General features: G+C 37.6%; 4 protein-coding genes across 4 annotated transcripts; 2 read left to right on the top strand and 2 right to left on the bottom strand.

The window, feature by feature from the left end:
* Positions 1-29561: 29561 nt before the first annotated feature.
* On the bottom strand, positions 29562-170894 carry BIRC6 (baculoviral IAP repeat containing 6; the record flags this gene model as incomplete). The annotated part of the gene is given in 75 exon segments (XM_083350685.1): positions 29562-30256; positions 31502-31636; positions 35056-35244; positions 35639-35716; positions 36180-36341; positions 36840-37057; positions 38084-38194; positions 39233-39378; positions 42617-42827; positions 70638-70806; positions 71380-71544; positions 73302-73519; positions 76509-76809; positions 79890-80086; positions 81371-81544; positions 82592-82759; positions 84329-84460; positions 85428-85557; positions 87966-88109; positions 88679-89459; positions 91340-91561; positions 92827-92935; positions 93226-93482; positions 94589-94868; positions 96322-96522; positions 97017-97211; positions 97585-97681; positions 98266-98441; positions 99907-100469; positions 102539-102666; positions 103020-103153; positions 104917-105027; positions 107689-107815; positions 108741-108895; positions 109523-109639; positions 110562-110715; positions 112086-112219; positions 114293-114448; positions 116172-116355; positions 118916-119131; positions 120233-120364; positions 121002-121129; positions 123556-123693; positions 124191-124324; positions 124735-124954; positions 127003-127349; positions 127557-127765; positions 128230-128444; positions 129582-129681; positions 130083-130397; positions 131655-131842; positions 132592-132738; positions 133877-134010; positions 136559-136706; positions 137046-137143; positions 137445-137576; positions 137693-137854; positions 139135-139265; positions 140516-140694; positions 140918-141049; positions 141523-141651; positions 142428-142588; positions 143508-143733; positions 144196-144345; positions 148718-150112; positions 150952-151010; positions 151963-152123; positions 152208-152430; positions 153554-153636; positions 154597-154708; positions 156197-156390; positions 157044-157181; positions 158116-158297; positions 170542-170875; positions 170877-170894. Coding segments are annotated over 75 exon segments (14679 nt in total). The 3' UTR covers positions 29562-30076.
* On the top strand, positions 57677-58897 carry LOC310632788 (protein TUNAR-like). Its single transcript, XM_083350212.1, has 2 exons — positions 57677-57718; positions 58578-58897. The coding sequence occupies exons 1-2, from the start codon at positions 57683-57685 to the stop codon at positions 58767-58769; spliced, it is 228 nt and encodes a 75-aa protein (XP_083206338.1). The 5' UTR covers positions 57677-57682; the 3' UTR covers positions 58770-58897.
* Positions 170895-173723: 2829 nt separating the features above from the next.
* Positions 173724-185882, bottom strand: YIPF4 (Yip1 domain family member 4). The gene is made up of 6 exons (XM_083350174.1): positions 185673-185882; positions 180182-180344; positions 179319-179490; positions 178140-178217; positions 177418-177531; positions 173724-176628 (listed from the first exon to the last, which is right to left on the bottom strand). The coding sequence occupies exons 1-6, from the start codon at positions 185770-185772 to the stop codon at positions 176491-176493; spliced, it is 765 nt and encodes a 254-aa protein (XP_083206300.1). The 5' UTR covers positions 185773-185882; the 3' UTR covers positions 173724-176490.
* A 6238-nt stretch (positions 185883-192120) lies between these two features.
* On the top strand, positions 192121-205027 carry NLRC4 (NLR family CARD domain containing 4). The gene is made up of 8 exons (XM_083358794.1): positions 192121-192302; positions 193346-193657; positions 194209-196188; positions 197776-197868; positions 199402-199572; positions 200780-200872; positions 201952-202116; positions 204000-205027. The coding sequence occupies exons 2-8, from the start codon at positions 193474-193476 to the stop codon at positions 204344-204346; spliced, it is 3033 nt and encodes a 1010-aa protein (XP_083214920.1). The 5' UTR covers positions 192121-192302; positions 193346-193473; the 3' UTR covers positions 204347-205027.
* Positions 205028-206912: the final 1885 nt, after the last annotated feature.

The following is a 206912-nucleotide window of genomic DNA, read 5'->3' as shown; positions in this document are numbered from 1 at the left end:
TGAACAGCTCTTACCATTAACTTTTTTTCTGAGGTCCAGCCAAAACCTGTCTTCTTGTTCTTTAAGCTCATTACTTCTTATCTTCTGCAACAACTGAACAATTCTGCCCCATCCTCTATATGTCAGCCTTTTAGATTCTTCAGAAGTGATCATGTCTCCCTGTAGTCTCCTCCTTTTCAGACTAAACATACCTTATATGCCTTCAACCATTCCTCAATTTTTGTTTGTTTGTGTGTTTTGGGCCCTTATCACATTGACTGCTCTGCGTTGGATATATTGTCATTTGTCAATGTCCTTCCTAAACAGAACTGGACACAATATCCTGGGTGCAATCTAACATTGAATAGAGGGGAATTATAATTTCTGGTCTTGACGTACATTTGTTGATGCAATCAAAGATTTGAATTTGCATTGTCAGTAGCTGCACTATGTTTTTGGCTCATGATCCACTAAGGCACCAGATTGTTTTCACATGTACTGCTGCCCAGTGCAATTCCTCTGACCCCAATCTCTTGATTTTAATTTTCTTACCAAAATGTAAATATCCTCCTGAATCTTGATAATTTTCTCTGTGGTTATTTGTTAGCATCTTTCTCTCTTTCTCTGTCCTGCAGAGTAGATAATCATATTTTCTAAGCCTCATCCAAACAATTTATGAATGTTGAACAGCGTAGGTCCTTGAAAGAAGCCTTATTTGATGCTACTCTTCACCTTGACATGACGTTGTATGCACACTAGGCACAATGCCCTTAATGGTAGCATAATGCAGCCCACTTTTTATTGTCTTCTTTACTAGGATCTCATGGGAGATTTTGTTGAATATTTTGCTGAAAACAAGGGTATGCTGTGTCACTCTATGGCAGGGGAGTCAAACTCAATTTCATTGAGGGCCACATCAGCATTGTGGTTGCCCTTGGGGGGCTGGGTGTGTGTGGCCAGGGTGGGCACAGCCTAGTGGGTGGGCGTGGCTGGAGTGAGTGTGGCCTACTGGGTGGGCATGGCCAGCTCTACATCATTCGCGTCAAGGGTGCCTGTGGGGGCCTGGGCAGGAGTGGGACAGATCTGAGAGTCTCTGGCAGAAGGAGATAGGATTGGGGCAAGTGCCAAGGCATGGTCCACTGGAGGAGCCTCACTGTTTCTCTCAGGCCATGCAGGGGGGGCTGGACGGTGGCACGGAGTTCAAATGCCCAGCCCAGCCCTCAAGCACCCATGGCACTAAGCCCAGCCCCACTTCCCCAAGGGGGCACCCAGCTGCATTTACCTCCTCCTCAAGGCTGCTGCTGCTGTGCTTGCTCTCCTTAGCCAGGTTGCTCATGATGGGTACGAGGGCAGAGTTGAGAGGGAAGCCCACTCCCTCTCCATGTGAAGAGACCTGGCTTTGTATCCAAAGTTTCCTTAGCAATAGGATGGGAGACCCCCCAAGATAGGCCAGGAGGAGGGGGCAAGGGGATGGTGAAAGGGCAGCAGGGAAGGTCTAAGGCAGGACTTTCCTGAGACCCTCCCTCCCTCTCCTTCCTTCCTTCCTTCCTTCCTTCCTTCCTTCCTTCCTTCCTTCCAAGTGTGGTGGGAAAATATTTGAGATGAGGGAGGGAGAAAAACAGGCAAGAAACGCAGTTGGGGAAGTGTCATCCTTCGTGAGGAATGAAGAAATGCACCATCGCCTGGAAGTGGCCAGCACATGTCCCTCACCTACTTCACATATCCAGCTTGGTGGGCTCTTGGGGAGGGGATGCCATGAGCAGCATGAGAGTCAATGTTGCCTGTGCAATGCTGCCCAGCCCCGAGCCTGCCTGATTTTGGCAGGCAGCGGGGCACTCTCCACACAGTGCCGAGAGGCTGAGCCGGGTGGCATGAATCTGAAGAGAAGCGCAACGCTGCCCAGCCCCTAGCCTGCCCGAAGTAGGCAGGGTCATGTGCTGGCCACTTCCAGGTGATGGTGCATTTCTTCATTCCTCACAAAAGGGTGATACCTCCCCAGTGTGCGCCCAGAGGGCAGTGCCGATGGAGCAGGGGCTGGTCCCTCGCTGTTTGCAGACAGCCTTGTGGAGCTAAGACTGAATGTATTTTATTTATTTATTTATTTATTTATTTTAATTCCATTTATATCCCGCCCTTCTCCGAAGACTCAGGGCGGCTTACAAGCTTAGCAGTAGCCTTCATTCTATGTATATGCCTGCTTGTTAGGGCTTTCACACACACCCCAAGCGGCATTATTACAAAGTCAGCTTAATTGCCCCCAACAATCTGGGTCCTCATTTTACCTACCTCGGAAGGATGGAAGGCTGAGTCAACCTTGAGCCTGGTGGGATGCGAACCTGCACTAATTGCAGGCAGCTGGTGTTACTTAAGGAGGCATTAGCCCACTGCTCCACCAAGGCTCTTTCAGCATAGATGGCCACCACGAAATTGTACATTGGCCCCCGGCTGGCCGGGGCCAAGGCAGCAGGGGCCGTTCCCTCATTGTTTCCAGGATGGGTTCGCGGGCCACATGAAACCACTTTGCGGGCCGGATCCAGCCCCCGGGCCTTGTGTTTGACATGTCTGCTCTATGGTCTACTGCATTCTGATGATCAGTTAAATATTCATTCTGTTATAAGAGTTCATATTAGTTTGCCATAATTTATTTTTGATACTGGCTCTTGCCAGGTACTACATTCTTTTTTTAATACTCAAAAATTGACTGTTTAATAGTTTGCTTCAAGATGAGTGATATTAATACGAAGCTAACCAGCTTCAATTATCTGGATTTGGGGGGTTCTTCCCATTTTTGAAAATAGAAATATTTGCTTTTTTCAGTCACCTGGCCATATACTGTATTTACGATTTCTCAGAGATCACAGATGAAAGAAGTAATTCTGAACAAAAATTTTCATACTGCAGCTGCTTAAACTAAATTTCTTATGATTTATTGGTCTTTTCTATCTTGGATATACAATTTGAAATCAGTTATAATGAGAAATGTAATCAGTCTGCTTGGCTGCTAGGCATCCATGGATCAGTTTACTACCGTAATATAGATGGCAGATCTACTCTTGCAGATGCTGTAAAGCAGCTACTGGTGATGAGAAATTAGGAAAACAGAACTGTCTGAATGCAGCATGGGGCCTGTTTTAATTCCAAACCTTGTTCATATTTTTCAGTGTTGAGCCCTGTTCAAACGCCTGTCTGACCTGCTTCTGCAGTTGTATGTACATCTTGTTTTTTGCCTCAGGCAGGAAAATTCAGCCAGCCCTCACCAGGAGTTGGTATTTGGAAAGGCTATAACACTCCATCTCCTGTCTTTGGAGACAGCATAAAAGAGCATAATTATTCTCTACCCCGACTCCCTCTCCATTACCAAAGGAAGGTCTCATAGGGACAAAGGAATCAGAGCATCTGTTACATGTGGCCAGGGGAAACATTATTGTTGCAAGAACTGGATATTAAAAACCACCTTAAAGCTCTACAGCTTGAGCCAACTGAAATCAGTTAATTTAAATCAGGTGAACTCAGCATTGAATTGTGGCTTTTTTCTAGGTAGCAATTTTAGCACACGTACAGTAACAGAACCTTCCAATACAGAGGCATCCGCAGCGTCTGATGTTTTCATCAAAGTGACAAAAGCAGTGTTGGGCCACTGCTCCACCTCTTTTGGTACATGTGTTATGGCTGTGGTAGAATGTAGTCCAGATTCTAGGAGGGAGGAAGTGCATCCCAGAGGGGCAAAAGACAGTGAAATTGTGTGAGAGAAAAAGAGTCAAGACATCTCCTCCCTAGAAGTTCTCGGAGTATAAGTTTAATGATGTAAAAGTAATCTATTTTACTTTGACAGGATTTCTGTCTATAGGTGAGGAACAATAAAGAAAGCTGCTTAGAAGAACCTCAGCATGTCTTTCTGGGTTTCTTTTTTTTTTTAGAGCCTGGCAGTGACAGGCTTACAAAAAGAATTGTGATGGTGCAATGAAGCTTTAATCATTTGATCCCACCTCTCCAAATATCTCTGCTTCCAGAGTCCTGCATATCTCTTACTTTCAGAAAAACATGAAAGCGCCTTAATGTCATCCCATCAGATGCCAGTCTCGCAAAGATGGAACTTGGAAGCATTTGACCCTCTTCAATCTGGCAGATGAATATACGACAAATGATGTCTTTTAGATAACCAGATCCAGAGCTATGCAGGACCTTAAAATTTAATCAGCACCTTGAATTATACATAGAAGCCAACTGGCAACCAGTGCAGCTCCTGAACCAGCCAGGTCATTCTGTTATACTGGGATATTCCCATCACTGCCAGGCTACTTCTGTACCAGCTGTAGCTTCCACATGTTCCTCAAGGCAGCAACATATAGAGTACAATAATCCAATTGGGAGTAATGTGTAATTATTAGCAGTTACCAAAAGATGTACTTATACTTACTCATCAAACAGGAGCTATGTGTCTGGGTATGCCCCTAAATTATTAACCATTCATGAAAGAGGGAATAGACCTCCATTCAGAACCCAAAATGGTATTTCTCTGTAGTTGTTTGGCCCACAAACACAGCCACTCTGTCTTGGAAGGTTTGTCTGAATCTGTTCTTTCCCATCTAGATCTTGACAGTTCCCTAGCACTAGACCAGCACTTCTACCACATCACAAGTTTGACCTGGGACCAATACTGGTGGTACTGAATCCTGTACTGATGAATGACCTCCCCTAGCAGTGTCATGTATTTATTAAGAGAATTGGAGATAGGACAGATGTCGGAAGCATTTCACAAAGTAGAAGTCTCCAGGTGGATCCTCATTCCCATAGCGAACTGAAGCTGTCCCTTCAGGAAACAGGAGAATCTGCAAGACAATACCTATCACCACCACCTAAATCCCTACAAGCTTACCATGGTTGATGACATTGCAAGCCACTGAAAAGGAGAATAGAAAGAGTTGCAGGCTCCACTTCCAGTCTCTCTATTGGTCATATGCAAATGTAACTGATGCAGTTTCTATGCTATACACTTTCCTAAAACCTGACAACCATGGGTTCAAATAATCTACTTCCTCTCTGGATTTGGAGAGCCACTGCCCTCTCTACAATCTTTGTTAGAGAAGAAAGTTGGAAGCAGATCTAACGGTATCCAAAAATCAAGAAAAGCTTCTTGAATCAGGAGCATGACATCACTTTTTTATGGGAGAGAGGAACACTCACTCAAAAAGCATTCATTATTGATCAAGTCTAACCTGTTTGCACCTTACAGGAGAGGCAGAGATCCAACTAGAAAAAGCTGACACTTCAGAGGTTTCATTGATACTGTCCAGCTGGAATCAAACTCCTCTTGCATCTGACCATTTTATCCAACAAATTGCTGTGAAAATTCATTCCAACAGCTTTCAGATGGTCTTAGCAATCATGTTTCTCTTCAACAGAAGACCTGCTGGGCAACATTCAGTAGATGAAATAAGAGCAGCAAGCAGATCTTTTTTGCTGCTTGAATTGTCCTATATAGGCTTGAATATGTGCTCTTACCTGTGTCTGCCCAACAGTTTTCCTCCAGCAATACTTCTGCTGCTTCATCTCCATAGGTTCCTTGGTAAACTAAGAAGCTGCAATGGATCTGTGCGGGGGTGAAGCTGCTCTTGTGCAGTCTAGTCAGTGCTCCAGACACCCCCTTATTCCAGAGTCTCAATCAAATTGCAGTTCCAGATGGTATTAAAAGGCCAAGCAAATGGAATCATGCTTTTGCAAGCCAGTCTCCAGAGTGATTTCAATGGCACAGAGACCCTCTACCATAAGGTCTGATTATGGAGCTTGTAATCCATAGCTAGCACCCCACTGGCAACTGCCAACCTAAACCTTCCACAACCAGTCCAATACCATTTTTTGGAAGTCCCATCTGCTTTCATTATTGATAAATTCAGGAATCCCAGGCAAATAAATTTCCAGAATGGTGACCTTTAATGCAAGGGCACCCAGATCTTCCCCACAAGGAGGTATCAAGCCCTCCTGATTCAATTCAAGATGCAGCACCACATTATTCTATAGGACAGGTAATCAGGCCATCGGTAGCCTTTGGAGATCCACTGCTATGCCCCTCACTTTGTGCATTGCCACTGTTATCTATCTGGTAAATGGATCGGTGCTCCATTCCAAATGCTGTCCAGGGATCCAACCATTCTTTGGATTCTCCATCAGATCCCGGCATCACTTCTTTGCACTTAATTTTAAAAAAACTCAAAATAACCAAGAATAAAGAAATTAATTAAATAATGTCTAATTTGTTCATTTAAAAACCAGAATTAAGAACAGAATTAACTGAATTAAGAACAGAATTAACAGATAATGTTCAGCACAAATGTGGACCTTAAACAATAAAATAATAATAATTAAAATAATGCAGACCATTACTTGATTATTCAAAAGACCATAAACAATAAGTGAAATTCAACAACAAATTCATTACATTCAATGTAACCATATCAAATCTGAAAGACTGGAAAAAATAAAAAAGCTTCACTTGGCACCAAAGATAGAACAAAAAGCTCTTATAACATACTGTGAAAGGATGTACCACCTGCAGAGTTCAATTTGGATGAGAATACTAGAGCATCTAATGTAGAAAATCTCTAAGAAAAAGCATTTGGTGATAATCCAACCAAATGATAGGCAAATTTAACAGAAAACAACTTACAGTCATTAGTCCAACTCTGAACCATATTAGCCGAACAGTGAGTTGAGGAGGATGATAAAACCAGATGAACCTTAGATGATCTAGGTAGATCTTTAGAAACTGACAGAGAAGTTGGTCATATTGTTCAGAGTGATTGGTTTCAAGCAACATGGTAAAACGATAAATCACAATGACAGAGCTTGCCTGCATTGTCAAGCTCTTCTATTGCACAAGTGAGTCGGACATTACATTATCATTATACTTAGTGTAGAGTTGGGTCTAGATGTGCACATTTAATATGTGTCTTCCTCCTATCTTGTGGTCTTTAAATCTACTTAGATTTCATGTTAGACCTGGCAAATTTATTAGCTAATTAGTTGACTATGAATCTAATGGGTTACAGTATATCTGACAAGGTTTTGACCAGGAGAGCTATCAAAGCTTGGAAGGTGTCACCCCAAATCCTTCCCAACTAAAGAATGGAAACCGATGTCAAGCAAATGCAAAGAAATACAGAATAATGCAATAATAGTAATAAAAATTGTGACATAAAATTGCAAAAGAATAACGAGAGTAAAAAAAATTGTGACAGATAAAGGAGAAAGAGACGAGGATTAAAAGAGGAATTAAACTCTTTTGCAATGCTCAATCTCTATGTAAAGAAATCCATCCCATCTCATTCAAAAGGCATGTGTGCTTGCTGTTTGCTTGATTTATGCTTTATTTGTGCATGGTATTGATAAAGAAAGCAAATATTACAGAGAAGCTAGAATTTCTTACTTGAATACTAGTTGAGATTAGCTATTCCAAGTGAATTAAGTGAAGTTAGAGAAAATAAGGATCTATCACTGTCGAGGCTATGAAATGATGTTTTGTAGTAGAGGACCGAAGTAGCCAGGCTACCTTTCAGTAACTTTTTCTAAGCAAACATATCATGAAATTTTCTGTCGATATTTTAGATGCACCAGAAAAATGAAAACAAAACAATGATTATATGGATCACAAAATCAGTCAATCAATCATTGAGCCATTGTAACCCATCTTATCTAACATCTCAGATTTATTATAATCTTATTTTCATAAAAAAATAAAATAAAATCAGTGAGCAGGATGACTTCTGAAACATTTCATGATAAAATGACCAATAAGCTTATCATAAAAAGCTGGGCCTCTGGCAGAAAATACAGTACTGTTTGAAGCTTTTAGTCCCAAGGCAGTTTCACTGATCAATTAGAACAGAGGTCCCCAACTTTTTGGGCACGAGGGACCGGTTCTGTGGAGAGAGGTTTTCCCATGGACTGGAGGGTGCGTGGTTTTGTGTGCTGCCTGCATCCCACAGTTAGGGCTTTACTTGTCTGTGCAGACTGGTTGCTGGATGCCGCGGCCCGGTACCAGTCCACGAACTGGGGGTTGAGGACCTCTGAATTACAATGCAGCTTTTGTTCATATTAAGGATAAAATTTCCAGAAGGAACACAGGGTAACCCCCCCCCCCAATGGTGACCAAGTAATCTTGAACTGAGAACATTGTGTCTTGCAGGAAAAATGATGACATTGAAGCAAAAAGTCCACATTCCTAGACCCAAGCAAAATTATATATTGAGCTTTGTTGATAACGGTTAAAAAAAACAGTAATTTTTTTTAAAGAGATAACAGTACATAATTTATCCATGAAAGCAATATACTCTTGCCTTCTGGACAAAACTTCAAAAACAATTTAGGTGAGTGGGGGAAATAAAGTTCTATAGCTCAGTAATAAAACAGCAACACATTTTACTAAGCTCCAAGTGTCTCTTTTGATTCAGCTTTCCTCATTTCCCAAGGACTCAGTTTTCACAAAGGGCTCTCTTAGAAGAGTCTGTGACCTCTGTTGTGTTCCACCCCTTCCCCTTCCCCCCCCCCCCCGTGAATATATGGCTCATTAGTCAATGATACCAGACAGCCAACCTTCAGATGCTCTCATTTAATACAAAGTCATCTCCCTATCAACAGGAGGAGGCCCTTGACATCTTTCCTGTCTTTCTTTCGTCTGTCAAAAAGGACAAATAAAGATTGATTGATGTAAGTTGGCAGAATGTCAACAAAGCTGGCTTTTTGCCAGGGACAGTAATTTCTGACCTTCATTCCCATCTAGAGTTTTTGACAGAAAATTTGCAGATGCGCAACAATAGGGCAATTCTGACTAAGGCACAGGAATTCACTGAGATCTGGATACGGGGAAAAAATAAGTCAGTGTTCAGAAGTCAGAAGACCACTTTCACATTGCCCACGCACAATTTCAGCCCCAATTACTAAAGTCTTGATTTGAAAGATAGAATGTGTGCATGGTGTCATTGAGGCAGGGATAAAGGAAAGAGAAAAGCAATTCTAGTCTTAGTTTCTGATCCTAATATAACAATAGAGTATAATAATAGAGTTAATTCAACAGCCATGCTTAATGTATATGCTTCGCCTTTTCTTTTCTAGTCTTCCTCAGTCAATGTGGCTAAGAGTTACTGTACTGCACTTTTCTGAAAATGATTAAAATGGATCAGCAAATTTGAATAGATAAACACATCTCTTTTTCCTACACTGAAGTGTATTTCCTCTTTGCATCTGTCACTCATACTGCATGGCAGATTAAAAAAAAACACTAACTAGGCAAGGACTTAAATATTCTTGATAGCCAGATGCTCTTTCATTTTGCATGCAGAGAGCTTCCAAGTCTTGTCAACTTGACAAATGAAGTTAGTACTAAATGTGTCCTTTGCTTACTTTAACAACAGTTTGTTCCTGTATTCCAAAGTATGTGCTCCTGTGATGCACTGAGTCTAAGAGATCTGCTATCAAAAAGGTTGTACATTTATTCATTGAGTGTATACTATATTGTTGTGTTTTTTGCTATCGAAAATTGTTAAAACCATGGCCATAAATCAAGACATTGCTGTTGTAGCTTTTCTTTTACTGCTACTTGCACCCACAGTTTCATGAACTAGTTTTAGATTACAAATTGATTTAAAGCTGATAATATTGTTTAAAATCTATTTCCAAGCTTCTCTTTCTCACACCTACTAATTTATTATACAACGGTTGCCAGCTTCATAGGTCCCAATTCTTTTTGAAGTAGCACAGCCAAAAATAGTGGAAGATCCAAAATGCAGTATTCCAGATAACACAAAGTAGACATCATATCATTGCCTATGTACAATAAGGAAACAATTGAAATGTATTTGCTATGTTAGGACTGGGCAAAAAAATAAGCGCAGCTGTATGTATGTAACTTGCCAGGCATATATTTTACAGAAATAATATAGAATCTTTCTCCAAATATGAGACAGGGTGCACATGTTATTAAAGTATAAACTGTAATTTATGGCTGTTGGTTTTGATCCAGGCTTTGTGATAGATAGAAAATAATGTGTAGCTTAGGGGGATGAGACAAAGGAAGAGTCATTAAAACAAACCGTATCTTAACAAAGTATGAACCCAGCCACTCTGAATACTATGTCTTCAAATAAATTAATCTTTTGTTTCATAATAAATAACAATGATAAGAGACAAGATATGTTACTTCACCCCTAAACATATTTAGTAGGAATTATATTTATTGAATCCCACTTAGTCAACTGTGGCTGATTCCCAAAAGATAATTAGAACCTGATCTGGTTAGAATTTGAATCAGAAATCATAAGGAAATCCCAGGTTGTAGAATAGTTAAAGAATAAATCATAAAAAAGCAATAGCAATTTAATTTTCTATTATTTCCCAAAAAAAACCACCCTAAGACAAGTGTGTCCATACTGAGTTGAGGTACCCTGAATGAGACAATATTTTAGGCAAATTGCAAATATGAACAATGTACTATATAACATTGAATTTTCCTTAGGACAAACTGCATTTGCTCATGAAAGTGTTAAACCAGCATAGACAGTTTAAACCAATCCACACATCTTAAAGTTGCCAAGTTTGAAGAACAATGGGTTAAACAATTCCTGTAGTTGATCAAGTAATGAACAATCCATTGTTCTGTTCGAATTATATGTACTTATTAATGGACCCTTGGTTGCTTTCTTATAACCGATTGCACTTAATTTCTAATTGTTTTGAATACTTACCTTCAGAATGTACACAGATTGCTAGCTAAGGGTATATGAACAATTGTTACTCATCCCTAAAATATAACTCAGACAACAATGCTTAGCATGGCTTTTATATTATTTAGAAAATTCATATGCCCTGTATTTCTGCTGTGTTATGGTCAGTTGTGACATTGGCAATTGGAAACTATATTGCTTCAGGTAGGGAAAATTGCATCTAGCTACATGCAGGAATATCAAAGGGGGAAAAAGAGGAAAATAGTCAATGTTCTCATTGACCTATCATATTTGGTCATTTACAATCTATATTTTGGGACTGCTTATGAGAGCAGATGAATAAAACTGCTATAAAGCTGTTAGCCACTATCAGGAAACATAATCAGCATATTATTTAAAACATTAAATAAAATAATTTTGTTACAGCTATACTCACTTTTTAAGGAAATGGGAAAGGACAAATCCTTTAGGACCAAATATGATCTATAGTATATCCAAGAAACAAACTGGAAGGATGCCATTTCATCTCCAAGAAACAAGTCTCTTGACAGACAGTAAAAGTTATCTTCACAGTCAATATTGCTAACAATAATACATACTACTGCATTGCTTTGTGTTCCAGAGCACATCTGTCTCTTATTCATCATTTTTTCATAAAGCCAGCAAAAGCAAAATGTTTTCTAAAAAATCAGAACAGAATATGTAATTTCTTTGGCAATTGGTGGAGGATAGCAATAGCAATAGCACGTAAACTTATATACTGTATCGCTTCATAGTGCTTTACAGCCCTCTCTAAGCGGTTTACAGAGTCAGCATATGGCCCCCAACAATTTGGGTCCTTGTTTTACCCACCTTGGAAGGACGGAAGGCTGAGTCAACCTTGAGCCAGTGAGAATTGAACTGCCAAACTGCTGGCAGCCGGCAGTCAGCAGAAGTAGCCTGCAGTACTCCACTTTAACCACTGCACCACCACAGCGTTATATAAGGTTGTCAGTGAAAAATAATAACCACACAATATGTTGTTTCCAGTCTCAGAGGCGCTCTACTGCCTCATCCTGCTTGTAGTCTTTTAATTGGCCATAATTAGAAGAGAATGTTAGAATATACTGTATATACCTCTTGGTCAATCCAGCTTAACTCACATGTGTTCTCTGTTGGTGAATCTCCTTAAGATTTCAGTTTTCAAAACAGTGAGGAGTTTCAGAAAGCAATTTTCATCTGAGGTCAGTTTCCTTGGAACAAAAGCATTGCTCTTCTATGACACTTCAATTCTCCATCCTGATGTTCTACCAAAAAATGTTGGCCACAAAGGACAATCAGTAATATTCACAAGGCACCAAGTGGGGAAATCTGTTGTATTCTTTGACCTGCAGAGTTCTAAAGTCTATTACAAAGGAGTTTTCTTTGTAGAAAAATACGTAGGTCAGAAGGGGGGGAGGGAAGAGGGAAGAGAACAGCTGTGTTGGATTACAAAGATTGATAACATATACATATCCTGAATCCATTTCTTAGCACCAAGAAGTTTCTTTCCACTTGCATCTTCAATTATTATATTTCTTTCCATAATTGTATTAATGTATGCTAAGTAATATTAGTGTCATATTGGTCAATGATGGCAAAAAGTTGGGAGGAATCTGATGGCACTTTTTTGGACTAATAAACTTTATTAAAATGCACGTGTATTTTTGATGGTAGAAGTAATCACCATATTCCTTCTGATTAAGGTATGCTGTAACTGAAACTAAGGCTGGAAAAGACCAGATCACATGAGTTAAAGAGCCCTCTAATTTCTTACTATACACACAAAAATACCTCATATCCAATCTTTTTCATACATTAGAGACAAAACAATATTTTCTGACTCATTCATTTATCTGGCCTCTCAGTGTGTACCTTAGTCGTGTCCCAAAACCTGTATCCCTCATTCTTTCCATTCAAGGCTGCACTGATCCAATTCCTCTAGCTCAGTAATGGCAAACTTCTTTTGGCTTTGTTGTTAGTTGCGAAGTCGTGTCCGACCCATCGCGACCCCATGGACAATGTTCCTCCAGGCCTTCCTGTTCTCTACCATCTTCTGGAGTCCATTTAGGCTCATGCTTACTGCTTCAGTGACTCCATCCAGCCACCTCATTCTCTGTCATCCCCTTCTTCTCTTGCCCTCAACCTTTCCCAGCATTAGGCTCTTCTCCAATGAGTCCTTCCTTTTCATAAGGTGGCCAAAGTATTTGAGTTTCAACTTCAGGATCTGGCCTTCTAAAGAGCAGTCAGGGTTGATCTCCTCTAGGACTGACCGGTTTGATCGCCTTGCAGTCGAAGGGACTCGCAGGAGTCTTCTCCAGCACCACAGTTCAAAGGCTTCAATTCTTTGGCGCTATGCCTTTCTTATGATACAACTTTCACAGCCATACATTGCAACTGGGAAGCCTTGACTATACGCACTTTTGTTGACAGGGTGATGTCTGCTTTTTAGTGTGCTGTCTAGGTTTGCCATTGCTTTCCTCCCCAGGAGCAAGTGTCTTTTAATTTCTTGGCTGCAGTCCCCATCTGCGGTGATCTTGGAGCCCAGGAAAATAAAATCTGTCACTACCTCCATTTCTTCCCCATCTATTTGCCAGGAATTGAGAGGGCCAGATGCCATGATCTTGGTTTTCTTAATGTTAAGTTTCAACCCAACTTTTGCACTCTCCTTCTTCACTCGCAACAAGAGGCTCTTTAGTTCCTCTTCACTTTCTGCCATTAGAGTGGTATCACTCTAATGGCTAAGCGGGTCAAAAATTCAGAAAATGCCTAACTTGACTCTGCCAGAAGAGAAACAGTTTTCTATCCCTCCTCCCCTCATCTTGGCCACCCTGAACTGCAGCCCTTGGGGCAGAATTGAGAGCGAGCCCTAGCATCACTGCTGCTACTTAAAAAGGAGACGTTCCCAAAGGCAAGCGAGAGAATTGCCCCTGTGGCCCAGGGCCCCCCAGGATTTGCTGCTCACCACTTACCTTCAGGAAGTGTTTGCTTTCTCTTGACAGCCCCCTGTGGTCTACCTGAGGCTGCTCCAGGTCACAAAGGGCCTTTGTTCTTGAAGTGGCTTTGGAGAATGCTCTTCTGCAACCTCTGCAACTTTTGAAAACTGGCTGCGCACGCTGCACAATAAATGGAGTGTGCTCTCATGCAGTCGATGGAGCCTCTAAAAATCGTGTGAGAACAGGGCATGCTTTCAAGAATAGTTGTTGGGTGTAGGTAAATGCTGGTGTGTAACCCAAATGTCTGTGGTGTGTCACCATTGACATGCATGTCATAGATTCGCCATCACTGATTTGGTTTATATCATTCATACTTCTTTCACGGGACACAACTAATGGAAGGCTTTTTCTTTCAGTTCCTAGTTCATGAGCAGTTAATTTAAAGGCAGAAAATGTGCTGAATATTACTAGCTATAGTTAGGATTTGAGAATTATTTGAACAGAAGTCCATTTCTATTTGCAGCTGAAATTAAAATATAATTAAAAAGAGATTGGCTCTTTGGGATGTATGAGAGAATGACATGACTCATGCAAAAAGGATCAAAGATTAATCTTTTGATACCTTCACAAATAGTTAATACAATTTCTGTAACCCTGGTGGAATTCCAAACATTTGTATCGTGCACGGACTTAAGAACAAGATAGAGTAGAATTAAACTAATTTTAAATAAAGCTGATGCTTTGTTGTCAGCATATACTTTGCAGCTATAATGAACCATGTGTCCTTGAGAAAACAGACTTTATATTGGCATGGCTTCTTCTAAAAGTCATTATTGTTCAAAAAAACTCTTTCTGAAGAAACTGTTAGGAAGTTACTAAAATACAGGTTATTTCGCTGATTTTGAGAGAATCCATATATTTCAGAGAAATTTCTAGAAAGTATAGGGCTATGGGGCCCTATCATTTTTATTTTCAAATTATGTACATGTGCCTTATAGCATCCTAGACATTCTTGGAATATCTTTATGGTGTGTGTATAATTTTCTATGCCCTTTTTTCTCCAGAAAATTAGGACATCTTACATGGAGACCTTTAATTTATCTCCACTTCCCCAGTACAATAAATGATGACCTGCCTAAAGGGACCTAATGCATTTCTTGATTGAAAATGGACTTGAGGCTGGATATTGCCTGTCCTTAAATCCTTTAAGCGTTTCATCAAACTGGCTCTCTAGATATGCCTGGAGATTAGCACTTATGCCTGCCTTCTGTGAAAACTATCTCCATCTTTATTATATCTATATTAACTGTCTTCTTTTTCCCTCTTGATGTATTTTCTTGTGATATTTATCTAAAAGCCACACAGGCTTGCTATGGAGTTGGGTGGCCTAAAATGGAAATAATATCTATAAAATTGAATTGGCAGGGAGCTAGCAGTGACCAAGAGAACTATGTTGTAGATCAAGAGTTCAAGAAAGATTAAGTACCAGGAAATAATGGTTTTTAATTGGAATCAGTGCTGTTAAATTGTAACTTTGGAAGATTTTCAACATAGGGAAATCTGGAAGACTTTATATGAGGGAGGTCTGCTGAAAGGTCAAAATGAGTCTAGATGACAGCTATGATTACATGATTGGAACCACCTCCCTTTTTACATATGTTGTAAAAGAGCTTTAGTTGTGTAGTCATGACTGCCATCTTTTTTTTAACGTGATCCTGAAATGGGAAAAAAATATTTGGTACCCACTGAAATTACAAAGTGGCATATCTAATCACCTTTGTAGATATTTCTCTCATGCAGTTAATTCATTTACTGACTTGATAGGGTGTCTTTTTTTAATCTTTCACCTATGTTTCTTTCTCTTAAAAATGTTTTATCCTATCTTCGGTAACTGCTGTTTCCAATTTTACCATTCCTCTCCCTGTTCAACGACCACGACAAAAAAAGAGAGAGAGAGAGGAAAAAGCGAATATGTGAAATTCATCTTTGCTAAGATAAAAGGGCTCCATTCTTTCTGTTTTTCTTGGCTTATCTGCCTTGGAAGCCTGCTTCTCTTACGGCATCTCCCTAAATTCTTTATAGCTTGCTTGCACATGGCTCTGCAGCAGCTACTAACATGCCATTTCTTTTCTTCCAGAGTACTTTTATCGTTTGCCCTGACTATTTCAGTGCATTTGACTAGAAAACATCAACCATTAGAGAGGGAGGGGGGAAAAATAAATCTTAATGCAAATATTAAAGAGGAACACATTCAGTTCGTGATACATTGTAGGTGCTGTGGGCTCTTTCATTCAACAGTGGGCTGTTTGCTTTAGCATAATATGGTAGCTTAGAGTGCTGGAGGAAATGGGAACGTGGCTTCGGGTCGATTTTCCAAGCCTGTCCCTTTTTGTCAGCATCAAGAGAAACAAAAAGGCAAGAAGGGACTGGGACAGTACAGCTTATTTTGCAACCGTAGACTTGACTTAAAATAAATTCCTTGGGGATTACTTTGCTGTTGTTGTCAGATTCCCTCTCCAAGCTTTGAAAATGGTGGAAAGAACAATCCATCAGGGAGTTTCCCCCCCCCTGCCCTTTTATATTACATGGCAACTATGGAAGCATTGCTGTCTGAAAGATGACTCCCCGAGTGGACAGAAAGCCATCACTTGAGGAAACAAAACACTTAAAACTAGAAACTCTGTTAGGATTCCTCCCCCTTCTTCATTTTTATGGCACAGTTAAGAAAAAGAATGGTGGGTTCCCTGCTCTACTCCATGCCTGAAAATACTTACATTGATTTCTTGCATATTTGGAGGAGACCTTTGACAGATGACAGCCATCTACCTTTAATAGTTGTTTCCTGATCAGTGCTACATCTAGTTCAGCCTTTTTTTTTTGCTGTGCTATGTTTAAAAACATAACAGAGTGAGCGCCTGTTACTCGTCCCAGCTTCTGCCAACCTAGCAGTTCGACAGCACGTAAAAAATGCAAGTAGAAAAATAGGGACCACTACGGTGGAAAGGTAACAGTGTTCTGTGCGCCTTTGGCGTCTAGTCATGCCGGCCACATGACCACGGAGACGTCCTTGGACAAGCGCTGGCTCTTCGGCTTTGTAACGGAGATGAGCACCAGCCCCTAGAGTTGGAAATGACTAGCACACATGTGCGGGGGAACCTTTACCTTTACCTTTTTATGTTTAAAAATTTGTTTTACAATTTTGATCAATATGGTAAAGGATCCTGTCATATGCGGGTTATTAATGGAATGCTGACACCAGAAATATCTCCTTTTTATGATCTCCCATGTCACAGGCCAACCCTATGGTGTTCTTGAGCAAGCTCAGAATGTAGATGGACTGGGCTCATTTATGTGCTAGTGTTTATCCAAGCAGCAGGGTCTCCATTTTAAAAGCCCAGTTTTACCTTATTTAAAACAATTGTGATACAACTCACCAAGCAGCACCAAGTGGTTCAATTGTGAGTTTGAACAACAGAAGGCCTGCACAAAGTAGTTCATTCATTCTAGATCAAAATGTTTCAGACTTAATATAATCATTTTCTGAGAGCATCTTGTTCCAGAATCTATGTTGTGACTCTGCATTCAGATTTGTGTATGTGTGTGTGCGCGCGCGTGCGCGCGTTTGTGTGTGTGAGAGAGAGATCCATTTTTATATTTTGAGACTATTATTTTGCAGAAATTAAATTCAACACACAGCCCTTGCCAGCAATTGAAAGACACCCATCCCACCAACCTTCAAAACAAACTATGTTCCCATGGGAAGTATTTATTAGCATGTCTATTTTAGTAAATTGACATCAGACAAGGCAATAAAGTGATTTACATAGAACAATCTATTACTACTGCTTTTAGACAAAATGATTTTATGGTGATTAATAGCTTTGCTGTAAAGATGAAAGTTGCTTGAATATGGTTGGCAATTTAAAAATGTTGTGACTTGTTTGCGTTGTTTCCATTTTTCCTTTTTAATTAACTGAAGGAATAAAATATATTTTAACATAAGAAACAGGAAGAGAGTTTAAAAGAAAAACAACTTGAGAAGCACGTTCTTCAGTGATGAAATTCATTAGGTGACTTTGGATCGGTCTCTGGTTCTTAGGCTGATGTTTCTCACAAAATTGATGTGAAATACAGTAGATATGAGGAACAAATGCTATGTATGTACTACTGGATCTCCTGAGAAGAAGTTGAAAACAACAACCCCCAAACAATCTAATTAAAGAAGAAATACTGTACTGAAGATGTATGGAAGAATTATTTGTAATTCAATGTGAATGCACTTTGCATTTCTCAAGTAGCAAGGATATTGTATAACAAACTTTTGAAATTTAAACATTCTTTGTGAGACTACTATATTGCATGCGGAAGAGAGGAATGGTTGAAGATGACTGAACTAGCAAAGATGGTAAGATTTAAGTTGTCTGTATAGAGAAAGATTTGTAATATGTAATAAACTGTTATAAACTGTAATATGTAATAAACTGTAAATGTAATAAACGCATTTATAAGATCAGAAGCAGTTCCTTTATAATATTTTTTTCTATTTTCTGTCTGACTTATGGTCCAGCCCTCCTCAAGTTCTCAGAACACACATTTGGGAACACTGAAATATTTGAATAGTATCAGAAGCATTGATTTTATTTGAAGAAAGTGTTAATTTATACCCCCACACAAACTCTTGCAAGATGATTTTTGTGTTTTTGTTAGATTTAGATCCTGTCTTTTGCCCAAGTGCTCAAAGTTTTCAAATGGAACAAAAAGATGGCACTGGAGAGTGATTTACTGAAATTTGACATAACGGGATCATAGGTGAGGCATGAGGATTGTTCTAATGCTGACACAACTGTTATCCATGTACCGTATTTTCTGGCGTATAAGACGACTGGTCGTATAAGACGACCCCCGACTTTTGAGATTTTCATGGGTTAAAAAGTTGTCTTATACACCGGAAACCCTATACCATTTCAGATAAATGACTGTCCAGTCTCTTCTTAAAAACTTCCAATGCTGGAGCATTCACCACTTCTGGAGGCAGGTTGTTCCACTGGTTCATTGTTTTAACTTTCAGGAAGTTTCTCCTTAGTTCTAGGTTGCTTCTCTCCTTGACTAGTTTCCATCCGTTGCTTCTTGTCCAGCCTTGTGGTACTTTGGAGAATAGCTTGACTCCCTCTTCTTTGGGGCAGCCCCTGAGATATTGGAACACGGCTATGTGGACTTCAACTCCCAGAATTCCAAGGTTGCCTACCCCTTGACTAGACATACCCAATTCCAGCAATTGTTCTTTGTATGTTTTATCCTCCGGCTAAATCTGGCTGCAACACAAGCCCAATTCAGCCCCGTCTGATGCAGATGGTGCAAAGCCGCCCTTTTGAAGCCCAAAGGGGCTTTTCCTTCCACCTACCCTTTGGAATACACCCAAGAGCTGCATCCACACGACACGCTCTTCCAGGCCAGACTCTGCAAACAGCACGCCAGAAGCTGCAACCACCATGGGAACTCCAAGTCCCTGTCTTTCAGCAGCCTGCACAGCCGAGCGTGATCCGGCTTTGGGAGCGCATTTGCAGATGGAGCAGCCGCCGTGTCTGGAGCCAAGCCCTGCCCGGGAGGCGGTCGGCCAGGCGGGCCCGGAAGATGCGCTGGAGAGCCAGGCTTGGGGCGGCCATGCCAAGGCTGGCTGGCGAGGGCCGCTGCGTGGTCTGCGAGTGAGAGGGGCGCCAGGCCAAGTACTGCTGTCTGGGCTGCCAGGAGAGATAGTGGGTAGCAGGGCGCGCTCTGGTTATGCTCAGATGCCATTTGGACGAGGGGGAGGGCTTCCTGCCACTCCTGGGGTCTGGCGTTTGCAAGGGGGAGGGGAAGGGGCTTAGACGCTCTTGGGGGTGGGAAGGGAGGGTCACGTTGGAGGGGGGACTGAACTAAGGAGGTTTGAAGTTGCTTTGCAAGAACAGGGGCACTTGATTGATTTATGTACCCGTATTTTCTGGCGTATAAGACGACTGGGCATATAAGACGACTCCCGACTTTTGAGAAGATTTTCATGGGTTAAAAAGTCATCTTATACGCTGGAAAATATGGTACTTAACATTTCTCCTTGGTGGAAAAAAAATTCTTTTGTTGCAAAAATGCATTCCTTTCCTGTCAGGTTATACTTACTAGAAGAAAGATGTTCAGATCCCTTAGGACACTTTTCAGGAAACAGGGTTTTTAAAATAAAAATGGGAGAAGTAATACAGTTTCACTGAAAATGTTCGAATTTTTCTACAGGCTGTTCTTCACTGAAAAAGGTAAAACCATATCTATTACAATGTTAGGTGAAATGTGAAAATAAAATAATTTTACTTGTATGGCTTAAAAAACACACAAACATATGTATACTTCTTGTTGCTTCTGTGCATTTCCTAAACTCCAGTTTTCAAAAATAATATAACTTGAAACACCTTTAGGTACACAAAGGAACTTTTTCATACATTTTGAGAATATGGATCAAAAACAAAAGCTGTATCTTCTTTTCAGGTATTTGGATGCTTCAATAATATTGTCCTGAAAAATGGAAGAAGCTTCTATGATTTGGATCTGCAGAGACAGACACATGCTGTTTGAAGTGCAACTTCTGGAAAATAACAGTTTGGGCAAATCAGCTTTATATCAATACATGCTATGCTGATTTCTCAGTTTAATGTAGTTTGTACATGCCTCAAAATGAGTTGTGACTTAAGAAGCAGACCATGCCATAAACTGTTTCTATCTTAAAGGTGTTTGTTCTTGTAAGCTCCACAATGCAGACCAAACCAGAAATCAATTGCGCTTGAAGGCTAAAATTACTTTTATTAATATTGGCTACAATAACTGAATCTTACAAGTCTGACTGACTGCTTTACTTCCTCTCCTCCACCCCATTTATGTTCATGTAAATCAGTGTTTTTCAACCACTGTTCCGCGGCACACTAGTGTGCCGCAAGATGTTGCCTGGTGTGCCGTGGGAAGAATTGAAAAAACACTGACCTAGGAGACAGCGGTGAGAGGAGGAGGAGGAGGAGGAGGAACAGCCACGGGCGGAGCGGCACTGCAAGACTCTCTGGCGGGGAGCCTTGGCTAAGCTGACGGCCCTACTTCGCTGGAAGCAAAAGCCCGGGAAAAGAAGTGGGCTCGACCTCTCTAGGCACCAGGGCTCCACGGCAGCGTAGCTCCGCCCCCTTCTCTGGCTTCGGAGGGTCTCTTGCTGAAGAGAGAGAAGCTGGGGAGAGGCGACCGGCTCGCTTATCGGAAGAGGACGGACGGGCGGCCAGCCCGGCTCGCCTGAGCTGTCGCGTGGTTGGTTGCCTGCAATGTTCAAAAAAGCTCTTCTTCCCCAGCACGCGCCGCTTACTCCTTACTCCCCGCGCGGCTGAGGATGCGAGACTCCCGCCTGGTCGGCTGCCTGGCTCCGCTTTCTTTGCTCGCTGTGACCCCTTACCCCAGCCCGAAATAGAGGGATCTGACCGCTTCGCTCTTAGAGGCTTCGCTTGCGTCTGAAAAATTACATGGCTGATTTTTGTTTTAACCTGTCCTTTTGATACGTTGCATAATAAAATGTCCTTTGGACCAAAGCAATTAAAAACCTTTGGGGTTCCCCCCCCTCTGGAGTGAAGTGCTTTTGATGGTAAAGGTGAGAAAGAAAGAAAAAAGGAAGGGAAAAAAGGAGAAAGGGGGAAGGGGAAAAGGGAGGGAGAAAGAAAAAAAAGGAGAATAGAAAAGAAAGAGAGAGAGAGAGGAAGGGGGGAAGGAAGGAAGGAAAAAAAGCAGGAAGAAAAATTAAAAAGAAATGCAAGTAGCTTCCAGTTTCCACAACAAGTAGAAAGCAAGAAATTGAGAGAGGGGGGGAAAGAAAGTGGGAGAGAGAAAGGAAGGAAGGAAGATAAAGAAAGAAAAGAGAGGGAGGGAAGAGAGGGAAGGAAGAAAGAAAAGAAGGGAAAAAAGAAAATACAGAAAGATAAATTAAAAAGAAATGCAAGCTTTCCTTTTCCTTCACAGCAAAAACAAACAAACAAAAGCCCCAAAATAAAATAAAATAAAATAAAGAGAATAATAATAATAATAATAATAATAATAATAATAATAATAATAATAATAATAAGTTGGAAGGGACCTTGGAGGTCATCTAGTCCAACCCCTTGAGAACACAGGCCATCCTCGACTTACGACCATTCATGTAGCGACCGTGGGGAGGTCCAACGGTGTGGAAAACGGTGGAGTGCCTCGTGATTTTTTTCATGAAACAAGTGTGCCTTTGCCCAAAAAAGGTTGAAAAACACTGATGTAAATTAGGGAGGGACCTCAGTTTTTTGTACATCCCTGCTTGTGTTTTTGGACTTAAACTATGATTTGCCCCTTGTCACTTTGGTAACGGATCTGGCCAACAGTATGTCTGTAAAGTTCATCTACAGTTCATCTAGAACTGTCTATAGTTCTAGAACTTAAGGAAATATGCAGATCCAACCCCTAAATGAATGTTTTGCTGCAAGAATAAATTGTTCCTTTCAGCTCATTTGCACTTGGCATCCAGGTTGTTTGGCTTTCCTCTTAAAGACAAACGATAGAGGCAGCCAAGAAATCTCAGGATTCTAGATGAACCTGGGAATTAAAACAATATTCTAGAACAGTATTATGACAAAGTTCTACTGCATCATGGCCAAAACACCTAGAATGATGAGTCTATCAGACATGACAAACTGTGCTTGAACAAGAGAAATTGTCTCCTGAGGTAGAGCTCATGTATCCTGTTGGTGTGAAAGCCAATCCCCTAAAAAACTCAATATTCATGAGGTTTGAGAATTAGTTTTAGAAATATTTCAAACAGCTTTCCTCAATCAGGCCAGCCACCCTCATAATATGTTGACTCCAAGCACTATTACCCAGCATAAACAATCTATTCATTCTGAACCAAACTGCAGGATTGAGTTAACCTTGAGTAACTGATGTTCTTCTTGCTGTATAAAACAATCCTTTGTTTACTTCTAAAAGAAAAATAATCTTAACTGATATCCCCAGGTTTTGATTGTGATATGCTGATCTCACATTGCTATGCAAGAAGTACAGCAATATTGAATTCTTTGGATGTTGTAAACTAAGCCTTCTCTCAGCTAGCATAGCAATGAACTGTAATGATGGGAGGTACCCATATTGAGAAAGGCTGCTGTAGACAAAAGAAAATTGCTGGAGAGATGGAGAACAAAAGAACAGTGCAGAATATTTTAACTCCTGGAAATAAATGAGAACAAAATTGAATGTATTTAGGTCACGATGATTAAAAAGAAATCACAATATTTATGACTTTGACTGTTAACATAATATGGCAATGACCTGAAACCTTGGAAGATAAATCTGCTTAATATATGATAAAAGCATAAGCTATAAAGCAAAAGAATTTTCTCATTCAATTTACTGTTTTAAAAATCCAAGTCATGTGATTTATTTTATATTTTGTAAGACAAAACTGTATTAAGGAGATTTGAAGAGGAAATTCAAATTTACATTGATTTACACACTTAAATATGTACAAAAGTACTTAAGATGTATAATCTGCTTTTGTACATGACTGTTATTTGGTATTCTTCATTAGCTTAAAAGGAAGTTTATAAATTCAATGTGAACTAGTTTAGCGTAGAGGTAAAAGCATCGGGCTAGAAACCAGGAGACTGTAAATTTTAATCCTGCCTTACACACAGCCAGCTAAATTACCTCTAACCGATCAATCTCTCACAGCCCTAAAAAGGAACCATTTCCCTAAAACCCTACCAAGAAAACTACAAGGACTTGTCCAGACAGTCTCCAAAAATTGGACATGATTGAACAACAAAAGTTCAATATATCCTTCTAAAGCATTTTATTGTGAACATAGTCTACCTTAGATTATTCATTCCCAATCTGGTGCCCTGACGATGCCTAGGACGCCAGCTCCCATAAACTCCAGGTGGCATCATAAACAGTCTTCTAGAGGGCACCAAATACTGTGGAGCTCTCCCCTAACGTACAGCTAAAATTTTACATGTCATTAGATGGATAATCATTTTTTCCAGCAATCAACCCTGATTTCATTGAGCATGTTAGGCATATGGTTATAGCCTACCTGCTTGGGTTGGAAATATATAAACCATGATGTTATAACCTTAAGGTGCTAATTGGCCAATGGGTGTGTAAGTTTTTCCAACGGCCATAAGAGGGAGCTAGGAACGTGGCTTCTCTCTCTCTTTGCTCTCATTTTTGCTTTTTGGCTTACTACTGTGTTAAACCTTAGGAACTGTGTACTTGACCTTCAGACCGGTAAGAAGATATTGTATTTCGGATACTACCTGGACTGTTGCTGTTGCTTATCTGTTGTTATTCATGTATGACCTGGACTGTTTATTCGGATCATGTTTTTGTTTTTACGCCTAATAATAAAGTATTTTTTTCTGTTTATCACAACTCAGTGTATCTGTGTGGTTACTGTGTGACTCTTACTATTCTCAGTACGCTTTTGCCTGTGTAGGTTCCTGATAACTCAAGAAGCACTTTGCTAACATTGGTTATGGGCCCAGATACGTAATGAGTTAGTACACACAGTATCATAGCTGAGTTTGTTAGCTATGCAGTGTAAAAATGGCACAAGAACAGTTGTCAGGCATCTCCTGGATAACTCGGTTGGATGGGACCAACTACTTTACATGGTCGACAAAGTGTTGCTTGCTGCTGTGCAAGGAAGGACTATGGGCTGTAGTTGATGACCCTCCAGATGTGACTGCTTGGGATCCAGAAGATGAGGATGATGCACAGAAGATAGCCAAGTTTAACCGTGACAATGAAAAGGCTCTATGCATAATTGGACTAACACTGAATGACCAGCAGCTTGTCCATATTCGTGGTGAGGTGTCCGCTGCTAGGTGTTGGGCCACTTTGTGACATATCTACGTTCATGATAGTGTGGGCGCACACATACACCTCACATGTAAACTGTTTAGGGCTCGTCTTCAAAAGAATGGGGATATGTTAGCCCATTTGAACTTCATGGAAGAGCTACACGAGAAAGAACAGATTTTTAACATTCAAAAAATTTGGAAGAAATGTTATTCTTGTGGGGCTAAAGGGCAAATAGCTAGGTTCTGTAGGAAGGGTACAAAACAGAACGCGGATAGCAGTAGGAAGACAAAGAAGGACATTGGTTTGGCTGTTTCTGGTGAACTAACAACCAAATACAATGATCTGTGGGTGGTTGATAGTGGGGCTTCTCAATGTATCACCAAAGTCAAAGAGGGTTTTGTCCATATGAAACGCAGCAATCAACATGTTTCACTGGCCAATGGTTGGAGGATGAAGGCCTCTGGTGAAGGTAATGCATACAGAGCACAAGATACATGGAATATAATACAGAAGGATGTTAGTCAGTTGACAATTTGCTGCCAATAGCTGTGCATTTTAGAACAAACCAGTGAGTCAGGGTGGCATGCCAAATGCAAGGACAAAGCTAATAAATGAACGTAAATATTATTTCGTGCCTTTAATAGGAATGACACATTCTGCTTCAAAGGTATCTATGTCAGGATGGCATTAGTTTAAATAAAACAGTTTACTTGTCTTTCTAAACAAAATAGCTAAAAAGGGTAATAGCAACAATTTGTCCCCCATAACAACATATTTCACAAAGGGAGGGAGGGAGGAAGGAAAATTAGAAGTTTCAAACATAAGCAGAAAACCAAGAGAGTAAGCTGCAATTCTGGAAAAATGTTTCTGAAGTTATGAGCTTGTTTCTCAGGCTGAACACATATCTTGAGGTGCAACGTAATCTCCATCAGATATTATGAAGCTAAATGCAGCTGTAAATCTATGAAGAGGAAAATTCACGAGAGTAAGGAAAGAGATGGCAAATGGAAACTTTGGGGCAGAAACAGTTTAAAGGCTAACAGCCAGAAGTAGCAATTTGGAATAAAGCAAGAATGCTGTGTCTAAAAATCAATTCATGTTATTAGTCAGATCCTGTTCTCTATACCGATTATTTTCTAGTAGGCAGTTTCCACTGTAATGGTGTTCAGTGACAGTGTGTTAAGACAATGGTCAGCACTGTGACATTCATGGGAGCTTCTCTTGACACTGCCAAACTTGCTGTCCCAACTACAAAACATCTTGCCAAAGTTTGCAGAGCATTCTTTAAAAATAGAAACAATAATTTCAGAGACTTGTCTGGAAATGTGTCCACCAACTTGAGGAAAAAAGGCAAAATAGTTGAGAAGAAAGCATTCTAGAGAGCTTTTTTTTCTAGAAAACCAACCTTCCTTCCTTCCTTCGCTAATTATCCTTTTTAACTAATTCCCTTCATGGTGGCCCTTTCGTAAACAGAGAAGCCTTCCCATGGAAGTTATTTTGTGAACGTGCCCATATATTTTTAAACATTGGACTGTTTTACCAATCTAAAAAGATGGCCTATGAAAAGGAATCGTATAGTTGAGCAGCAATGTGTGCCCAGAGTTGAAGATGGCGGCAACACTGGAACAGCCCTGATGGATCAGACCAGGGTTTTTCTAACTCAGCATTCTGTGTGGCTGAATGCAGTGGCGTAGCGTGGGGGGTGCAGGGGGGGCCGGCCGCACCGGCCGCAACATCTGGGGGGGCGCCCATTAAGCTCGCCGGAGGGGGAGGATTCTGCTTCACCAAGGGTTGGAGGAGCGAGCGAGTGGGCGGAGCATAGAAAGCAACCGCATTCGCTGCGCCCAGCCAGAGCGGGATCCCGTCCTCTCGCGGCTGCGGATCGCCTCCTTTCTCGGGTGGGGGTGGGGAGGCTTGGCGGCGTCTCGCCTCCCTTTCTCCCGCCGCAGCTCTCCTCCGCTTGCCTCTCAACCTGCAAGCCCGCCCCCCCGCCCCAGCTCCCGCCCCCGTCTCCTCCTTTCCCGGAGGTAAAGGTAACAACTGCAGCCGCCGCACCTGCGGCTGCTTGCTGCTCCTCCTCCTCCTCCTTCTCCTCCTGCCGTATTGACTCTCTGTGGCCACTCGGTTCCCCCTGCAGGAGGCGATCAGGATGCCCCCCCGACACACGTTGCCAGCAGCGAGAGTTTCCAGCCAGGCCGGCGAATCTTTGGGGCGAGGTGCCAAAGAGAAGGAGGCGGCTTGGCTTGGATAAGCAGCGTCTGGGCAGAAAATAGGTCAGGCGCCACAGCAAGTATGAACTCCTGGGGTTCAGCCTAAGCAGGCAAAGCTGCAGGGTGGGTTGGTTGGCTTTTCCGGCTTTGGAATAACCTTGGGAAGCTGAGGCATTGTAAGTTGGAAGTCATTGTTTGTTGCCTAACATGTTGGGTCACCCACACCACATGCTAAGCCATAAACCGTGGTTGGTATCCAGGGTTTAGGACAAGATGGAGAAAACTAGCCAATTGTGGGATCATAAATCTTGATGAAGCCCATCATCGCTCCATGTGATGTATGCACTCAATCTACAAACGTAGTCCAAGCCTATTCACATCTGTTGTAAGGTCATTCTCTCGTGGGGTTTATCCTGACGTCCACTAAGAGTGGAACAAACATGCCCCATTAACCATTTTCAACGCCATGTCCTCTCTTTGTCTCATCCTAAATCACAGCTGAGGCACCTTAAAGTTGCCTTGTTTCAGTTTTAAACTAGCATTTTCCCTCTTCTCCAGAGACCCTTTTTTGCCTTGAACCTAACTCAAGGGTAGGCAACCTTGGCTCTTTTATGACTCATGGACTTCAACTCCCAGAATTCCTGAGCTAGTGGAAGAGACTCGAGTGCTAAAATCCACGGGTTAGGGGGCGCAAATTACTTGCCTTGCCCCGGGTGCTGACAACCCACGCTATGCCACTGGCTGAATGGCCAACTAGGGAAGCACAGATATTGGGCTTAGACTCCGTAAGTGTATCTTTGATCTTTGAATTTTTGAAACACATGGAACACTTGGTATTTAATTATCCTTAGCATCGCTTTTACTTCAAAGCCCATTCACCCACTTGGAGAGATGTTCTGGGAGCATTTCATAATTTTTTAAATTTTTCCATTCAGAATCATTTTGTGGCAATACAATACAAGTCATTCTGGATTTCAGAACTATTATCAATAAATTAAAGCACACCAGTCCCAACAGAAATCCTTGGCGGATTCCATTTCAAACATCAGAACAATCCATCTACTACTCTGCTCTGGTTTTTGTTTCTGACATGTACTTTCCCCCTTATACAAGGTCTCCTTCATACACATGGCTAGGGGAGGCTAGTTTCACTTTAGAGTGAAACCAATTCTGAAGTTCAGTCTCCTTATGGTACAATGTGTTCTCTATTTATAAAGCCAAACTAGCAATGTTATGGCTCTTCAGCGGGCCTTATTTAGGAGAGGATTAAAAAACTGCAAGTTATGTATTATGGGCTTTTAATTGTTTTTAATCTGTACTTTTGTTTTTAATTGGGCATGGATTTAATTCTTTTTTAATTTTTGTATAGTGTTTCTTATGTATGCCCTGTGAACCGCCCTGAGTCCCACCAAGGAGAAGGGCGGTATATAAATCAAATAAACTATAAACTATAAACTATTATGCCTTGGAATGTTCTTTTGTGTCAAGAGCTGCAGAAACAAAGACAATCAGTGCCAATGAAATGGTTTTTCCACAAGACAGTCATATTGATATAACTTTATAGTCAAAAGGAAGAATTTGTGTAACATTTTCTACTGTATTAAATGCTGGTTGAGCCAAGAAAAAATCCAATACAATTGCATCAGTGATCTAAAAACTAAATCGTGCATTGAATACGGTAAATTCCCCTTACCTCATGGATTTTATTTAAAAAAACATTTATGACTGTTTCTTCTATATATTGTTTGAACCCATTTTTTTTCTTCTTTTCCAGCTGGTGATAATTTTGAATATGAGACGTGTTACAATCAAATTACAAGAGTAAAGGCAGGAAATGTTGCCCTGTAGTCAAATAATGGTGTGTGGCTAATATTGGCTAACATGACATCAGGACAAAATTCATTCTGAGTAAGGGCAAACACCAAAGTCTTGTTGAAGAATGCACTTTTCAGACAATATAAAAAAGTTTCTCTATTCGTCTATAGTTCTCTCTTTCTACAAATGAAAGGAAGAAGTTATAGTGCACAATACTAGGAATGAATGAAGACAATGTAGAAAAGCTGTTCATTGTACTGTGCCCATTTATGATGGTATGAAACCAAGTCTGTTGCTATTATCACATCACCTTTGCTGCAATCAAAACTTAGCTTTAAAGCTTTAAAACATGTTTCCATCCCTGCCGTAGGACAAGGTGCTTAATCTGAAATACATTTTATTTTGGGAAGATGATGGGGATAGTCTAAAATATTAAATAAAATATTACCAACAAGTATTTGTAAATCTGCTTCTACTTCCAAATATAACTCTTCTGCATATCCAAATGTTACACATATTGAACCTAGTAATCTATTAGCTTTGAACCACCTGATTACAAAAAAAATATCTCACCATACCCAAGTTAGTGTATGGAAAATAGATGACAGGACAGCTCAATCATCTGACTCAGGGCAATTTGTAAGGCTCTCAAATGAAATATTTTAGGAAATATTTCTAAATATTCAACTAGTATTTTTTGCTTAATCTGAAATTATAACTCCGTTTTAAAATACCTTTTAATAATGAGCAAGTAATCTTCAAAATTCTTCTGTTCCATTGTGTGAAATATTTTGTCTGCTTGAGTAGAAATCACTGAGTTATTAATAAAAATGTTAAAAAGATTGAGTAGTCCACATTTTGGCTGAGGTAAAACCATGTGCATTTATTTCAACTGCATTTTAGAATTAGTTAAGCATAAAATTAAATATGTTGACTGTAATAAATTCAGTCATACAAGTGCAAGTCTCCAACTATAATGTATTCATGGCAAGATCATTAAAAACAGTACCAGTAAATCATAAGACGGAGCATGTCCATTTGATCTTTATTGAAGTATACAGAAGGTTCTCTTTAGAAATCAAATATGAGAATGGAGATATGGCCAAACGTAAAATCTATCAAATTCAGTGAAAACTGTCTGACTTTAAATAGTAGCTGTAAGAATGACCAATATATATTCTGTTACAACTGCCCTCACTCTACAAGTAAAAAAAAATAATAAACATTCAGTAAACATTCTTTCCTAAGGTAGCTTCCCTTATATAACAGTGATTTATCCATTCTTGTATACATAACTTTTAAACATACCAATCAGTGGTTCTCACAATTGGAAAATAAAAGCACAAAAAAGTTTACACTCTTGTACAGGTAAATAAAAGATCATCTTGAATTAAACTGTATATCCTGAAGGGCATATTAGAGTTTCAATTTCTTTTACCTATTACATAATTAGCTTCTTAGATACAAATATTGACATATTTGGCTTGTGCTTCAAAGCCTTGTGTGTCTATCAAGTCCATGTCAACATAGCTCATAATTTGAAGTCACTTGGGAGGTCTTTACTGCTGCTTGGTTTGACTTGCTCGTGTAAGAGTGTGTCCTCAATACTAGTCATGGCACTGCATCGCTCGTCAGGATCATCCATATCTGGGACCAAGCCTTCAGGGCAGGGGAGTTTCTGAAGCTCTTCCCGCAGCTGAGCTGTGTGACGCTGTGCACAGACACATAGATAGGAAAGATTCCCTTTCACAGCATTTTGAGCCCGAGACTCCATCACAGTAAAACCACTATACATTTCATATGGTGATAATAGCTAAAGATGGTTGCTATTTGCCTGCTGAAATTAAGGACTAGCAGAAGTTGTACAGAAATGATTAGAAACAAGTCTTATTGAACTGGATGGGACTCATTTCTCAGGACTGTATTAAAAAAGAATAATATTGAGAGTGATTTATCTCACAAACCAAAAACCAGACCTTAAAGAAATTTACAGTAGCCACATTCAGCGGGGGGGGGGGGTCTAGGAGAAGAGCCTTTTCTCCTGCCCTTTGGAATCTTGCTATCCACCCCCACCCTCTTGGCCTTCCAGAAGGGGCTCAAAACTGGTTCTGCTGGTTGGCTTGGAGTCCCAAAGGAGGCACACTCCACGGTGGAGGTGGTTGGTGGAATAATCATACCACCAAACTGTGCTCTTGGTTTTTAGTCTTGATCTAATTCTTTTTAATTTTAATATTTTAATATTCATGATTTTATTGTATTGTAAGCACATACATTTAATAAATAAACAAACGGTACATTCTAATGCTATTTATACATGTCATTTGATACCATACTTTAAAGATTGCTTGGATATACCATCTTTTATAAGACCTTTCTCATTTTTTAAGTTTTTAGCATTCCTAGGAATGCTGGTACATTCAAACAGATGTAAGTGCAGGATCAAGAGAAAAATTGGTCGCTTTACCTGTAACTGAAGCTGATTCAAGCATTTATCAGTGAATTCACATACATGGGTTATATGCTTATACAAAACCAAGAGGAAGCTTATGGGAAACACATCCCATGCATTGCACAGATGACTAGGATCAGCTTTCAAGATGTCCTTTCAGTTCCTGAGACTTGAAATGGTGGCTTCTGAGAAGAATTATAGCTGCACTTAAGTAACCATTCTTCTCCATCATACATTTGGTAAGAAGCTAGGTTGGCAGGGGACCTACTTCTCCTAACTGAAAAAAAAATACTAAATTTCTAAAGACTTGTCTCTGTGGAGCAGAGATCCAGACAAATTTACACTGTTGGATAAAATAAAATTTTTTTAAAAAAGCTGGGGTGAAGTAGCTGCCCTGCATATGTCAGGGAACAAATTCCACACAGAAAGGCCCAAAATACAAAGTAAATTCTTATCAGGTGATAATGGATCTGAAGAGGGCAGTGCTGCTCAGTGAATGCTTCTTACCTTTAGAGCTGCAGCATGATGGGACATAGTCCTGCCTACCCGTTTATCACTGCTGTACTGTTGTATATCTGCTATCCACTCCTCACACTGAGCCATTATCTCTATCCTCTTCAAGTAGAAGTGTTTATGAATAACCTATAAAAAAAGAATAGGAACAGAAATAAGAATTAGCTATGAATTTACACGGCACACTCCATTGGATTATCATGGCACAGTTTGGATTATCAAACTGTGGCCCAGTGTTTAATATATACAGCTCTAATATATCTAATATATTACATATATCTAATATATCCGCATGTTTATCCTACGCAGTGCTTTTTTTTGTAAAAAAAAAAAAAGAAGGTGCCAGAACTCACACACGTCATACAACCCGCCTTGCCTACCCTACAAGGTTCCATCCAAAAAAGGTGCCGGAACTCCGTTCTGGGCGTTCTTTGATTAAAAAAAAGCCCTGATCCTGTACATTAAGAGCAATTGGAGCTTCACGATGCTTCTGATGTTCATGAACATGAAAAGGACACCTTCATTTTTTAAGTTAATGGGGCAGATACAGTGGGAAAAGACATGGCTGCTTTAAAGCACTGCTGACAGATTCTACGTTTGAGAAATGGTCTGAGAAATGAGAAATGGTTTAAAAACAACCTCTCTGAATATTAATCACGACTGGTTAAGATTACAAAAAAATATAAAAAATTTTGCTAAGAACATGGGAGGTTTTGCAGTACAATTCTCAAGCCTTAAATACAATTGAAGGAAGGGGGGCACTCTATGCACTGATCTATTTCTGTTTCTATTGCAACGCTCTCTACATGGGGCTGCCCTTGAGGACCACTCGGAGGCTCCAACTGGTACAGAATGCAGCCGCGAGAGTCGTGTTGGGAGTTTCCCAATACTCCCATGTTACACCTCTACTCCGTGAGCTGCATTGGCTCCCAGTTGTCTTCCGAGTGAGATTCAAGGTACTGGTAATGGTGTTTAAGGCCCTACATGGCATGGGTCCCGAGTACCTTAGGGAGCACCTGCTGCCGGCATCAACTTCCCTCCGCCCTGTGCGTTCCCACAGAGGGCCTCCTCAGGGTGCCACCGATCAGAGAATGTCGATTGGTGGCCCCCAGGGGGAGGTCCTTCTCTGTGGGCGCCCCGGACCTATGGAATCGGTTGCCGGTTGAGCTCCGGATGGTGCCCGACCTCCGCTCCTTCCGACGCGATCTGAAAACGCATTTGTTTGAACAAGCCGGCTTGGCCTGATAGGGGGTGGGTTGTTTTTTTTTTATTGCTCTTAATATTTGTATTTATCGTTTTTTACTTGGGCATTATATTTAATTCCTTTTAACTTTTGTATTTTTTGTATTTTATACATCTGCCCTGTTCACCGCCCTGAGTCCTTTGGGAGAAGGGCGGTATATAAATAAAATTAATAATAATAATAATAATAATAATAATATAATAATAATAATAATAATAATAATAATAATAATAATAATAATAATAATAGGTTAATTTAATGCTACTATTGGACAAATTTCTAATAGACCAAGGGACCAAAAACCATTAGGATTTTGCAGTGAAAAAATGCCAATAGATATTCTATCTGTTAACTGTACATAATACTTTAGAAAATTTTACAAAAAACACTTGGCAACAGTGCCTACTGTATATACTATATTAGAAAAAATCACAAGGAGTTAACTAAGCACTAATGTATTACAATGGTGGGGGTAATATGATTGATGGATAATGAGAGAGAGAGAGACATATATAATCTTAAACAAGGCGAGGGCTTTGCATGATTTATTTTGGCTCCAAATGGAAGCTTGCAAGGTCACTTCTAAGTTTGGCAGTAAGTAAAGAAATGTACAGATAAGAGGAGAACAGGAGCCAACTATGTATTTCATTAGAATTGTCTTAAACATTTCATGGCCTTAAAAAGTGGAAGCTAGTGGTCTGGCTTGCTTTTATTGTATTTTAAGTATCAGAGTCCTTTTCTGTGCAATGTTCAGGCTCACCATTTTTTAAATTATAAATCAGTAATTCAGTTTCTACTGCCAATTTTTATAATTGCAAATGCTTTAGGAATGCTACACCCAACAAAACAAGTATAGTACAGAGGAAACTTCAAGGAAGTGAACAGGATTTAATTATTACTTTGTTTAGCAAAAACATAATTGGCCACCTAATCTCAAAAAACAAGATATTCCTTGAATGTATTCTTTCTTTAGCATGTACTCTAAACTTGTATGCATAATTTGATATGGGACACTGAGCCAATCAAATAAAATAAAATAAAAAAAAACAATTTTCTTAATATAAAATATTTTTTTTCCAAAATATGTTTTTTTAATAATGTTAAATTTGCGGGAAGACATATTACCTCTTTGATTTGGTTTTTCAAATGTACATGTTTCTCAACTGTACAAATAAGGTCATTACAGATATGATATAAATTTCTGGCAATGATATAATTTATTTATTTAGATTTAAACATTGCCTGACTGCAAAATGATTCTGGGTAGCTCACAATATAAAAATAAGCAACAATATAAAAAATAATACATAATACATGTAAGTAAACAAAATTGAATCCACCCAAAGAATACAATATATACAAATGTATATATACAATATCTACTTGCCATCCATCCAAAGAATACACTATATATACAAATATCTACAAGCCAAGGGTTTTATGTCTACCCATCCCCAAGCCTTGGGAGAATAGCTAGTTCCTTTAAACAGATATTTATGATTAATTGGCACCCCCATAATTAGTATATTAAAATGAGGTTTCCCTTTATATAATAGAAATTTGCAGAACTATTTCTAGTACTTTTCTTTGTGAACTCTTGTAGGGAAAATGAAAGAGCTGTTTATGACTATGAAAAATAGAGCTTTAGTAAATTCACACATCAACATACAGGTAATCTTCAAGGTAAAGACCATACAAAATTATGATGGTGCTGAGCAAAGGGACTTACAAACTTGCCTGAAGTTACAATTGCTGAAACACCCCAGAGACACTGCAGCAGCCCCCTGTCCCCATCTTCCCTCTCATCCTGCCCCAATAGGTCTTTGCAGGTTTTGGGTCTACTTCTTGCCCTGTTAGGTTCCCACAGGTCTTGGGCCTGTTCCCCACCCTGCTGAGTGAATGAATAGTACTTCTTGAGGAACAAGAAAAGTACTGCTGGTAGGCTTAGCAAAGACATCTAGTTGAGCAGTGAGTAAGTAATCTATATGCCTTATCTCTATGATAAACACATATTTTAGGTCAGAGGTCCCCAACCATTTGGGCACCAAGGACCAGTTACATGGTGAGAGGTTTTTCTGCGGACCAGAGGGGATGTGGTTTTGTGTGCTGCCTGCATCCCGCAGATGGGGGCTTTGCTTGTTTGTGCAGCCCAGTTGCTGGCATGCCGCGGCCTGGTACCAGTCCACGGACCACGGGTTGGGGATCCCTGTTTCAGGCCATATCCTTAGCTAGATTACATTATGGTGCAATAGAAGACCATTAGAGTTACAACAGTTAGATCATCTGGAAAACCACCATCACAAACCTCTTTAAAACATGGGGAAGGATTTCTGATTTGTTCAAGCATTGCCCATTTAACTGTTGCTTGCCGTATATTTCCATCATATTCCCTGGAACTCTGTGTGCCACTTGGAGTTCCTCTAGATCTTTCGTAGCCTGGTTCATTGAAATAGGGCTCTGCAACTAAAATGAGCGATTGCACAGAGACCAGTACCTGCAGAAAGAAAAAGAAATGTTTTCTATAGGCCAACATTAGAACTAATGAAAAAAAATAAAAATAACTGAATATTAATATTGCCCCTTTGCAGGGATCAATTCAAGTTAACAAAATGATACTCTTTTCGGCTTAAGTGCTTATATGCTATCGTAACAGCTTAAAAAGTGCTAGTGTGCCTTTAAAAAGGTTTAAAAAAAAACGCTCACAAAATAGTTGATACTGTTCGTGGGAGGAGCACTTTGCTTGTGTTTTTGCCATTTTTTTTCTTGTCAATACAGATCCATTTCCATTTGTTACTTAACATAAAACAATTAAATGATTAAATATGTTGTGGTATAATTCAGTAAACGCTTTCTTGTTCATCCACACCAATGAAGAAAAAGTTACATACTTGTAGAAAGCTCGACGTCTGGGGATTCCACTTTTCTTCTGGTCTTCCATGCCAGGTATTGAGTATACTTAAACAAACCTGAAAATAAAGGTTTTGAACCACTGAGGACACCAATCCTATGGGCTTCATAAATGCTACTACAAGCTTTTCTCCTGTCCAAAGCTGATGAGTGCTGTGTAAATTAAGAAACAGTAAAGTGTCTTCCTCTGTCCTCAAGAGGTGACTGGTATATTATAAAACCCATCATCATGGTCTTCCACTGAAAATAAACTCTGATGTTATACACTGAATTCAGAAATACAATCAATACACAGAGACCGGTTTCTACTTACTGGTGGGATCTGAATATATAAATATACATATAGCCCCCTAATAGTATTTTATGGGGCATTGCCAGGAAACCATATTTTATTTTACACAAAGCAAATTGTGATCTGAGTATATTGCCATCCTACTAAATTAAAACTGTAGATAACCAACTTCACCAAGAAGATCTGCTTTCATCCCACTGGTCTGCAGTTGAGTTTGACCAGTCATTTACCTTGCCATCGTTGTATAGGTTTGGATTGAATCTCACGCTGTGTCCTCCAGTTGTTTCCAGGTTGACAAGCGGAGGCGAGTTAGGATAGTCTTGTGGAAAATATACATCAAATTCAAAACAGCCATTTGCATAAGGTGTGTCTGCTGGGCCAGTTATCAAAACCTTTTGAAAAAGTTAAATTCAGTTATATTTAGAATCAAAGGAAATCAGATTGCAATACAATTTACTTTTTCAAGCAACAGTCTTTGGCTAAATTTACATTGACTATTATTTCTAAATGACTATTTGGCCTCTCCCAAATAGTCATTTAGAAATGGGATGGGAACTAATGATATTCCCATGAGTTTTCACTTCTTGCTGTTTTTTTTTAAATTTCGATGACTTGTCTCTCCCGTTTCCTTTTTTGCTCTTCTGTCATCTTTCCATTCATAAAACTGAAACAAATTTAGGAGACAGCTTCTGGCAAACCTGTTTCCATAAGAACTTAAAAACTAGACTTGAACAGTGAACTAACTGAACTATCACATTCTATCAGCTGGGAAAGAGATGTATAGAAACTCTGGCCTAAAACGCCCCTTGCCTCTTCCCAAGTCCAATAAATTCCACAAAATAAGTATCAATATTACTTAGCTAGCGTAATGGATATACGTCTGGCTTTACCTTCATGATATCTAGTCTCTCCTCATCACAGCGGACAAAGACACTGGATGATGAAGAGAGTGGCAGTGATGTAGAAAGTGTTACAGCTTCTTGAGCAAGACGTCGGGCTCTAGCAGCACTGTTTGCATCAGTGGCATTTTTGACCTGAGATATGTAGTGGTAATTTACTTTAAACACAAGCTTTCCATCATCATCTTCAGAAACCATCTCGAAAGTATCTAAAAATAAAAAGGCATTACATTCTTACTTAGCAGAGCAAAAATGCATTTTCACTGGATAAAATACTCAAATTGAATAAAAACAAAGGAGAAAATAAAAATATTTTCACAAAACAGTTCTAAAAGATTAAAACGTCAGTCCAAATTCCCCTCGGTTCATGTCTGCACTACCTCTACATATTGGGTAATTTAAAACTGTGAAGTTATTCCAATTAGGTATTCTTCCAGAACACAACAGTAATGATACAATAACAATATAGGAGAAGGTGAGTAAATTATCACGTTGCGTTTAAGAACAAGGACAGCTCTCCTGAATTAGGGCAAGACCCTCCTCAGTCCAGCAGTTTTCTCACAGTGGCCAATCTGATGCCTACTGGTGCTCACAAACAGGAGACAAAGGCATACTCCTCTCTTATAAGCGTAACTGTGCTAGTTTTTTCCTTAACATATTCTCCCTTTTCCCTCCAAAGTAGGATGAAACAAGTGTTCAACACCGCTATTTGCCATCAAATAAATTTCTCTGTCTCTTTCATACATACTACACACACACACACACCCCTTCCTCAAACTGTAACACTAATATTTATTTTTATTTACTAATATTTATTCTTGGAAATGCCTCCCAAAATATATTTGCACAATGTTACTTATCTTGCTTATTTTAAATTTATTTGTCTAAGTTGTATTTCCCTTGAAAGCTTTGCTAGCACTGGCTGGTTTTCTCTTACTCCATTACAAGCACTAAATGTCAGGTAATTTATATTCAGAAAAATAATTTTGGCAAATTTTAACTTATATGTATCTTTGGAGGCAGGAGTTGTGGGTGGTCGCATCTTCTTGCATTGTCTAAAATTAAACACATTCTGAAAAGGACTACAAATGAGTAATAAAAATATCATTTTTGTCAATCTTTCATATAGATATTTCATTAAAAATGTGTTTGAAAATTAAGCCTCAAAGCAACAAAAGCTACAAAGATGCCTTTAGGTTTTTTTTAAAATGCTATAATACCGATTATTTACTTACCAAACTGGAGTTTTTTCATTACAGCTACATATTTCTCTTCAAGAGATCTTAAAACTGACAATGGCTTGGGTTTCATTGCAGCTTTTTTAGAGGATTCAGCCAATTTTCTTTCTATTGTAATGGTTACAACAAACACATAATATTTAATAAATTACTGTTGAATAGTATTTCTTTACTGCAAAAATTCAGAAGTACCATTTTGCATAATCAAAAAACAAGCTTATCCTAATTGTGGAGACACTACACTGATGGCTCTACAGTCAAACATAAAGGCATTTCGTTGGATCCAACTCTGTGCTTGGTCCCATTCTATCTAAAAAGTATTTGTAAAAAGAAACAGAAGCACAATGAATAAAAAGCTTCAGTAATTTTGTATTCGTAGCATAGCCTTCTTTGATGGATATTCAAGAGTCTCTAGCAAAGTAGTCCAACTGAAAGTACATGTGTAAAGCGAGTGGGGGTGGAGTCAAAGGGAATCAGCCTAGAGTCTCTACATTGCCACAAATGGACACCAAACAGGCCTTGCTTAATTCCAATCTTTCTTGAATTCCCTTAATCCCCATCTAGCACCAAAATAATGCTAACAGTTAGTTGACTAGAATTCTGTGCACAGGCAATAAATCAGTTTAACTGGAACTTCATGTGTGGCCTTGATCTTTCGCACCTGACACATGTATGCAAAAGAATTTAGGATAATGTTTCATGTTTCTATGTCTCGGAAGAATACCATTTTGGACAAATGGCTGTCCAGTCTCTTCTTAAAAACTTCCAATGTTGGAGCATTCACAGCTTCTGGAGGCTGTCAGGAAGTTTCTCCTTAGTTCTAGGTTGTTTTTCTCCTTGATTAGTTTCCATCCACTGCTTCTTGTCCTGCCTTTGGGTGCTTTGGAGAATAGCTTGACTTCCTCTTTGTGGCAGCCCCTGAGATATTGGAACACTGCTATCATGTCCCCCTTGTCCTTCTCTTTATTAAACTAGACATACCCAATTCCAGCAGCTGTTCCTTATATGTTTTAGTCTCCAGTCCCCTAATCATCTTTGTTGTCCATAGTTCAAAATCTTCTATTTTTCAACTCATTTTTATCTAAGTCTTGTTGAGAACTTGAATACTGATCAAAGATGGAATACAAAAAAATCATGCTCATTTACCTTGATTAGCTTGACGCAAACTTGTTGTTGCAGCGTAAACAATTTCAGCAGTCCTTTGGATATCTGGCACCAAAAGAGTCAGCCCCTCTGGTTCTTGATCTGAAGTATCTGACTTTACTCCAGTTTTTGACTTTTCTTTTTTTGATCTACAGAATAGATCAAAATTAGACAAGATTTTAAAAAGAAACACTTTGATAGAAGTGAAAATATTTAGGAAACATGCTTTAAATATAATGCCTTGAAAGATTAACCAAGTATGTACCTTTAAAATGTGGAAACCATATAATAAAAATAAATTTTAATGTGTATAATTTGAACCACATTCTTTTTGAAACTGATAAACTGGACATCTCTAACAAAACAATATTGAAGCAATAAAGCTACATCTTTTGCAAGGCTTATGAGGCTACATGAAAACTGTCCCTAGTTTTCCATATGTGCATGCACACTTCTGCTAGAACTATGAATGAAACAAAATGGTTTGTTTATCTATGTACATACAGAGACAGCTGGGAACAGATTTCAAAATAGCCACTTAAGCATCTAAAGAACAAAGTTGTTAAAAACCTGAGAGATAGGTGCTAAGATTTTTGCAAAGCGCCTCCTTCTAAAGGAGGCGCTTTGCAATAAAAGCAGATTTCATGTCTGTGTATACAAGCATATATCCACATTTTCTTTCCTTTTTTCTCTATCCAAACAATGCTGATAAATAAAAAGCTTCTCTCAATCCTAGCAAACTAAGTGTATAAAATCTATTTCAGAAACTAAAATAATTAGGATGCTGAAGCTAAGTTCTGAAACATGTGCATGGAATATTAGCATTTAAATTTTATTCTGAGTTCCTCATGTCTGAATAATTTGATGTTTCTTCATTTATTTTTCTTCTTATGTTTTATCTCAATTGTCATCTAAGTAAAGCTAATAGGCTGTGACTTTTCATCTTGTTTTTACTGCTTTTATCAGATTTTAATTTGTCTTTCCTCTACAGTGTAACAAATAATATTTTTGTTCAATATAAACCCTTTTTGTGGTAACAGCTTTTTATTAGCTGGAGTCAGGAGAAATACTAATTATAATTTGATCTGATTTTCTTAATCTAACTTCTGGATTCTGGATATTTTTGTTGTATTTTCTTTATTCTGAATGCTCTCTTTAACATAAATTTATTTATACGTTGTTCTTGCTCTAAAATATTTTGTCTGCCCCCATTTCTATTTATTTTATAATTCATGGGACAGGCAAACCTGTTCCATTTTAATATTATTAATTTCTATTTTTCTTGTCTGATTATCATTTGCTTTCTTTTACATGGTATTATATTCTGTCCGCTCTTCTTACTAAACCTTTTAAAGACATTCTTTCTCTTGAGCCAGATTTCCCCCCAGTTTTCATTCTAAAGCTTAATAACAAGCTGCTTTTCTGTGATAGCCTCCTTTTGTTGGCAATAATATTTTTCTCCATTATCATTATTTTCAAATTCTGTGGAATCAATACAATAACTTTTCTGTTTTTAATATATCTTATTCAAATTATTGCTATAGTTTTCATTATATTTTCCCAATATTTTCTGCTTGTATTATGTTCTATTCTCAGTGAGAAAGATGTTGACTACTCTTTCATTTTTTTTTCTACTGTATATTTTGGGAACCTATTTTATTTCTTTAGTTCTCTTGTTAAAGTTTCCATTTTTTTTCTTTAATGTTGAGGTTCCTCAAGGACTTAAGGTGCTCTTTAGAAATGCATGACTCATTAATGAACCTATTTATTTCTGAAGAACAATGACAACATGTCACAAGCATCCTATCTTCTGCATGAGTTCCATTATGAAGAAAAAGAGGTTAGGAATGTACCAACATGAATCGTGGTTTATTTGGGTCTTATTCTTTTTGTCCAAATTTAATTATTAAGGTATAATTTTCAGCTGTCAAATATTAAGAAAATTTCAATTGAGATTTCTATATTCTATATGCATATTCAATATTCAATAGACACTGTTTGGGCCTATAAGAATCAACAATTTCATTCTTTTTTCAATATATCCATAAATATTTGAAAAGATAAGTTCATATAGCTGAAACATAATTTAAATCCAGCCATGGGAGAAATATACTGTTCAAAACTCACCACAGGATTCCTGTTTACACCAGGTTTTAATTTTTCTAGAATCAACTATTAGTTGTTGTTTTAAAATCTAGATTGAGGGCTATCTTTTCTCTCCAATTCCTTGCTTTAAAACAAACTAAAAATTAGGTGTGGCTTGATAAACATTGCAATACAACTGAAGCACCAACAAGAAGATAATGCTTAATATTCAATGTGATCCCAGGACATGAGCTCTTAGATCAGAGTAAGATGGATTTGCTTAAGAAAGCGTAGACAATTGTTATGGTCAGGGCTTTTTTTCTCATAGAACGCCCAGAACGGAGTTCCGGCACCTTTTTTGGATGGAACCTTGTAGAGTAGGCAAGGTGGGTTGTATGACATGTGTGAGTTCCGGCACCTTTTTCTTTTACAAAAAAAGCACTGGTTATGGTTATTGTCCCTATGAAGTGCTGCACAATCATATTATTTAAACATTAAATTTGGTTTCATAATTTTTGTCCTGACTTTTATCAATATGCTTGTTTTGAAATTCACATCAACTCTGAATTTTGGTGTAATTGTCTCAATTTATTAAATATTATTGTTTTAATGTATCCAAAATTCTAGCATCTATTGGTTACAAAAATATATTTCCTAGAGTTATGCAACTAAATTTTCAAATGTTTACTTTTGTTTACTGATGTCTCCTTTTTGGTATTTGCCTTATGCTAACATTGGATAAATATACTAGGTATAAATCTCTGCCCATTACTCTATATTCAGCAGGATTATACCCTGGTTTGTACATAACAATGAATTTGTTTTCCATACACAACAAATTATCGTGGCTAAAATATTGAGGGGAAATTCATGTTTTGGAATACTGCCAACATTGTCATTTTTGCCTAATGTTTCCTTCTATTTCACTGCATTTCCCCTGCATTCTTGGTACTATCCATTTCTTAGATGGACAGCTCTTGTAAAACTGGAAAGGTTTTTTATGACAGATTCCTACTTTTTATCAGAAGTGGTGGTTGGAAGAAAAAAAGTCTCAACTGCTTGAGTTTTATTACATGTGGGAATGTTCTTGCAAAATATCTATTCTAATGAGAAACAGGAGCTTGTAGCAGAAGTAATTAAAACCATATTTGATGGGCCAAATTTGTTTTTAAATAAGAACAAAGTAAGTTGTTCTTATTTAAAGATTTTCTGCTCTAAGTCATGGAATTAAATGAAAGTTCCCTTGCGTTTGTTTGGGGAGTATTATGTTATTTCTCAAAATCGATCAATCTCAAGAAATACCTCAATCGATTGGTGTAAGTATCCACACATGTCTTCATTTTAGCTAACAGAGTTCCAACCGAAGCTTGGGATTCTAACTGTTCTTCTTCCTCTTCTCCATTTTCTCCAGTCAGAGGAAGCAACAATGGTACCATAGATGTGCACGAAGCAATAGCTCGGAGAAGTTCCAAAAGAGCTCTATAGAGGGGGACATGCCTTGCCATATCCAAAACTAGTGAAGAAAATAAAGAAATAAAATAAAATTCCAGCTACTTACATTTAAGTTTGATTCTATTTAGTTAATAAAATTATCTATTTATAAACGATTGTTGAAAAACATGAAGTAAAATTAGAATGCTTTTGGTTCTTTTGAACTGTAATTGTAAAATCAAAAAGGGACGCGGTGGCTCAGCGGGTTAGGACAGTTTAGAGATTGACAGTACAAAAAAAGCCATCCAAAAATGCAAATTCAATATAAAATAAATGCAAGAAGAATAAAAATGATTTTCCTAATATAATATTCAGTTATGTTTGCTACGGTCAGATATGGTAATAGCCATTAATTTTAACAGACTTAAAGGGGAATTGACCAAATTTGTAGAAGACTGGCTATAAATGACTATTAGTCTTGCAAGACAGTTTAGAGATTGACAGTACAAAAAAAGCCATCCAAAAATGCAAATTCAATATAAAATAAATGCAAGAAGAATAAAAATGATTTTCCTAATATAATATTCAGTTATGTTTGCTACGGTCAGATATGGTAATAGCCATTAATTTTAACAGACTTAAAGGGGAATTGACCAAATTTGTAGAAGACTGGCTATAAATGACTATTAGTCTTGCAAGACAGTTTAGAGATTGACAGTACAAAAAAAGCCATCCAAAAATGCAAATTCAATATAAAATAAATGCAAGAAGAATAAAAATGATTTTCCTAATATAATATTCAGTTATGTTTGCTACGGTCAGATATGGTAATAGCCATTAATTTTAACAGACTTAAAGGGGAATTGACCAAATTTGTAGAAGACTGGCTATAAATGACTATTAGTCTTGCAAGACAGTTTAGAGATTGACAGTACAAAAAAAGCCATCCAAAATGCAAATTCAATATAAAATAAATGCAAGAAGAATAAAAATGATTTTCCTAATATAATATTCAGTTATGTTTGCTACGGTCAGATATGGTAATAGCCATTAATTTTAACAGACTTAAAGGGGAATTGACCAAATTTGTAGAAGACTGGCTATAAATGACTATTAGTCTTGCAAGACAGTTTAGAGATTGACAGTACAAAAAAAGCCATCCAAAAATGCAAATTCAATATAAAATAAATGCAAGGAGAATAAAAATGATTTTCCTAATATAATATTCAGTTATGTTTGCTATGGTCAGATATGGTAATAGCCATTAATTTTAACAGACTTAAAGGGGAATTGACCAAATTTGTAGAAGACTGGCTATAAATGGCTATTAGTCTTGCAAGACAGTTTAGAGATTGACAGTACAAAAAAAGCCATCCAAAATGCAAATTCAATATAAAATAAATGCAAGAAGAATAAAAATGATTTTCCTAATATAATATTCAGTTATGTTTGCTACGGTCAGATATGGTAATAGCCATTAATTTTAACAGACTTAAAGGGGAATTGACCAAATTTGTAGAAGACTGGCTATAAATGACTATTAGTCTTGCAAGACAGTTTAGAGATTGACAGTACAAAAAAAGCCATCCAAAAATGCAAATTCAATATAAAATAAATGCAAGGAGAATAAAAATGATTTTCCTAATATAATATTCAGTTATGTTTGCTATGGTCAGATATGGTAATAGCCATTAATTTTAACAGACTTAAAGGGGAATTGACCAAATTTGTAGAAGACTGGCTATAAATGGCTATTAGTCTTGCAAGACAGTTTAGAGATTGACAGTACAAAAAAAGCCATCCAAAATGCAAATTCAATATAAAATAAATGCAAGGAGAATAAAAATGATTTTCCTAATATAATATTCAGTTATGTTTGCTATGGTCAGATATGGTAATAGCCATTAATTTTAACAGACTTAAAGGGGAATTGACCAAATTTGTAGAAGACTGGCTATAAATGGCTATTAGTCTTGCAAGTTGCTGACTTTCATGGAACTAGGAAGTATTCGATATGATAATGTTATGACTGAATTATGACACTTTCATGGAATGAATATGACTTCAAAATATATCTTAATGTCTATGTCTCCTAATTTTCTCCTCAAGGTTATATTATTTTGAGAACAGTGATTTAGTTTCAAATATTGAATTCTGATACATTTCTGACCTTATTAGTGTTTGGAAAATAAAGTTTATCATTTTTTTTAAAAAAGGCAAAGTCTAAAAGTACAGTTCATGTTTTGCTATTTCACTATCTATAACTAATCTCTGAAGTTAATCTACAATTTCTTCATTTTTTGTTTCACTTTACTGTGTCCAACACACTCATAACAAATTATTCTTAGGCATATCTGCACTGGTGTTTCTGAAAATTCAGAAATTCTTCCATTATATTTCAAGTTCAAGCTGAAACAGCTGTGAAATAAGACTACTGGTTTCCAATTGTATTTTTCCCATTGGCAAAGCCTCTTGATTGGTCCCATTAATGCCAATCTCCCATGGCAAAAACTACAAACTATACTTTGTGTCACTTACAGTCTTACACAACCTGAACTTTAATACTTATAAAGAAAGTCTTTAAAATGCTGTGTATTAAATTAGTATAACCTTATTATTTATAACTCATGTTGTGACATTCTGGGCCTGTTGCAATTTCCATCTAGGGGTTGCCTGAAGGAGAATGCAATACAGTAGTCCAAACTTGTGAAAAGCAGCAGATGCGTCACTGACATACCAATGTCTGTCTTTCAAGAATGGGAGCAAATTTTTAATTAGCCAAAGCAAATAAAAGCCTCATCTCTGGTGTCTATCCAGTATCAATGACAGATCAGAATGCAGAGGAGAGGGGAACAAAACAAGATTGTACTTGTGTGTATGCCTTTTCTGCAGCATTCTGAAAAAATTACAGCTATCCTTTAGGCTGGTCTGAAAGAACATGACTCTGTAAGGGTGATCCAGAAAATGCTATCGCTTTATTGAACATCTGAAACGGTATCTTCCTAGCATTCCAATCATTATATTTGATTGCCTTACTGAATGAAATTTATAAAACAAATGCAGGCAGATTGGCTAAAGGTGGTCCTCACTCCTAAATGGCTGCATATTCATATGTATCACTTTCTAAGTTTCTATGTTCTGTCTATTGCACTACTAAAGGAAAACTATGCTGGACTGAACAGTTTCCTTTTACTTCTGACTATCGCAAACAAAACTGCCTTTTTAAGTGAGTTTGACTGCAAGACACGGTCAAAATAAGTAAGGTGGAATTTTGTGATTTTTGCCTTCCACTGATATATAGGTTTTTATACACTCTGGTACAATCAATTTCTAGTAGCAATGACAATCGTGTGTCTACATTAGAGTAACCCAATACTGATAGGTGTGCAATTCAGAATAATTTACAGAATAGAGAATACCAGAGTTGGAAGGGATCTTGGAGGTCTTTTAGTCCAACCCACTGCTCAAGCAGGAGACCCTATGCCAGACATGTCAAACACAAGGCCTGGGGGCCAGATCCGGCCCGCGAAGTGGTTTCATGTGGCCCGCGAAGCCATCCTGGAAACAATGAGGGAACGGCCCCCACTGCCTTGGCCCTGGCCCAGAGACCCTCCTTCTGCCAAAGACCCTCAGATCTGTCCCACTCCTGCCCAGGCCCCCATAGGCACTCTTGATGCGAAATATGTAGAGCTGGCCACGCCCACCCAGTAGGCCATATGAACTCTATCCACGCCCATCCAGGCCATACCCACCCAGCCCCCTGAGGGCAACTGCAATGCAGATGTGGCCCTCAATGAAATTGAGTTTGACACCCCTGCCCTATGCTATTTCAGACAAGTGACTGTCCAGACTCTTCTTAAAAACCTCCAGTGATGGGGCACCACAACTTCTGGAGACTGCTAAGCTTGTAAGCCGCCCTGAGTCTTCGGAGAAGGGCGGGATATAAATGGAATTAAAATAAAATTTTTAAAAAAGCTGTACCACTGATTAATTACTCTCAGTGACGGGAAATTTCTCCTTAATTCTAGGTCAGATCTCTCTTTAATGATCTTCACCTGTTACTTCTTGTCCTGCCCTGAAGTGCTTTGGAGAATAGGTTGACCCCCCCTTCCTCTCTGTGATAGCCCCTCCAATATTGAAAGGGCTGCTATCATGTCACCCATAGTCCTCTTGGATTAGACATTTCCAGTTCCTGCAAAAGTTCATTGCATGGTTGGATAAGGCTTTAACAGTTCAAGATTTGGAACTGTGATATTCTCAACTGTTAGCTCTATTTGAAAACGTCACTAAGTATGGCTGGGAGTCCAAATATTCAGACTCAATGTATTTCAAAAGGAATATAGGAGAAGAGCTACAGTACAATGTGTTGCTATATATTATAAAAGTTTGCCTAGTAAACTGTTTTGCTAATACTGTACACAATTGAAAAGTGTATGGCATGCCCAGATTTATAGAAAAGCACAATATTATCATAATTAAAAATTGGTTATGTAGTGTTCTTTAAATTCTTAACATTTTCTTGGGGGAAGACAAGAAGAAATTTGAATACATCACTTCGTACAAAACAATAACATTTGCCAATTGCCTTATTATCTGGGAAACTCCTATTGGATTTTCGTATATTCACGCAAATGTTCTTTTCTCTCAGATAAGACCCTGAGAATCTGAGCTGACACTAAGTTTAACATATACAACTCCAATCCTAAAACAACTGTATCCATAATATTTTTATCTCAAAAGTTAATGGCACATTTCATTCAACACATTCAACAAAAAGTTGACTTAAGCTACAGATTATCTAACTCCCATTAATCAAAACATTTATTTCCTCATCCATGGCAAAATTCCCAATATACTTTAGTTTTGATATTTATATTAACTCTGGCCAACGTTTTTGGAAAAAATGTCTCTTGAAAAAGAAACTTTGCTGTAAACTATACAGCAATTGGAAGCATCCTATTCCTAAACTCCTTTTTACTGTTCCAAGATACTCCTAACTAAGAATAACCAAGCCTGATGAACCATTAAATAGATAAGAGCAGCTCCAAATTCTTTTCCAAACCATTTAACATCCCAAGTATAGCTTAACCAAATACAGATGACATTTAAAAAGTCCTTTTTATATTATTGAAATGTACTCTCAAAGAACACAATGAATAGAGCATACGCAACCATAAAGGAAAATGAATTATTATGCAATATTTCCTAGGTGCCTCAAAACAAGCTAAGCAAAAGAACCAACTGGAAGGTAGGCAAAGTATGTACAACAATTTTATAAACATCTTCTAATAACTTATTGAAAGGATATAAAGGTTTTTTGTTTCTTCCATTTTCATCCACAATTTAAGTTCTAGTGACACTATTAAATACACAGATGAAGGTAAAAAAGGCACACACACAAAACCATTCAACCTGTAACAAGTGGTACTTCATTTTGGTATTATGAGATTAGGATATTCTCCTGTGACAATGTAAATTAAGACTTAGCATAAAAGATGGTATTTTCAACTGTCACGGTCACATTTGTGATCATATCTGGTTTCAAGCAAACATCTTCCCCATGTCAGGAATTCCTTCTTTCATCTTTATTAGCTGGCTTCAAACAGTTCTGCTTCATTCATATCTTAAGAAATCACAGAGATCAAAACTTTTATTCAGACGGTAGTGTTTCTATCCTGTTTTTTCATCATTTAGGCTTTTAATGCTGCAAATTCTCATTGGGGACTGAACCATTCTCTCTTTTTCCCCAAAAATTCTACCTGCAGCCTTCATATGTAAATTCAGAAATAATGTCAGTAATCAGTGAAAATACCATCCAAAATTAAGTAAAAAATACTACAAAAAGGCTGAACCCCAAGAGTGTCTTAGTTAACAGGATATGCAGGAATATCATTAACTACCCAAAGATTTACAACAGAGTCTAGATACTCCAGCTATTCAATTAAAATATCTAGAATCCATTTTCCTGCTTTACAATCAGTCAGTTTAGGTCTTCAAAGCATAAAATTATTGCCAGAGGTCACATTTTTGTTCTCATAATGTCTAACTAGTTTAAAATTGTAAACTTCCCTTGTTTCTGCTTTCTTAGTACATTTTCTTAAACATACGATGTTAACAAACTCACTAAAAGACATGGTCTCAGTTACAATATTTCATGTGTTACTATGAGCTCTGAAGCTAATAAGACAGGAAGCAAAAAGCCACAGACTAGACCTGACTGTTATGTAAATATGGCATAGTGCCATCTCTATTTCAGGTTGGGAAAGAGAGACCTCGGACTGAAACCCCAGAACTGACAAATACAATTATACACTCACAGAGAAAAATGGATTACTATTTTTTGTAACAGTTGATTTTCTGCAAAGGCATTTCTCCTTCTAGGTGCAATAAAGTTTTTATATAATTATACTGAGTCCTTGAAGGTTTTACTGTTGGGTAGTTATTGACTGTAGTATGTATTTAAGAAGAGAAGTCTGGGAGTTGAAGTCCACGAGTCATAAAAGAGCCAAGGTTTCCTAACCCTGGTAATAAGGTTTCCAGCCTGTGCAGGGGGTTGGACTAGATGACCTCCAAGGTCCCTTCCAACTTTTTAAAAAAAAATTATTATTATTATTATTATTATTATTATTATTATTATTATTATTATTATTATTGTTGTTGTTGTTGTTGTTGTTATATATGCATATTTGCACATCTGAAAAGAACAGAATGAAAATACGCCTGCAAGACGTTTGACAGCAAATTTCAGCTCCTTACTCCTACACTATGGGAAGACATCTCAGACTCCAACCCCAGGATTTAAACAATGGCTCTGGTTTGTTTGCAGTTCTGCTGATGTTGGATTAGGTTACTAATGCTTTATTCCATCAGAAAAAGTGGTGACCCTGATAGTTAAGCCACACAATGAATCAGCTAGCAAGTGGGGCAGAATTTAACAAAACAGGCAATTCCAATGCCTCTTCCCAACCCAGGATCCAACAACTTTCTTATGCTGAGGACTTTCCACCTTGCCTGAAAAGTATGATAATTATCTTGGACATTTACTACCTTTGCTGACTCAACAGTAATTGCATTTTTTATACCAGGGGACTATCCCACTGACTGATATCTTGTACCACTTGCAGTTGATTGAATGACTACGAAAACTGTAATATGGCCAGCCCCCTTCTCATAAGAAATAGTTTGGACTTGGATAACTACCGTAGACTACAGAAGGACTATTGGCTGAACTCTCAGGTGACTTATTTCAGCAGAGCATCCGAGACATTAATCCAACTCTGCACTGATAGAAAACTCAAAAGAATTACAAGAGAGTAACACATCACTATTTACAAGTTGAACCCACATATCTAAATGCTAACAAAACTCCAGTTTTTCTCCAAAGAAAATGTGCTGACAAGCACATGGAAAGGAATAATGCCTTCCAGTTTCCCACCTCCAGAGAGTGAGATGTTCCTGGCTGCTTTGGGATCAAAGGAGGAGGAGGAGGAGGAGGAAGAAGAAGAAGAAGAAGAAGAAGAAGAAGAAGAAGAAGAAGAAGAAGAAGAAGAAGAAGAAGAAGAAGAAGAAGAAGAAGAAGAAAAGTTGATAAGGTGAGAAGCAAAGGACTGCAGATCAGATTGATACGTAAACATATTCTTTCCTCTTTCTTTTTGTCTTGTTCTATTTCATAAAATAAATACCTCTCCCCCCTGCCCACCTCCAAATAATCACACCACAATTGATCTTCATATTGTAGTCTGGGAAAAAGCAATAAAAGTTTCATTGCCACAAAAGGAATGGGCAAGAAAGGATTACACTTGAGATCACACACATTCAAGCACATATGCGTTCAACTGGATTCTGTTAATAGTTGAACTTCTGCATAAATGTTTCTTTCTCAATTTCGCAATAAAGGTTTAATCTAATCATGCTGGGTCCTCGAAGATACTGCTGTTAGCTAGTTACTAAGCGCAGGGGAGAGAGAGAGAGAGTGTGTAAATGTCTGAAGACTCATGAATCAAGCTATGCCTGCATGAAGTCTGACATCTAATGACTTTTGCTTTTTATATTTAAACAATAACTGGAGGCAGATCTCTTATAAAATGTCTAATTAACACTCAACATTCAATTGCTTTGCAAAGAATTGACTGTCTGGACAACTCTGTACAAGAGAGGGAAACATTGCTTTTAATAAAAGTAAAAAAAGAATTTCAGACGGTTTCATCAAAATGACAAAATGCATTGGAGTGCAAGCTCTGGTCCAGCAATATGCTTGTTCAATGTCATTTCCCACCCCCCCACTCCGAACCCATGATTTTAGATGTTTTTGTTTTTCACAGATTGCTTGTCACATGAACAGTAACATAGTATCAAAACACTGAGTAAGCATTTGGTAAAAGCTTTTCATCTTGTAACAGAATAACAAAATAGGAAGAGGCCTTGGAGGTCATCTAGTCCAACCCCCTGCTCAAGCAGGAAACTCTATACAATTTCAGACGAATGGCTGTCCAATCTCTTCTGAAATACCTCCAGCGTTGGAGCACCCACAACTTCTGGAGGCAAGTCGTTCCATTGACTAATTGTTCTAACTGTCAGGAAATTTCTCCTTAGTTCTAGGTTGGTCCTCTTCTTGATTAGTTTCTATCTATTGCTTCTTCTCCTGCCTTCAGGGGCTTTGCAGAATCTCCCTGAATTATATGGTCCCCTAAGTATGAGTTTTTAAGGATGACACTTGTCTATGAGACATTCAAAAGCAGTTTGACAATATGGTACTCAGTTTAAAATTTGACTCAGAAAAGTGACCGGTAAACTTGCAAAATAATACCTTAAATATAACAAATTTTCCAGTTTAGAAAAAAAACAACCATGAGGTTTGACTCCAGAAGTTATAGGTGCTTTGTCACTGGAGGTTTTTAAGAAGAGTTTGAACAGCCGTTTGTCTGAAATGGTATAGGGTCTTCTGCTTGGGAAGAGGGCTGGACCAGAAGACCTCCAGCGTCCCTCCAAATCTGGTATTCTGTATTCTAAATATAATCAGAATAATTATAGGCTCTGAACTGTATAAATTTAAATCTTACAGAATGATTCTCTTTTTTGCTCACTCTGCAAGGGAAGACATATGATAGAAACTGACATTCTGGAATATCTACCATTTTTTCCTAGCTACCTCTGCTCAAACTGGAAGCCAACCTACTTTTAAATCATCAAATTCAAATTCAAATTTTCACAGACTGTACCACTTTTAGGACATGACAATATTTGAGTGCCACCAGTGCTTAGCAAGGTGTCCAAAACCTGATGGCTACAAAAAAAGGGGGGGGGGATTTTGGGCTTTACTGGTTAGATTCATTTGTTGTTATAGAAATGGCTAGTTTATAATATTATGGAAAAGTAAAAAGTTGAGGTTCAATGTTAATGCTTCCTTCCTACTGCAGTAGTGGAACTCAGAAGTCAATGCCTTTTCTTTTCTTTTTCCATTCTCCCCCTCTCTTTTCCCTTTTTCTCTCACCCTTCGCTCGCAACCCCATCACCCTTTCCTAGCAAAAGCCTTGAGCTTGCTTTCACTCTCACATTGCTCACACAAGCTTTTCACCTGCTCCATTCACACACACATTGCTTGCACAAGCTTCTCTTGCTCCATTCACTCACACATTGCTCACAAGTTTCTCTCTTGCTCCATTCACTTACACGTTGCTCGCACAAGCTTCTCTTGCTCTTTCACTCACTCACACGTTGCTCGCAAAAGCCCCTTGCTCACTCTTTCACTCACCCTTTGCTTGCAAAGGCCTCTTGCTCGCTCTCTCCTCACCGCTTCGCTAACAAAAGCCTCTTCTCTTCTCTCTCTTTCTCCATGTGTTTTTTTTCTCTCTCCCACCAAAATCTGTTCCTTTTATAGCTTCTCCTCTCTCCTCCTTTTTTCTTCCAGGTTTGCCAGAAGCTCCAATCAGCATGCAGCCATGCGTGCAGATCCTGGGGCTTCTGCCAAGCCCTGCAGCTCCAGCTGATCTCCTCCAGGTCTGTGTGGTGCTGCTTTAGCTGGTTCTCTCCCCTGCTACACTTGGCTAGGGGGTTGCGTACCACCTGCCAGGTGCTAAAGTACCACTGATGTACGCGTACCACCGGTTGAAAAGCCCTGATTGAATCCTCACACTTTATGAATTCTAGTTATCAAGGACTAGATTTACACATCAAGCTTAGTTATGGATTACTGAATAAATTATAATTGATTTGAGTTTAAACAGTATTTTGTTGTTGTTGTTAGTTGTGAAGTCATGTCCGACCCATCGCGACCCTATGGACAACGTTCCTCCAGGCCTTCCTGTCCTCTACCATCTTCTGGAGTCCATTTAAGCTCATGCCTACTGCTTCAGTGACTCCATCCAGCCACCTCATTTTCTGTCATCCCCTTCTTCTCTTGCCCTCAATCTTTCCCAGCATTAGGCTCTTCTCCAGTGAGTCCTTCCTTCTCATTAGGTGGCCAAAGTATTTGAGTTTCAACTTCAGGATCTGGCCTTCTAAAGAGCAGTCAGGGTTGATCTCCTCTAGGAATGACCGGTTTGATCACCTTGAAGTCCAAGGGAGTCTTTTCCAGCACCATACTTCAAAGGCCTCAATTCTTTGGCGCTCAGCCTTTCTTATGGTCCAACTTTCACAGCCACACATTGCAACTGGGAAGACCATAGCCTTGACTATACACACTTTTGTTGGCAGGGTGAAATCTCTGCTTTTTAGTGTGCTGTCTAGATTTGCCATGGCTTTCCTCCCGAGGAGCAAGCATCTTTTAATTTCTTGGCTGCAGTCCCCATCTGCAGTGATCTTGGAGCCCAGGAAAATAAAATCTGTCACTACAGTATACTAAATCTAAATAAACCATTGTTTGTTTTAATGTGATAGATGAATCCTATTTATATTTACCAACTCATATCTTTAGTTGACATGTATTATGTCTGAATGATTCTCCTAGTCTTTCTAGAATCTCCCAACAAAAGGTATGAATTACATTCTCTTTTATTCTCCACAACATTAAAGTTAGTGAGAACAATATGAAATCAGAATTTTAGCCATACAGGTAAAAAAAAGATTAAATACATTGCTTCTATTTTCTTTTAATTACACAATGGAATAAATGATTTAATTTCACCTTTGGGGAAGAAAGTCAACTAGCTTAAGATAAAATCAAGTATGTGTGAGATATTAGTTGCTCTTCTTACTAGTTCAATGTAGCTCCAATAAAAATGTAAATATATTTGGTCACATTTGGCACATACCTTTTAATTTTTTTTTAATTATTTCTGCTTCTGGCATTTTATAGGAAAAAATACAAAGCACCCCGCAACTACTCGTTTCTGAGATTCCATTAAATGTTATCCACACTTTGACATGAGGTAGTAATTGGAACCATCATTATAAAAATGAGCAAAATTGAAAAAAATTAAACTGAATTCTTAGAATATGAAATTCTGTCAAGTACTGGGCTACTATGAACTGTTATTTACATTCATAGTTCTGTCTGTAATCATTTTGTTATTGATTCCTTTTTACTACCACTATTTATTTAATAATGCTCTTCAAATTCAGCTGAGTCACTCTTTCTGGAAAATGGCCAACTAATCCTAATCCTATTCAAATTAATTATGATGTGCAGCTGCTGAGATTTAAAGTGAGAAACAAAAGTGTAAGAATAATTATGCTTCATTTAAACTTTCACAAGTTGTACTATTTTCAAACGGATTCTACAGTAATAAAATAGATGATTAAAAAAAACTAATGGATGAAAGTTTAAGAAGATTTATAGAATCATACTATCTAAAATTTGCAACAGCATTATATTAGGTTAGGGTTTTAATTAATACAATTTATTTAAATCCAAATTCCGTTGTCTCTTTTCTTTGAACTAGATCTGCACAAGTTTTGAATACTATTACCAATACAATACTGAATTCCAATAGATTATTTTACATAGCCAATTTTAACCCTTTAAACACAGCATCTGGATTAAAATATAATTCAAATGCTTGTGAATTATTTTTATATTTTTATTATAAATGTAGAACAAATTGATTAACATCCCTATGCTAAATCACCCTGTGGAAAGAAAAGCTGGTGAACCTAAAAATCAAATCAATTAAGGACCAGTAATGTGAAATTTCTTCAGATAATGCCTTAACAGCGTTCCGTGCGCCTTTGGCGTCTAGTCATGCCGGCCACATGACCACGGAGATGTCTTCGGACAAGCGCTGGCTCTTCGGCTTTGAAACGGAGATGAGCACCGGCCCCTAGAGTCGGAAACGACTAGCACGCATGCGCGGGGGAAACTTTACCTTTACCTTTTAATGTGACATTTCTTCAGATAATGCCTTAAATGCTCTGACTAAAGTACCTCAAAATCATTGGAAGGTAATATGCTTTTCATACTATAAATTACCCTCTAATGACAATGTATGTTTCTTGCTTGGTTTTGAGGACCCAGATTGTTGGGGGCAATTAAGCTGACTTTGTAATAATGCCGCTTGGGGTGTGTGTGAAAGCCCTAACAAGCAGGCATATACATAGAATGAAGGCTACTGCTAAGCTTGTAAGCCGCCCTGAGTCTTCGGAGAAGGGCGGGATATAAATGTAATAAAAATAAAATAAATAAATAAAAGTATATGTTCCATAAAATCCAAAACTATATTAACCACTTGTAGGATTACTGTTCTCGAAAATCTAAGCATTCATGTGTCACAATATGGAAAGAAATTATTTATATTTGATATAAGTAATATAGTGGAGTACTGAGTTGATTGCCCTAAAGTTATATCTATGATGCAGAAATTTTAAGACCACAAGCAACACTAATTTAGTTTCTTATACTGCAGCATCAAGAACTTTGTGTAGTTCATCAAAGATACTAAAAGCTCCTGTTGATTTTAGTATTTCCTATATGTATAAAATTTTATACGGTGTTTCAAAATGCAAGATATTTAAACAAGAATAGGTAAAAGTAGTCATAAAAATGGTGAGAAAAATAGGAAACGGTCATCTATAAGTAGGAAGAATAATGGAAAACAAGCATTCAGATCTAGATACTCAAGTTTCACATTAGTACCCAGGTTGCTAATAAATATCTACTTCTATTACAGCATATAATTTTATTGGATTATTGTAAAATAATATTTTCAAATGAATAGCAAAATATTATTTCTAAAGAAACACACCACACATATATAAGTTGTTGATATTGTATCTTGTCAGTGAGAGATCAACTTGTGGAATCAGTAGCAGAACTCAATCTAAAAATACACAACTTTTGTTGAAAATAACATTTTTGAAATAATCTAAAGTCATGTGAGCAATAAATGTACTTGTCAACACACTCCCCCAGATGGCTTTAGAGTGGAAAATATTTTACGCTAAGCTATGTAATAATCAAAGCAATTTGTCAAACAAACAAACTTTCCTCAAAACACCCCTATAGTTAGTATATACTAATTCCAAAATTATTTCAAAATTATTTCCATGATGATATAGGCCATTTTGCAAATCAGGTTTTGTGCTGTAATATGCTCGGCTCTTATGCTAAATACATCTCTGAGATTTTTAATGTTTAAAGAAATACCATAAAAATACGACAATTTACCTGAAAGAAGTGTAGCGAAAAGAAATTCACAGAAATAATTTTAAACCATGGATAAAGGATGCAAACACTCAAGCAAAAACTAATCTCATCCAAAACCATTGTCTACCAATTACTTAATGAATAATGAAATATCTGTCAGTTAAGGAAGTATCATTCTGTTTTTTTTATCTAAAAAGGTATTACACATAACTTAATACACTAAATTGTATTACCACAGATCTGCAATTCCTGCTCAGAACATCAGATAATTACTTCCTATGACAAAAGACTGGGAACGTACCTTTTGTACATGGTGTTATTTTCACACTGACCTGTATTCTTCAAATAGAGAACGGGGGGGGGGGGAATGAATAGATTTCAAATAGACGGTTCTATTTTGAATCAACAGTCTACCAAAAGCTGTCGAAATGAAAAAGAACTCAAAAACAAAAGGACTGAAAACCCTGTTGCTGCTCAAATGCCTTTAAGGTTGTTATTTGTAGCATGGTACTTTGTAAATTTGGCTTCATTTTACACAGCCCACTCTCACAAGTGTTACTGGATTAAAATGTGCTCAGCCTGACAATGAAACAGCAGAACCATCGTGCATTGTTATGCAACTCATTGTCTGCAAGGGGGACTTGTAGCTGTTCTTTATTCAGCAAGTGCCAACTGCATGTTTAATCAATGTCACCACTCACTACCGTATGCAACTGAAGCCACTGACATTCCACTCCTCAGATCTGACTGGCTGCTAAGTTATGCAATGCTCTGAAGAATGCCTCGGGATTATTTGTCGGATGCTCTGAATGCAGGTGTGTAATACTCCTTTTCTTGTCGCAAACAACTAACTTTTGTTCCTTCTGGATAAAAATGTAAACAGGGCAATATAACTGCATCTACTACACTTGGATTTACAATTCAGCAACATGAAGAAAACATCTTCAGAGAATTAACAAGCTCGAGAGCACGTTACAAAAACATGCATCTGGAATGTCTTGGGTTAATAGCTACATGTATATGACAAAGAGTGGGAGATTAAATTTTAACTGGAAGCCTCAGCTGTGTATCCACTATTGGTACAGAATGTGCTTCATCTGATCGAAGATTCAAAAAATTTAAAAGGAACATACATACAACCTGGAGAAGAGCAGGGTTTTCCTTTCAAACAGAACGTTGTTTCAATGGATAACCAACTTAAGGCCTGCATTTCTTGGAACATATTATAACACTATTGCATCTGCAGCCTAATTTATCAAGAAATTGTTCATGCATGCACACAATTTCTGCTCTGACTGAAAGGAACAGCCCTCCATGAAGATAAGGCTGTTTTTCCACTGCAGTGAGGAGTAAGCAGCATGTCTGATGAGATTTTATTCCTGATGCAATGTAGGGTAAGAGAGACTTTTACGAATCTTTAAGTGTACATTAATGTATTAATTTTTCATTGTTGCAATCACTTTCATTTTAAATGGAATTAAAATATTCAAAAACATGTAGTTTCAATAGGCATTCAGTTACATGCCTTTCTGAATATTGCGTGTAAATTGTCTGGCATTCCATTCAGATTAGACAATATTTTTTTTCAACAGTAATATTGAAATACAACAAATTGCAAATCCCAGTATAAATACATCTTGATTTTATGACACCAAAAGATTGTAAGATGAACTATGCCACAAAACTCACATTAAATCTATATTAACCACCACAAAACAAAAAAGAAACAGAAGACAATAGCTGGTATCTACCATACATTGTTATATATAGCACTTCTTCAAAACCTTCCTAACACCATTGTGCTATCTGTTGCCACACTTTATGGTAACATTTATACAATTTTCTCTTTTTTTTCTTTCCAGTTTACATGCAGATTTTTAGATATAAAATCCACTAAAGCCACCCTACCTTTTATATAAAAAGCTAACCTAATTTGTGCTATGTGATCAAAATTGTTCATTGATATATCAACATTTACTAATTTAACTACCTGTTATTTGTTTTTCAGTAAGCCACATATGTTTACTATGTAAAGTATAGATGCAGGTTCTGGGGGGGAAAAACCTATTCAGTTCAAAACTTAAAATTAGATTGGAATGAACTATAAATTTCTCCTTTTCTACTATGGAAAAAACAAAATAGAATACATGTGCAGCAATATGTGGGTTATATGTTGGATTTGTGTGTGTATGTGTATGTGTATGAAGGATAGGGAGGATCCACAAAGTAAGTAATTTTTTTCCTTCTTTCTAGCCAGCAGTCCAAACGCTGTTGAAGGTCTTTGCAGAAAAAATGAGGAGCGCTGCCATTACAACGCTAGAAGATGTAAAAAGGCAAGAAGAAAGTGAGGAAAAAGAGGAATCTGTTTTAGCTCTGTTGGGAATAATTGGAACAGTGCTTAATCTATTTGTAATAATTTTTGTGTATATCTACACAACACTTTGATGGTTTTCTAGAAATCTGGAAAAGCACATAGTGCAAAAGGCCAGCAATGACAAATAGGATCAGTGAACTCTGTCCAACAGGAAACAAAGCCTCAAAAGAAAATATACATTCCAGACAGAACTGCCCAGTTAAAGGCCCAGCACCACTGACCATAAAATATATCTTTGAATCTAATTAAGCGTATTATATGTAAATGAAAACAAGTATTCAACTTCTAACTGATGAGTGTCAATATTCAGTCTCTAAAATGCACACAGTGTTCTTCTGGCAGTGAACATGGGAGACACTGATAATATAAGCAGGTTACAAATAAAGATAATGGTGCCACGAAACCTACTTGTTTTATTTACCTGATCCCCATTAAGCTTCTGGATTCATTTAAATAACATTTGGGTTGGAATCCAGCGCACTTTCTTACCATCATTAAGTGCTAAAATTTATACAAATATATATATTTATATATATATAAAAAATAAAGGGAACATTTAAACAACACAATGTACTGTATTTAATAGTAGGATGTCTTATCTTGTGTTTCCTTTATTTTATATATATATATATATATATATATATATATATATATATATATATATATATATATATATATATATATATATATATATACACACACACACACACACACACACACACACGAAATGTAGAAACACCGTTGAGCACCATATTATGAATAAATAAAATGTTCATTGATTAGCTTCCATGATACTTTTATTTCTTATACTGCTGACAATTCAGTCAGGTACTGCAATATAATGCTTGTAGGTATTAATTTATATCCATGCTTATAAGCTACACTCTATATAACATGTACTTGTAAAACAATGTTTGCATTGCAAATTGTTATTTCAAGGGCAATTTTCATTAAAAAAGAGAAGATCATGGTTTGAGGAAACACAGTATTTGCTATCTAATATAGAAGTATGACTTTAAAAAATATTGGAAAGAAATACCTTGATTAATTGAAATTTGAATCATGTATAGTTGAAAAACAGATGGTTCTAAAGTAGTATGGTATTATATTGGTTCCAGACAATATATTCTCCTTGGCCAATAGCTTGGGGAAATCTTTCATGCATTTACTTAACATTCCTCTTAATTGATCTAAATAAACATTTTTACAGTTTTAAAGTGTCTCTTGGACTGTAATACTTATTGGGGAAAACCATAATGAAACCAATGGGATGTATTTACATTTTTTTTAAAAAAGGACTGTGCTGTTAAATGTTCATAAACCACATTGTTTTCTTATTCCATGTGCCAACTAAACCAATCATTTAAAGCATTATGGTCCATGGCATTGCCTTTCTTATTTTGCCTGTATTTTAAAGAACATTTTAATTCTAAGATACATCATTAATATTTGAGTAAATAATCTTTGAAAAATGTAATGTCTTTGAATACTAGAGGTGACAGTATAACAAGGCAGTTGTCCTTTATTACTGTTTAATATCTGATCTAATTTCTAAAACAGGAAATAGGACACTAATCAGATGAAAAACTAAGTCCAATGAACAGGTAGGTTGAACCTAACTTCTAAGCTGAAGCCAAAGTTTTTATCCACCCTAAGGACCCATTTTTAATTTAAAACATGTACTGTATATTGCTAAGAACTAAATTAATCCTTGGGCCAAATGCTCAGAACTATAAAAGGACAATTAAGAAGACAAAGAGTTTTATTTCGCTGAAATGCAAGGAGACCTATATTTGGACTTTGGATGCAAACAAAGGGATATAGAATAAGGATACATATAGTAAATGGAGAAAAATACCGGTAATTGAGAAATGATATTGCTAACAGGGCTGAAGTAAATGAGAAGAAAAACAAAAGAGTATAAGAGCAGAAGTGAAAAAATGAACATACAGTGCTTGAGCAAAGATGCACATATAAAAGAAAAGACAGTATAGGGCACATACATTTTTAATGAATATTTTCGACAGGAAGTCCATGATAAGTAATGAAAAGCAGAAATCAGTAAAGCATAGATTGTAGCAAGTTATTTATCAATCCTTGTCAAACTATCAGGTATAATTAAATGTCTCTTCAGATTAGCATTTGAACTTGACAATGGTTACGTTCAATTTAGAATGTTTACATTTTTTCCAGGGAGTCTCAAGAAGTCTTAAAGCGACTTAAAGTGGCATGCCTGCATATGCACGGGCACACACACAGTTCTAGCAAAATATTTTGAATCAAGAGATTTTTTAAAAAATATATGTGCTTACATGTAATATGTCATGATGTATCTATACCTACAAAGATCAGAAATGTTTAATCAATGGTTCTTCCTATGACACTCTATCAAAGTGAAAGTTGGACTTTAAAAAAGTAGGATAGAAAGATCATTAATATTTTTGAACTTTGGTATTGGAAAGAACTATTGAAAATACCATGGGTTGCTAAGAAATTAAACAAATGGGTCATAGAACAAATCAGTTAAAATTCTCAGTGAGAAAAATGACCAGGCTTAGATTATATTCTGGACACATTTTGTGAAAACCAGCTCTCTTGAGAAGTTCATGATGCTTGGATAGGTGGAAGGAAATTGTTACAGAATTTGCTGGATCTGAACAACATGTCCTTTAATTCATTTGTCCCATTGATCTCTATAATAATCTGATTATTGAATATTAAGAATCAAATTCTTAAAATGATGTCTGAGCTGATAGTAATTCCAGGCTGACATACTCTGGGCCCATAATTAACCAAGGTTGGACCTTTTTGAGAATAATTACACTGTTGGCAGGATAAAAATAGTATTGTTAGTTTTGAACATTGGTACTGAAAAAGACTCATGACAATACAGTGAACATCTAAGGAAATAAAAGAATAATTGAACAAATCAATCCCAAGTTTCCATTCAAGGCTGATATGACCAGGTTCAAATGATCTTATTTCAGACACATTATGGAAAAACCTAGCTCTCTGAAGAATACTGGAAAGGGTGGAAGGAAAAAGAAGAAGAGGACGATCAGCAGCAAGGTGTATGGACTTAGTTATAGTACCAATGAGTGCACTGTTGGAAGACTTGGAAAACCAGACAGATCATCATGGAGAAAATCTACCTATGCAATTGTTAGGAGTTGATGGCATATAATCAGTCATAAGTTTAATACAAAATCTTCTATCCAGCATCTGAATACGCTACTGAGTGGCTTAGATGAATGTTCTCATTATCTATTACAATCAACTTTTCTAAAGGGCTATGAAATGTTGACTATTTAGAATACTTTTGAAAGTTAGATCCATGGGTGAACTGGAACTCAGGAGGAGGTGGAATTTGTCTCAATAGAGGTGTCCTTGGGATATAATGACTAGTTATTCACCATATTTCTGAAAGAGCCCTCATACCACAGCATTTGGCATAAAACACTTAGAAAGAGGTACACTTTTATAATGACCCTAAATTAGTTTGAGGTTTAATACTAAAACTAGGCAACCTATAACCCCTTGGATCATCCTTTCAGAGATATTTCCTGAAAGGATATTTCCTGATGTATGTCTATGGAGATTCTCAGTCACCCAGATTATGGTTATGAACCTTGAAGTTATTTCGCTTCTCATCCAAGAAGCGTCTTCAGTTCTGAAGAAGCTTCTTGGATGGGAAGCAAAATGTCTTCAAGGAAAAAAGAAAGTTTAGTTGCTTTTTGAAAAGTACCTTTAGGACATTCAGAGATGTATCTGCCTTGAAAATAACCCAAATTATACCGTATAGCACAGTCAAACATCAGCAGAGAAAATGTTTTAGGAACATTTGAATTATGTCATAAATGTTTTAGGATAATGTTTTTATCTCATAAAATATTTTATAAAATTTATCAAATTTCAATCTCATGGCAGGCATGGGTCCTGAGTTTAGGAAGCATCTTGTAATTTAGCTTATTTGAACATGTTGTTTTTAGTTGCTAAGTCGTGTCTGACTCTTCGTGACCCATGGACCACAGCATGCCAGGCAACCCTGTCCTCCATTGTGTCTCTGAGTCTGCCCAAATTCATACCCATTGCGTCAACATTAAAAAAAAAAAAACAACTAAGATCGTGGGATCTGGCCCCATCATTTCCTGACACATAGAAGGAGAAGAAATGGAAGCAATCCAAAGTCCAGAAGAACAACCCAGAGATTACCAAGCCAGATTCTGCAATGCTCTCCATTGTAGTTTTGGAATTGACATCTTGCAGTCCCTAGTAATGGGTACTTTGTGAGGGTACATTCTGGACTGGAGAACACAGATATTTTATCCATCAGTATAAGCAAGTACTTACAACTGGGAACTGTTGTAGCAATACAAAATACACAGACTCACCAATTGTTACCTTTACAGATTTAACAACATAAAACCAAATTCTCTCCTACTAACAGAAAATGGAATGGTCAACCACAGAATGAAATGCCAGATACTATACACGTTTATTGTAAAAAAAACATGGGTGCTAGAAATTTTAATGTCTGGAATGCAGGGGCACTATCCATAGGGCATCAATTTTATATTCCTATACCAATACACTCCCAAACTACTAATATTTTGTCTCGCCCTCTATAATTTGAAACTCTAAAGGAAAACTTTAATCCTGCTTTTTTTGCACTACGATAGCCAAGGACCTCTTTCTACCTTTATTACTGTTAATCAGTCTGGTCTCTTTATATCTCCACCTATCTCAGAATTGAATATTTTGTTAACAGATACTGGTGCAACTTATTCTGTTCTGCAAGTCTCTTTCTTGTCCTTTCTGCCTCAGAGAAATATGAACATGGAAGCAGTGAGACTACATACTTATAAAATATGGCAGGATGGACCAAGAGAGGAAAAAATTATATCACTTTGTTTAGGATCATAAAATGATTAATCACTATGCAATTCTTTTTCCTCCCATTGTTCCAAAATACTACTGTAGTAATCGTTACTATCCCTGCCAAACCACTCATTTTACTGTCATAAATCTTTGTTCTGTCTCCTTCAATGTATCTTTATAAACAGATTCTTGATTCAGATAGGTTGCAATTAATGTGAATTCAAATAATATGGTATTTGATTTAGTACAAATTATAAATTGATACCAGGTTGTGTTTAATGCAACCGAAAATACAGTTAGTCAGGCTAGCACGTGTACAATTGAGGCTAGCACACGAGCAGTTGTGGCTGGGGTTTTTGACACTGCTAATTTTGGATGCTGACCCTAACCTCAATTGGAGCATGCAAATTTGCTGAGATGTGGCTAGAGCACTCTGCATCTACCAGCATATTATAAAGATTTAAATAAAGAGAAAAACGTTCAGTGTATGTTACTAAAATATTTTGAGAGGCAATAAAGATATTTTTGTCAGGGTAAGTTTACCTTTAGGAATAATATTTAGATTTTTTTTAAAAAATTTATAACTATCATGTGACTTTCTTAACCATAAATTTATATTATATTTTTATTCTTTATTATAATATTTCATCAATATAGATATAAAAGTTATATTTAAAATTTATAGTCTATTTCTATCGAGCTGGAACCAATTCTCCCATTTTCTATAGAAACATCACTTGAAATATTGTGAATTCAAATAATGCAACCATTTCATAGGATTAATTAGCTACACTAATCAAAACCCACCTGTACCTGTTATTCTTTTCCTCTCAGAGAAACAAGTACACGTTTACTCCAGGGATTTTGGGTATTTGCAACATTATTTTGATTAGGAGCCGCCCAGGGTTTATTGAAATAGGGGAAGCTATATAAATGTAATAAACAAACAAACAAATAGGAATGAGTTCACAAGATACACTAACTCTTCCTGAAGAAGCAAAACTAATATAGTACGTGGACACCCTCCTAGTGGTAGCTCTTGAAAACCACATTGGAAGGCATACTTGTTACATCTGTCACTCAAGGGTTATAAAATATCCAGTAAAAACTTGCCATTTTACTTCTCAGAAGCTCCTTATTTGGGACACTTAATTTGGGAATCTGTTTTAAAACCCAGTCATGTTACTTGCATAGTAACATGTTCCATCACTCTACTAAAAAAGTTCTGAGAATTTTTCTAAGGACCATTAAATTCTATCACCAATAGAGCCCCAAGTATTCCATTTTGACTAAGCCTCCTTATGCTTTAATCTTTGTTTCTGTTACAGATAATTTACTTCTCTTAAGCAATTGCTTTCTAGCATTTCTGCTTTGGAGAGACCTGATTTCCAAAACCTATTTAAATTATATAGTCATAAAAAACGTGGACTTCTTTCTACAACTGGATGGATGCCATACAAAACCTATTATTCTGTGGCAAATGTTTTTCAGCCTGCTTGCATGTTGTTGCAGCTGCTGCTTTACTAAGTGATAAATCACAATGCCTGATATTAAGAAACCCTCCTATAAGAGCTGTTTTTGCCTTATTAAAAAACCCATACACACATATTTCTCCCCAAAGACTTCTTGTTATGAAGTAATCTTGTAAGCTGCTAAAGGGGTTATTTTAGTTCACTGCCCACTCTTGAAGCCTCCTTTCTTTTTACTAATCCAACAGAAGGCACCCTACCCAAATTGTCACAGGAATGTCACTTCTATCAGAATTCTTTGATATTCTCCTGGCAAATCTTGATCTGATGGCTTCTGTCTCAAATATTTTTTTACATTTATTGGTCCTCATCTCAAAAATATGTGATTCTGGGTGGCATACAACATAATAGTTAAAAGACTCAAAACAGTCTAAAAACAAAACAAAACAAAAAAATAAAATATATTATATAAACAACCCCTCCCCCCCAAAAGCAGGAGAACAAACATCACTTAATGTCATGCAGCCAACTTACAGAATCTCTCAGGGATCTCCAAGGTTGATAGAAAAAAGCCACGTTTTAAGAGCCTTCCAGAAGGCTATCAGAGATTGGACTATCCTCAGCTTGGGAGGAATGATATTCTTGAGGATGTGGGCAAGAGCATTACGCACACTATCACAGTCCCGCCAGATGGTGCTAATTTGGGGGCAGGACCCACAGTATCCTCCTCCTGGCCAACATGGTCAAATGGGTAGATGTAATTTGGAAGAGAATGTCCTTCAAATAACCTGGTCTATGCCATGCGGGGCTTTAAATGTCAAAAACAGCACCTGGAATTGCACCTGGAAGCAAACTGGCAACCAATGGAACTCACAAAGATGCATCTTTCTAGGGGGCACACTTAACTGTCCATTCAGCTGCACTCTAAACCAGCTGAAGCTAACAGATGATCTTCAAGGGCATGAATGACTGTAAGAGCCTCACAGTCCAGGAAGAAGCACAATTGGCGCACAACATGAAGCTGTGCAAAGGCCCTCCTAGATACAACTTCCAACTGCTCTTTGAGAAAGAGTCATGAATCTAGAAGATCCTCAAATTGCACACTGGTCCTAGAGGCACTGATATCCCACCCAATATCAAAGCTTGAACGAGAATGCCCCAAACTTCAGAACTATTCATTCTTGCCAGGGTTCAGCTGAAGGCTATTGTTCCCCATCCAAATAACTAGAGCCTCCATGCATCCAGGCTAGATGTCAACCTTATCACTTATTTCACCGAGGGGAAAGATATAAACTGACTGTAACCAGCAAACTGATAGCTTACTCCATGTTGACAGATGATCCCACCCAGAAACTTCATGCAGATTTTAAATAGGAGTACACAGAATACCGAACCCTGCAGAACCTCTCACTCCTAATTAACACTAACTGATTCATTCTTTTAATTCTATAAAATTAAACGATACTTTATGTTTCAGTGACAAAGGAATCCCAGGAATGTATGCCTTTTTATAACAAGATTCCCAATTCATTATATATAAACTTTAAACAAGCAAATCAATTTCATATTCCTTTCCTTTACACATTAATTTATTATTTTCTTGCAAAACTCCAACTGCATAAAACCTCTCCCTACTATGTCTTAGCTCATATCTATAAACAAATTATTAAAGCCTTATTCAATCTGATTACAGCTCTATTAAAGAGCTACCAGAAACGTAATAGAAAATAATTTTTAATCTCTTCAAATAATGTCTCACAAATTAATAATCTTCTTTTCATCTCTTCTCAGAAACTCCTCCCCAGCTTTAACACCTTACTTCAATTTTAGTACTATAGCTTGGCATTTTCTGTAAAAATATAAGAAAACATCTTTTCTTCCCATATCTTATCTATAAATGAATCTTTAAAGCTTCATTATTCAGTCCTGTTTAAAAAAACATTAAAAACTGTTAGAAAAAAATCATACACATTTTAACCTTGATCAAATAAGTCAACTTTATAAACCTTCCTTTTACTTTTAAAAGTCGTTTATTCTTTTCAATTAGTCTCTCAAAATCCAATTTCTTTTCATTCTCTTTCTTCATAAATATAACAGATTTCTCTTGTTCAAAGTAAGAAAGCTGTCCATGTCACACTTGAGTTGAAATCCACACATCCAAATCACGCTTCTGTTTTATTATTTGTATCTCCCTTTTAGTTATTAAAACATCAGCTGATTTCATTTGTAAATCTTATCTAACATCCTGTTCAGTATCATTCTTATATGCAGTCAATTTTAAGTTCATATTCAAAACAGTGTATTTCTGAATTTAATCTTCTTCTATCTCCTCTTTTGAACCCATTTTTATTGTAACAGACAATCTTAAAAAAAAGTTTGGAGTACATCATTGCCAAATATCTTTCAATACTTCCAGAGTTAACATTCCTTTTTCCATTCTGAACTGGTGGGTCTTCTCCTTTAATTATAATTTTTAGGTTTTTTTCTCTACTAGTCGCTAGTAACCAAATTCAAAGTTGCCTCTTATTCTGTTTTTTCCAAGCCACAACACTTTCCCAAGGAAAGATCTCTTACGCTTAAATTAAAAATCTTCATGTATTTTTAAAGAAACCACAGGAAGTATTCTTATAATTATTTCAAAAACTTATCCAGAGTCAATCTGGTTCCTTAATCTGTTTTAAACATTGCAAAAGAATCATTCTAATCACCCTTTGGTGCTTATTTCCAAATAAAAAAACATTTTCTTTAAGTTCTTAAACTTACTAAATTTCTTAGTTGGGGTTTCAAGGAAAACCACCCAGTACAATAAAATGTGTCCTTCTGAGGGTTCTTAGTATGCAAAAAGCAACTTACAAACCCCTGCCAGTGAAAGTGATTAAGAGAGAAAGTTGGTGAACTCAGTATTCTTTTAAAGGCTCTGAAATGAGGCTTGGGAAAAACTGGTTTTCTTGACTACCAGACCAATAAAACCTGCTGTTTTATGGTATCACTGCAGGAACTATCTCTATGGAGCACTAAGGGTGATCCCAGGCCCTTCTCGTAATCTGGAGAGACTTTGGGGAGCCAACTGATTCACTAGGCCCTCTTTCTGCTGGAGTCATTGGCTCCCCTCTTGCAGAGCTGTCCACTGTCTGTCACTGCTTCCCCAGAAGTCAAGAAATATTGAGGCTTCCAACTCAAAATTCTAACTCAATTCTAATTTTGAATAAACAATATTGGAATTCCAGTAAAAACAATTAGGTACTTTGAATTCTAAGCCACAATAAACATAACAGATTGCTAATAACAGTGAATGTGAAGTGCAGGAATACAAGCCTGGCCATCAAGAATTAACAAGTAGGAGCTTCTGGTTTGCCGTGCGGCCGCCATAGACACCTGGAAGATGAGTTCCGTCTTCCCCGTCCAGTTTCGCATTGCTGAAGGGACCCTGAAAAGTCGCCCTGTAGAGGCGACCAGCAAGGAGGGGCCCTTGCTGGATTGCGAGAGAGCGGTAGCTCTCCCACTAGAGCCAGCGAATCCCTCCAAACTGGCGGACAAAAGACCGGCCATAGAAATATGGCTCGTCACTAGGCTGCAGACAGCCGAAGCCCCACTTACTATCTGGCAACTTCAAAGCAGCATGGAAGAGACTGGGTGAGATCTACCTCTCTTAAATCCTAATTACTCTCTGTACCTGCATAAGCTGCTAAAGTAATTTCCCCCCTGTAGTGAGGGAAGGGAAACAGCGGCGACCGACTACCCAGGGGAGTTTAAAACGTTGAAAAATAACTGGGATCCTAATCAGAATTCTATTTTCTAAAATTTGTGGATTAAAAGACTCTTTATCTTCTATTCCCTATTTTTCTTCAATTTTTATTCTTTACCTTTACTGAAGATCTGGGTATCTATCAGAACACACTTAATCCCCCACCCAATCAGAGCACACCTCCACCCACAGAACACACCCCCTCTGGCAGTTTAAAAAAGAGGAACAAACAGCCACTACCACATGCTTCTCCCAGAAGAAGGAAGCTGAAGCCACCAGCCTGATGATGACGGATGGGATTCCGTCGAAACGTTGCTCCTACACCTTTAATTCTACGCAGGAAAAAACCCGAATGACCAAAGATCCACATACAAACACCCGCGAAAACCTCAGAAAACAAGAACAAATCTTTTTATATCTATATATATCTATATATATCTATATATATATCTCTATCTCTATCTATCTATCTATCTATCTATCTATCTATCTATCTATCTATCTATCTATCTATCTATCTATCTATCTATCTATCTATCTATCTCTCCATTGCACAAGGGAGGTAACATTTTATCCTCTCCATCTCCATGCATACCAATTAACCTAACCAGAAAGGTTAACTCTATTAACAACATTGCCTACTATCACATGACTAACAAACACTTTAACTTTTACTGTAACCTATCAAATAAAAAAAGATGTAAATATAAAAAGATTTGTTCTTGTAACAAGAACGTGCTTTTATAGTTAGATCTAAAAGCATAGTAAAACATTTCTAGGAAATGCATGTTATGCATTCTGAATATTAATACCAGGCAAATTATCACACCTAATGCACAGCTACCTTATACTTTAGAAAAAGTTAATTGAACAAAACAAAGTTTCCATGGGGAATATAATTTAGTCCAATGGGGCAGGAATCAGGCTTTTATGCATTAGAGAATCTTTTGACAAAGCCAAAAGGGCGTTCAGATTCTCAGGGCAGTCAGTTAAACAAAACTAAGCTGCCTAAGAAAGACTAAAAAATTTGTATGGAACAAGTTACATTACCTATTAGAACCATTAGTTGACATTTCACTGAGTCATAAAATCTTTTACAACTGATTCCTGCAAGTTGAATTGATTGGACAACTATTGTTGTTAGTTGCTTCTTTTGACCACCTATATCCTATATGAATTCTTGGCTATAGCTTATCACTTTAACTCATTCTCAACTGACACCTAGATTTTTGGGAACTCACTTGCAACTGAATAATTTCCGCCATCCCCATGAATCATAATATGCAAGTGAGATTTAGACAGACTTTGTAAGACTTGTAAGCGGAAAGACAGAATCCTTTTCTACAGCTGAGTAAATACAAAGCCTTTTGTCAAACTCCTTCTATTGAATGGAATTCAACTTTGTGCAGTTTCAGCTCGTACCGAAGTGATATAATGAAAAAAATAACTGTTATCCTGAAATACCTCTGAGCCAGACTACTGTAGATAGCATCATGTTTTATAGCTTTCAATATTCATCTTTCACTTTCATAAATTTGCATTATACTCAATTTACAGAAAATCAAGAGCACATATTTATTTGTTGTATAAGAACATGTGATAAAGAAATGAATATGTATACACTATCAACATTCAAAGCACAGAAGATAAATGATACATCTCATTGTATGAAGTGTAATTATGTTCATCTTCAAGCTGCTGGTTTCTCACATATTTTACAGAAACTTCATTTCATTTGAATTTTATGATATGTTTTGATGCAACTTTTATATACAACAAAAAACCTTAGCATTTCTACACTGGATTGGAAAACAAGCTGCTTTGGAAAACAAAAAGCAATACACTACCTGAATCATTGCGGAGGTAAGATGACATTGCTGGAATAAGACATGACTGACTCAGTAGCTCTAGCAAAACGGATGGAAGGGCACTGCTATTTTGTCCTCTACTTTCATGGCTGGACTGGATATCTCCATTTGATGTGCTGCCTGCAGGATTTATGTAGCTAGCTAGAACCTGAAATTTAAGAAAGTTTTTTTTAAAGAATTTCACTGAGATAGCCACATAAAGGATATGAATTAACAAGGTAATAGTAGTTCTTACTATATATAATATGTTGGAAAACTATTTTAAAATCTCTTTTTCATTACTGCAGAGAAATAATATATTTAAAATAAAATTAATAAGCATTCTTCATCAACTTCAAAAGCCCATTTAGTGAACAATGTAGGCATTCCTGATAGAAATATCACTACAGAAATGATCAGATTTAATTAAAGCTCATACTTCTCTGCTCAAAACAGATTCCAGATGCCATATGTTAATGTCAGAAAATTCCCAATGGAATAAAATTGCTATTTTTTTAGTGAAACCAATTTACATTCCAACATTTTCATTATGTAGCATGAAAAATTGTATCAGAAAAGAAAAAAAAATACTCAAGCAGGCCCATTAAGTTCTTGAATCTAGGAGTTATCTTTTAAATATGTAATACAAATGACATTCAATACCAATAAAAGGGCAACTCTCAAATCAAAGATTTACTTTTTGATAAACATAATGTATATGAATATTATATTGTTCTAATACCTGTAAAAGGCATGTGACATGCTCTTCTTCCAGTCTTTGTTTAGTTAGAGCTTGTTCCACATCCCACCCTGAAGCAGTAGAACCAGTTCCAAATCCAGTGCCTTTAGCCCAGTAAAGTTGCTGTTCTTCTGCTGATGCACTATTGTGTGTGCTTGACACCTGTGGCTAGTTAAAAAAAATTACACTGCAGTTTCAAATTTCACAGATTTATATTCTAGAGCAGGGGTGTCAAAGTGCTGGCCTGCAGGCCGGATGCGTCATGCCAAAACAGCACCCACCCCCATTACTGGTAATGGAAAAAAAGTCATGATACGTTGCGACACGTCATGTGACATTGTGAGTTTGACATCCCTGTTCTAGAGCAAGGAGTCAACAAAACCCTTCTGAATAAGCCCTCCTTATTTTGGTATCTGGCTTATGGATAAGATGGGATACAGCAAAAGCTTACTCAGCAAAAATTCTAACTGGTCTTTACAATCAGTGCTTATCCATTGTACGTGAACCGTAGGATAACATTTATCTATTTTGCTGAATGTAAATGCTGCACATACAGTAAGCCACATCTGATTCTAGTGCTCAACACAGTGACAAATACATGCAGGAGACAAAGGTTAGATTAAAAAAAAGATCTGCTTCCCTATCTTCTTAACAAAAATGAGGGTGCAGGTTTCTAAAGAAATGTCAACCAGGTATAATGGCTTATGTTTCTGAGAAAATACATTTTTTCATCTGATGATTCAGAAAGCTAATCTACCTACCTACCCATCCATCCATCCTAAAATTCAGATAATTCATAGTGTTAAGTTAAATAAGTACTTAAATCATTTGTGGTATTAATTGGAAAAATACAAATTCTCTGGAAGGTTGATTTGAATGACTATTAATTGCAACTTTTCACCTAAGTAGCAAATGTCCTGTTCTATATTACAAAATACTTTGTTTGTGCAAGCATTATGGGGAGGCAGTGATTATATTATCATGTGTCTTTGAAGCTATTATATTGATTTAAAAGCAAGTCTGGAAACTATTTTAAACATTCTATAATGTTTTTACATTGCCATCAATATCTGTATGTATTAATTGGGTCTCCACCTCACAAATGGGGGAAAGTCACATCATGAAAGCCTATGTGAAGCTAGGAAATATTACAGTTGGTTCTTGGGGGGAAAAAACTTGTCTGAACTGACAGTTTTTTTCTGGAGCTCAGACAAAGTTGTCACCTTTCCACCAAGTGCCAGGCCACTAAACTTTCAAAAAGCACACAATGCTTACGCAAGCTTCAATTACAAAACCTGAACATAATAATGTCTTTATAATAAACAAGGAACTGCTATTAGAAAGAGTGCAAGAGTTTGGGATAGGCACTCCAGGACATGGGAGATAAAAAACTGTATCCAGTAACCATTAATTAATTAAGACTTGTTCTCAAAGAACTTGCTGAGAAAGCTTCTTGTTGACAGCTTAATTCTGTAAAATAATCTTGAAAAACAATCCTTTAGCAAGCACACTACTGTGGAAATTGATTGCTGTACCATCCTTTCAATACCATGCTACTCTTCTGGATCATGAAGCAAAAGACATATTATTTTAAATAACTAGCAACACTCTGAAATCCATAGGTGCAAGCTTATATGTTTAAGTAGGTTACAAAATTGAGATCCAAAAAGAGCTGTATAATTAAAACTGGTAAAAGTGTATTTTAACTATACAAAATTAAGACAGAAACGTTAATATTTTGATTTCCCATTTTATGAAGATTTAGAATAATCATTATCTGGAAGAAATTATTTGAGCAGTCAAACATACACAGAATACCAGTGCCAAAATCTCACAGATACTGATAATAAAGGACATAAAGTTGGATTATTAAAACAACCCCCACCATCTTGATAATTCTGAGAATATCTGGAAGTCAAACTCACCTCTGTTTGGTTGGAACCAGAATTGGGAATTCTTGGAGCATGGTGGCTAAGAGCAGACAAACAAGCAAGAATAAGGTGAACTGCACCAATTTCCAGGGCCATTCTCCTAAGAAGTACTCCATCATCAGTAGTCAAAGGCGTAGTGCTGAACAAGCTGCGCAGCACATGAAATGGAAGAGTTGGAAGCACATTAGCTGAAGGAGACTGGAGAATGTGACCTAAATAAAAGAAAGAAATGAAACATTTCAATCACAATGGCTTAGCATAACGCATTTATCTTCAAATACACACCAAATATTTCATTAGGTGTCTAAAATACCACTTTTGTTTTATTGTGCATTTAAGCATCACCGATTGCAGGACTTGGGGAAAGTAATGGAAAACAGATGCATCACCCTTCCATTATGAAGTGTACCTATAATATAGTGTTAATAAGCTTGAAAGTGCCCCAGCAGGAAAGTAAAGTGTATTAATTAAACTTGCTGTATGGTAACAAAATATGGCTCTTAAGTAAGTAAACTTATTTATCATTTTTCATACATCACACTATCATAAGGATTATACTCTTTGCATGTGACTATTGTCTAGAATATAGGCCAAATTTTTAGAACATTTTTATATGAGAATATTTCTTACAAGAGGTTAACTTGATCTTCCCCAAACTGTTCATGACATTAAAAATTCAATAGGTGTTGCCTTGTTCCTTTGGCAACATAAATTTTACACATGCAATTATTGTACAAGGTTTATTTCCTGTATGTGAGTAACTTTATGAAATCAATGAATATATATATATTAAAAGATTTATACCATTATAAGCCTTTTGGTTGCATCAGACCATCCTTTTAACAAGATGAAAAATGCAAAACCTTTGAGTAGCTGTACATATTTTATAATATTTTCCCTTTGCAGAAATGAGAAAACAACTGAAGATGTAATAGTTAACCAGAGCTTCCCATTAGATCGGAACTATCAAATATGGCTAATAGCTTCCATACAAGCCAGAATCAATGTGCCAACTTAAAAAAAAAAGACACTGTATTTCGTATGAGAAACTACTGATTAGGAAGGCCTTTCCCATCAAAGGGAAACGTTCAAGCCAGTTGTGGGCTTTCTGGGATCAATCTGCTGAACAAAGTCAAGCACATCTGCGCAAAACTACAGTGCCTGACACCAAAGCAGCAGTACAACCATTTCATACAGTTATTTATGGGTTTGATAGCTGAATAGTTTTAGTCAGTAGCAGTGATGCTGGATCTCACATATCTTCAAGACGTTCAGGAGGAAAAAAACTTATTTCTCCCAAGAAAAGTATCTACCAGGGTTGGGGATTGATGATCGTTGTCTGTAATAAGGTAAAGGAAAAGGTCCCCCCGCACATGCGTGCTAGTCGTTTTCAACTCTAGGGGCCGGTGCTCATCTCCGTTTCAAAGCTGAAGAGACAGCGCTTGTCCGAGGACATCTCTGTGGTCATGTGGCCGGCATGACTAGATGCCAAAGGTGTACGGAACGCTGTTACCTTCCCACCGTAGTGGTCCCTATTTTTCTACTTGCATTTTTACGTGCTTTCGAACTGCTAGGTTGGCAGAAGCTGGGACGAGTAACAGGCGCTCACTCTGCTACGCGGCACTCGGGATTCGACCCGCCAAACTGCCGACCTTCTGATCCACAAGCTCAGCGGGTTATAGTATTAACGGTGTGTTTCTTGCCATTAAGGCTGTCTTGAGCCCAGGGAAGAACACTTCTCTACTTGTGTCCATTAGGAAGCCTTGCATCCATTGCTCTAACCGTGCAGCAGCAGTGAAACTGAAGAGTATCCAGCAGAATTCCTAGGCATTGGCAGTAATGGGGATGTGTTTCACTACTGTGCGGAGTGGTGATGATGGGAGCGTAGGTAATAATATTAAGACTACAATTGGGGTGAAGTTCTGTTTGGGGGAAAATCTTGTTTCTTTTAGTAGTGGGAGGCGATTAGTTGGGTGACCTGGGGTAGCTCAGCAGATGATTTCTTGCTACTGGATATCACAGCAATCAGCTCGGTGTAAACCAGCTAGGATGTTCAAAGGATGTAACTTCCAGATCCTCTCCCACTCAGAGTGGGCAAAAAGAAAAAAAATGTCACTGAGGGGCAATTATCTGCTATGTTTTGTACCCATGCCATGGTGGAAAAGGCAACATGACAACTTTGCCTACCTATAAATAGGTAACTTTCCTTCCTAGGTAAAATGATCGAGTGGAAAAGGAACAGAAAATAGGAAAGAAAAGCAAAATTACTTTCAAAACGAAAAACTCAGCATTAAATGGAGGAAGTTCCCAATCTGATTGCTGCAAGCAATGGAAAAGCAACTGAGGAGAAAGTAAGAGTAAGTAAGTAAGCCATATAAAATGTGGTAGTTTTCTGACCAAAAAATTTCAGATGTACAAGATATAGTTGGGTTTCTAAACAGATGCAAAACCTATATAGCTGACATACAAAAGATTTTGATAAAGAATTTTCAGATAAAATTAAGTTGATTAGACATTAAAAATAAGCAGAATGACAGTGGTCAAGAAGTGGGAAACATTTTGGCTATAGTCAAGTGTGCTTCTGCCTACCAACACAGAGAATATCCCACTTAGTAACTTTATAATAACCTTGGCTCACATTGTCTCCCACTCTGTGCATAATGCAAAAAAAGCTGCAACACAAATCTAGGGAAGGGGAAGCAAAAGTGCCAGTTAAGATTAATTTGACTTATTATGTGAAAGACTGTCTAAACCTGGATAAATTCAGATAAGAAAAAATAACTCTCAGATAAAAAAACTAGGCCAATATGTAGATATTTAATTTCTGCAAGGCTACCAATGTCCTTATTTAATACAAAAAGACAGGACAAAGCCAATGATATTGAGGCTGTCAGTTACTGCTATTATTCAAAAATCCACGAGAAGCCCTGGAAACAATAATAATTCATTTTTTTAAAAAGGAAATTAATTATTTTAGCTTAGAACACTTTTTACCCTGAGCAATGAAGGAAGAATGAAGATATATATATGTCTTTAAGGACAAGTTTTCAATATCACATGCTTTGCTTTCAAAGCCAGAAAAAAATCCAAAATTCCATAGAAAAGCCAGTTTTTATCTGTTTCAAATACTTGTCTACTTGCACATTCAGAATAATTGTTTAGCAGTAGTCCCCAAATATACTTAGTAGTTACAGTACATACTTCCTTCACCGTCATCTGTAACTCCCAGCACCAATCTAAGCAGACACTGGGCATGTTTCCTTTCTTTAAGTAGCACCTCAGCATAGCCTGGGAGGCGAAGAAATAATCCAAAAGCAGCCAAAGAATGAGCAGGTACGGGAGACATAGTTTGGACTGCTGATTTGATTGGTGGTGGTTCTGCTGCAATTGTTTCTGGGGCTTCATAAACCAGTTCTCCTGACTGTTCAATGGTAACCCATTCAAACTGATCACTGTCCTTCTGCTTCTCCTGGGTGGTGGATGTAACCACTGGAGCACTCACCTTCAGAAAGAAAAGAAGATGCTTAAAACTATCCTCTAAGATTGACAATGAAAAAGCACATTTTAGCTGGAAACTGTATCACTAAATAATTCCTTGATTTACCGTATTTTTCGGACCATAAGACGCACCTGACCATAAGACACACCCAGTTTTTAGAGCAGGAAAACAAGAAAAAAAATATTCTGAACCAAATAGTACTGGTATACTAAAACAGGGCTTTTCAACCTTTTCATCCATTGTACCACTTTTAGGACAAGGCAATGTCCAAGTACCACCAGTCACCCAGCAAGGTGTCAAAAACTTGACCCCCCCCAAAAGGAAAAAAAATGATAAAGTAAAGGTAGTCCTCGACTTACGATTCACTTAGTGACTGTTCAGTTACAATGGCACTGAAAAAAGTGACTTATGACCATTTTTCACACTTATGACCGTTGCAGCATCCCCAGGGTCATGTGATTTACATTCGGATGCTTGGCAATCGATTCATATTTATGATGGGTCACATTGTTCCAGGGTCATGTGGTCGCCTTTTGCAACCTTCTGACAAGCAAAGTTAGTGGGGAAACCAGATTCACTTAACTATCATGTTACTAATTTAATTTCTCTCTCTCCCTCTCTCCCCCTCCCTTTCTTTCTCTCCTCTCTCTCCCTCTTTCTCTCTCTTCCTTTCTCTCCCTATTTTTCTCTTTCCCTCTATTTCTCCCTCTTTCTCTCTCTCCCTCTATTTCCTTCCCTTTCTTTCTCCTTCTCTCTCTCTCCCTCTTTCCCTCTATTTCTCCCTCTTTCTCTCTCCCTCTATTTCCTTCCCTTTCTCCTTCTCTCCCTTTCTCTCTCTCCCTTTCTTTCTCTCCCTCTTTCCCTCTCCCTCTATTTCTCTTTGTTTCTCCTTCTCTCTCCCTCTCTCCCTCCCTATTTCTTTCTCATTCTCTCCCTCCCTCTCCCATTGTCCCTTCCTTCTTTCCTTCCTTCCTTCCTTCCCTCCCTCTTTGTCCTTCCCTCTCCGCGTTAGAGCAGTACCTGCGGAGGCGGCCCTGCATTCTCTTGCAGAAAGCAAGCTGAAATGGAGCGAGGGAGATTGCCAGGAACGCGAATCGGCCGATCTCGTGCTCTTGCAATCTCCCTCGCTCAGTTTCAGCTTCCCTTGCTACAAGAGAAAGCAGGCTGAAATGGAGCGAGGGAGATTGCAGCAGCGCGAGATTCGCGTTCCTGGCAATCTCCCTCGCTCTGTTTCATCCTGCTTTCTCTTGTAGCAAGGGAAGCTGAAAGCGAGCGAGGGAGATTGCAGGAGCGCGAGATTGGCGTTTCTCAGCACGTGCCGATTTGTGCTCCTGGCAATCTCCCTTGCTTTCCACTTACGGAGGTTGGGGCTGGCCATACGGATCACCTTTGGACCATAAGACACACCCTCGTTTCCCCCCCACTTTTTTGGGGGAAAAAGTGCGTCTTATGGTCCGAAAAATACGGTATTTACAACACCCTTGATACCTGAATAACAATAACTGAAAATTAAATTGACAATCAAGATTTGCCTATTATTTAAGTATTTTTGAAAGTTTCTATGAAAGTGTCTCCCACATATTTTAAAAAGCCATATATTCAAATAAAACAGTTATATTTTCTATCATGTAAGAGGAACTAAATATACCAGTAGGAATTTTCTATGTTTATTTCCAGTGTTGGAATTTGAAAACAACTCAACATTAATACGAGGGCAATTCAGGAATAAACCTCCATTTGGTTATCAATGACAAACACTTGCAGATACAGAACTTTTATTATACACATTAGAAAACTATAACATTACATTACTTTTCGACATAATCGCCATTCAAATTGAGGCACGTCATAATGTCTTACAAGGTTTGAAATTCCTTAGCAATAGTCACTTGGCGCCAAATCTGGGCTATGGGGGGTGATCAAAAACATGGAACTGCTTCAAAAATTCTTGGGTGCATCTAGTGGTGCGGGGGCAAGCACTGTCGTGAACCAACACCACACCGGAAGTCATCATGCTTCAACGCTTGTTATGGATGGCTCGTCTGAGTTTTTGTAACATTTCACAGTACACTTCTGAATTTATGGTTGAGCCACGCTCCTTGAACTTCACTAGCAGTACTCCTTTGGCAGGATTTTCTATGGCAGAGGTCCCCAACCTTTTGGTCACCAGGGACCGGTTACATGGAGAGAGGTTTTTCCACAGACCAGAGGTTGTGTGGTTTTGTGTGCTGCCTGCTTGCTTGTTTGTACAGACTGGTTGCTGGCATGCCGTGGCCCGATACTGGTCCATGGACCGGGGATTGGGGACCCCTGTTCTATGGCACCACTTCCGGTGTAGTGTTGGTTCACAATAATGCTCGCCCACACACCGCTAGATGCACCCAAGAGTTTTTGAAGCAGTTCTGTTGGGATGTTTTTGATCGCCCCCCATTAACCCAGATTTGGACTTTTAAAAACCATTTTTATGATTTTTAAATATATAGATGAGAAAACAGGAGAATAAATATCTCATAGTGGTTGAAGAAATTATTTGGAAATCCAGTTAAAGTTTAGTAAGAGGATGCAAGAGTCTCTGTGCCTTCCCCTACCAAAAAATAGACAGTAAGAGATCTGGAGGCAGTTTTCAATATTGAATTTCTTATTTTACATTAATTCAAGTTAAGAGGCATTTTCCAATATACCTGGGATAAATATGAGTTTGAAATCATGGAACTAGTATTAATAGCAAAATTTCTCATTTCTACAATATGAACAAATAAAACTGAGACAACTTAAGTACTTTGAACATTCTCAGATTCTGTGCCAGCAAGACCTGAATAATTCCAGGACTTTTAATTATTATATTAATCCATCTCTACACAAGAAAATTCCCTAGATTTTTTTAAAGCAGGGTACATAGAAGATTACAGTTATATGCAAGAATTCTTAATTGGAATATAGATTCCAATGTTTATTAAATGCCAAGATAGAAACAACAACATGCACGATTGAGTACTTTAGCCACCATTAAGCTCATCTTTCCCATTCTTTTCAGAGATTTGAAAATTTTAATTATGTCAATTATACATTTTCTTTGGACTTACTTGTTGAATCACATCTGGGTAAAGCATAGGAAGTCTTTCTGCAATGAGGGCCAACCCACCCATCCCAGCAAAAACTTGCAATGGGGATTGGAGCGGGCAAGTATCAAGAAAAGATTCATCCAGCACTGTATCCATGCATTCTTCAACAGGTGTGACCGCTTCATCTTCAGGGCAAGGTCCCAATAAATCTGCATGCTCTATTTGTGTATAACGTAATATATAAAAATAGTCAAACTGGTAAAAAATACTATTAAATAACATTTACTTGGAGAGATGATAGATTTACACAGCATAACACACTACTGTTTAGCTATAGTATACAAGAAATAAGTTTGGACAAATAGAACACTTGTAAATCTCTGCAGAAACATGCAAAATCAGAAAGTAGTTTGTCAAAGCCACTGGAGGCTTTCAAGAATAGGCTGGGCAGCCATTTGCTCGAGCAGAGCGTTGGACTAGATGACCTCCAAGGTCCCTTCCAAATCTTGTTATTCAGTAAAAACAATGAAAAAAGCTATGACAAGAATACTTCTGAGGCAAGAGAAAAATACTGAAAGCATTTTGAGTATTCTAATTCTGTATACAGAACCTTAAATTTTCTGTCCTTTTTGATTAGTTGAAAAAAATTACAATATCTCTGATCCAGAGTTGAAGAAGCTTCTTGGATGAGAAACGAAACGTCTTCAGAGAAAAGCAAAAACGTCCAGTTGCCTCTTGAAAAAGCACCTTTTTAGGACAACCATGACCCGGATGACTGAGAATCTCCACAGACATCCCTGATTAAAAATCTTCATTTCTTAATTATCAACTGATTGAAACTGTGTACAAATTATTATTTTTACAGCCATCCTTTTTTTTACTAATATACTGAGAATTGCCATAAATGTTCTGGACAATTTTTTTTTTGCTAGGCATGATGCATGATATAGCATTGTGCACAAAATGGGACGAGAAGAATGTGCAAAATATTAATAGAATTGAACTGATTTGAACTGGAAGAGTTTTGTAACCAGTCATTTTTGAAGTGTTTCAAGCCTGAAATAGTATCTGGATCAGAACTTTTAAAATTCCTATTAAAAATATGATGGGAGGGTCATGTCAGGTGATGGTCTAGTGATGGGTCTTCTGATGGGTCAGATGTTACCTAGCCTGGTAACAGAAAGTTCAGAAAGCAAACCACAAGCTCGGTGAATGAACTTCCACTCTCAGCCTACACCTGAGCTACAGAAATTTGCCATTACTGTATAAATATTTCAGTAAGTTTATAAAACTTCATGTAAGTTTCCACATTGACTTTGTAATAATGCCGCTTGGTGTGTGTGTGAAAGCCCTAATAAGCAGGCATATACATAGAATGAAGGCTACTGCTAAGCTTGTAAGCCGCCCTGAGTCTTCGGAGAAGGGCGGGATATAAATGGAATTAAAATAAAATAAAATAAATAAAATGTAGCATGCCCATATAAAGCCAATTCTAAGTATACCTTTTTCAGTATGTAGGCGCTTGAATGAATCTGTTTTTGAAAGACTAGGGTCCGAGATGACTTTCGAGCCAAGCTTAACTGCCAAGTCTATAGATCGGTATCCTTGAGGAAGCTTGCGGTCATACAACAGAGTCAAAAGCTGGGCAAGGGTCATCTCGGGTGGCAGCGGCTGACCTAAATCACATGAAGTTACAAGAAGCTCTCAATTGGTATTTAACTGATCAATTCAAATCATGATTTAAATAAGCAATTATCATTAGCACAATGAATAAGCAGCTTCTGTTTTGTTTTTTCATTTGCTAGACAATCAGTTCCTATAGTACAGGGATGTCAAACTGCTGGCCCATGGGCCGGATGCGTCACAAGGAAACTGCGCCCACCCCATTGCTGGCAATGGGGGAAAAGTTCCGATACGTTGCGTGACGTCACGAGTTTGACATGTCTGCTACAGTACATCCTTAAGCACGGTTAAGCTTTGTTTCTCAGATTTTCCAGTGATATTGAAAAAAATCTCTGTTACATGTAGCCCTTGACTTATAAAGATAATTGGGATTAGAATTTCCATTCCTAATCCATGTGGTCATTAAATGAGTCACACCCAATTTTATGACCTTTTCTGCCAAGGTCATTAAGGGTATCCAGCTTCTCCTATTGACTTTTAGAGGTCCCCTGGGAATGTTGCAGACGACATCATGTTACCCTGGGACACGGCAATCACAGATACATGCTAATTGCCAAGCACCCGAATTTTGATCATGTGACCACAAGAATACTGTGACAGTTGTAAGTGCAAGGACCCGGTTGTAAGCCACTTTTTTCAGCATCTTTATAACTGAACGGTTACTAAAAGAATGGTACAAAACTACACATACAATATTAGTCTGGATAAATACTGAAATGCTATTATAATACTTGTTTAAGAAAATGTGATCAACACATTTACCCAAACAGATTACTACACTACATCATATATTGAAACAGATAACTGATTCAAATGTAAGTTTACCCATGAACACTAGACATGTCTATAATGCTAAGGTTACAGGCCTATAGATACAATGTTGCATAGGACTATTTCATTTTATTAGGAAGCTTCTGTTTTTTTTAGATCAAGCTTTCTTTACATTGAATCTGAGAAAATGTGCAGATCTTCAGCATCGTTTTATGTACCTTAGAATTCTTGAAAAACATGGTCTAATTAAAAAAAAAGCAGAAATCTACCTGGTAGCAGCTTATGATATAGATGAAAAACAGGAACACTAATAGTTTTGCTGGAAGAATCGTTTCCTGTGGAGGAGCTCCCTACTTTATCTGTCACCACTCTCCCTCGTCTTGAAGGCGGGCGAGGTGGTGTGGACGATACAGCCCTTTTTGACTGAGATTTCAAACCTATAATGAAAATGAAGTGTTACATTTTATACACTTTTCAATGCAACTCAACAACGTTTACACTGATGCTTAAAAGTTAATGAACCTTTTAAATTTCTGCATAAACATAACCAAACCATGATCTGTTCTCCATACAAGTCCTAAAACTAGATAAAGAGAGCTCAATTAAAAAAAACACCACATTATACTTATTCCTTTTATTTATTCAGGGAAATAATCCAAGGCTATATATTTATGTTTGGCAAAAGCCTAACCTTCGTGGCACAGGTACACAAAGGAGATATCTGAGGATCTCTGAAAAACAGTTGTTGATGGAAAAGGCTGGAAAAGGTTAAAAAACTATTGCCAAGAGTTTGGATTGCACCAGTCCAACGTCAGGCAGATTGTGTACAATTGGAGACCATTCAGCACCATTATTACCCTCCCCAGGAGTGGTTGGCCAACCAAGATTACACCAAAAGCAAGGTGCGTAATAATCAGGGAAGTCTCAAAGAAGCCCAGAATAACATCTAAGGAACTAAAGGCCTCTCTTACATTGCTGAATGTCAGTGTTCATGAGACACTCATGAGGAGAACACCGAGCAACAATGGTAGACATGGCTGGGCTACAAGGAGAAAACCAATACTCTCAGAAGTTTGTGAAAGACCACAGGAATAAGCCAGAAGGCCATTAAAAGAATGTTCTGCTGATGGATGAGACCAAAATAGAACTTCTGGGCTTAAATGAAGAGAGTTGTGTTCGGTGAACGTTGCATTCCAGCATAAGAACCTTATCTCGTCTGTGAAACATGGTAGTTCAGTTTTGTGCTTAATTGAGTTCTCTTTAGTTTTAGGACTTGTGGGGAGAACAGATCATACTTGAGCAGAAATATTGAAAATTCAAAAGGGTTCAAAAACAAATGACGACTATCGTATTTATAAGGGAGACAATATCTTACATTATTACTTTTGAATGAACAGAGACATCCAGTTATGGCCTCCTAACAGAGGTTGCTATTGCAAGGCAGAAGCAACTTTTGCTTCAATGTGTTTAGCTGGAAAGCATCTTCTATCCCAGAATTTTATATACATTTTTGTAGAGTCATCACTCTCCGCTTTTCCCCAGGTCCAGCCTCATTGCACTCAACCTATATAAGTAAAGGGCAAACTGTATTTTTCTTCCCTATCCAATTATTAATACTCCTTTCCGAAACTTCATTTAGTTTTGTCATCCCTCTTCTCAGCCTATCTCCACTCAGGTTTTTTTTGTCTTTTCTGTTATTTCTTTTGGAAGGCAGGGGAGAGTTGTAGACCTGGAAACTTTCAGTGATCATGAAAAATGTTTGGGATTTCCTTTGTCCAATGCCATACCCAGTGCCTCATTCACCTTTGCATTAATGCTCGAACGCATGGCATAACTTTAATTCAGTAAGTTGTACACTACCATACTCCAATCTTCTGCCTAATGATTGCAAGCCACCAGGATAGCTGACATTGTTTTAAAAAGAAGTATTAAATATAATATTAAAGTTAGCTTACTATTCTTCATACCATCCCAGTCATGATAACGTGACATAAAAGTAGACATACCAGATGCAACAACAACACTGTAATTGTCCTGAAACCCACTGTCTGCTTTAACTTTCTCTTTTTCTTCATAATTCTTTTTTTCCTTGTCTTCTTTTTGTTCACTAATTAATTTTGCTGTGATGCTAGGAGTATCTGAAAACAAAATATTGTATTATGTAGAAAACATTATTTACTTATTTATGTATCTAAAGGTGTATGTATACACACACACACACACACACACACACACACACACGGGCTATAGAAAGCATTTGAAAGAAATGCTTTGCAACAAAATGAAGTGGCTGTATGTGGACATGCATGCAGAGAAGGCCAAGAACAGCTTTCAACATAATCACATAAGCCTGCAAAAAAGATACTATAATCAAAGAGAGGTGGTGTGCTTGTTTACATTGTGAAGTACTTCCTTTGCATGTCTTGCACAACACTAATATGTACACATGTACAAGATATGTTCAGTATTGAGATCAGTAATAAATAGGAAGAAAATAAGATGGAACTGATGCAAGTTGAATATAGTCATTACATTCTGGTAATATTATTATATATTCTAAAGCAGGGCCCCCCAACCCCTGGTCCGTGGACCAGTACCATGTTGAAGAGCACTGGGCCCAGACCAGAGCCCTGAGGCACCTCACTACACACTCAATGCAGATGCAGTTCCATTGAGGACCACACGCTGAGTACGGCCAGTCAACCAGCTATGAGTCCATAAGGTGGTGATGCTGTCTAAGCTTTCTAAATTATAGTAATATACTTATAGCTTTCTAAATTATAGTAATATATTGGTGAAATATTTTGCTCTATAACATCTTTCTAAATAAGAGTTTTGAGCAGTATCTGGTTCTTAAATGTTAAGTCACTTTAATGAAAGTGCTTTAAGACTGCTAAATAAAGAATATTACAGAACAATACAGATGTACTCTTCAGCCCTGATATAAATTGCATTTATGTATAAGTCCATCAATGAAAGGCTTCTCTCTCTCTCTCTCTCTCTCTCTCTCTCTCTCTCACACACACACACACACAAAGAGAGAGAGAGAAACACTTTTTCCATAGACTAGAGTAAAAAAATACCTATTTAATAAAAGCAACTTACCCGATACACGATCAAGAACCTCTGCCAGTGTTGTTGAGACTGGCAAGAGAAGAGTACGGAACTTATGTCCTGCCCCATACATTGGATGTTGAATTACGTGGCTGGTAGCATTAATTCTTCCTTTATACAACTAAAAGTTAAGAAACATAAAATTAGTTTAAGGATTTAGAAATGAAAAGGCCCTAAACATTTCAAAGTGTGCGTTTGTGTAGCCTCTGGGATTCTAGACTCACAACTCCTGCTCAGTGAAACTGTGGCTGGGAGGACTTTTGCACAGCTTCATCTCGTGTACCAATTGAGTCCATTCCTGCATTGGCAGGCCCTGCTTATAGTCACTCATGCACTAATCACCTCCATACTGGATTATTGCAGCATGAAGCGACCCTTGGAAGGGTATCCAGAAGCTTGATCAGCTACAGATGCTCACTCTCTTCCTGTTACTGCCTCCTTCCCCCATATGTGTGTGCACACTCAGCTGAGGTGTGGCTCCTGTTCCGGACATCTCCTTTCCAAACCTGCTAAGGCACCCAGCATGCTTTTCTCTCTCTCTTTGCACTCTCTCTTCTCCTCCTCTCTTAGTAGAGTAGCACACCAGCACTGAGCAGCATGCCCCAAAGGAACAGATCAAACCCCGGAAAACTGAACTTTCCAAGACTTGAGAATGGAAGGGTAGGAGCTTTTCTGGCTCTCTTCATTTACCAAAGCTTGGCCAAAAATAATGAGGAGGGGAAAAAGAAAAAAAAGAAGAAGGCAAGCAAGGAGGCAGCCTCCGAAAGGCTAGTGCAGCAAGTCAAGTTTGGAACAAGCTGCACATGGAACACCCCGTACCCTGGTTCACTTCCTTTTTCTTTAAAGATCTTTTGTTCTGAGGGTTCCTGGACAGGACGGGTGGCATTCAACTTTTTTTGAGCGGCTGGCTGGGGAGGGAGAAATTGGTTCTTTTGATCAGATTACTTTTTCTTTTGGGGGGGAAGTGTGAGATTAGAGGTTATTTGTCAATAGCAACAGAAAGCCTATCCTGTCCAGGAACTCCCAAAACAAATGATTTTTTTTAAAAAAAAGAACAGGGTTGTGGGTTGTTTCAGGGACAGCTCCCCAAAGACAAACAGCTTCTTTCAAACTCGACTCCAGGAACTAACACCTCAGTGTGCCAAGTGCCGAGGCAGAGGGAGTAGAGAGAGAACAGGAACAAAGACGTTGCCACTGGGCTGGTGTAGCTCCATCCCTTTTATCATTGTGGAAATCCCTAAAAACCTGGTTAAATTATCAGGCCTGCGAATGGGAGTCATGCTTAGATGGCTCCATTGCCGAAGCAGCCATTTTTACCCACTCTTTGCCTAGGGCTTATCTACTCATTTTTATATTTACTGCTTAATATGGATTTTATATTTTTGCATTGGTTGTTTTATATTATTGTTCCATGCCAACCAGAGTTGATTTATGTCAGATGGGAGGCTAAACAAATTTTATTAATGAATAAAATAAATAAATGAGCTCTAATGGATGCTCGTTATAGAATACTATTTGATTCAGGGGGGTTCAACAGCTTACAAATGAGCTGAGCAACAACTAAATTAGGACATTCCCAAAATATCATTTTGTACAGTATAACTAAATTTCAGTCCCAGATTTTATCTCGAGACAGTAACTAAATGAAGAGTCCAGAACTTGAACACCAACCATCACTTCTACCATCACCCTATTTGCCATATTACCTAATTAATAAATCTAAAAAGTATAGAAGTTTTGAGCAGTTTTTTGTGACCTTGAGTTTTTAAAATAAATAGGGTATACTATTTTTTATTAAAGCATTACTAAAAAAAAGAGCTCAGTAATAGGTTAATTACAATGATTTACAGTGAACAGCTACCAAGATGAAACTGATATTCTAAACTTCTTTACTTGAAAAGGAAAAAAGAAAGGAACAGCACACGCTACACAACAAAAAATATAATAGAGATGATCTCATTATTCGGGAGCAATGAATGGCAATTGGATTAAGTAATTAACATGGAAGTGGATTACACTAGTAACTGAAGCATAATTAATATTAACCGATGGTAAAATATAGAATTTGTCAAGATATGAGAAGCATACATTCTTCTTCTTTTGCGCCTTATGATTTCAAGTTATGACTTCTAAATTTTAGTATAAGGAATTCTATAGAACAGGATTATGCATATGGGCAACTTACAGAATCAGTGATTATTATGAATAAAATTGGAATAACTAGGTATATCGTAAAAGAACTGTGTAATATGTAGTTATTGGTTCGGCAAGGCTAATCTACATCATCAGGGCTGGAAAAATATATACTGCTCAAAAAAATAAAGGGAACACTTAAACAACACAATGTACTGTATTTAATAGTAGGATGTCTTATCTTGTGTTCCCTTTATTTTTTTGAGCAGCATATTTTAATATTTCCTTTTTAGTAGGAACTGATGTTATAGAGTTTTATTTCCAACCCACTGTGAGTTTTACCTAGCAATTAGGGTTGGTAGCAGTGGTACTAGTGGATGTGGGGAGACAACTTACTGGGCAAGGTGACTGAAGAAACATTGTCACTTTTTCATCCTCTAGCATCAGCTGCAAAAAAAGCCTTCTAATGAACCCTGAAATATTTCCAGATGTTGGGAGATTGCTTCTATGAGGAGAGGAATGGAAAAGTTCACAAAGAACCTATGAAAGGAATGAAGACAAATTTAGACAGAGGTATAAGTATCCATGAGCTGTAAATATTTATTTGGTTCTATCCACAATAGGGCATATATTTGTTGATCTATGAGTTTTCCCATTTTCCTTTCCTTAAATCAGCATCAGCAGAATCAGGTCCTTTAGACAGAGCGTATCTACAGGAATTTCCCTAAACTCACATTCCGCTATTGGAATGGGCTATTCCAACCTTACCCAAAGAGCCCAGACTTTGAAGCAGACCATTCTCGATTCATAACACAGCTAGACCCAATTCTGATCTGTAATAAAATTTGCTATTGCTAAGTTCTTGAAGTTGCTTCCCATGTTATACAGTAGCATAAGAACCTCAGCAGTTCCAGAATCTTTATTCTGTAAGATTACTGTGCTGTCCTGCACATTTACTGAATTCTGATCTCATCATACGTGCCAGAATAGAAGAGTTAGCCATACCACAAGGAAATCTCAGAAAAAGATGCTCTCAACCAGTCCTCCAAATCCAGCTAAAGTGATATTTTATGGTCAACATCAACTATTCAGATTAATGTTTATGTTACCTGAGCCATCAATCTTTGATTATTAGGATGGCAAGAAATACACTGCAAGAAAAATGCAACGGTAGCATTTTCAATGGCTGTTCTCTGCTGAGTAGTCAGTCCTATTCCTGAAGTTGAAGTTAGCAAAGTAGGTCTAGCACTATTCTGTTGTGGTGCTGTAGCATGTCCTCCGGAAGTAGCACCACAATGGCAGAGTAGAAATAAAAGTGCTGTCCATAGTGGATTGACTTCAGAGCCACCTAACCAGTCCTTCATAAGGTTGCTGTTTCCAACTTCTGTCAAGAATCTGAGAACAGGGGCAACTAAATCTGCTGTGATAGGCATTTTATGAAAGTGCTGTGGAACGTGATGCCTTCTGATCCTGTCCTGGGAATTATCTGTTGATGGAGCACTGAAATCAGAGGCAGAAGTATGGTTAAAGCAAAAACTTGCAAGGCTTCTTACAAGGAGCGAGGGCAACCCTGAGTCCAATAGCTGTTTAATAGCTTCAGGAGACTGTGATGAGGCAGCAAGAGTGGCCAAGTGCGATTCAGTTAGTGCAAGGGGTGCTTGTGCATTTTTAGAGTCATCTGTTAAAGACGAAGAAAGATCCTGTTTTTTGCTGTCGTCTGTCATAGACAGTCTATGTTGCAACTGGATAGGGGGAGGAGTAATACCCATCCACCCCATGAGTAAGGAAAAATAATTTGGATGAATATGGCACATAGAACAAAGGAGACTGTCAACAGCTTTCTTCAAAACCACATTGCACGGAAGAGACATGGACCAATTAAACAGAGACCTATGGAGAAAGAAAAAAAAACAAATTAGAAAACTGTATATATTAATTACACATAAACTAGCCTTGAATTCAATCATTCTATTTAAGCATAAAAAGGTAAAGGTAAAGGTTCCCCCGCACATGCGTGCTAGTCATTTCCAACTCTAGGGGCCGGTGCTCATCTCCGTTTCAAAGCCGAAGAGCCAGCGCTTGTCCGAGGACGTCTCCGTGGTCATGTGGCCGGCATGACTAGACGCCAAAGGCGCACGGAACGCTGTTACCTTCCCACCATAGTGGTCCCTATTTTTCTACTTGCATTTTGACGTGCTTTCGAACTGCTAGGTTGGCAGAAGCTGGGACAAGTAACAGGTGCTCACTCTGCTACGCGGCACTTGGGATTTGACCTGCCAAACTGCCGACCTTCTGATCGACATGCTCAGCGTCCTAACCCACTGAGCCACCGCGTCCCTTCTATTTAAGCATATATAACAGAAAAAGCACACTGCGTGACTAAATATTGATAATATGAATTTTGAGTCACTAGGGAAGTTATTGAGGCCAATAGCTACTGGTTTACAATTGTAGTTGAAGAACACCACAAGAGATTTTTAAAAAGCTTATGTCAACAAATAAAAAGGGATAAAATCAATTAAATCTAATATGCCAGGTAATTTTCACAGAAATTCTTTTTTCTCAAAGTATTACTGTCTCCAATTTACATTAATTTGAAGCTCTGGAACTATGAATTTGATGAAGTTTTCCTGTGGCATAGCTACAGATCTAGGTTATCATAGATTCCTTCTTCATTATCTGAAGATACTGAAGATTCAGGCTAAACTACCATGATTCTGTTCAGGACCTGGGGTTTATTTGAATGCACATCCTACTGAAAATATTTGTAGTTAAATTTCTTATATTTTTGATGCCACAAAATAAGTGACTACCTTAAAAGGGACTAGACCTGGCAATTAAGAGATGTACATTTTTAAATTGAATTTCTAAAGAAAGCAAGTTTATAGGTAAATAGACCTGTTCTAGAATTGCAGTTATAGAACCCTTGCCACTGGGTTATACTAGTACAGAATCAAAACTTTCGCTGCATCTTAAAAATACCCACATTTGAAGTGAAAACTGAGAAGACTCCTCCACAAGAGATAAAGTAGACATTGTCCAAGCAAGCAGGAAAATCCTATTGGATTATGAAAGTATATGGAAAACTAGTTCCATATTTCTGAATGATAATTATTGTAACAATCACTTAGCTTTGTGCATGTTTTTTTTTAATTTACAGTACAGGGAGTCCTCAATTTATGACCATAATTGAGCCCAAAGTTTCTGTTGCTAAGCAAAAGTTAAGTGGGTTTTGCCCCATTTTATGACCTTTTTTGCCACAGTTATTAAGTTAGTAACATGGTTGTTAAGTGACTGTGGCTTCCTCATTGATTTTCTTGCCAAAGGGGAAGGGGAATCACGTGACCTTGGGATACTGCAACTATAATAAATACATGCCAGTTGCCAAGCATCTGAGTTGATCACGTGACCATGGGGGGGATATCGCAACAGTAACAAGTGTGAAAAACCGTCATAAGTCACTTTTTTCAATACTGTTGTAACTTTGAACGGTCGCTCAACGAATGGTTGCAAGCCGAGAACTACTTGTACCAGCTTTTCGTCAAAAATGTATGAAAAAAAAATCAATAAAACTTACATGTAAAGAGCAAAGGATTGGTGGTCTCATTGGGAAAGCCACTTTTTGTGGATAGTTTCATTACATCAGCAATTTATGTTTTAAGTACTTGAGTATTTGTGGCACTCAAGCATTGCAGAGATTTAAAAAACAACACACGGAGCTCTAGTCCAGACCTCTGTCACTTAGTAAAACTAATGCATAGGCTACTTACTCAAAAAGTTCTCTGTTCAACAATGCTGGCAAGTCATAGTCTACAAGCAATTCATAGCTATGCCATAAAATTGCTGCTACGCAATGCAAATGTGAAGGAGATGGCATGAGAAGACCATATTCTCTTGTAGAACTGTTTGGACAGACATAGTTAACTCGGCCGCTTTTTTTCATGGCTGCAACTCTTGCAGAATCACTGACCCATTTCAACAAAGCTTGAATTCTAGAAGATGGAAATACATTAAGAAGGCATATGGTAAGCATATTTATTTATCTGTAAGACATATACGGCCACCAGTCTTATATATAACAATCCAAAGCAGCTCACCAGAAAAACAATTTAAACAATAATGTCACTCATACATTCCCCACCGTGGTGGCCTAATATCCATCAGTTCCTCCCCATTCTAGCCTAAATATCTGGGATAAATGACAAGTTTTCACAGCTTTCTGGAAGGCTACAAGCCTTTTAAGGTATATTTATGGAATCTATTTCTATACTGCCACTATCAAAACGACTCTTGGTGGCTCGCATATAAAAAAACAACAGAAAAATAAAAACACAATAGCGCTACAATAATACATAGTAACAATACTGTGCAACAGATTTGGAGAAAAAATGAATTTTAAACCAGCACACAAGTGAAAAATAATCTCAAACCAAAAATTATTTAATAATAATAATAATAATAATAATAATAATAATAATAATAATAATAATAACAACAACAACAACAACAACAACAACAACACTACAACAACAACATCTTAAGCTGACTTTGTAATAATGCCGCTTGGGGTGTGTGTGAAAGCCCTAATAAGCAGGCATATACATAGAATGAAGGCTACTGCTAAGCTTGTAAACCGCCCTCAGTCTTCGGAGAATTAAAATAAAATAAATAATAAATAAATAAAACATCTGCCTATTCTAGGTTCTTGGGAAAGACTTCATAGGTGGACAAACATGTCAATTTAGGTCTAAACATCTGGCTGACTGTGTGACCAGCCACAATTTATTCAACTTGTAACGTGCCTGTCTTTCAATGACTCTGGGCAGCTCACAACAATCAAACAATATCACCAATTTGCTCTGGCTTTTATACCTTGTCTTTATGTTCAGTGATTCACACATATAGGCTCCCCTCACAGAGTTTATCCACTCCTAACATTTGGAATTTTAGAATACTTTCACTTACTGACAAGAAACTCAAAGTCAAAAAAGGAGGCTGATATCTATTCTGCCGACTAAGAGCAAATTTTGTTTAATTCCCAAATGCCAAATATATTAGTCTCTACTGGCTGAAGTTCAAATAAGAAATATCCCCATCTATACTGCAGAACTGCAACTATGCATACATAATGGCTGCATCCCAATTAGATGACAGAGGTATGTTTGTGAAGAAGAAAGGAAGGAAGGAAGGAAGGATACAATTTATAGATCTCAAATTTGTTCAGTTATGTATGTTTGTTTAAAAAGAAAATATTTACCTTTCTTTTGTTCCAGGGTCCTGAGTTGTCCCAAGCTGATAAAGAATGTCAATTGTGGAGTCAGAAGACAGGCCATTCAATCTTCCAAAAAGCAAGGGGCTATTCAAATCTTCTCATATAAACAAAAGTTTAAAAAAAGAAATTTACTAAGGATGATATAATATATAATACACTGGTCTGCCAAGATATTTTAATAGTTTTAATTAAGAAAAACAACATTTTCCCCAAGTTCTTACTTGTGATAACTGCAGTTTGAAAACACAGAATTGGAAAAATCAAGACACATTTTAACATCTCACTATATGTAAATGCATGATAATCTACTAATACACTTCCTTTTTTTGTGAGAAGAAGTCTCAGCAAGCTTAAAACTAGAAAGGGATCGAACTATTTTCTTACCTGTAGGGTCACTCCCAGAGGCAGAACAATTTCTTAAAAGAATGTCAATTAATTTGAGGCCAATTTTAGTGGACTGAAGTCCAATTTTTACAAGCACAGCCTCAATATTTGGAGAATGCATGCCACAGTATGGTGACATCAGTAGAGCAGCACAGGTCTGCAAGAGGTTGGCAGTAGGTGCTGCAGCACTAGCCATCATTCCTTCTAAATCACTTATGTGAGTGAGGCAATGGTGCAACAGCCTTAACCATCCAATGCTGGAAAAGACAGAAGCACAGTTAAAACAGATTCCATCTTGACTTCAACACGAAAAATAATTAATATGTAAGTTGGAGTGGAAAAATCAAAAACTATTGTTCCCCCTCCCCTTGCAGGTTTATCCAATTCATTTTAAAAAATATGAAAATAACAGTAGTGTTTCTTTTGAAAGAAACCCCTCTGTTGAGGTATTTGGACTTGTTCAGAAGTTATTCTCATGGAGAGGTTAACCTGTTCACAGCTCCTCAAATCAAAATTACAGGCCAGGACTGTTTATGTTAGGTCACATTAGTACGGGTTACAATGAGAATGGAATGAAACTTTAAAATCTTAAATTTTAAAACTACAGAGCATAAAAACACTCTTCTGGACTGGCTTGTCAGAAATTTGAATCTTCATGCCTTACAAATTGTCTGTGAGGCTTAAATTTATAATCCAATGCTTCCCGATCAGAAAAGAATTATTTATGGTTATTTCCCAAATCTAATTAGTGAAAAAATATTATAGATTTCAGAAAATGAACAAAGGTATAAAAGCAAGGGCAATAACCATTAAAGGCTTACATATTAAGCCAACAAAATTCAAATTTTTGTTGGAAGTCTAGTCGCCATAGGGGACCGTCAGTCTTACTAGGTAGACCAGATAGATGACGACTAGATAAGCTAATTCTACTTCATTATAAAACTAGGTTAACAGAATCTTGCAAGCCTGAAAATACACTTCACCTACCATCTTCTTTACCCCCTGAGAAATTAGGGAAGGTCTCTTCTGAGCATCTTGTCCCACCCAGTTATCCAATTGTGGGCTCTGCAGTCTCTTATATGTTCGTTCCCCAGGCAGAGTCTCTTTGCTCTGCCTCCCAAAGTCTTTCTCAAATACCATTACAGGAACAGATACAATCTGTACAAAAACTACAACTCGAAGTTTATTTTCAAGCCTGATTGTCAAACTTGCATAACTCCACACAATTTCCCCCTCCCCTGCTAGCCTGAGGTTTGCTGGAGGGACATTATGAATCATGATATACATTAAGTCTTATAATATAGCAAAACTGTTTCACGTAGGAAAAACGAATTAATCTGATATCTCTACTGATAAAACATACCTTGTTTTAGATACCTGGTCTTCAGAAGGAAGGAATGGATTATTGACTGTTGCAGATGAAGTATTACCAAAGGCAGTGAGTCCAAGTAGTTTAATCTGAGATAGTCCTAACGTGCTAGCGTCCCGTGGGCGATGAAGGCGAAGACAGACAGCTGAGGCAACTTCAGCTTTCACAAGCTGTATTTTTATGTAGGTAAGACCACTTGTGATAACAGGTGTTGACAAAGGTAACATATTCACCCCATCTGCACTTATTTCAACAGATACCGAAGAAGGGCATGCTGTAGAGATAGGAGTGTTCACATACATTTATATGCAGATCAAAATTTACAGACATCAATTTCATTACTTTAAAACATGAAAGAAATACATTCACATATTGAATGGTAATAGCCTTCCATCTTTCCAAAGTTGGTAAAATGAAGACCCAGATTGTTGGGGCAATGTGGAAATAATGCTTACATTGTAAGCCATTCAGACAGTGCTGTAAAGCACGATGGGGCGGTATATAAGCCTATATGCTATTGCATATTTAAAACCATGAAATCTTGTGGCATGTGTGTATACACACTCATAGCACCTGGAACAGTTGGTTATGGAACTAACCAAGGGAAGACAGAATTATAATCCTAAAAGTATTGAGATTATCAAAAACAAATGGCTGCTATTAATGTTTACAACTGACTAGATGCACTAACACATTCAAATCTTCTCAGAATGAGGAAGTAGGTAAGACTATAATGAAAGGGAGGGTCAAATATCTTATGACAGTTTTTAGGTTACTCAGAACCAATACAGAAGTAGCTGGTATGTATAGGTGAAATAAAAAAGGTACCATCTATGAATCAAATTATTAAATATAAGGAGTTTCTCTCTCCACGGACATTAAAGCTAAAACTAAATTAAGAAAAGATCATAAACTTACATTTAAAAAGGTATAGTGTATAAGCGCAGCAGAAGCATGGATGGAGGACAAAAGATGGCAAACAGTTTTGATGGAAACTATAGCTATGTTTCTTTTTATCTCATGACTTTTAATTTCTTATTTGTCTTCCACACACTATATAATGTTGATAAAAAACGTAAGAGTTTTGAAAGTTGTCCACTTTAGCATCTCTTTGTCAGATCTTTTTAAGATAGACACTTTCTTCCAAGTATGAAGTTTACAATAGATTTAAAGCTGCACATTATTTGGCATAGACCCAGCAAGTTGATTTATTGTTTAAGATCTTTAAGATGGAACCTAGAATCAGACTGTGTTACTGGGACTCTTTATTTCCTCACAGTAATGCTATTTCAAAAGAGTTTCTTTACTGTTCAACAACAAATTTATTTATTTATTTATTTATTTATTTGTTTGTTTTTATAGACCGCCCTTCTCCCGAGGGACTCGGGGCGGTGTACAGAGGAAGGAAGAGATACAGATTGAACAATAAAAACAATAGTAAAACAAACTGGGACCCCCAATTAAAGCTATCATGCCAGGCCGGATTGCTGGAACAGGAAGGTTTTTAAATCGCGCCGGAAGGTGCGGAGGTCGGGGGCCATCCGGATTTCGGCTGGTAAGCTGTTCCAGAGGGCTGGCGCACCCACTGAGAATGCCCTCCCCCTGGGGGCCACCAGCCGACACTCCTTGAGCGGTGGCACCCTGAGGAGGCCCTCTCTGTGGGAGCGCACAGGACGGTGGGGTGCTGACATTGGCAGAAGGCAATGAGGTATTGTAAATATACCTACTTGCAAGAGAGGCAAGATGGGGCTGAATATGTATTTCTTTTAGCAACACTGCAGCAGGGAGATGAATTGTAAGGTCACACCAGGCTTCCTCAGGTAGAAAGATGTAAGACCAAGCGGCAGATCGAGCCCTTCGATGTGGTGGAGTCGCCTGCAGCAATACTTCAGCAGGCTGGGCTGTAGGACTACTTGACGTAATTGAGCCTTCAATAAATAATTGCCATGAATTTAAAAAACACGCCAGATAAACTTGCAAATTATCAAAAAGCCAAAAGAGAAGAGAGGGGAAAAAAAGAAATATCGGTGTTGCCCACGGGCAAGCAGTTGAACTACATTTGGGGCTACATAAATTTTACTCAGTGTCCTTTATATGCAACTAGAACAAATAAACATTGCACATTTGTGTGAGCTGGTACACAAATGAAGCTCTAAACCTAACGCTTCCTAGAACATGACTAAACACATGTAAATCAAATTTAATGGTGAAGCAGTTACAATGTAAATTTGTGTAAGAGATTGGTATGGCATAGGCATGCCTACTGTACTCCACCACCTGGTGAGGTTATTCCTTCTGTTTTCTCTAGTAATTTAATATTATTTTGCAAAGTCTGAGTTCCCCCCAAACCTGACAACACATTCTATTCTACGAAACCTGTATGTTTCAAAATCATACCAAACTACAGGGTTATCTAACTTACCCAATGGTGCAAAATTGTGGATTCCTTCTGCATTATCGGGCTCAGAAGCTAGTACTCTTGCTTTCAAAGTACCATCTGTTGCTTTGCTAGGGCCAGAGTCTAAAAATTTCATAATAGTTGAAACCATGCTTCTCGCTGTGTTTACAATAGCTCTGGTACTGGTCACCATGTTATTGCAAATGAGCTGAACACCTCCTAAGAAAGAAAGTCAATAAATCCCGAGAATAACAATATGAGCAGTTACCTTTAAACAGTTTTGACAAAAAGCAGAGTACAGTTTATTAAAAATCTGGAAAAAAAATTATGCCTCCACAAAGAGAGGATATTCAAAATTCTTTGGTCAGAATTTAAACCATATTTATTTGAGACCAGCCTCTCTGCAGCTATTTCCACTCACATGCTACCTTCTTTTCTCCTGTTCTCTAAGTAGTCAAAAACACTTAGAGCAAAAGTCTGAAGTACACAAATTGGGAAGGCTGGGTAGGGACACAAGGGCCTTTTAGCTCATGCACAAACCCGTTTTGATTGTAATTTCAGTATATTTATAGAAAATGGAAAAGATCCTTACCCATATCATGAAAAGCTTTCAGTGCCTCACTGGTATCCAATACTCTTAAAATGAACCACAGCAAAGGTTCAGACAACTGGCAAGTGGCAAGAGAACCCTAGTGGAAACAAAAAATAAAATAAAAATACATTTACCTAGTTGTACATAATCAATTGGTAAGTTAGCTATATAAGATGGCTTCATACTACAGAGGAACAATGATCTACCAGATCATTTTTCTGTTTGTTTCTGTTTTTATTTTAAACAATTAAAACAAATGAAAGAGCACAATTGTCACAATGATTGAACAAGTCTGAAATTAATTGAAGAGCAGTGAAACAAATCTGTCAATGCCCATTATACATACTGCAAATAGTAATATCTACAGCTTATATCAGTAAAATATTAGTTAATATTTTCACCTCATTGTAGTTTAAAGGAGTCCTCCATGTTTAATCGCTGGGCTGAAGAAAAGAACTAACTGACAAGAACAACATGAAAGAGCAACTAAGCCAACTGAGCAGTCAAAGATTTAGATTAAACATTCATTGCTTCTTTTCTTCAGCGGATCCCTATTTAATTCAATCAAGTTTATAACACAGAAAAGACTGTAATTAGTACTATCTGCCTAAACAACTTCCCAAAGTCTTCAGCAGAGAGAGGATCAGAAATCAATTTCAAGGTAATACTTTGAACACTTACTTGTCTTCCCATATATCCACAGGCCATGTAGGTAAGAATTGGCTGAAGCATCACTTGCACTGTTGTAGCTTTTTTACTGAGTGTTGTTAGGATAGTAAACAATCCATCTCCAACTGATATGGCATCCAATCCTCCATGAAAATTCTCATGTTTTGTAAGATGTAAACCACTGGCACCTAGGATACAAAGAATAATATAAAAGCTGAAGGCACTGGTAAACAGTGAAATATTTAAGATAGCATCATCCATTTAATTCAGGATTACCTTTCAACTTTTCAAAAAAAAAAAGTAATATAAAATTATCAGCTCATGTTTTTGCTGAAGGACAAATAGCATACAAGACAGTAAGTTTAGCATGCTCATAATTTGCTATTATGCATGTTAATGATGGAACAAAAATGCAAAAGCTGATATATAATGCCATCTTCAGTGCATTTTTGTAGGTTTCAGTGGGTAGCAAATAGCAATAACAGTAGATTATTTTCTGTTCTTCACACTGTCGTTTGCAAATTACTATGAGAGCTGGACCTTTTCCCCTCAAAGATCTATCTTCTTGAATTTCTTTATAAACATGCACAAGCTGACTTACAGACAGACCACTGAGACAAATATAACCATTCACATATTAAGGACAACTTTTTCTGAAACAATTATGTTGAGGTTTTAGATCCTTTATAAAAATACTGGTACTGGCGGCATGGGTGGGAACTGTATTTTCTCCCAATATATATTTACTACACTTTATGTAGCAAAGCAACTCTAGAATGCTTTACAAGAATTGTTTTGACTGCTGCAAACTCTGCACTATTTCCAGTGCCAGATTAACAGACACTATGGTATAGGGAATAAACTGGTGGATTAGGAACAGGGAAAGACATTCAGATTGACCAGGAACCATGGGCTGACTTTGGGCTGGTCAGCTCAAGTTATTTCACAGGTAGCAGCAAAGTTGTTATGGTGGGTATAAATTGAAGGATTGAAGTGCTACGTATGTCATCTTGAGCTCCTGGAGGAAAAGTGGAACATGTATCTAATAAATAAATATATAAGTTTGCTAAAGCATGTTATTCAATTTCTGTTTCGATTGGTTTTATTTTGCTTAATTGGCTACTGCATATTATTCTATTATTTGTATTATATTTCTATATTTTGTATGGATATTTTTCCAATTATTGCACACCATCCTCCATTTTTTAAAATAAATTTTAAAGGAAAACTTGAGATTGATTGGTACGTGGGAAAGAACAGGGTTTAACACTGAGGTTTTTGTCATTTCTAATTCTTTTGTTAGTTTGCTGAAAAATATACTGAGTTACTTATAATAATTCAGGGGTAAAAACATTTGTCATGTTACCAGAGCTATTCCAGCTTATCCACCTGCAGAGTTACTAGGATCAAAAATGTCTTGATCACACATATTCAATCATTTATTCAATCATTCATTCTTTCAGCACATATATTTTAAATACAGAGTATTCTTAACAAACAAAAACTCTAGAGCCAACTTATTTAAATAGGGGCGTAGCTGGAACTACAGCAGGCAGCATTATGGTTTACCTAAGAATTGCATACAAGCTGCTCTGATCTTTTGAGATGGTAAGCAGGATACAGAAATGATACATGCATAATTAAAATACCTACCAATTATCATTGCCATAGCACTGCTGTTACATTGGCCCAGAGCAGACAGAATCTGGCTCATAATTTGTTGGTTTGCTAAGACTAGGTCAGCTACATAGATAGTTGAGCCTTGAGTGCTCCCACTGTTTCCATTGCTATCTTTTCCACCAGAAACCTTTTCTTCATCAGAAACACTGTCCGTGGTGCTGCTGGCCATCTGAGCCCGAGCACTGTATTCTCTGTTGCTTGAAAGAGGCAGCTGAACCAGGATATTGACCAACTTGAGCAAATCAAACATGAGCTGATCCCTGGTCATCTCTCCACAGACTGCTTTGGCATCCCCTGGCCGGATGATATTAGCAAAGAGTCCTCCAAAACAGGCTCGCGCGCCCACTGAACTGTCGGAACCACTACGAGACATTACTTTGTCGGTACACGTAATGTAATGGTGCACTAGAAATGTGATGGATTCAATAACAGCAGAAATGGTGCTCACTGAAACGACTTCAAAATTCTGCTCAAGGGTGAATTCAAGAAGCTTCACTTGTGCATCCAGAGGACCCTGGCCAGTCTGGAAAGCACCCCTAGAAAGAAAGGGAAATGAAAATTAGGGTTATTTAGGCTGGTGAAAAATAAAAATTCATGCATATATACATACTGCACATTTATATTTTATTATATAAGCCTAGTCAAAAACCTGCATAGAAATAAAACTAAGTACCAGAAGAGACAAAAATAAAAAATCAGGAACGAAACATAAAAGAAAATGGTAAAAACAGTTTTCAGTAGCACATTCTCTCATTTTCCATTTTTTTCAACCACTAACCATTACTTAAATATTTATGACTTATGTTGAACAATAAACACTGGAGATGGTTGCTTATATTTTAAGTCATTTCGTCAATTATTTTAAATTAATCTTTTAATTTTTTTCCCTAGAAAATGTATTCCAACTGCATAATTTTGCCTTGCTATGTAGCATGCCGTGTATAAATGAGCCATTCCTGTTATATTCAGTTAAACGTTTTATGAATAATATAGTGTCAGTTTTCCTGTTGTTGCAGATTCTTCAATTTTGGTCTCCCAATCTTGTTATCATCAACAAAATTTCATTTTACCAACCTTTTACCAATTTTAATATCGTGTTGTCACTATTTGAGTAAATTATGATGCTTTTGGTTTATATTTTTAAAATTATTGTTTATAAGAATATTTGTGGTTTTAGTTCAAATTTATTTTGAAAACAAGTCTGAATATTTATATATTTTTTTGCATGATCATCACAATATAATGTCCTTTTCTATTACGGCATTTCCAGCATAATTTGTTCACCTTGGTAATCAATGATGGAGTTATATACCTTCTATATTTTATACCAATTTCCCCCTAAATTACAGGTTGGAATGAATTTTATTAATTTTTCCATTTTGCTGCTGTAATTACTTCTTTTTAATGTTTTGTATTCACTTCAATGAACAATATTTACTTTATTCTGTGTCTGTATCATATTTCAATAACTATTTATAAATACATTCAAATAATTTATCTTGATTCTAAATTTCTCAAATCCTGTAATCATTCTCAGAGTCACATCCTTCTTTCTTAAGGTTACCTTGTATTATTCCATCAATTTGTAACTGTGGTAAATTCCTGTCTTCCTTAACAAATTCCTGCTGTGTCTTTAGTCTAATTCCTTAGTTTGAATTATGCTATATTAGCAAATGTAATTAAATCTATTTGCTGTAATTACCCTCAATCTAAAGTATAAAAACATGATGGTGATTGCTAGTGGTAAAAGCCTTGGACTTATTCTCAGAAGACTCCCAAATTTGTAAGACACTTTGTCTTATAATACATTCCTTCAAATTACTTTCTTGTTTCTTTGTACCATAAATACCTTTGAAGGACCTTGGTTACGCTAACCCCTTATGGGAGCTGGGAAGAGTTCTATGGCAGCTAATAGCACTCACTAAACCCAAAATGTTGGCCATCATTACACTTGATAAAAAGCTTATTTTTCCCCCCTTGCTGCTTCAAATGATTCAAAGAACAGCAATGCTGAAGGGATCTTAGTACTATTGCAACTAGGGATTGATTAGGAAACAGGCCCACCAACCAGTGATTTTGGTTTCTTAGTACTGCCTAAGGATCTGAAAAGGGCACTGTGTAGAGCAGGGATGGCTGAGCCAATGTGGTTTGTGAAGTAGCCCTTTCCTTTGTTTGCATACACCTAGTTTCTGATTCATTTTCTGAACTACTGCTCATTTTTATTTTAAACTTCAAAGAACAACAATGCATCCATCACCAAATAACTTCTATGATCTTAGGTATCGTCTTTATTGTTTGCATGTATTGCTCCTGTTGGTTGTTTATTGTTTTTATTATTATTATTATTATTATTATTATTATTATTATTATTATTATTATTATTATTATTATCATCATCAATTTCTTGGCTTGCCAACAGAACTTTATGCTGATGGCTTTGAATTTTACTTTGCATGGTCCAAAAGAATTATGTTTAACAGGTCAGAAAGAATGGTAATTTAATATCAACTATCTGAAAATTGACAAATTCTAAAAATAAAACTTATGCAATGTTTCTAGAGTCTAAAACTATAAATTTTAGTATTTATAATAAATAGAATATTACCTCTCAATTGAAAGAATATGTATCAACTTTAATAAGAATTCACTGAACATCTGAGGGCATGCCGAAGAAAGATGCACTTGTAAACGAGTAAGGAATTCTTGCATAGCTTGGGTGGCTGTTGGGCCAACCTGAAAGAGATTTAAAGCAGTATTTGCAATTATATTCTGAATAGCTACATGGTCTGAAATAGTTTCAAAGACTTTGTTAAAGAATAGATGGATGATGGTTAAACTGTCTATCAACCTGACGCTTAGGATGTGATTAAAATTGCACCCCATTCTGATTTCAAGGAAACAGAGATCTAAATATTCACATTTAAAACTGCAATGTTAATTGGTGGGTTTGAATACTCATATTATTTCTCTTAAAAGATTAACATTTATTTATACATGCTTCCAACGGGCAGCCTGAATTATACAAAAATAAAGGTGGTAAATAAATCAAATCAGCAAATAAAATTAATGCAAATGAAAAATATTACCTGTGGACTATGTTGATTTGTTCCATGGGGATTTGTTCCAGAAAGAAACTTCACTAAAATATGAATAAGATTAGGATCTGATACCAATAGCTGGGCAGTACTTTCCTGAGATGTAATGGCACTACTAGAACCAGCTGTAAGACAAATAAAAGGTTGGTTCTTCTTCAACTTAAATTATAGTACCTATGACTGCTGAAATGTTTATTCTATATGTACGGTATTCTGAAATTCTGAATTTTAATACACATTCCTTCCCAACTATCAGGATTAATTTGCACATTCTTGACAGTACCTGAAGTCATTCCTAAATGCCAGGAGGGTTAATAAAAGTAGGGATCTCATTCTGTTATTTAAAAGAGACCCTGGTTTCTAGCTGCCTTAGTGAATGTCTTAAATACTTAGCCATAAGGTACAAGATCTCTTTCATAGCTCCATCTATCATTTTCAAAACAAAAGAAGGGCCAGTAGTTACAAGCAGACAAGCTCTATGGGGAAATACATATAGGACAGGGGTGTCAAACTCGCAATGTCACATGACATGTCACGATGCATCGCAACTTTTTTCCCCATTGCCAGCAATGGGGTGGGTGCAGTTTTGGCATGACACATCCGGCCCACGGGCCGGCAGTTTGACACCCCTGATATAGGAGGAGCAACAGCTATATTTATCAAGATTTATCAACATTATCAAAACTGGAAATAAGCAATGCATCTTTTGGGTTAACAGAATTTGGAAAGCACATCATGGATGCTTACGGGTATTCTCACAAAATGGCTACAATGAGTAAGTCTACCTACCCTTTAACAAAGTATTATGTTGGACAGAGTTAGTCACAAAGCACACATATATCAGAAGACATAGTAGCATGACTATTCCACTTTAACATTGTCTTCCTTTTCTGTGTAGGTAGCTATACCTCACAAGAAGGAATCTATATCCATCCAGTTTTCTACTTGCTAACAATGCTTGTGCAGCCTATGCTAATAAATGTAAGTGATCTGCAAAATGTATCAAAATAAAAATGTTTTGAATTCTCAGAAATACATTGTTTCAAACCATAATCTATATTTTGGGTCAGAGACAGCTGTTCTGACTTTATTGGAAGTGCCCCAGCCATTTCATAAATGTTTGGACTCAATCTGAATTGAAAACAAAGTTACTGCAAACTCAGCACATTATCAGACTGGTTGGAACCAGTATGGAAACATTTTTTTTGCTTCGGTCAGAATAACTGATTTTAAACTCAAAACAATTGTTTTGAACTCAAAACTGTCATGCACTCCTAATAAATGCATTTAGAAATTGATCTTTTCTTTCAGGTATGTTAATTTTTCAATTTGCTTTTTAAGAGATTTTTTAAAAAAATTAAACCTAGGTGCTGGATGCATGAAAGATATTTTCAGGCATACTGCTGCTAATGGAGATATTAACTATCCAGTCATTGCTATCCACTTTTCAGTATAAACCTGTGGAGTTGATATGGTCTACAGAGGACATTTTATATAATGATCTAGTACTGAGGTCCCCAACCTTTTGGGCACCAAGGACTGGTTATGTGGAGAAAGGTTTTTCACATGGACCGGAGGGGGCGTGGTTTTGTGTGTGTTTGTGTGGCCTGGTTGCTGGCATGCCACGGATTAGTACCGGTCCAGAGACTGGGCAATGGGGACCCCTGATCTAGTATGTTCTGAATTGAAATCTAGATTCATTTGGTCAGTAATTCCTGTTCCATACTGAATTAATAAAAGAGGTTCTTATTTTATGCTGATATTTTAACAAATATATTGATTAAAATGAGGCATCAACTTTTGGTGTCTACTACTTTTTGTCGAAATGATTTTTAAAATTTACTATTTTAAAAAAGATAATTACATTTCTAACTTAACTTGAACTTACAATTGAACTGCATGTTTGTCATGAGAGTTAAACTATGAAGTACAAGGCACCATGTTCGCAGCAAGGTATTAGGATACCACGCCAAGACAGTCAGGAAGCTAGTTACTGATGCTGAAAAAAACAACAAAGAGATCAAAAATAGCATATCACAATCGTAAGCTGCAGTTTCGGCATTATTGTTGAATTATTTCAAAAGGGAACTGATCATTTTTTAGATAAGGAAAAAAATCATTATGTCAGAGCCTTTACTTTTTGGATCTCCCAAGCTAGGAAATAAACTACATACATAACTTAGGAATAACATGCATGAAAGGTGAGGCAGGAAAAATTGTTATAATTTCATCAGCATTCAAGATAAAAAAATAATTATAAAAGTCTGGCTCCTGTTTTGGCTTCATAGTTTCCTCTCTGTTGAAACGAAGACCAAGACTTTTATTTATTTACTGGTGGAAGTCTTACTCCTGTATCCACGGCAATTAACAGAGTTGTTGTCATAGACTGTCTACAGCCATACTATCTGGGATCATTTCACTTGTCAGAGTGTTCGGAATATGTCTGCATGTAGAAATTAAGCAACTGCCAACATTCGAGGTTGGACATCCATGTAAGAATTTGATTATATATGAAGCAGCTTTATTGTATTAGTTAGGTAATGAGCATATGGCATATTAACGACAGAATTAGCCAATTGACCCTAGGATAAGCAGATTATTGCTCCTTTTCTTTGCAGACTAATAAAAAGAGGTAGTAATATAGCCCTAACCCTCAAGCTTACGTACCAGTACGCTGTGCAGCCCCCAGAGATAGAAAAATGGAAGAAAGCAGGCATCAAATCTTTGGGGGAGATGAGCAGTCTAGCTACATGAAATATAAGTGTGTGTGTGTGTATACACACACACATACATACATGTTATACATAAATACATTTATAGGTAGTCCTCAACTTACGACCACAATTGAGCCCAAAATTTATGTTGCTAATTATTAAGATTTGCCCCATTTTATGATCTTCCTTGCTACTTTGTTAAGTGACTGCAGTTGTTAAGTTAATAACACAGTTGCTAAGTGAATCTAGCTTTCTCATTCACTTTGCTTGTTAGGTTGCAAAAGGTGATCCCATTATTCCCAGGACACTGAAAACGTCAAATATGAGCCAGTTGCCAAACATCCAAATGATGATTACGTGACCATGGTGATGCTGCAATGGTCGTAAGTATGAAAAATGGTCATAAGTCATTTTAGTCAATGCTGTTGCAACTTTGAATGGTCTCTAAATGAACGGTTGTTAGTCGAGGACTATTTATACAAACAAACAGAGAGATTAAGAGTGCCAAAATTTATTTTGAAGATAATTGATTGGAGATTCTACCATGTGGTAAATACAGAATTCCTTTCAGATAAAAGAAACCCAACAATTTACTTTTTTATTGAATTTCTATTCTGCCCACCTCTCCTAAGTGACTCCAGGTGGTTTACAACAGCAGACAACTCATAAACAAATAAATAAACCTTTATTGTCAAAGTACAAGTGTACATTGAGATTAGCTGAGCCTCCCCCCCCCCCCGTGCTCTCTCCCCCCAACACACAGTGACAACAAACCCTCCATCCTACCACACCATGTGAACCAACTACACCACACACCGGTCAATTCTGCTAAGTTCACAGAGATTATATCCCATTTAAAAGCCTAACAGCCCACGGATAAAAGCTATTTTTCAGCCTGTTGGTACGGCTGGCTATACTCCTATATCTCCTACCGAAAGGTAGGAGAGTAAAGAGATACCGTCCAGGGTGTGAGTCATCCCTGAGAATCTTCCTCATTCCATAGAATGAGAAGGTGTTCACATAAACTAAAGTATGAATGATAGAAAGATTCTGCAATCTGCACATCATTTTAAATAGTCCTTAATTGTGTATTAAGTATTAGCCTAAAGGCCATTTATTTATCTATCAACTTTATGTATTGCCCAAGTAACTGTAAGAGTGACTCTTGGCTGTTTACTTAATATGAAGATCACCAAAAACAGTGTAACAATTAACTCTAGTTGAAACCTTAATTCATTTTTAAGCATACTTTAACCTGGAAAAAATTATTCCAATATGTTTTATGGTAGTAAGAAAAAGTGGATTCAGGAATTGTTTTTCAAATATAAAGGAACTTAGAAATTAAAGGACTCAAAGTGTCCATCTCTTTCTTCTTCTTCTTTTCGACAGTTCATTTGAACTGTAAATAGTTCTTGAATTTACCATATAATGTAACAAAAAAAAAAATCCAAACTGAATATATAGGTAGTCCTCGACTTACAACCACAATTGAGTCCAAATTTTCTGTTGCTAAGTGAGACAGTTATTAAGTGAGTTTTGTCCCATTTTATGACCTTGCTTGCCACATTTGTTAAATGAATCACTGCAGTTCTTAAGTTAGGAACGTGGTTTTTAAGTGAATCTGGCTTCCCCATTGGTTTTGCTTGTCAGAAGGTCGCAAAAGGAGACAATGTGACCCTTGGACACTGCAGCCGTCATAAAAATGAGTCAGCTGACAACTGTCTGAATTTTGATCACATGACCGTGGGGATGTTGCAACGGTCGGATGTGTGAAAAATGGTTGTAAGCCACTTTTTCCAGTGCCACTGTAACTTCAAACAGTCAGTCAATGAATTATTATCTGTCAAAGACTACCCGTCGTACATTGTACTGAATACAGCGGAAGCCCAGTATTTTTAAAACTACTGATTTAGATCAATGTAGCAGAGCATAGGGATGCAGCTCACCTTGATTTAAAGGAATGACAGGTGTCCGGTTGGCATTGTATAAGAAAATGTCAGTGCAGTTGTCTTTAGATCCAGTAGTTCCAGAATTCAGGCTTAATGTGAGCCATAGCTGTAATAAGGACTCAAGCTAGAGAACAATTATTAGCAACTGTTATTTAAAAGGCACACTTAAAAGAAGATAACCACGTAACTGAGAACTTCAATTAAGATTTCAAACATCAATTTTTAATGTTGCTGACAAAATACTGTTGTAGACTGCATGCATTATTTTTGACATATTTCAATTTGCATGGTTACTAAAAGCAGATTATAACCAGTTTGTCAAGCCGTCAATATAACGTCCAAATCAATGTTTGCTCGTGTTTTATTATTGTTTTCAAGAAAATAATATGTTTGTTTTGTTGAAGCTTAATAATTTGCTTTCCCCCCCCCTCCCCAAGGTTCCATTGCTTACTTCAAAACTTAGGGATCTACTTATTTTAACAACATAATTGCATATACTAATGAAAACCAGAATCCAGAAAAGGACATTATAAAAATGTAATACTGTAAATTCCAGTTAAAATATATATTATAACTGGATATGTTGGACGAATGCTATCAGCAAACTCATCCCAAGAAAGAAGCTACAGTTTAAAGCACAAGTGCACCGGTGTATATCCTACATCAAAAATGTGTCTATATTTTAAAATGATAAAAAACACTTTCTAATTAAATGATGTTATTAATATTTTGTGGTTAGCTAGTGCTTTAGCTATAAGTATTATCTCAGCCTTAGAATACTGTTTAATTTGCAAAAGTACATCATAAATATTCATCTATCTATATGTCTATTCTCAAAATACAAATAAATTTATTTTTAACTATATTTAGTAAATTAATGTGACACACTGTCAAATACTTTTATTAGGAACACTAACTTGAAAATACAAACAGCAACAGACTAGGAGTCACCTCAATAAACTATAGCATCGAGCAAGTGTACATTTCTTGATCCTAAATGCCAACACAGTATATGAATACTACAAATTCCAAGAGCAACAATTATGTACCTGAACATGATGGACTTGTAGCATGGAAAATAGTTTATTGAAGCATGCACTTAACACTGGAATGGAAGACAACTGGATAATAAACTGATTGTTTTGATTTGAAGTGTGCAACCCACGTAGCAAAGAATCATCTGTTCCACCAGGAGACTGAGTTACTAGCAAAAAAAAAAAAAACCAAGACATTTTTAATTACAAAAGAGAAACACATAGTGTTTGTCACTGAATGTGTTATTCTTCCAAAATATTGTGATCAGTTTCCAAGAATTCAAACCAAATTAAATAACTTGGAAAAAAATAGATGGGTGCAACAATAGCTTAAATTAAAACTGTGATTAGTCTGGCAAACATACTGCTAGGAAATTGAATTAAATTCCTTGCATATCCTAAGTTCTAGAAAGCATCTATATTAATCAATGTTTTTTATTGTTTGTGTATACTCTTATTGTTATATACTGTAAATAACCACCAAGTTGATAAATATTAGCTAGACAAATTGACACTTGTTGAAATAACATCTTAAGAACATCCTAAAAAGATAAATATACATCCTGAACAGGGAGCAACAATACACTGCAAAAAAACCTTCTCATATATATTGATAATGAACTAAGAAATTAATAGAGTATTAAAATTAGGTGTATGCTGGGAAGCTAATATGTTGCTATTAGGTATTATTGATATAATACAACCACTATTCAGCTACAAATTCAGAGTATCTACAATAGCAAGAGAAAGATTACCATAACATTCAGAGATGCTTAGGTTTAACTGTGCAAAATTACATGTAGGAGATGTATTGGTCAGGGCCTGCAAAATGGAATCTGCTTCCAGAGTAGACATCATTTTCAGCATCAGTTCTGCTTGATGTTCCAGTCCAACCTCTAAACGTGCATCTAAAGCTTGAAAAGATCATTAAAAGCATACGTATAAGTAAAATTCTACATATTTTAATACTAAATATTGTATTAAGCCTTAATAAGTTATTAAATATCTATTTATTTATTTATTCTTATATAAATAAGAATTTTGATTGGTTTATACATTTGGAAATACTTTTAAAATGAATTGAGATAGAAACCAATTATAAAAATATGCAAATGAGACCAAAGAGATAAATACATCAAGCCGGAAGGATCTTTGCTCTAAGTAGCAAGACGTCGTTCCAAGACAGAAAAATGTCCAGTTCTTAACTTTAATAGACTTTTTAAAAAACGCAACACAGTTTTCATAATCTGTCTATGCTTACATGTACACCTCTTGGCTAACAGGATACTGGACCAGAGTTTTCTAATTATTATCTCTATAAAACACTTTTTAAGCATAGTTTGCATAACTGGAATGTATCCAAAAGGGAAAGGGACGCGGTGGCTCAAAAGGGACGCGGTGGCTCAGTGGGTTAGGATGCTGAGCTTGTCGATCGGAAGATCGGCAGTTTGGCGGGTCGAATCCCGAGTGCCGCGTAACAGAGTGAGCGCCTGTTATTCGTCCCAGCTTCTGCCAACCTAGCAGTTCAAAAGCACGTAAAAATGCAAGTAGAAAAATAGGGACCACTACGGTGGGAAGGTAACAGCGTTCCGTGCGCCTTTGGCGTCTAGTCATGCCGGCCACATGACCACGAAGATGTCCTCGGACAAGCGCTGGCTCTTCGGCTTTGAAACGGAGATGAGCACCGGCCCCTAGAGTCGGAAACGACTAGCACACATGTGCGGGGGAAACTTTACCTTTACCTTTAACTTATCAAAAAGGGATTTTTTTTAGCAACAACAAAAAAAAGAACTTTCTCAAATTAGGCCGCAGAGTAAAACTAGTTGATATGCTTACCCTGAGAGACTGATACACTGACAATCTGTGATCCATTCTTCTCAGTTGTAACTGGTGGTTTTGCCACAGAAATTCCAACACCTCCAATATAAGGATTGTAATTGTATGTACCATAATCAGCACCCCAGTAATCATACCAGGTGCTACTTATAGGCTTTATAAAACAGAGGGGAAAAAAGCATTCATTGGTCTGAAATTCTTGAAAATAAAAACTTTTTTTCCCATGACTCTCAACTAGATTGTGTCTTCAGTATTTGTATCCTAACATCATAATCTGTATTTATAAGAAAATCAACAGTCTTTTATTTTTGCCATATACACTGCCAACTATACTGGCAGCTTTCAGATCAATGTGTTCTTTCACTGAACTATAATTTGACATTATAAAGGGAGTTGTCCAGGTAATATTTACAGCACTCTTCCCCAACTTACTATTGGACTATTATTTTGTACTATCACTCCAATCACATGTTAAATGGCCCCACTGAAAGGAGCTGAAATCTAAAGTATCTTTGAAGAAGATTTCTTTATATGATCATATGCCCAGAATGGAAACAAATGGATTATAGAATATCATGTAATTCAACTTCAAAAATTACAATGGTGTATAGATAGATCTATTGCTGTTATGCTCAAAATCAAATCTAGCACAGATGTATTTCCTTTTATGACCATTAAGTCCACTGAATGTCCCTCCTTCCAGTTTATTTTAATCATATGCTGTGATACATGAATGTGTAGAATCTAAAAATCTATACTCACAGATCCAACTGTAATTAAATGCTTGTGGCTTTTGTAGTGTGACATGTTTAGAATCTGATCTGTGGTGCAGATTTACAACCTCAGATCAATAATATGTGTCAACTTTCTGGTTATGAACTGGTTCTACCAATGTAATACTGATCAGTATTATATTATTATTTCACGTGTTCAGGTTTTAATGATGTGTTTAAAGCACTTAAATGATTTTGCTATAGGTAATAAAATATGTTTTTCCTCCATCTTTTTTCTTATTTTTTTTATTTATAAGTTTTCCTTACCCTCTCCCATTTCTTCACATACAAAAATAATAAACATGTTTAAAATGATGAATTCTAAAATCATTAGGACTTTACAAAATGTCTGGAAATACCATTTACACTTTATTTTAATTCTGTTCTTCTTGTATGTTACTTTTAAGAATATGTGCTAGAAGGAGAATATAATTGTTTTTTATATAGGGACATGCAGACGACCTAATGGTCAGGAGACGAAACACGTCTGTGCTAGATTTGATTTTGAGCATAACAATAATAGATCTCTTTATGCACCTTTGTAACTTTTGAATTTGAATTACTTTATACTCTATAATTCATTTGTATATAAAATAACCTCAAAATAAACCTACGTTTTATAATGAAAATGGAATTGATACCTGTTTATAAGATTCTATCATGTTAATGTCAGAAACACACATTTCAAAAAGAGCTAAGACTATGTCACAGGTGTTTTGCAACTATGTTAAAAATCCATTATGTTCCATACCTTGAAGACTTTTGCTGCCAGAGGATCTTTTTCCAAATCAATATCTAATGGATCAATGTCAACTTCCATCAGGTCTTGTAATAACTCAAGATCAATGTCTTTGTCTTTTTCCAAAGATGACAAAGGTGGAGTACCTTTGGGTGATTCAAATAGTTTATTTATTTACTGAATTTACAGACCATCCCATTGTCACGACTGAGCAGCTTGTAACAATAAGTACAATAATAAAAGCAGAACTTAGAAACAAAATACAGCAGTCCTTGTCTTCTGCCCTTAATTGAGCCTGGAATGATGCCAGTTGTGCCTGTCATTAAGAGGGCCATTATGTGTGATTTTATATTTTTTTCCAGAAGCCATTAAGTGAATCATCATGGTTGTTAAGTGAATCCACAGTCGGTAAACAAATGCTGAGGTCATTAACTGAACCCATTGTTTGAAATGGGAATTTTTTGCTGGAAACCCGAAGTAAATGAAAAATTTTCAGGAAAAACTTCGTAAATCATGGTTATGTGAATGTGGGATGCTGCAATTGGCTAAGCACCAGAGAGAGGATCCAGGCCTCTTAGGTTGGGTGGGGGGGGAAGGGGAGGGGAAGAGAAATTGTGAGAACAATAGCATTTGCTAGCGTATTTGCCAGATTTGATGTCTGTGTGTAGAAGGATTGGTTTCCCCAGTGTGGGTGGGTAAAGGGCCCAGACCTCTCAGGTACAATCAGAGGTCCTGGTCTTCTCCTCTCTATAGCATGCCTAGGAGGCCTGGACCCTTTCTCTGGTGCTCCAATTAACGACTGCAACTGGGATAACTGGGTTATGGTCAGTGAATTAAGCTCCATTCAAATATCAAGATTCTGTGCCCATTTGTGGTTATAAGTGGCGGATTATTTATTTATTTATTTATTATTTGGATTTATATACTGCCCATTTCCCGAAGGACTCAGGGCGGTTTACAGGGCAATTAAAACAATACAATATACAAAGTTAAAATAGAATTAAATTAAATAGCCCCGAAAATTAAAAACTAAAAACCCAAACCCTCAGTCTAGGCCGGCAAGCTCGAATAGCCAGGTTTTTAGGTCCCGGCGAAACGAGCGAAGGTCGGGGCCATCCGGAGTTCCACAGGCAGCTGATTCCAAAGGGCAGGCACGTCCACCGAGAACGCCCTCCCCCTGGGGGCCGCCAGCCAGCACTCCCTGACCGGCGGCACCCTGAGGAGGCCCTCCCTGTGGGAGCGCACAGGACGATGGGAAGTTAATGCTGGCAGCAGGTACTCCCAAAGATAAATAAATAAATAAATAAATAATAATAATTTTATTTATATACCGCCCTTCTCCCGAAGGACTCAGGGCGGTGAACAGGGCAAGAATAAAAAATACAAAGTTACAAAAGTTAAAAAAGAATTAAATATATGCCCACTAAAAACAGTAAATACAAATATTAAAATAACAATAAAAAACCCCACATAATCCGGACCCATGCCATTAAGGGCTCTATAGGTCATCACCAACACCTTGAATCTCACCCGGAGGGCAACTGGAAGCCAATGCAGCTCGTGGAGAAGAGGTGTTACATGGGAGTTTCGGGAAACCCCCATCACAACTAGTCCACAATGGAAAACAGAAATTCTTTGTCTATAATCCTCTCCAAGTCTTGGAATGTGAGCTTCCAATTTCCATTATGCAGAAAAATATGGGGGAGGAAAGTAAAATAAGGCTAACCTATGCTCTAGCTCAGGGATCCCCAACCTTGGGCACTTTATGACTTGTGGACTTCAAATCACAGAATTCTAGCTGGTGGAATTCTGGGAGTTGAAGTCCACAAGTCATAAAGACCCCAAGGTTGGAGACCCCTGCTCTACGTCATGGTTGTCCCGCCATTTGGCTAGCCTGGGCCACAATGAGTGAAGAGGAATTGTCTTGGACTGCATATAAATAACCAACTTCATTTTTTTTTAATCTTGTGGGGCCACATTACTAGCTGTCCTGGGCCACATGTGGCCTATGGGCTGCAGGTTGGACACACCTGCTGTGGAGATTTGCACCTGCTATAGATTGCATCAGCTTTTCAGCTGCCTAGTTGTACTTGACATCAACAGAATGGTATAATTTTTCAACAACTACTGAAATCCAAGAATGGTTAGCAGAATTGCTAAGGCAAAAAACCAGCAGTTTTAAACAATTCAATGCCATTATGCAAGTTATATTTATTTACCTGTAATGTCATGTGCTAATGGCTCATCAATAGTTTCCACTAACTGAACTGCAGACTGCTGAAGAGCATCATCTGAATCTACAGTGGAAGTCCCCGCCTCCTCTCCTACTGCTGCCTCCTCCATGGCTTCAGCAGCTATTGGAGCCAACAGTTCTCCTGAATGGTATAGGGAAGAGTTACCAGAATAGTCAGAGATGGGTATCAATTGCCTTGACATGTGCAATATTCACCTCACATTTTAAACAAACTGTTTCATGTTTCATGGCAGTTTTACATATCAGCTTTTTTCAAAAATATGAGGCATAAATGTGTGCTTTTTTAAAAAAAATTTTTTTTAATTTTTTAAGCACTATTGAGAAAATCAATAGTAAAATTTGTGGGGCTTCATAAACATATTTCAGATACCACAAATTGACAGCAAATAAATTCTAATTGGTTTGAGTCTATCTATGTACTAGAAAATTACAGATGACAGCGATGTGCAAGGGCTAGGGATATTCTATCCGTTAAAAAAAACAACATAAAATTTTAAAGTTTTTAAACTTTATAAAATTTTATACACAAATAAAATATAGTCAGCACTTGAAATTTTTAGCAAAAGGGACAAACACATTTTTCTTTTCGAATACCCCAGCTGTTTTATTGAAGAAATATAAATTCCAATTTTATATTCTCATCCCAGCTTTAGTTTGGGAGGGTTTTTAGGGCCTCCCAAACTATTGATACTTTAGCATTTGAAAACCTTTTCCACAGCCTCTGGTATCAATGTCAGAAATCAAACTTATTATTCAATTTCTGAAATCTAACAAGGAGGCTGGAAAACTAGCAGTTGAATGGGAAGTCTACTGGACAAATGAATTCTTTTACTTATTTGCTTTTACCGACACAGGGTCATGGATAAATCATTTTAAAAGAAGGTTGGTGGGGGCTGAGATAAGCACCAAAAGATTATATAAACTAAATATAACTATCCAGGTACCTTGCTCTCCTCCCACATTGAAAGTATTTAGGGTAAAAATAGTCCCAAGGCTGAGCTAAGGTATGGAATTGTGAGCCATACAAAAGTTTCCTTACTGGAGTAATTTTTTTTTAAAAAAACCACACTGGAAGCTGGCAAGAACATGTCAGCTCCAGTGGTCAGAGCAGAAGCAGGTTTTCGCTCCATACACAGCCACTCAATAATTATTTTTTTTAATCTATTGGCAGAGCATCCGTTCAATGGGCCCTGATAGGCTACTCAAAAAATGTTTAGCAGAACAATTTCAGTATGGCTCAGCCTACCTCCTGCTTAAACTGAATTACCAAAGTTATTTCATAGCATGGGTTTTCCACCCAATATTTACTCTCAACTGCCTCTCAGTCAAAGGAAATTTTCAAACAAAGTCCTGGATATCAGTGCCCAAAGAAACACAGAGTTATTGGCAAAAAATATTTTTTTTTGATTGGCTAAGAACAAAACCATTTTCCAATATGTAAAATACCTGCCGATGAATTTGATGTAATTCTTATGAAGGGCCTATTCTATTAACAGGATTTGAGGTGCTAGATTACATGACTGAACATGGGTGCTTCCATCTTATTATAAAATGACGTATATGGAAGGCAGTTCAGCTAAGAACCTGTTATATTGAATAGATTGGGATATCGTATAAAGGCAATGTATTTTTCTGAATGCTGATACTTTGTATTTACTACATATATATTTTACTGTTGCATTTTCTTTTTTCTATTTTATCCTTGAATTAGTTGCTATATTTTACCTTTATTTTATGGTCTTTCATATGGTTCAAGACTAATTAATTAACTACTACTCCTTCACTGTTTCCCACTGCAGGTAACCAATGCATTTTCCATAGATAAAATATAATTTTTAACAAACCTGCTAGAATATCTTGCAGCATACATGTCAGGGAATACTGAGCCCACGCTCCTCCCCAAGAGATATCACCTCTGTTAAAGTCGGTCCCAACCAGGAGCAGGAGTAGCCTTTCTAATTGAGCTTCATTCACAATTTCACACAAGTGAATTGTAGGCCTTGTTGCATTTGCAATTCTAGCGAGAACCTGAAATAAAAAGAGGTAGACAAAATTCTCTTTGCCACAACTTGTTTCCTATCTATTGAGAACACAACATTTCTACAAAATAAAGACGTGGATATTTAGCAATTGTAAAATACACATGTATTTACAAATAATGGTAAAGGAATTTAGAATAACATCAGAAGTATTGAGAGATCAAAAGAAGAACTAAGGTAATCCTTCTGGTTTGAGAGTATATGTAACTTTTGTTTATGCCTTCCATCTGTAGCTTGGGAGAGTTCTCATGTGAAGAGTTCCCCCCCTATTTCTAATGTCTTTATCTTTTATTTCATCTTAGAAATTGCAAAGTTCAAAACTATAACACAAGAAAACATAAATTACTAAAATTTACTGTGCTGTAACCAACAGTGTTTCTAAGTGAACAACACTTTCAAAAACTTCCCCCAAAAATGTTGGTTTATTTCCCATCGCTCCCTCTGCTATGATGGTTCAGATTTTTGCCAATTATCAGGAACAATGACAACATTTTTCAGAGGCTACAGGGAGTGCAGAATTATTAGGCAAATGAGTATTTTGACCTCATCATCCTCTTTATGCATGTTGCCTTACTCCAAGCTGTATAGGCTCGAAAGCCTACTACCAATTAAGCATATTAGGTGATGTGCATCTCTGTAATGAGAAGGGGTGTGGTCTAATGACATCAACACCCTGTATCAGGTGTGCATAATTATTAGGCAACTTCCTTTCCTTTGGCAAAATGGGTCAAAAGAAGGACTTGACAGGCTCAGAAAAGTCAAAAATAGTGAGATATCTTGCAGAGGGATGCAGCACTCTTAAAATTGCAAAGCTTCTGAAGCGTGATCATCGAACAATCAAGCGTTTCATTCAAAATAGTCAACAGGGTCGCAAAAAGCGTGTGGAGAAACCAAGGCGCAAAATAACTGCCCATGAACTGAGAAAAGTCAAGCGTGCAGCTGCCAAGATGCCACTTGCCACCAGTTTGGCCATATTTCAGAGCTGCAACATCACTGGAGTGCCCAAAAGCACAAGGTGTGCAATACTCAAGAGACATGGCCAAGGTAAGAAAGGCTGAAAGACGACCACCACTGAACAAGACACACAAGCTGAAACGTCAAGACTGGGCCAAGAAATATCTCAAGACTGATTTTTCTAAGGTTTTATGGACTGATGAAATGAGAGTGAGTCTTGATGGGCCAGATGGATGGGCCCGTGGCTGGATTGGTAAAGGGCAGAGAGCTCCAGTCCGACTCAGACGCCAGCAAGGTGGAGGTGGAGTACTGGTTTGGGCTGGTATCATCAAAGATGAGCTTGTGGGGCCTTTTCGGGTTGAGGATGGAGTCAAGCTCAACTCCCAGTCCTACTGCCAGTTTCTGGAAGACACCTTCTTCAAGCAGTGGTACAGGAAGAAGTCTGCATCCTTCAAGAAAAACATGATTTTCATGCAGGACAATGCTCCATCACACGCGTCCAAGTACTCCACAGCGTGGCTGGCAAGAAAGGGTATAAAAGAAGGAAATCTAATGACATGGCCTCCTTGTTCACCTGATCTGAACCCCATTGAGAACCTGTGGTCCATCATCAAATGTGAGATTTACAAGGAGGGAAAACAGTACACCTCTCTGAACAGTGTCTGGGAGGCTGTGGTTGCTGCTGCACGCAATGTTGATGGTGAACAGATCAAAACACTGACAGAATCCATGGATGGCAGGCTTTTGAGTGTCCTTGCAAAGAAAGGTGGCTATATTGGTCACTGATTTGTTTTTGTTATGTTTTTGAATGTCAGAAATGTATATTTGTGAATGTTGAGATGTTATATTGGTTTCACTGGTAAAAATAAATAATTGAAATGGGTATATATTTGCTTTTTGTTAAGTTGCCTAATAATTATGCACAGTAATAGTCACCTGCACACACAGATATCCCCCTAAAATAGCTATAACTAAAAACAAACTAAAAACTACTTCCAAAAATATTCAGCTATGATATTAATGAGTTTTTTGGGTTCATTGAGAACATGGTTGTTGTTCAATAATAAAATTAATCCTCAAAAATACAACTTGCCTAATAATTCTGCACTCCCTGTATGTCTTAAGTGTCAAGAGGGGAAAAGAAGCAAAATGTAGGTGCGTTGGGTAGCATAAAGGTTCATGTAAAGCAAAACTGTTATTTCGTACAATCCACAGCTCTTGCTTCAGCACAGATGCATTGAGAAAAAATATTTTATATAAACAATGGCTAGGAAAAGGTACACCGTATTGATGGAATTATATTTAAAGCCCAACAACCAGGTTCCTTCTTTTGTGGAAACTCATTTAAATGTAATCCTATCAGAGCAAAACTCCTTAGGATCAGAACAATACTTGAGGTTTTAAAAAATTATCATCTCAAATCATGCTATTTTATATTTTTTTTCCACAAGGGGCTAAAGTATCATAATTTTGGATGACAAATAATTATTGGGAAAGTATTTTGTGAGAAATGCTGATCCAACCTAGTATACTGAAATGCAAGCTTCATGCTTTGATCAGATTTATTTCTATTAACTGCATTGCATAATCCATACCTTGCATACAAATAACAGCAGATCTGCATGACAAGTAAAATCCATTGACAAGAGAAAGAGGGCCAGTTTCTGCACCACTGAGATGCAGCGTTCATGTGCCAATGTAAATGTAAGGGGCTCAATTTCTGGAGTTTCTTTTGCAGTCGATACTTCAGTGTCTAATGTAGAACGGGGCCACTCTGCAGTCCGTCGTAAGCGTATCAAATCCTTAAAGTGCTACATAAATCATAAACATAAACATACATTTGCCGTTATTCAACTATTCATTGAATTGCAGGAGTCAATAATTTCACATACAAATAAATGAAAATAACCGCATAAATCACTAGTATCAATAACACGGTATTTTCAATCAAAAAGAAATAAGAGGTCTCTTATCTTATGTAAGATTACAATATTACCCAATAAGTCCAAATAAATAAATCTATTTAACTAAACATAGATAAGATTATTTCCTAAATCACAGCACCAATAACATTTGTTGTTTTCAAATTTACAATTCTAATACGAAACAAATTTACTGATTACATAAACCATTACCCAACTATTATCACACTGAACTCTTTAGATAAGACACAGGATATAACTAATGTCTTAATAGTTAACAGATATTAGTTGGAACATGCAATGGTTTCTAGATTAGATGATGTCAAAACACAATAGTGTATGATTACTGGTCTTCAAGTGAGGATTTCTCAACATCTTATACAGGTTGCCTCTAACTGAGATGGGTGGCATATAGATTAAACAAACAAACAAACAAACAAATAATCATTAATATTTCCTGAGAGAAATAACTGCAACTGAAACTGATAGCCAAAACTATTTCAGACAACTCTGTGGACCAAAAATGCTTAATTACGACACCATTTTATTTAAAGAGTGATTTTAAAAAGACAAATCCAACTTCCTTTGGCCTTAGCTAATTATGATTAGCACAATTATTTGGATACTGCCCATGCACCTTTTCTGATGACTCAAAAAAGGGCACAGCTGGAGAATTGTTGAAATATTGTAATTTAATCTTAATTTTTATTATAAGGAACTATCTTGATGTGAATAACCCACAGCATTATTTAGAAAGTAGCTTACATAAAATATATGTACATATACATACATACATACATATAAAGAGGTACCTATATTAGAATTGATTAGTTCTAAAACCAGAGATATAGCAGGTAATTGAATCAACACATTAGGCCTTAAGAGGCATAATGAAATCATATATGGAAAAAATGAACCCAAAACATATTTGAATTTGCAGAAAAAGATATTTCTGCGCAAGACAATAAATATAATTGCAGAACATCATACCTTTGACGTGGCCTGCTTTAGTTTTGCCTGTTCTACTAAAAGTTTATAGGATGATCCTTTGTTGCTTTGTATTTTTTCTTTTTCCATCTGTTCCACCAAAGCCTTCTGTTTTGCTTTTAATAAGTTAAGTTGCTAAAAGAAAATGTTAACAGTATATAAAAATGTATAATAAGATGCAAAATAGATGTGCACTTTCATAGGATGGTCACGTTAAAGTTTTCAAAATTTTAGTTTTTATACTTATAAAACTTTAACAGGCTGCCAACAGATCTGAATTATAAAGCCAGTTTCATTAGTAGCTTTAAGGTTGCAGAAACTGGTGAGGCTTCAAACGTTGTAAAAAGGAGCAGATATTTGCTGTGTGTTTGTACTCGCTGTCAAATTTTCCAAATATTTTATAATGAACAAGTTAATTAGAAAAATGGTTTCTCACGTTATTCCCTCCAAAATTTCACACTTGTATGAACTCTTCTACTAAGATGGTGGAAATCTCTTATTCCACCCTGCAGGGCACGCATAGGATTTCCTTAGGACCCTTGTCTGCAATTATTATATTGTCAGCATCAGCCACACTTTCAGTTAGGTTCATGGTTGCTGTGGGAAAGTCAGGCAACTGGAAGTTCCTTTAACTTGCTTCAGTGCACTCCAGCAATATGCTACCTAACTTGTAAAATATTGCTCTGAACATAAAACATGAATTGCATCTCAAAATCATAATATCCTAATATAATTTAGAAAAAGAAAATCATTAATACGAGCTAGAGGTTACCTGTTTATGATGAACAAGTTGTTTCCTGATCTTTCTGGAATATAACCTATCTAAGCTACTGTTGCCTTTTGAAGTTCTATTGAGGCTCTGTGTATGTAAATTGTTGTTAATGAAACTCCACTGATTGCCTGAAAAGCAAAACAAAATAATATTTAAAATTTGGTGGTCAATGTTTTACACACAGAGGACATACACGCACAAAAATCAGTATGCATATTTTGAAAAAAGAATAAAAAAGTTTGTTAGTTTAAGGATACAGCATTAATTGAATTATTGTTTGGATGCTAGGGAAATAATTGATTTAGCTTTACTGTAAGGACCAGAGATGGTATTTAGAAACAAGTAGCTTACAATCTTCAAAACGGGGATTTTTTTAAAAATGAAATGTTAAATTCACCGCCCTGAGTCCTTCGGGAGAAGGGCGGTATAAAAATTCAATCAATCAATCAATCAATCAATAAATAAATAAATAAATAAATAAATAAAATAATAATAATAATAATAATAATAATAATAATAATAATAATAATAATAATAATAAAAATTGAATGAATTGTAACAAGTACATCCTTTTAAAAGGAAAGCAGAAAAGACATTAAATACTGCACAAGAAAATCAGATGAGAAAGGAAGTTCTGTGCAATGAATCTGTCTATATCGGCCAATGATGAGCTTTTTAGGCTGAATGGCCTTGGCTTCATCTTATATTATCCTGACATCTCACCAGCATTCATAGAAGCATTTTCAGAGGCAGTGTGAACTGTTTTGTAGCGTACTTCACCACAGCTACAGGGAACTGAACAGGAACTGCTTGATTACAGCACTGGTTGTAAAACCTTAAAATCAGCCTAAAACTGAGTGTACCTTAGAACATTCTTTTGTAACAGTTAAGATCCCAAACTATTTCTCTTTGCTAAGAAACTATTCAATTACTTTATGTACTGTATATTTTGAAATTAAGTTTAATTAAAAGTCTCTCTCTTAATCAAACAATTGGAAAATTATCCAAAAATCTGAGGACCCTACATCCATTAGTACAAAGCATAAGATACTACTTCAGAGGTATACTATTTCTAAAACATGCACAGGAGGGGAAGGGAGAAAACTGCAGCTAGCTTTTATGTCAACTAAAAGCCTACCACCCCTGCTCTGTTATTTAACCTGTGGCTCACACTGTTTTATGTTTTTGTAACTCTGCATGCGTAGTGTATTCCACTCTGGAATTCATTTTAGTGAAAAGAGGGCTAACTATTCAAACAGATAGATAAATAGCAGTCAATTGTTTTCTATAATACAAAATTATAATCAAATACAAGTGAACAAAATCCCAAATCAAAAGACTCTCCCAACCTTAGATTATAATATTTATTTATTCAAGTGGGAGGGATTTCTATCCTGAATAATGAAGTCTTTTCTTATCAACCATATGCTAATCATCAGCATAATGTACATAAGCAGTATTTCAGATCTGAAGGGAAAAAAGTGGACTGGACATGGGTACACTATTGGTAGCTCCTTAACTCAAATATGCATTTTTCTTGGACAGCATAGTTACTGTTTTACCCTGGAAAAGAAGCAGTTTGTTTAAATATGTGCATACTTAAACACTCACTGCTCCTTCATATCACCTTTTCATCTCTGGACATCAAGTGCTGCCCATCCCTACCTTTCTCCAAATGACTTAATCAAAAAGTATTTATTATACTATTGGGAATTAATATGCCTGCAGATATGTCCCCTGGCATACAGCCAATTCCATAACCTGTCTGATTTTTAAAGCATTTTTTAAACAGATGGACAATTGATATATTGATAGATGGACAGAAATGAAGCTGGACTACTTGTTGGTTATTACAGATATTTATTTAATGGACATTTGCTCAACAACCATGGAGCTGAACAAATAAAAACATATTTTTTCTAACATAATGACAGTGCTCATCAGGCTGGGGAACAAGGATCCCCAGCATACACAACCTTTTTTTTCCTTCATTTCTACTTGCTACTGATTAGCTGATTACTTGAGCTAGCAAGTATTTCAGTGTCTGAAATTGTGATACTGATTCCATCTAAAATAGAAAATTCAGATGATCTTGTTTTGGAATAACAGTGCAGGATCTTCAATTCCAGTAATATTCTAAGCTTTCAATTAATCGTTAGTTTAGCAGTCATAATGATTGGGTGGAATAAAAAGAAGATTGAAAAAGAAGGATTGGCAGAACCTGGATCAGCCTAGAATACCTACATAGCTACAAGCGAAGTAAATCAAATCCCCCCCACCCTTGAATGCAATTATTTAACCTCGAGCAGGTGCTAACCATTAGTTGAGAAGATTCCTGTGCATAGGCATGATTAGCAATAAATCAAATTAATTGGACCTTCACATGTGGACCTGATCTTTCAAACCTGACAAAGATGCAGTCACAAGTTCATAGCTCTTTACAATAAGATTTATCCAAAATTGTAGTTTACCATTCCATGCAAAGATGACTGCCATTTTTAGAGACTGTATGCTCATTAATAGGTTTTACCATCTTAAGTAATATATACTACACCTGTCAAGAATCTTTCTCTCTCCTTTCCATTCAAAGGCTTCTTAGATGTAGCTGCTTCATCTTCCACTGTTGCCACATAGTCTAAGAGTCTAGATACCAACATTACAACCCAGCTAATCATAGGAATGTCCAGAACGCCTTCAAAATAAAGACAATTTGTTTATAATTATTAAGACAAAATATAACATTTTTTTTCCAGAATCTCAAAATATTTTACATATCTGTTTCTCCTGTTCTCACATAAAAGAGCAAAAAAAAAAAGAATTCTTAAATTTTGATAAACGTGAAGAAATTATTTGTTCAACTACATGGGAATAAATTTTAATACCTAAAATGAATACTTTGAAATTAGATTCAGTCAAATTAGTGTGCAATCGGTGCCTTTGAATTTTTCAGTTTTCTTCTAAGCCTCCATGATGGGGCTCTTGTGCATGGACTTGCACCCCTCATAACAGACAATCAATAGATGGAATTAAGGTTTTCTGCTATCTCTGCTCCCAACTAATCATGATCTGGATTGCATTTTACAATCCTGCAAAAAAAATAATTACACTAACAGAGCTAGACTGACTTTTTTTTTAAAAAAAAAAACAACCCCCCCAAAATCTAATATTATTTTAAGAAACATTTGATACCTTCTGAGCATCTGTGGAGATGTAATTGAGGCTGAAGAGGAGACAAGAGATTATCCAAGAGATTCAACAAACTTTCTAAGACACCAGTGTTGCTGAGTGATCTTTGACCAATGCAAGAAAGCAACATGAAGACCCTAAATATAAAAAGTAAGTAGTTTAAAATATTCCTGGCTGCTTTAATAAGTAGTAATACTTCACAAGAGTGAGAGAAAAAGCTGATCCTAGGAAATCAAACATTTATTTCTCTTTTGTTCTTCAGGCATAAAGAACTAGAGCAAATTGATAGTATTAAATATAAAGATTACAATTTTTTTGCAGTTCCATTATAGACTATGTACATCAATATGCAGATCCCTAACATGAAATTTAACACATTTCAACAACTTACAGACTTAATTATGATGATGATAGTCTTCATTTATTACAATTGCAAATTATTACAATTATTATAAAGCTTTTTCCTCTCTTGCCTATCTTTCTATCTTTCAATAATAAATAGATTGAATGCTGCTTGATGATATATTAAAAATAATGTGAAAAGTACCTGTCTTGTGGAAAAATTAGAAGTTGCTCTGAATTATACAATTCCTGCAGGACATTTGAGAGAAACTGTCCCCACCATCTTTCACCTCCACATAGCTGAACAAGTAAAAGACCTGTGTGCAAACGTATTTTGGGAGTCCCACTAATACATAAGTGCTTGAATAATTCTTCACAGGTTTGAGCGTTAAATGTGCTTTGTAAAACCACAGGAACAGAGTGCCCTTAAAAAAAGAAATAAAGTATGTTAGATTGCAAAAAGCGTTGATTGGGAATCTAGAAGTGAATACAGATTACACAGGTTTGTTCAAGATGTATCTTAGCAGTGACAATATGCTAGCAGTCGCACAGGTTTCTGCTAAACTAATTAATTTCTATACTGCTCATCTCACTAATAGAGCAACTTTGGGTGGTTTACAATGTAATAAAAAGTTAAATATGCCATTCATCATTTAATTTAACAATTTAGAAACCTTTCATCTTCTATGAAAAGAAAGGTGAACCGCTAAAAAACCAACACATGGATACTTCAAAAAAACACAGAAGCTGGTTTTACACATCGATATAAATCTCTCTCTCTCTCTCTCTCTCTCTCTCTCTCTCTCTCTCTCTCTCTCTCTCTCTCTGTCTCTCTCTCTCTCTGTCTCTCTCTCTGTCTCTCTCTCTCTGTCTCTCTCTCTCTCTCTCACACACACACACACACACACACCACAAACAAAACATTCCCTTTCCTAAGCCTGTAGACTAGATCTTCCTCAATCACTAAGATTCACCAGGGACGATTTCTTCCCAATTCCTGAAAAAAAGGCAGTTTAGGTATCACCTGAAAGTATTTGGGCTGACATGAAAATCAAACTGAATGACACATTCACATGAAAGGAAATATGCTTGTTGTTTTTTACCTTTATGCAGTCCTTTCATTTTTTTATTTTTTATATTTTAATTAATTCTGCACTATTGAAAAATCTCTGGAAGTCTCTTGACTGTCTTATCAAGAGAAGACAAGAACTGTGTGAATAAAATTCAGGTCATTTCCCAGTTAAAGATGCTACACCATCAAATCTCTCTTGTTTATGTATTATAAGTTGGAAGATACTCCAAATATCATGATGCTATTAAAAATAATGGCAGCTTGAAATACTTTGTTGCAGCAGATCAGTTCTTAATGCAATCTACTATCTTCTCTATGAAATGACTATTATCTATTATTAACTTTACAGGTAGTCCTTACTTACAACCACTTGCAGCACCCTCAAGACCACGTGATCAAAATTTGGACATTGGCAACTGACTCATATTTATGACAGTTGCAGTGTTCTGTGGTCATGTGAACACCTTTTGCAACCTTCCAACAAGCAAAGTCAATGGGGAAGGCACTTAACTGTATTACTAACTTAACTGCAGTGATTCACTTAGCATCTATGGCAAGAAAGGTTGTAAAATGTAAAAGGGCAAAACTCGACAACTGTCTTGCTTAGCTATGGAAAGCTTGGGTTCAATTGTGGTCTTAAGTTGAGAACTACCTGTATAAAGAATTGCAGCTGTGGAATGTCTGTTAACATATACAACAGGGGTGTCAAACTGCCGGCCCACAGGCCGCATGCATCATGCCAAAACCACGCCTACCCCATTGCCGGCAATGGAGAACAAGTTGTGATACATCGTGACACGTCACATGGTGTTGTGAGTTTGACACTCCTACAATGAATGTTAGTTTCAAAGACATAAGTGACCCAATATTACCCTATCTTTATAATCACTAGCTAAGCCTTGCTGCAGGCCAAAGAACTAATCATAATCAGTTATCTCTCTTGGATCTCTTCCTTTTATTTCACTCTAATTTTAGTACAACTTCCTGTGATAACTATCTTTACTTCTATCTTTTGTGGTAGATCAAGAACCATAACTTAGGCAGGGAGGAGGGATCAGAATACTGAGAATAACTACTAGGATGATCAGAGTCAGTGTACTCTGAGATATACATTTTGTGGATATGCAAAATAGTGGACGCGAATTCTGAATTCTTCAGGTAAAACAATTCTCCAGTTCATGTAAATTTAGAAACTTAAGAGACACAGTTGCTGAAGTTTCAGTTTAACCTTAATTTGATTCTCTTTATAGCCTTACTCTCTTGACCTCTGTCTCATTCATTTAATCTGGAATATTCTACAAAGCCTCAAAATCCCCACTGACACTAACACATATATTTTAAGCATTGACAATGAAATGGCAAGTTTGTTATTTTATGAATAAAAATGATTGAGCTACCAACCGTTGGAAGAATGAAGTAAACTAAGTAAAGTATCCAACAGATATCGGATAATTGTGCGCAACTGTTCTGTGGAGGACATCTGAATTAGTTCTTTAGGATCACTCTGTTCTTTCAGAATCTTCCTGCTTGCTCCTAGAGCTACTCTGAGCCTTTGTACAGCATGATGAGCCAAATTCAACTGAAGCTGCAGCTGAATGCAATCCTGATAAGCAGAAAATACTCGGCTGTCTTCCTCCACTGCCTTATCTGGCTTGCGTAAAAAATACTGAGCATTATTAGCACTGTTCAGTGGTGGAAGGTCAATGCTTTGCAGGAGTGTTTCAAGTCTGTGGCAAGCTAAATTATACCTGTAAGTGGAGTAAGGAAAAATTGTCATAATTATACATAAATTATTAATAAAGCTCCCAGGAAACAAACATATTTATACTTATATACAGTTAAATAACAGTGTTTTAAACAGGGCGAATGTTTCGCTAACATTCAACAACTTGCGTTATTATCACTAACTCATCAACAGAAGCAAAACAACACAACAGAAACAACCATGTGTTTACCTGCACTGTATATCTTCCTGCAGTGCAATCATCATAGCTAAATGTTGATCAATTTCTGGCTGGTTTGCAGATTCAACTTCACCTCGCAAAGGATCGTGCATAATTTTCAGCTCGCTCTCTAAAGGCAAGATGTACGTATGTCCATAGTAAAATCCTAAAGGAATTTTGGCTCTAGCATTTGTACTTCCATAGCGACCAATGACCGTAATCTGAAACAGAAGACGTGCAGCCTTTCCATGTCACTTCATTCTTTGAAAATAGGAAATATATTGTGAAACTGAGCATTACCTATTATGAAGAACATTTACTACGTTGGAATATATATTCGTTAGAATATAGATTGTTTTTTTTCTGAGGCACCCGGTCTACCCAAATATGGGAAGAAAGCTTGGGTAGACCGGGTGGCTCAGAAAAAAACACTTAATATATATCTCCTCCCCGAGTCTCCTCCCTCCCTGACACAGCTGGCAAAGTGAGAAAGAGCCTGTGGCCTAGAGATTAATACAGCTGTCTAACGTGCAAGCAGCCCAGGTTCAAATCTCAGAAGGGTATGGCTGGCTGATGAGAGCCAAAAAGCTCGAAATAGCTATATCAGTCTCCCTTTAACTCTTTGTTGGCAATTTAAATTTAACACATTCATTAGAATATATATTTTTATTAAAAGAATTTTTACCTTCATGAATCTGCAAACTGGTGGCGGTATTAAATCATGCAGAATAAGAGAATGGGTGCTAATATCTGTAGCAACCACTAGCCTTCTTCCATCAACTTCTTCACCGAGTGTCCAAATATCAATCGATAAGGAAGCCAAATCCCCACAAGTTGGAATCAATACATCTGTCAATAAGATGGGTCTACCAAAGTCTAACGTCACAAATCTCCTTGCACCTTTGAACAGAAAAAGTCTTGATGAAATACCAATACACTGATCTCACTGTGTCTTTGCCAGAAGGGCAGCCATAGCCTACAACTTAACAAACAGAGCCCATGTTGCTAAATATATTTAATTTTAACAAATAAATATTTACAATTTAGTTACTGCTGGCACAGTACAGATTATTCTTAAATTTATGGCTGAGACATCAATAGTTTTTTCTACCCACATGCCTGTATCTTTTGGTTCAGTTCAAACTATATCCAAAGAGGCCTCAAAGTCTACCCCTATGAATCTTAACCAGGAATGTTTTTAAATGTAATGTAAACCTTAACCACACTCCCAACCCCTCTTCCCCTTATTTGAAGAACTACTAAGTTATTTAACAATTATTTCAAAATTGGTGGGGAAGAGGCTCACACAATATTCCCTTCTCACATTTAATGTGTAAATCTTTTCAGCTCAAACAAAAAAATTCTGCACCTACAGAAACAGTTTCCGTATAACTCTAATCCAGTTATATAATAAATCAGAAACATATGATTTATTATACAACTCTATGGATTTTTAAGCTGCTTCTGGGCTATATAACAAACTCCTGAGAGAAATAGAAAAATCAGTGCGATATGAAACACCGTGATTTAAATATAAGAATCCCCAAATCACCCTGAGCCTTGGTCATACCTATACAGTAGTACCTCAGTACTTGTCCTTAATTGGTTCCAGGAGGTGCAAGTACTAAAAAGGATGAGTACCGAATAAACCATGTGACTTACCACGTGACTTTCTTTTGGCCAGGAAGGACTTCCTATCTGCCCTATTTCCTGTGTCAGTGACCTTCCCAGTATGGCTGACTTTCTGTCCTCCCTCTGTGGGTATCCTATGCTTCCTTTTGCAGTGACCTTCCCAACATGGCTGACTTCCTGTTGTCCCTCTGCAGCTATCCCCCACTTCCTTTTGCAGCATGTCCAGTACCAAATAACTGATGAGTACCAGGGACAACATTTTCATGTCAAAATGCATCAGGTACCAAATTTGACCAGTTTTGAAGCAGTTGAGTACCACTGTATCAGCTTTGGGACCTGGTTATTATATTAGCTATTCAAATCAAATTAACCTAGAAAGAATTAACCTACAGACTACTATTTTACCTGAATGCATTCGCTCTATAATGATAGACTGATGAGGAGGTGGCTGAAGAAAATGTGAAGCGTGAGATATTGCAAGAGCAAGTCCAGTTCCAAGTGGATTCTGAAAGAAGAAAAACTGATCAATATACAAATATATTGTATTTGGTTTTAGTCACCTGCTACTGCACATGCAAAAAGTAAAAAGAGCAGACTGAAAACTCAAGGTTGAAAAACTGATCACTCATATTGTATACGGATTAGTTTTTAAGCCTACCAATGGAAAAGTTCAAAGCATTAACAACCTATTTGCACTAGCTTCCTCATAGGGAATGTAGGTTTAATAGATTTGGGGCTGTTATATAAGAGGTTCTAACAAAACTCCCCTGTCAAAATATACTCTCAACGCTTAGGTAAAAGGCAAACTACCACGCAGTCACAATAGTTCCTGTCATTAACGATAGATAGATTGCAATTTTATGAAAGCTCTTTTTTTTTTCTTTTTCTTCTTTTTTCTTTAGTTACCGTTTTGGACTTGTTTGCATTTTTGTTGTGTGCAGAAAGGTTAACTGGAGGAGGATCAATGACTGAACCCGGAAAAAGCTGTGCAAGTTCTGCATTGATAACAGCAGAAACTGCCTCATTGGGTGGCGTAAGAGGCGGAGTCATGAACAGGGGGGTTGTTTTAGGAGTGGGCGGGATGACATCCGACGGATGAATGAAGAACCCTGGGGCTGCTACTGAGTTGGAAGGCACAGAGTTGTGAACAGGACCAACTGCTGATGCTGCTGCAGCAGCTGCTGCTGTGGTCTGATGGAGCTTTGCTTCCAGCTTTGCTTTCTGCAGGGAAAATAAAAGCAGCATATGTACTGTCGGGCTGCTGCTGCCTGTGAAGGCAGTAGCAATAAAAGCATTAGCAACAAGCAGCACGAACAAAACAAACATAAAAGCAAAAAGCTTCAGCTTTCATTGAACACACCAAAGGTTTTTTACCAAAAGAATGCAAAAGGTAGCATTAAAAAAGTGAACAACAGTGCAAGAAATGAAAGTAGAACACTTCAAAACTCACCTAATTCTTTTTATTGAACTTGTCTCCTAGAAATAACCTGTTACATAAACCATGCAAGCTGAAGTTGTCCGGTGCAGCCCAATTGTTTTAGGTACATTTAGCACAACTTACATTCAATAGAATATTATATCTAAGAATGCATGAGACTGAAAGCTTAAATCTAAGTCTAATCAAAGTCGTTAGTTCACACATTATGTTCAGCGGGGCAAGAGATGTCCATCCTTCCACTGTGAATACAACCTGAAATTCCTATGCTGTGTGCCCCTGATTGTGATGGTTCTTTCATATTAAAAAAGGTTTAAAAAAACAAATTTGCATATTTCAGGGAAGTTATCTTAATGGACTGCTCGGTGTAGTAATGTGCATTACTCCAAAAAGTGATTAAATACAAAAGTATGCCACTGTACCACATGATCTAAGTCAATACATATATCACAAAATTAATGTAAATTTAAATGCTTCATCCAGGTTGCTTCAGATGCAAAGGTTTTTTTCTGAGGGTGCTAAGACTGAAATTTGCTAACAGAAGTTCGCCTGAGTTTTGAGCTCGGCAGGAACGGATTAGAATGGTTAAGATGGACTGCAGTTAAACATGCGCTTTAGAAGGAATAGAAAACAACTGTGCGTCCCTTCCCGAGTGCAATGAAAAGAAAAGTTTCTGTTTCTAAGGCTCTTAGTCAAAACAGCAACCTATTCGATTCTGCTGAAAGAAAGCCAACTACATTTTTCGTCTTTTCACATTTTGTTCTCAATGTAAAATAAAGTTCTTTGAAAATGGAACAATAACATACATATCTAAGGAAGATTTTTTTTTTCCCCTCTGCACCAATAAAGCCGTTGCGCGCTTTCAAAGTCAGAATGTTTGTTACACGTTGTTCCTAGAGACGTATTTTGTGAGTGTTTATGCCTGATTTGTTTTTTTTCCTTCCTTTCTCTCTCACAAACAAAGAGAGAGGTTTCTGCAATTAAGGGAACTATTCTCTCAGCTTTTGAAGTTTAGAGACATCATGAAAGAGATGGCCTCCAACCTGTTGCTGAAGCTTCAAAAGCTGCTGTTGTTTCTCTTGAAGCACCTGGAGCTGCTGCTCGGCTGAGGCCATTGCATGAGAGAGAGACTGCAAAGCTACCTGGGCTGCTGAACTCAGGGCTGTCGAGGCTTCCCCTACTGTCCCAGATGAGAGGCCTCCAACTGCTGGGGTAACCCCAAAGGTACTCACTGGCATGAAACAAAAGAAAAAACAACAACAAAAAAAAGCCATGTATGAAGAAAAGCAAGACACAGAATATTATCCTGAAAACAATACAGTTTGGGTAATGACCGAGAGAGTCAATCTTAAAAAGAAAAAAAGCCGCGAATGGTCTAATTTTTAATGGAACTTTGATTCAACATTCACTGTGCAAATGGGGAAATCAAAATACTGATTTCCAAGGCAGGCAGACTTCTTTCATCATTAAATTAAATCTTGAATTACAATGTGATTCATTGTTAGCTGCGAAGCCGTGTCCGACCCATCGCGACCCCCTGGACAACGTTCCTCCAGGCCTTCCTGTCCTCTACCAGTTTCTGGAGTCCATTTAAGCTCACGCCTACTGCTTCAGGGACTCCATCCAGCCACCTCATTCTCTGTCGTCCCCTTCTTCTCTTGCCCTCAATCTTTCCCAGCATTAGGCTCTTCTCCAGTGAGTCATTACAATGTGTTAATTCTCCTTTGTTTAACAATTAATAGCTCAAATTCATCACAGCTTTCTTATTGGAAAGATTACACTAGACCAGGGGTCAGCAACCTCGGCTCTTTTATGACTCGTGGACTTCAACTCCCAGAATTCCTGAGCCAGCTATGCTGGCTCAGGAATTCTGGGAGTTGAAGTCCACGAGTCATAAAAGAGCCGAGGTTGCCGACCCCTGCACTAGACTATTAATACAGTTTGGCTTATATACAAAAAAGTAATAAAATATATATATACCAGTAAACGTACTTGCATCGTCCCTTTCTATTCTTGTTCCATCACTGGTTGAAACACAAGTAAAGTGTAGAGGTTCAACTTCTAAAAGTCCAGTGAGGGAAGTAAAGCTACCTTCAGCTGCTGTACAATTGCTGATTTTTCCATTCCCTGAATTGGGGAAAAAATAATATATTCAGTTCACTTGTATTATAGCTAGAAATAACGTTTTGATTTTTATTGCTATCATGTATATAAAGTGAGGGGAGAGAGGAGAAAAGATAAATGACTAAGTACCCAATCCAAACCAAGAAAAAAACACCTATGTAACTAATTAACACATATAAGAGAAACATATAACTTGTACATCTCAAGCCTCACTTCTTCTATATTTCAGTACAACTCATACGGCATGAAACACAAAGAAACTACACCAGAAAGTACCACCATAGAAAAAATCAGCAACTCCTACTCTCCTTTTAAGAGTTAAATGGCTTCCACTCACAATTGGACCTTTTAGATTAAAATTTTTTAAACAATTTAATATACCGGTTTGCATGATTGGTCAAAATCAAATTTATCAGTGACTTGTTTTCAAAGAATGAACTGGGATTCAGCTCAAGCTTGCTCTCATAATGGAGGGGAAAGAATCGTCTGCAATTTTCCTGCAGTCCTAACCTCTTTTATTTTGTTTTTAAGAGGGAATGGGTTTTATTTCATGACAAAATTCAATGTTCTGTCAGAATGTTCCACTGGAATCAAAGCAACTGGAATCTTTTGCTCTGATACAAAAAACCAAAATTTGTTTTCCTTGGGAAATTCCAAATACTAATTTTAAAAATGCTTCCTCTAATCAGAACAGTCAGAACAATGCCACTAAAAACTGATCGAATGTTTGTTCTGATCTCAGAATATTCAAAATTGTCATATTGAGATAAAAAAAATTATACATATTCCTAGAGAAACTCAAAATTGCCTCGATTCTCTTGAGTATAAGGTGAGAAACAAAAGAACCCTGTCAGGTTTTGGTTATTATATCCTGCATTAACAGAGTTCCAGATGTCCTTAACAGATCTGTATCCTGCCCTGACCTATCTCAAAGGGCTGACCAAATCTGAAGAAATATTTCCTTGTGGCAATGTAACTCTGTTGAACACAAAATAAGTTCAGCCTATTTTGAAGAGGTTGATTTTCTTCAATGACAAATTGTAACATGAAAATTATACAAAGTTGTTGCCAAAAGCAAACAATAGTGACTATAAAAAAAAACCTTTTGACTTCACAGTTACTAGCAGATACATGGGCTTACCTGAGAGAACATCTGATAAATCAATTTCATCTGACTGAACGCCAATGCTGCTATTATATATATTCTTACAAGAAGAACCACTCATTTCCAAATCAAAGAGCACCGGATCAAAAGGTGAACTATATAACCCATACCTGAAAAACAATGGAATGCAGGACACTGGGTGATAAGAAATGCAAATTTGATTAATGGGATAAAATCAATTGAATATATAGCTTTAAGAATTTGAATGACCAATACTATTACATGTTTTAAGAAACAAGAAACTGACATTTCCGTGAAGTATATCCAGTAAATGGCTACTTAAAAACAATGTGAAAATTATTATTATTATTAATTATTAATTATTAATTATTAATTATTAATTATTTATTATTATTATTATTATTATTATTATTATTATTATTATTATTATTATTAATTTTATTTGTATACCGCCCTTCTCCCGAAGGACTCAGCGCGGTGAACAGGGCAATACATATTAAAAAACAAGATACAAATATTAAAAATGATTAAGAGCCTTGGTGGAGCAGTGGGCTAATGCCTCCTTAAGTAACACCAGCTGCCTGCAATCAGTGCAGGTTCGCATCCCACCAGGCTCAAGGTTGACTCAGCCTTCCATCCTTCCCAGGTAGGTAAAATGAGGACCCAGATTGTTGGGGGCAATTAAGCTGACTTTGTAAGAATGCCGCTTGGGGGGGTGTATGAAAGCCCTAATAAGCAGGCATATACATAGAATGAAGGCTATTGCTAAGCTTGTAAGCCGCCCTGAGTCTTCGGAGAAGGGCGGGATATAAATGGAATTAAAATAAATAAAATAAATAAAAATAAACAAATGCCCATGAATAAGTTAAAACACATTAAAATAGATTAAAATAAAACAACATGCCTAATATTACTTCAAACACAGAGGATAAGTACTAAAAAGTATGTTTAAAAAGTTCACCACAAGGGGTTCAAAGTGCAGCAGTTACGGGTGTTCCTTGGTACATGTAATATATTTAACCTCTTCATCGGCTTCAGACGGCAAACAGAAGAGCTTTGGTCTTCTTCTCCAGGCCCTTTGAAATTGCCCCACCCCCCTTTCGCTTTTCTGCCTTAAAATCCAGAGCAAACACTCAGCTACCGCATCTTCAGCTGATCGGGAGGAAAACGTGTTTGCTCTGGATTTTAAGGCAGAAATGCAAAAGGGGGGAGGGAACAATTTCAAAGGACCTCCTGGAGAAAAAGAGCAAAGCTCTTCTGTTTGCCATCCGATACAGGTGTCGAGGCCAACCCTGCGGGGAAACAGATCCACTTCCCAAGGGCTTTGCAAAAGCTTGGCCTTCCTCGCCCAGCTACAGCTGGAGTAGTTTTCCCGGAGCTTAGTATCCTTCCATAAGAAGCATCCTTCCTTTCCTCCCTTCTGCTGGGAGGAAAGTGGCAGAAAAAGGGGCTGCTGTTTCCAGAACGGAGAAGGGAGACGCCGGCCAACGCAAGGCAGCAAGAAAGTGCGGACCAGCAGAAGGAAGGAAGGAAGACTTAAGGACACCTGGGGAGGCGAAGGAAACTACTGTAAGCTGCCTTTCTCCCTTTTTCTCTTTCTTGGTTGGGAAGAAGGCAAGCAGGTGCGCAGTGGCGGTGACGGAGGGCTGGCAGAGGGATACCAGGGCTGGCGGAGGGAGCCGGCAGGGGAGGCTTGTACCCCTGTCACGGTGCAAGCCACAAGAGAATTGGCAGAAGAAAAGGGAGTTGGCTACTGCCACCGGGCAGTTGATCTGTGGGGTGAAGCAGGGGCGGCAGGGGCAGCGGGGACTGAAGAAAGCCCCTCCAGCGGCAGATGCAGCTGTTGTGCAGCGGCGCCAGAGCCTTTCGCCATTAACTCCCCCTGGCTCCGAAACGGCAGAGGGGGACTGGGTAAGGTCCACCCTCCACAGCACAGCAGTCCAACTTGGGAGGGGAGTGAAAGTGAAGAGGTGGGCGGCAGCCAGTTCATTGATCCGGTGGGGAGAGGTCACTGAGTGGGGAGTGGCCTGGGTGTGGGGGGCCCTGAAGTGAGCAGGTGCGGGGCGCATGGAGCAGCTCCCCCTGCTCTAGCTTGGTTTTTACACGTGAGCCTCTTAAAGGGTTTTGTGATTTCAGAGAGAACTGGTTGTTAAATTATTTGAATCCCGTCACTGGCTTTGGGATATAAGCAAAGATGCTGGTTGTCATTAATAAAGCCTATAGTAGAAGATTTGGGTATTTGCAGGCTTGCCTCTTCCAAATATCTCTGCCTGTCCTGGAAGGATCTGACAGGGCACACGTACTTCAGCTACTGTCTACTAAGCAGCGTCATAACCATGAGCTATGTCTTCCATGTCATTGCACTGCTTTTTTGAAACAGCATTCCCTTCCAAGGCCCTTATCACCCGAGACCTATCTTTTAAGAAAACCTTAAATAGCTGGCTTATAACACAGGCATTAAGCTAGGACATTATTTTATTTATCAAATTTAGACACCGCCCATCTCACTTTAATTATGTGATGATGTCACTTCTGACAATTCTACTTAATTGTTGTGTCATTCCCCCCTCCTTAGTTGTTTTATTATCACTCTTAATTGACTGATATCATTCCATTTTAATCCTTTGTAAGCATTTATCGTCACTGATGACAATAACCTTAGCAACTGAATGAATGATGCAGTTTTTCCCTTGTTACCTTGTTTGAAGTAGTGCTTCCATGGGTGTTAATCGGTCCTGTAATTGTCTAGAGACTGCAGTTAATAGGGAAGCACAAGTAGTACTACAGCCAGCTAAATCTTCATCCTTTACATAGTTCAGCAAAACAAAATACCAATACACAGAACCTAAAAGGAATACATATAGAAGCTCAGCCTTAGGTAAATACAAAAGCAATCTTTAACTACCGGTATATGCTTACAGACACCTACAAAATCCATTCAATAAAATATTTTGTTAATCAATTTTAACAGATTGTGTTAAGTCTGCATTGATACCTGTTCAGGCAGTATTCCTAGGTTCTACTACTGTGAGTGTAACATTAACATATATGCCGAGTAGAAATGACTAATAAGTAAAATTCAAGATTAGCATTAAAACGGAAAAGAATATCAAACAAAGAAAAGCAGGTAGAAAGTATCAAAAGAAATCAAATTTGATTCCAAAAACAAAAACCTTAAACTTACCTCCGGTCGCAGCTGCAGGTAAATAAGATATATTGCCAAGCAAAGCCTTCAGAAGGACTGAGCTAAATCCTTGTTGACTTGGTTCAAACTTCCCATTACTACAAAAATATATAATCAATTTTATTTTAATATTTTATTTTGTTCATTAGCAAACATCCAGAACTTTTTTTACATCCATATGTATCTCAGCAGAGAAAAGGCTTAATCATTGTGCAATCCAATCGCCATCTATGTGGGAATATTAAATTTTGTGGAAATGGTTCCCACATAGACACAGGATTGAGCTACAAAGTGTTAATTTGCTTTATAAAAGATCATCTGTTAACATATTTTACATTGTTAGCCAGAATAGTCAAGTAAAAGAAAACTTTGAGCTGAAAAAAAAAGTAACATCATTACCTTATGCAAAGAGCTAGAAACCGTGCACATTTATGTGCTATGCTTCGCCCGGCTTCAAAGAAGCATACTCGGATTATGTGGAAAAGACACATCCTTGTTTTCGACAACAAGCTCTCATTTGTTTCTCTTGAGCTAAAACATTAAAAACAAAAGCAGACTTTACAACTCAATCATTACTTTTGAGTACACCTCTAACAAAGGTAAGAAATTTGTTAAGCAGCTCCCCCACCCCCTTTTTTAATTTTTACCTCCCTGGTCCATTGGATTGAACTCCTGCTAGCCAACATAAGATATCTAAGACAAGACTTTGAGCATGTTCTGTCACAACTCCATCTTCTGCCTTTTTGCAAAGGCTGTTAAGAAGTCTTTCATGAAATTCCGAAAACTGTAACATGGCACACCTCTGAACTCTAGAAAAGAAATGATATACAATAAAAAAAAGAAGGAAGTTAATCAGGGAGTAAACTAGTATTACTTCTCATTATAGCAGTGCTAAGGCTTTTCAGGAAGGGAGAATAGAAGCTTATGGTTTCTCTCTATTGTGGCTTTAAAAAGTCCTGAAACTGCTTTTTACCTCTTAGGCTTGAAATTCAAATCTTGTCTTGTCAAAGAAACCCATGTTATTTAAATAACCCGCTAAAACCACTCTCGATCAGATACAGGTAATGCTCGACTTCCAGCCGTCTGTTCAGCAACTGTAATTATGATGGTGCTGGAAAAACGGACTTACAATCCATGCCCAATGTTGCAGCTGTTGCAACGTCCCTGGATCAAAACTGGCAGTCCGCCTGCCCTTATGACTGCACGAGGGCTACAAAACTGCCCCTAGATAGGTGAGTTGCTGTGCTCAGCTGTTGTAAACACTGCCAGGCTCAGTGGGGCAGCTGAGGCTTCCAGGGGCAGCTGTGGTTTTGTACCAAACTGCAGCGCGCGCGCACGCACACACCAACTCCAGATCACCTCCAATTACTGACCTCATTTGTCGGAACCATGACATTTGGGGGTGGTGGTGGCAGCTAGGAGTGCTAGGATTGCAGCTGTTAAGCAACGCGGTCACGATTGCTTAGCAACTGAAATTCTGATCCCAGTTGAGGACTACCGATAACTTGAAGGTGTCTATGGCCCTAAAGTTTGTCATTTAGCTCAACGGGCAAAAGAAGCTAGGGCAGAAAATCTTAAAGTGTGTTCTTTCTGTTGCTATTTTACAAATGCTTAATTTTCTGAAGGTTCTTTTTTCATCAAACTGTTCTGCTATATAGGTAGTCCTCGACTTACGACCTTTCCTTTAGTAACTGTTCGAAGTTACAATGGGATTGGGGAAAAAAAGACTTATCACTAGTTTTTACACTTGCAACCATCCCCATGGTCATGCGATCAAAATTCAGGCACTTGACAACTGGCGTGTATTTGTGACCGCTGCAATGTCTCAGGGTCATGTGATCACTATTTGTAACCTTCCCAGCTGGCTTCCAACAAGCAGTCAATGGGGGAAGCCAGATTCATTTAACAACAGGATGATTCACTTCACTTCACTTTTATATTCAATACAGTTGGCCCCTCTTGTATATTCTTCTTTGAGATATAATGTATTTCATAATAATAACAATAACAATAATGCACTAACCTATATTCTTTTGGAATATATGTTTAAAATATATTTATGAAATATACTCACTGATAAGCAACTAACCTTTCCTTTGAAATAGATGTTTTTTTAAATCTTCTAATCGTTACAGAGACTTCTTGCAGCAAATCACATCCTCGTAGGTTGTCAGTTTTCCGCGAGGAAGTACTGGTTTCTGCTTTATTAGAAGATTTCTCCTGTTTTTTTAAAAAAAACTCATGTATTTGAAAAGTTATAGTCTCCATGATATACAAGTATTTTTCATTTTCCAAGATTATGCAATGTACTTAATTATCAACTAATACCAAAACACATTTTCTCACAATTTAAAAATCTTGCATTATACAAAAATGTGAAACTTCAATATATGTTCTACTATGTTTCTCAATATGTAAGCATATCATATATTACAATATACTTAACAATGCACGCACGAAGATAGAACTATCAAAAATTAAAGGAGGATAGAAAGAGAGAATATGCTCTTTATTTTATCAGCTACATAAGGAGAGATAACTAGAAAATAATACAATATTATCAAAAAAAAATCTGTTCTATGTCCTACATGTTAGGACTGCATATTATTTTAAACTAGGTTCAGCAGTTAAGCATATTACCACAAATATGAGTCTAAAAAATATGACAATATATGTATGTCATGCTAAACATGTTAGTATCTATGAACAGCTTGCAATAGCTCTTGCATGTGTCTCCTATCCTCTTCCTGAATAGCCAGGAATGTTTTGTTTGAAAGCTCTACATTAAAGTAAATTTGCTGTGCGAAGGTTAGAACTGTGGTTAATTTTGATTATGGTTAATTCTATTTTGGAGTACATTCATAGGATCAGACAGTTCAGATCATGGGAAGTAGCTATCCCATTATCCCTTAGTCAGACCATGTATGGAATTCCATATCTAGTTCTGGACATAACTGTTCAAAACAAATGGTGACAAACTGAAGCAAATTCAGAGGGTTTTCAACATGATGAAGGATGCTGAATCCAAGTCTCATGAAGCATGATTGTAGGGTTTGGGTATGTTTAGTCAATGGATTAAAAGTACAGGTTCAGGATAAATATCTAGAATATCTAAAAGAATCTTCCTGACGATGTGACTGGAAATAGAACAAATTTTACTTTGTAGAGATATTCAGAGGCTGAATAGTATTTAACAACGGATCTTGCCCTGAGCAAGGATTTGGATTAAATGATTTCCATGGTATTTTCCAATTCCAAGGCTATTTGATTCTATGGTTTTGCTGATGGATATTTCATCAGATATGTTTCACACACAATGGTTTTACTCCTAGTATTATCAATCTTATATTAATTTTATATCTACATTGTAATTACACACCTGACACCCCAATCCTAACAAGATGGCCTTAGGTAACCGATTAAACGAAAATAATTTTGACCTTTTTTTTTCCTATATATCATTTAAATACCTTGCCTGCTGCAACTTTTGCTAAAAGTGATGCAAGGGAATGTCCCTTGTTATTTTGAGGTTTCAGAGATGGTATCCTTAAAACAGGCCAGATTCCTCCATTGCAGATTTCTTCTGTTACTCTGTCATTCACAGCTTTGACATGGATTAAAAATGAACGGTATTTGCCACCTGCCATGCCTAGAATAAAACAGACAGACATAAGGAAAATAAATTAGTTCTTGAAAACTCATTATACATGCTTAAAGTAGAAACACTTCTCAGCCAACTTTTTACCAAAAAATTACTCACATTTTAAATGTCAGGAATCAATTCTAAATATCAGGTCTGTATCTAATTATTATTTTTTAAAAAAATTACATTTTAGATTTTGTTCCCCAAAATATTCTGGCAAAAGTATTACCTTTTACAAGCTTTGGACTTGTGAGTGTCAACATTCCAGCATGTCCTGATAAATCAAGTCCAATAGCCAACCATACAGGTCCACACAAAATATCTTCTTTATGATCCTCTAAAAAGGGACATAGCCGAAGGCCTTTAAAAAAAGTATAAAAAGCTAAAATTACACTGATCATAGCAAACAACATAAATTGTTAAAAACAGAATTGTCTTCAGTAGTTTCATGAATGTACTGTAGAATGTGATGCTCTGTCAAATTTCTCTTTTAAATCTATTGTTCATGAGCCTAAAGCTTTTAGACAGTTACTTCTGTTATTCTGAGTACAAAAATTACTAACACATTTGTTGTCTCCAATGCTAGGATACCAAGTGGCCTTATATTCAAATTATAATGCCTGCATTATAATGCCAAATAACAATGTAATATACATAAGGGCCCAAAACCACTCCTTTTTCAATCAGTAAAGACAAGAACAAGATAGAGGAAACTACTAATAGAACACAAAAGCAAAAGTTCACTAGACTTCCTTCTAAAACTTATTTAGCCAACTAGCAAATGTCTATGTGGTAAATCTGTTTAAAACAATGTTATACTTCAGCAAAACTTACACTGTGACTCTTCCACGTCCATGTTTTGCATTTCTGCATTCAAATCATCCAGTCCTGTTTTTCCGTTTCTTTCCACTTCATTATGAGCTGGTGACAAAGGAAAAGTTATCTGTCTATCTACAGCTGCTTCTGGGGAACAAATACATAGGAAAAAAAACATTTTCAGATTTTTTAAATAGCACAATCTTTTTTTGGAGCATAGTTTTATTACATAACATGTTGTAGATGTGTTATGCAAATATTTTTAAATATTTAAAAACAATCATGAATCTTGAAACAACTGGTCCTTGGAATTTCTTGACTTTTGAGTGGTACATCAAGACTTACACTCTAAGAATGAAGCAGGGCAACGATAAAAATTAAAATAGATTTAATTACTATGAATATGATCACCAATGTTATTATGGTATTGACAGAGTGTGGGTTTCTGGGGCAATTATTAATAAAGTATCATATCCGAGAAATGGGAATCACCACATTATCCTCAAATCTTTAAGTTTCACAACATTCAATATGTAAATACCATCAAGACAAATATATCTTATCTGTAAAATGCTAATAAAATGAAAACGAAAAAGGACTATTTGAAAATAGGACTGAAATGAACTTCTGCAACATAAAGAAAAAGTATCAAAATCAAAATTAGCATTTATGGCATTCCCCATTCTTAAAACAAGCAAAAATATCTACTGAAGAAAGGAATTACTACCTTATCTTGACATGCAGTGATACCTACTGCTTTCTGAACTGTTTACCACAGAACACTGTTCACCCATTATATGTGATTTCATTTGACTTTACATTAATATTTTCAATACTCTTATTTGCTCAAACTACTGATGGTTTAATGTCATCTTGAAATGTATAACTATTTTTCAAAGCAAATTGTTCACTTATTTTCTTACCATTTACTTTTCCTAACCCAGGAGCTTTATTTTTCAATAGAGTCACTTGAATCTGTGGAATGTTTGTGATACTTGAATTCAAAACAAATTTGAAATTCACATGTCCAACCATACAAGCTTTGGGCAAAACCAGTTCAAACACATGTTCATCCCAGCTGTTGCTACAAAGAAAAAAGATAGAGAAAGAAAAAGGTGGAGAAAGAAAATAAGTTATTATGTTCAATGAAATAAAGGGCTCCAATTTATTTTTATCTGTACAATAAGAAAATATAAATGTTTACAATTTTCCCATTTCTTCTCTATTTCAGTATGATCCTAATTTTTAAATCTACTTAATTCAGTAATTTAAGCTGCATTTCATTTTTAAGTAGAAATACTTACTTTAGGAACGTATATAACATTTTGAATTTGCACTGATTTTGATTAAAAATGCCTCATTTCACAGCATGCTTAACTGTAAAATGGTCTGATCATTTTGCAAGTGCTAAAAAAGTATCTTAAACTCAGAACAGTTCTAAAATGAAAAGCAATATGTTGGCATACATAACAAGACAGTTTGAGTTGAAACTGTTCAAATTTGAACTGTTTTGTACACCTCTAGGAGACTGTTCTTCTACATAGATGTTAGCCCTATAGGGCTGGATTTAAAAACAATTTATACAACATATCAACTTCCAGTCTTAATATAATATAATATATAAATATAAAATAATATAATACAAATATAATATAATACAAATGACAGCTAGTTTATTCTAGTGGCTAAGGCACCAGGCTAGAAACCAGGAAACTGAATTCTAGTCCTGCCTTGGGCATGAAAGCTGGCTGGGTGACTTTGGCCTATTTTCAGTCCAACACATCTCACAGGATCGTTGTTGTGGGGAAAACTGAAGGAAGAAAGAGTATTAGGTATGTTCACAAGTGTGAGTTACTTATAAAAATAATAAAGCAGGGATAAAACATAATAACTATAAAATATAAAATTCCCACTAGGGAATTCCATTTATAACTCAAGATATCAGGTGATTCAATGTTTAACTAAAATAGGGAGGTAAATGTTCTATCAAAAAAACAATTTACCTATCAGTTTGCAATTTCCAAGTCCGTGTATGTTGAGCTGCATCCCCATGATGCTGCTGATGCAAGTGTTGTGGATGTCGCCTTTGCTGCTGTTCTTGTTGCACTTCAACCCAGCATGGTGGAACTGTAGCTGAGAATCGTGGCGTCAAAGTTTCAAAACGAGTAAGCTCTACTAAAGACGTCAAAGTTTCAAGTGAGAATGGCTGGTCCACTAGAAGATCAACTCCTGTTTTTTAATTAGAAAGTAAAAACACTTTTCAAAACATTTAATCACACACACAAAAATCAGTAGCTCCCACAAGAAGCTACAGCACTTTTTTAAATATTTAATTTTGGTTCAGCTACACTAACACTAAATACACACACATATTTCATGGCAGCATGTTTTCATGCATGTTATGTTACAGAGCCTCTAGTTGGCATTTAGGAGTAAAACTGGTTAGCCATCTGCTGCTGGGGAAAAACAATCTATGAACATTCTGGTTCAGGTTTCCGTATACACTTTAGTTGGGAAAACACGTATCTGCAAAAGTAACACGCATAAAGATAGATGAGACATCTTGCAGGATGCAGACACAATATAATAAAAATATACTACTTATTTACAACTTTAAAATGGTACTGTATCGTATTTCTTCAATTCAATAGTATACCTTTTGGAAATATGAATATAAGATTCAATATTTACCTGTAATACCTGGACTTGAAGGGTTAGATAAAGGCTTTGTTCCTTCTGTTAATTGCTCCGTCACTTTAGACAGAGATGCATCCACAAGAATATCAGCTTCATCAACATCATCACAAGTTCCTCCAATCTGGAGAAAATGAAGTTCTCCACCTAAAAGAAAGAGTTGAGATTTTAAATGGAAGCCCAGAACAGTCCAAATTAAGCACATGCATGCACATACTCATTTTGACAAAAAGCTTCAGTGGACTGTATTCTTGGAGACAGGTTTATTTCAAATTTGGTTTTGAGTCTGGTGTATGGGATAGTAACATTTCCTGATGGGTTAATCTTTCTTAAGAACATGGAGAAATACAATCCTCTGACTCCCCTGGGTCAGGTTTTGATAAGGTTGGAATACCATTGGCAACAGTTCTATTGTTACTTGGATTGTCAGTTCTGTTGGTGCTCAAGAACTGCTGTTCATTTCCTTGGACATTCATTCCTTCAGCTTAGCAGATGTTTTTCTCCTAAACTACTTAAGATCTATATAAAACATCAGGAGAGCTATGCAGAAGTACATTCTGAGATATCAACAAGAGATGACACCTACTTCCACCTCTATTTTCTAATAATTTCAGATGAGCCACTGGGTATCCAGAAGAAACACATTAAAGCAGTAATGATCTAAAATATTAAAATAATACTTAAACCATATAGCGAAGGATACTTGCTGTCCATCTAAGTGGAATTTAACACAATCTTAAAAAGGATTTTAGTTAAGTGTGTAAGAGCACACTTCCTTATTGCTAGGATGGCTTGTACTAACTTTTGCTAGCTCTTAACAGTCCTTATATCCAGAGCTGACTTCGTAAAGTAACTAGAAACTAGTTCAAAATAGAACAGCATGACTGATAATAAGAATATATAATCTACAGATTATAATCTACGCTATATTCTATAATTTTAAAGTCTACTTCCAGTCCCAAATCAGTGTGTTGATACAGTCTCAAAAATATTATAAAAATGGTAATTTAGGAATAACTTAATTGAGGAACCACCTTAATATCACATGCTCAGATTTTAAAATCATCTTCAGAAAGCCTTTGCAAAATTTCTGTTCTACATAAGGGAAGATGAGAAATACAAGAGGAATAGTCTTTTCATTACTGGTCATTTCCTTGTCGTTCACTTTCTTTTGATTTTTCACAGTATAGTACTATCGTTCTTTACGTTGGTTTACTTTCTATTTTATTCTATCTTCTTTTCTATATTTAGTTTTACTCTGGCCTGGCCTGATGGGATGGGGTTGGGTTTTATTAATGTGTTTTAACCTACTTTTTAATATGTTTTAACTTATTCGTGGGCATTTTGTTTACTCTTTTTTAATTTTTGTATTTTGTATTTTTGTATTTTGTTTTTTAATATGTTCACCGCCCTGAGTCCTTCGGGAGAAGGGCGGTATACAAATAAAATTAATAAATAAATAATAAATAATATGTCTGGTAGTTTTTCTTCTTATTAGAAATCATCCTGTTTGCAGTGAGATGCTATATAAGCATTAGATTTACTTTAATATATTTTTTTAAATGTAAGCTTTCAACCACTATTAGCTAAAAGGGCACTGTATATCAGTTCATTAATATGGACCAATAAATGATGATGAACAGTATTTTCTTTGATGCTGAAAGAATGTATTTGGTCAGAGCCCTTGGCTGAATAAATGTAGATAATAACTGCTATTATCCAATAAACATGTTTTACATTACTATATGCCTAGGAGGATAAACCAGTCCCGGGCACATCAGGAGGGGAGTTGGTCAGTGGCTCCGAGCAGCGGTCTGAGAAGGATCTGGCTGAAGCATAGCTGCAGCAAGACAGTCCTGCGTCTTCAGGAAGAACTGCCTGATCTGAGAACATGTAGGGCAGAAAAAAGGCAGGAGCCGAAAAGGTCAGCCCGATTACTCACAATGAGGCAGCCTCGCCTCTTGTGATGGGCTGCACCAAATGTTGGCTATTTAGCACAGCAGACAGATGGAGGCAATGCTGGGTTGTGTTCACTTCCTAGCTGCGTGTTTCCTGCTTGTTGTGATCCCTGCCTTGCTTTGGATTGACACCATGCATTGACTTGGATCATACCTTGTGAACTCTTGTGACTTCTCTTGCCTCATGAACCCTCTTGTCTTGTGAATTTAATTTTGCCTGGTGGTTTATCTTATTTGGGAAACTTTCAAGTACCTTGTGAACTCATTGGCCATTGCTCTGTGGACCAGTGCTTTTGGCGGGACTTAATTGCGACAGTCCTGGGTTTTTTGGTGGAGGGAATTGCTGAGAAATATTTATAAACCAACTAAACCACCATTATGTGGTGAGCAGGACAGCACAAAAACCCTATGATGGTGTATGAATAAGGAGCTTGATACTGGAAAAATTCAAAAAGTTATTACTGATATTAGATTGGATCTGGCTGATATACTGGATTGGGACAAAATAATTAATTTGAGCCTTAAAGGTATCAGGAAAGGAAAAAACAGAAAATATTAATTTAATTGGAGATCTTATCTCAAATTTGAACAACTACCAAATTTAAAGCTTTCAGATAGATAAAGAATGCACCCTTAGAGTCCAATGAAATGCAAAACCCAAGAAATACATAGTAAGATGATTTGTAAACAGTCAGATAAAAGAAAAAATATGGAAAGAGCTTGTGAACTAAAAAAGATAAATTGGGGTTAAGATAAACTGTTACATTTTCATGATATTATTTCTGCCATGCTACAAAGAAGAAAGGCCTTCAAACTCTAAGAAAAGATTTATTAAAAAGAGAAACAAAATTTAATTGATGTTTTCTTTCAAGTTAATTCTAGTTTAGGTTCCTATAGAAATGTATTTTTGGGAATATAATTTATTATTTTAATTTTTCTACTCATGTTGTTACTAATGGGATAATTTTACCTGTTATTAAAATGTATTTTTCATGCACTCTTTATATCAATTTATATAGTTGCCCATCTCAAAATTATACCTCAGGGTGATGAAGACAGGATTAAAACCAAATGAATGATAATAATAAACAATAAATAAAATAACAGCAAACTGCAACTAAGATTTCTCAAACTCAGATTTTATACTGTAACCATAGGCTTGTCATAGAAAATCACAATGGCAAGCTCACCAACTAATACAGTATGGAATTTATTAAAGTTGTCCTTTATTACATTTAATTTTTAATCTGGTGTTGGAACCCTTGACATGGCTTACAAGACAAACTTGTGAAATTAATGGAATATGCTAGCTGAATTTGAAGGCAAGCTATTGTTATATGCAAATAACATTCAGGGTTTTTCAATGATCATTACTGTTCTCTATCTAAATTTGTAGAAGTTGTAAAATTTCATAAAATACAACTAACTGGAGGTCAAATATGGCAAATGCTTACATATTTAATTTTTTGTTTATTGTCCAGTTACTTATTACCCAGAGATTTTTTCCAAGAAAATATATAGTTTAGCTGATAAGATTATTTTAAAAATGTAAAAAATCCCCAGATGAAAACAGATCTAAGACATGAATGCCCTCTAGGTCTGTGGGGAAGAATTTGTGCCGTAAAAATAAACACATTATTATTTTAAACACATTGCTAAATTAATAGTTAATATTTTATGAATTAAATAGCCAGTATTTCTTTGTTAAAATTGTGTTACTCTTATGACAATAGTAGCTTTTATCTTCCTCATTTTAATCAATATCATTGGGCTTATTTTTTAAACTCAATTATGTACTGTAATGGACATAATTTTGAATAAGCAAGCATAGCTTGAAAGTATGATTTAGTGCTCTTGCAATTTTGGCAAGTCCTGGGCACTAATTAAAGTAGGAATTTGGTTATATTTCCAGCACTGAAAGCAGTTGTTAGACATATCTGGACCCTACTGGGTGGAAAATTTAAATTTGATTTTGCTTCTTATGAGAAATTGACTGAAAATGGCTGCTAATAAGATTTTTCAAGAAAACATATGCTCATAACAAAATCATTACCTTCAATTAGCATTTTAAAGTTTTAAAGCTGTTGGAAATGGTGCATGCAAACTAAGATAAAAATGTACTATTAGTAAACGTCTTAAAAAGATTTCAAGAAAATTTTTTATACGCATATACATTTAGAAAAGTAGTGACATTAGAAACGTGTTTTGCACACCTTATTTTGATCTATGCTATTTAGAAATCTTACACATAAAACAAGTTATGCTTCTATTCTGAAATATTACAAAATATTTTAAATTTAAATAAAAGCTTAAAAAAAGAGAAATAAATGGGCGTCTACCAGTAGGCTCTTAAAGATCAGGACAATAGCTGCGCCTGTGAGATTAAAGCCCTTCTGGTCATATATGTGTGTGGAAGTTATGGATGACAGACAAACAAGAGGGCAGAGTTTTGATGAGATGGCTGCCATTTTGACTTTTTTCCCCAGTTGACCCACCAGGGTATAAAAAGAGAAACCTTGAAAAATGAAGCATTTAAAAAAAACAACAAATGAAAATCTTACCTCTAGTGCATGCACAGAGTCTATCAGTGCCTGAGCAGTATATTACTGAGACAAATTTGTCTGGTTCTTCAGTACCTTCCTTTTTAGGTGGTTCCACTTTGGCCAGGATTTCAAAGTTTGAAAGATCTAATATTTTAACATAGCCTCCCTGAGTGGTTATGACTAGATGCCCAAGAGTAGAGATTTCCGATCTTTTTTCTCTCTCGCTGCCATTCTTTGAAGTTAATTGTATTTCCTCTGTAGGTTCCTCACAGTCGTCTTCTCTATTATCCAATATGTCCGGTGGGAGCAAAATCAATGAGGTAATGGTATCCTGGGGGTCTTTGATATGCTGAATTTTTATAGGTTCCTCTTCTAGAGTCACAATCCTAGTGGCATAGTTCATTTTATAAAGCACTAGATAACCACCACTAGCACTTCGTTGTTCTGGCTGGATTATTAAGGGCGTCTGTACATCTGCTGGTGACTCATGCTGGATCATACCGATATTTGCACCATTCACTACCGTAAGACTAGGTTCTACTTCTCCCTTCCTTCTATTACATAGTGCCGAGTTTAATTTATTTAAATTATTCAAGGCCTCTACTTGATTTATTGCACTCAGGGATTCAACAGGACACGTCCGCAGTCCTATTAACAAATGAACTCCGTCTGCACAAGGAGTGATTGAATCTACACAAAAATTCTCCTCCTCTGCAAACTTTGGCAGTCTTAAGCACTGAACCAAAGTTCCAGGTTTGGGAACCATCGAGTTCCACTTCTCAGAGTCCGGAGAAGTTAGGCTGGCTGTTGCGTCTGCAAACTGCTGAATGTACGTCACAGGAGGATCTTGCAAAAGCAATTGCTCCTGACTATCCAGCTCCATCTCTATGATTTGTGGAACAGTAAATCCATCATCATGTAAACTTTTACTCATGATATTGTTCATCTGTGAAAAGATTTTTCCTGCTTTTTCATCAGATTCCTTAATGCTGTAAAGCAGTAATATAGGTGAAGTCCTCCTTACCAGAGGAGAATTCAGTTCTGAATTAGTACAGGATTCATTGTCAGTTGATCCCAGGTCTGATATACTACCAGCTTGAGTCCTGCTTAAATCATCCAGTGATCTCTGAGAATTACTACTAACGGGAGAGGTAGCAGGCGATTTGTATGTTAATAAACCTCCAGCTAACAAACAAGGAAAGGGAATGTTGTGGTGTTCCAGATGCTTTTCCTTCATCTTTTCACTTTTACAGTTAGTTAGGCAAGGGTTTGCCCCAAGTTCTTCTAAATCTTTCACTGTGTCTTCAAGTACATTTGCAACTATTTCCCACTGAAGTTTCTCAGGCTGCTGAAGAATGCTGAGAGCAGTTACATCGAGGCTAACTTCCATGGTTTCCTTTTGTGATGTATGTCCTTTAAGATAAAATATACAGTGTAAAAAAAACAGATTTTATCCATCGTAGGATTATGTTTTTGTAAACTTTTACATTCATTCATTCATTTTACACATATACATGCACAAACCAACATCTAATGATATCTTCAAATATTTCTATTTTATCCAAACCAGGTAATTGTAGCTTGCCTAAGCTTGAGGATGGCAAAAACATGCTTTGTCATGGGAATGTCTGACTCCTAAAAATTTTAATAGAATAAAAGTAATTACTAAGCAGAAAAAGGCATTAAAAATACGTATGGTATAAGACATTTCCACAATGTGTCAATATAAGATCACCACACAAACAGGTATAATTTCTATAGCGATAAAGTGAAATATAAAACACCCAAGGCCTAAAAACAGAAATAAGAGGAGACCTATGCCTATTTTCAGCATCAGTGGTAGAGTTCCTAACCTTGAAGGAAAATGAGGGGCCATCAGAATGATCTATCTTCCACTTCCAAAAAGATTTAAGGGCTGCAAATACATAGTCCTCAGAGAATAGCACGAATACTTTATTCTCAATCAGCCAGCCCTTAAAAAGGATCTTGATTTGGGGCTGCCCCCTTCTTTGTAGGAAAGATTGCAGGGAGGAGCAGAAGAAAAGGATCATAAGGCACACTTTCACTGAACTCATTTCCCTCTGCCCTGTTTCTTTTGTTAAAAACAGGTTTCTTTATTTCTTAATTATAAATCAAAGTACTAAGACAAATAGCAAGGTATAGTAGACCCCTTACTCTTTACTGACCAAAGCATTGCTAAATAATTGCAAGTAATCTTATTTATATTTCAGAATAAAATATTATGTGCCTACCAGTCACTGATTCTGATCTGGAATGCTCCTCACTGTCTGAATCTTCTAGCAAATCATCACTAAAGTCAAGAAGATTAGAGATATTAAGCCAAGAAAACAATTTCATACAATATACCTACTTCTAAACATAAATTTTAGCATTAAAACCTGTTAACACACCAGCATGTTACATATGAAAAAATTAAATTTGTGATGTAAGCTACTGAAGAGTCTCACGATGATTATACTTAGTTTAAATCCATTCTGTGATTTAACCTACAGGATCCTCTAATTCAGAAGCAAGTATTTGCTTTAGAAGGTCTATGGGAAAGAATTTGTTGAGGATTACAAGTTAACCATAAGGAGGGCCAATTGACCTTATAATCTCATACTAGTGATATCATCAGGACATATATTGTTTTTTTAGAAATCCAAGAGAAATCAACAGAAAACATACTGCAAATAGTGTCAATCATGTAGTTTCTGGCTCTTGTTGAAAACCGAGCATTTTACTAATTCAAACATTACGAAAAATATGTACTAGCTACAACTACTATAGTGATTAGAATGTAGTACTGCAGGCTAACTCTGCCCACTGCCGAGAGTTTGATTCTGACCGTCTGAAGGTTGATTCAGCCTTCCATCCTACCAAGGCCGATAAAATGAGGACCCAGACTGAGGACAATATGCTGACTCTGTATACAGCTTAGCGAGTGCTGTAAAGCACTATGAAGCGATATATTAAATCTAGGTGCTATTGCTACAAATACAAAATAAGCCAAGAGATATGAGTGCAAAAATTTCTTTTTAGAGCAACTGTTCTGTGTAAAAAGAAACCCTTCGTACTAGATGAAATATAAATTAAAGTAACTTTTATTGGTCCTCATTCCCAAAACTAATGAATTGTGAAAACAAAATTATCTTCTCTTAGAAGGAACTAAACATTGATAGTTTTACCTCAGTACACCATGACTAGTGTCCTCTTCCAAAGAAATAAGCAACTCGTATTCAATCAAATATTTATTAGCATACCTGTCTCCTTCTAATTTTGGTATATCTGAACAGCTAGATGAATCTTCTATCCATGTTATTGTTGGTCTTCTTGAATCAACCCCTGAGGTCTGTTCCCCAGACAATACCAGTTGCTGTACAATTACTGGATCATAAGCATTGATCTCAAACTTTAAGTGCACCTATGCAAATTTAAAAACATAATTAAACCTAGATGCAAATTCTTACTCATATAATTAGCATTACAACTCCAGGCAACAAGATACCTTCATAAGTTTTGAAATATCCCATATACAGATCTTTCCTCGTTTTGTTGCAGCAGCTAAAAAATGAGGACAGCTTCCAGATCCAAAGCAGACTATTCTGTCTGTGCCGTCTGTACAAGGAAATTGTGCTGGACTTGTTGCCAGCGTGACTGAGAGGGGCACATTCTGCGTGTGTTCACCTTTCACAAATGGGCAGTTTGGGGAATGTCTTTCATGTTCAGACCTTAATGAATTAGAAAGATAAGTGTTAAAAAGGAACATCACTACTTTTTTCTCATTAGTAATTTTGCTGCAGATAAGCACTAACCTGGGCAAGTTAAGAGACAAAGTGTAGTTTCCAAAGTTCCTGTGAGCAAAACCCCATTCATAGCCACTTTTGCAGCAAAGGAGCAAAGGTCATTTTTGGTCATTACTCCCCTACTGCAGCTAGCTGTAACTCCAAACAATCTTACCTGGAGAACTAAGATGACTCTCTAGAACTCTATAGTCACTGACACAGGTAGCTGTACTTCCCCCATCTTATCTCTCATAGTATGGATCCAGAAAGCACTAAGGAACTCATTCACTTTTAATTTTTATCTGAATGCATGTCAAATTCATAATTTTGAAGAAAAATGTTTACCTAAATGTTCACATAACATGTGTTCATACCACTAAGGAATTATTGTACTTGATCACAGTCCAGCATTTTGAGATTTAATTTAAGAATGCATAAAAGTGCTCATTTTAGGGAAAGGAGAAAGAAAACCAACATATTAGGCAGAAAGTGTATAAAGATGAGTGATCAGAAAAGTAGATACTTCCTATCAACATTTTTCTCTCAGATTTGTGAATTGGTGTATAAATAACTTAATATCAACTTACAATTTGGGAAATAAGGGAGTATAGATGTACTCAGTTATCCCTAAGTTCCAGAACACTAATGGGAAATCATTGGTTCTGAAATACTTATAATTTCCTTACAAGCATTATTTAAGAATGATGATTAGGAATATTGGCTGGTTCTTCATTCCATTCTCTAAAGACATCATTATTCAGTCTAATTTTTAAAATACTCTTATGTTCTTTTAAAATAAGACTAAAATTCCCAAATGGAAATTGTGTCCAATACTGAGCATTCAAAAACATTTTATTTAATATTTAAATATTAAATTCTAAAATCATTCTGTCAGAAAATACTATGATGCATTTTGAGATTTTTAATTATTTAAATATTGTACTCAAACGTGAACCTAAGTATGTCAAAAAAGTCTAAATAGATCTAACCCAATTTCTAAGGGTTAGAAATTGTTCTTACATATAGAACAGAAAGCAATGCAGATAGGTTTAAAATATTACATTCTCACCAAGGTTCATCTGTTGGCTCCCAGCATACCAAACATACACTACACGTGAAACACATGGCTCTGTCATCTCCTGATGATGCAGGCTGTGGGAGAAGCGAGAGCAACAAATGAAATATTAAATGCGAAATACAGTATCCCATATATACAAATAGACATAGCAGAGAAGTTATCTTCACCTACTATCTCAACACACACATACAAAAATGAAAGGAAAAATATCTTCTGGATAAATGCAAATTCCTGGGGATAATCTTGCAGAGTGTATATTACATGTAACAATATTGGTCTTCTTGTGCTGTTACAAAGTGAGAAAATCACAAATTTATAATAAGAGTAAACCTCTCCCCCTCCCTCAGTGTGTGTGTGTGTGTGTGTATGTGTGCGCGCACGCACACACACACACACACACACACACACACACACACATGTGGAATGTCTATGGACATGGTGGAATAGTCATATGCAACTATTCTCTTTTGGAAATCACTGAAGTGTCTTTAGAAAAAGGCTTCAGAAGCTCCTACTATAGCTGGATGCTTTACTAGCCTTTCTCGCTCTCCCAGGACATTTTGTAGCAGATCTCAAAATAACTATTTGAAAAAATGAGACTTTTAACTCCACTACTGGGGAGTAATTGTTGCACTTGCATAAATCAAAAGGTTACAGACTATCTGAGAAATTTTTAGCAAACCCAAGAGGTTTTTAACATATTGCAATTGGAAATTTGCCTGACATAATTGATCCATCTTGCTCTCGCCTCTTCACTCACCTCATCCGAATTTAAATCCTACATCAGTCTAGCCACTCTAGGCCAAAAACCATGAGTATCCAACGTTTTGGCCTGCCTGGGCCACACTGAGCAAACAAAAATTGTCTTGGGCCACACATAAAATATATAATATAGTTAATAGCAATAGCACTTAAAGGCGCAGTCAGGAACAACAGAAAACTATCAAATGTATTTTCATAAGACAAAGTATTTGAATATACAGCACTGAGAAAAATACGTTGCTATGATTTCAGTTAGAAATCTATTTATTTACCTGATGGTAGAACCCAGCTTGAGCCATGGGATCTGGCTGTGCCCACCTATAACCTACATGAGGCCATGAAGTGAAGGTTTCCCGTCTGTTAGCCTCACTATACATTAAAGACCTTGGAAGAAGAAAAAAGCAGTTACAAATTTAAAACAGTTCGAAGGCCGCCTGGCTGTTATTAATTCTCCAGTCTTAAGTGACCATCGTCCCTTCCAGAAAATGGGAAAATATTTACTGTTTGCATCCTTCTCATAAAATCCACAACTTAAATAATCACCCGTATTTCTCTTCCTCCATCTGCTGAATTTCTTAACTCATTCTGTAATTCTTCCTCATAGAATCTGTATTCCACCATAGATACATGCTCACAATTAAGGGTTAATTCCCAGAATAGTGATTGCTTCCCATTCCTCACATAAAAAATTAACATGTGAATTCATAGGTATGTATGATGACGATAATGGCAATGCAACAACCAGTCTGCAAAATTTTTAAAAAGGCTGCAGCAATCTTTTCCTTCTACCTCTGCATGCTTACGAATTCTGGTTTTTCCCTTCATGAATTATTTCAAAAAACAGGAATGGATAAACCATAAGTCATGTGCTTCCCTACAATTAGTTTCTTGCAGAGAATACATTACCAAAACTAGCAGCACACAGATGTGTATCTATTCACTGAGTTCAACAAGAGCCTCCCCACGCCAGCTTTTAATCTTCACATTGGTTTTACATATCTAAAAACATATGTAAATTACCTGAAAATGCAATACTAATTATGTTGTCCTGTATGGATGTTATTGCTTTCCACAAACTAAACAAATAAACAAAACAGCATAGTGCCTGGTCTTCACACGTTTTTCTGCATAAAGTAACTTGAGTATCTAAGATGTGCTATGATTAACTATACCAGATGACCCAGAAATAAGTCTAAAACCATTCTAACTCTACTCATGAAACTAAAACAGGAAGACTATCAATCATCAGACAAATTGCCAGTCTCAAATGTTAGACGTGCTGGGAATTTTGAATACTGTATCCTGGATGCAAAGTGGCTCGACAAGGAAGCCCAACCATTTACAATATATCAATATTCTAGGAAGAATGCTCCCTACTACCCAAGTTACTTTAGCATTTTTCTTTCTGCACAGCTGGATGCTGGATAGGCACCATTCTGCACGTTTATTTTTAATGAAACTTGTGGAGTCCAAGTGAAATTGGGTACTTGTAGAAATAGGATTCTGTAGAGTGGGGCTTTACTTACAGGTATCAAGTAACCTATCCAAAGGGATAACATCACAACTAACACCACAATATATAGTTCTTGCCCGTATGTAGTTTATATAGCCTGCTATAGTGACTCCTTTACATAAATCATGTGATGCTGACTATACACAGAAAACTTACAATTCTAAAAAGCAACCTACCATTTCTCTGCCTTCTGCCTCTTTGTACTCATCCGGAGGAATTGTCAGACATAGCATTGACAACAGCCAATCTGTCACCCCCAATAACCTTGTGCTATTGCTTCAGAGCAGACTAAAAATACACATGCAAATGAAACAAACTGTAAAACAGCTTTTTAAAAATGTGAATTAACTTCTCCATACCTATCCACTGATCGGCCAGGCCCCACGCCAAGTTCCGGTCGTGCACTGGGCAAGAGGTAAGATAATCTATCCATAACAGATGAAGCTACAGGTAAGGCAGCAATGTTTTGATTTATTTTCTTGAGTTCACTTACAATGGCACTGGCAACAGATTTCAATACATGGTGAGGGAGATGGAACGTAACAGTTGCCCACTAAAAAAATAAATTAAATAAAAATTAAATTTGAGTCATTGACTACAAGATCTCAGCTTCCAAAACACAAAGGAATGTATTTTTAGGACACAAACACAATAAAAAGACAAAAAGGCTAATGAGTATAAAAGACCTTTAAAAATAAGTATGGCACACCAGCATATTTGAGATATTTTGCTTTGAAACAGAGAAAACATAGTACACCTCTGGCCCACCAGATGTTGGTGACTTATTGTTCCCAGCAGCCCTGCCCAACACAGATAGTGTAAGGAGTTGCCGACACTCAAGCCTACAAATATAAACATAAAAACTACATTTATGTTTGTTCTGAAAACAGTTCACTCAAAAAGAATAACTGTATAAAATACTCCAAAATTTCCCTTTCAGTCTTTTGCTTACTATGAAGGGACTACTGTCCAATGTTAAGACAGAAACAATGGCTAAAAAAATACACGCATCCTCTCTGTATGATAAACACATGATGGTAACTAAACACAAAGTGTCCAACTTTTCCTTTCCAACCATTATATGGCATATTTGCCTTGACTAGCAGATTCATTGCAAGGAAAAACAACTGTTAAAAATCAAATATAGAATAGCAGCAGCAAGGAACATAACCCTGTGGCTTTAAAAACAGTGATAAGATTTCTTACCTTTGCAACTTTGTGGTTCGCTGCTGTTTCATGTGAGGTATTTTTTAATCCATCTTTCAATTGTGCAAGAAACAAATCATATCCTTCTGTGCTTGACACATCTATCTTCTCTATGCAAGCAGACAACAGTTGCTGGGCCTGAAATGCAAAAAGTGAAATTCTGCAGTAGGTGCAAAACCCAATAATGTTATTATTAGTAATACATTAATCAAACATTTAAGACAAATGGTCATCAGATTTGTATTCATCCATGCTTTTAAAATGTTGTTCCATAGTGAGCCATTTTATTTCTTGTATTCTGTATTGATATGCATCCCCAAGTAACATTTGTGGTAAATTGCAAGCTTGAAAATATTAAAACAAGATTCCACGATCAACAACAAATTTCATCCAATTGTTATCATCCAGACACAACTGGCAAAAAGCTAGTGTGCACACATAATACTATTTCCTAGTTAATTATTCTTATTCAAGTTAAATGGATCTCCATGACCGATTCTCTCAAATATACCAATAGCTAAAATTAATTAAAATACTTGCAAACAAGAAAAAAGGACATTAATTGGTGATATATAGGTCTATGAATATATTCTCCAGTCTCTCTATAGCTGACTTTAAACAGGGACAAAAACGTATTTCATTATGACTCTCCTGTTACATAAATCTTATTAATTGAGGAAGGTGATGCAGGAAATTTTAAACTTTTTTAAAAGGCAATCATCAACTTGAAATCAATCTGAAAACAAACTGGCAGCCGTTGTATTATTTAGATTTCATGTATCCTGAACTTTACCACCAATCAGCCTAATTATCAATTCTTTTGATCAGATGCAGATTCCAGGCTACTTCATAGTATGATTACTGAGAGATCCCGGATATGATGAAAATCAGACTCTGCACATGATAAATACATGCAAATGAGGAAAAGGCGAAGTCTTTTTTTCCCAGCATAGTAACAGTATTATAATAAAAATACATATATTCATTAGGAAAAAGTTAAAGGCGAATTAGGAGAATCTGGTGTGGGGGGGTTCCTGCAGAAGTCGTAATAGAAATACTACTAATCACTTACCTCTGTCACTGGCAATTCCAGCTGAACTATGTCATCTTGTTTAGAAACAGGAGTTTGCAGAGCTGTGTCCAACAACAAGATGCCATTTAGATCCTTCCTACATCCAACTGCGTAATCATCCACAAAGATGACTTTATCCACTGCAGAAATGTACTGACATTTCACCCGACCACCTGGCTTAGCTGTAAAATGTGAAAAGCAAAACAATAAAATAAAGACACTAATTCAAATCAAGAAAGCATATCCATGGAATCCTGAGGAAATATATTACAATCTCCTCTTACTCATTATAGAAGGGAAAGCCTATCATGGCAGGAGACCACGCATGATTTCTGAGAAGATTTTAATGACGTTCCTGCTACCTAAACATTTACATTTGAAGATCAATGAACAGTACTCTAACTTTTAATACTGTAGCCTCCCCTCCAGGTATAGGAGTACTTATTTTCCTTATTTTAATACATTTTGAGAAATAATTGAAATGAAGCTGAAAAAGCCAGAAAGCTTGGATTTTTTAAACAGCATTAATCTATTTTTTTTAAATAGAAGAAATGTTTAAAGGTACAGACAATTATGTTTCAACAATCCAAAAACCTATTCAGGATACCTTTGATAAAAAAATACCTTCCAAACATCCATCTAATTCCAAAAAGCCAGTGATCAATAGCGTGGCAACCAGCCTCTGAGGCATGAGATTCTGGGGCTATTTGCCACCTGTAAGGAAGAGCGCAGTGTCCAAAAGGGCAGAGATGAGGGAAGGGGAGATAGACGGCTTGGGCGAATTAAAGAAGAGGTAATAACTTATCTTACCAGGGCTCATGGGAAGGAGGGACCAAGTCTAGAGGTATGGGTTGGATTGGGGTGGATGCTAACTTAATGATCTACGACTCTTGGTTAACTATGGCAATGGGGATTGCCGGGATTACCATCACTATGTAATGCTGTCACGTGACGCTGTGCTTTATGACAGCATTACTTAGTAATGGAAATTCCAACTCTAACTGTGGTTCTAAATAAGGACTACCTATAGGCCACTTTAATTTCTATAGTTTCTATATTTATGAAATTTATGGTTGTCCCAGACTCTTCAAGAGCAGAAAACTCCACCTTCTTCCTAGAATCTAAAATAACGGTAACAGGAGCAATTAACTATGCTTGCTTGCTGAGCTCTTTTCAGTCGTAGAGTATCACCCATTTGGAGCCTTAGAGGGTGGGGGTTTGGCAAAGTCTCCCTGGTTTGCTGCTATGAAATGAGATGGGTACTTGCTGACAAGCACCCTGTTGATTTACAAGTTTTGTTGCAGTTTAAGACACTGGTGCTTTTAACAGACATGATCTGGCTATCAGTCCTGGAGCCCCACAGTAAAAAGCACAGCCACTGATCCCTTCTTTGCTTTTTTCCCGGATGACACAGAGTTTGGCTGATCCGATCTGCACAGTTTCTCCTGTACTGGATTCCGAGGAGGCTGTTGGGAGAGGGTGATATGGGGGAAAACAAGACTGTAGTTTCCCTTTTCCATATCTTCTCTGCCGTAACTCTTCCAGTAATGCCTATTATTACACAACACTGTCGTAGCTCTTCCAGGATTATTTGGTGTGCCTTGCCTCATAGGTTCGTCTCTTAGGTCCTCAGCCAACCCTCTCTTAAGTGGTCAGTCAAGAGTAAGTCATTCCATCCTACATCGCCAGCAAGTAATTTAATGTTCAAAATATATGACCTTATTCTGACTCTACTTCGGCTCCCAGATCTTCCAACTTGTAGGGGATTGCCAAAGCTTCAGGTTTGTATATGAGGTCCTGGTAATTGTGCAATATCAGATGATTCCCTCAATGAATGAGTTGCTGCTTCCTTCAGCAAACTTAATCAAAAAATAATTTTGGTGTGATCAGTGGAAAACCCTACTGGTCTGCCTGCCATACACATTTCACACTGAGCAGTGAACGTCCAGAATTGATCCTGATTCTGGCAAGCTTCTAAGGGAATGCAGAAGCATTGCCTGAGATGCAATTTGTTGCGCTGCCATGGGTTGGGGCAAATTCTGCCCCAGCAGTTGCATTAGTTTTATTATAGCATTCTGCAAATCGATCATCTGCAGATCTAGTAGCTGCTGGTGTTGCAACAATGCTACTGTCAGATGCTTGGTAGATAGCAGAATTCCTTTATGATCAGAGGACATTCCTGAAATTCCTCTGCTTGGAAGAGACTTGCAAGATTGATGTCAGTTTTATCAGGTCGACAAGACAGGAAACACAACCAGATAAGCTAACTTTATTATGAAGTAATAACAGAATGTCAGGTCCAGCTCAAGAATGACAGAGCAATCCAGCCAAAGTTCAGTTCTTTATTTGCCTATACCCAACAGACAGAATCTTGCCGGATTAAACCTTTACTACTCTCACACTAACATATATAGGTTGGCATGTTCTAGGAATTTGCTACTGTAATTCTTTTCCCTGTCTCCTATTCAGCTCCAGACTGTTCCTCTTTGTCTTGCCCCCCTCCCTTTTAACACAAAAATATATTCAGGGACAATTTCTTAATAAAGCTTTTTAAAGATATATTACCATCTAGTCTGTCTTAGAATTCTTGTTCTTTGATATCTATCCTGCAAATTCTAAATGAAGTGTCAAAGCACAGAGTAATACCAATGCAGGTATAACCTGCTCTTATTTTTATTTGCATACAGGTAGTCCTTGACTTACAACCATTCATTTAGTAACCATTCATAATTACAATGGCACTAAAATAAGTGACTTATGACTATTTTTCACACAACTGTTGCAGAATCTCCATGCTCATGTGAACAAAATTTCAACTCTTGGCAACTGGCTCATACGACAGTCGCAATGTTCTGGAGTTGTGTGATCACCTTTTGCAAAGTCAATGGGGAAGCCAGATTCACTTAACAATCATATTACTAACTGAATAACTGCAGTGTTTCACTTAATAACTGTGACAAAAAAGACATAAAATGAGGTAAAACTCACTTAATCACTGTCTTAAAAACAGATTTTGGGCTCAATTGTGGTAATAAGTTAAGGACTTCCTATATACCTCATTCCAAGATATCCTCAAAGAGAATGAGAAAGAACCTCAATTCAGCTGAGGGAAGTAGCAAGAAGCAAAGGAAAGCTGAAGTAAAATCGTAAGCACATCACAGACACATAATTTTCACTTTGCCCCTGCTACACTTAGGCCTGAGTTGGTTTATGGTAATTAATTGCAGTCTCTAAACAAAGGCTACTTATATGTATTATGATTGGCTCTGATTCAGAGGCTGAATTGGTGAACCTAGTTCATTTCTGGAGACAAAAGGCTATAGGCAACCCATGAGGGATGTTCTAATTTACCCCAGCAGATAAAAAGAGTGGATCAGCAGACATCAGCATGGCTCCTTGAGATGAGAGGATATTAACTCTTTCAATTAAACAGAGCCAAACTACATAATAGCTCCATAACCCCTTCCCTTGTAGGAAACAATTCTCCACTACTAGGTCTTCAATCACTGCTTCTCCTTCTTAGTTTCACTTTCACTCTTTGCAACCCAAACATATAGTTGGTTGATAACTGCAGGAAAATGTGAATAACTTTAGATCAAATCAAATCAAATTGTTTATTGCAGCTTTAAGACCAGACACAGTAAAATATCCAATAGTACATTTGTGTGTGTATATCACAGTATACACAATAATATGGTAAAATCTAAAGATAAAAATGTATAATAATTGTATTCAAATGGCGTTAATAAAGCAACATATTATACTGAAAGTAGCACAAAGCTGGGCAATCTGGGATGAAATTTTTGAACCCTTGTCCAAATGCAGTACAAGTTGTCGACTTATGACCACAATCGAGCCCCAAATACCCATAGTTAAGTGAATTTTGCCCTGTTTTACCTTTCCTTCTACTGTGGTTAAGTGAATCACCACATTTGTTAAGTTAGTCACAATGTAGGAGATGACTAGGCTGAACCCGCGGGAGGGGTCAAGTGCACCATCAGTCTTAAGTCTCTTCAAGCTCACAACCAAGTCCAGCTCAACTCTGCAGCTGAGAACCGAGCTATGGATTCAAAATGCAGGCCAGAATGCAGCTGCAGAATGAAGCTGCTCCTTCAGCCACAGAAGAAGTGGACCTGCTGGGCGGGGCTGTCGGTGCCAGAGGTAAGACATCCCCTGTAAATAAGTCCTGGTCTTTCTTTTGGAGGCAAAAAGAAAAAGACCCGGTCTTATTTTCGGGGAAACACAGGTAGTTCTTTCTCTGCCTGAACTACCCTTCTCAATTCTTGTATTACCTGCTGATTGATTTATGACCAAGCCAGTAAAATCACTAGAAATGTGTTAATTGAGAACTGTTTGCTACTCAACTTGTGCAAGACAGCATAGAATAAAATGGGGAAAAATAAATCAAGCAACAATGAAAACAGAACTATCACACAGGAAAATACAAGGCCTGAATGAAAAACTGTTCGATTAATACCCAGACAGAATGAGTGAATAGATTTAACGAAAGAGAATGTGGAAGATGTTAGAACAAAATGGAAAGATGTATGCTATAGACTGCTACAAAATATATGGAGATGTTAATGAGGAATGTGGAATAGGGTATCTGGTGGAATGATGAAATGAGACTATGAATGCATAAAATGAACTGTGCAAAAAAAATTAAATACATATTGTCTAACGTAGACGTGTCAAACACAAGGCCCGGGGGCCGGATCCGGCCCGCGAAGCCATCCTGGAAACAGTGAGGGAACGGCCCCCACTGCCTTGGCCCTGGCTCAGAGACCCCCATTCTGCCAGAGACCCTCAGATCTGTCCCACTCCTGCCCAGGCCCCCATAGGCACCCTTGATGCGAACGATGCAGAGCTGGCCACGCCCACCCAGTAGGCCATACGCACTCTAGCCACGCCCACCCAGTAGGCCATGCCCACCCTGGCCATACCCACCCGGCCCCTTGAGGGCAACCGCAATGCTGATGCGGCCCTCAATGAAATTGAGTTTGACACCCCTGGTCTAATGTATACAGTATAGTAAAAATAGCATGGAATGGTTACAATTTAAAAAGCAATCAAACTGATGAGTTATTTTGATGGAAACAAAAAAAGTGTTCTGAAGTAGATGAAGATAGCTAAACAAGGAGCTTCCAGCAGAATGTTTTTGCTTTTCTTGATTTTGGATGAAACTAAATCCAGAAAGCTATCAGAATATTAGGTGATGATCAGACGTATATGACATGCGTTACACACAACCCAAGTCTCTTTCTCAATTTAGCAGTTTCCAATAAGATACTCCCACAGACCTGCCTGCTTCTAGGCTTCCCCAGCCCTCTTTTCTTCCCTTCCTCAGCCTCAACTATCACCAGTATCTTGCACTATGTATTTATTGATGGTCTCAGCAGTAATGAAAAATCTGCAAGCACTGCATAGCCCACCGGCCTAACCACTTCCTTATGGTGACTGTGCTCAGTTATTGCAACCAATGTCCCTACATTGTGTCACTAACGAAATCCCTCAAGCCTCTTTTATTTTTCCTCCTGTTTTTCCCAAACCACTTCTGTCTGGAATAATCAGGTCTTGGTCTGTACTTGGAATCTGTTTTGTTCCATATATGTATCAACATATTCAAACTCTTATTTCAGTTCAGACTTGGACCAATCAAAACTAATTGTTCTATGTATGAAACAATGTATGGAACATTTTACATATCCCTGTTAGCAATATTTTTAATCAAATTATAAAAAACTATCGTAAATGTCGTAAGAATCCTCTTTCCTTATAAACCCTTCTTTCTTCTACCATCTGTATGTCCTGCTTCATACACTATATTCACGAACAACATTAAAATAGAAACTATTAAGAGTCACTTCTCATGAGATGGCTAGCTATATAAATTTGATAAAGAAATAACTTCATTACAATTTCAGCACAGTAGATGTAAAAATAAAGTAACAGCAGTAATCACAACATACATCAACAGTACTAGGTATAAACAGCTTTGTTTCCAATCGCAAATATGAAACATTTCAGAAACTTCCTATAATGGAAGTGACAGGGGAGTGTGTGGGCGGTAGTAGTGGGCAAGTGCATGCGCAAGTGGAGCTGCGTACGCGTGCCTGCCCGCCACTTGTGCAAATGGAAGCATGCATGTGCGCGCTTGCACACCACTCGCACAGATCCATTTCCCCCCCTCCCCCCCCCAGCCAGTCCACAAAGCCGGAAAGGTTGGAGAACTCTGCCTTATAGTACTGCTGAAGGAAGAAAAGCACTCTTATGTGTACTTCTAGTACAGCTGAAGAAATTTTTCAGACTAAAGTTATTGGTTTTGGACCAGTGGTGACAATGTTGACTTCATGGGCACCAATACATCCACAGACATTTCCCTATATCTAGCAGGCTGTTTATCCCATTTGGCTCCACAAGGCATTAAAAAAGAAGCTTTCCACCCACAATTGTTTTTCTGCAGGTTCTACATGTATTGCATAGCACAGATTGGTGATATGTGTTTGAAAAGATTCTACAAGTCTTAACTATTAATCCCCTTGCCACTTTATTTCTTTCAACTATCAAATACTTTGCTAAAACTATACATACTTTTAAAAAGATGTACTTAAGTTATTTCCATCTCCATCACAAATTCTAATAATAAAAGTGAAGGAGTATAGTGAACAAATAGGACTTTTCCGTTGTATTGCAGCCCTACCCTATAGAACAGGGGTCCCCAACCCCCGGTCCATGGACCAGTACTGGACCGCGGCATGCCAGCAACCAGTCCGTACAAGCAAGCAAAGCCCCATCCGTGGGATGCAGGAAGCACACAAAACCACCCACCCTGCGGTCCGTGGGAAAAACGTCTCTCTATGGAACCAGTCCCTGGTGCCCGAAAGGTTGGGCTGCTATAGAACACCGTCTTCCATGAGAGCCAGCAGGCCTTTACCTTTCTAACCTTCTTTAAGCATTTAAAAGCTGGCTTTCCACACACTTTGAGATAGGATGAAGTATGAGAATGTTGTGGGCTGCACTAGAGAAATTTGTTGTGATGCCAGGTTTCTGTTCTTCATTTTATTGTTCTGTTTTTATTATTTCCACAAATCTTTTTATTCTTTGGTTGTCCAGAGTTTGGTTTTAAACTGGGTGGCTATACAAATGTTTTAAATAAATAAATGGAACCTCAAATAGCAACTTCATAAAGTTACTCTAAGAGGGGGATGGGCAGCTTTTGAATATGATATATAATAAATAAATCAGACTTCCTACATAATACTCCCATAAAGACTTACATTTTGGTAAAAAAAATGCAAAATCAGAAAGATGCCATTTTTAGCCATTGTATTAATGAATAGAAAAAAGTGCAAATGCCACAAAAATAGCTCAGCCAATTTATCCACTAAGCATGTGCTAGCCTAGCAAACCCTGAACATCTCTATATGAGATCTGAGAATTAGGCTATGACTAGATGGCAATTAACATGTTCTTTGCCTGGATCAGAGATAGGAAGCATATTTACAGTTTGTAGATAAGCACAGAGGATGCTGAGAGAAGACACAAGGTGCACTCCAGGAAAAGGGAGTTGGGCATTAGTGGCCTAATGGTTCACCTCAGCTTGACCTGGCAGATCCCCTTGCAACTGAAAAGTCTGATTGGCCAGGCCATGAAACCGATGCCCTAATGCCTCTTATGCTTAGTGCTGCTCTCTGACAAGAATCAGTCTATGCAGGCCAGAGCAGCAGGAAAGCAGAAGGGCTTGGAAGTAGCGTTGCTGAGGGGGGAAAGGTGCAGTGGCCAAGGAGGAAGACTGGATCTACTCTGCCATATGTATCTCTCTGTAAGGCAAGGAGTAGGGAAAAACTGTAAGCAATTAAACAAGCCATCTCTCTCTGCTTGGCAGAAGGAAGGAAGGACAGGCTCAGGTAAGCAAGAAGAGATTAGAAAAGGGAACGCAAACAAGAAAAAAAATCAAAGAAATAAATATATTTCTCTCAACATAGAAAGTAAAGGGAAAACAAGGTAAGATTGGGGCTGCTCACACTGTAATGTATTTCCTAGATTATATTATAAAGCAAAAATATTGGAATTATGTTAATAAAAAACACTGTACTCTAAGTGGCCAAAGTGAAATAGCTGTTTCACAATAGATTTTTTAAAATAAATTTTATAGCATGTTATAATAATTTTTACCCATCAGAGTTTATTTATTTTATTTATTTTTATTACATTTATATCCCGCCCTTCTCCGAAGACTCAGGGCAGCTTACAAGCTTAGCAGTAGCCTTCATTCTATGTATATGCCTGCTTGTTAGGGCTTTCACACACAACCCAAGCGGCATTATTACAAAGTCAGCTTATTGCCCCCAACAATCTAGGTCCTCATTTTACCTACCTCGGAAGGATGGAAGGCTGAGTCAACCTTGAGCCTGGTGGGATGCGAACCTGCACTAATTGCAGGCAGCTGGTGTTACTTAAGGAGGCATTAGCCCACTGCTCCACCAAGGCTCTTTCACATCAATTGCGTGAAAACGCTTTGTGTTGAAGTTGTTGTTCTTTCCACCTCAATCAACTTTTCTGTTAGGAAAATGGCAAACCTACTCAGCTGATAAACTATATCAGATCTTCTAGTTCTCCTCAAACACTGGTAACTTTCAAATAATTGTTCAATGTATCCTAGATGGTCTGGTAAACCTGCACCTTGGGGGAAATGAATTGCAGTGATTCTGGCCCTTCCTGTCAAGTCATGTCCTGATATAAGCTCTATACTTAAGTCACTTTCCTATGCTGTTCCACAGGATTCCATCTTTTCCTGTATGCTGTTCATGTTTACATGAAACTATTTGTATAGGTCAGACATGTCAATCACAAGGCCCAGGGGCCAGATCCGGCCCGCGAAGTGGTTTCATGTGGCCCACGAAGCCAACCTGGAAACAGTGAGGGAACGGCCCCCACTGTCTTCGCCCTGGCCCAGAGACCCTCCTTATGCCAGAGACCCTCAGATCTGTCCCACTCCTGCCCAGGCCCCCATAGGCACCCTTGATGCGAATGATGCAGAGCTGGCCACGCCCACCCAGTAGGCCATACACACTCTAGCCACGCCCACCCAGTAGGCCACGCCCACCCAGCCCCCTGAGGGCAACCGCAATGCTGATGGGGCCCTCAATGAAATTGAGTTTGACACCCCTGGTATAGGTCATTCACATTTGGTCTGAAATACTATTAGTATTCTGATGATATATGGCTCCAAAATATTTTCTATTTCATTCCAAGGAAGCAATCATTATACTTGACCATTGCTTACACTGATAATGAGTTGAATGAAAGAAAACAAATTAAAATTCACTACTGAAATTCAAAAAAGATTTCTCAATAAAGTAATGATGGTGATGAACCATTAGTTTAACTCAAACAATAAGCCTACAATATACTTGATTTTCAGCTGTTACCAGTTTTTCTGATTGTGGTAGTGGCAAGAATTACATTTTTATTTATTTATTTATTATTGGGACTTATGTGCCGCCCTATCTCCCGAAGGACTCAGGGCGGCTAACAACAATAAAATACAATAATACCGAAGTTAAAAGAAAAATAAATTAATGGCCCCTGTAGAATAAATTAAAATTAAAATTAAAATAAGTTAAAAATTAAAGTTAAAAATTAAAAACATAATTAAAATCCCTGTCAGTCCAGGTCAGCCTGATGGAAAAGGAGTGTTTTGAGGCCGCGGCGAAAGGACCGGAGATCTGGGGCCATCCGAAGCTCAGGGGGGAGCTAGTTCCATAGGGCTGGCGCTCCCAGAGAAGGCCCTCCCCCTGGGGGTCGCCAGCTGACATTGTCTAGCCGATGGTACCCTGAGGAGGCCCTCTCTATGTGAGCGCACTGGGCGATGGGAAGTCGTTCCCGGCAGCAGATGGTCCTGCAAGTATCCCGGGCCTAAGCCATGTAGGGCTTTAACGGTAAGTACCAGCACCTTAAATCTCACCCGGAGGACAACCGGTAACCAATGCAATATCCCAGTTTGATTACAGTTAGTCCTCAACTTACAACTGACCCCAAAATTTGTTAAGCGAGTTTTGCCCCATTTAAATCTTTCTTGCCACAGTTGTTAAGTGAATCACTGCCGATGTTAAGTTAGTAACAAGGTTGTTAAGTGAATCTGGCTTCTCCACTGACTTTGCTTATCAGAAGGTCGCAAAAGGTGTGACATGATCCCAAGACACTGCAACCATCATAAATATGAGTCAGCTGTCAAGCATCTGAATTTTGATCACCTGACCATGGGGATGCTTCAACAGTCATAAGCGTGAAAATCAATCATAAGTCACTTTTTTCAGTACTGTTGCAATTTTGATGCAGATGTCCCATAATTAGATAATACTGGAAAATTTGCATTGGTTGTCAAATGATTTTCAAGTATAACTAAAGGCATTAGTGCTAATTAACAACGTCCCAAAAAAGGTCATGATTTGAGTAACAGAATTTCCTCTCAGATCTACCTATAGTTAGGAGAGCTTATTTTGTCACTTTTCTTTGTTTACCTTTAGAAAACTTGTAAAACTCTTTACCAAGGCCTTTAACATTATTTATTATTTGTGATTTATTTTTTCATGTTTTATGCTGTTTTAACTTGTAAAGACTTGATTATTCATTTTGAACAGAAAAGTGGCATTTAAAACAACTATTTAAATAAAGCATAATTCATATGACCATAACACTTAATGTTCTATAGTTATTTTCTATCTTTTAAATTATTTTTATACAAAATTTTCCTTATCCAAGGTATTTTGGTTCTCACTATAAATATAGTCTTAGTATTTTTCAAAAGAAACTACCACAACCTTTACAAAATACAATGTGTACTAAGAAATGATAAACTAGGATTACATTTCCCTGTCTTAAACACATTTTTCAAACGTTGAAATATATGCCATTAAAAAAAAAAGACCAGTATAACAAAATTCTATAGAGGGTAATAATGTACAACTACTTCAACATGTTGCTATATTCTACTTCAAAATAGCATTATAGGAAGTTGTTAGTTGTAACATTTAATATACAGAAACCCAGCATTACCACCAAATTTTCCCTAGTGCAAGTGTTAATAATAATAATAATAAAAATCTTTGACCAATGTTTGTCCAATCTAGTTAAGGGTGTCTGCATTTTTAGTATAGTAACACTTTCAGTGTTATTACCAACAGACAATTCAAGCAAAGATTATGTGCAATAGCTCTAATTGGGGTCCCAGTTTGTTTTGATTATTGTTTTTCAGTACTGTTTCATTATGTTTGCCTACCTTACTCTGTACACCGCCCCGAGTCCCTCGGGAGAAGGGCGGTTTATAAAAACAAATAAATAAATAAAATAAATAAAATAAATCTGTACTAGTGCATATTATACATAGTATAATAGTCAGACATTGGTAAATTACAGCCTATCCACACACATAATGCTTGTAATCACCAGCTACCACATGGATACTCATTTCTAAGAAAGTTTTCAAAGAAACTTACACCTTTCCCCCTTCTCTCTTAATAACTGGTGCAGGCATAGTTTTAGAAAACGGGGGTGGGGTGGGGAAGGAGAGAATAAGTCAGAATTTGAAAGAGCTTTCCCCAAACTGGGATTCTGTCACTCCTGGACAATATTACCCTTCCTTTTCAGCACTGCCATGTGGAATGACAGCGGTGGCACCCGAGGTCTAGCATTTCCGGAGCACAGCGGGCTGAGGAACCCGGCTTTAAAACAGAGGTCTTCAAACTTGGCCCTTTTATGACTTGTGGACTTCAACTCCCAGAATTCCTCAGCCAGCAAAGCTGGCTGAGGAATTCTGGGAGTTGAAGTCCACAAGTCATAAAAGAGCCAAGTTTGAAGACCCCTGCTTTAAAATAAACGCCCTGCGAAGTGGGAAAGAGCCGTGAAGGAGGAGGAGGAGGGAGGGCAAAGCAAAGGCAACTTCGGGACTTCCAAGTTTTGTTTTTCCTCTTTCTCGAGCCGAGCCCCTCCGCCGGCCTTTTAATCGGCTTGGGCTCTACGTCCTCCCGAGTCACAATTCGACAAGAATAAAAAAAAAAAAAAAAGCGGCCGGGCGCTGAAGAGGAGGACGAAGGAAACCACCGGCTCGCCTTCGCGCTCTCGTCGAGCGAGCCAACCAACGGGACTTTCCAGGCCCCGAAGCCTCAACCGCCGCCGCCGCCGCCGCCACCATTCACACCCCGGGGACAGGTGGAAAAGCTACCACGAGCCGGGAGGAAAAGAGGCAGGGACGACGACGACAAGGCGGTTTTTCCTTTCCCTCCCCCTCCAAACGCCACCGGCTCTCCCTCCACACGCCCAAGATGCCCCGCTTGCCTCTCCCGGACTCTCCCGCCTCCCGCTACTCAACGGGCTTCCCTTTTGCCCCGGCCTATTTCCCTCCCTCCCTCCCTCTCCCCCCCTCACCGTTGAGCGCCGACGCCTGCAGCGTCGCTCCCGAGGTGCCGTCGATGACTTTGATGGCGCCGCGGGCGGTCACGGCCAGGATGGCGTTGAGCGCCGGGTGGTAACACAGGCTACAAAGCCCGTCGGCGTCGCAACGCAGGCAGCCGTCCCGCAGCAGCAACCACTCGCAGGGGCCTGGACCCGGCCCTGGACCTGGACCCGGACCCGGCCCTGGACCCGGCCCGCTCGACACCGGCCCCGAGGAACAAGACGCTCCCCCGGCCTCCTCCGCCGCCATCGCGCAGGACGAGAGGCCCGGCGGGAGCCGCTCAGTGACAGTCCCGAGAGGTGCCGCCGCCGCCGCCAGTCAGCATCCGGGTCCGGAGAAAGGGGGAGGGGGGAAAAAGGGAGAAGGGGAGAGAGAGAGAGAGAGAGAGCGAGCGAGCGAGAAAAAAGGAGAGGGAGCTGAGCGTCGGCGTCCGCAGGAAGTGACGTAACCGCGCCGGAAGCAGAGTGCCGCTAAGAAACCGCTTCTCCAATGTTCGGTCGCCTGTTCGAAGTGAAAGGGCGGAAGGGGAAGCGGCGTGCGCTCTTCCGCCTCCTGAGGCGATTTCCTAGGGCAGGGGTCGGCAACCTCGGCTCTTTTATGACTCGTGGACTTCAACTCCCAGAATTCCTGAGCCAGCTATGCTGGCTCAGGAATTCTGGGAGTTGAAGTCCACGAGTCATAAAAGAGCCGAGGTTGCCGACCCCTGTCCTAGGGAGAGCTCGCTTTAAGTCACCTGATCAGCAGATTGGGCCTATTCCTGCTTCCGTAGGCGGGGGGGGGGGTCTCCGCCTTCCAGCCTGCTTAATGCTTGTTGAAGCTGAAGAGTATTTATTTCGTAAACTGACGAAATATTTATTTTATGTATTATTTATTTACAGAACTACTGGAAAGAAAAAAGACAAAAGACATAGAACTACCGGAAAGAAAAAGATTAAAAAAAAAAGCAACCCTCAGGTTCCCTTTCGAGATTTGAGAAAGGACGTATTGGCATTTTTGTCAGCCTTCTAAATTTGGAGCAATCCGAATGTGTATTAAATAAAACAATTCCATCGATCGCTGGAGATGCCGAGGAACCTACTTTATAGAGACCGGTGGGTTGAAGAAGGCTGACTTCAGCCTACCGCTTCCTGATTCTCATTGGGGTTTTGGCTTGTGAGGCCCAATATAAATTTATTATAGATGCGGCCGAGCGTTTATTTCCACAGCTACAGCGTAACTGTGTATTAGGATAGTGCAGGGGTCGGCAACCTCGGCTCTTTTATGACTCGTGGACTTCAACTCCCAGAATTCCTGAGCCAGCATAGCTGGCTCAGGAATTCTGGGAGTTGAAGTCCACGAGTCATAAAAGAGCCGAGGTTGCCGACCCCTGGGATAGTGAGATAATGCCCCTGCATTTCCACATATTGGAAGTAAGTAGTAAATCCCACTTTGTTGCGTTTAAATTAAAGACACTCGGACTTCTGTTTGAAGTTGTGGAACTTTTCCTTTCGAGCGGCTCTTCTATGTTCTCTACTTTTACTATTTCCAAGAAAATAATTTGGCCTTAAGCTGTTTCAGCCCCTTAGATAGCAATACTTTGGACCGATACAAGAAAATAATTGTTATGGCTACCGTATCTTGGCTGTAATAATCTGCATGCCGCAAGTCGTCAAAGAGTTAGTTTTATGTGCCGCTTTGTTGCTATCTGGTGGTAATCTGGATTTCAGCAGCCAAGATATGTTAGCCCTAACAACTGGCTGGGAAAGCTAGACCATTTGGAGGGTTGAAGGAAAAACTGATGCCTTTGAATTGTGATACTGAAGAAAATCATTGAGAATACCACCAATTACAAAAAGAACAAATCATTTAATATTGCAGGAAATAAAAATTGCACTGTTCATTGGAAGCACTAATAATAAAGCTATGGTTTTTGGATACCTAGTGCAAAGATAATAGTCAATGGAGAAAATTTTGATGCTTATAAAAATCAAATGCGATTGAAAGAGAAGCCAATGGAAGACAAGATCCAAGATACCATCACTAATGATACAAGCATGAGCTTACATGAAATCAGAAGCAGTAATCAAGAAACAGTCATGGCAGAACTATGTCCATCAGGCCACAGAATGCAGAACTTCCATTATCTGAAATGATACAATCACAGCACTGTACAGCAGTTGTGGTGAACAGCACTAATCGCCACTTCCAAGCCCAGTCTGGCCAGAAAGCTCAAAAGCTGAAAAGGAGTGTCTACAGCTCATCAGACACCCTGAAAGATACTATGTGTTATCAAAAAAACCATTGAGATACTCAAAAGAATCAACAGACATAGGCTATTTACTTTCAGCAGTCCTGTATTTCCGTTTTTTAAAAGCCTAGTCTTTTTATAGCAACATATTTTCAAGGTATGAGAATTTTCAAATATATTTTTGATGATTTGTGTATTGATACAAGTTCAGAAGCATTCAGTTTAATGCTGAGGAAGGAAGCTTATTTAAGAGTAAAGAAACTACTAATTTCTTACAGACACCGTTATGTCTATTTAGTGATAGGTTTCACAGGTAAACATTCTTCAATATTCAAGAGTTCTAGGAATATTCAGCTAAAATACAGAAAGCTTGAAAATCTGAAATGGAGGTATCAAAGTAGATAAGAACAATGGCCTACATCTATGCCATTGATATTCAAAACTTGAATTCAGTAAGCAAGGTAGATACATTTATTTGCAGAACTTATATGGCCTATTATCTCACATAGTGGTCCAACTAATAAAAACAGGATTAAAAGCAGAACAATACTATCAGGTGCCAGGCAAACCAAACTATTAGCCTCCTGACTCAACACTGTCAGCTTAGCCCAGCACTTGGTGTTCACATCATTCTACAAGGCTAAAAGAATAGGTCCTCTCAAATCTCCGTTGGGAGGCTATTCCAAAGGGCTGGGATGGGTACAGAGAAGGCACATTTCCAAAGTCCCATCAGATGACAGCATTTAAGAGAAAGGAACTGGAGTGTACCTACCATACCTGACCTAGAAAAAGGGCAGATATCCTTAGGTGCAGGTGGTCCCACAAATAACATAGCCCTGTGTAAGAGATAACAAGCCAATATTCACTTAAACAATATTCACTTAAAATAGTTACGAACGCCTATTGCAGAGAAAAGTATGTATATAGCATAATTAATTTTCTCAGGTTACAACATTCAGTAGATGAAACATGAATGTAAATAGGTTGTGTCAAACTGACATGGATATCCATGACTTTAGCAGATGGAAAGCTATAAAATTAAAACCTTGTAATTATTTTTACGTTTTCAGATGACAAAAGCTTGTATTTCAATAATCCTAAAAATTTATTTACATTCTTATAAACACAGGTTAAACATATAAAATACAGATATTTATCTCTTGGATTAGATATTATACAGAAGATTTATATGTATTGTGCAAACAAACTGAATTCCATTTTGTATAAAATACTTGTATTTACATATACGTTAGGCTAAAAATAGGAGTTGATGCACTATTATAAATAAATAGTTTAAACCACTGGGAAACTGTTGACAAAGCTTCTTTTATACAACATATTTAAATGATATTGAACCTTGGAAACATAATGGGTTCTGCTCAAGTTTACAGAAATTATTATTACATCCGAATATACACTTTAATCCAAAGCAGTTTCTAATCAATTAAGATAATAACTATTTGAATGAATTAGCATTTATACCAAATACATTTTTCTATTTAAGTATGCTTCTGATGATTGGCTGATTGCATAAATTTGAGATCATGCTGGACAGAATGGATAAAACCTTTAACCCACCATATGTTCAGGGCATTGGGTATGAGAAGTCTGATATTGCCTTGATTGCCCAATATCTGTGTTACATCTAGGCATAGCTATCTAATATAAAGCTGAATCTGAGTATTAAGAATTAAAATGGGTAGATGAAACTGAAATCTTACATTTTAAGCAGAAATAATATCGTATAGTTTCATACATCGTTTTTCTCCAATTTTAGTGTTTTTTCTTCTTCTAAATAAAAGTCTACCCTAGAATTGGATGTTCTAGAGGCCATTCAATATGTGGTTCTGAAAATGATCACTATCATGATTACACAGAAAAGCGTAGACTGTTTTTAAGTAGAAAGCAGCACTTCCAGAGCTTTTACAAGTACAGGTTTGAAAAGAAGATATAACTGTTATTCTTCAATTTTTAGAATTCCGTAGAGGGGGAATTAATAGAAGGCGCATTTTGAAGCCTTTTTGTTTTATTGCTGGCTTTGATTTCCAAGAATATACTCATAAAAATAAACTGGGTCTAATGAAACGAAGGGGGTGTAGAAGGAAAGACTGATGAAAACAGCGTTACAGCACAAGCCTCACCCTGTCTCGTGACACTCCTTATGTCATGCATTGCACACATGTGTTGGAGCTTGCAGTGTGATGCTTCTTTTATCATTCTGACAAAAGCAACCCAGATCCTGTGGATGTGCTGAATAATAAACTAACATAGGGAATAGATTAAAGTTATTTTCCTAAATGCTGATAATTTTCATCAAAACAAGAGAATGTTAGATCTAAATGTAATCTGCTCAATGATAAAAATCTGCTGCTCGACTTACAGAATTGGCAGAAATTGAGAATTTGTCAGTAGAATCAACGGATAGCCAGAGTAGTTCTTAGCTACTTATTTTTCTATTAAATGTTTAACTTCTTACTCAAATACAATCAAATTTAATTGATATGAAAATGTTTAGAGTTACTGAAAAACAGTAAGATAATATCCTGGCTATAAGTTATTTAAATGCAGCGAGATGTCAATGTGCATCCAAAAATCAAATTCAAAAAATGCAAAATTGTTTCTCTATTTGGATAAACAACTCAATGCAATTTGTGCCTTGATTTCAAATTTGACAAATTTACTTGTATGTCAATATCTACTTATCTGAATAAGCAGACTGGATTCAATATGTACCTTGCAAACAATAAATGTTGCTATGAAAATCCTTATTTAATAATGCAGAATGTCTTTTTTATTTGTGACTAATATAAAATTATATTAAAGAACCATTTCAATAATGTCAATTCATATTAAACGATAATCAAATTGTAAATGCAACTTTGCAGCTAACAATTTTACCAATTCCAAACCAGTTTACAATGAACAGCAAAACAAGGTGTTATAAAACAAGTTCAATATTGAAGAAAACAATGTTTATTCTACTGAAGATTTTTTCCAGAATCATACTATTTATTTAAACTTTTTTCCACTTACCACTTTCATAAAGGTGCAGATAAAAACTTTTTTCTGAAAGATTTCAAAATCAACTTTGTAAAGCAATATTTTGCTATGACATATTTACAGGAACTTTTTTTACAAAAAGAATTACTTCAAATACTACTAAATATTACTTCAAACATTTCATGTTATTGTAATGACAACCATAAATCCCCTTTACAATGAAATTTCCTAAACCAATCTTTGATCAACATAAAACTTTAAATCAGAATTGATAACTCAATAGCCAAGTCAAGATTGGACAAGATTACACATTATAATATAGGAACAATGAGGATTGGCTGATAAATACATTTATGGAAACTATAGTTTCAAATGATAACTCATTTTTTTCCAAGTTCCATGAGAGTTTACCTATCATATGGACCTCGTGCTTTTGGCACAAGTAACAAGTTTCTTCAAACAGCATGTTTGTAAATGTTACCATCCTTATTCTTTGAAAATCTAACAAACCTAAAACTCTGGTATAAATCTGTAATATAATTAAAAATGCTTAAATAATAATACACAGATGTACTTAAGGATACTATTGAAACTTCGTCCGCCTGATAGGACACAGTCACTTGCATTTTCTATCCACCAACCGTTCAGTCTTCATGGTGCTCAAAATGTCCTTGTTTGAATCTAGCAATTTTGGTCACACCCCGGTATATAAAGACAGAAAATAAATGTACAATAAAAAGATGGGATAAATCAGAAGAGGCTTCTTGGTTTTAAATTCTTCACCAACTAATAAGGAAGCAGCACTGTATGCAGCCCAAAACACTCCAAAAAGCTGGCAGAAATTAAAGAAAAAAGAAATGTTATCAAGAGAAGGAAAGTCCCAAACTGCATGGCAGAACTTTTTTTTTAATCAAGAAACAGCAGAATAAACTCTGGTTATGCACAGTAATCTGAAACTAAATTCCTACTGCTATGTGGACAATCTGACGTTGCAGTTCAACATATCTGGAAGGCACTACATAGCAGGAAACTGATCTCCAGTTAATAGCAAATCAGTTCTGTAATCCCAAATGAATGCATTTAGAAAATGAGAAAGCCCTAACAAGATTTTTTTGTTTTGTTTTCCTCCCCATGCTTATTAAAACAGTCAATTTATTATTATTTGGAGAAAAAAGTAATTTTATCCAACTGTTTTTGAAAGCTTTCTTTAACAGGTTGGTTTCTTTTATATCTTTAATGTCAAAACTATACAGTAGTTTTGAGGTTTTTCTACATCAAAATATTTATAAGAATGTAGCCATTAAAAGATGGAATACTGTAAGTCAAACTTTATTATATATTATATCTCATATCGTATATATTTTATATCCCTGCCTGAGCTGGGCTGAGAGAGGCTGACCCAAGGTCATCCAGCTGGCTTTCATGGCTAAGGCAGGACTTGAACTCATGGTTTCTTGCTTTCTAGCCATAATCATTGGACTGAATTGGGTCTCAATTTATAGGCCTAAATTAGCTCAAAAGCAAAGCAGAACGCGAGTACTATCTGCATAATATACTGCTGTATAAAATTAATTTATTGTTGAGATTTTAGTCTTCTTGTCATGAATAATACTGAACTTACTTTTATTAGAGTAGAAACGATTTCAAATGATCCAACTACCAGGAGTACAGGTACTATTACAATAAGAGGAAGTAAAGAATATCCAATCACTCCAAGAACTTGGCCATATGCAACCTGTAAATTTAAAATACTTCAGTCATTGTTTCCAGTAACTCAGTCTACTAACAAAGATAAGTGTTCAAGCTTGAGTACATAAGTCAAATATGTTCTTACAAGCCTAATACCCAAATCCTCTTGTTCATGTAGTCATTTTCTAAACAATCAAAACTCCACAGAATGGTGGACTTAAAACTATAAAAAGGAAGGCTCTGGTTAGAAAAATATCCTTAATAACAAGAGCAGTTCAACAAAAGATATTGAAAAGGATATGCTAAAAGACAAGGGTTTATTTGAAATGGGTGTTGAAAAGAAAAATAGATTGAAAAGCATATTTTTGAATAGAGGTTGGATACCCATTTGTTTTGAATAATTTGGATTTCAGTATTTAACAGCAGAATTGTCTCAGTGGTATAAATAGACTTTTTCAATGTTACCAGTTTTCTTTTTCTATACTTCCCAGCTTACTGCTGATTACCTTCTGATAAACCCATAATATTGGGCAACTAGCATTCATCCAAGTTGATCTTAGATAGGACCATAAAATGGGCAACCAAGGAATGAAAATCATTATAACTAGTGCCAACTTAAAAAAAATTTAAACTGAAATTTCACAAAATTCTTACCTCTCCTCCAAGAACCCTGGCCAACAGGAAGATTGTTAAGGATCCAAATATCCATATAGTTATAATCCAGGATACCACCTTAAGAAATTGTTAAAGATGGTTACTTCTGAACTGAAAAATTAATTAATTTTGACAAAACAACTCTTCCTTAAATTGAAAAACAATACTTTCAATCAGCCCATTCATTCTTGTTCATGCAATTGTGCAAGCCTTATTCTGGACAAAATACCGGTTTGCTTCATATTATGAAATTTTGTGATTATCATAATTAAACTGAATGGCAGAAAAGTGCTAGGTTTCAGGGTGGGCTTGAATATCTACATTACATCTATCAACCTGTCCTTAATTCATATACATATTTTCCTAAGATAATACAGCCACTCTGCAAACTCATGCTGATTTTTAAAGGAGATGCTGACAGATGCAACGTCTGTTCCTAGACTTGCTCCAAAATACCTTTTCAACTTCAGATCAAACGTACAACCCTACTAAATCCTGAGTACATAACAGATGAACAAATAAAATACAGTACTTTGTTCATTAACACTACTGAATGCCATGATCCTTTAAATAACTTCTCTAAATTCGATAACATAAGTAATACATGATAAACTTTAAAAGTGATTAATTATGGATCAGTGGCTCCTAGCTTTGATAATTGTAACAGTAACAGGAATAGCAGTAATAGTTTTAGTTATTTTGCATAAGTAGAATTTTCAGATTCAAAAGGTTGTTCCTAAGAGCTGCTATTATCTTCAGCCCCTGCTTATGGAATTCCTGTTGACCACTATAAGAAACAGAACAGATTCATCTTGATCCAGAAGGCCTCTTCAAAATTACATTTCAAAAAGGAGGTAACCACTATCAATGGATTAGGGCCAAAAAGTTCAGTCTGCAGAACCCATTCAACTTTCACTTGGAAATAGTAGATTAAAAATAAACAAAAAGCATGATAATGCAAGCACAAGCACTCTATTGAAGGAGAAATAAAATTTAAGTTAAAAAACATCACCATATTCCAGTTATTTTTCAAAGTATATTCAAGTTTTTATATGAAGATGCAGGCAAGTTTAACATCTGACTGATAACAGTTTAACTGTAACTGATAACAGTTTAACTGTATTAACAGTTGATGACAGTTTAAAATAATGAAGGTGCTTTAAAAAAAAATTCACCCACCTTGAACTGTCCATATAATGAGATCATTGAGAAGAATAAGACAATAGCCAAAGGGCCCCAGAAGTCAGGATTATCTCTTACTACTTGTCTGTTGAATCCAAGAGAAGGCATTGGCATCAAGACACACCGAATTTTGTAGTATATATCCTTCAGATCAATGTCTAATTCTTCTCTGTTTAAAAAAGTAGAAGTTCCATAATATGTCCTGAAATTATGGCTTAGCATTATTTGAAAAGACAGACTTTATGAATTGTATATGAAACACAGTAACTGAAAGATTCCCCCCCAAAATATTTTAGCTATTATTGAACAAGAAGTACTGACACTTTTTAATAATAGCAAACAATAAACAATAAGCTAAGCCATTCCTTGTCTGACAGCAATATTATTCCATGTTAAATACTGCAAGAGAATATTCTTACTCCCTAGGAAAGAAAATTATAGTAGGAAACCTAGAAATTATACTATTATCAGAAATTGATGTCCTTTTATCCATGGAATACAGATGCAAATATACACACCTTAAGCGTTTTTAAACAATTGTCTATCATAGCTTTGAGCTTCTCCTGATTAAAGTTTTTAATATTTTTATATTGATTCCACTAAAAAAATATTTTAATCTATAATGTTTTCTGAACAGTACACTATGACATGCTGCCGAAATGGAAAATTCTATTTATAGTTTCCAAAAAATATTGAAATGATAGCTGTACTTAAATGTCAATAAATACAGAATTATTTGTCAACTTTTCTTTTCATTTACCTCTTTCTTCACTCTTCCTTAAATACTGCCCTTGCACTAAAAGAAGAAATTGGTTGGAAGGGCACAGTTGAGCTAAGAATCTCAAAGCAATGTTACTTACAAGAGTGGTTTGTTGTCTTCAGGGTCATCATCTTCCACGTCTAAAAGCCAGCCATAACCTCTTTGTCTCAGGAAGTTGGTTGCTGTGGATTCTTTCATAAATTCCACATTTCCTCCTCCAAGGTTCAGTTTCACATCTGTAGATGCTATTGAGCCACTTAGATCTTAAGTTAAAAAAAATGTAGTCAAGAATATATATTTTGCTATATATGAGAAAAGGGAAGGTCCATAGCCTAATGTTCATATCACACTACATTGTTGCATTTTTGGTTTGTTTTTTGCTTGACCAAACTCAATCCACAAAAGAAAACATGGTTTATAAATTAAAGCGGATGAATTTGCATATTATCCTAAGCTTAAAAGAAAGTGTAACATAATGAGAGAAGCTAAATTGTCCTCAAACACATATAAGAACATTGCTTACAAAGAAATACATTGGTTGCATAAAGAAATCAAAAGAAGTGCACTGCAAAAATGTGTTAACGTGAACTTAATAAATTTTGAAAGCAGTGATATCCTTTGGAAGGTTTGTGATTGCCTTGGAAGTTGTTGGATGCATGCATAGTTTACATTAGATTTGGGACCACCAGCAAAATAGCATGGACACACATGGGCGGATACCTGGAGACAGTTTTTAAAGCAACCATGACAGCTTTCCAAAGGACCTGGCTGCTTTAAAAACTTCAGGAAGGGGTGATACGTTTTGCAAAGCCCTAACAAAAAAAAAAGGGACGCGGTGGCTCAGTGGGTTAGGACGCTGAGCTTGTCGATCAGAAGGTTTGGCGGGTCGAATCCCGAGTGCCGCATAACAGTGAGTGCCTGTTACTCGTCCCAGCTTCTGCCAACCTAGCAGTTCGAAAGCACATAAAAATGCAAGTAGAAAAATAGGGACCACTAAGGTGGGAAGGTAACAGCGTTCCATGCGCCTTTGGCGTCTAGTCATGCCGGCCACATGACCACGGAGACGTCCTCGGACAAGCGCTGGCTCTTCGGCTTTGAAACGGAGATGAGCACCGGCCCCTAGAGTCGGAAACGACTAGCACCTATGTGTGGGGGAACCTTTACCTTTACCTAACAAATACCAATATATTTATCCATTGTGGAGAGCTGAAAGGTTCACTTTAGTATGAAGTTTCATAGGGTTCTTTCCTATAGTTCAGTTGAAATGCCAACAGTTAATTAGCCAACAGGAAACTAAAGCAATATAGAATTTGCTGTCCATATATGCTTTTGCTTGCTGCCAGAGGATAGTGGTGTTATTTCCTGTGCAAGAAAGATAATGCTGTCCCATCTTATCATCATCAGCTGGCAGGAAAACCATTCCCTAATCACAGAGAGAAAGCTTGTTCTGTAGATTTAGATCCTGACTCCTTTCACTTGCCACTTCTCCCAGCCTGGGGGATCAGCTGCCCAAGCTAGGAGAAAGAGAAGGCAGATCTCTTTACTCCCCAGATCTTCAAACTAATCAGTGACTCAAAAATTTGAACCAGATAATTCAAACAGCAGACTGGCACAGGAGTCTGTAATAACCTTCACTGTTTTAGTACTGCCTGCCCACTTCCAAGCTGTTGTTCAGGTTGAACTTGAACATAAGATTAGTATTATTTCAAAAAAAGAAGATTAAATGAAAAAGAGGCCAAACAACAACTGACAGATGAAATGCTAGGGTGGGGAAAGGATATGCATTTTTTCTCCTGCATTATCACATAGTCCACTTATTCATGTAGGTGGCATGGCAGAAAAAAAATAGATTGTTTGGATTTGTCAATGATGTGGTTAGGCAGAAACAGGGAAATACTTTTACACTGCAGAAAACTTATGTACCGACAACAAATACTCTAAAATCTTGTAAATTAAAAGACTATGGGCAAAGCAATTTTATATGACAAATCTAAAAACTAAAGAATTGGAGAAAAGTATCTGTGATTTATTATATATAACTCTAAGTCTAAGAATAAGATACTTTCACAATCCAGAGTAAGATGCAGCCAAACTCTGTTCCAATTATGCAAAGTAGACAACTGTTTGATTAGTGAGCAGGGTAGATTAAAAACTTGGCCTGTTAGTTCTGTAACGATAATGCTCAGATTCTGCTGAAGCACTGCATCTATTCTTTCTAAAATCTATAGAGCTGCTATTATACTTTTCTGTTCACTGCACAAAAATGTTTTTGATTGAAGAGCAGGAAGGAGATTTAACTTAAAAACAGAACAGTTTAACCATCAGTAGAACTCATGGGGTGTTCAGTTTTGAAGTACAGAGCCATATACAGTGTAGAGAACTAGTTGAGTTTTGAAGTTTTCCATTAAAAACCTGGAAATAGCAATAAATTTAATACAGTAGTCCTCTACTTATGACCACGGTTGGCACTAGAACTTCTGTCCCTACGTGATGTGGTTGTTACACAAGCCACACCCAATTTTACCCTATTTAACAGAATAACAGAGTTGGAAGTGATCTTGGAAGTATTCTAGTCCAGGGCTTTTCAACCGGTGATATGCGTACCACCTGTGGTACATTTTTTTTAATCCCATTTATATCCCGCCCTTCTCCGAAGACTCAGGGCGGCTTATAATCTAAGCACAAATCAATATGCTTAGCAATAGCCTTCATTCTATGTATATGCCTGCTTATTAGGGCTTTCGGACCCCCCCCCAAGCGGCATTTTTACAAAGTCAGCTCATTGCCCCCAACAATCTGGGTCCTCATTTTACCTACCTCGGAAGGATGGAAGGCTGAGTCAACCTTGAGCCTGGTGGGATGCGAACCTGCACTAACTGCAGGCAGCTAAGGAGGCATTAGCCCACTGGTCCACCAAGGCTCTTGGCATGTGGCAGGTGGTACGCAGCCCTGGCCAGCCCAGCCCAGCGTAGCGGGGGAGGGAATGAGCCAAAGCGGCACAGCGCAGGACTTGCCATGACCGAATCTTCAGGAGCAGCAGGGCTGCTTGGGGCAAGGCAAAGACCCAGGATCGGCACTTCCGCCACACCCAAGGAGGAGGAGGGGGACAGAGACAGGAAGGGATATAAAAGGTGGCAGTTTGGGCGGGAGAGGGAGAGAGAGAAAAAAGATGCAGCCTTGGGAGAAGGAAGAAAGAGACAGCTGGAGCTGCACTGAAGGGAAGAGGAGTAGGAGTGAGAGAGGAGAGGACAAAAAACTGTCACTAAGTGAATTGTTGTAAGTCGAGGACTACCTGTACTTGATCGTTTTTCCCCCCTTTTTTGGTCATCAAGTTTTTGACACTTTGCTAGGCGACTGGCGGTACTCGGATATTGCCTTATCCTAAAAGTGGTACAATGGGTGAAAAGGTTGAAAAGCCCTGTTCTAGTCCAACCCACAGCAGGAGACCTTCCAGACCAGCACCCACAACTTCTGAAGGTAAGCTGTTCCACTGGTTAATTTTTCTCACTCTTAGGAAATTTGTCCTTACGAAGTTCTAGATTGCTTCTCTCCTTGATTTATTAAATTTATATGCCACCCATCACGCTATCCAGAGTGACTGCATATGCAATGGTCACTAAGCAAATCATCAAGATAAGTAAGCAAATCTTGCAGTGATCCAGCTTCCCCTTTTGCTTTCTGGAAGTCCCCTGGGAAGGTTATAAATGGAGATCACATGACCCCAGGATGCTGCCACCATCCTAAATACAAGCTGGTTGCCAAGCACCTGAATACTGATCAAGTGACAATGGGGATGCTGTGATGGTCATAAATATGAAGACCAGTTGTAAGTTACTTTTTTTCAGTGTCATCATAACTCTGAATGGTTGTACCTCCCATATAGACTACTGTAATGCTCTCTACATGGGGCTGCCCTTGAAGACCACCCTGAGGCTTCAGCTGGTGCAGAGTGCAGCTGCACGGGTTGTGATGGGAGCACCCCGATACTCCCATATTACACCCCTCCTGCGTGAGCTGCATTGGTTACCGGTTGCCCTCCGGGTGAGATTTAAGGTGCTAGTACTTACCTTTAAAGCCCTACATGGCTTAGGCCCGGGATACTTGCAGGACCATCTGCTGCCGGGAACAAATTCCCATCGCCCAGTACGCTCACACAGAGAAGGCCTCCTCAGGGTACCGTCAGCTAGGCAATGTCGGCTGGCGACCCCCAGGGGGAGGGCCTTCTCTGTGGGAGCGCCAGCCCTATGGAATCAACTCCCCCCTGAGCATCGGAAGGCCCAAAATCTCCAATCCTTTCACCGCGGCCTCAAAACACTCCTTTTCCACCAGGCTGACCTGGACTGACAGGCATTTTAATTAATTATATTTAGAATTTTTAATTTATTTTTAGTTTTTAATTTTAATTTGTTGCACAGATGATTTTAATTTTATTTTTATCTTAATTTCTGTACTTATTATATGTTTTGTTGTTAGCTGCCCTGAGTCCTTCGGGAGATAGGGCGGGATATAAATCCCATCAATAAATAAATAAATAAATAAATAAATTGTCATCATAGAAGGACATAATAGCATCCATACTAATTCAGCTCCGAGGCCAGTCTAGTTCACATTTTGTCTTCATAGCAGCTAATCACATGGTTATGTTATTAAGAGCAGTTTCAATTGCAATTTCTTAGCGATGTCCCTCAGCAACTGGTATCAAAAGTTTTAGTGTTTCTGGTGTCAAAATGTAAACCATAGTTGCCAGGATCAACAGGGATTGTAAACCTCCTTCAAACACTATCATCTCACTTTTTCCATCTTTCTCCCAAAAGATGTCCAAGCCTGTCAATCATACTAATTCGATGTGATCAGCGTTAAAAGTTTTCAACTTCACTTATCATCACTTATGTTGACCAACTAATTTCCCCCAACTGTCGCCCTCCAGTGGTATTTGACTACAACTCCCAGAAAGCAGCTCAAAGGCGTCCCAAGCCTGCTGTACACCTCCGGAGATCCTACACACAACAGCAATCTGTGCTGATGCCCTATCAGAGTAAGTCACCAAGGTGCCACATCCACAGCCTTGTGCGTGTGTGTGTGTGTGTGTGCAATATATGGAAGAGCGGGAGCCCGCAAAGAATGGAAGGAAACCCCCAGAAGGCTTGCCTAACTCAAGTTTTAGTATATGCTCCCTTTGTTTGTTTAGCGCAGGGGTCTTCAAACTTGGCCCTTTTATGACTTGTGGACTTCAACTCCCAGAATTCCTCAGCCAGCTTTGCTGGCTGAGGAATTCTGGGAGTTGAAGTCCACAAGTCATAAAAGGGCCAAGTTTGAAGACCCCTGGTTTAGCGGCTCTGCGGAACTCAGTAAAGCTCCACACTCCTCCTCCTCCTCCTCCGCCAGCACCACCATTCCTCGATCCCTCCTTATTTACTGGGCACGTTAGCCCAACCCTCCTCTCTTCCCGCAGGTGCCTCTGCCACGCAGACCAGGCTGCGCTACAGGGCTCCGCATTTCTTGGCATCTGCTCGGTTCCCTCCTCCAGGCAGCCCCGGGGGTGCCCTCTCCGCAGGAGGCGCTTTCCCCGCGCCCCACTCCCGTTCCCTTACCTTCGGCATCGGCTGAAGAGACGAAGGTGAAATCGCCGTTATTGGGAGCGTAGAGCGGCTGCACCGGAGGCGACGCTTTGGGGGGACCCGGGTGCTGCATTGCTCCTGGAAAGCCCGGTCGGAGAGCCAAGAGAGGGCCGAGCGGGAACGGCCGGGCAGCCGGGTCAACAGCAACCCGCGGAGGCGGAGATCACCTCCTCCTCCTCCTCCCTCCTCCTCCTCCTGCTGACTGAGCATCAACCACAGCAAACCTGAGATCGACTTTCCGATTGGGCTCCCGTAAAGCCCTCTTCGATTGGCTGCTCAGATCTGCTTCCCGATTGCCTCGGAACTGAATTTCATTGGTCTGGAGAAGCCTGGGTGCTTGGTAATTGGTTGGGTCAGTAGGAGACGGCAGGCGGAAGAAAGAAAAAGGTGGAAGGGAGGGGGGCAGGTCTTCTGGGGGGAGGAAAGGGGGGGGGGTGGCGGTATATAAATGTAACTAAATAAATAAATATATAAATAAATAAATAAATCTTGTACAGTCTTCCGTGAAACTTCCACGCCGATGATGATGATGATGATGATGCCACGAAAGAAGCTTCGGTTAGAACTCTGATTGGCTACTTCCTTGCATTGGTGCATTTATTTTGTTGCGTAAAAAAAAAAAATAGGGATTTCTCTGCTTATTTTTTTGCTTAGCAAGCGCCTGTTCTGTTGATCTATTAATGCTCAGCCAGTATTGTAACGCTGAGGAGGCAGAATGTATCCACTGAATCTACTGTTAGATCTCTGAGTTATTTGCAGTAGATCAGCACGGAGTTCCAATGGTCAAGTATTTAATAGTTGGAACAACGACTGAAATGCTAAAATGACAATAGTTTTCAGATAAACCAAAGCTCAAACTTCATCAAGACACGCTTTTTCGAAAACCTGGGCTGGTCTTAGAAGTATTTCTGTTGCTTTTACGTGCATTCTTATATGCCTTGAATATAATTGGAGGAGTGATGTGGCAACTTACTTTTACCCCACTGCCTTTCCTTCACTGTTGCAGCAATTTTGAACCTGAAGATGCAGAAGCAGGAAATGCATCAGTCAAGATCATTAATGCACCAAAGGTACCAGGGGCCACAGTATGAAAGATCCTTTCAATTACTTTTAACAACAGAGGACAGAAAAAATCCCGCCACTAAAGATGCAGATTCAAACATGCAGATTCTTTCTTGAAATCTAGAAAACAGTACAGCATTAGCTAAAAGAATCCTTTAATATGAATATGGGGCTATTTTAAAAACAACACAAATATATTGTTATTGATATTTGTTAGATTCATAGCCCACACTTTCTCGAGAAGCTCAAGGTTATTTAACGTGAGAGTCCAGTTATTTTATACTCAAGCTGAGAGAACACAAGTGGCCCAATGTCATCCAATGAGTTTCCATAATTCAAAGTGGATTAGAATCTGGATTTTCCCAATACTAGTCAATACTTTATTATTACACCAGAGTCTGGAGCCTAGATAGCACAATATGGTATACGTACTGTAGAAAGTCAGCACCCACCCACCTTCCTAGAGAAGGAAATATTTTGGAGGATATTAAAAAAGGCAGAATATTATATTTGCCTAAAGGAATAATGGAGAAAAAAATCATAGACAAAAACAGTCTCCCTGCCCCAGGCAGAAACTGAGCAGGCCAGCTTTTAGAAATGCAGATTTGGTAATCTGTTCAGGAAGACTTGGTCAATCTATTCATAAGCAAAATGTCTTTAGACACAACTCCCATAGATAGAAGACTGGAACTGAAGGGATTAGAAAAACAAAGATTCCAAGGGCAGGACTTGACCTTTAGGACATAATAGGATTAACCCACCGCCATTAGAATACCAAAAGGGCACAGGTCAAAGTACATTGCACAGGAACAGGCATCTCAAATATAAAGCCCAAGGTATAAAAACCCACCCACTCTCAACTCCATTTGGTCAGCTGTGCCAGAACCACATGACTGCCGATTCTGCTCATCAATAAAGAAATCTTTTTTCAAAAGCAGCCTCTATTTTATTCCCAGCTTGGAATTGGACTTGGTTTTTCTTCCCACAGTATGCTAATTAAAGATAATCAATTTGAGTTTAATATGAGAAATATTATAAGATGTAAAGACTTACTAACAGACACGGGGGACCTGAAAACCAAACAACAATTAGAGGAACAAGGAATAAAGATGGAGAACGCAAATACAATCTAGATATGAAAAAGATGTTAAAATAGATGGTTTTAATTTGGGGACAACAGTTAAATGGAATACTCACGGGAACTGAAGAAAAATGGATAAAAAAATGTATATACGGAATTAGAGGAGGAACAAGTGAAAGAGTCAGTGATAAAATGGACAAGAAATTTTGGATACATGATTGAATTAGATAGATGGCAGCAATTATGGGAAAGAAACTATAAACTGACAATGGCGACAGTGTATAAAGAAAATATGTACAAAATGTTTTATAGATGGCACATGTCTCCAGAAAGATTAGCTAAAATGTTCAAGGATAGATATATGAAAAAACCAGGTTCTTTTTATTATATGTGGTAGATGTGTGTAGAAGCTAAAACTTATTGGAATATAATTAGAACATGGGTAGAAAAGATGATCAAGTATGTTAATACTTGATAAAATATTACGGTATATTTGTTGATATTTGTTGATATGTATGGGGGAGAGTTGGGAAAAATAAAAATAAACGTTTTTTAAAAAAAAATAAAAATAATCAATTTGTGATTGAACATGTAATGAACCAGGCCAATGTATGCACTCATATTCTGCTAACTAGTAAGATGTTCTATTTTATTTTGGTTTAGTGTGTCTCAGAGATTATAGTAATAAATTACTGTACTGTATCATAAATTGTTGAGTTCTCCCTTTTTATATTGCTATGCCTTTTATTTTTGTAGTTCTATTGATTCTTTCATATTATTCTATGCACGGTATTTTTAAAAATGTGTTTGCAATTTTACGATTAAAAAATAACTTGGAATTGATTCACTGTCAGCTATCTGTGGTTGCCAGTGAGCAGTCCTACCTTCAGTTAACTCACATATGTGCTGTTCTAGATGTGTCAATAGCATTGCTGCTGTTTTTTTTGTTTTTGTTTTTTATTTCCATTTATATCCCGCCCTTCTCCGAAGACTCAGGGTGGCTTACAAGCTTAGCAGTAGCCTTCATTCTATGTATATGCCTGCTTATTAGGGCTTTCACACACACACAAGCGGCATTATTACAAAGTCAGCTTAATTGCCCCCAACAATCTGGGTCCTCATTTTACCTACCTCGGAAGGATGGAAGGCTGAGTCAACCTTGAGCCTGGTGGGATGCGAAACTGCACTAATTGCAGGCAGCTGGTGTTACTTAAGGAGGCATTAGCCCACTGCTCCACCAAGGCTCTGTTTACAGCTATTCCAGGGGCAAAACAAGGGCAAAATGGGCTTTCTGAAAATTGAAATGGATTAAAAATTACTTGAGCACAATGTTTCAAGATTGGCTATCTAGACTTGCCATATTAAATATAAAAATGTGTGAGCTAAAAAAATAAATGTTAACCAGTTTCATCTTTCCCCTTGAGCAAGAATAAATAATAGTATTGTTCTTAATTATAAAATAAAAACTTCATCTGTAAATGATATACATTTATAATGTTTCATATGAAACAGTATTTATTTGTTGAGGGTTGGGTGAATTCTAGAGCTCATTTGCCCTTTCCTTAACTTTTGAAACAATCCCTGAATTTTGCTTCCCACAGCAGTGCCATCATTCCCAGGGTTCTGACCTAATTAGAATATAGATCTAAAATATGGGATTTCAGTGGTCAGACAGCTTTTGCATATATCATTACAGTGTTGGTATAAGAATCCAGTTCTTTTTTATATATATCAAATACAACATGAATCAATTCATACTACAACAGAATGCAAATAAATGTTCTATCAGTCACAGTCCTAGGACATGTGGGGGAATTGTGGGAGCAACTGTCACCTAGGAAACCTAGATAGATTTAGGAGTACAACTCCACAGACACTCTGTTGTGAAATCCACTGGTTGAAGTTGGACTCCATAGAGCCCTTCAACTGTTAACTACTATGGTGGCTTCCCTGTTGCACAGCAGCATTCTTGCCTAGATTTTGTCACCTTGGTGGTAGAGCTGCCAAGGCTAGTTCTTGGTGACTTCAAACTGTAGAATTTGGAGCAGCTCAAGAATTCATGGCAATTCTTGACTTGAGCATTGGAGATTGCATATTGGTCTGGTTTCTGTCTTGGGGTAGCGTGATAGCATATGCACCTGGAGAAGCCATGCATGGAATCTTGGCAGCACAGAGCTTTTCCATGGTGGAGGCAGTACATTCTAAAGAGAAATGCAAATTTAAAAGTCTGTGCAGTCCTGAACTAAGAGGAAGGGGGAAGGAGACGTTCAGGGTAGCCACACCCTAGAACAGGGGTCTTCAAACTCGGCCCTTTTATGACTCATGGACTTCAATTCCCAGAATTCCTCAGCCAGCATGCCTGGCTGAGAAATTCTGGGAGTTGAAGTCCATGAGTCATAAAAGGGCCAAGTTTGAAGACCTCTGCCCTAGAATTTCTCAAGATATATCTATTGGGATGGATGGATATAGCTTTAGTTCGGCAAGATTCTGTCCATTAGATGTAAGCAAATAAAGGATTGGGCTCAATTGGGTTTCGCTGTCATCTTTGAACTTGGGCCTAACGAACAGTTGCATTGTGTGCTGGTAATCAAAGATATAACTATTAGTCCCTTGCTATGGTTGGGTCACTCTGTGATTGCTTTTACTTGACTGGTTAGGGTTCCAGAAGGGTTTCAGAAGGATGTGTTCCAGAAATTGCTTAGTGTTTTTTTTGAGTTTTCAGTGGACAGTTCAATTGAGTCCTTTGTTACACTCTAAAATAGGCATGTATGGAGGGATTTAGATCGGATTGTTCCTATATGGCCTCTGACTGTAGTCAATCCTGGGTGTTTCTTGGTTTTTTGAGAAGCTCCAGAAGATGAAATAACAGAAGAGATGCCAAGAGTGACAATGGAGAAAGATAAAGAGAAAAACCTGGCCTTCAGGCTTACTACAGGTAAGAACCCATCTTACATTGTGGCAAAAAGAGCAACAAAATGTGAGTATTTTTTCTGCTGTTATCATAACCACAAATAGCTGTCCAGCAGCCCTTTATAAGGTGCCCATTTATTGCTGCAGAGAATAGGCTACAAGAACATTTGAAGAGCCTCTGTGAAGAATAATTTAGGCATCTAGAATAAAGTCACTCAGATCCATTTGGAAACTCCGACTGGTCAACTCCTATCACAATGATGGAAGCACAATCTTGCATGCTTAGCTGGGTTGAGTCTTGTCCAGGAGACACTTTTACCTTATTAGTCCTTTATCCAGAATTCATAGCTAACAATATGTTACTATTGAAATGTTGTTTATTGCTAGGCTGGTTGGACAAATTAAGGAAGAAAGATCTGGTGGGATATATGAGCAGGATGGTCCTACTGACCTTATGACCTACTGGATGCTTCGTATAGGTGTTGGTTAATCACTGTAGGAATAGAATGGTGGACCGATTCACCAAATGTTTTAGTATTATAGCTCTTACCACCTCTTGCCATTGGCTATTGATGTCCAAATATGGCAATGGGGAGTGCTGGCAATTGATGTCTAACTTTTACAGGGCCACCATTTTCCCTTCCTTCTTCTTTGATATAATCCAAGCTGGCTCTTATTACAGCCTAACACATAGCAGATGACAAACATAATACTTTCCAGAGGCGTGATATTTCTTTAGGTTTTCCAAGCAACGGGGAGGTTGTGGTCAATTTTGTAAGAAAATCTTATTGTTCTTATTAAGAGTCTTTTGCCCAGGGACATATATGAGTTGTTGATTTTTCAGGTTTCATCCTGCTTTTATTATTCTTGGCCCATGTAGGTGTTTCCATTCCATCTTTAATATCCTGATCACAGATGTTTAATTTCTGAGTTTAGCTAGCTAAGTTATATTTAGCAAAAAGTTTTACACTCATAAATCAGTACATTCCAGCAACTAGAATGTAGCTCTGTAAAAACGTATTCTCTTAACCTGTTTGAACTAGGTCTTTTCTGTTTTTCAATAATGCCTCCATATGCAGATCTAGAGGAATTTTAATTTGGTTTTAAAACATTTTTTTCTCTGGTGCACAGGAAGATGGCATACAGGAAGATGTTGCAATGTTGTAAGGGAGAAGTGGCAACTTCAGTTCACTTTAAAAGAGGGCTTTGAAATTCTGTGGACAAAGAATTAAGAACACTTACCCCTGCTCAGGTTTATACTTCAGCTGAAATTATACCTAGAGCACCTGGGCCTGACCTAAGTTCTCCATGCACTTGCTTCCTTGCCAGAGCATTTGTAATGAATGTTGTGGAGGGCTGCCTTTGAATGACGGTATTCCCTTCTGTAAGCACTACCCTTTACTGCAACATCCTCTTCTGGAAACCGGAAGTGTTGTTAGTATTCTGTGAGCTAAGTGAAACAAATGTCAAGAGTTCAACAACTGGGCGTGAGAAGGAAGTAAAAACTGCTATCAGTTGGAAATATTTTCCGAATAGCTGTCTCAGAGCAGGTATGTTTCAGGCATTGTTTTAGATTAGTGTTGTTGAACAAACGTAGAGATGGGTATTCTTTGGGGATGACTTCTACTTACATTTGTGAATGGAAGGAAGGAAGTGGGGTGGGAAACATGGACAGAGAGCATTTCCTTACTAGAAGCAGCTCTGGATCTATCCATTAATCCTCTCCTCAAGATCCACCTCCTGCAGCTCCAATCCAGGATTCCCGGGGTTCCTTCCATGAACTACATTTTTCATATGATCAAAATGCTTTTCTTTATTGGGGTGGGGTGGGGAGAGGGGAGAGAGAACATGGCCACTGCTCCAGAGTCTTAATACATTTGATGAAACTGAACTGTACAAATGAACTTTGCAGGTAAAATACAGTGACGAAGAGCTCCCCGTCAAAGTTATGGTTGTTTTCTGCCTTCTTGTTTAATTGGGTTACTCCCAAGTAACCATAAATAGGATTGCAGCCTTAATTGCTGCTTAAAGGTACAAAGTGTTGGTGCCAGCTCTATGTCAGGAGTGCGAGAAATGTAGAGTGTAGAGATGGCTCAAAATATTTTGATGCAAGACACTGAAAATCTCCATGTTGTCTTATAGTTTAAAAAATATGATATATATTTTTATAATACGGTATATATAATTAGCAGAACTGCACACTTGCTGCTTTAAGCATATCTTCTTGTCAAAAGGATCAAGTTGGTTGTTAAAAATTTTTTGGTGTTTCCCGAAAAATATATTCCTTTAAAATGTTCATCACTGTAAGAAAGTTTAAGGAATTGGCCTTTCTTAAGGACAGTCACATCCCAAAACAAACCACACTGGAACAGCTTGTACTATGAGATGGTTTTGGTGGATTCAATCTTTTTGACAGTTTGCTGTGGACCTCTGTCTTTATTTATCCAAGAAGATTCTATGCAGAATGTATAACTTGGAAAAATTTTAAAAAAATAAAAAGCAAAAACCCAGTTTTTATAGCTTGGGAATAATTCAGTCTGTGTGTATTTGTGAAATTTATGTTTTATTATTAAAATCCATGCATTTCCTTTAGGATTACCAACCATTTCTGTTGCTGTATTTTGAACCTTCAAACTGCAGTCAAAACAAGGTGGCATTCATCATTCAGTGCACCACTAGACTTGATTAGATTCAGATTGGAAGAACCATCTGTTTCCACCAATGGATTTTTTGGAGAATAACCGTGAACAGCTTATTCCAAGAATGGAGATGGCAACTGTCAAGAAAATTGTAGACTGTCTTTTTGCAAAATCTGTTTTGTCACATGAAGAAAAAGATAGTATCATCTGCCAAAATGTAAGACAGGATGCGTCAAGAAAATTAATATGCTCCGTTTTGGAAAAAGGTGACAAAGCCTGTGATATTTTGGTGAGATCACTGGAGAAAATAGATTTTTTCCTATTTAAGAAACTACAGGGATCCCGTGAGTAGATATCCAATTAATTTATATTAAATATCATTATAGATATTCTTATAATAAGTATCTTTATTAAGATTGCTACTTTTTCAACTTTAGTTGCTTTATTAAGTACAAATTAGCCTTTTTATTTTTTTGTCAAGATAGAGGTGGTGTCGGGAGAAAGTAATTTTCAAGAATCCTGTTCCACCCCAGAGAAAGCTTTTGCAAGTTAGAACCAGCCCCTGAAGTGGGCTTCAAAACAGCTAAAATCTGAGCTGCAAAAAATCCAGATAAATTCCTAAATGGCAGCAAAATATTAAAACGTTTTCTACTTATCAAGGTTTTTATTGCTTAGATTGTACAATAGCTCCAATTAAAATCTAGTATAAAATGTAGGTTGCCTCTATCTGATCTCATTTAGTCTGCATTGTAATAGTATATCAATTAAATCATATCCTTTCGTAACATTGCATTCAGATCTTTCTGTTTTGTTTTAGATACAGATGGGCAAGTTACGCAACAGGATGTTGATTACTTGGCTCAGGAGTTAACTAGCTTCTATAGGGATTCATCCTTTAAACGTTTTCATCCACTAGGTGGAGAAATTGATATCATCTTTGATTTGAATGATACCTATACAGATATCTTGCTTTGGAAGAAAGATATCCATAATTCCCGATTGGTACAAATGACTTTAAAAGCCCTTTTAGATGAACTCAAAAGTCCCTGTATCATAGAGGGGGAAGCTGGAAAAGGAAAAACAACTCTCCTCAAAAAAATTGCTTTACTCTGGGCTAGTGAAGAGCATCCTTCTTTGATGCCATTCAAGCTTGTCTTCTTCATCAGCCTGAGTGGGGTGGAGGCAGGACTATACGAGACCATATGTGAGCAGCTTCTTAAGAAGAACTATAGAATATGTAAAGAAGACTTTATGGAGATGTTAGAATTGCTAGCGAAAAAAGTCCTTTTCCTTTTGGATGGGTATGATGAATTCAAACCTGAGAGCTGCCCAGAAATAGAAGCACTGATAAAAGAAAGTCATAAATTCAAGAACACAGTTATTGTCACTACAAGGACAGAGTCAATTCGAAGACTGAGGCTGTTTGGGTCACTGATTGCTGAGACAGGTGATCTAACAGTGGAAAGTGCAAAGAAACTAGTTAAAAATGTATTGACAGAAGCCACATTAGCTGAGGGCCTGCTGTCTCAATTGGAGAGTTCAGATTCCCCTTTCCAGAATTCAGAGATTCAGCTCGAGAACCTTATGAGGACCCCTTTATTTGTGATTATTTCTTGCGCCATCCAAATGGGAGAATCCACTTTTACTCCACATACCCAAACCACTCTGTTCTCCACTTTATACGATTTGCTGGTAAAGAAAAACAAGTACAAGATCAGAGAGACAAGTGACAACCATTTTCGGCTCAGCTTAATTCACTGTGGAAATTTAGCTTTGGATGGAATCTTTAAGCAAAAATTTGTTTTTCATCCCGAGGATTTCTCAAAGAAGAAAGAAGACGTGCTGATACCTATAGGTCTTATGCACAAGTACACAGCTCAGAGACTAAAAGAAGCATATACGTTTTTTCATAAATCTTTCCAAGAATACATTGCAGGTAGAAGACTTTCCAGACTACTGAGATCCCATAGGGATGAGGAAGTAACCAGAGGGCTCGTCTATCTTGACGAGATTAAAAGTTTCTCGGATGTAATTACCACGTACCACAGTTTACTTCTGTATACCTGTGGATCGTCTTCTGAAGCCACCAGAAAAATTATCAGGCATTTATCAGGAGTTCATCAGAAGGGCAGTCTTCTTGGATTGCCTGTTGCTTGCGATTTATTTCCAGAAGAACTCACGAAATCTGAACGAATTGCTGAAGAAGAACAAGGGTTGATAGCAACTCGGGAAAATTCATTTGTGGAGTGTGCTATTAGATTCCTTTATGAAAGCCTCTCTGAAACAACTGTGAAGGACGACTTTGAGGAATTCTTCCAAGATAAAAAATTGTACATCAATACCCAGAGCATTCCCACCTACGTCTGCGGGTTTTTTGACTCCTTTTCTAACTGTGTAAGTAAGTTAGAAGTCATCAAGTTAGACTTTTTTGGTCATTCATCAGCTACAAGGACAGCATGGGAACCTGTTATCCCCGAAAAGGCAGTGTCCTTATTCTTCAACTCGGTTCGAAAGCTCAGAGGTTTAGAAATTACGTTAAAAGATTTCAATCAATTAGAAAAGGGCGACGTTAAGTATCTGGAAAAAATATGTTGCTCTGCCTCAAGTCTGAGACTGATTATCAACAAATGTCCTGGCCTCAGAGGAAAGGTCAGGGAAGTCCTCAATAGCTGTACAAATCTGCAGGATCTTATTGTAGAGTCCACACCTCTTAGCATGGAAGATGAACAACAGATAACCAAAATGATGGTACTGAAAACTATAAAGATAAAAGACCTGCAAAGTGAAAACCAGCATGGTATGTGAACAATAATATTGACAAATAACATGTTTACTATGATTCAGATGATTCAGATACTGTACATTGCTTAGGGCAGGGGTAGGCAACCTCGGCTCTTTTATGACTCATGGACTTCAACTCCCAGAATTCAGATGATTCAGATACTGTACATTGCTTAGGGCAGGGGTAGGCAACCTCGGCTTTTTTATGACTCATGGACTTCAACTCCCAGAATTCCTGAGCCAGCATAGCTGGCTCAGGAATTCTGGGAGTTGAAGTCTATGAGTCATAAAAGAGCCGAGGTTGTCTACCCCTGGCTTAGGGAGTTTCCAGACCTCCATGCAAAATGCCCCTTTACAGACCCTTATATTTCTGTTCCATGGCCTGGATCATAGTGCTATCTAACTTTATTTGAATAGGCAGAAAGCTATATCAACATGAAATTTGCTATTCCTACCACTACTTCCTATCCTTCACCTTCATAATACATTGTTCCTCAGTCATCTTAGAACATAGAACGTAGAATAATAAGAGTTGGAAGGGACCTCGGACATCTTCTAGTCCAACTCCCAGCTTGAGCAGGAGACCCATTTCAGACAAATGGTTGTCCAGTCTCTTTTTGAAAGCCTCCACTAATGGAGCTTCTACAACTTCTGAAGGCAAGCTATTCCATTGGTTGATTGCTCTCACCATTAGGAAATCTCTCCTTAATTCTAGGTTGCTTCTCTCCTTGGTTAGTTTCCAACCATTGTTTCTTGCCTTGCCTTTTGGTGCTTTGGGAAATGCCCCTCGGAAAACTGTGATAAAGCCTAACCAATTTTAACTGATGCTACGCTGATATTGAGCAATGCATAAGGAATAAAGAAAACATGTCTGCTTACTCAAAATCTCCTCCTTTTATTTTCCCTTGCATATATCACTCTCAGGTTCCTTGAAGATATGTGAAGGATAGAGAAGTATTTGGATGTGGGGTGGAGAAAGGAGAAGTATATGCAGGTGGGGTGGAAGTTAGGCTCTTTTCTGTCTAAGATTGCTATCTTGTTTCTCTGTCTGCCAATTCATCCATCCAATTCCATCCATCTATATTTATCATTATTGACAGGGTTTGTGCAGAATATCTCCTGAGCCAACAAGGAGAATGCACAGAAGAAGTGGTAATGAGAGTAGTCAGGTTTTGCACAGCAACCACACTGATAACTGAGGCGTGTAAAAACTTTACTTTTAGGAGTAGCACAAGTCAAGGATAAACAGTCCAGGTCATACACGGGTACAGAGAAGATATCAACAGTTCAAGAGTTATCCAATACAAAGTCGTCTTACCAGTCCAAAAGTCAAAAACGCAGTTCTTTGGGTTTAGCAAACAGTAGCAAAACCACAATCAACAATAATCAATGTAACAGAGTAACTAACACACACAGAGAGAAGCTGTGTCTCTAGCTCCCTCTTATGGCCATTGAAAGAACACAGCGTTGGCCAATCATTACACATTTAATGGGATATAATACATTACAAATCATAGCTTATATTATTGCCAACCCAACCAGTTAGGCTGTAATCATATGACTAACAAGTATGAGTTTTTTAAACCAAATGTTCTTTTCTTAGGGGGCCTTCTTGATGGAATATCTACCCTTGCTAATGTGGAAAAAATTATGTTTGATAATGTCAAGATGAATAAGGACACTGCTGACAAATTAGGTAACTGTAGTGAGTGAACCCACAAAGTATCCTATAGAGTTCTGTTGAAATTTATTTAATGTATGTTTCATAACATCTAACCCATATTTTGTATCCCTCCATTTGTTTTTTCTTCATTTTATCCTCTTGTTAGATTGCATGTTTTAATTTTAATTCCTGACAAGACTGAGTGGCTGTGCATTCCGGCATCCCGGGACATTCAAAATATTCCACCTCTCTCTATGGGGGGTGAATTGTTACCCCCCGTGGATAGGGCTCGCAACTTGGGAGTCCTCCTAGATTCACAACTTACCCTGGAAGATCATATAGTAGCCGTGACTAGGGGGGCTTTCACCCAGGTTCGCCTGGTGCGCCAGTTGCTGCCCTATCTGGACCGGGATGCCCTGTGTACGGTCACTCATGCGCTCGTGACCTCTCGTCTGGACTACTGCAATGCTCTTTACATGGGGCTTCCCTTGAAGACCACTCGGAGGCTCCAACTGGTACAGAATGCGGCCGCGAGAATTGTCTTGGGAGTTTCCCGGTACTCCCATGTTACACCTTTGCTCCGCGAGCTACATTGGTTACCAGTTGTCTTCCGGGTAAGATTCAAGGTTTTGGTTATGATCTTTAAGTCCTTACATGGCATGGGTCCGGGGTACATTGGGGACCACCTGCTGCCGGCGTCAACTTCCCTCCGCCCTGTGCGTTCCCACAGAGAGGGCCTCCTCAGGGTGCCTCCGGTCAGAGAATGTCGACTGGTGGCCCCCAGGGGGAGGTCCTTCTCTGTGGGCGCTCCGGCTCTATGGAACCAACTGCCGGTTGAGCTCTGGATGGCACCAGACCTTCGCTCCTTCCGGCGTGGTCTGAAGACCCATTTATTTGAACAAGCTGGTCTGGCCTGATGGGGGACGTTAGGGTTTTTAATGGGTTTTTTATATTGTTATTGTTTTTTATTTGGGCACTTGTTTAATTCTCTTTTAATTTTTGTATTCGCTATTTATATATGCCCTGTTCACTGCCCTGAGTCCTTCGAGAGAAGGGCGGTATACAAATTTAATAAAATGAAAATGAAATGAAATTTTAAATATTAAATTTAGTATAAATAAGAAGCTGAATATTTTACTATGTATGTAACCGGTCAAGTAATTTTAATCTGGGAAAAACAGATTAAAGCATCCTAAGTGATTGTGAATACACTGCAGATTTCTCCTGCTTAGCAGGATATGAGGAGCGTATACTGGATTGGTTTGCAAGTCAGTTCTTACATTAGACATCCCACTTGCTAAGAAATGCATGTTTGAGATAAAATTGGTTGTTGGTTGCCTTGAGGTATAGTAGCTAAATATTCATATTGAACAATACTAGTTAATAATAAAAAAGGAAGGCTGCATATGGCACAAGGATTGTTTCTTACGGCACATCATGTTTTTCCTTCCTTTTGCTTTTCTGCACTTTGCAGAATGTTGCTTATTTCAAAAGGGAGTACTATAGCGTTATGGATATGCACGTTGTAATAGAGTAAAACTTCTTTCCCCCTCCATTTGTTTATAGCTGAAGGATTAAAGAATTTGAAAAAATTGAATTCCTTGCAGTTGAAAGAGCTTACAAATGTTGGAGATGGAATGATAAGTATAGTAAAATCAATATCCTTATATCTTCAAGAACTGGAAGAAATTTATTTAGTTAACTGCTGCATTTCCGGGACTGCTCTAGAAATTCTAGGTAAAGTCCTTGTTTTGGTTACTTTAATCCCCTTATTCTATTTATAAGTTACCCAGTAATAACAGCATTCTTGGGGATATACCAAACTTCTAAAACAAATCATGTTCTTAATAGTATTGCTTAAAATTTTAGAATAGATCTCCCCCCCCTGAAAAAAACCCCATTACTTTCTAGATCAGGCATGTAAAACTGCTGGCCCGCGGGCCGGATGCATCACGCCAAAACTGCGCCCACCCATTGCCAGCAATGGGGAAAAAAGTCACGATACGTCACACGACATCACATGACATGTCACGAGTTTGACATGCCTGCTCTGGATGTTAACGGCCTTGTTGATTGTGAATTTTGAAAAAGGATCGTGCCGTTAGGTTGAGGGAAACTACACTGTACAACAGGAACAGTATTTCAAAATAGAATAACCTTATAAACATTAAGCAGTTCAGACTGTTTATCCCACTCTAGGATACTAGTGGCAGCTGGTGCAGGTGTCAGACCAAGGTCATACTGGTTGGTATTGGAGCCTATATGGTGGGAATGCCAACTGAGCTTGCTGCTTTTCTGCATGCCAAAAAACAACAGCAACCCTATTCAACATTGAACTCTGATGTTTCCCAATCCATAAATCAGCCTTCTTCAATCTGGTATCCTCACTATGTGTTGAAATTACCGTTCTCAGGCTTTTTAACCAAGGTGACCATCTGAAAATGCTGCCCTTTTCTGGGGCCCTCCAGATGCTACTAAACTGTAACTTTTAGGATCCTTTTAACAATAGCTCTGTTGGTCAGGGTTTCTGGGAATTAAAATTTCAGCAATATCTGGAAAGCCAAAAATCCCCTTCTTCTTTTAGCTGAACCTTCCGCCTGTTCAAGACCGTTTCTCAAAAGGGTGATTGTAAATCGTACCTTGTTCCGGTCATTCAGACACTTATCTCTGTTTTCATTTTCAGTCTTTCTTCCTATAGATCTTCCAGAATCGGACCGTTTTCTTTACCCTTTTGTATTTAATTTAGTTTAACCCCATTGGATTCTGAGCAAATAATAACATCCAGTAAACAATTAAATACATATGATTTGACTGCTGTTATTGCTGCTGCTATTATTAGCAATTTATCACAGTGGTCTTTTTAATAAAGCGCAGATTAATGATCTTATTTCATACTCTTTCCCATGCCTATAAGTTGATTCACTGTGTGCTTCTTATTTTATAGTTCAGAATATTTGCAATTTACCCAAACTTTCTGCTCTTGATCTATCCAACAATTTTTTGGCAAATGGAGGAAAAGAAGCTCTTTGTCGATTAGGTAAGAAAGATAATTTTGTCTCAGGAAAATGTTGCAATCAGAGATTATATTTTGGTGTCTTGATCAATAGAGAAGCAATGTTAGTGCCGTGATTAGAATGCAATATTGCAGGTTAACTTTGTCCACAGCCAGGAGTTTGATCCTGACCATCTGCAGGTGGACTCAGCTTTCCATCCTTATGAGGTCACTAAAATGAGGATCCAGATTGTTGGGGGCAATATGCTGACATTGTAAACCAACCAGAGAGTGTTGTAAAGCACTATGGAGCGGTATATAAGTGTAAGTGCTATTGCTATTGCTATATTCTAACATATCTCTATCTTAATTTGGGCCTTGGGTTGAAAAGAAAAATATGCAAGAATGGAAAATATATGTAGTTCAAAGCTAAATTGTTGGATCCTTGTTATTCTCTGAGCTTATTTTTCTTCCTGTGAACATTGCATTACCAGCTAGGTAAAATCATTAGCATGTGGATGAGTGAAGTTTTCTGGCTGCTTTTATATATGATAGCTTGTCCTATCTAACAATACAAACCTAAAACAGTAACAAACATTCTATAGTATTGAATAAAATTCTATAAAATATATTAGAATCACCACCATCATTATTAAATAAGGTCATTTTCTATAAAGTAGTTCAACAGAATGCATTTCAGAAATGGGGTAATGATAGGGAAGGCTTGATCGAGCGTTGCAGACAAATAAGCCTAGAACAAATTTTGTGAGCTAAATGGCCTGGTGAAAAATCATATAACAGGAATGTGGGAACTCTTTGCAGCAAAAAAATGGGAATAAAACCATGATTCATATGTTGAACAGGTGATTTCTTTGAAATACAGCATGTTATCTATGCATTGCTTATATCTCTTTAATACTTATTTGCAGACTGTCTTTTAACTGACGCCATAGTAGAAGGCAGCTTCTAGTTGAATTTGCTGATCCCTGTAGAGTTAAACTGAGTCTGATTCGGTTAATCCCCAGATTGATTGCAGGCTACATTGGGAGATTAGAAAAGCATCCTGGAAAAAGACAGAGGGAAAACAGTAATCAGAAGTAAAGGTGTATTTATCTTTTCTTTAGTTGAAACCTTAAATGTCCTACCAAACCTGAAGATTCTGATGTTCCCTTGGGTGGATGAAGTGAATGATTGCCTTGTTAAGTTAGAACAGTTGAAGAGAATGCCACAGTTGACCAAACTTGGGCTAAAGAAATGGCGAACTACCAACTCTGATGCCAGAATTCTGAGTAAGTATATTTTGCAGTATTTATTAAAAGAGAGACATGAAAACAAGAGTGAAGGACTCAAATGTGGCAGTATGCTGAGTCTAAGCAATTGCTTTGATCTTATGTAAGGGTTATTTGTTCATTTATATAATAAATATAACCATGTCAGTGCTGTGACTCTGGGTGGCTTATAAACAATTAAAAAAATAATTCAAGCACAAGCAAAAAATAATGGAAAAAATTATTAAAAACTCTTAAAATAATGAAAATATTAAGACCATTAAAACAATCTGTGGGAAAGCACTATTCATTTTCTCGAAAGCACAACCATTTATCAGGCAATCTACATCACCAGATCCCAGGCCAAGATGACAAAGCCATGTTGTCAGACTCCTCTGGAAGGCCAACAGGATCAGGGCTTAATCTTACCTCAGGATGGATGTTCTTGAGGATGGGCACTGTAGCAGAATGGAGTCTCTTCCTGGCTCCTGTCAGATGACATTCCTTTGTACATAGAACCTACCACATGTCTTTTCTGCCAGATCCATTGGACAAATCTGATTGAGGCACTCCCTCAAATACCTCAGCTGATTTTTGCAGATGTTCTCTCTCTGTGTGTATATATAAACGTGACCTAAAACAGAAGGTTTTTCCTGCTGCATTTTTGGTTTACCAGGTGAATTCTCCTCAAGTTAATCATAGATATTTTGCAAAATATCGTGTAAAATTATTTCTGTTTGTAGGTGGCATTTGATAGAAAGGGGTTATGGCACAAGACAATTTTTATATAATTGTAATATTAAACTATATTTAAATAAAATATATTTTAAATAAATTCAGTGAAAATACAGTCAAAATATTAATATTCATACTTGGCCCATGGAAAAAAACAGAACAGTGTTTCAGTATTTTAGCAATACAGTGGGGTCTATGATTAATTCGCCAGGGCCAACTCACTGTGGGACAAACCATGGCCGTGGGACAACTTGCTGCAGGACAAGAGTTACACTAGTATCAAAGAAATGGTGGAATAGAATCATTGAAGGAAGGATGGAAAAGGAGGGACAGAATGAAATGTGAATGACAAAAATTAAAATAATGTTTTATTTATTTTAAATAATTAAATTGAATTGTTAAATTGTCCTGTGGCAAGTTGTCCCTCAGAGAGTTGGCTGTGGTGAGTTGTCCCACAACAAGTGGGCCGTGGCGAGTTGTCTCATTCCAAATACAATGATAGGCCTCTTTGGGACACACAGTCCAAACTACAACAGCACTATCTATGGAAGCATCCTGGAAGAAAACACTCTGTTGCTTTTACACTTTATGCTTTCTAAAAGTCTGGGTATGTTAGAGGTCCATATATATTGGCTCTAATGTTTAGCACCAGATGGCCTTCTGTTCACACTTCTCTTTGTTGCCTTCCGCAGGCACATGCGCAAGGATATTTTTTGACTCTTCTCCTGGCAGAAATTATTATTTTAATTTAAATAGCCACCTACATAAAAACAATAAAGCAGCAACATACATGTCAGCCAGCTGAGATAAAAATAACATTCTGCAATAAATCATAACAAAAACCTCATGTAGTTGGATAAATTTTGCCTATACCTAAATAGTTCCAGTACATAAATCTCCTCTCTGTTATGGCTATACAACCTGCTTCCCAAATCCTTGATGAGGTTAGATTCTTGCTCTTGAGAATACTCACATAGGTCCTTCAACCTTAAATACTAATTGATTTGAGTTTGAGATATAAAGCATTATATTTGTATTCTCCTTGATAATAAGTTTCAGCGTAGGCCATTTTTAAACATTCATTTATATACATATGATTAAGTCTACACACAATTACACTTTCTGCATAATCTGAAATTACTGAATGTAATTCAAACATGTTTTCCTAGGTACTCTTTTTGCAAAAGCATATTTGACAGATCTCCAGCACCTGGACATGGCAGAAACTTGCCTGACAAGTGAGGGGTGGCTTACTATCTTGAAGGCATTAACACATCTCAAGAAGCTGACATTTCTAGACTTCAGCCAACAACAAGGCTTCACACCCTCTGCCCTCTTAGTCTTGGCACTGGCCCGCCTAATTAACCAGTTGGTTTCTTTACAAGAGATTGATCTGACTGGTTGGCAGTTTGATACGCATGAGCTGCAAGAAATTAACAAAGCAAAGGAAAGTCATAGGAATGAGTTGCAAGTAATAATTTCCTCCATCAAGCCACTTCTGGATACAACAATCTGATCATTCCCAGAGCCCTAACAAAGTGCACTTCTAAGCATCTGGACCTTAATATGAAGAACTAATAGATGGAAAAGACTTACAAATGAGGAAAAAAAGAATATAAATTTGAAATCAGAAAAAATGGGAAATATGTATTTTGAAAAAGGACAGACTTTTAAAAATACAGAAGGAAAGCTGCCATTATAAAAGTTTTCTTTTATCTGGATTTAATATACAGTATTATGTATAAACAATTACAATATTCTTTGGGTTTTTTTAAATAATAGTAGTGAATCTATTTTGAAAGACAATTCTAATACTGTCAGTATAAGCAAGATTATTTCTGCACATTTTTCTTTGGTGTTTTGGTGCTTTATTTCCCCCCTCTTTTGTCTGATACGAAAAACAAGAAAGATTATTATAGAGGTTATTGTGCAATGAGAGTCATCCAAACATTTTATTCCCTTTTATGACTATTGTATCTCTTGAAAGAAATGTAACATCACAATACAAACAGGTAACTGAAGCCTCTGATCTCATCCCTTAGCTTAGCTTAGTTTAACAGTTTCTTGTTTTTGAATAAGCGTGTGGCTGAGACAGCTTTTGACCTACATTTAACCACCATATTTATCAACTGAAGAATGCTTTTACTGAGCTGAGTGGCTGTTCGTGCCGGCATCCCGGGAAATTCCGATTATTCCATCTCTGGCCATCGGGGGTGAGCTATTACCCCCCGTAGATAGGGCTCGCAACTTGGGGGTCCTTCTAGATTCACAGCTCTCTTTGGAAGAGCATATTGGAGCTGTGACTAGGGGGGCCTTTGCCCAGGTTCGCCTGGTGCGCCAGTTGCGATCCTATCTAGACCGGGGTGCCTTGCGTACAGTCACTCATGAGCTCGTGACCTCTTGTCTAGACTACTGTAATGCTCTCCACATGGGGCTGCCCTTGAGGTCCACCCGGAGACTTCAACTGGTGCAGAATGCAGCCACGCGAGTTGTCTTGGGGGTTTCCCGATACTCCCATGTTATACCTTTGCTCCACGAGCTGCATTGGTTACCAGTTGCTCTATGGGTGAAGTTCAAGGTGTTAGTGATGACTTACAAAGCCCTTCATGCCATGGGTCCGGATTACCTACGGCAACACCTGCGGTCGGCGTCAACTTCCCTCCGTCCAGTGTGCTCCCACAGAGAGGGCCTCCTCAGGGTGCCGCCGATCAAAGAATGTTGATTGGTGGCCCCCAGGGGGAGAGCGTTCTCTGTGGGCGCGCCAGACCTTTGGAACCGCTTACCGGTTGAGCTCCGGATGGCCCCCGACCTTCGCTCCTTCCGGCGCGATCTCAAAACCTTCTTTTTTGAACAAGCTGGCCTGGTCTGACGGGATGGGGTTGGGTTTTTATAAATAGTTTTAATTTTAATATGTATTAATTTTATGGGCATAATGGTTTAATGGTTTTTTAATTTTTGTATTCTGTTTTTATTATGTATTGCCCTGTTCACCACCCTGAGTCCTTCGGAGAAGGGCGGTATACAAATTAAATTATTAAAATTAAATTAAATTGAATATGTGGAATTTCCCTGTTCAAGATCAGCTCTACAATGAAAATCACTTTCCTTCCTCTTTTAGGTTCAAATAAAAATACTGTTCATTCAGATTGGCAGCAAGCTATTTAATCATTAGTATCAACTCCACTGAGCCTTAGGGGGATCCTTTGAAGCACCTACATTAATATGGAAAGAAATCAAAATAGAGATTGCAAGACAAGTCTTAAATAGTTAGGAAGACAGCAAATGCTGTGCCAATGTCCTTTATTATCAGCCCTTCAAGCCAGACCAGACTAGGAAATCAATGAAATATAGGTCAGTAGTACTTTTACTGTAAAGCTGTAGTATCAGAATCTTGCAAGTCTAAATGTGCTTCCCCTCCTTCCTTTTGTCTAGGTGTGAATTAGGGAGGGACCTGTCTATGATGTTTACTCACATTACTTTCCTGGCCCTGGACTCAGACCCTTTTATCTCATGATTGCCTTGGTAGTGATTCTTCTTCCTGTCTTTCAAGGCCATTCCCTTGTCCCTCTATAATTATGTTCTGAGTACCTTTTCTCAGATCAGTTAGAAGGGAAATCAAGCAGATCATAGAAATTAACAATGGGTTGTACCAATCCTAGGTAAACCGGCTGACAATAGGAACAAATCTTTTTGCAATCACTTCAAGACAAACAATATTGCACAAGTTCTTCAGAGATAATATGACTTCAGAAATAATTTCTGATAATGGTGAATTTCAAAACTTCCTTCCCACCATTCTGTTTTTCATTGATCAGTTAAAAATTACTGACTCTGCTTGGAGGTATGGAACTTTGGGGTCATTTTAGTTGGACTCTTTCCCACAAGTGCAATGAAAATGTCCTTAATGCTACTTAGGAGCTTATTAATCAGATTAGAAGAAGGGTTACAGTAGTTGTATTAAATGTTTATCCAATGTTCTAATGTCTAATCTCCTTTTTTTTAAGAGAAAAAGGCATGTTGGAAAAGCTACTTTGAAATATAAGTCCCAAACAGTAGCAATTGTTAACCGTCAGGTATTGATG

This window comes from Vipera ursinii (assembly GCF_947247035.1).
Source record: "Vipera ursinii genome assembly, chromosome: 1".
In the NCBI taxonomy this organism is placed as follows: domain Eukaryota; kingdom Metazoa; phylum Chordata; class Lepidosauria; order Squamata; family Viperidae; genus Vipera; species Vipera ursinii.
Note: the sequence above shows the minus strand (reverse complement) of the source record. Positions and strands in the feature narration are given on the sequence as shown.

Bases quoted from the DNA above. Each gene is read 5' to 3' on its own strand.
- YIPF4 (XM_083350174.1), bottom strand. From the start codon at position 185,772: ATGCAGCACCCGGGTCCCCCCAAAGCGTCGCCTCCGGTGCAGCCGCTC. The intron at 177,532-178,139 runs GTAAGAATTTTG...TTAAATTTACAG, and splicing joins CCAGGGTTCTTGGAGGAGAG to GTTGCATATGGCCAAGTTCT. The intron at 176,629-177,417 runs GTAAGTTCAGTA...AATTTCTGCCAG, and splicing joins TCGTTTCTACTCTAATAAAA to CTTTTTGGAGTGTTTTGGGC.
- LOC310632788 (XM_083350212.1), top strand. From the start codon at position 57,683: ATGTCTGATGAGATTTTATTCCTGATGCAATGTAGG. The intron at 57,719-58,577 runs GTAAGAGAGACT...CCTTCTTTCTAG, and splicing joins TATTCCTGATGCAATGTAGG to CCAGCAGTCCAAACGCTGTT.
- NLRC4 (XM_083358794.1), top strand. From the start codon at position 193,474: ATGGATTTTTTGGAGAATAACCGTGAACAGCTTATTCCAAGAATGGAG. The intron at 193,658-194,208 runs GTGACAAAGCCT...GTTTTGTTTTAG, and splicing joins ATGCTCCGTTTTGGAAAAAG to ATACAGATGGGCAAGTTACG. The intron at 196,189-197,775 runs GTATGTGAACAA...TTCTTTTCTTAG, and splicing joins GCAAAGTGAAAACCAGCATG to GGGGCCTTCTTGATGGAATA.